Genomic DNA, 205,226 nt, shown 5'->3' on the forward strand with positions numbered 1-205,226 from the left:
GCGGGCGCTGAGCTCGGCTTCCAGCCCCGGGCCCGAGCGAGGGGCGTGCTCCCGGAGACAGGGCTGCTTCCCGGGTGAATGAAGCCCCGTGAGGCCCGTGAGGCCCGGCCCACGAGCTTCCCCAGGCAACAGGGGTGTCGATCATCATATCCCGGCAGAAAGCCGACGTCCCTTCGCGCAGGAACGGCGAAAGCCCAGGGCCCAGAGCCCGACTGGGCGCAGACCTGCTATCTCCCTCCCGGCAAGGAGACCTCGGCAGGGAGCAGCTCCACCGGGAGAAGTGGGGCGTCCTGCAGGCCACCCGACTCACCAGTGGGGTCAGGAGAGTCGTGGCCTCTGCGGGAGCCCGGTCCCGCACCCGTGGGCTCCAGCCCATTGCACCACCCGCAGAAAACTTCAGCGGCCCCCAGCATCTGCAATACATCCCAAAGGCTCCTCCCCAAGTCTTGGGCTCATCAAAGCAAGGGTGGCGAGCCTCCCAGCCCAGAGGAGCCCAAGGAGAAGGGTGCCTGCCATGCAGGGTCCTCGGGCAGAAAAGGGGCATGAGAGAGGAGCCTGGATCAAGCCCGGGTCCTGCCCAGAGCAGCGCGTCAGCACCGGCTTAGCAGTTGCCTGAACGGTAGGGCGTGGCCAACTCTGCCTGGATTCCTGAAATGTGGAACTGGCCTAAAATTAAGAGCTCATTCAAAACAGTGGTCCAGATATCAGACTCTGCCCAGGATCAGGGTCCAGTTCCCCTAGTGAGGTCAAAAGATTTTGCAGGAAGCCCCCATCCCTGGGCCAGGGGCTTTGAAGCACTTGGGTGAAGAACCGCAGGTCTGAAATTCCCTCCAAATGGCTCAGAAAAATAGAAATGAAGAGGGGTTTGGGGCCCTCTCCTTGGGAGGCTGAGGCAGAAGGATGGCAATTTGAGGCCAGTTTCAGCAGCTTAACAGGATGCTGTCTCAAAATAATAAAAAGGGCAGGGGATGTGGCACGGTGGTAAAGCACCCCTGGGTTAAACCCCTGGTACCAAAAAGAAAGAAAAAAAATCTGGCGGGAAATGCTAAATTATAAACAGAAACAAGACAACGTAAGGGGCCACAGAGTAGAGCGAGATGTTTTTCTGTGAACAGGTTCACTGGCTCCCCTCACAAGAACCAGGTCTCTTAGGGAAACTGAGGGGAGACTCTGAGAAGACACACCAGGAGGAGCCTACCAGAGCGGAGGCAGGCGGGTGGCTCGGCCACAAGTCAGGGACCTGGGAGAGGCAGGAAGGACCCTCCCTGGAGCCTCTGGGGCAGCTGCCCACTCACACCTGGACCTGACCAGGCTCCAGGGGAGGAGACACTCTGGGGCTTGTGGCTCTGTCACTCACACAGCGTTTCGCCTGAGGCCATGCAGCTGGCACCCACGGGGGCAGCCAGGGTGGCAGAGCGCTAAGGCTAGCAGCGTCTCAGAGAACACCTGGCAGTATGCTCGCCATGAAGCCTTGGTGGAAGGCCCCAGCCCTCCCTGACCGGACCTCAAAACACCACACAGCCTGCAGCCAGAGCACCAGGAATTTATTAAACACTCCCTTTCCCCCAAGCTCAACTAGTCACACACAGGAGGGCAGGCGCAGGGGCAGGGGCCAGGCCTGCTCCTCATGGAGTCCCCTGGCGCCCACCAGCATGAGGGAGGACACTGGGTCATGGGAGGATGGGGTAGCCGGGGACAGAGGCTTCTGGTTGGAAGTCCTGGATCCCCAGTTTAAAGGGGGTCAAAAGTATAAAGGGGGGAAGAGCAGGTGGGGCCCACGGGGGGTGGGGGCACATGGCAAATACGTATCAGGAAGCATAAAATCAGCCCTTGAGACAAAGTTCACGTCCTGGGTTGCAGGGCCCACCACGCACACGCGCACACACGCACACACACACAGACACAAAATGCTCCTGGGGTGGGGGCAGGGTCCCAGAAAACCCCCCGCCCCTGCCAAACAGCTAAAAATTGGGAAGAGTCAAACAAAGACTGTGACCAAACCCCACAATTTATCAGCTGGGACAAGTTTTGGGGTTTTTTCCCTCCAAAAATGGAAATTTAAAAATCGACAACAAATCATGCCAAATTCATTAAAAGTGATAAAAACCCAGCCTCTCCCACCTCATCTGAGCCAAGAAAGCTAGTAGCCAAAGAAGAGACATGGAAGTGCCCAGGGCAGATCTCCCTACCCAAACACAAGTCCAGGGTCGGGCACTGCAGGGCTGGTACAGTTTGGGCAACCCTAGCCCCAAAACTCATGTGTAAGAGCAGGATGGTCAGGGCAAGGGTGAGAGAGAGCCACCCAAGGGATGAGCAAGTGTCAAGGACAATTCTGAAACACTGCAGATATTTTAGCAGACGGCCCCGAGGTCTTGGCGCTGGACAAGGTGGCAGACGGGCACTGTGCGGCCACCATCAGCTCTGCTGCTCCAGGTAGGCGGACAGAAGCAGCCCCGGAGGCAGGAAGTGCAGGTGTCGGTTGCTGACCTTCATCTGCCGCCTGCCCTCCAGGTCTGCACCTGTGGCAGGGACAAGGAGGCGAGAATGAAGGACTCCAGCCCTGCAAGCAGAGCGCGTGAACCGGAGTGGCCTCCGGGCTGCTGTCAGCTGGGTTCCGGGTCTGGTTGACCGTCGTCCCTGGGTCCCTGGGAGGGAGGAGCTGAGCACCCACAGCTCAAGGCCAAGGGGACACTCACACCTGTGTGTCACCCAGTGTCCAGCCTCCTGAGTGTCTCCCTGCCTACACGGCAGAGGTGTCTTCAAAGTGCCAGGGCCCTGGGCGGTGCCTCCCCTCCGGGCCAAACTGAACCGGCCTTGCCCACCAGGCTCAGTCCCCTCCTGGAGCTGGGCCTGGGAGCCCTGCTCCCCCGCCTGTCTCTCTAGGCCCCTCCTCCAAGAGCTGGATGCAGCTTGACTGCAGCGGAGCCCCTCCACCACAGGCTAGGGAACAAAGGGGGCTGGACTCCTGGAGAGAGCAGGGGAGGAACTATCCATGGTTGCTATGGAAACCATCTCCTCAACAACTCCAGGCAGGAGATGGAGAGAGGTGTGGGAAACAAGGACCACAAGGCGCCAGCCAGGGCCTGCTGGGTCCCTCTCTGGAGGGCTGCCCTGAGACCACCCCACTGGGCCTGGGAGGGGGCCTATGGACACAGGCTAGGCTGGCCTAGCTTCCTGTGTGTGCCTCCCTCCAAGCCGGGCCTTGCCACCCCACCAGGCCCTCTCCCCTGCTCTGGAGTTGTGGGTGGTGGGCGTCTGTCCACTCGTCCAGCTATGTCTGCAGCAAAAGCCAGCACAGGCTGGCACACAGGGCACTTCTGATGAGTTGAAGTAGAGTCCACAGCCACCCCTCTGCTAGAGGGTACCCACTCCTGGAACACCTTTCCCACCTCCCCGTTGTTTCTGGCCTGACCGCATGGGTTATGGGCACGGGCACTCACTAGCTGAGATGAGGTCCATGTACTGGCAGACGGCATGGAGCAGCAGTCTCTCAAAACTGTGGACAAATGGGCAGTGAGTGGCCAGGCCAGGAGCCTGGGGCACACACACGGTTTGTTGCCCACCAGCCCGGACCTGTTGTCCAGCATGGCTGTGTACACTGCCTGGGGAGACACAGAGAAGAATCCCAGCAGGCGCTCTTCCCAGGTCTCCAGTGTTTCCTGTAGAAGAAAGGGGCCCAGGGATCAGGCCACTGTGGGGCCTTGCTGCCCAAGGGCCAGGACGCCCAAGACTAGAAGGGCAGAGCTCAAATTCTGCGTTTCAATGTCACCTCTGACCTACCCATGAGGTCACCTGTTTTCCAAAGATACCAGGCACTAATACATCTACATATCATGTCCAGCCTTGATCTTCTGCTTAGTGAACTCCTGTACACCCTGCAGTGCCCACCTTCATTCACCCGACTCCTACTCCCACTCAAGAAGCACCCCCGTCCACACCCCCGTCCATCTGTGCTCCTGCACCATTGATGATCATGGTCTGTATCCCATTGCCTCCCACCATATCACCAGCCCCGGGTAACAGGTCCTCCTTCACCCCATCCTCAAGTGAGAAACTGATGTAAAACAAGCCCCCGAAAACACGAGGCGGGTTGGGAGGGAGGCCCGGCTCTCGGCACTCACCATGGGGATGCGGCTCCGCTTGAGGACAGCTCGCAGGCGGCGGCTGATGCGCTGGAAGCACTCCCGGGGTGTGTAGGCAGGGTCCTCTGGAGGGCCCAGGGACAGTGATGCCAGCTGCCGGCCCCGCCCACCAGGCCCCGCCCTCACCCGGTGGGCGGGTCCGCCTGCAGGCCCGCCTCCACCAGTTCGCCCCGCCCCTCGGCCCAGGCCCCACCTCTCCGCCGGTCTTCCCCGCGGGCAGGCCCCCTCCTCCGTGCTTTGCTATGGCCCTCATCCTCCAGGTAGCGGAGCACCCGCTCCTGCTCCTCCCCGGAGCGGTTCATGAAGTCATTCCAGACCTGGATGAGGCAGGTGGTCTCGCCCTGAGACGCTGGGCGATGACTGCTTCAGGCCTCAGTTTCCCCACCTAAAAAGGGACACCTGAGGCCACCCCAACGAGGGAAGCACTGCTGTGGATACCTCTGACAACTGGACTGGCCAAGAATTTAGAGGGCACCTAACTGACGCGTGTGGGGCCCGAGCTGGGTGCTGGGAGAGCCACAGACCAGGATACACCCACCCAGGGCAGGGGCATGTGGGGGAACACTCCACAATCTAGTCCTTAATTTCAGCGTGAAGAACAGATGGGTCAGGATGCTGGAAGCTTTTGGGAGAGCTGGCCTAGTCTAAGACCCAGAAGGAGACTGAGGGGCCTCATCCAGGGCCCAGAAGCAGGAGGGTGATCTGGTCAGGCAGTGCTAGGGCGAGTCAGCGAGCACAGCCTCACCTCCACGTAGCTGGCATTGCTGCAGGCCTCTGCAAAGATGCCTGGTGCTGCAGAGGGCGTCAGGTCCCCATCCTCCAGGCCAGGCGGGTCCCCATCTGTCTCCAGCAGAGTCAGGAGGTACTGGGCTGCGTGGGGAGAGACAGTCTCTGGGTTGAGGGTGGCATTCAGGGCCCAGGAACACCCATCCTACTTCCCAGCCTCTTCATTCCATTCTCCCATATTTTTCCCCAAATGTACAGGGACCATCCAGCCTCCAGAGCCCTGCCTTATGGAACTCCTACACACCCTTTAAAGTCCTAGCTCCAATGCCCAGAACTCCCTCTGGCCCAGCCCTGATCCCCTGGTCTGGGTATCTGTGTCTGGCTCAGGTTCCTGCTGAGCTCAGGGCCAGACAGCACGCATTCCTGTCCAAGGCTGGGCATCCCCAGGAGGGCCCCTGCCCCCTGCTCACTGTTCTGCAGGCGTTGGAGGCTTTTGCGCCCCTTGGCCTTGGGCACCAGGTCTGAGTTCCGTACTGCCTGGTTGATGAAGTGCTGCTTCCGCCGGGAAGCTGGGAGTCTCTTCACCTGGGAGCTGGCCAGAGTGGGCAGGCAGTCTGGGAGTGGCCTAAGGCAGGCAGGTGACCCTCAGGACCATGGCAGCTCCCAGGTAGAAGCTATCACATCACCACCTGCTTGGTCCGCCCTGGGTGAGCAGCTCCCACCTCCCACAGGTGGAGTCCTGGGCCACAAAGTCCTCACTGCACAGGACACAGGTGTGCCTGGGATGGCAGACCAGGAAACAGGCCCGCCCAAAGCCAAACCACATGTGGCGGCCAAGAAAAGCTGTAGCCTCCTCACCCCAAGCCTTCTGGATTCTAGTCACAGGCCAGTGAGGCCCACAGCCTCCAGGACCTGAACGCTAGCCCCTCTGGACACTGAGAACTGAGAAACTTGACATGGTCAAGGCCCCCACCCTGGGCAGCAAGCAGCCAGCCAGCAGCCCCAGAGAGCTGCAGGCAATGCCAGAGCCCACCTGCGATGACCCCACAGTGTCTCCCAGGAGCTGGGGCCAAGGAGGGGCAGAGCAGCCCTGGGAGCTAATGGCTCTCCTGCTAAGGCACTAATTGCAAGAACGGATTAGCTAGGGTGGCCAGGCGTCCTGCTAGGAAGACACAGCAGCTGTCTAGCGAGGCACTGGGGGCCTCTGGGCTGGTAAGAAACTGCAGCATAGCCTGCTTGATCAGCCCCCAACCCACCCCAGGCCCCAGGCTCAGACCCTGATGGCACCTGCCAAGGTTCCAGGTGGACCACCTCCGACCTCCCCTACTCACTCGGCTCCAGCCACACAGGGCTCCTCCCTGCCACCACCGCTGCCCTCAGGCCGGTGGCCATCGGCTCCCAGACTCTACAGGGCTGGCCTCATTCACACCCCCACCTGACACCCAAAGGTGCTCCCGGAAGTACCCTAACTCCACAATGGAGGAGAAAATTCCACCCACCTTCCCACATCCAGAACCTCCAAGACACACCCCCATCCAAAACCTCCAAGACACTCCCTCTTCAAAGAGAAGACACATGAAACTCCAGAACCTTCAGGACGGGACACATCTGTGGGGTCAGGAGTGAGCCAGTGCCCACTGGGTCTATGTGTATGCAAAGAGCCCCCAAGCTTAAGTTTGTGCACTTTATAGAATGACTCTGGTGAGACTCAGAGCCGTGGAAGCCGACGCAGGGCAGGCGGAGACAGGCACAGCTCTGTGGAGGCTCCCCTGTGGCTGTGGGTCTGGGGGGTGCCCCGTCAAGAGGGGCTGGACGCTGCTGGTTTCCTCCTTGACGGGCCTCCTCCCACACGCGGCATTCCTGATGATGGCTCCCTGGGCTGCCTCCTCCGCTTTGGTTCACTTCCCGCCCCCTGTCCCACCTCTGCAAGGGACAAATGCACCTCACAGATCAGTCAGCCATGGTGCGGTCACCAGCCCAGAGTCCCTCAGCTTCAAGGATGCAGCACACCAAGGCCTCAGCACAGCTGGTTGCTGGCACTCAGCGGTCCTTGGGTGCCAGGCCCCAGTCCCTGTGGCTGCTCCCCTCCTTCCTGGGCAACCCTGCCCCAGGCCCCACCCGGGCAGCTGGTCAGGGCTGATAAAAGGCCGAGTCCATGGCCCAGCACCATCCCCACAGCAGGGCCTGACCTCACCCCCACTTCACAGATGAGGGCTGTGAGGCCCCAGAAAGCAGGCCTCTCCCATCTCCCACCAGCATGGGCAGGTGAGCCTGGGGCTGGCCTTGGGCCACCACAGCCTCCCTGTTCCCCTCAGCCCACCAGGTTTATCCTGAAGGTGACAAGGACTCCACAGGTCCTCCCTTGCTCCAACACTGCCCGTGGCACCTCCTGGGCTCGCCAGACCATGCAGCCCTACCTGGTTCCACTGGGACCCAGGGGTTCATCGTCCTGGATGCAGCTCAGAGTTAAGTGGGTTCAACCCCAGAACCACAAAAAATAAGATAAACATGTGTCCCCTGGACTCTGAGTGAGGGGTATGGCCACTGGCACCCACCATCAGGGCTGCCCCAGTGTGTCCAGGAGGGCCACCCAGGCCTTTGCACAGGTCCGTGCTTATGCTGGCTGTCCCTCTTCAAATGTCAACCCCTGGAGAAAAAGCCCACCCCACCTGATCCCTCAGTTCTTCTCCCAGCTTCCCAGCTGGCCTGCTTTGCTCTTTACTGCCTGACCACTGCTAACTGACCCCCGGAGAAGGGGTCAGGGGTCTGCTGGTCTCTGTGAATCCCAGCAGCAGCCCACAGTGGGGCTCACCGTGCCTGTTAAATAACTAAACTCCCGTCCACACACTTCCAGCAGCTGCTCTGCCTTCCCGGCCACTCAAGGAGACCCCTCTACGATGGGGAAACAGAACTGGAGTGGGCAGCCCTTGGCAAATGTCCACACCACACAAGTTATACCAGCAACCACAGTGGCAGACAGGACGAAGGTGAGGATGCCGGGCAGCCCCATCTCTCTCTGGATCCCATGTTCAGTGATGGGACCTGTTGGCAGTCACTCCCTGGGGCAAAAACACACCTTCCTGGGCACCGACCCCTCCCCCAGGTCGGGAGGAGCCACTTCCTCCAGCAGGAAGAGTAGGTGACTCAGCGGGTGTGGCAGGCCCAGCACCCAGCCGGGGCTGAAGGGCAGGGCCCCAGGCAGGTGGGCACCTGCAAGGGAGGGGTGCACAGCACAGCAAAGGCACAGGAGTTTACATGTCCACACCACAGGTACCTACACCCCAGTTTTAGAAAGCTCGGTGGGGAGGAGCCTGGAGCCAGTGGGAATTAAATGCCCCCAGGGAAGAGGTCCTCTGGCCTGGAGGCCTCCCAGTGGAGGTGCCAACAGCAACCACAAGCCTGAAAACAGAAGTCGGCCGGTCCTGGTGGTGCACATCTGTAACCCCAGCTACTCGCCCGCTAGGGCGGAAGGATCAAAAGTTCCAGGTTAACCTGGTAACTGAGACCTTGTCCCAAAAAATAAAAAGGACTGGGCTCAGTGGTAGAGCACTTGCCCAGCAGGCACCAGACCCTGGGGTCCATTCCAGCACAGAGGGGGAAAAAATTACAGAAGGGATGCTCCAATTTGCTGGGCACCTCTGCCTGTCTGGTGACTGATCCCAGCCGCTCCTGGAAGAGACCAATGTCACCATCCCATTTTACAGACTGGGAAACTTAGGCAGTGAAGCCATGAACAACCAACCCGGTGGCAAGGCCACACCTGTAGGAGGCAGAGATGGACCTCACGCCCGACACAGGGCGCAGGGGGACCACAGCGGACTGCCCGGGCTTTGGTGTGGCCTGTTTCAGAGTCCCGCGCCCTGGGAAAGTCCACATATGGTCACCGCTGCCCGCTTCCGGGTGCACTCTGCTGACAGGCGGCAAGCTCCTATTTCGGGGTCGGGGGGAGGTGTTAACTCCCCTTCCCCACTTAATAAGGGAATTTACCCAGAAGGAAAAAAATGAGGCCTGTCTACCAGGAAGGTGGGAGCGGGTAACCCCGATGGGGCGCAGAGGACCAGTCGCGCAGGTGAGCACCAGACCCGAGCCCGACCCGCGCAGGTGGGCAGATGCCCACCCACCCACAGCAGCTTTCCCGGCACGCGCCCCCACCTCATTCAGCTGGGCCAAGTAGGCAGAGGACCCCGCGGCAAACACCCAGGTACGGGGCACCTGCAGCCCGGAATAAGTAAGGGCGTCAGCGGTGTTTCCCCCCAGCAAACCCCCGGCCAGAGGGTGAGCACCTGGATGATAAGAGGACCACCCCCCAAGTCTGGGGGCAAACAGCGAGCGAAAGCGGCAGGACAGGGGAAGCGCGGAGGGGGCCGGGCGGGGAAGGGGACGGCGCCCGCGGGCGGAGGAGCGCAGAGAGGAGGGGGCCGAGCTCGGGGGGGGGGGGGCGCGGGAAGGGGCCGGGGCGGGGGAGGGAGGGGAGCGGGGAGCGGAGCAGGGCAGCGGGCAGGGGCGCGGAGCCGGGCCTGCGGGAGCAGGGGAGCAGGGGCTGCGGGGCGCCGAGGGCCCGACCCCCCGCCCGCCGGCGCTCACAGCATCCGCCGCCCGCCCGGGGCGCCCCCCGCCGCCGCCTCCGGGCTGCCCTCCGGGTTCTCCAGCGCGACCATGGCTCGCGGCCGCCGCGGACGCCGCCGGGCCTGCTCGGGCCGGGCGGAAGTGACGGCCGCCGGGGGCGGGCCGGGGAGGAGTCGCGGGCGGCACGGGGCGGGGACGGGCCGGGCGCCGGGCGGGGAGCGCCTCCTCCCCGGTGGGGCGGCGGACGCGACACGGGCCTCGGGCGCCCCGGGAGCCCCGTGCGCGTCCCGGCTGGGCCGCAGTTCACCGGTCTCTGACACCCGGACGCCGTCGGCCCCGCACGCCTTCCGCCTGTAGGATCTACTCGTCGACGAAGGCCCGCGGTGGACTGCGCGCGGTGCTGGGCGCTGGGGACCTGCAGTGACCAAGACGCCCTCCCCCGCTGGGGGCGGTCCCCGGGACGGTCCGGGCAGGCCTCCGCAGCGGCACTGGTGGCCTGCAGAAGCTGACCCTGGAAGTGGGAGGGCCCAGGGGCAGCCAGAATCAGGGGGAGCCGGGTGCCCTGTGATGACCGGTCTGTTGTTTGTTCTTTGTCCCGAGGGTGATGGGGAGCCATAGGAGAGTCTAAAGAGTAAGATTAAAACTGCTGTAGAATCTAGAGTCCATCTTCCAGTCCATAAGACGTGCAGGGAGCAGAGGACCTCGTCAAGATATAACCTGCCAGATCCTGCCCAGCGAGACGGGGCGTGGGACAAGACCTGACGGTTTTAGCAAAGAGCAAGGGGAAGAAACGTGAAGAGACCCCCAGAGCGCACACTGTGAGACCTCCTGGAGATCAGTGTGGAAAGCAGCCGAAGAACTCCACGGAGGCACCAGCCAGGAAGGAAGGGGGTCCCCTGGGGTGTGGCTGCGCGGGGGCGGCGCGGGAAGGTGTGGTTTCCTGCAAGGGAGCCGCTGAATAAATGCACGAGAAGGAGGGGTCAGGTCTGGTGTCTTGCCCCCAGGACGCCTGTCCTGGTACCTCCCCTACACCCTCCTGGGCCACCAAACAACCAGCTCCCTCACCCCAAAGCCTGTACATGAGCTGCCACGCCCCAGAATCGCCAGCCACTTGTCCTCTGCAGGACCATTCCCAGGCCACCCTCCCCCAACAGGCCCCACACCCACCTAGTATCCTCAGCCCCTCATCCTAACCCTTCCCTATTCCTGCCTCAAAAAATTGCACCTTCTTTTCTAATTTTTCAATCCATTGTCAAGAATAATTTTGTGTGTGTGGTACTCAGGATTGAACCCGGGCTGCTCTACCAGTGACCTATGACCTCTACCCTCAGTCCTTTTTAAAGTTTTCCACTTTGAAGGCTGGGGATGTAGCTCAGTGTTTTTGCCTAGCATGCGTGAGGCCCTGGGTTCATCCCCGGTTTAAAAAAAAAAAAAATCTTCTTGAGACCCCGCCTCCTGAATTGACCTCAAACTTGTGCCTTGGCCCCCTGTGTAACCGGGATTAGAGGTGAACAGCACCACACCTAACATAAGAATAAATTTTAAAGGTATAACAGGGTGAAACAGGGTAACATCTGTATCCACAAGGCTCCATTTTCTGGGGATATTTAATGCACTTATATGCCGTGCATATTTACTTTCCTCTCTCCTTTTTAGCCTTCTTTCTTGGGGGTTCTGGGGATATGCATACTGTGTGAGAACTAGTCATTGACCTTTGCTCCTTTGGGTCTCTATGGTGGCTGGAACACCCCAGAACCCAAGACAGTGCACAGAGGGAGTTCTGGGTAAATGTCTGTGTGCATTGGGATTGTGGGTCATGGTTGCCACCTTGGCCTTGGTACTCTGTGCTCCACCTGTTTCCTGTTGGCATTGAAAAAGACCCTCTGTCCCCAGCAGTTATTAGGCAATTGCTGCCAGGTGGGTGGGAGATGACACTAAGGATCCGATTTGCAACCTCAGAACCCAGCCAGATCTGGGATGTCCCTCACCCGTCCTGGAACTCTGACGGCTCCTATTCCCCTGGGGGCAAAATCTTGGACCCTCATTGGAGCCTTGTCCTGAAAGCAGTGTCACCGTCCTCCTGGCCCAGGCTCCTGGAGCCCCAGTTCCCCCGGAGGCGAGTCTACCGGCGGGCGAAGTGGGTCCTTCCGCCTCCACGCAGCCACCTCTGTCCCGCTCCACCGCCAACTCCATGCTCCTGCCCATCCCTTCGGCGATCTCACCCTGGCGATGCGCGGGCAAGAGGGCACTGGGGGAGGTTGCAGCGCTGGTGGATGGTGGGCGCGCACGTAGTGGAGCAAGCGAGGAGACCAACGGCCGCAGGAGAGGAGCGAAGGCGGGGACAAGGGAGGGCACAGAGTATAAACGTGCGGTCGCCGCGCTGCGAGCAGAGGAGCAGCCGAGCCCAGCGGAGCCGCCCACTAGCCGGAGCGCCTCCAACCGAGACCCTTCCCTGGTTCCGCGCACGCACGCCCCGCAGGCCTCTAACCGGGAGGAGGGTCCTCGCGGCAGTCCCGGGACGCAACCCCTGCGGGTAGCAGGGAGGAGGAGGACCGTGAGACCATGAGCGCCGCGGCTACGTCGGGGCCCAACTCATCATGGTGGGCGCCGGCCAACGCTTCGGGCTGCCCAGGCTGCGGCGTCAACGCCTCAGACGGCCTGGCTTCCGCGCCGCGGCTCCTGGACGCCTGGCTGGTGCCGCTCTTCTTTGCCGCACTGATGTTGCTTGGCCTGGTCGGGAACTCGTTGGTCATCTACGTAATCTGCCGCCACAAGCAGATGCGCACTGTGACCAACTTCTACATCGGTGAGTGTCGCGCGCTGCGCGGCGCCTGCCCACGGGTCCGAGCCCCTGCTAGGGCCAAGTGGCCAGGGGCGCCCCCCGTGGCGGGTGGGGTCCGTTACAGACGCGGTCTCTCCCTACAGGAGCCCCATCGTCCTTTCCCTCGTGTCCCTGTACCTTAAGCTAGCGACGCAAACTCCAATTCCTGTGGGCTGAGGAGTTAGAGGGGGAGGAGTGAGCTAGGAGACAGCTCTTGCCACCTCTGTTCAGTGATTTTCCGAGCCTCCCTTTGTGCATTGTGAGATGGGGTGCACTACCTGGCACAGGAATGTGCGCAGGGTTCCTACTTTGGTGGCTTTGGGGCTCCACCACCGTCTCCAATTTGGAGACTAGGAAATGGGCAAAGGCCTGCTCGGGGGAGAACCCAATGTTTCGCCTCAGAATGACCACGCAGCCCGTTCTGGGCCGAGAACGGAGGCTCCCTAACCTCTCCAAGTAACGATTTTGGGGGGGGGGGTCCTTGGATAAGGCTGGGGGCCAGGAGCTGGGCCAAGACGCTGAGCTCGCGACCATTGCGTGCCCCTCCGCCAACCGCAGCCAACCTAGCAGCCACGGATGTGACTTTCTTGCTGTGCTGCGTGCCCTTCACGGCCCTGCTCTACCCGCTGCCCGCCTGGGTCCTGGGCGACTTCATGTGCAAGTTCGTCAACTACATTCAGCAGGTGCGCTGGAGGGTTGGGGACCTGGGGAGGCGGGCGGGCGGAACGCGGTGCACCCCAGCGTCTGGGAGTGGGCGGGGTCTGGGCACCGAGGGTGCTGTGGAAAATAAGGAGGAAGTCCTGGGGTCACAGGGTGGGGGAACAAGTGACTCTGCCGCTTCTTGTCGTTTCTTCCCACCACCCTGGGAAGGTTCTGCAGCACCCTGTGTCAGACTTGGGTTATCAGGGTACTCTACAATGGCTCCCTCACTCCCCTTTCCGCCTCTCCGGATCTCCTCTTCTAGTTCCCCCTCTATTTCCCCTCAACCCTTGGCCACTGGACATGCCTCCTGGGACACTTCCCGTGTGTGCCTGAATGGTCAGACATGTGGGGAGACAGGCAGGGCCGAAGGTCAGGGCACACGACTGCCTCCCGGCTTTTCCAGGTCTCGGTGCAGGCCACATGCGCCACCCTGACCGCCATGAGTGTGGACCGCTGGTATGTGACAGTCTTCCCGCTGCGGGCCCTGCACCGGCGCACACCTCGCCTGGCCCTGGCCGTCAGCCTCAGCATCTGGGTGGGTGAGTGCGGTGCGGGGTGCGTGCGGGGGTGGGGCGGATGTATGCAAGTCTTGGTTACCCAGGACCACCCTACCCCTTCTTGGCCTCTGTTGGACATTTGGAATATGGGCCACACTGGGTCTACCTAAAAGAGGGCCATGGAGGGTACAGACGCGGGCGTGGCACTTAGTAGGCCCTCAGTGAATGCAATACCGGAAGACATCTGAGGGGGAAGAGGCGGGAGCCCAGGCGCCACGCCCCTCCGCCCAGGGGCTGGGTCCTCCCGACCTGCCTGTGGTACAGGCTCAGCTGCGGTGTCTGCGCCGGTGCTCGCCCTGCATCGCCTGTCGCCGGGACCTCGCACCTACTGCAGCGAGGCCTTTCCCAGCCGTACCCTCGAGCGCGCCTTCGCACTCTACAACCTGCTAGCTCTCTACCTGCTGCCGCTGCTCGCTACCTGTGCCTGCTACGGGGCTATGCTGCGACACCTGGGCCGGACCACCGTGCGTCCCGCGCCCACCGACAGCGCACTACAGGTGCGCGGCTTGGCGCGGATGGAGCCGGGTGGGGGCTCTGCAGGAGGCGCAGCTGGGGGCACCTGAACCCAGGAGGTCAATGGGGGGGGGCTCTGAGGGGTTAGCCCAGCTCTTTCCCCTAACTAGCTCCCCTCTCCCAGGGGCAGTTGCTGGCGGAGCGCAAGGGAGCTGTGCGTGCCAAGGTCTCCAGGCTGGTGGCGGCGGTGGTCCTACTCTTTGCTGCCTGCTGGGGTCCTATCCAGCTGTTCTTGGTGCTGCAGGCACTGGGCCCGACGGGCACCTGGCACCCTCGCAGCTACGCCGCCTACTCGCTCAAGATCTGGGCACACTGCATGTCCTATAGCAACTCTGCACTGAATCCCTTACTGTATGCGTTCCTGGGTTCCCACTTCCGACAGGCATTTCGAGGCGTGTGCCCTTGTGCTTCTGGATGCCAGAGGGGGCCCCGCGAGCCTGTACCCTCAGACCTCGAGCCCCCCAACACGGAGTTGCACGGCTTGGCTGCACGCCCAGCCCCCGCCAGGACACCAAAACCCAGGAGCGGTGGGCCAGCAGAGAGGGGGCTGTGCACACTAGGGGAACACACTGCCCCTCTCTGAGCTTTCTTGACTTTCTGGGGATCTGCGTGGGCCCCTCGGGAGCAGGGTGTGCTTGAGCAGCAGCTAATATTCTCCTATTAATTTTTTATCATCGTCCCGGATGATCAGTGAACATGCTCTGGTCTCGTTCCCTTCACATAGATCTGCCTCTGATACTCCAGTTGGGGTTCTGTCATTCCTGAAATCACGGATGTGCTAACAGTCATAGCTTCTCTGTCTTTTCAGAAAGGGTCAGGTGTTTTCACATACTGTCATGTGGTTGACTGTAAGATTGTAAGATCCATTCAACTTCAGTGATATTAAATGTGAAAGCAGCATACACCTTGGAAACATGTGAAGTGGGCGTGGCTGAAGATTCTGGCTGTGTGGTCTTGGCAGGGTTCCCTGCATGGACCTGCAAGCTCGGGAGCGCTTGGTCTCCTGGCAGGCAGGGGCAAGTGCTCCTCATGTGGCTGCTTGGGCCTCCTCCCTGCACGGCAGGCTTGGGTGCCATACTTACTCTTTGGCAGAAGCTTCCAGAAGGAAACCAGGATTCTCAATTCAGGAGTCCCACAAGTCCCAACCATACAGACAGGGAGAGCCCTGGTTCCTGGTGGTGAGCTGCAGCGCTCAGTCATCCTGCAGGACAATAATCCCGAGGGCCCCAGGCCTCCCAGATAATTCAGGGATGTGATGAGGATCCCCAGGAGAAACCTGGACTGGCTGAGATCCTGGTGAGAACATCAGGCGATTCTGGCACCAGGCATGCTCCTTCTGCTCTTCAGACCAGCGGGCAGGACTGCCTGGACATGAGCACAAATTCCTGCCTCTGCTCACCGCCCCTGCGTGCCTCCCTCTCCTCTCCTCTGCCCCCAGATTTAAACTCCCTGTATCTGATGAGAAGATTCCTCTTTCTTGTCTCTGGGCCTGGACCCTGTGGATTTCTTGTTTTCAGCCAGGGTACCTGCTCAGTGACCCACCCGGCTCTGCTCAGCCAGGGTACCTGCTCGGTGACCCACCCGGCTCTGCTCAGCCAGGGTACCTGCTCGGTGACCCACCCGGCTCTGCTCAGCCAGGGTACCTGCTCGGTGACCCACCCGGCTCTGCTCAGCCAGGGTACCTGCTCGGTGACCCACCCGGCTCTGCTCAGCCAGGGTTCCTGCTCGGTGACCCACCTGGCTCTGCTCAGCAGCCTCTGCCTCTGGGAGCCCTTCAAGGTCCCTCTAGGCTGGGTAAGACACCTCCCCAGGCCACTATGGGCCCAGGCACCCAGCAGACACGAGACCCCCCATCCACACAGAGACCTGTCCTCAAACCTGCATGGCTTTATTCGTAAGAGTCCCACACTGGAAATAATCAGATGTCCTCCAGTGAGTGGACAGTACACCACTAGTGCCTTCACGTGGCAGCCACAGAGCAATGGCCTCTTGGCTGAGGTGGGAAATCATGAGCTGGGTCTCCAGGAACAGAGGCACCAAGTGAAGAAAGCACACTCCCTGCTCACAAGACATAGGATTCCATAACCTAACACTCTTGAAAGGACAGAATGATGGGAAATGTTTATCAGGGGTCAGGGACAATGGGTGGGCGTGAAGGATGCTGAACTTGACGGGAGATAAACATATGATAAAGCCTTACAGAAGCATACATACAGTCCTAAAAAATGGAAAATCTGAATAAGTGGATTGCACTGAGGTCAACGTAGTAATGTGAAATTGGACTATAATTTTGCCAGATGTTATTAGGAAGACTTGGCAAGCTTACGCTAGATCTTTCTGCAGGATATCTTAGGAATGCATGTGAATTTATAATTCTCTCAAAATAAAAAGTTTAGGGCTGGGGAGATAGCTCAGTTGGTAGAGTGCTTGCCTTGCAAGCACAAGGCCCTGGGTTCTATCCCCAGCACCGCAAAAAAAAAAAAAAAAAAAAAAAAAAAAAAAGTTTAAAAAAGCTAGGGTAGTGGTACATGCCTGTCATCCCAGTGACCAAAAGATGGAGACAGGAGGATCACAAATTCCAGGGTAGCTCAGCAAATTAGGAAGACCCTGTCTCAAAATAAAGAGCTAGGTATGTAGCTTAGTGGTAGAGTACTGGCCTAGCATGTTCAAGGACCTGGGTTCCATTCCCAGAAATGGATACCAAAACAAAAGCAAAAGAAAACAACATATAGGGCTGGGGTTTTGGCTCAGTGGTGGAGCACTTGCCTGGCATGTGTGAGGCACTGGGTTCGATCCTCAGCACCACATAAAATAAATGAATAAAATAAAGGTATTGTGACCATTAAAAAGAAGAAGAAAAAGAAAACATGTACAGGAGAAAATGGCTTGTGGGCCTCAGTTTCCCCAAGTTTAACCTGGGAATCTCATTTTCTAAGGTGAGAGGGCGCCACCTAGCGGTCCATGTGAAGCCACGCCCAGCAGATATTAGCCACGTCCAGAAGGCCGCAGTCCCGCCGGCGCCCAGGTGGTGGCGCGCGCGTCCTGCGAATCCTTCTCGCTCCTCTCACCCCACATAGGATTGCTGGTTCCTATGTGGGGTCGCTCGTTCGCACCTAACCTGGACCCCCGCAGCTGGAAATGTACCCGTTGTGAAAAGAGATAAGCACAGTCATTATGCATTTCCTGCGTCCCAGGCACTTCTGCTTTGAGGGTTCTTTCCGTGAAAAAAATGTTGAAAATATTTCAGGAGTACATTGGTATAGAGAATATACTTCAGGCTGGATTTGTTGTTAATAGAGTCTATGATATTATGTTCTGGGGTATTTCTTCATTTATTTATTTTTTTGCTGTGCTGGGCACTAAGGCCTCCTTATTAAATAAAAGTAAATAAATAGTGGGCTGGGGTCCTAGTCTAGTGATAGAGTGCTTGCCCAGCATGTGTGAGGCACTCACTAGGCTCAGTGCTCAACACTACATATAGATAAATAAAATAGAGGTCCATTGACGACTAAAGAAAATGTTTGTAAAGCAAATAAAATAAATGCATTCTGTGGGCCCTGGCCTCCTGCACCTAATGTGAATAACTTTAGCATCTGGAGAGGTGTGGGTGGCAACAGTCAAGCTTTGAGGTGAGGCTCAGCATTCCCCTTCAGGTTTGAAAAAAGATTATTTTGAAGTGCCCTGTGTAGACAGGCACTAAAAGCCCTGGGGGACAAGGGAGCAGAGAGGTAACATTTAACATTTAACCGACTTCATCTGACACTGCTGTCCTCAGACTTGAGGGCCCTCCTGGAAGCCAGATACAGGGGGTTAGATAAACAGCTGTTTCAAAATAGAAAAGGTCTCGGTGAAGATCTGAGGCATGGTGGGGGTGTGAAGAGGTGAGAGGGGCTGGGAGGGAAGTTGAGGAGGACACAACCTGAACCAGAGGACACAGGCCAAGGGGCCCTCTGGGGAAGAGCAGGCCAGGCAGGGGCCAGCGCAAAGGCCCAGAGGTTCGAATATGAATGCACTGGGGAGGTGGGCACTTGGGGTGTTAACTCGAAGAAACTGGAGGACCAGGCCGGGGTGAATTTTTAAGATTCACCCCCAGAAGAGAGTGAGAATAGTGAGTGACCAGAGTTGGGTGAGTTTTGGGGGTGTCCCCAGACTCACAGGGCTACCACAAAACGGCCTGTCCAAACCTGGTGGAGCTGGAGTGCCCATTTCACAGCTTGTGGCGACCTGAATTCACAGGCCCACTTTGCTGCTGGCGGCCAGACCCCCCACCCCATCGCGGGGCACCCCCGGACACGGGGGAGCCTGCAAGTCTGTGTGCAAACTCCCATCTCCCTCCTGGGCTACAAATAGGAGCCCCTCGCCCTCCTCCGAGCCTGGGATGCTGCGCCCCGTGGGGGAAGCAGCTTCCCTCCTGGCCTTCGAGTGACCAGACCCCATCCTGCCCGCTCCCAGCAGGCTGAGTCCACAGTGGTTCCTTTACAGCAGGAGGGACCGCGGCCCGGTGCTGCGGGGCGGCTCTGCGCCCTTCCCGGCGGTGTTTCCCGCTGCGCTCTGCGGACGCAGCGCTCGCCTCCCCGGGACGGGGTGCCGCGGGGTGCGGTCCTCCGGGCAGGACGGGCGCCTGGCCGTGGAGCACCGCCCCCCCCTCGCCGCAGGGACAGGGCGCCCACCCCCAGGTGCGGGTCCAGGCCCCCGGCCGGCGGGGCGCGCGGGGCCGCTGCTCGCCGCTGCGGGACCTCTCGTCCTGCCTCCGGGGCCCGGCTGCTCGCGGGTCTCAGAGCCCGTTTCGCAGACGTGGAAACCGAGGCTCTGCAGTGAAGTTACTCGCGCCGGTGGCTCAGCCTAAGGGGCGAAGGTGCAACTCCAGGCCGGGTAGGTCCATCCTCAGTGCCGGGTAAGGTGGGGAAAGCTCCCGGACCCGGTGGCTTGGGGTCCCCCAGCTAAAGCACAGCCGGAGCGCAGGGCGAGCCCAACCCGTCCCCCTACCTCAGGCGCTCTGGGCCCTGCCTCGCCCTCAGCACCCTCTGCGCTCCGGGCCGCGGCTCGCACTTTGCCCACCGTCCCTAGGCAGGGGGCGGGGCTCCCGCGGCGCCGTTCCCCTTCCCTTTTATTATTTATTATCATTTAAAGGGGCCGGGACCAGAAAATTTCCGTCCGCTCTCTCCCCCTCCCCAACCCCCCTAGGCTAGTTGTGAATCGTTGGACTAGGCGAGGAGGGCTGGGGGGCGTCCGGGGAAGGGGGAGGGGGCCTCGCGAGACCCCTCCTGCGTCCCGGGCCGCGGCGCTGAATCACCGGCGAGGTATTTGCATCTGAGAGCGATTTGTCACCCGGTGATTTGTCTGCGGGGCGGTGAGAGCCGGGTGGGGGAGGGGCGGGGCGGGGGGCCGGCCGCGCGCCGGGAGCCTCGTACCAATCCGGGCGGATGGGGGTGTAGACGCGGACGCTGCTGGAGAGTCGGTGAGTAGGCGCGCGGCACAAGCCCCGCGGGCGGTCGGGAGCCAGCTATGCGCACCGGCGCCCGGGAGGCCGGGGAGGCTGGGGAGGTCGGGCGGGGCCGGGCAGGCCGGACGCCGGGCCGCGGGCATGCGCCCCCCGAGCCGCCCCGCGCGGTAAGGCCTTTTGCAGCGCGGGTTCTGGCCTCCGGCCGCGATCTGTGCGGTGGAAACCTAGGAGGGGTTCCCAAAGTTAGGTAGAGGCGCGAGTGAGAGTCCAGGACTGGGCGGACGACCCTAGCTGGTCTCGGTTTGGGCTTTTGCCCCTGCGTCGGACTTGGAGACCAAACTGGGTGAAATTCCTGCTCGTGTCCAAACAGGGGTGCGCCGGGCCATGGAGGGTCGTGAGTGCGCGCTCCCCTGGACCTGGCGGAAGGAAATGGGCTCCGCGCGCTCTGGGCGCTGCGCTGGGGGTTTTATTTCATTTTTCTTACTCGGAACCGCTGTGTGTTTACGAGCCCTGAGAGTTCCCAGCGACCCTCCCCAGCCTAGCACTTTTACTTATAAAGTGTCCGCTCCCGTGCAGACAGGTCCCTGTTCCCGGGAGTGGGCTCAGCCCGAGTCCGCCCCGGCAGGGGTCCTAGGGAAGAGCCCCCTCCCTAGTTACAGTGCACCCCAGACACAAAAGCGGGCGCAGGAAGCGCGGGGCGCGCGTGTGTGTGTCAACTCCAACGTTCGCGCCGGCCGGCGGCGGGTTTGTCAAATATCTTCCGTTTTTAGCCGCTCGGGCCGCAAGCGTACCCCCCCCCCCCATGCAAATCGGTCGCTTTCCAAGAAGCCTTTGAAATCCAGATCGGGGTTTTTGTAGTCTTCTTCGGTTTTGCTTTTTTCACTTCCTCTGTCCCCCTCCCCACGTTCTCAGCCCCTTCCCCAGCTTTCTGCCCCTCCCCCCCTCCTCTTCCCTCTGTAGAGTGAGGGGCCCCTTTCGCCACCCGCGGGCCCCGGCCTTGCACAACTCTTTAAATAACCGTGTTTTGCAAGCCCCGGCGGAGCGGGTGACCTCGCTCCCGACGCATGGGGGGAGGGTGTGGTCCCTAGTCGATCCCCGCCCCCACCCCGCCAGGTCCCTGCGACCACCCTGCACCCCGTCCCCGCCTAGGAATGTCTGTCCGTGGGTCTGTCATAAAGTGGGGGTGGGGGCCGAGGACAAAGGGCTCCTGGGGGAGGGGTCTGCAGGGGTGGGCGTCACCAGTGTAGGGTTAATGGAGCGGATCAGGGGACCCAGGCCTGGCTCGGGGGGGGGGGGGGGCGCTCCGGGGTTCCCACCTGCCCCCTCCACAGGCCCCAGCGTGGAGGCCTCTCCTGCTCCCCTCCCCCACCCGGCGACCCGGAAGGGTCATTAAACCCAGGAGGCCTGCGGAGGGGGGGGTGATGGGGAGGAGTGGCTTCCTCTGGCCTCTTCCTTCTGCCCCCCCCAAAGAGGGGGCGTCTCCTGGAGCGTTTCCGTGGGGAGGGGCTCCTCCTGAAGTTGTGGAGGGTGGGGGAAGGGTGAGGGACCAGACCAGACAGGGTCAGAAATGTCCCCTCAGCACTTCTTGGGTCGGGCAGGGGGTGACCAGCAGGCCTGGGGCTGGGGGGCTGGGTGTGCAATTGCTGCCTCTGGAAGACCAGGCTTTGGTGGTTTCTCCAGTGCATGGCCTCAGAGAAGGTCCTTATGACCTGGGACCCCTGCCCTCAAGGGGCAGAAGGGATTGTGTTCACCCCACTTTTCCATGCACCCCCCCTGCCTTTTTTCCCCTCTGTGGGAATCCCAGGGATCTGAGTACAGGGTGCCTGAGGAGGGGCTCTGGACTCCTCCATGGCTGAGGAGGCTGGAGGGTCTACACTACAAGAGTCCCCTCCGGGTGGTAGCAGCTCAGAAGGCAGCCAGCTGCTGGGAGCCCCTGCTGGTCTGGAGGCTGCCCCTGGCCTCACCTGCAGTGAGCCCTGCCTGCCCCAGAGCTGTGTGTGAGCCCGGAGGATCTTCGCCAGGTTGGGGTTGGGGTGTCCTTCTGGACCCTCTGTCATGAGGGAGGTTGGAACTTAGCCCCCGCCCCATTCCAGTGATGCACCATCAGGGCCTGTTGGGTTCTGCCTGATGTTTTATTGGCGGCTTGGGCGGGTGGGGTGTGGCCTGGGCTTGGGTGGGGGGCCAAGGTGGGACCTGGGTCCTGGCGCTCATCCCTGCCAGGTCCTGGGACATCCCTGCTGGAACCCTCACAATTAAGAGTTGGTGGAGGGTGAACAGGACCCCTGGTGGAGGGGCTGGGCAGGTGCTTTGCATTCTGGAACATTTGCCCACGTGGGGCCCCCAAGGACTAGGAACTCCAGACCGCTTTCCTCTGCAGGGAGCATGGGCCCGGGAGGGAAGACTGAGTCACCTGGACACAGGTGCAGACCCCTCCCTGGGTCCTCCAGCACAGCGCTGCTGCGCCCCGGCTTCCCTTGTCTGTAACACGGACCTCCTGGCTCCTCCTTTCCTGGCACCTGTGTGGCCCCATGTGTGCCCACCTTTATGATCATGACTGATTTGGTACCCCCTTGAGCATAGTGAACAAGGTGGGCACTGTTGCCGCATGGTTCTCGGGGAGAGACTGAGGCCCTGGGGCCTGGGGCCGGGTGCTGGATGGGGAGGCCATGGGAACCGGCAGGGCAGGACTGGCCAGGCTCCTGGACAGCAGGGACTCCTTCTGGGCCAGCCATTGTCTGTTAATCTGAGAAGGGAGTACTGGGGCTCCTCTGGGTGTGGGCAGCACCTGGAACTCAGAACCAGAACCCAGAACCTGCCTGGACTCTGGGGTCTGGAGCTGGTTATAGCCAATCAGAGGCCAGGAATGCCTGGTCCCCTCTGCTCTGCTTATGAAGCAATAACCCAGGTCTCCTGGTAGACACAGCTGGGGACAGTGTGTTTCTTGTGGCCCAGACAGGAAGGGGCCCTGAGACTCCTGGGGTCCAGTGCTGGTGACCCCACTAGCCAAGGCTGCGGGAGGGTAGACAGGGAGATGGCCGGGACCCCTCCTCTGTGGGGAGGCCACCAGGGTTGCCTCCTGGTGAGAGCAGGTGTGAGGTTCTTGGGAAGAATGGGGCCAGAGGAGCTCAGGCGCGGTCTCACCCTGTCCCACTGACCCGCAGGTTTCTGCACACACGTGAACGAACCCGTTGCCGCCTTCCCAGCCGGGAGCCCCCCGCCCACCACTGGCATGCCCCACCAGCCTTCAGCCTGAGCCGGCGCCCGCCCCCGCTCCCCCCGCCACCCTGCACTGCCCCGGCTCCCCCGAGGCCCCCACGCTGCAGTGTGGCCGGGCCCCCTCCCCGCCCCCCGCCCCTGGTGCCCGGGGTGGCGGCGGCCCGGCCCGCAGGGCCATGAAGCTGCAGGCCGTGATGGAGACTCTGTTGCAGCGGCGGGCGCGCCAAGAGCTGGAGGCCCGGCAGCAGCCCCCACCTGAGCCCCCCGCCACACCCCTGGCCCGGGCCCGGGCCCCCCCCGACGAGGACAGAGAGCCCGAGAGCGCCCACGTGCAGCGGGCCCAGATGGCCGCGCTGGCCGCCATGCGTGCTGCTGCAGCAGGCCTGGGACATCCACCCAGCCCCAGCGGTTCTGAGGACGGGCCCCCAGGCTCCGAGGACGAGGACTCTGCCCAGGAGGGGGCCCCGGGCTCCCCCACCCTGCCCGGGCAGGGCCGGGAAGGCTCGCGACACCCCGAGGGAGCGGTGCACGTGGAGGACCTGGGCTCGGATGAGGACCTGTGAGTCGGGGTCTGGGGGGCGGTGGGCATCGTCGGGCCCCACCCATGAGCCAGGGGTGGTCCAGCACACGCCTGTACCGGGGGCAGCTGCCAAGGAGCCACCATGGTCCTCCTCGGCCGTGGATCCTAGGGGTGTGCACCGGCAGGGTGGCTGCTGGACTCTTGACGTGCGTCCAGTGTGACTGAGGGTCCAGGTGGGGCAGATAAAACCCGCAGCCGGGACAGCCGTGCGGAGCACATTCCCGGGTCTGTGCGGGCCCAGGCCCAGCGGGGAGGTGGGTCTCAGACCCTGGTGGTCTCAGGGAGCCACAGCTGTCCAGAGTCCCTGTGAGGAGCAGGGGCTGCAGGGACCCGGGAAAAGCAGGCAGAGTGCTGGGAGCCTGACCTGCATCCCCAGGGCCGCGGGCTGGGTGCCACGTGCAGAGGGCGGCCAAGGCTGGCAGCTGCCCTCTGACCTGTGTCCTGTGCCCCGTCCTCGCCAGGAAACCCAAGTGGGAGGAGGAACTGGAGGAAGAATTGGCGGACGAGGACGAGGACGAGGATGACTACGAGGACGAGGGGGACGAGGAGGACGAGGGGCTGGGCCCCCCAGGCCCCGGGGGCCCCGGCTCTGCCGGCCTCTTTCCACACAAGGCCCAGCCGGCCCAGGCCTTCCGCGGGGACACTGCTCCCAGGGCGCTGGGCGGGCCTGAGCGACAGGGACCGGGCCCAGCCCACCCCGGAGGGGCCGCCCACTTGGGGCCCCAGCTGCAGCCGCCGCCGGACCCTGGGGATTGGACCTACGAGGAGCAGTTCAAGCAGGTGGGCTGTGCGCCAAGCGCGGGCGCGGGGGACGCCGCTGGCCTTTGGCCGGCCATGGCACCACGGCCAGGTCCTGGCTCCGAGTTTCCTGTGGGCACCACAGCCCAGATTCCTCCGCTGGCGGGGTGGTGGGGCCAGCGCTGAGGGGCACTAGGTGTGGACAGCTGTCCGGAACCTCTTCAGGACAGACTGGCCCCAGGGGCCCAGCAAGGCCAGGGGCAGCTGGACGAGGTGGGCAGCCTCTGCCAGCAGTGGGCACTGCGGATGACCCAGACGGGACGGGTGTCACAGGAAGCCCGTCTGTCGAGAGCTGGCTGGGCCAGGAGGGTCTCTGTTGGCTGCCCTGGGTGCCGTGGTGGACGGCCAGGCCTGGGGCTGAGCTGGTGCGGGGGTCTCACGGACGCCAGGGAAGCTTCCGGGGCCCTGGGAGGGGTGGAGGAAGCAGGCCGCCTGGCCCTTCCCCGAAGGCGGCGGGGCCGGAGGAAGTGGCCTGGCGGGGAGCCTTTGAAGTCGGCCACGCTGGGCTGGGCAGATGGAAACCAGATGGCGGCAGGGCTGCGGCCGGGCTTGCATTCCGGCCCTCGGCCAGCTGGGCCTTGCCCCGACCTCCGGGTGTGGCCGCTGGGAACCCGGGCCCGGGAGGCGGCCTCGCACCCCCAGGCCCGGGCAGCCTGCCTGGAGCGTGGGCCTCCCAGAGGGTGGCGCGCGAGACCTGTGGAGGGGTGGGCTCCCCCGTCACAAGTGCCACGTGGCCAGCGCTTGGCGGGAGAGGGCAGCCCCACCTGACAGCCCCCCAAGGCAGGAGTGGTGGTCAGGAAGCCGGCAGATGATCGGAGAGCTGGACAGTGGCTGTCTGGGCCAGAGGAGGGCCCAGGGAGGTGGGGCTGGAGCTCCTGGGTGGCTCAGGATCGCAGGCCAGGGAGGGTGCTGCCAGGAGTCCAGGGCCGGGCGGGTTCCCTGCCCTCGGGCTCTTGACCTGTCCCTGCTCCTGGGTGGACCACACCCCACCCGTGCCTGGCTGTTGCTGCTCAGGGGCCCTCAGGGTCTGGCCAGAGGGGAGGTTCCTGCCACATAGTGCCCTTGGGACAGGGCTTCCCCTGTGCTCCCAGGAGGTCAGCTGGCCCCTGGTTGCCCCCCGCCGTTGTGCCTCAGTTTCCCTCCCCCAGGGCAGGGATAGTCTGCAGAGAACTGAGGGAGGGTCTCCAGGTGCTCCAGGCCCAGGCCAGGTGCCCAGGTCAGGTACCTCCACCCCTCCAGGTCTCGCTGCGGGGCCCTGTCAGCCTATGGGGCGAGATGTCCCCAGGGCCTGCGGGACCCCCATGTGCCGCCTGGGTGGCCACAGGCCCCAGGCTCCAGGCTCTGTGCTGAAGGGGAGGTTTGAGTGGCCAGGCTGCCCTGTGAAGGGGGCAGTGAGTTGAAGGTCGTCTCCTTGACCCCAGAGCCCTCAGCGAGTTAGAAGCAGAGGCTGACCACCCGAGCCATTGTCCAGCTTGCCTTGGGGACGTCCCCCAGGTTGGGGTCAAAGCTGCCCCCAAGGTAGGGTCTACTGGGGGCTTTTCTGCACCAGAGCCGTGAAGGGGACACCAGGCCTGAGGAGGATGGACCCTCAGCCTCTCAGGCCCTTGGTTTGTTGGGTGCCTGTCACACGCGTAGGTCCCCTGGTGACTGTCCTCAGGGGCTCGTGTTCAGGTGGAAGTGCTCAGTGAAAGTCCATAGGCACCAAAGTGGTGCGGGTGGGACCGCTCCTGGTAGTGCTGGCCCTCGGGGGTGACACCTGGGCTGAGCCTGGTGTGGCAAGGAGGAACTGGGCGTGTGCACGAGAGGTCCCAGGCAGAGGCAGCCGTGCAGAGGCCCTGAGGTAGAACTAAGGGCCAGGAGCCACACAGCCTGGCTCGCTCTTGTGGGATATGGAATTGGAGGGTGCTGTGGCAGACAGGGTGGCCCTGCGGTCTTGGGACCTCGCCCTCTGCCCATCTGTGGCAGGCCCAGGGGCTGGCACTGCCTCCTGCTCTGGCTGCTGGGCACCTGCGCAGCTGAAGTCAACAGTGGCCACGGCCCAGCCGGCCCGGCAGATGTCAGGGCCCCGCCGGGCCGTGTTGACTCTGGCGCCCGCCCCACTGCCTTCCTGGCACGTGGCAGCCCTGGCCGGCCGGCCGCCGCTTGGCACCAGCCCTGCCTCTTCCCCTGGATCTTGGCGGGTCCCGGGGCTGACTCCGGCTGGGATCCTCGACAGCTGCAGGTCCTCTGGGGTTCCGGGGGCCAGCCCGGCTGCGGAGGGCAGGTCCTTGAGGACGGGCCCGAGGGAGGCCGGCTGGCCTAGAGCTGCTGCGGATCAGGCTGCATCACAGGCTGAGAGTGGGGTCTCCGTCCCTCGGCACTGGACGCACGTGGGGTGGCTTCCGGTCACCCTCGTGGCCATTTTACGCTGGCAGACTCTCGGCCCAGATCCTTGGCCGCTTCAGGGATTGAACCTTTCCTCGACGACTCCGGCGGGCACTGAATCAGGTCCAAACAAACAGCTTCGTGGGAAATGCAGCTCTCGCCTGCGTGGGCACCATGCGCTCCGTCACCCACAGAATGCGCCTCGTCCCCTCTCACTGCCGCCCAGCCCTGCACCCGTGAGTCCACGTGTGCCTCTGGACTCCCCTGTCCCCAGGTCACACACGTGGCCCTGGCCGGGGATGCTCTGTGTGGATGGGCAGTATCCTTCATCCAGTGGACCGGGGCTGGTCCACCCCTTGGCCTGGTGGTGCCTGTGGGCTTTCGAGGGGACGCGTGTGCGTTGCTCGCCATCCCTGCCTTCGGGTTCTGGCCGCCCTGGCAGGGTGGTGCGGCGTGTCCCTGTGGATCTGCAGTAAGTGTTGGGCTTCTCTTGCCTGCTCGCCGTCCACGCGGGTGGACTCGGAAATGCCGGCACTGTGCGCCCTGGCCCCGAGGTACTGGGGGCCACCTCGCTGCCATCTCAGGAACAGCAGTGAGCCCCGAGTGGGCAGACCCGGGGAGGGCCAGCCTGGCACTTGTCCAGGGTCCGCCGGGAGGGCTTGCCAGGGGCCAGCAGAGTGGCTCCAGCTGGTAGGACAGCGCGCAGGAGCGTCTGTGGGTCTCAGAGGCCAGCAGCCTCCCACACTTGGTTTTTGTCTGACTCGAGGCAGTGAGCCAGGCAGAGGTCACCCTCATGTCCAGGCCTCGGGACCCGACCCCGGACTCTCCCTGGAGCAGAGAGCTGGACCGCCGGGTGGGCCCGGCCCCAGGGGTGCCGTGACCCGTTTGAGTCCCAGCCTCACCTCCTTTGCCCCACACCCTGGCTGGGCCACGGGCCCGAGCAGCTGGGATCGGAAACTGTTGCTGGGACCTCGGCAGGAGGCAGCCCTGTGGTCCCACCTGGCATCCAGCTCGTCGAGAGGTTGTGGACGTGATAGGAGACACGCACTGATCCTGGACCTGGACCCAGGCGCCCTGCCACTGGGCCCTCCCTGCCCCGTGTGGGGTTTCGTTAGAGCTGGGGTCTCGCTGAGTTGCTTGGCGCCTTGCTTTTGCTGAGTCTGGCCTTGAACTTCCCGTGCTCCTGCCTCAGCCTCCCGAGCCCCTGGGATTACAGGTGTGCAGCACGGTGCCTGGCCCCACAGCATTCTTAAAGGGAAAGATGTAACTTTCCCTTGGAGGCTTGAGGCCCTGACCTTCTGGGCCTCTGCTGCCCTCTCACCCGGATGCCGACCTGTGTCTGAGGCAGGACCTGGGGCCAAACCTCCACCCATGCTGAGCCTGGTTGCTGCTGCTCTCGGGTCCCAAGCTGCTGGCTGCAGTGAACTACCTTCTTGTGGGACTGGACACCAGCACGTGGGCATGCTGCCCCTGCTGATCGCTGTCCGACTGGACTGCACGAGCCTCTCTGGGCTCAGGAGAGTTGCTAGGGCAGTTGGTACAGACTGAGAGGCAGGCAGACAGGAGACCCCAGGATGGAAGGAGCTGGACACGGCCTGGGGGCTAGGGCTGGGCTGGAGGACAGGGCGTTGGAGCTTCCCAGCATGACAGAGCAGGGCAGGGCCTGCTTCTGGGGCCAGTGGCTGGAGGTGAGGTGGAGAGGAAGGGGGGGCAAACCAGAGCCGGGCTCGGGGGCGTCTGTGTGGGATTCGCCCTGGGAAGGGCACGGAGGCCTGTGCGGGGACAGAGCGGAGTCCATGGTCAGCAGCAGCAGGGGAGGCCCCCTGCAGCAGCATGTGGGCGGACATGGGAGTTTCCCAGGGGAGGACTGCTGGAGAGGCCTGGGGGCTGGGCTGGGTGCTGGTCAGGGTCTGGCGTGACCAGGGCGTGGCTCCCAGCAGACTGAGCCAGCCCTGCGCCCGCCCTGCGCCCACGTCTCCCAGGCTCCAGGAGCCCAGGGGGCGGGTGCCAGGGAGCCCCTCAGCGGGCAGTGCCTGCCTCATCAAAGCTGCTGTGGCTGCTGGCACAGAGCCAGCCAGGCTGTGGCGGGTACTGGGAGGGTGCCCGCCCGCCAGCCCCTGGCACTGTGCCCCGGCCCGTGCCAGCCCTGGGAACCGCACTGACTCAGCCGGAAGCACCTTATCTGCCCCTGAGCCACCACCCGGCCACCGGGTCACCGCCACAGGGTCACTGCCGAGGTCTGGCTCCCTGTGCTGTGGCCGCTGCCAAGCGCCCGGCCCCACCCCACCCCACGCTTTCTAATAACACACGCGGGCGCTGAGGGAGCGGTGCCCGGCGGGCAGTGGACATGGCGGGCGACCTGAGCCTCCCTAGGCCGTCCCCCACCACCCTGAGTGTGCTGGCTTGGTGGGTCTCGGGCGTGTGCCAGACGTGGGGTGCCTGCCCGCCTGCCCTGACGGGCAGTCTGTGTGGCCGCCTGGCATGGCTCGGGCCCTTGGGTGTGCGTCTGGGTGTGGGTGTGCCCACCACCGATGGCCTGAGGAGCGGAGTCACACTGGGCCTGTGGCCCTTCTGCTCCTGCCCACATGGAGCGTCCAGCTGGGCCCGGCCCGGGTTCCGGCCGGCTGGACGGGTGTGTCCACGGCTGCCCCGCCAGCGCACGTCGGAGCCCCTGTTGCTGACACAGCTCCAGCGACCCCTGGGGCGTGGACAGGCCTGTTGGGGACTGCCCTGTGCTGCGGGCCGGCTGCGGGCTGGTCCGCCCGGCCTCGAAGCCGCCGCGGCTGCTTCCTTTTCCCGGGTGCTGGTCCGAGCCCGTCCCGGCCCTTCCTGCCTTTGACTTGGAGGCCGGGCCTCCGTGTCGCCGAGGCTGGCTTTGAACTCGCAGTGCTGCTGCCTCCGCCTCCAAGATGGATTTCTGAGACCCTTTGGCCCTAAATTCTCCGCCTCTTGGTCTGGGACCCCAGGCCACATGGCCCTAGAAGCCGCCCAAAGCAGCCACTGGACTGCGAGGGTGGTCCCTGAACCTGCAGCTGCCCAGTGACCCCATTTATGGCTGTGATGCCTTGGCCAGGCCCCGTCCAGCCGCCAGCTTGTCAGGGGCCGGGGGTGCCGGCCTGGTGGGTGGGCACGCGGGGCCGGGGGCGGCCCGCCCCTCCTCTGCTTGCTCGGCTGTGCAGGCCACAGGACAAGCGGGGTCACAGTGTTAAATAGTAACTAATCTCTGAGCACTGAGGGCGCCGGGCCGTGGCCTCGTCCCCTGTCCAGGGCTGGGCCAGGGTCTGTGTGGCCGCGAGAGATGGCAGGGAGCAGGTGGGGCTGGCGCCTCCCTCTGCCCCTGCAGGCCGTGCTGCCCAGTCAGAGTGGACACTCCTCTGCCTCCCACTCTCACAGATGCTAGACAGGAGGAAGTTGTCCTAGGTGGACAGTCCTCCACATCGACGTCCTCCTGGAACCTCAGAGTGGGCCTCATCTGGAAACAGGGTCTCTTGGACGTGCATGATAAGGTGCAGGTGCAGAGTGGTCCTGCCGCAGGGTGGCAGGGTCCTTACGAGAGAGGGATCGGGGGGCAGGTGGGTGACGTGGCCACCAGCCAGGGTCCCTGGGTCCCCAATGTGGGGGAGGCAGAAAGGAGGCCTCGTGGGAGCGAGGGCCCACACTCAGCGGGTCTGGCGCTGCCCCGGGATGGGAGAGGAGCCCAGGTCGTGGTCACTTGTCACGAAGGCTTGGAGGGGCCTGGCAGCCACAGGTGCCCAGGAGCCTGGCCGGGGTGAGGCGGGCCCCGCGCACCTGGGGCACTGCTGCCGGAGGCCTCCAGGGAGGGCCAGGGCAGAGCTGCTGGGCACTGCGTCCGGCACCTGTGTGGGTCTGAGCACCGTCCTTCCACAGCGTCATCGGGTCCCTAGGGCCGACCACACTGGGGACGCGTCTGTGAATGCCCAGGCAGGAGAGCCGCCTCCACGGGGCCACGTCCAGCCGGGCGGAGCGCGGCCTGTCTCGCCACCACCTCCCTGGGTGTGCCTCTGTCTGGGTGGACGGGCGGGGCCCTGCGTCTGAGTGGCCGCGTGCTGCCCGGTGTTTCCTGGCTGGCCATCTGTGGGCTGTGGGGCCCTGCCTGGGGCGCCCAGCTTCCACCTGGGCTTCTGAGCAGCCGGGTCCCTGGCCCTGCCCTGGGCCCGGCCGCCCTTCCCCTGCTCTGCCCAGTCCTGGGCGTTCCAGGGAGTCCTCTGGAGTCTCAGACTGGGCCCTGGGGTTCCCTGGGGGGGTCCGGGGCACGGCTGCCATGGCCTTGCAGGCCCCACGTCACCCACGGTCCCTCCGCCCTGCCATTTTCTTGGCAGGTGGCTGCAGGTGGGTGGCCCGCCATCTCCTTGCCCTTCCATGGGCCCTGCCTGGCCACTGGGCTGTCCTTCCTTGTCCTCTTCAACTTGTCCTAGTGCCCAGTGACATGAGGGGGACAGAGAAGCCAGACTGAGGGCACCTCTGGGGTCATGTACCTCTTAGGTGCTAGCCACGGTCAGGCGTGGACAGCTGAGCCAGGCACCAATCCCAGTTGTGCCCTGGCCTGGGCCAGCCGACCTTCGCGTCCTCCTTCGGGGCCTCTGTGTCCCCAGCTGTAAAACAGGGTGGCATTAGGAGGACTGCTGGCTGCTGTCGTTTGTCATGATCACTCTGGGTAATTGCCACTTCCCAACTGTCCGTCGTCACAACTCCTGCAGAGCAGGGCAGTGCGGAGTGGCACCAGCCCGTGCCCAGTGGCCACTGTGTCTCGTTTCTGTCCTCTGCCTCCCTGTGACGTCTCGCCCCTGGGGGTGGGTGGGCAGCACCCTGGGTGGCTCCCTTCACCTGGGACCTGGTGAGAGCTGTCCAGAAGTGCCCTGCGGGACCCCAGGCCAGGCCCTCAGGCCCCCTTCCTTCCTGCCCTGGGTCAGCACTCGTCGCCTCGCGCCTGCCTGGGGGGCCTGGCTGGTGGCCGGGAGCCACATTTGGGAACAGCTCTAGCCACTAGGCGGTCCCTTCTGGTGCCTTGTGGGATTGTCCAGGTTTCATCTGAGGGAAGTGGACCGTGTCCCTCTGGACAGGCTCCTGGGGGTGCTGGTGGGGGCCCGGGCCTCATGCATGTGGAGCAACGGCTTGGACCCCGCAGAAGCTCCAGGGCCCACACCCAGGGAAGCAGGCTGGGGGCAGGTCCCTGCAGCCCCGCGGGAGCCGGAGGTGTGTGGGTCGGGCTGCAGGTCTTGGGGGCCCAGGACCCCTGTGCAGAATGTCCCAGAAGCAGCTTGGAAGAGGGCGGTTCTGGGGTTTGTCTTTCCGACTCCTTGGAGCACCGCCGCGGGCTTGGGGTGCCCCACTGTGGCCCGGGCAGGGTGCAGTCCCCAGGGAGCAGGGTCTCGGGTTCGTGTGCCTGTGTGTCTGCATCTGCAGGAGGGAGCCCGCGGCCGAGGGGCTGCTCAGGGCTGCCGCGGGGCTTCCCTGGCCCCCAGCCAGGGGACAACGGCCGTCCTCCTCTGCAGTCTTCCTGGAAGCGTCTGGAGCCCCGCCATCCAGCTGCATCCTCAGTGATGCCCCCGCCACCACCCGCCCGTGGGCCTGTCTCCCCCGCTGTGGAGTGAGCTGGCCATGCGCCCTGTCCTGCCCAACTCTTTCCAGAGTGTCCCGCTCCCTCCTCCATCCCTCATCTCCCACTTGGGTGTCCCAGGTGCACACTCTGCCCCTTCACAGATGAGGAGACTGAGGGTCCAAGGTGGCCTCTGATCACAGACAGACAAGATGACCAGAGGAGAGAGAGGTGCCTGGGGTCAGTACACTGCCCCAGGACTGTGTGACCCAAGATCCAGTCTCCACGTGTCGGGCAGCTTGGTCATTTCAGGAGCTCTATTAATATCTGCCTCGTGGGTGGGGCGTTGTGTGTATTCACAGGGGCCGCAGGGCCGGTGGGGGTGGTGGGCAGCCAGATGTTTCTGCCCTGCCCAGAATCACTTCCCCAATTTCCTGCAAGCCTGAGGAGGCCCCTGTGCACGCAGAGCTGACGGGAAGCCAGAGGGCGCTTGGCCCAGGCCGGGCGGGGACGCCCCTGTTGGGCAGGTGCATCCAGAGGCAGACCTGTGGCCAGGCAGACCCAGAGGGCGGGTAGGCCCTGAGCTCACCCGGCAGACGTCAGTTAGGGCCCTGCTTGCCAGGCAGCGGGAGACCCTGCTGTCCCTGTTCCTCGGTGTCCTGTTTGTCTGCAGACCCCCGGCCCCAGCCGAGTTCCCGGTGGCCCTGGTTTGACTCTGGGCTCCCCTGCGGCCTGGGCTCCCCGCACAGGGCCCTGGGTCTGTCTCGGACACGCTGTGTCCCTGGCATCGGCCTGGTCTCGACACACGGCTGCTCCCACGTGACTGCAGACAGGCCCTTCACGGTCCCGGCACAGCCCGTGGCCAGCGGCCCCTCGGCTGCGGCCCCCACGGTCCCCCTCTTCCTCCTGGGAGTTTCCGAAACGGGAAGGAGCCCTCAGACTCGAAATCCCCAGGTCCCGGCCAGGCCTGGAGCTGGACCCGCGGCCTCTTGCTCTGCAGAGCTGGGGGGAGCTGCAGCGCCGCTTCCGGAGGTCCAGAGAGCAGACGGGAGGAGCCGGGTCCTGGCCCCGCGCCCGCCTGAGCCCCCGCTCCTCCTGGGCATCTGCCTGGCTGGGCTTGGGCCTCTGGCTTTGCCTTTTGTGGGCCTCAGGGTCTGTGAAGAAGTGTCCCCTGGCCACATCCTCCACGGGTGCGGGAACTGCCAGACACCCAGCCCCTGCCTCGGTTTCCCTGAGTGGAGTGGGTGCCAGGGCGTGGGGCTCTCTGCAGTGCCTGCCACCTCTCACCGTGGTCTGGGCTGCCCTTGGCGCCCAGGCCCCTGGGGTCGCAGAGGGCTGCCTGCCCGGGAGGCGGGTGGAGGTGGCAGCCCTGAATGCAGGCCACCAGGTCTTGTCCAGTGGGTTCCAGTACATTCCCTGAGAAGCGAGCGGCTCTCTGCAGAGACTGCCTGCTTGGTTCGGGTGCCCCCGGGCCGCCGAGCTTCCTGCGTGGCTCCAGGGCCCTGGCCCGAGGGTGTCTGAGGCACCTGGCGCAGCCCAGGCGCAGCTGCTGAGTCAAATCTGATTTGACTTTTGTCCTTGTTTTTCCTGAGCCTTCGCAAGCAGTCTCTGGCCTGAGTGGGCAACGAGCTTTGCTGTCCCGCAAGCCACGTGTAAAGATCTTCCCTCTCCTGCCTCCGCTCTGGGCCTCTGGCCCGGAACGAGCCTCTTTGCAGGTAGCCCTCTTTCTGAGAGACTGGGCGGGGCCCAGCCAGCTGCTGAGCCGGGTCGGTGGTTGCTCCTTGGTTCTCCTGAGTCTGGTGGCTGAAGGGATTGGTCTTTGGAGCCAGACCGGCCCCCACCTGAAGGTCCTCCTTCCTGGGGTCCTCTCCACCCAGCCAGGGCCTTGCCCCCAAGGTGGGGCCCCAAGGACTTTGGAGCCTCTGGGGAGCCGGCAAGGGGGCTGAGCAGGCACCGCCTGGGGCAAAGGCTCCCCCGGGGGCCCTGGGTGGGGCGGTTTCTTTACAGGTGGCCCCCGGCTTTGGAGCCACCGGGGCCCCTTGGAGGCTGGGAACTGGCACTGCTGCCCAGGTGGGGCCCCACTGGGGACTGAGCTGGGGCTGCTGGCCCCTGGCTGGCCCTGGTTGCTTGGTGGATTTTCTGTAGGTCTCAGGACTTTCCCTGGCCTTTCCCCCTGCCTCCCAGACCTGGGGGCCTAGGGGTCCCAAGCCGGGTCTGAGCATCGAGATTCCCTAGAGGTCCCCTCCTGTGACAGCTGAACCCTGCCCCTGCCCACTTCGGGGTGGCCGGGTGTCAGCCCGGTCAGCAACTCGAGCACCCTTCCTGCTTGCCGGGCAGGGCTGTCTCTCCCGTCCCTCCCAGGCCACACCTGGGCCCGGGGCTGCTTTCCAGCGTCCAGCACCCACCCTGGACCCCTTTGCTTGCACCCAGGACGAGGGACCCAGGATGGAGGAGACCTGGTCACTCTTCACAGGCACTCACTCTGTATCTGAGTAGCTTGTGCAAGTGCCCAGAAGGAGGGGTCAGACCACAGAGGGGCCAGGAGGTGGGCGGCCTGCCTCTGAGGAGCAGGAGCAGGGAGCCTGGAGATCTGAGACCTCATTTCAGCCTGTACGATAGCCAGTGACAAGATCCTGCGGTTGAGAGCATGCGTTTTGCTCAAGAGCAGTGGAGAGGCCCATGTGGCCGGAGCAGAAGGGAGGCCGATGGGAGCCATGGAGGGCCATAGAGCAGGGAAGGGCCCCTCAGGTGCTGAGTGGAGAAGGGTCTGACAGTGGGGGTGACTGCTCAGCCTTACCCTCTGTGCCTCAGTTTCTCCTTCTGTGAAGTGGGTGGCACTGGGGACACTGTTGGTGATTATGACCCACCATGCCATGGGGAGGGAGTAAGAGCCACCCCAGACAGGAGGGCAGGCCACCCCATCCCCAGGCGGCAGTAGAGCAGGGCGTCCTGTGGTTAGTGAGCACCTGCTGGATGCCTCCGCCTAGCCCTCCAGCTTTGGACCTCCTGGGGCAGAGCAGGAAGGCTCAGGGTCACCTGCCAGCTCCTAGAACCTGCAGCACTCCAACTGCTGAGCAGTCCAGTTCATTTAGTGAGCATTTATTAAGCAACCACTGTGTACGTGACTTGATTCTAGACCTTGGGGAAAACAGACCAAAGCCCCTGGTGTTCCGGGGAGCTTGTCAGGGACCGGGAAGGGGCTGCCAGAGGAGGGACCTCGCCCCGTGCGCCCTCCTGCCGTGCCTGGGGGGACAGCCGGGGGCAGGCTTGAGGGGTCTCCGCGGACGGCTTGGGCTTGTCTGCGGCCGGCAGCCTGGGGTGTGGCCCGCGGGGTCCAGCTGCAGCCTCGGGTGCTGCTTATCTCCGGCCTCAGCCCCCAGGGGCTCCAGCCTCTGCCCAGGCTCCCCCCGGCTGCGGGCTCTGGAGGGGGCAGAGCCTGCCTCAGCCAGAGGCGTCTGATGGCTGAGCAGAGTGGCCCTGGGGCCCCGCCGGCCGGCCAGCGCAGATACACCCAGCAGGGCGGCGGAACTAGAGGCCAGAGTCCTGAACGCCGGGCCGGCCTCACTGCCCGTCAATGGCCTTTTGAAGAGGCTTCCCTCATGGGCAGCTGGGGGCCTGCATGGTCCCGTTAGTCAATGCGCAGCTCCTTGGGGGTCTGCCTGCCGGCCCCCCAGAGCCAGCCCCCCAGAGCCGGGGCAGCCTGAGCCTCGGCTTCCACGCCTGGGCCAGGCAGTCTCTGGGTGCAGGAGCCCGGGAGGGGGCTTGTCTGCCGGCCTTTGCCGTCCTGGGGGTGTGCTGGCCCTCTTGGCCACTCACCTAAGCTGATGTGTGCTTTCCAAGGAAAGTGGGGAGACTGAGGAAGGGGGCCTTGCCTCTCACGGGGCTGGGCAGACCCCCACCTGACCAGGAAGGGCCTGAGGTTTGCTGGGCCTCTAGTGTCCTGGGGCTGTCGTGGCAAATGACCACACACAGGGGGCTTAAAGCAACGGGAGTTTCTTCCCTCTCAGTTTGGGAGGCTGCAGTCTGGGGTCCAGGGCCCTGTGGGGCTGTGCTGCCTCCTAGGCTCCAGGGAGGCCCCTTCCTGCCTCTCGCAACCCCCAGCACTCCCGGGCCCCAGCCTGCGGCCTGGGTCAGGGCCTCGGTAGTCCAGCGTGACCCCGTCTCACGCAGTGGCTCCTGTAGAAGCTCCTTTTCCAGGTAAGGCCCCTTGAGGTTGGGGGGCCTGTGAACTCTGTGGGGACACAGTGCAGGGCCTGGGTCTCCCCGCAGCCCTCTCAAGCAGTCTCTGATCTGCCCGCAACGTTGCAGCCAGAAAAAAACAAGGTTCGCTGGAGCGTTTGTTAGGCGACTGCTCCGTCCTCGGCTGGGACCAGGGCGGACAGGACCCCAGACAGGGCCAGCCTGGAGGAAGCCAGGCTTCCACACGTGGGCCTGTGCACGTCCACAGGACCGTCCAGCTGTGGCCAGCCAGATCTACCTGCAGGCCCCGCACCCCTCAGGCAGTTGGAGGGAAATGGGCCTCCCTGGCCACCATAAATCAGCACAGGAATGTGGGCCGGCCAGTCTGGCGCTGGCCAGGGTGGGGCGCAGACAAAGGCCCGGCAGCTGGCCCTCTGCTTGGCCTTGGCCACCCAGGGCAGAGGTCTGTGCTCATGGCACCCCCACCCCTGTCCAGAAGGCCCCTCATCTCTGTGGTACAGATGGGGAAACCGAGGCCCGGAGAGTATAGCTTGGCAGAATGGTGGTCAGGGTGTCCTGGGGACAACACCGTGCTTTGGCCATGCTCTTGGGACCTAATGACGGCTTCTCCTGCCTTGGCCTAAGTGGTGGTTTTCACGGCCCCCGCAGTCCCAGGCGTGTTCCCGAGCGTCATTTGAAGCCTGGCGTTTGCTTCTGCCCCTCACAAATCGGGCCCCCAGACTCGCCTTTCTAGCCGTCTCCACCTGCTCCCCCTGCACAGCACACACCCCTGCTCACCCACAAAACCCCAGCTGGTGGCCCTCGGGGCTGGGGGCCCCGTGTCCCAGAGGATGCCCAGCGTGGGCTCCCCCCTGACCGTGACCATGGCAGGTAGAGCACCAGACCCAGTCTGGGTGGCGAAGCTGCAGGACAGACCCAGGGCAGGGCTCTGGGCCACCAGGCCCCGGTGTTCCCAGACTGCCCTCACCTGTGTGCATGCCTCAGTTTCCCCATCTGCCAACAAGAGCTGCCTCTGGGGAGCAGGGTGCGCGTGGCGCTTGGGGCAGCCCCAGAAGGGCCCTCACCCTGTGGTATCGCGGTGACTCCCCATGAGCTCGGAGGTGCCTGGAAGGGACCCAGTTGGGAATGGGGTCTTTGCCGAAGTAATCAGGGGAGAGACAAGTGAGCTGGCCCTGGGGCAGTGGGTGAGGTCCGCAGGGAGGGGAATCGGGGACACGGGGACGAGACTGAGCCTCAGCCGGCCTGCGGGACTGGGGACTGGGAGTCCTCTTGTTCGAGGGCCCAGGTTGGGGGGCTTCGCCAGGCAGCTGGGGCCATGTGCTCCTGTGCCTCCTTCCCCTCCCCAGAACCAGGGACCCTGGGCTTCCAGGACAGACGCTGCCGGGGGATGTGGTCCTGCTCCCGCGCCCGGCGCCCACTAACCTGACCCCTCTGCCCTCGTAGCTCTATGAGCTTGACGGGGACCCCAAGAGGAAGGAGTTTCTGGACGACCTGTTCACCTTCATGCAGAAGCGCGGTAAGTCCCCTGCCTGGGCCGCGGGAGGCCGGGCGCGAGCAGGACCGGGGAGGGGTCTGAGGGGTAGAGGTCCTGCCCTGGGGTCTGACCACGATGACCCAGCAGCCCTGACCTCGCTCACGCCCGAGTACCAGCCTGAGCACGTCTGCAGCCAGGACCTGATCCCTCCGGGCTGGACACCGCTGGGAAGGCCTCATGAGCTAGGCCCTGAGGACAGAGGGTGACAGCCTGGGAGGGGACCAGCCAAAGGCAGGTCTGGGCAAGCGTCCAGTGGGGAGGCCGAGACCCTACCAGAGGCGGGCCGGCTCCCCACGCTCCAGCTCAGGAAGGGGGAGGCCAGGGGTCTCCAGCAGCTGCCTCCAGAGCCTGACCGTCAGCCTGGAGAGGCCCTGGTCAGCTGAATGGGGTCCTGGGTGTACCCGCCACAGAGTGGGCCTGTCCCCCAAACCCCCCAGGCTGCCCTGCTGTTCAGGGAAAGAGACAGGCCCGCAGCCCCCCCGCAGCCCCCAGCGCAGGGCCGTTGTCCAGCACTGGCTTTGTCTGGGCCTCTGCCCGCCTCGGCTTCTGTAAACACAGGCCGCCAGGCCCTGCCGGAAGGGCAGAAGGGGGCTCAGCCTCAGACCTCGCTCCCAGTGGCCTCGAGTTAACCCCTCCTGTGCCGGCTGGGAACTCAGGGTGGTCCCTGGGCGGGGCCCCGGGCCTTATCCTCTGAGGCCAGGCCTGGTGCCCATGTGGCCGGAGAGATGTCCCCGCTGTCTTTATCGCCTCACTCACACCTGCCCACGTCCCCCAAACTGCAGGGGCTCCCGTCTCCCAGATCCAGAGCCACCATTCCGTCCCCAGTGCGGGCTGGTGCTGGTGTCCTGAAGGTTGGAAATGGGGGTGAGCCAGCCGAGAGAGGGGCCCCAGAGGCTTCGGTTAGCCCTGGCCACATGGGGCCACGAGGGTCTTGTCCAGCCGTGCCCCTCTCCCCAAGCCAGGCACCTCTGGAGAGCAAAACCCAGCACACTGCTGTGCGTCCCTCAGATCCTGCCTCAAAGCCCCCTCCCTGTCTTCGTCCTGGACGCTCCCTCTTGTGATCTGGGGCTGGGCTCTGTCAAGCCCTGGACGCCCGCCCTGTGTCTCACAAGCCTCCTCTGGACTGCATGAGGACCAGGAGTCTTTCTTTTCCTGCACCAGATTTCCCTCAGAATTCTGTAGGGACTGGACGTGAAGGGGGTCCTGCCTGCACCCCCAGCCTCTCAGCGACCTCCCCTGCTCCTCCTCACCCGGCCCACAGGGCTCCTGGTTTTCCGTGAACCTCCAGGCCAGGGGGCCCCAGGGCGCAGCCTCGCAGGCCTCGGTCTTTACTAGGGCCTTACCGCAGTCCTGAGACTCAGGTTGCCTTCCTGCCTCCCTCTTGGGATGAAAGATGGAGTTTGGGTGGCCTGGTACCTCTGAGTTCCCCCCTGCACCCAGGGGCTCTCCCCGTCCCCTGCTTCTTGTGTATTTTTGGTGCTGGGAATGGAACATGGGGCCTCACCGGTGCTGGGTGAGCGCCTGCCCCTCAGCCCCGTCCCTGACCCTTTTACGATTTCTTTATTTTGATACGGGGTCTTGCTGAGTTGCGCAGGCTGGCTCCACCCTGGGGTCCTGCCTCCCGCTGGCGAGTTGCTGTGCTGGCAGTCAGGCACCCCGTGCAGCGTCTCACGTGGGGTCTTGTGACTCAGAAAGTCCTGGAAATGGCTGGGGTGGCGGGAGGTGATCTCTGATTGCCAGGCTGGGGGCCCAGAAGATGGAGTCCTGCTGTGTGCCCAGGGTGGGTGGGCTGGCCCCTCACTCAAAGGGGGTCATGCCTGCAGTGGGCTGGCTGGTCACTGAGAGCCTGCTGGGTGCCATGCTGAGTGACCCTGTGAGGCAGGACAGCCACAGGCCCTGGCAGGGGACGACAGTCGCCCAGCCCTGTTCCACAGCGGGGTGGAGGTGTAAGGGGCTTCCCTGCCCTGGAGCTGGCCAAGCTGAGCGTGAGGCCAGGGGCTTCCAGCAGGGCGTGTGGCCCGTCCCTGGGCCAGCCCTCTCCCTCTCTCCACGGCCACCGGCTGGCCAGCCTCCTCCGCCCGCCCCAGACTGCAGCTCTGCCGTCCATCAGAGGGGAGGAGATGAGGCGGCAGGTCGGGAGGTGGCCGGCCTGGAGAGGCGGAGCTGCCGGGCACTGATGCCTCCCGCGCCCGCCCACAGGCACGCCCGTGAACCGGATCCCCATCATGGCCAAGCAGGTGCTGGACCTGTTCACGCTCTACGTGCTGGTGACCGAGAAGGGCGGCCTGGTCGAGGTCATCAACAAGAAGCTCTGGCGGGAAATCACCAAGGGCCTCAACCTGCCCACCTCCATCACCAGCGCCGCCTTCACCCTGCGGACCCAGTGAGTGGGCCACCGCGAGGGCGGCGGGCGGGCTGTCCTGGGGTGCCCGCACAGCAGTGCCAGCCTGTGCTCTGCCCGCAGGTACATGAAGTACCTGTACCCCTACGAGTGCGAGAGGCGGGGCCTCAGCAGCCCCAGCGAGCTCCAGGCCGCCATCGACAGCAACCGCAGGGAGGGCCGGCGCCAGGGCTTCGGGGGCTCGCTCTTCACCTACTCGCCCGGCGGAGCCCACGGCACACTGTCCTCGCCCAAGCTACCCGTGCCCGCCCTGGGCCTGGCAGCCAGCACCAATGGCAGCTCTGCCACCCCAGCCCCCAAGATCAAGAAAGGTAGGGGCCGAGGGGGCCTGGGGCTCTGCCGGCGCCACGTGGGGGTGCCTCTGGTCTCTGGGTAACCATGATGGCTGCCCGTCCTGCCACGCTGTCCCAGGACAGGCACGGCCACAGTCCACCTGTCCAGACCCACACCCCAGCCCATAGACATCACTAGTCAATGCTTCCCAGTTCTCTCCAAAGCAGACATTATTCATCAAGCACAAGGCAGACGTTACCAGCTGAGCGTAGCCTTCCTCGTCCATGCTGAGGCGGACAAGGAGCACCACGTGCTCCTAATCCAGGCACAGCCGATCAGCGGTAGCCTCAGTCCCTTGCCCATGACAGATACTGCTAGCTGATCGCTGTAGTCCTTCCCTGAGCTTGGGCGTCCTTGACACTGTCCCTGCAGACATATGCAAAGGGACAGGACCTCTGTTGTCTTGACCCTTAAGCCATCCCTGAAGCTACTGCTAGATGCCCCTGGGCAGGTCGCTGTGCCTTTCTGAACTGGCTTTCCTCATGTGGAAAGACAGGGAGATTGCTGGTCTTTGGGGTCGTCGGGCTGGGCGCACCGCAGGCCGCAGTGCTCATACCGAGGCGGGTCCCACGCACGCAGGTGCCCCTAGTCCACAGGTGTCTCTTCTGCCGAGCCTGAGTCCTTCCTCACAGGCGCCAACAGCACATCTGCCATGGGGCCCTGGGGCACCCATCAGAGTTCCCACTTCCCACCTGCCATACAGGCTGGGGACCCCCTCCTGCCCAGGGTCATCCTGAGGATCAGCGTGGTCCTCACAGTGCCCGAGAGTGAGGGACTGGGCTGACCCTAGCTCATTCAGTCTTCTGCAGGCTTTGGCTACCTCCCAGCCTCTCAAAGTCCCAGTGGGACACACAGTGGCTGCTGAGCACCTGTGTCCAGGCCCTGTGCCTGGGATAGGGGAGACTGAGGTGAGCGAGATAGGAGGTTCCGGCCTGGCCAAGCTCAGGGCAGAGCCCGCAGCTGTGCTGCTGGGCAGCAGTAGGCCTGCAGATGTCGGGTGACATGAGAGCAGAAGAGCTTTCTGAGGCAGAAGACACAGTGATCACAAAGGTCTGGAGTGGAGAACCCAGAAATAAAGGCAGCCCCAGGTGGAGCCTGGGAAGATACACTGAGAGGAGATGCCAAGGGTCAGAGTGGCACCCTGTGTGGGAACTCCAAGGACCTTCGGTTCAGCCACAGAGAGGGGAGTGTTCACCAGATGGTTCTGAAGCCGAGTCCCTGCCGGCCCTGTGGCCCTGGGAGAGCCCTGTCCTTGCTGAGCTGGTCTCCTCCTCGGGTTGTTGGAAGGTGCTTAGGGTACTTGGCGAGCTCTTGCTGTTTGTTGTCACTGTCACCGTCTGTGTGGTGGGAATGCGAAGCTGCCAAGTGCAACTACAGAGCAGCTGCTGTGGTTCCTGCTGGCAGCGTCACCAACTGGGTGTCCTGCAGACAATCTGCCTTCGAGTCTGTCTTCCTGGGAGAGGGAGTGAGCGCCTCATCAGTAGAGGTCTGTCCACACCCTGCTTTGGGTGCAGCACAAGGCCAGGTCCCTTCTGACCGCCCACTCCTCTTCTGTCTGTCTAGAGGAAGACTTGGCCATCCCCATCACGGTCCCTGGCCGCCTGCCCGTGTCCCTGGCAGGTCATCCTGTGGTGGCCGCCCAAGCCGCAGCAGTACAGGCCGCAGCCGCCCAGGCGGCCGTGGCAGCCCAGGCAGCCGCCCTGGAGCAGCTTCGAGAGAAGCTGGAATCTGGGGAGCCTCCCGAGAAGAAGATGGCCCTGGTGACTGATGAGCAGCAGCGGCTCATGCAGCGAGCCCTGCAGCAGAACTTCCTGGCCATGACGGCACAGCTGCCCATGAACATCCGGATCAACAGCCAAGGTACCGACCCAGCACCCAGACCTGTGCCATGAGGGCCCCGAGCCTGTGTCTATGGAGTGTCTGCAATTTAATAAGAAAGGCAGGGCGGGGAGACAGCTCAGCTGGTAGAGCGCTGGCCCGGCAGCACAAGGCCCTGGGTCAATCCCCAGCACCAAAAAAAAGAAACAAAAGGCAAACCAGTGGTGGAAAGGGGCAGCTAGATAGAGTCAGTAAATTCAGTAAACTCACGTGAAAAGCTGTTCGGTTCCATCTCGCTGGGGATCTGCAGGTTAACACAGCGATGTTGACTTGCATGTGGGGACGTGGCCCCCTTGGTCCTGCTGGTGGGAGTGTGCGGGGACGACTATTTGGCAATCCGTGTTAAAACAGAACCTGTCCTTGCCCTGTGACCCAGTGCCACCCACTGGCATTGACAGCAAGGACTTGTGCAAGTGCACAGACTAACAAAGCATAGCACCCACAGTGCACAGACTAATAAAGCGCAGCACCCACAGGGCTGGCTCCCGGGCTGCAGGCTCCAGATTCAGAACTGCTCAGCCCCACGTCCCAACGGCTCAGTGTTTGCAGAGAGCCTGCACACCTCCCGACTCTGAGATTCTGGATAACTTATAACACCAGATACAATGTAAATGCTGGGTACATAGTTGTTACACTGTATTGCTCAGGGTGTGAAAAGTCTGTCTATATTCAGTACAGGCAAAAAAATTTTTTAGCGCTGGAGATGGAATCCAGGGACCACTGAGCTATATCCAGCCTTTAAAAAACAAAATTATTTAAGACAGGGTCTCACTAAATTGCAGAAGTTGGCCTCAAATTCACCGTCTTCCTGCTTCCCAAGTGCCTGGCTCAGATGTGCTTTTCTTCCCACTGTTTTCCACCCACAGTTGTTGAATCTGCAGGTGCAGAACCCGTGGACACGGAAGGCCAGTGGCATATTAGGGGTGTGAATTGTGGTCATCCTAAAGAGGCCCTAAAGCCACTCTATGTCCACGCATGGATTAATCCATCAAGTTGTTTGTAAAAGAATGAGCTGGTTGGTCTTTTGGAGTCTTCTAAGACTTGGAATCATGGGAAAGGCCGCCCGTGGACAGTTCTTGCCTGTTTGTTTTTGCTTGACAAATGCAGTCTTATTGGGAGCTCAAGCATGGCGCACACAGCTCTGAAAAGCTCACAGGGTCGGGGACACCGCTGCCCGTGTACTTACAGTCACCGTGACGGGTTTCTTCTCCCCACAGCCTCTGAGAGCCGCCAGGAATCGGCTGTGAACCTGACGGGCACCAACGGCAGCAACAGTATCAGCATGTCCGTGGAGATCAACGGCATCATGTACACAGGTGAGTCCCAGCCCACACCACCTGGCCACTGCCTGTCTGGGCCACGGGAGCTCCAGGTGGCTGCCCCAGAGGGAGGGTCCCCCAAGGGAGGCCTGAAGGTGGTGTCCCTAGTGCTGTGCTAGGCACAGAGCGAGTTGCTGGGTCCCTGAGGGGGACTTTTCAAATATCTTGCCTCTTTTGGAGACGGGGGTCTCACTTTGTTGCCGGTGTGATCTTCCTGCCTCAGCCTCCTGGGCAACTGGACAGTAGGTGCTCACCACTGTGCTGGGCTCCCAACCTCCTTTTTTTCCCTTTTGGTGTTTGAGATGGGAACGCAGGGCCTGCCATGGAGGCGTCAACTGCCGGGCTGCACCTCAGCCCCAGTCCCCTCTGGCCAACGCTGGCGGCGGGCAGAGGCCGCAGTGCGGTGTGGGGAGCGGCGGGTCCAGCGCAGCCCGGGAGGGTGGGAGGCGCGCCCGGCCGAATGGCGGACCCGCGTGACGTCTCTCCTCTGCCCCGCGTCAGGAGTGCTGTTCGCCCAGCCGCCGGCCCCCACGCCGCCCTCCGCGCCCAGCAAGGGCGGCGGCAGCACCGCGGGCAGCCGGGGAGGAACCGGCGGGACCAGCGCTGGCGCGGGCGGCCAGGCGGGGCCTGCAGGACTGCCCGCGCCCCCCACCTCTACCTCAGACACCTCGCCGCCTTAGCCGCCGCCACCCGCCGCCACCGCCGCCGCCACCGCCCGAGCGCCAGGAGGGTGCGCAGCGCGGCGCGGGGAGGGCGAGGCCCAGGAAGCCAGCGACGCCAAAAAGGAAAGAAAGAGATATACATATATAAATATATATATAAAGCAAATTTAATAAAACAGGGAGAACCAAGGAACACTGACTGTCTCAGGTTTCAGACACCGAGGCTCGCGAGGACCACGGAGGAGACCGCCGCAGCCCGCTGACCTGCGCCCTCCGCGCCCGCCTGCGTTGAGTGAGACCCCCGAGCCATAGCCACTGAATTTTTTTTTTTTCCTGTTGCTTTGGAAACTTTTTTTTTTTTTTTTTTAAGAAATAGCAACATTCAAACTATAGGTTTTTAAAAGGTTTCCGGATTTGTAAATATCCTATTTTATTCTTGGGGGGGCCAAACTTTAGGAAAAGGAATATCTATATATCTATATATCTATATATTTGTGTTCATTCAGGGAAACGGACTTGAAAGCAAACACAGCAACCGCGTAATGACGTTGTATCTCCCAGGGACCCTCCTGCTCGCGCCCATCCTGTGGCGTACCTGCTGTTCGAGGCCCACTTGGGGTTCCCCCAACACCCTCTCTGGTGCTGGCTCCAGCTGCCGGGCCTCAATTCAGGGACCTGGGAATCTTAACCAGGATGTAGAAAGGGCCTGGAGCGTGGGAGGGGGCTTCACGGTGGCAGCCCCCAGGCTCCTGTCTCAGGGACTAATACGCTGGACTCTTGCCTAGAAGGGCTACTTTTGGGGACTATCGATGTGGGGGAACGGGGTAAAGCCGGGCCCAGCTCAGGGTGAGGAATTTGGGGCCACGGATCCCCAGCACCGCACCCCCACATTCTCATCTTTCCTTTGTCTTCTCTTCACCCCTTTTGCAAGGGGCTGGGGTTCCCCGCAGTTCTGCAGCGACGGTAACTAAACAGAGGCCCTGAAGGACCTTGCCCCCTACCCAGGTCAGTGGGTGTTGGCAGAGCTGGGCTTCATTTCCGCCATGGCCACTGGGGCAGAAACTCATGGTCCCCAGCCTGGGTTTGGGGAACACTTTTGGGCCAGAGCTCAGCTCACTATCATGTCTGGAGGCCAGCGTAGCAGGGAGCAACCAGGCTGTGCCCAGGTGAGCTTGGGATCGCTAATTGGGCCCGGGGCACCCGACCTAATGGGCAGGGAGGAGCTGAGGCCTCCCAGGCTGGCCCACGGGGCTCCTGGCCCCACCCAAGTCCTCTCCTGTCTTTGGGGAGGGAACCCCTTTCTTCCCAGGTCTCAGGGCCTCCAACATGTCCCCCACCCTTCCAGGAGGGATGGGGCCTCCAGAGCTTTTCTCCGCTTTTCTTCTGGAAGGTTCTGCCTGCTGCGCCTTGTAGGCAGGCGTCTTTGCCGCACAATCATTCCTGGGAGTGGGGGTCTTTTTGTCCCAGGACTCAATCTTGCCCCCCTCCAAGAACCATCTGGACTCTGTCCAAAATCTGCCTCCCTCAGCCTCCTGGCCATGGCTCTGCAGCCAGCTGCCTTGGGGGCTCCAACCCCTTGTCCTACACTAGGGTCCTGTACGGGCAGTGTCCACTGCACATTTCTTTCTACCTCAGGTCTGACTTTTGATGCCAAAAACTGGCCCGGCTGTCTCCCAGGTACTCAGCATGCCGGCCTGGCCCTGGCCCTGGCCCTGGCCTCTGGCAGCTCGGGAAGGGGCCAGGGCCACTTCCACCAGCCCCTCAGATGGTGCATGTGTTGTGTGCGTGTGGGGACCCACTGCGGTGTGTGGAGGTCCAGCCTTGCACCAGGCTGGATCCTGACTCAGGGGATTTGGCCCTCGGCTGCTCAGTGATTGTAGGACACGGGGACCTGACTGGTCATGGAAATGGGAGTCTGTGGGACCCCATGTCCCAACAGGCAGAGGCTGTGGGCCCAGAGCAGCCTGCCTGTCTCCTGGCCAGTCTGCTGGTGGGAGTTCCAAGGAGTGTCTTTCTGGGGCACAGCTCAGCACCCCCTTGTGCAAACAGATGGAAAGGGCCACCCATCCAGGCCTGAGGGACCTGGGTGTGTGCACTGCCCACTGGCATTGTGGGTCTTGGGCAGGCGCAGTGCTGGGCAGGGCTGTCCTCGGCACTGTGGGATGGGCGGCGGGGTGGGGGACGCTGGGTCGCTGCTGGAGCTGCGGCTGTGCAGTTGGCTCTCCCACCGTTTCGCCTGCCTTCCCTCATGTCTTTCCCTTGAGTTTTTGACTTTTGCATTTTTCCTTGGCAAACATGAACTCAGTCTTTCATTCTTCATGTTCAAAATTTCAGCTTCTCTGGGGCTTGTCAGAGGGCGTGCAGATCACGCCCGAACTCAGGTAAAGGGGAAAAACTTAAAAAAAAAAAAAAAAAAAAACCATAAACTGCTGTCTACCTCTGGCTGGGCCCCTGTCACCCGCGGCCAGGGCAGGGTGGCCTGCGTCCCTCTCAGTTTTTGCAGAACATTCAGGTATTAAAAGGAAAAAAAAGTAAAATAAAAAAATAAAAATATAAATAAAAAGACCAAAAAAATAAAGTGTGATTTTGAAATTTAAAAGAACACTGAAAGTTTACATTTTATAATAACATTATTATGCAGATTGTATTTAAACTTCAGAAATATTTAAGACAATTGTAACCATGTAAAGCTGATGAGATATTAAAACAAGACAAACTCTTCTGACTTTAAGAGAAAAATGTCTCCTGTGCTGTTTTGGGGCTCAGCACCCTTGGCCTGTGCCACGTGGGTTGGGCAGTCCAGCGGCATCCACCTGGAATGACCCTGGCGTGACAGGAGCGTGCATGGCGTCCCTGCTGGGTGGGTGCAGGCCAGGGAGCTGCTCAGCCCCCTGCTGGGCCCACTGGGCTCCACGCGTCCACACTGCTGCGGGGCCCCAGTCGAAGCCCTGGCTCAGAGGTGACTCCCTGCCGCACAGCTGTGGGTGCTGGGCAGCTTCCGGGTTGTGTGACGGGCGCTCTGTGGCAGGTGGCCTGCCCCTGCCTCTGTGCCCTGGCAGGAGCCCTTCTTGCCAACTGAGGCAGCGTCCTGCTCTTCTCAGGTCTGAAAATCTCTTCATCCTGTGTGACCCAAACACAGAGTCCCCTCCTACTCAGCCACCAGGACGTCACTGTCCCCAGGGTGCGGGCATGTGACTCCCTGCCTCTGCCCCTGGGGACAGCCCGGCAGCAGCCCGCTGACACACCTGGGGCTCCCTGCTCCCAGGGCCTCCCCTGGGGTCTGCTTTCCCTCCAGGGCTCATCGCCTGCCTGATCCCAGGGTCCAGGAGCAACATGGCATGGCCTCCAGGAAACAGGCTCCCAAACCGGGAGCAGTGTCCTGGGAGCCAGCTGAAAGAGGCTTTCCTTCCTGTCTGACCTCACTATTCACACTCAAGGGCAGCGTGGCCAGGTGGGCAGGCCCCAACTGTGGCCACCTGGCTCCCCTGCCCACAAGTTCTGGCCAGGGCTGGCCTGGGCTGGTGCCGCCCCAAGGCTGCTGCTGTTGGAGAGGAAAACAACTCCCTCTCCACCCACCACAGCCGGCTGGCTCCCGAGCGCTCACCTGTGGCCCTTTATCCAAAGCCTGCAAAAGGGAAAAATGGCATTTCCCACTCCCACCAGCCCCCAGACCCCCAGGGAGATAAGGACAGGGATCAAAAAAAGAAAAAAGGCCCTTTTCCACAAAGTAGAGAGTCCAGTCCTGGAGCTTCATTCCTCAGCCAGGTGCCTCAGGGAGGGGGCTGGGGGGCCCTGAGGCCACACAGCCCTGGAATACAGCCAGGGTCCAGCCCACATGGGTCAGCAGAGCCCAGGGGCTGGGCTGGTTGCAAGGAGGGGCTGGTGGCTGAGAGTCACCTGTCCTCCCTCCGCCCCCACCCCAGCCCCCGTGTGGAGCAGGGGCTGCCCCGAGTGAGGCTGGGGTTGCTGGGGTGGTCTGTGCTCCAGTGTCCCCGGCTGCTGCCCCACCCCCACACGCTCCCTGCCTCAGATGTGGGACAGGCACCCAGCTGGCACTGAGGTCTAGTAAGTGGGTGGTCTGGGGACGCCCCCAAGTGTGGCTTTTGTCCAGCAGCTCTGACAACTGGTCAGTCCTCATTCCAGGAGTCAGGCTGGGGGCGGGGTGACCTCTGACCCCACAAGGCAGCCCAGCCAGCAGTTCCCTGGAGGGGAGGAGGGAGGGCCACACTTGCCTGGCCTGTGAGGCGGATGACTGCAGTCCAGCTGCCCAGCCCACTCTGCAGGAGCATCCACACTAGCACCTCTGTTGGGCTTGGAGTCCATACACCTCTGCTCGACACCCGCAGGGCCTGCCTAAGATTCTGGAACCCAGGAACTTGGAAGCTTCCAGTCCAGACTCCCCCATGGCAAATATTAGCACTCACAGAATCCCCTAGGCAGTACCCCAAGAAGAGCAGCAGCATCTTCCCAGACAGGTGGGGAAACCGGGCCCAGAGCTGGGCAGTGACCTGCTCAGGTGCAAAGGATGCAAAATCGGCCCAGGGTCCCCAGCTGTGCTTGGAACAAAGTTAGCAGTGGAGGTGAGTCTGCCATTGCCTGCTCTGAATGGAACCCAGGGTCTCCGGTGTGATGCGCTTGTAGATGGAGCCACATCCGGGCCCCTGATTTCTCCTTCTTTTTCTTATTTCTCTTTCTTGTTTCTTACAGTGACTAAGAAAGCAGGTACAGGGCCTAAGTACCATCCCAGAACCCAAAACCAAACACAGTGGCCACGCCAGCCACCCCTGCCTGCATCCAGCACCTTCTAAGAGGAGGCAAATAAAAAACAACGAGGTCTGCGGCTGCGGCTCAGAGGAACAGCGCCCCAGCACCGGAGAACAAACAACCCCCCACCAGCCCTCAACATTCTGGGGAAGGAGACAGGAGCGGCTCCTGGGGCCGGACTCGCTCAGTAGAAAACAAAGTCCAAACTGGCCACCCGGTCCGGTACGCCCAGCGCCCCGCCTCGGTGCTGCCGCAGGGCCTCCGCGCGCGCCTCCCCCGGCACGCCGCGCTCTGGCCAGGCTCGCCACGGACGCCTCCTCCCCGAAGGCCGCCCGCAGGCCCGGCCAGGTGCGCCGCCCCACTCCCGCCGCGGCTCACGCCTGCCCCCTGGCGACCGCACTGCGACCGGCGCCCGCGCCGCGCGCACAGAATTCTACCCGCCCGGCTGGGTCGCGCGTCGCCGCCCGCACCGCCCGCACCGCAGGCCCCTAGCCGCAGGGGCCCGGCCGGGAGACTCGTTTTCGCGTGAATTCTCCCTTCTCCGCGCGGAGCCGCTATCCCACGCTATAAATTGTTACGGGTGGGGGTCTGGATGCCGTTTAGTGGCCCAGAGCCTGCCCAGCATGCAGAAGGCTGGGTTGTATCCCCAGCACCAAAAGAAAAAAAAAGTCAAATGAAGAAAACCTCCGTTTATAGACGTGGCCTGAGGTTGGCAGCTGTGACCTGAGGCTAGTGGCTACTCGGATGGAGCTGTGACTTGTTGAGCTTGCACCAACTGGCCCAGGTAGAAAACTTAATTTTAAGGCCCCAGAGGTAAGGTCAAAGGGGAGGTAAACACTGATCAATAAAGTAAGCATCAAATCTCAATGGACTACGTGCCAACTAGGTCTATTATGAGAGGGTTGTTTTGTTGGTTGGATGGTGCTGGGATGGAACCCAAGGAGCTCCTGCATGCTAGGCAAGCTCGCCACCACTGAGCCCCAGCCCTAGACACGCTGTTGCTGGGTGTGTAGTCTGTTCTACCTGCATTGTCTTCGTGGAGGCCTGGGAGGTGAGTACTTAAATATTTGAACATTTTTAAAAAAATGATCCGAAGCCAGGCGTGGTGGCATACGCCTCTAATCCCAGAGGCCCCGAGAGGCTGAGACAGAAGGACCGCAAGCTCAAAAGCAACCTCGGCAACTTAAACCTCTGTCTCAAAAAAAGAGGGGTGGGGGCTGGGGATGTGGTTCAGTGGTTAAGGGCCCCTGGGTTCAACCACTGGTACCAAAATAATAATAAGTGAAAGACTGGTCATTTGGCCAGAAGGAAATGACCAGATCAGACTAACTACTTGCAAGAAGGCCTCGGAAGAGGTGACCATTCAACAACTCCAGCCGAGACCCACGACTCTCCGTGGAGCGCTCGCCTTGGCTGCGCCACCTAAGGCAAGTACGCATGCGCGAGTCCTCCAAACCGCCCCCCCCTCCCCGCCCCGGAGCAGTGCAGGTGCCGCTCTAGCCCGCGATGCTCCAAGGTCCGCGTCTCGCTGGGGGTGACACGCTTCCGGGGCAGTGGCGGTGTGGCAAGATGGCGGCGCCCATGGAGGTGGCCGTGTGTACGGATTCGGCGGCGCAGCTGTGGAGCTGCGTGGTGTGGGAGCTGCACTCGGGCGCCAACCTGCTCACCTACCGCGGCGGCCAAGCTGGGCCTCGCGGCCTGGCGTTGCTCAATGGCGAGTACCTCCTGGCGGCTCAGCTGGGCAAGAACTACATCAGCGCCTGGGAGCTGCAGCGGAAGGTGCGAAGCGCGGGACAGGGGCTTGGGGCCAGGGCGGCGCGTGGGGCCTGGAGAGGAGTGGGGGAGGCCAGAGGGCGTTGCGCGCCTGGAGTCCTAGTTGGGAATGGATGGGGGGTGTCGAGTTAGGGAGCATGCGCGGGGCGGTGGGCCCGGCGGGGCGCTCTGCGCATGCCTGGGGCTGAGGGTCCAGTCCTGGGCACCCGGCCTTGCTCATACTTAGCTGGGAGGAGAGGTCTCTTGCGAGGATTGTGCATGCGCGAGTGCGGGGAACGCTAAATTTGGTTAAAGGAGAGAGTAGGGTCCTTTGTATCTTGTGATTTTGCAGGAAGAGGGAGAGGGTCCGAAATCTCTGGGAGCCCCCTGGGAGGATAACCCCAGAGACTTATTTATCCCACAAAAAGACACCTTCATTATCTGAACCTTTCCCACCGCGTCTTCTCTATTAGTAGCCCCAGAATGCAGCCCCCAAAGCTTCTTGCCGCCCCGCAGACCTGCTGAGATCACTCTGGGCAAACGCTGCTCCGTGTTACCTGTCTCAGGGTCACAGTAGGGTGAGCAGGATTGGAGTGCAGGCCTACTGGCCGTTGGGCTCCAGGTCCAGGGCCTTCGCCTTGCTGAACCGTTGGTTCACTCCCCGCCCCCTGCCCTCCCCAGCGCCTGTTTCTAGCACTCTGAACTTACCAGTTGCCTCTGCTCACCCTCCCCTGCCTCTCACCAGAAGCTCAGGGTTCTGTCGTGTGTCCCCAGGATCAGCTCCAGCAAAAGATCATGTGCCCCGGACCTGTCACCTGTCTGACCACATCACCCAATGGCCTCTACGTTGTGGCGGGAATTGCAGAAAGTATATATCTGTGGGAGGTAAGAAGGTGCTTCGGAGTGACCCTGGGGCCCTGGCAGCTGTGCAGCTCTCACCCACACTTTGTCCTGCTTCCACCTTCCTCAGTACCCTGGAGCCTTGTGTTTACATTCTGCCTGAGTCCTCCTGGGTAGAGCACAGTGTAGCCGAGGCCCCGGACACACTGCCGTCCTGCAGGGCTATCCCAGCATTGGCAGTGTCTCTTCCAGGCTGCGGACATCGCCTGGCTTTAAATCATAAAGGGGTCAGGTGATGTTGTTCAGCCTCTCTCTTCTTATCATTGGGAAAGCCAGGTGATGGCCCCACACACCCCTTCACACACCATCTCGCCCCTGCCCACTCGTCCACTTCTGCAAAGGCCCAGAGGGTCAGCGTTTTGGACTTCTTGTTTAGGCCAAGTGCTCAGCTCTGGCCTGGCAGGGAAACAGTCCTAGGTAACCTGTAACCGTGGGCATGGTTTCCTGATGTCCACTGGAGGCCTACGTGGAGTCAGGCCTCAGCTGGATTTGGCCCTGGGTCTGTTACGAGCAGTCAGTTGTGTAGGGTGGTCTGCACCCAGTTTGAGCAGGGGGTGCAGGCGATACAGGGTTCGAGGCCAAACACTTGCCTCTCTCCCCCACCCTGATCTTGTCCCTCCTCTCAGAGAGGCCAGAGCACTGGTCAGAGTGTGAGAGTTCTCTGAGCCTTCAAAGGGCCAGAGGTGCTGGTACGTCGCCCTCAGCCCACAGTGCTGGAAAGCGGCTCGGGCACAGAGAGGACCACAGGGATGGGCTCGCAGCTGCCCGCTGGGTGGCAGTCCTTGCCCTGTTTGCCTGAAGCCCAGGGTGGGCCGCATGTGGGCAGAAAGTCTGTGGTTCTTCCCCCTGGAGAGGCATCGGGGCTCCCTTCTTGCTGAGGGTGGACTGCGGCAGGTGGGTGCTGCCTGGCCTTGCTGCCCAGCTTCTTGGAGCCTCTCTGAGCAGTGGCCTGAATGCCCGAGGGGTGGGGTTGAGGGTGTGAGGAGGGAACCGGAAGCCGTAGAGCAGAATGGGTCAGTTCGGGGGGCCTGGGTCTGCCTGTGTGCTGGCTCCCAGGGACAGGAGGCGCAGTGTGGCCCCATCTGCCCAGCCTGGTGTGAGCTGCCCGCTTCCAGGTTTGAGCTGGATGATGCAGAGGGCATCATTTAGTCCTTCACAGCCCTGGGCAACCGTGCTTGTGGAGGGGAGAGTTGGGAGAGGAGGCCCAGAGAAGGGGCGTGGCTTGCCAGGCTGGGCGAGTCTCCTGAGGCTGCCAGAAAGGCACCATATTCGGCTTCCAACAGCAGAAAATCGCCCCCTCTCAGCCCTGAAGCCCAGAGTCCAAGCTCCAGGTGTGCAGGTGTGGGTAGGGTCCTTCCTGCTGCTTCCATTGCCTGGGGCTGCGGGTGCCCCTGGTGTGGTCACGTTCTCCTGTCTGCCCAGCACCGGTGATGACCTTCCCCGGCTCCTGTTGTTTCGAGGATACCAGCTGTTGGACTGAGGGCCCATCCTGCTGCACCATGCCCCCGTCTCAACTGACCACGCACGTCTGCAAAGGCCCTGTTTCTTCTTTTCACTCCTTCCTGCAGTGCTGGCAATTGTGTCGGGGCCCTGTGTGTCAGGCCAGCACTCTGCCTCTGGGCTGCACCCAGCTTGACCCTGTTTCTGTAGAAGGTCATAGTTGCAGGTCGCGGCCGGGTCGGGGCTTGAACACACTTCAGTGGGGTACATTTTAGCTCAGCCCTTCCCGCGTGCCACGTGAGCGAGTGGGCATGTCTGTCGCCAGCTGCCTCTGCTTCCTCTCCTTGAGACTGGTCTCCTGTGTGCCCGTCCGCAGATTTCCAAAGAGATTTCCGCTGTGACCAAGTCTCAAGCTGGTCAAGTCCCAAGCCCAGCCTTCCTCAAGGAACCCAGGCAGAAGCTCCATGCCTTCCCTAGGGTTGACCACCAGTCCAGGGTGACAGTAAAGGAGATGCCCTTCCGGCAGCACGTGGGGCAGGCGACGTGACCCCCCCCCCGTGTCTGTCGTGCAGCTGGGAGTGGCAGGGAGCACTGGCAGTGCTACCCGTGGAGCGTGGTGGTGGGGCCTCACCATGCCCAGGGCCATAGAGCCACCCACCCTGGCCCTGCACGGCTGGCCTCGTCCCAGGCAGGGTGAATAGGACTCCTTGCATGTGCTGCTGGCATCTTGGCAGCTTGGAGTGGGAGCAGTAGCCCAGCTTCCTCCCGACTTGGGTGCTCCCACCCGCTCCAGGTCTCCACGGGGAACCTCTTGGTCATCCTGAACCGCCACTACCAGGATGTCTCGTGCCTGAAGTTCACGGGGGACAGCAGTCACTTCCTCTCAGGGGGCAGGGACTGCCTGGTGCTGACTTGGAGCCTCTGCAGGTAGCATGCCCACCCACGTGCCCTGGGCCCCAGGCGGGAAGGGCTGGCGGTGGGGCTGGACGGGTGGGTGTTCTGGGTGGTGAGGACAACTCCAGGGGCCTCCACCCCCACACAGCGTGCTGCAGGTGGACCCCTCCAGAATCCCAGCCCCCCGGCACGTCTGGTCTCAACACACGCTCCCCATCACAGACCTGCACTGCGGCTTTGGGGGCCCACTGGCCCGGGTGGCCACCGCCTCGCTGGACCAGACAGTGAAGGTAGAGCCCTGCCCCTGCCCTGGCCCGAGCTGAGCGGCTGGGTTGTTGGTGGCAGGAGCAAGCCAACCTCCCCCCACCGGTCCCAGCTGTCAGCCTCCAGACAGCTCGTAATCCCCTGATGCTCCAAGCCCCAAGGACGGCCAGAGAGGCTGGACAGTCCCAGCCTCTGTCTCCTGGAAATTCCCACTCAGCCAGCCGTGCCTGTGCAAGGCCCTGGGCCAAGCCTGTGGAGGTTTGAGGGCATCGCTGCCCTTGAGCCTTTGCTGGTAGGGGGCAGGGATTCTCCTGCAGGAGAACGGAGCTCCCTGCCAGGAATGACTGAGCCTCTTGGACCTGATAGCTCCCACCGAGTAGGACCCTGGGGCCAACATGTCCAGGTTGAGGATCTTAGTCCCGAGGGCCAGCAACCCCTGCCATTCACGGTGCCCCCACCCCAGAGCCCTGTGCCTATTGGGTGCCCATGCCTCCCACCCCCACTGCCCCACCCAGCTGTGGGAGATCTCCTCTGGTGAGCTGCTGCTGTCCATCCTGTTTGATGTGGGCATCATGGCCGTGACCATGGACCTGGCAGAACACCACATGTTCTGTGGTGGCAGTGATGGCTCCATATTCCAAGTGGACCTCTGTGCTCGGGTGAGTGGCTGACAGGAGCGTGGACGACGGTTCCGGTGGGTCCCAAGGGCTGCAGGCAGCTGCTGCCTGGTGCTCACAGCCTGTCGTGGCCTCCACAGCCCACACAGAGGGAGAGGAGCTTCCAGCCAGAGCAGGACCCTGGGAAGGTCTTCAAAGGGCACAGGTAGGGATGGGGATGGGGGTCCAGGCACAGCCTGGAGCAGGGGCGTGCGCTGTCCTTTCTTACGCCTGTCTTGTCCACCTCCCAGGAACCAGGTGACCTGCCTGTCCGTGTCCACTGATGGCAGCGTGCTGCTCTCGGGCTCCCATGACGAGACAGTGCGTCTCTGGGACGTTCAGAGCAAGCAGTGCATCCGTACCGTGGCCCTCAGAGGTGGGCGGCCGCGGGGCCCCTGCCTGTGCACCAGGGGGTGGGCAGCGTGAATCCACAGAAGGAACAGGCACACGCGAGGGCCCGTAGCCTCCTGGACCCATGGGCCTGGCCAGCCCACAATTCAGGCCCTGGGTTTAAGGAGCTCTGAGTGAGGGCAGGCTGACCGCTGGTGTCCCGCAGGCCCGGTGACCAACGCGTCCATCCTGCTGGCGCCAGTTGGCATGCTGAGCTCCGACTTCAGGCCCAGCCTGCCGCTGCCCCGCTTCAACAAGCACCTGCTGGGCGCCGAGCATGGGGACGAGCCTCGTGGAGGGGGCCTCCCCCTGCGCCTGGGCCGCCACCGGCAGGTAGGCCTGTGCCGCCCGCTCCGCGGTGCCTCCCTGGTGCCTGGCAAGTCTGCCTGAGCTGCAGACGGCCACTCTCGCACAGGCCCGTGCCCATCAGCATCCCCTCCTGCTGGAAGGCCAAGTGCCTCTCAGCATCTCTCAGAAAGACACCAGCTGACTGGCCTCTGGTGGCCAGTAAATACCAGGACCTCTAAACAGTGCAGGGTGCTGACCCTCCTGCCTCCTCTGCTGGGGCAGTGGTGGGTCCAGATGGTTCTGGGAGTGTCCTTCCAGGGCCCAGGCAGTGTCCCGGCACTTGGCCTGCTCCGTCCACTGCTGCAGGGCTCTGCTGTCCTGCCCGTGGGCAGGCCTGACCACTGTGGGCTGCAGAGCTCTGCAGGTGGAGCTGATCCCAAGGCTGACTGCCCCCCTTCCTGGGCAGCAGCTTGATCCCACTCCAGGGCCCCCTTCCAGAGCCTTCCTGCCTGCTCAGGTGCTGCTTCTGCAGCGTGTGCGGCCCACCGCTGACGCCGTGCCCAGCACTCCCAGCAGTCCTGGACAGTGCAGACTGGAGAGAGCACCTTGACTTTGTGTCCCAGGTGCTCTTCTGTTTTTAACAAAAGATGATCTGAAAGCCACGTTTTGCTGCCATGTGTCCCTGCCTGACCCAGTGACCAAGAGCACCTTGCCTCTGGCCACCCATCCTCTGAGCCCCAGGCAGCATTCCAGGTGACCGGCCCCACGCGGGGTGGCACAGGCCCGGGATCACTGCGCCCTGTGTTGCAGGGTATGGAGCCCAGCTACCTGGACCGCATGGAGCAGCTGCACAAAGTCATGTGCAGCACCCTGGAGAAGGTGGGCGGGGCGGGGCGGGGCCGGGCCGGGCCGGGCGGGAGGGGCCCTCCTTCCTTCCTCTCTGACCCCGCCCCTCCCCAGAACGTGCTGGGCGGCCAGGACCAGCTGCGCGTGCGCGTGACGGAGCTGGAGGACGAGGTGCGCAATCTGCGCAAGGTCAACCGTGACCTCTTTGACTTCTCCACGCGCATCATCACGCGACCCGCCAAGTGAGGGCTGCGGCGACTGCCGAACCGGAGGCGGCCCTCACACTTGGGCCAGTTTTATGTTCTGTTTGGGTGTTTTACCCCTTGTTTTGGGGCCGTTTTGTCTGTGTTGTACACTGGCATTGGTTGTGTCCCATGGTGCTCTTCTGTTTTTAACAAAAGATGATCTGAAAGCCACTTTTTGCTGCCATGTGTCCCTGCCTGACCCAGTGACCAAGCTGGGACCTTGAGACCCTCGGTGCAGCAGCAGAGGGGCTACGGTCAGTGGGCCCCAGCCCCTGGGGAGACAGGCAGGCAGGTCTGGAGACCCACGAGTTGCAGAAGGGGCTGGCCGCTCAGTCAGGAGGGGCACTGCTGGCTGCAGGGACACTGGGGCAGAACCAGTGCCAGCTGCCAGTGGTGAGGTACCCAGGGTGCAGGGAGCCGTGCTCAGCCCCGAGGATTGCAGGGCCCAGCCAGTTGCTTGACCCCTCCAGGAGAGGGCGACAGAGGGGCAAGTCTCAGGCTGACACCCTGCCCTGTGCCCCTCTGCCGCCCAGCACCAGGCTGAGCCCCTCAGCACTGCTTCCTCTTGGGAGATGACATGGGCACCGCTTCAGTCCCCTGCCCGGTGAAGGCCTGCGGTGGCAGGCACATCAGAAAGGGGACAGATCTTGCCCCCAGATGGTAGGCAGTGATGCGGGGCCTGTTCTAGGCCAGCTCCTTAGCGGGTGCACTCTGGCCAACTGACAGCAACATGCTGGTCAGCATCAGGCCTGAGGGAGGCCACCTTCCCCACCCCACTGGCTGCTAGCCAGTACCTGGAGCCCAGCCCAGATGCCTCAAGAACCTTCCAGAAGGCTACCCCAACTGACATCTCTGCCTAATGGTCCAGAAAATCCATGTGACTTAGCTGATGCCGTCATACCCGCAGCCAAGAGCCAGCACTAGGGCCATCTACCCCTCTGGGACTCTGTCCTCACTGCTGGCAGACTGGCCTGGTCACTCCCCTGCCATCCCCTCGCCCCATCCTGCAGGGTGAGGTGGGGGACCCTCAAGCCATTTGCCTCTTTAGTGACCCCCAGAGGCAGGCCTGTGCCACAGCCGGCCACACCAAGCTGGGGCTCCAGCACCTGCCCCCAGAGCACCCAGGCTGCTGCTCTGAGAGGCCCGGAGGACCCCTGGAGCACAGCCCCAGAGCCCCGGCGGGGCTCCCTGGTGGCCTGGAGCCGCAGGGTGGGGCTGAGCGGCTGAGGGTCCTTGGAGGCCACGACTGGCCCCCAGGGTCTGCGTTCCCCCCACCCCAAGGGGCCATCCCACCGCTCACTGGGGGTGAGGGTGGACCGGTGGCGGCAGGCCTGTGGAGGGCAGCTGTGGACAGATGGCCACCCCAGGCAGACACTGCTGCCTCTGGCGGCAAGGGCCTGTGAAGGTCCTGGCGTTGACAGGGCTTTCACTCCCACGCTGTCCTTGGCTTCCTGCCTGCAGACGCTGGACGGGAGGACGCTGTCTTCTGCAAGTCACAGTGGGGATGAGTCCAGGCACACGAGGGGGCAGCTGACCTCACAAACCACACTGGCTCTGAGACAGCTCCCTTATCTGCAGGAGGAACATCCCTGGTAGCCCTCGGAGCCGCCCGGGCCAGGCTGGTGTGTGGAGCTGGAGGCGAGGGCAGGCCTCTCCCCAGGGTCCTAGGGGACCGTCCAGGCCAGGCTGGTGTGTGTGGAGCGGGAGGCGAGGGGCAGGCCTCTCCCCAGGGTCCTAGGGGGCCGTCCAGGCCAGGCTGGTGTGTGGAGCTGGAGGCGAGGGCAGGCCTCTCCCCAGGGTCCTAGGGGGCCGTCCAGGCCAGGCTGGTGTGTGGAGCTGGAGGCGAGATGCCCTCCTCTGCTGCACCCACTCCCTGCACAGTCCTGTCAGACCAGAGGCCCCTTGACCCAGAGCGCTGGGCAGTGACGGCTCTCCTGTGCCCTCTTCAGGTCAAGGTTCTCAGGCTGGGTGAGAGCCAAGTGGTGGAGTCCTGTCCTGGGTCCCCTGGGCGGCTGCCCGCAGGTTCAGGAACTCACAGGCACACAGATCCTCAGCACAGGCGGAGGTGGCTGGGCCAGGGAGGGCGAGGCCACTGTCCCTGGGAGGACTCTGGCCAGGGACAGTCCAGAGTGGCAGAGGAGCACTGGACCACTGAGCCTCGCCCCAGCCCTTTTAATTTTGTATTTTGAGACTGGGTCTCCCTAAGTGGCTGAGGCCAACCTTGAACTTGCAGTCCTCCTACCTCAGCCTCCCAGGGGCTGGGATGGCAGCCCTGGGCTGGGGCCTGGCTGGTGTCAGGCTCTCCGTGCAGACCCAGGGAGCTACCCCTCCCCCAGCACCCACAGCCGAACGCGACCATGCAGCCGCTCACAGGATGGCCCCGTGGCCAAGCTGACGTCAGGCCAGCAGCCTGGCTCCTGGGCACAGGCCCCATGGCTGAAGTGGGGTCCTGGACGCCGTGTTCACAGCGAGGGCAGCCAGAGCCCCCCAGAGCACACTCACTCACCCAGAGGAGGGGCACCCTGACCCTGCTGCTCCGGCGTGGCCTGAAGACAAGTGCTCGTGACACACTAGACCCAGGAGGTCCCCGGAGTCCCAGCTGCAGAGACGGGAGGGGCCGGGCGGGAGCCCCGGGTGGAAGATGGAGCGTTCTGGAGGGCGATGGGGGACGGCGCCAGCCCTGCCACTACTGAGCTGTGTGCTTAAGAACCTGGAAATGGCAGCTTGTCGCGTGTCTTCTACACAAAACACCTTCCCAGGTTCGCAGTGGAGGGAAGCAGTCCTGCCTCCAAGAAGCAGCTCACGGACACGGCCACCAGCCTGAGACCAGCCGACGTCCCCCTCTCTGAGGACTCCTGCTCGGAGGGGTGAGGCCTGGTCACTCCGGGATGCGTGACTAGGCACTCACACAGCACCAGCAGACAGGCGGCCTGCGCACCCGCCGAGGGCCAGAGGGGCTCCCTGGCATGACTGTGGGTCCAGGACTCCCAAGGACCCCCATTTCTCTCTTGGGATGCCTGGCCAGGCAGCTGGACAAGGTGACCCCTGGACACTCAGACAGAGCCACCAACCCTCATTAGAGTCATCTCAAAATTCAGTTCATTTGCTGGCTGGAAATGGCTGACATTTTATTCATTTAATGGAGCTTTTCCTTTAATTTCCGCTCTAAAGGGAGGTGCGTGTGTATGCGTGTGTGCGGCTGGCCAGCGCGGCTCTGCTCGGTGAGGCTGACCACCCGGCCACGGCAACGCTGCCTGAGGGGCCTGGAGAGTGCCACTCCTCCCCAGCCTGCCCCTCTGCCTGCCCCAGCGGAGGAAGGGCGGGCACCTGCAGGCAGGCTGAGTCCCTCGCCCGGGTCTCTACCTCTGCCCACGAGCACCTGTTGGATGCACTGCCAACAAGGGACCCCAGGTCCAGTGATGGGGGGAGGCCAGAGGAAACGGGAAATGTGAGGGATGGCAGACAACAGGGAGCTGAGGACGTTTCTGGAATAGCGCAGGAGGGTGAGCCTAGCAAGCAATTACGGAATGCCTGCTGGAGACGGGAGCAACCCCTCAGACCCACCATGCCCTCCCGGAGCTGAGTGGGAGAGAAAGCCACTAAATACACCAGCAAATGTCCAGCGGGCACCAGGACGACAGCCTGGGGTAGAGGAGATGAGGGTGCAGGTGGCGCCGCTGCAGGTTCCTGTGGGGGAGGAGGGCATGTCTTTCACAGTGGGACATCTGGTGCTGGCTTTTGAAGGATGAAGAGGAGTTTTCTGGTCCAAGTTGCCTGCCCAGGGCTGGAGAGCAAACCGACCCTGTAGATTTCCATCACATGTGTCTGCCTCACTCCCCAGGATACACAGCGTTAATGGTGCTTGGCTGGATAGAGACGCTCTGGGGAAGAGGGTAGATCTGGCCCCTCTTGGGACTCAGTTTTCGTCTAAGCAATGCACAACATCCCAAGGCTGGGAGACCAGGGAGATCTGGGATTCTGGAGAAGAACGGGTGGGTGTGGGAGCCAATTTTGAGGCCCAAACTTCCTCCCTGGTGTGTCCTCATCTACAGAATTGGAAATTTCTGGCTGGCTGAGCTCAATGTACCCAGCCCCTGCCAAGCACAGTCCACGCTCCCTAGCGGGCTACCGGTCATCTGCAAGCCTGGCCACGGCGCCGCTGCTCACTGGCGGACTGCTGGGCTGGGCACGGCAGGCGCAGGCGGTGGAGGCAGGAAGGGCGTGCCTACCGGCCGTAAGGAGTGGGAGCCTGGGGGCCGGGCGGCCAGCAGTCCCCTCCCGGGCACTCCACCCGCTGCTGGTGCCAACTTTGCGATGGAGTTGGTGCGGGCGCTGTGGTTCGTCCTGGCGCTGGGGCTGGCAACGGGGTCCGCCCGCGGCCACCCACAGCCCTGTGGCGTCCTGGCGCGCCTCGGGGGCTCCGTGCGCCTGGGCGCCCTCCTGCCCCGCGCGCCCGTTGCCCGCGCCCGCGTCCGCGCCGCGCTGGCCCGGGCTGCCCTGGCGCCGCCGCTGCCGCACAACCTCAGCCTGGAGCTGGTGGCCGCCGCGCCCCCTGCCCGCGACCCCGCCTCGCTGGCCCGTGGCCTGTGCCAGGCGCTGGCCTCGCCGGGCGTGTCGGCCTTGCTGGCTTTCCCCGAGGCGCGACCCGAGCTGCTGCAGCTGCACTTCCTGGCGGCTGCCACCGAGACCCCGGTGCTCAGCGTGCTGCGGCGGGAGGCGCGCGCGCCCCTCGGCGCCCCGGTACTCGCGGAAGACTGCCCGTTGGGGGGCGGGGGGCGGTGACTCCAGGGCTGCCCAAGGCGCGCGGGACCGAGGCCCTGGACGCTGCATCCCCAGGGCACAGGGATGGGGACTTAGACACGGAAGACCCGGGTGCCCCAGAGTGCAGGAACTGGATAGGCGACGGGAGCTCCAGGGCACCCGGCCTGGACGCCTGACCCCACAGGACCGCCTGTCTGTTGGGGTGCAGAGCTCCTGAGAAGATCCTTTGCGGGCGGTGGTGATGGAGCTGACCCCTACCCCTTTCCTGCCAGCTGGGCCCAGCCCCCTGGATCAAGGGCTCTTGCTTTCCCTAGGCTGCTCCGTCCTTCATCCTTCCCTCCAGCGACCCTGGAGGCCCGGCAGCCCCTACCCCACAGGCTCCGGCTGCCCTGGGGTCATTTTGAACCTTCACACACCTCCTTGGATTTACTCTCTTCTTGATCCCAGCGGAGATTCCAGGAGAAGGGTGACTGTTAGGGCCCCGGGTCCCCACAAGGGCCCACTATACCCAGAGGAAGATCCCCTCCTGGGGCCAGCAGGAAGGGCCAGCCTGGGGACTGGCTCCCAGCTGGTCTCCTCCCTCCTTCCAAACCCACTTCCAGGCCTTCCCTCTCCTGTGGGAGGAGAGACCCTGATAGAGGCAGGTCACTACCCATCTCTCTGCGTGCAGGGGACGGGGCCTCTTGCCCGGTCCCCCAACCCAGATCTGGTAGGAGATACAGGTCCCAAACCCAGGCCTGTGGCGCCCTCTGCTGCCATTTCCAGAAACTGCACCCAGTCGTGGCCACTGGGGCCCTGGGCTTGGACTGAGTCAGGTCTCCTAGTAGGACCCTGGCCAATTAGCACCTTGTCCCACCCGGGCAGCGCCCTGCCCATCCTAGGTGTCTGGTAAGCAGTCCTGCCCTCGGTGTGCTGAGAACTCTCTGGCTGGCACCAGGCAGTGTTCAGCCCTCTGCTTTCCTGGCACCAGCCATGATGTGTGAGGAGGGTCCTACGCAGAAGCTTGGCTCTGAGCAGGGGGCAGCCTGCGGTTGTCCTCTGGAGCTCCTGGGCAGGGTGGGCAGGGCAAGCCAGGAGCAGAGAGGAGGGACCCAAGGCTGGGTGTTCATGGGGGAGCGGGGTCTCTGCCTGGAGGGCGGAGCCACCGAGGGGGAGGAACCTGGGCTTGAAGGCCGGGCGAGGGCGGGCGATCCCTAAAGGGAGACAGGGACTCCTGCCTCGGGTGGCCAGGGAGGGCCCGGACGGGGCAGCCGAGGGCCTGGGGCAGGGGCGTTACGGGGCCGGGGGAGGTGGGGACAGGCGGCCACTGCCTGACCGCAGCGCTCTTCCAGACCCCGTTCCATCTGCAGCTGGACTGGGCCAGCCCCCCGGAGACGCTGCTGGACGTGCTGGTGTCCCTGCTGCAGGCCCACCGCTGGGAGGACGTCAGCCTGGTGCTCTGCCGTGTCCGCGACCCCGCCGGCCTGGTGGCTCTCTGGACAAGCCGGGCTGGCCGGGCACCGAGGCTCCTGCTGGACCTGAGCCGGCCAGACGTGGGGGATGTGGGGCTGCGCACACGCCTGGCCCCGCTGGGGTTGCCTGTGGGAGGTGGGTCCCCGGTCCCGGTGGCCGTCCTCCTCGGCTGTGATGCCACCCGCGCCCCTCGGGTGCTGCAGGCCGCACCGCCTGGGCCCCATTGGCTGCTGGGCACTCCACTGCCTGCCGAGGCCCTGCCCACGGCTGGCCTGCCACCTGGGCTGCTGGCACTGGGTGAGGTGGCCCGGCCCTCACTGGAGGCCACCATCCATGATGCAGTGGAGCTGGTGGCCCGAGCGCTGGGCAGCGCGGCTCTCGTGCAGCCAGAGCGGGCGCTCCTCCCGGCCGAGGTGAACTGCGAGGACCAGCAGCCGGCTGGACCAGAGTCCCCCGGGCGCTTCTTGGCTCGGTGAGTGGGGACCCTGCTTTGGGAAAGCTGTTCTGTCCACCCCACAGCGGTGTCCCTGCCCAGCCTCCTCTGCCCATCACAAAAAGCACCATTAGTGTGTGTTTGCTGTATGTGAGTCCCGACAAGAGAGCAGGTTCCCTCCTAGGTGGAAGCAGAGGCCGAGAAGCGGGTGGGGTGGAAGAGCTCACCAGGGACAGGTGGCTGTGAGGGACGGTGCTGCAGGAGGTTAGGGAGGGCTTCACCCCAAGACAAGCCCAGGAGCAGCCTCGAGGTGCAGGCAGCTGGGGGCACTGGGCAGCCCTCCACCCGGCTTCAGGCCTGCCAGCCTCCTGTGGCCATGGCCCAGCTCCTCCTAGATCCAGACTGGTGGAGGTTTGGCCCCGCGTGGTGGCACACATGCAAGTTCAAGGCCAGGCTGAGCAACTTAGAGAGACCCTTCTCAAAATAAAATACAAAGGGCTGTAGACGTGGCTCAGCGGGAGAGCGTTGCCGGGTTCAGGCCTCAGTCCCAGGAAAGGCAGAACACCACCCTCCACCAACCCGCGGCGGCAGAGGTGGAGCTCTGCCGAGTGGACCCCTCCTGGGCAGGAGAAGCCGACCTTCTCGGCACCTCCCCCAGGTTCCTGGCCAATACGTCTTTCCAGGGCCGCACGGGGCCCGTGTGGGTGACCAGCACATCGCAGGTGCACCTGTCTCGGACCTTCAAGGTGTGGAGCCTTCGCCGGGACCCACTAGGCGCCCCGGCCTGGGCCACGGTGGGCACCTGGCGGGATGGGCAGCTGGACTTGGAGCCAGGGGGCGCTGTGTCTCGGCCCCTCCTCCCAACAGGCTCCCAGGCCCGACCCAAGTTGCGCGTGGTGACGCTGGTGGAGCACCCGTTCGTGTTTGCCCGCGAGCCCGACGAAGACGGGCAGTGCCCAGCAGGGCAGCTGTGCCTGGACCCCGGCACCAACGACTCGGCTGTCCTGGACGCTCTTTTTGCCGCACTGGCCAATGGCTCGGTGCCCCGCGCCCTGCGCAAGTGCTGCTATGGCTACTGCGTCGACCTGCTGGAGCGGCTGGCCGAGGATGTGCCCTTCGACTTCCAGCTGTACATCGTGGGTGACGGCAAATATGGCGCCCTGCGGGACGGCCGCTGGACGGGCCTGGTGGGCGACCTGCGGGCTGGCAGGGCCCACATGGCGGTCACCAGCTTCAGCATCAACTCAGCCCGCTCGCAGGTCATGGACTTCACCAGCCCCTTCTTCTCCACCAGCCTGGGCATCATGGTGCGGGCACGGGACACAGCCTCACCCATCGGGGCCTTCATGTGGCCGCTGCACTGGTCCATGTGGCTGGGGGTCTTCGCGGCCCTGCACCTCACCGCGCTCTTTCTCACCCTGTATGAGTGGCGCAGCCCCTACGGACTCACACCCCGCGGCCGCAACCGGGGCACCGTGTTCTCCTACTCCTCCGCCCTCAACCTCTGCTACGCCATTCTTTTTGGACGCACCGTCTCCAGCAAGACCCCCAAGTGCCCCACCGGGCGCTTCCTCATGAACCTCTGGGCCATCTTCTGCCTGCTGGTGCTGTCCAGCTACACGGCCAACCTGGCTGCAGTCATGGTCGGGGACAAGACCTTTGAGGAGCTGTCAGGGATCCACGACCCCAAGGTGGGCAGCCGGCGGGCCCGGGGCTCCACTGGGATGGGCTGCACTGGGGGGTCCTGGCATGGCAGGTGGGTCTCAGGGCAGAGGCTGGGAGTGGAACCTGGGTAAGCACTCTGCCACGGAGCCAGACCACAGCCCGAGGGACATCTGTCGAGTGTCTAGTGAGTACTAGGCTCTGTGGACAACAGAGTCCTGACAGATCAGCAGAGTCCCTCACACCACACCCTCGCATGGAGGTCTGCCTGACCCCTCCTGCTGGATGTCTGTGCTCCCCTCAGAGGGCACAGCCACGCAAAGGCCCTAGGGCAGCACTCGGCCTTCAGCTGAGTCAGAAGCCCGAGTGGCTGGAGCAGAGGCAGGAGGGAGAGACCAGGGGAAGGGAGAAGGGGAGGCTGGAGGCACAGAAGCTCATTTGGGGTCCTGTGGGCTGCAGGGAAGACTGGGGCTCTGACCTGGGTCGGTGGTGGGAGGATGATGGGCATGTACGACAGGGTGGCTGAGAATGGAGAGGAGGACGGAAGGGGCGAAGGGCGGATGAGGCACAGAAGGTGGAGCTGGAGCCCCCGGGGGCGGGGGCGGGTGCAGGTGTTCTGAAGACAGAGCCGGCAGCGTTTGCAGATGGACAGGGCAGGGTGGGAGGGGAAAGGCAGCCTGGGCTGGAAGCCTAGGGGCAGGTGCAGGGGGCTGATCCAGAGAGGGTGTTTGGGGTCCCATGGGATTTCACGTGGGATAGAGTGGAGTTGTGGTCCACCTTGTGAAGACAAACGTGTAAGTGTCCAAAACGGTCTCAACGGGTGGGATGCCGTCCCCCAACCTGGGCGGGGCCTGGGGCATTTGTGGCTGACGGGCGCGAACTCCTCCCCGGCAGCTGCACCACCCGCCGCAGGGCTTCCGCTTCGGCACGGTGTGGGAGAGCAGCGCCGAGGCCTACATCAAGGCCAGCTTCCCCGAGATGCACGCGCACATGCGGCACCACGGCGCGCCCACCACGCCCGACGGCGTGGCCATGCTCACGTGAGGCCAGGGGCGGGGCGGGGCGGGGCGGGGCGGGCGGGGCCGGCCCCAGACCAGCTGACCCCACTGGCCCCGGCAGGAGCGAGCCTCCCAAGCTCAACGCCTTCATCATGGACAAGTCACTCCTGGATTACGAGGTCTCCATCGACGCGGACTGCAAACTGCTGACCGTGGGCAAACCCTTTGCCATCGAGGGTGAGGACGTGTGAGAGGCCGGGCACCAATGAAGAGCCACCCGGGGCTCTAGGGGCCGGGGCGGTTGGGGCGGTCGGACGTGCGTGGGCAGTGTCCCTGGGCCGTGTCCCGGCCGCTCCCCCAGGCTACGGCATCGGACTACCCCAGAACTCGCCGCTCACCTCCAACCTGTCCGAGTTCATCAGCCGCTACAAGTCCTCGGGTTTCATCGACTTGCTCCATGCCAAGTGGTACAAGATGGTACCTTGCGGGAAGCGGGTGTTCGCGGTTACAGAGGTGAGGCAGGGCCCCAGAGCGCGTGGCAGCTTAGCGCGCCGGGTCTTGTGTGAAGTGCCTGACCCCTGCTCGCCCCCTTCTGCCTCTCCTGCAAAACCCCAGCCTCAGCCTCCCTCCTCCACACTTGCATCCAACCCGGCTCTGGCTCCACACGGCCCAGGAGCCCCTGTGTGGCGCAACCGGTCTCTCTTGGCCGGGGCGCCCCAGGGGTTTGCTTTGTGGAGGTGAGGGAATCCTGTGTCCTGCTCCAGACCCTCCAGATGGGAATCTACCACTTCTCGGGTCTCTTCGTGCTGCTCTGCCTGGGACTGGGCAGCGCCCTGCTCAGCTCGCTGTGCGAGCACGTCTTCTTCCGCCTAGTGCTGCCGCGCATCCGCAGGGGCAGTAGGCTGCAGTACTGGCTGCACACCAGCCAGGTGAGGGCCGTCGGTGCGTGGGCACGGCGGGGACAGCGCCTGCCTCTGACCCCACCACCAACCCCGCTTGTCTGGGATCTTAGAAAATTCACCGGGCCCTCAACACGGAACGGCGGGAAGGGCAAAGAGAGAGGCTGGATCCAGAGCCCAGGTGAAGAGCAGCTGTGCACGCGAGGGGGCGGGGCCTGACGTGGGAGGGGCTCCCCACACACTTCCAGGCTTCGCCCAGGCTCTCCTTCCTGTACCTAAGCCCAGCTCGCTCGACATCGGGCCCCCTCCACAAGTCCTCAGACCCTGGCTGCCTAGGGTTATCACCTAGTCGTGTCCCATCCCCAGTGGTGCCGGGAAGCAGGAGCAGGACACCTCCGCGTACCATGAGGGCCCAGGGCGTTGGAAACGAGTGCGCAGGGCCGTGGGCAAGGAGCGCAGAGTGCGCTTTCTCCTGGAGCCAGGGGTGGCTGCCGCCCAAGAAGCGGCGGAGGCAGAGCCTGGAACCCCTGAAGGTCCAGTCTGGATGTGTTCCAACGGGCCCCCGCCCACTGCGATGCCGGTGGCCTCTCCGCGCGCCGGCGAGCTGGAGGAGCTGGAGCGGCACATCGAGGGCGTCCGCGAGAGGCTCCGTCAAGCTCTGGTGCGGCGCGGGGAGCTCCTGGCTCGACTTGGGGATGGCGCTCGCCACCGGCCACTGCGCCTGCTGCAGGTCCAAGCGGCACCTGAGGATGCCCGGTGATCCAGAATGCACCTGACACCCGAGAAGCTGATACCCTGGGATAAACGTCCAGCGGGAGACCCCTCCCCACAAGCACATGCAAGTGCAGAGCCGGCCCTGTCCACGGACAGTTTATTCTATATACAAACACAATTTTGTACACTGCAATTAAATAGAATGGAATGAGCGCTGCTCTGCATTCCTCACCGAGTGATTGGTTTGGCCATCTGGCCCACTCCCGCCCTGAGCACGGCCGGACCCTGGCACCCCAGGCACTGATGTTGGCACCTGTGCCCCAGACACAGCTCTGCCCTCCTGGGGACCCCAGGCCTGGTGCACACGGGGGAGGGACGGCCGTGGAGAAGGCACTGCACAGGGAGCACCAGGCAGGGCCGGGCTGTGCCGAGCCCCTCTGCCGGAAGCCCGAGGGTGAAGCGCCCTGCCCGCGTCCCCGCCAGTTACCTTGTTCAGACCTGCCCTATCGGTGCCTTGCGCTGCCCCCAACAGTGCGCTCCAGACCGCTCAGCAAGCCCCTTCCGGAGCTTCCCGAGAGCCCCTGCCCCCCCTCTCATCGCAAACCACCACAAACAAGCTCACTACCAGGACAAGCCTTGGCCAGGCCCCACACTTGGGGGACAGGGACCCGCCTTCCACAAACCTGATGAAACCCCGACACCAACTCTAGCGGGGGGAGGGCCCTGGTGCTTCATGGGGACAGCCTGCCCCACCCCCAGGGGCTGCCGCAAGATGCCCAGTAGCTCCCGGCCTGGGGAAGCCCTGACAGGCGGCTCAGCAGTTGGTGGGGCTCAAGATCCGACCTCAGAGGGTGCCTCTGCTGGGACGGTGGACGCAGGGCTGGGCTCCGGCCCCATGTCTGCCGGGGAGGCCGTGTCAGGTGCCACGGGGTTGCTCTGGAGAGCACTGTCCTGGGGTACATGGGAGGGTCCCCCACTGGGGCTCAAAGGTCCAGCGGGCCTTCGCTCCAAGAGCGAGGCACTCAGGCCAGACAGGAAAGAGGCGTCCGTGATGATGGCTGCCGTTTCTGCCATCCAGCCCAGGTCACCCCCAGCTGCGGCAGCTACGGAGGCAGCTACAGCCCCCAGAGAGCTGGGCGCTGCAGCCCCCGGCCCAGGGCCCCCACCAGCTCCAGTAGAGCCAGGGCCCAGTGCAAGAGGCTGGCCTGTAGGGTCGGGGGCAGCAGCCTGGGTGCCCGAGTTGTTGTTCAGGTCATCTGGCAGCGCGGTGGGGGTCCCTGGGCCCAGAGGTGGCGCCTGCAGCAGCATCTCCTGGATTCGAATCTGCTGCAGGATGGCAGGCAACTCGTAGTGGTGGAAGAAGTAGATCATGGAATGCTGGGGGTGGAGGGGCGGGGTCAGGCAGCTACCCACCATCTACAGAGTCCAGAAGAATCAGGGAGGCCCCGCCTACCGCCCACACAAGACCCGAGCCTCCAAGAGCCCGCCCACACCGGAACAAGGGAGGCCCTGTCCCTATCACCTGTGGCTGTCCCGTACTGCCTCCGGGGCCAGGAAGGCCCCACCACTGCCCACACTGCCACTGGCCAACCCAACTCACTGGGAGGAAAAATAAACTTCTGGGAAGGGCCCACCCAAAACATAGCGAGGCAGGGGAGGCCAGGTGGCACGGGGACCTGCACTGCCCTCTGCCCAGGCTTAGCCCTCCTTAAAGGAGGACAGCTTGGCGCCCAGGCCTCACCTGGATGAAGAGCCAGGATGTGACCAGTGCCAGGCTGCTGTACTGCCCGTTGAAGCGGTAGTGGTAGGCGTAGAAGGCGAAGTGGTACAGATAGAAGAACCTGTTGCGGGAAGCAGGCCGGGGAAAGCCGTGAGCCACAGTGAATGCCCGTGCTGACCCCAGGACCCTGCCTGCCCAGGACCCAGCTCACCGCAGCCAGTGACGCTTGCTAGTGTTGGTGTGGCAACAGATGGCATCGTACTGGTCAGCCAGCCACACGATAAGGATGATGTAGAAGGCTGTGGTGGTGTCGTTGAAGAACTCGGACATGATAGCCTCCATCCCTGCGGGGACAGGCGGCGCTGGGTTGGAGTGGGCGGGGCGGGGCGTGGGGCGGGGGAGGCCGGGCGGGGTCCTCACCGACGAGGGCCAGGATGACAGTCAGCAGGGGCGCTGCAGGGAAGGCGATGGCCATGTTCATCTCCAGCATCTGCAGCAGGTCCACTGCGGGTACAGGGCGCGGGGGCCACCCGTGAGGGCCTGGGGGCGAGCCCGCCCCGCCCCCCACGGCCGGCTGAGACTCACCGATGAAGACGAAGATCTGGTGGTGGGAGTAGCGGAGCAGCATGGAGACGCTGAGGGTCTGCAAGTGAGGCCCGCGCACGTCAGGGGGTGTCCCTGCGGCTGTCCACAGGCTCCCGCCCGCCCCCAAGGCCCTACAGCACTCACGAAGATGACCATGATGACGAAGGCCGCCAGGTAGGACGTGCGAGCCATCCACATACTGACGAAGCGGTAGTGTTCCCCCGACACCACGTTCCGCAGGAAGCCTGGGGGGTCGGCAGTGAGCGCAGGTCCTGCCCAACCCCCTCCAGCCACCCCCATAGCCCACGGGGCCCACCCTTGTTCTCCTCATTCTCTGCAAGGCCCTTCACACTGGACATGAGGATGTCGTCGTAGCCCAAGAACTCATCCAGGAGGAGGCGGCTGAAGCGGTCTCCGAAGCACTGGTCCCGTGTAGGGTCTGTGGGTGGGTCAGGGTCAGGGTCAGGGTCAGGGCACACAGGCCTGTGAGGGCCCACTGGGATGAAGGCCCGCCCTGGGAGGTAACTCACCCAGGGTGACCACCATGACCGGGATGCTCAGCCGCTGCCTGGTGGCCTGTGACAGGCGCAGGAAGCCGTACTCCAGCGAGTACTCCACGATGTACTCGTCCTGGGGCCACACTGTGGGGAAGCTGGTCAGGCGGCCCACTCGTGGTCGGGAGGGCCTCGGCACCCACCCGCACACAGCCCGCAGGGCGTACCTTTGGTGGGCGTCTCAGGGAAGGGGAACTCCTGGCTGTCGTTCAAGGCCTCAGAGCCACTTGGAGGCTTGAAAACCTTGGGCTCAATGTCCAGCTCAAACTGCAGGCAACCAGGGACCAGGCGTTAGCAGCTCCTGCTGGGGCATCTACCACCTCCAGGGCTTGGGGGTGCCGATGACCCCCACCTGACACCAAGCCTGCCCTGTGGTCACCTCCAAGAGGGGTCTGAACTCAAGCTAGGGAGAGGGTAGGGCAGAGGCAGAGCTGGGCACTGCGGTCTCAGGGCACAGGACCACCAAGCCCTAAGCCAACTGCTGAAGTGTGGGAACAGGGACCACCACAGCAGCTGTGCCCTCCAGTGAGGCCAGAGCCCTGGCTCAGCTTCTGCCTGTTCTCAGCACCCCGGAACTAGGCGCTATCCCCACATGACCATCGGGAACCCTAGGACCCAGTGCCCTGGCCCTGCCTCCACCAGGGACACAGGCAAGGTCACCAGGAGATACTCCAGCTGCAGCAGGCAGAGGTTGCCTGTGCCAGGCCCTTGAGGCCCAAGGACTTCCCAGGCAGCCACCATCCCCACCTCTGCAGTCCCAGGGCCTGCTGAGCCCTGTGTGGGCAGCGCACCTTGACAGAGCTGTTCCTGAACATCTCCATGGTCAGCTCCTCCTCCTCCTCCTCCAGCTCCAGGCCACCTGGCTCCACAGCCAGGCCTGGGAAGCTCCCCCGGCTGCCCTCACAGAACTGCAGGAAGACGGGCGCCCTGCTGGAGTTGTGGCGCACCTCCACGCGCAGGATGCCCTCCCGCGGCCACTTGTCCCGCACGTGCTCCAGGCAGTTGATGGGTGAGCGGGAGAAGACGATGTGGATGTAGGCCAGCACGAAGAGCACCAGCAGGGCCTGGGGGCGGGCCCAGCAGCTGGGTCAGGCTCCACCCTGGGCCCTGCCCTTGCCGTCACTCCTGGCCAAGCCCCAGGCACTGGAGTGACCCAGAACTGTTGGAGACATCACTGTCCACGCCATGACCGCCCCGCCCGCCCTGCAGCCCAGGAAAGGCTGAGTGGCCTGGGCCCCTGGGGGGTGGGGGTGAGAAGGAAGGGCCCTCTTGGCCGTCTACAGGGCCCCCACTGGAAGAGGCTGGGCTGGGCTGAGGCCACCACACAGAGCAACCAGCACCACTGACCAGCTGTTCTCAACACTCAAGGCCCAGCCCAGGTGCTTCAGCCCCCAGGCCACCTGTTGGGCCTACCATCCAGGAAGCCAGCAACTTCCAGGCTGAGGCTGCTTCTTGCCTCAAGCAGCCTCACATTTTGCTATGTCCTCAGAGCCCCCCTGATCTCACCAGCTAAAAATAGCCTCTTTCACCCTGCTAAGCACCCACTGCACCTCTCCCAGGTCAGGCAGGGCCAGCGGCAGCTGCTGAGGACACAGCTGCGAGTGGGCAGGGCCAGGCTGCTCTGCCTGGGACACACAGCTTCCTCAACTGTAAAACAGGAGCAGCCACTCTCACAAGTGACTGCCCCCAGGGGACACTGGTGGCTGCCAGGAGTGCTGCCCAGCATCCTGCAGTGCCCAGGACTGTCCAGAGCATGATCTGACCCTGAGTGTCCAAAATACTGACACTAAGAAACTTGCATCAATATCTGTGGAAAACCTGAGGAAGGCCTGGTGCTGTGATGCATCCCTGTTAATTCTAGGGAAGCAGGAGGCCGAGGCAGGAGAATTACAGGTTTGAGGACAGCCTCGGCAACTTAATGAAACCCCCATCTCAAAAAAAAAAAAAAAAAAAAAAGGTTCACTTCCTGCTCACGGTAGACACCAGAATGCACTCCTGATGTCAAGCAGGGAGGGGGGAGGGTCTGGGACTAGTCCCATCTCCCCCTCCCCACTGAGCGGATTTCTGCGTGGGCAGCATCACAGGGCCAATTTGAGGGTGCAGAGCCTTTTGGGGATTCCAGGGGATGCTGGCAAAGTCTGGGGACATTTGTGGTTGTCACGACTGGCATAGAGTGGGTGGAGGCCAGGGACACTACTACATATACCAGAACCCGGGACATCCACCCCAGAGGATAATCTGGCCTCGGTATCCATGGCACTGAGGGGAAAGAGCCCTGACACACAGGAAGCATGTCAAAGGGGGGCCCTCCTCAGGACTGTCTAGGGCAGCCTCTTCCAGGGAGATCCCCCCACACCTGACACTTCTGCTCACAGCACACTGCCAGCCTGGTCGCTATGTCATGGCACCAACCCTGGCACCCCTGCAGGGCCTGGTGAGAACCACTCAGCACTGCTCTACTCCAGGTGGCCAGGGTCTACCTGCAGTGTCCTGCCAGCAGGGCCCCACAGGCTCCAATGCCTTTCATGCCTAGGTACTCCTCCAGAGAGCCCCAGATTCTTCAGGGAAGAGCTGACTGGACAAAACCACAGCCCAAAGAGGCCTGGGGCACGGGACGCCCGGGCACCACAACGCTGAGGTCCAGGGCTGTGGAGGGCCTCGTGCTGCCACACTGCCAAAGGCAGGATATCTGCAGCCCTCTGCAGATCAGGCACAGGGCCGGCTCAGCAAAGCCTCCTGCTGGCCACAGCGGCTGGGACCTGAAAGGGACACAGTCGGATAGTGAGGCTCTGGGTGCAAGCAAGCTGCATAATCATCTCCTTCTGGGCCAACTGGGAACAGAGCTGCCATCACCTGCAGCCACGGGCACCACGGACACAGGCTGGCACACTGTGGCTGAAACAAGAGCAGCCCTAGTCTCTGGAACTGAACCTGGGGCAGGCCTGGAGAGGGCGGGGACCTCTGCTGAGGAGGAGTCCTCTGCCCCCACGTGGCATCTGGGAGCTGGGAAGGTCGGGTAGCAGGTGAGGTCCAGAGGAGCTGACCCGTTCTTTGCTTAGTCTCCTGCACAGGAAGGGTTGGCCAGAGCTGGCCCTCGGGGGTCTTCTTGGCCCTTGAGAGGCACCTTGTAGCCAACTCTGCTCTCCAGGCTCAAACACCTGCAGAAGCTCTGCCTGGAATACCCTTCTAGTCACAGGACGCACTGGATGCTAGGTTGGCACATGACAAAGACAAAGCGCTGACGCATGCCCAGAGCCAGGGGCTCCCCAGCAATTCCCATGTGACACGCTTCTTGACCTCCCCCACTGCTTACAAGTGAGGAAACTGAGGCACAGAAGTCACAGACCTGCTGATGTCACAGAGCCAGCAAGAGCAGCTGGGAGCAGTCATGAGCCATACTCCTGAGGCCTTCAGCTGGCCTCTGACCATGAGCAAATGAATGACCTCGGGAGGACCTCAATCAGTGTGTATGTGGGGGGCCAAGGGTTGCTGGACAAAAGCCCTGCCTCACCCAACACAGGCTCTAGTGATGAGCTCTCTGGGGACATGACCTGGGAATGAGGCTGGCATTTACCCACAAATGTGCATGAACTCAGCTGAGTGGCCCCCAAGCCCCAAACGCTATGACTCAGACGTCACCCTGGTGCCCTTTCCAGAAACCCTCGCAGTGGCCACACCCCTGGCGCTCCACACTGGCCATGCCTAGAGAGCTCCCAGCTTGGGCCCCAGCGGTGTTCTCCACAGCTACACCTGACAGTGCCCACCTCCCATCCAGGCCTCAGTTTCTCCACTACAGAGCAAAGAACAAGTAAGAGCCAGCTGGACTCATTCCACATCTCTGGACCTATCACCAGCCACCTCACTCCAGTGCTGCCCACCAGGCAGTTCTGTCTGGCCCTGGTCACCCTCTGCTCCACAGCTGCCCCCGCCACTCCACACACTATCCAGGCTCCCAGCCAGCACACCCAGTGCCCTTCAGCCCTGCTTCCTGGACACCCTGCTCCTCACCTTGGGGAGGTGCTCCTGCACTTCACCTGCAGATCCTGCCCACTGCCTCTTCCCACACCCCTGGCCCTGCCCTCCCCTGGGTTTGTCCACTCAGTGCTGCCCCGGGAGCCCCGCATGAGGGTCAGAGACATTCGGCTTGCCAAGGCTATGCTGTTATCTCCTCCAAGAAGCCTTCCCAATGCTCCACCCGGGCTCTCAGGGAATCCCAACACACTGCTACCAGGCAGGCCGCTGCCAGTCCATGTCTCTGTTGACCAAATGCCAGACAAGTCGTAACTTCTTCACCAGGGAGGGTGCATAGAGCACCTGGGCCAGAGTTAGGAAAACCTTCACGGGGGTCCCAGCCCTCCCTAGGTCTCCCTCCCACTCAGACAGGGCCTGCTCACCATCCCAGGGGTACTGCTTCTACACTGACAGCCAATGTGACAGGTCCCCAGGTCAGAGCAGAGACCTGAACTTCCACAGTTCTCCGGACCCTCAGTGACCCCTACTGACCACAGGGACAGTACCTGCCCACCCTCTGACAGGCACATGTCGGAGCACCTTGACCCTGTAGGTATCCACTCACTGCCTGTCAGGGTCAGGTTGCTGGGGCTAGAAGCCAACTGGACAGGCACGGGCAACCTGGTGCCTGCCGCTCCCCAGTCTCTGCCCTTCTACCCTTGGGGCCATGAAACCAGCAGAGGTGGATGCTGAGGCCAGCAGAGTGATCTTCCAGGGAGCCCCCTTGAACAATGGTCCAACTGCCACCTCTCCCTAGAATCGGGCATTACAGGGCCATTTCAACAACAACCCCAGATTCAGGCACCGGGGACAGGATGTTCAGAGGCACAGGTTGCACAGGAAGGCAGCCAGGCAGGGCCCCCACCTCTGAAGCAAGCACCTCTGGCGAAGCAGGGTAGTCAGGGTGCACAGGAAGCAAAGGAGTGGAGGTTCCCGGAAGCTAGTGCAGCCTCAGAAACCAGCTGGACCCAGGCTGGCTTTGCAAATTAGAAGGTGCCGGGTCTGGTTTTTCTCCACCGGGGATTGGGATTCAGGTTGAGACGTGGCTCTGCCAGAAGTCATGTGACACAGCATCCCTAGCCAAGGAGACCTCCCCTCAGGAGCTCTTACCTTCTAGTGCTCTAACTAGGCAGGGTAAGGGTGACCAGCTGTGGCCCAGTCCCACTGCCTACCTGAGTAGCAACGGCCTGGAAAGGGTGCTGGGTCTTCAAGGATGGCCAAACACAGACCCAGAAAGGGAAGGACCAGAGCCACCAGCAGGCCCATGCTGACAGAGGACTAAGCATTGGACACACACCTGCAGTGACAAGACTGCCCATGGGCCAATGGTTCTTCCCAGGAATTGGTCACTTTATCACGTCCCAAGGAAAACACACCTAAAGATGAGTTTTTCCACGGGTTCAGGCCATCCAAGGACTCCAGAAAGCCTGATAAATTCAGCAGCCCTCCAGAGACAGTGCCCACACGACCAAGCCCTTCTGAGTGCTGCTCGGACAAAGGTGCGAAGGACGTCGGGTTGAGTGCCAGTCTGGGGAAGCCAGCTTTTGACACCTGGGCACATCGGCCCCTCTGCAGACCAGGGACTGCAGGCTCCTGCACTCGCCTGAAGGCTGCCGCAGGGGCAGGACCCACCCCCAGGTCTGCTGCTGGGCAGGAACCAGCCCACAACCTCACCTGCCCCGTCCAACAGTATCAGGCCAACAGCATCAGCCCATTTCAACAGACAGGAAGGAGAAGCTTGCTGGCCGGGCTACGTCAGTGTGCCCAGCCACTTCTCCATTTCCCAGGGCAAGTCAGAAACCTGGAACCTGGGTGGCCAGGCCGGATCCTCTACCGAAGTGCTGCCACTCAGGAAAGGCTCCCTCCTAGAGGGACCTGGGCTGCAGCCTATCCTTCCCCAATGGCCCTCATGTCTCCAGGTCACCTGAGGAACATGAATGGTCATGTCCCATCAGCCAGCCCAAAGCTCCCTAAGCAGGCCCAAGGAGTGGTGGCTTGTGACAGGTGCTAACCCTAGCAGTGACCCCAGCCAAGTCCACATTCTGCCCTGTGAAGCTGAGCAGGGAGAAGGTCCCAGGAGAGGGAGACCCTCACCAGGGGGAGAGACCACGGGACGTCCAGCAGGCTGTCCCCACGAGAGACACGGGACACGCCAGGGGTCCTGGGGCTGAAGATCCCAGGTGCAGAATCGGGGTCAAAGGGCGGAAGGAGGGCCGCGGCGGGTCAGGGCGGGGCTCCCGGCCTGGGGCAGGGGGCGCCAGGGCCAGCGATCCCCAATAGGGGACACTCGGCTTACTACCGAGGCCCCAGGACGGCACCGGCAGGCGACAGGGGTCAGGGGTCGCAGGCAGCAGGGTTCGGCCTCGGGTACGGGAGGCCGCCCGCGGGCCGCCGGGGTCAAGGGTCGGGGTCGGGGTCGGGGTCGGGCCGATCACCTTGAGCAGCACGAAGAACTCGAAGAGGCGGCGGAAGGCGGGCGGGAAGAGCCGCGAGTAGGTGACAGCCATCTTGAAGAAGAGCGCGTGGAAGAGCCGGTCGCGCACGTTGATGAGGGGGTTGGGGTTCAGGTTGGGGGTGCGCGGACCGCGCGCGGGGGCCGGGCCGCCGCCGCCGTTGGGCCCGGGCCCCGGGGCCGCGGGCGCCGCGTGCTCCGACATGCCGCCCGCGTCGCCCTAGCGGCCGGCGGGTGCCCGAGGCGCGTCCCGGCCGCCGCCGCCCTCGCCGCGCCGCCCACGGCCGCCGCCGCCTTCGCCTTCGCCCGCGCGTCCGCCGGGGCCTGCGACGCTTAACGAGTGCGCCGGCCAGAGCGCCGCCGCGTCGCGGGGCACCCTGGGATACCCACGGCCGCCTGCGGAGGTCCCGCCCCCGCGGCGCCCCGGAGGCCGGGTTCTTTTGCATGGACCTTCCCAGAAGCTTCCGCGGCCCTGAGGCCGCCCTCGGCGGTAGCCTTACTTTACCGGTGAGGACTTTTGGACGTGATCAGAGACATGGCAAAGTAAATATGATCATGGGTAACATCCTTCCAAGGGCCGTTCTGAGAAATGGTGGCAAACATAAACTACAGGAAAAGTCACCTAACTGTAAAGTAGTTTGACTTGGGGACTTTAAATAGCTAAAGTAGCGCTACATTGTTCGTGCTCGCTTCGGCAGCACATATACTAAAATTGGAACGATACAGAGAAGATTAGCATGGCCCCTGCGCAAGGATGACACGCAAATTCGTGAAGCGTTCCATATTTTTGAGCTCAGAATAGCGTGATGACCACGTGACGTCATAGGGCCCGGGTATGGGCGTCACAGGGCCTTGCTCTGCCCCGCCTACCCGTCTTCGTCAGTGAATAGGATGAGCCTTTTGGGCCCCCTCCTTTGGCGCAACAATGCTTGCCAGAGGCATTTATCTAGCGCCTGCTGCATGCCGGGGAGGGAGGTGGTGTTCCAAGGGTCCTGTTGCGTTTTTCCGATTCGCGACTGGGCCACTTGCAGGTGGTGGATACTTGCAGGTCCCTTGTCCTTTCCCTCCTGTCAGACGTGCCCAGCGGGCATTTGCGTGGTTTCCATCCTACCTCAGCCCCAGGGGGGCCGCGGGCGGGCAGGGCTCAGCAGGCCAAGGCCAGGCTGCAAACGCCAACCAGGACCTAGACATGCTGCAGAGCCTGGCGTTTTGCCGCGCCCTCTGGGGCATACCTGTGCTTCCCGCGCACCCGGGACTCGGGCATCCTGGAAACACCTTGGACCTAGCATTCATTGAGTACCTACTGTATGCCTGCTATTTCGCCCCACACTCCTAAGCCAGGCAGAAGTGGTCACCACAGGAGGAGGAAAAGCCCTCTTGAACTCTTGTCTGCAGGAGGACAACTAGCCACCCAGGCTGCGGCAAGCAGAAACACTTGTAGGATTGGGAAACGCGTTTTCCATGCCCTGCAGCCTGAACTAGTACTGGGGACACACTGTGGCCGCTGCAGGCCTTTCAAGCCCCCGCAGGGTTCTGGGACTGGCAGGGACACCAGGACAGTCTGCAAGTGTCTCAGCCTGTGAAGGGCATCCCACCGCCCAAGAGAGCCAAGGAATGACAGGGAACTCGAAGGTGGACTGGCTGTGGAGGCTCTGGTATCCTTCACCCTGGTTTGGGCCGCACATGGTGCTGGGGTGGGCCACTGAGGTGGTGGCTCTGGAGCAGGGGCCAGGTGGAAACAGCCTTCCAGGCAAAGGGCACAACCAGGGCAAAGGCCCTGAGGCAGGGCGGGGTCTGAGAACTTGAGGCACAGAGTCAGAAAGCTTGGAGAGGTTGGTGGGGCTGGCAAAGCAGAGCCAGGGCAGCGTGGGAGGAAGGAATCTCCCTCCTGCCCGAGGCTCCCGCTGGTGGAGATTCCTTACTAGATAGTAACAAAGTAACCGGTAAAGAGCTGGGTTTCTTTTGGCGAACCCAGGGCACTTCACAGCACTGAGTGCCATCCCCAGCACTCCGTGTTTATTTTTTAAAGCACTTTTATTGTTGTCGATGACCCTTTATGTATATGCGGTGCTGAGAATCAAACCCAGCGCCTCACACAGACTAGGCCAGCGCTCACCGCTGAGCCGCACCTGCGCCGCCAGCCCGCAGCCCTCCTGATTTTACTTGTTTTGAGATCGGGGCTCTCTAACTTGCCTAGGCCGGCCTCCACCTCTGCCCTGGGCGGGGACTCGTTTCCTGTAACTCCGCCCCCCGGCTGCACTGGCCTCTGCGGCCCGCCTTCTCAGGGCCTCGGCATCCATCAGGACGGAGTGCTCCTTCCACCAGCGGCAGAGGTCCGGGCGAGCTGCCCCGCCCCTGGGTCACCACACTGCCGCCCTGCCGGAGGCATCAGTGCTGGCCCCACGGTGTCAGCACACACCGGGGTTTAAGGACAGAGCGGCTGCAGAGGCCCCAGAGAGAGAGCCGAGAAGCCCCTGGACCTGCCAGGTTCCTCTGGCCCAAGGTCCTGAGGTGTGGACGGCTACTGACTCAACAAGCCCTGCGCTCCGTGCCAGGCGCCCCTGAGCACCTCACGAGCAACCCGCTCCCGCTGAGAGCAGCCCAGGAGCCCTGCTTCACCACACCCATTCTACAGCAGACGAGGCACAGAGAGGTGGAGTGGTTTTGGAAAGTCACACAGTCAGGTTGGGAGCAGGGAGCAGAACCCAGGCTCTGCAGGGGGACTAGGGACCTTCGGAGTGCGAATGTTACACAGAATCAGGTCATCCTGTAAATCCCAGGCCTCGGGTTCTAGGATCATAGTGTTCCCAAGTGCCAGAGTCCCAGCATTGCAAGTTCTGTGACCTCCGGGTCTGGACCGTGGGGGTCAAGGACGCTGAGGGATGGGGCAGGGCAGCAGGTAAGCTATTTCCCTAAAACACCAGCCAGGCGGTGTCTTTGGCCTCGTGAGTGGCGCAGCCTCGGTTGCAGCCGGGTGCTGGTCAGACTCCACCCCTGGAAGGTTCTCATCCTTCGAGTTTTTTTCCAACCACTTAAAAACGTGAAAGCTGTGCTTCGCTCACAGGCCCTGGGAAGACAAGCAAGGGCTGGCTCTGGCCTTCCGGCCACCTGCAGGCCAGCACCTGGCCCCGCGCCTTCGGGAGACGTACTCAAAGGACCAGCGCGAGGCACGAGGCCAGAATGATCCACTTCAGGACTGCACATGGCTCGGGGGCAGAGTCTCCCGTCCCAGCACCACAAAAAGATGTGTTTCCTCACTATCACACTCCCGTCGCGTCCACGTGGAACAGCACGAAGGCCTGTTCCTGCGGGTCCACAGCAGCCTTCAAACGCAGCCTTCGGAGTCCCACACAGCACAGCCCAGTGCGTCGGACAGTCTGCTGCATCGCACGCCTACCCAGGGTTGGCAAGACGCACTGACCAGGAAGCCTCAGAGGGACCAGCTTGTTCCACTGGCCCCGAAGTTCTCCAGAAGCCGGACGCAGTGTCCTCCTCTCCAGAAGCTGGACGCAGTGTCCTCCTCACTGACAGGAGAATCAAGGGAGGAAACCCAGCTGGGTGGGGCTCCTGTGGCCCCGGCACTGGGAGGTTCCTGCAGGGGCACTGCTGGGGGACACAGCCAGACCCACCTGCCCTCAGTGCAGGGCGGCCACAGGGTGGACAGTGCAGGAGGACACTCAGTGCATCCGTGTTCCCATGTACACCCGGGAGGTAGGCCTACTGTGCCACACGGTGGCCTTCCTGGGCAGCTCTGGGTCTGGAGCCACCCAGAGGCCCTCCCTGCAGAGGCCCCAGCTGCCCACGCCTCCTGCTGCAGGCATTGCCCGCACATGGGCGTCCTGGGCCACCTCTGTCCCAGAGTCCCTCGCCCCAGGATGGAGTCCTGGAGCCGCTGGACAAGCACCAGGGCTGGGGCCGGGAAGATGGCCCTGAGGCGCCAGCAGTGGACACAGTCCACACCTATGTGGGCCTGGTCGCCCAGCACCCAGATGCCGCAGAGCATGGGGTTTGGGACGGACTTGCACAGGGTCCACTCTCCTAGTCCATGCCCTGCCTGGACACCAATAAACTACTCTGTCCTCGGCTCTCAGCTGCACTCTTCCACTGCTGAGCCCTCCACTGTCCATGGGTCCCCATGTTATGGAGGGTGAAACTGACACCCAGGAGGGCGAGGATCTGCCCGAACCACCTGGCTCAGACTCAAACTCTGACAGATGGAATGGGACAATGACAGAGGAAAAGAGGGACCAGACATCCAGGGGGCAAAGCGTGAGGGAGGGGTCACCTCTGAACACTCCAGAAGCCCAACCTGCCACTTACCAGATGTGTCCAACTCCTACTCATGCTTCAAAACCCCAGGTTCCATGTCCCCTGTGTCGACCCGTTTCTCTAACCCCGACTCTCCTTCCAGACTCCTCCAGACCTAGGTCCCTCCTTCCCTCTGGCTTCTCCTCCAGGCAGAGAGGGTGGGCTGGTGGGTTCTGTGTCCGGTTGGTTCTGGACTATTGAGGGACTGTCCCTGAGGACGGGGGCTTCCTGTGAACATACAGGTGAGTGAGGAAGTGAACAGGAGTCACGAACCAGCCCGTGTACCTGGCGCGCTGGGCAGCTCCCGCCTGCACCAGGGGATCTCACAGCCTCCCCGTGACTGGCCACCTGCCCTGCCCCTTGCAGCCCTCGGCCCTCCGTCGAGGCCCCGCCCCTACAGGGCGCCCGGCCGGCCTGGCCTCCACGAGCTTCCCGCCCGCGCCCGTCGGGGCGTCCTCTCCCCGCGGACAGCACGAGGTCCGGCACGCCTCCCGCTGCCCCCGGGCCGGCTTCGGCCTCCCCTTCCTCCGAGACGCCGCCGAGGGCCTCCTCCGACCTCCGTCCAGCTGGGGGGCGCGGGGCGGGGCGCGGCCTCGGTCTCCCGGCCTTATAAGGCCAGCGCGGCGGCCAATGGGCGGCGGGGGCGGCGCCGGCCCGAGGGCCCGCTCAGTCCCGCGCGAGGGTCGGCGGCGCAGCCATGAGCTCCGCGTTCACCGCCGGGCCCGCGTACGGGCTCTCGGCCGAGGTCCGCAGCCGGGTGAGTGGCGGGGCCGCGCGGCGCTGCTCGGACCCGTGCAGCCGCCGGCGCCGTCGGGCTGGGCTGGCGCGGGGCGGCCGCGGGGGCGCCGACGTCCGGCGGCCTGGGGGACCGGGCCGCGTCCCAGCGACCGGGGGGCCCGGCCCGGCCCGCGCCCCGCGACGGCTCCGCGCGCGAGGTGCCCGGCGGCGGGGGACCGGCAGCCCCCCGGCCCGGGCTGCGCTTCCGCCTCGGGCCGCCCAGCTTCGGGGGCGGAGGGCGGGGCCGGCGGCTGCGGAGAGGGGCGGGGCCCCCCAGGAATGTCCCGGCCGCGCGCACCTGGGCGGGGCGCCTCTGCGCCCGACGGCGCCTCCCGGCAGCGCGGCCCCAACGAGCGCCTCCTCACCGGACCCGCGAGTGGCCCGGGCGAGGCACGTTCAAGAAACCCCTCTGGTTTGGGCTCAGAGGGGGCAGACGCGGCTGGAGGGCCGCACAGCAGGGCGTCCTGGGGAGGAGGAGGGAGTGCGCGGTGATCTCGCACCCTCCTGGGCGCCGCTCGGGCTGTCAGCGGAGGGAGCCCGCCCATCTTCCCCGCCCATCCCCGCACGCGCATCCAGGACCTCCGGTCCTCCTCTGCCCTTCGCAGCAGGGAGTCTGAAACCCGCGGACTTCCCCGCACACCCGGTGCGACTCGGGTCCCCACCTTGCAGCCTGTGGGCCCAGAGGCAGGGTAAGGCCGCTGGCGCCAGCGCTGAGAAGCTGCTTGCGCTGCCCAGACAGCTTATGAGTGGCCGAGCCTCGAGAGGCCGAGAGGCCGGGAAGCGGGGAGCCACAGACCTCTGAGATGGTGGGGCTGGGGGCGGGTCAGTGCTGCCCTGGAGGGGCGAGGTCGCAGGCCCGAGGTGACCAGCACTCAGTTTGCTGGGCTGGAGGATGGGCGCGGCGGGGGCCTCAGCACACACCTTCCTCCCAGGGGGCGGTCTCCATGCCTCAGTTTACCCTGGTCGGACAGCGCTGGGGCAGGCAGACATCCAGTGTCTCTCAGCAGCCGTGCCATGCGCTCCCAGCTGGCCAGGGGGCCTGGACTACTGGGAACAGCTGCTCCCGATTTAGCAGGGGCGGCTCAGCCACATTCCCTGCAATTTGCGGTGAGGAGGAATGTGCTGTAGGAGGCCCGTGGCCAGGGGAGGAAGGCCACGTGGGCGGGGCCCGGCCTGGAGCCCTGGTCCCCGGAGCTGTCAGGGACAGGGCCCAGCTGGGCAGGCTGTGCCTGGTGCCCCACCCGCTTCCACAGGCCGCTGGGCGTGTGGGAACCTGGCGGGGCAGGTGGGCTCACGGGCCTCCCTTCTGACTGCCCTGTGCGTCCTGATCCAGTCACAGGGCTGAAGGCAGGAGCCAGGAGGGGGGGCTCAGGTCAGAAGACCCCTATGCAGGTTGTCCCAAGCTAAGAAGGGGAGCTGAGGCTGGAGGGGGGACAGCTGTCCATGGTCACCTGGAAGTTGGCTCTGCCGTACTCCTAGCCCCTGGGCATGTAAGAGCAGAGGAAGGAAAGGGGCCCTTTTCTCTTTTGAGAAAGGAGGGCGGGCATCTGCAGCACAAACCACCCAGCTGGACAATCCTGTCCTGACCAAGGGCCAGCACCTGCCTCACACCCGCCCAGGACTTGCTGGCCTCATGCTGCAGCTTCTCTCCTGGTCTGAGATGCTTGCGTGGGGCCTGGGGGCCCATGGGGAGTGGCATGCGTGATGGGGGACCTGCAGCGTTACTGTGCAGCCGCCCAGCCCTGAGCTGGCAGCAAGCATGCGGGAGGTGGACAGAGAGCCAGGAGGTGTGTGGCCTGAGGGTGGAGATGAAGGCTGGTAGGGCACAAAGCCAGGCGGGGAGGCAGGGTCATGGGCACGTCAGCTGGGGTGGCCAGGGAAGCACCTGAGTCAGCGGGCGGTCTGTGCAAAGGCCCTGGGGCAGGAGCTGGCACAGCTGGTTCCAGAAACAAAAATCTGACAGTTCCTCCATAAGTGAGACGCAGGCATGCGGCTCCTCTCCTGGGTGTCCACCCAAGCATATGAAGACAGGTGGCCAGAGGAATCACACAAGGTCCCCAGCAGCTGTATCCACACAGCTGAAAGGTGGACAGCCCAGATGTCCACCAGCAGTTGGAGAGATAAACACAATGGTCCATCCGTCATGGAGTGTCCTCAGCCATGAGCGAGAGCCAGGTGGCACACTGAAGTGTGGATGGACCCGAGGTCCTCATGCTCAGTGAGAGCCAGACACAAGGCCACACAGGGTGACCCAGTGACAGGAGACCTCCCAGGACAGGAACGTCCGGAGACAGGAAGTAGACCTGTGGGTGCCAGGCTGGGGGGACAGGGTTGTTGCTGGGTGATGGAGTGTTTGGGAGTCAACTGTGGGGATGGCTATGCACGTCCCGCGTGGGCTGACCTGCATCCCTAGTGACCGGAAAGTGTGAGGTAGCACGGCACGGGGTTGGACTGGCCAGTCTGCAGCCCGGGAGGCGGAGCATCTCTGCCTGCGTGGGGTCTCTGCAGCCTCTGGCCTCGCCCCATCTGGAGGCTTCTCTAGGGCGCCCTCGCCTGGCTGAGCCCGGTATCCTCTGCTCCTCCAGCTCCTGTCTAAGTACGACCCTCAGAAGGAGGCTGAGCTTCGCAGCTGGATTGAGGGTCTCACGGGCCTCTCCATCGGCCCCGACTTCCAGAAGGGTCTGAAGGATGGGGTCATCTTATGCACGTGAGTGGGTGCCTGCCCGTGGCACCCGCTGTGCCTCGGGCTTGCCCTCCTGAGGGTCGAGTCTGGCTTGCTTCTCTTTCTCATTTTGGAGCCACGTCTCTCCGTCTAACCCAGCCCTCGGCTCCCAGGCAGGCGCTCCACCACTGAGCAGGACTCGCGTCCCCTGCCTCAGCCTCCCGGGCAGCTGGGCGTGGCCCCTGCTGCTTTGTCTCGGGCCTTCCCACTCTTCTGTGTCTGGGCGTGTGGGCTGTGCGTCCCGCCGCGTCCCTGGTGGGCAGCTGCTCTGCTCGCTGCACCCTGTTCCCCCTCATTCAGATCTTCCAGCTTTGCACATAAAAAATTGTAACGGCAGTTCCCAGACTCCCTCCCCAAACTCCGTGGTCATAGGCTGGGTCCCTAGGACCCCTCGCTTGGCTGCTGTGCTTGCGGGGTGGGTGGGCACTGTCGGGTCAGCAGGGACGGAGGCCGGTGAGCTTCCCACCACTCACCTGGCTCCTCTCCCACCCCACCCGGCCTGTCCTCCCAGACTCATGAACAAGCTGCAGCCGGGCTCTGTCCCCAAGATCAACCGCTCCATGCAAAACTGGCACCAGGTGAGGGGCTGGCTGGCGGAGGAGGCCTGGCGGGCGCCACACCACTAGGGTCAGGTCCACTCACTGCCCTTGCCCTGGCTCCTTTCAGCTAGAAAACCTCTCCAACTCCATCAAGGCCATGGTCAGCTATGGCATGAGCCCCGTGGACCTGTTCGAGGCCAGCGACCTGTTTGAGAGCGGGAACATGACCCAGGTCCAGGTGTCTCTGCTGGCACTGGCGGGGAAGGTGAGGTCCAGGGGACCGCTGCACGGTGTCCGTGTGTGGAGGCCCTTTACTTTCTGGGTTTGCGCGTGGCAGAGTCCCCCTTGACGGGAGTCACAGCCGAGGCCCGCAGCAGAGGAGGAGCAACGATCCGCCACCCTTGGCCTGAGCCTGGGGCCAGGGTCTGGCATGGGAAGGGGCGTGGAGTCTCTGGGAGGAGGCCAGAGGGAGGTGGCGTGGGAGGGTACCCATGTCCCTGTGCTGCTGCTCCCTTGATCCCGGCGCCCCTCGCCCCAGGCCAAGACAAAGGGGCTGCAGAGCAGCGTGGACATCGGAGTGAGGTACGCGGAGCGGCGGCTGCGGAGCTTCGACGACGCCACCATGAAGGCTGGCCAGTGCATCATCGGGCGGCAGGTGGGCCCCACGTCCCCGAGGCCTCCTGGCTCAGCCGGGACCTCCTGAGGGTCTGGAGGCTGGCAGGGACCGCCTGACCTCTCCGTCCACTTCTGCAGATGGGCACTAACAAATGCGCCAGCCAGGCAGGCATGACGGCGTACGGCACCAGGAGGCATCTCTGTGACCCCAAGAACCACATCCTGCCACCCATGGACCACTCCACCATCAGCCTGCAGATGGGCACAAACAAGTGTGCCAGCCAGGTGCCCGCCCCACAGCATCAGCCGGGTCCTTCCAGCCAGCAAGACCTGGCCTCCCTCCTGCCCCGTCTCGGCTTGTTTAGCTCCTGGTTTCCGCCTTGCTGTGTGTGCCTGGGGAAGCAACAGCCCCACTCTGTTCCTTGTCTTCCTCAGAGTGCCCCAGGGCCCCCCAGTTCTGACACTTGGAGGTCTGGGGCTCCTTGTCTGCCACGTCGATGCACGTGTCAGCCTAATGGGCTGGGAGCCCTCTGGTCCCTGCAGGCCTGAGCCTCAGCCAGAGGCTGTCACGGGAAAAGCCGGACCTTCCTGGTTTCAGTGGCCAGGGCTGAGCAGGGGGACAGGGTCCCTGGTGGCAGAGACCCACAGCAGAGGCTGGGCAGACCTGTGGGGTCAATGTGGGGGCTCCCTCCCTCCTCCCGCTGAGCCCCGCTCCTCCCTCTGCAGGTGGGCATGACTGCTCCGGGGACCCGGAGGCACATCTGCGACGCCAAGCTGGGGACCGACAAGTGGGACCGCTCCTCTGTGTCCCTGCAGATGGGCTACACACAGGGCGCCAGCCAGAGCGGCCAGGTCTTCGGCCTGGGCCGCCAGATATACGACCCCAAGTACTGCCCACCAGGCCCTGTGGCCGAAGGTGCCTCGGTGGGCGCCAGCAGCCGCCCCGAGGCGGCCCCGGAGCGTCCCCCCTACGGCCTGGAGGAGGCTGGCTGCTGAGGCACCAGTGTGCTGGGGCCCCTGCCCGCAGCGGCCCCCCACCTGGGCTTGGGGCTCCTCCGCTTTCTTTTTCTGGGTGTTGCCAGCCGGGGTCAGGCAGCTGGGGGGCCCGGGTGGGGGCCAGGCCTCTTCGCACCCTGCCCGGTCTGTCACAGGACTGAGTTACCAGCTGGGGGAAGGCACCGTGGGTGGGGGTCCTCAGGACGTCAGGAAGCAGATTTCCTGGTTGGCGGTGGCCTAGCTTTGTGGGGCAGAGACCGGGGCAGTGGGGAAGCCGACCCCAAATGGCGTCCGGTTTCCTCACTCTTCCCGTCAGCTTGTGGTTTTGTACCCGCGGAACTTTCAGGCACTTTAACAAAGAAAACGTTTTTTCTTTTTCAGGAGAAGAGGGTGGGGATGGTAGAGGGGAGTGCTCTGAAATGGGCCTCCTGGGGGAGACCCCGGCCACAGCCCTAAAATCTTTTAGGCACGTTGAGGGGCCACATTTCTCTAAGACCCCCAGAACAACAGCCCTGGGTCCTCGCCAGGGGCCCAGCGGAGAAACCGAGGCCCAACAGGACATTGGAGCTCAGTGGTTGGGGTAAAGCCAGACCCTCTCCCCAAATCCCCCTCACCCCTGAGGCCCAGCAGGTGTTCAAGACCCCGGCCCCCCAGCTCTTGCCCTTCTGACCCCACCAGCTAGTATCCCCCCGCCAGGTACTTCGCTCGCTGGACCCCCACCCAAGGGCCCTGGCCTGTGACAATGTGAATTGCCAGTGTGGACCAAAAGCAATAAAAACCTCTGTTTAGAAGAAAAGAGGGTGTGTGAGGAGTTGGGACCACCTGGTGGCAGGGGTCTTTCCTGCTTCCCCCTAGGGGCCTGGGGCGGCCCCAGAGCAGGGAGTGGGTTGGCAACTACCGGCCTCTCTGCTGGCCCAAGGCCACCTCCTGGCTGCACCAGGCATCCCAGCGCCTTCGGGGCTGCGGATCCACGTCCTCCATTCAGCCAGCAGGATCTTGGGAAATACACGGAGGTTTTCCTCAAAATCAGGATAACCATTATGATCCAAGACTCTAATCTTAGAATGTTGGGCGTCCCTTCCCCATTCTGCCATCGTCTGGCCCAACGTAGGGATCCAGGAATGTCTGGGGAATGAATGAACGAACAAATGGGGACTCGGGTTCATCTCCCCATTTTTCGGATGGGCAAATGGAGTTCCGGTCTTGAGCCAGTCTAGCTAGGACCCAGGTCCCCAGGAGAGGGGAAGAGGGTCTCCTGCAGTGGGGGGGGCTTTGGTATTACAGAGGACTATGCGACGTGAGGAGACAGCCAAGCTTCCCAGAGACGGTCCAGCCGGCATGTCCCCAGCCTGGCCCCTGCGGGAAGAGCTGGGCGCGTTGCCGCCTCCAAGTGATTCAGCAAGAGGCGCGCGGCCCCTTTAAGAAAGCCGGCTCGGCGCGCCCCGCTATAATCCCGCCCTAATCCTCGGCGCGCGCTGGGCTCCGGTGGGGCTGGCCCGTGACTGGCGGGGACAACGGCCAATGGTAGCGGAAGGGGGCGGGGCGTTAAGGGCGCGGTTGTCAGCGCAGGGATGCAAAAGCCCGTCAACTTCGGGGGCTTAGCAGCCCGCCGGGGGCTTCTCTTAAAGGGGCCGCGTACCCCGGCAGCGGAGGGAAGGCGGACCAGAGCCGGGGCCCCAAACGGTGAGGGGGACCCGGAGAGGGAGGAAGGGCGCGACACTTGAGAACGCAGGGGTGGGGGTGGGGTGGGAGGAAGGCAAATTCCCTAGGAATTAGTGGGTACTGGTCGATTCCAACTCACCCTTCCTTCCTGAGTGTTGGGGGCACTGAATTGACCACTAATTCTCCATGGGAGGAGGTGGGCATGGGGGTCATTAGAGAAGGTCGTTACCAACATACACCTGCAGTGCCTTTCTCACTTAGAGATTCCCAACACCAACCCCTTTATAAATGAGCTGGTCCCCAGAGATCCTAAAACCCACTTGCCAAAGGAAGAATCCTGGCGAGGAGGTTGAGGTCCTAAGGGTCTAGTCCCCCGTGGATGGTTGCCTTTTGGCAACTTCCTGCCTCTCTGGAAGCCTTAGTTTCCCCATTTGTACAAGAAAGTAGCCCAGAGCTGTATGGTCCCTAGAAAAATACAAGATCAGGAATTGCTGGTTCCAGGAGTCTGTTCCTGTCCCTTCTCTGGATCCTGTATTTCTGAGAGATCAGTAATCCATGATAGGATGGAGAGCTGGGCCGGTCTCCTGCTGTATGCACTTGACCTCACTGTCCACTTCTGTAAAATGAATCGAGAATCTAGTACTGCCAGCCAGGCGTGTGACATGCTCAACAGAAAATATTCGTTGCTGTTATCACCCGACGACAGGGGCAAAGGAAACCCTTGCCCAGGTCGGGGATGAGGCAGAGCCAGGACCTTGCAAGAGGCCTGGGGGTGGGGCCTGGGCGGGGGGGGGGGGGGTGAAAGCGTTAAGCTGAGGCTCCGGCCCCTAAGGATTCAGGAGGGTGTGCCCAGACCCTTAGCCCGCAAAGAGCGACAGCCCTGGCAACCAATCGGCTGCGAGGACGGCTTCGGGCAGGGTTCCCATTGGCTTACTCCATCTGGTAGAGGAGAGTACCTGCTGTTTGCCTTGCTCCAACAGAGCTTCTGGGAGCCCTTCAGGGTAGGATGGGAGACAAGGTTCGGAGGCGGGCAGGCAGTTGCCGGCAGCCACACAGCACATCCTCACGGTGACCCTTCTGACCCTTGTCCTGACCCCCCGGTCCCGTGCCCTGTCCAGTCTCACCATGGCTTTCCGGACACAGCTGATGCTGCTGCTTTGGAAGAATTTCATGTATCGCAAGAGACAGCCGGTATGCAACTCCCGAGGTGCAGAACAGGACAGGGTGGGCAGGTGTTCCCCATGGCCCCACCATCTCCCCCTCATTCTCTGCTCAGATCCAGCTCCTGGTCGAGTTGCTGTGGCCTCTCTTCCTTTTCTTCATCCTGGTGGCCGTCCGCCACTCCCACCCCCCACTGGAGCACCAGGAATGTGAGCCCTGGAGCCAGACGCTGTGGGAGGAGGGCGGGCCACCCCATCCGCAGGGATCCCCATGAGTGGCAGCCACTGCATGGCACTGCCGCCGAGCCTCTGTTGCTAGAGGTGTGCAGTCGGTGGGGGTGATGCAGAGGTGGCAGGCTGGCACCTCCCTGCAGGCCACTTCCCCAACAAGCCACTGCCGTCAGCGGGCACCGTGCCCTGGCTCCAGGGTCTCATCTGCAACGTGAACAACTCCTGCTTCCCGCAGCCAACGCCTGGTGAAAAGCCCGGGCTCCTGAGCAACTTCAAGGACTCCCTGTGAGCCAGAGGCAGTGTGGGGGACGGCTGCCCCGTGGGCTCAGGGCGCCGAGTGACCCTGCAGCCCCACCTCCTTCCCTTCTGTGTCCCCAGAGTCTCCCGGCTCCTAGCCGATGCACGCACCGTGCTGGGGAGTCCCAGCGCCCACAGGACACTGACTGCCCTGGGAAAGTTGATGCCCTTGCTGAGGGCAGTCAGCGGCACAGGTAGGGAGGGCCCCTGACAGGGCTGAGCTCCGAGCCCCAGCTGGCCCAGCTGGGCACAGGTGGGGTGGGGTGTTTCAGGCTGGGTTTGCCAACCCTGTGCTTCTGTGCGTCCCTCCCCCAGCCTGGCCTCCACGGACTGACCAGCTGCAGGAGCGCCCTTCACTGGCCACCAAGCTCCTGGGGATGCTGCTGCCAGGGGTGAGGCAGGGCTGGGTGGCAGCAGCTGACCCCGGGGCATTGCTGTCAGGGTGCCCCAGCGCTGGGCCATGCAGGGGCCTCCCACGCAGGGGCCGTCTCTGCTGTCTGGGGCAGCAGTTGTTCCTTGTCCTGTCGCATGGTGGTGAAGGCGCCAGGGTGACTGAGCGAGTCTTTGCACCTCTCAGAGCCTCAGTTTCCCCGTTTGTAAAGTGGTAGTCTGGGGCAGCTGAACGCTGCAGACCTAGTGGATGGGAAGGTGAGGCCATCTCCTCCGCAGGAATCCCTGCGGGGCACCCTGGGCCACGCCCAGGAGTCCACGGCTGGCTTTGTGGACGCAGTCAAGGACCTGGTCCAAGAGGTGAGGTTTCACCCCACCTTGACCCCAGCCATGAGCAGTGGGGCAGGCCACCTGGTTGGGGAGCTGATGGGTGGCCTGGGCATTTTCCTTGAGGGTCCAGGTGCTTCTGGCAGGGTCCTTGCCCTGGGTAAGGCTTGGAGATGGACAGTGTTGTGGGAGGATGACCAGCGCCCTCTGGTGACCTTGTCTTAGCTCCTGGTGCTGCCCAGCCTGGTGGAGCTTCGGGGTCTGCTGCAGAGACCCACGGGGACAGGTGGCCCCCTGGAGCTGGTGTCAGAAGTCCTCTGCAGTGCTAAAGGGCCTAGCAGCCCAGGGGGTCTCTCCCTCAACTGGTACGAGGCCAGCGACCTGAGGGAGCTGGTGGGGCAGGATCCAGGACCAACCCTGCTGGACAAAGGCCTGAGTAAGTGACTGACTTGTGTCCCCATCTGGGAAGTGGGGTGGTGGGCATGAGGCAGGGCCTCATGGCACCCCACCCCAGGCCCTGCCTGCTCTGAGCTGATGGGGGCCCTGGGAGACCACCCGCTGTCCCGCCTGCTCTGGAGGCGCCTGAAGCCGCTGATCCTAGGAAAACTACTATTTGCACCTGACACGAATTTTACCCGGCAGCTCATGGCCCAGGTGAGGGTGCTGGATGCTGGGGTGGAAGGGAAATGGCCAGACACCACCCGGTACCCCCAGGCTAGGTATGTCAGGGCCAGGCCGTGGGGGTCTCAGAAATTGCGTTTTGAAGTATGAGTTTGCCAGCTGTCAAGAGAGACCAGCAGGCACAGGTTCAGAGGCACAGATGAAAGCAGGGCCCAGGGGCCAGAGGTCGGCAGGGCCTGGATGGGTCTTGTGCTGCCTCCCTGCAGGTCAATCGGACCTTCGAGGAGCTGGCTCTGCTGAGGGACATCCAGGAGGTCTGGGGGGTGCTGGGACCCCAACTCTTTGACTTCATGAACGACAGTGCTAATGTAGCCATGCTGCAGGTGGGGCTGGGGTGAAGGCTCAGTGTGGTGGGGGGCTCCCATGCTGGGTCAGGGCATGGAGGTGGAAATTGAAACCCATGGTGGGAGGGCAGATGGGCCCCCATGGACAGGAAGGGGTACCTGATACAGACCCCTCCTCACCTGACACCCCACAGAGGCTCCTGCGAATTCAGGATCAAGCAGGGAGGCAACCAGCACCTGGAGGCCCAGACCCAGTGGGGGCCCTGCAATCCTTTCTGGACCCCAGCATGGGTGGCTACAGCTGGCGCGATGCCCATGCTGATGTGGGGCGTCTGATGGGCACACTGGCTCACATCACGGAGGTGAGCCATCTGCTTGGGGGTCTGGCCATTGAGGGGAGGTACACCTTGCCCTGGGGAGAGGTGGGCTGTGTCCCACAGAGCCTGCTCAGAGAGACAGCCTGGGCTTCACAGACGTCTGAGGGGGAGCCCAGTCTGGAGGTTCCTGGAGAGGAGCCAACGGGTCTGCCTGGACCCGGATGGACCCCAACGCCTGGGATTCATGCCACCTAGTGTGTGTCCCTGGACAAGCTGGAGGCCGTGCCCTCGGAGGCGGCCCTGGTGTCTCGGGCCCTGCAGCTGCTGGCTGAGCACCGCTTCTGGGCTGGCATCGTCTTCCTGGAACCTGAGGACCCTGGGGACCCTGCAGAGATGCCAGCCCCAGACCTGGGCCCCGGCCACGTGCGAGTCAAGATCCGCATGGACATCGATGACGTTACCAGGACCAATAAGATCCGGGACAGGTGAGCCGAAGCAAGAGTTTGGTGGTGGGGGCCAACCAAGGACATTCCTCCTATGGAGACCTTGATAAGCCCGACTGGGTGCATAGTAGGCGGAGCCCAGAACTTGTTAGGTCAGGTAGCTCCTGCTAGGATGAGACTAGAGTAGGTCCAGGTCGAGGGCAATGGTGGGCGTGGCTGGTGCCTAATTGAACCCGAGAAGTGAGGACGAAGCTATGGGGGGGGGGTGCTAAAGCTGTGAAAGGCAGGCCCTGAGAGTTTCCAGCAGTTCCCTGCAGCTGAACGCCACTCCCCTCTTGCAGGTTTTGGGACCCTGGCCCGGCCGCGGACCCCCTCACTGACCTGCGCTATGTGTGGGGCGGCTTCGTGTATCTGCAGGACCTGCTGGAGCGTGCTGTTGTACACGTGCTCAGCGGCACGGACCCCCTCGCCGGCCTCTACCTGCAGCAGATGCCCTACCCGTGCTACGTGGACGATGTGTGAGCCCCACGACCCTCCGCACTCAATCCCCCAGGCGCGGTCCCAGGGCTTAGTGGGGCCAGAGCTCCGTTTGGAACGAGCTTCGCTGTTTAGAGGGACTGCCCCATGGTCCCTATGGGGAGAGCAGGGGTCCCCAGGGTCTGGAGTCTCCCGGTGCAGGGAGAACGTGACCTGTGCTGAGATCCGGAACCCCAAGGCTGGGTGGGGGTCCCGAGATGGGGGTGGGGAATCTGCGCAGCTGACGGAGCCTTAAGTTTCCGGGCGAAGGGTCCTGCCAGATGCAGGAGGGAGCTCCGCAGGTTGTCCAGATCCACCACAATGTCGCGTTCCTCAGCTTCCTACGTGTGCTGAGCCGGTCGCTGCCGCTGTTCTTGACGCTGGCCTGGATCTATTCGGTGGCGCTTACCGTCAAGGCCGTGGTGCGCGAGAAGGAGACGCGGCTGCGCGACACCATGCGCGCCATGGGGCTGGGCCGCGCGGTGCTCTGGCTCGGCTGGTTTCTCAGCTGCCTGGGGCCCTTCCTTCTCAGCGCCGCGCTGCTCGTTCTGGTGCTTAAGGTGGGCGCCTCGGCCTTCCGGGTTGCAGAGCGGGCGCGCGCAAGGGTTATAAGCAGGAGGCACTCAGTGCTTGGCACGTGTCCGGAGGCCCAATCCTTTGCCTTCCACAGTTGGGGGACATCCTTCCCTACAGCCACCCGGCCGTGGTCTTCCTGTTCTTGGCAGCCTTCGCGGTGGCCACCGTGGTCCAGAGTTTTCTGCTGAGCACCTTCTTCTCCCGCGCCAACCTGGCGGCCGCCTGTGGAGGGCTCGCCTACTTCTCCCTCTACCTGCCCTACGTGCTGTGCGTGGCCTGGAGGGACAGGCTGCCCGCGGGTGGGCGTGTGGCTGCGGTGAGTGCCGGGCGGACCGGCGGGCGGGCGGGGGAGGCCCTGGGGCGGGGCGCCCTCCCACCCGCACGCTGCCCGCCGCCCGCTGCCCCACAGAGCCTGCTGTCGCCCGTGGCCTTCGGCTTCGGGTGTGAGAGCCTGGCGCTGCTGGAGGAGCAGGGGGAGGGCGCACAGTGGCACAACCTGGGCCGCGGGCCGGCGGCAGATGTCTTCAGCCTGGCGCAAGTCTCAGGCCTCCTGCTGCTGGACGCCGCGCTCTACGGCCTGGCCATCTGGTACCTGGAGGCTGTGTGCCCAGGTAGACCTAGTGAGCAGGGCTTCGGGCTGGGCGCTTGTGCGACCGGAGGATGGGCTTAGGGGCGGGGCCTCCGAGCGGGTCTACCCGGAGGCGCCTAATTAGGTCTCCCAGAGGGGCGGAGGGCGGTGTCTCGGGCGGCGCGCCTGCGCACCAGACTGCATGGGGGGGGTGCCTCCGGCCTTTTGGTACCTGGAGGTGTGGATCTTGGTGGTGAGAAGGTGGTGTTTCCTGGCACTTGCGCACAGGTAGCTGCCTCTAAAGGGCAGAGCCACTTCCTACCTGGCTGTCTGGATTCCAGGTGTGTGGCCAGAAGTTGGCGCACTCCAGGGAATAGCAAGCACGACCTAGCTCCTCTCCCCCAGGCCGGTACGGGATTCCTGAACCCTGGAATTTTCCCTTTCGGAGGAGCTATTGGTGTGGGCCTGGACCCCCCAAGGGTCCTGCCCCAGCCCCCGCCCCGGAGGACCCAAAGGGTGAGGCCCTGCAAGCCTAAACAGCTGCTTCCTGGTTTGGACTCCCTACTCTGCCCCTCAAAAAGCCAGGTTCCCAGACACCCCAACTCCCCAGCCCTGCACATGCTGCACCCCCTAGGGCTGCCCTGACTCCTACCGACCCCAGCCTCACAGGTCCCTGATTTCTTGGGCCCCCATGGCTGACTGCCTCCCTCCGCAGTGCTGGTGGAGAAGGCGCCGCCCGGCCTGCTCCCTGGGGTCTCTGTTCGAGGACTGGAGAAGCGCTTTCCTGGCTGCCTGCAGCCCGCCCTGCGTGGGCTCAACTTGGACTTCTACCAGGACCACATCACCGCGTTCCTGGGCCACAATGGGGCCGGCAAGACCACCACACTGTGAGCCCCCGGCCCCTCCCTCCCTCCCTGTGGCCTCAGCTTCCCTATCTGTTCAGTGGGGAAGACATCTGCCTGCATGGGGGCGGGACTTCCGGTCACTCCAGCACGTGGTAGGCAGACGGTGTGTTTTCTCTGAGCCCATTTCCCTCCTCCGTAAAATGCAAACATACCACCCCTTTGGTTAAGCATCTAGTAGGTGCCCTGTAAGTGCTCGTGGCCCTCTCCTGGTGAAGGGGTGCTGCTCTGAGATCCCTGCACCCCCAGGTCCATCCTGAGTGGCCTCTTCCCACCCAGTGGTGGCTCAGCGTTCGTCCTTGGCCATGACGTCCAGTCCAGCATGGCAGCCATCCGGCCCAGCCTGGGTGTCTGCCCACAGCACAATGTGCTGTTTGACTTGTACGTCCTGGAGCGCCTGGGGGAGGCTGGGCGTGCTCCGGGACCACAGGTGGCCCTGACTCCCCTTGCCGCAGGCTGACTGTGGATGAGCACCTGTGGTTCTACGGGCGGCTCAAGGGCCTGCGTGCGGCAGCAGTGGCCTCCGAGCAGCAGCGACTGGTGCAGGACGTGGGGCTCGTCCCCAAGCGGCGCGCCCAGACACGCCACCTCTCCGGTGAGCCCAGACAGGGAGACCTCTCCACAGGGAGAGGGTCTTGAGAAGCCAGGGGACAGATCCGGGGGGCTGGGGGGAGCCAGGCTTCGAGGTCCACGTGGTCATGCTGGGATCCCCCACCCCACCAGGCGGGATGCAGCGGAAGCTCTCCGTGGCCATCGCCTTTATGGGTGGCTCCCGGGTGGTGATCCTGGACGAGCCCACGGCTGGTGTGGACCCTGCTTCCCGCCGTGGCATCTGGGAGCTGCTGCTCAAGTACCGGGAAGGTGAGTGTGGAGGGAGGGAGGCTTGAGGCCCCCTAGACTCTGCCTCAGGGCCAGACCTGTGACGCGGGGGTGCTGGGGGGTTTGAGAGGTGACGGAGCAGGCCTCGGCGGGTAGGGGTTCCCAGCAGAGACCACAGCTTGGGCACCCCTGTGGCCGGGGCCCGGGGTCCCTGTGCTCAGGTCGCACGCTGATCCTCTCCACCCACCACCTGGACGAGGCGGAGCTGCTGGGAGACCGCGTGGCCGTGATGGCAGGTGGCCGCCTGTGCTGCTGCGGGTCCCCACTCTTCCTGCGCAGCCACTTGGGTTCTGGCTACTACCTGACACTGGTGAAGAGTCCCCTGCCCCTGGCTGCTGCTGAGAAGGTGAGGACCAGAGCTGGGCCCTGCTGACCCCCACAGTCCTGTCCAGCCTGATGGCCCTGTCAGCAGCTGCCCCCTGCCTGCAGGATGAGGATGACAGCTGCCTGACAGGCAGCAGGGGCATGGGACCCGAGAGGGCGCCGCGCAGCCAGGGTGGCACAGCAGGTGAGGCTGGGCCGGAGGCCCCCAGGCAGGGCGGGGCAGTGGGCAGCAAGACTCCGGACCCCGAGCTGGGCCCCTGACCCGTCCTCCTGGACTGCAGCAGATGCCCAGACTCTGGCCCTTACTTTTAACCTGTCCTGCTTCAGCCAGACTTGGGCCCACCTCACGGGTGACACTGAGTCCAGACCTGCCCTCAAGTTCTTGGCCCTGACCTCTGCCCCTAGGGACGGCCCTTCCCCAAGGAGAAGCGGGGAGGCACAGGCAGGAGCCGGAGCCTGGCTCCCAGGTCTGCAGGGGCCCTGATGCGCCCCCATCTGCACAGGTGCCCCCCAGCTCCTGGCACTGGTGCGGCACTGGGTGCCTGGAGCCCGGCTGGTGGAGGAACTGCCCCAGGAGCTGGTGCTGGCTCTGCCCTACGCGGGGGCACTGGACGGCAGCTTCGCCAGGCTCTTCCGGGAGCTGGACGGGCAGCTGGGGGCGCTGAGCCTTGCCGGCTATGGGATCTCGGACACCAGCCTGGAGGAGGTGCGGGTGGTGGGCGGGGTGACCGGGAGGGCTACCTGGCGGGTGCAGGAGCTCGCTGCGTGAGGGAGGGGCGTTCCCGAGACCCTGCCCAGAGCCCCTGGAGGCGGGCCGGGCCCCCACCCTGAACCCCTGCTTTCTTCCCAGATCTTCCTGAAGGTGGTAGAGCAGTGCACCTCGGACACGGACCCAGAGGGTGCGGCCGCAGCTTCCTGACCTTGACCCCTGACCCCGGTCTAGAGCAGGACCTGATCTCAGGCCAAGCGGATGCCTGACTGAGTCTACCCCAATGCTTAGCCCAAGCCCTGACCTTTCTACCCGTGACCCTTAACCCTGGCCCCAGATGACACTAACACCTGTCCCGTCCCCTGTTTGCCCTACAGATGGCAGCTGTGGGCAGCATCAAGCACAAGGTGCCCGTGTGCACCTTGCTGTCCCAGATGGGAGCCCAGGGGCCACGATGGTGCCAGAGGAATCAACCCTGGAGAATGGGGAGCTGGGTGAGTCCTGCCTCGCACGACGCCCCCAAGGTCCTCACCACCAGAGCACTGACCCTCTCATCCCCGACAGCCTTGCAGGGCTCTGGGCCAGCCACTGCAGGCCAGATACAGGGCTGGGCACTAACCCGGCAGCAGCTCCGGGCCCTACTTTTCAAGCGCTGTTTGCTCGCCTGCCGCAGCCGCCGGAGCCTGTTTGCACAGGTGAGGGGGTTCTGGCATAAGGGAGTCCCTGGTGACTGTCTCCTCTGGCCATTCCCTCCATAGTTTACTTCAGCAGCTTAGTCCTATGCATGTCTATTGAGGATGCTAGGGAGCCCTGGGTGGTTCTAGAGCAGGAGCAGGGAAGGGTGGTGGAGGTGGCAGCTAATGGGTTGTTCCTCCAGATTGTGCTACCTGCCCTCTTTGTGGGCCTGGCTCTGGTGTTCAGCCTTACCGTACCTCCGTTCGGGCACTACCCAGCTCTGCGACTCAGTCCTGCCATGTACAGCCCCCAGGTGTCCTTTTTCAGGTGGGTGCAGAGGAGAGAGGCTGGTGGAGGGGGGGCTGGCGGCCTGGGCACAGCTCTGACCCTGCACACACACAGCGAGGATGCTCAAGGGGACCCCAGGCACTCCCACCTGCTCAAGGCGCTGCTGGCGGAGGCTGGACTGGAGGAGGCCTACCTGCAGAACAGCTCCCACGGGTGAGGCCCCAGCCTGGACCTCCCCCTCTCTGGCCTCCGCGTCCCCTCGGGGCTGTGGTGTGGGGCACCCCCGTGGCACGTGGGAGCTGGGAGCCTCGGTGCTCCCACCCGGCAGCGGGTGTCCACAGCCCTGCACCCTGACCCACAGGGTGTCCGAGTGCACAGGAACCGTCTCCTGCCTGTTCTCCACCCCTGAGGTCGCTGCGGATGTGGCTGGGGTCATGGCCCACGGCAACTGGACCCCGGAGTCTCCATCCCCAGCCTGCCAGTGCAGCCGGCCAGGTGCCCGCCGCCTGCTGCCCGACTGTCCGGCTGCGGCGGGTGGCCTCCCTCCGCCCCAGGCAGTGGCCAGCTCTGGGGAGGTGGTCCAGAACCTTACGGGCCGGAATCTGTCTGACTTCCTAGTGAAGACCTACCCGGGCCTGGTGCGCAAGGGGTGAGCCGCCGCCCTGGGATCCAGCCCCTGCAGTCGGCCATGGGCCGGGCGGGGCCTCGTCTCGAGGGAGGTGGGGCAGGACCAGGTGCCCAGCCGGAGCCTGACCTCTGTCTGCCCTTCCCGGCCCTGTCTCTTCCACAGCCTGAAGACCAAGAAGTGGGTGGATGAGGTCAGGTAAGGAGGGACCTGAGGTCTTGGCCCCATCGCCCACCCTTCCTGGCCCTCAGTGCTTCATCCCTGCCCCCAGGTACGGGGGCTTCTCGCTGGGGGGCCGAGACCCAGACCTGCCCTCAGGGACCGAGCTGGTCCGCTCCGTGGAGCAGCTGTGGGCTCTGCTGAGCCCCCAGCCAGGCGGGGCACTCCACCGAGTCCTCGGCAACCTCACTGTGTGGGCGCACAACCAGGATGCTCACAGCAGCCTCAAGGTGCGACCTCGGGAGGCAGCGGGTTGGCCTTGGCAGCCAGGTGCAGCCTGGGCGCCTGACCCTGTGGCCTCACTCCACAGATCTGGTTCAACAACAAGGGCTGGCACGCCATGGTGGCCTTTGTCAACCGAGCCAATAATGCACTCCTACATGCCCACCTGCCCCAGGGGCCCGCCCGCCATGCCCACAGCATCACCACGCTCAACCACCCCCTGAACCTGACCAAGGAGCAGTTGTCTGAGGCTGCTCTGTGAGTCTGCCCACCTCCCACCTCAGCATCTGTGGTTTTAGGCAGCGGGCTGGATGTGAACTCTGCACACAATGGCTGTGTAAAGGGAGGACAGCCAGAGCCACTCCCCATGCTGGGGGCAGCATAATGGGCACCATCAGGTTCCTCGCTCCAGCTCCCCCAACACCCCACAAGTCCTGTCCCACCAACCGCTGTCCTGCACCACCTCCCTTGCCATACAGCTCAACCACCCCTCCCCGATGGCCTGGGTCCTCTCTGGCCCCCGTGGCAGCCCCAGGAGCCCTGTCCCTGCACAGCATGCATGGCCCTACCCTGAGCAGCCTCCTGCCCCCGCCCCCAGGATGGCCTCCTCTGTGGACGTGCTGGTCTCCATCTGCGTGGTCTTCGCCATGTCCTTTGTCCCAGCCAGCTTCACCCTCGTCCTCATTGAGGAGCGTGTCACTCGAGCCAAACACCTGCAGCTCGTTGGGGGCCTGCCCCCCACCCTCTACTGGCTGGGCAACTTTCTCTGGGACATGGTACGGAGGCTGCCTGGAAGTGGGAGGCCAGCTGTCGTCCCTCTGGCCCCTTATGGGCAGGGGCTTACCGTGCATGAGTGAGGTCTTGGGGACTGTGGGACCCATCATGTTCTCGTGCAGAAAAAGCAGGAGGCAGAGGGGTTCAGCTGAGGGTGGCGGTCCTGCTCTTCCCGCTGAGGGCGACGCCCGTCTCTGCAGGGTAACTACTTGGCAGCAGTGTGCATCGTGGTGCTCATCTTCCTGGCCTTCCAGCAGAAGGCATATGTGGCCCCTGCCAACCTGCCCGCCCTCCTGCTCCTGCTGCTACTGTATGGGTGAGGTCCCCACTCCCTCACAGTCTGTTCTTGCTGCCCTCACCCACTGCCACTGAGGGAGATGGAGCCCTGCAGCAACTCCTGAGGAGAAAACATGGAGTTTGGAGGGAACCTTGGAGCCTTCTAATTCAGTTACATACCACAGTGGCCTTAAAAGCTCAGCTCAGCCTGATTTGCATGAAAAGAGGCCCAAGGCATGCAAGATGTGGGAGGTCTGCGCTCCTCCCAGGGATGCTGAGCACGGCTCCTGTTGCCCTGCAGCTGGTCGATCACACCACTCATGTACCCGGCCTCCTTCTTCTTCTCCGTGCCCAGCACGGCTTATGTGGTGCTCACCTGCATCAACCTCTTTGTTGGCATCAATGGCAGCATGGCCACCTTTGTGCTGGAGCTCTTCTCAGATCAGGTGGGGCACAGCAAGGAGGGGCTGGGGCTGGGTCGCAGTGTCAGCTTCAGTCTGACTTGCTCACCTCTTCCTGCCCCCAAGCAGAAGTTGCAGGAGGTGAGCAAGGTCTTGAAACGGGTCTTCCTGATCTTCCCCCACTTCTGCCTGGGCCGGGGGCTCATCGACATGGTGCGGAACCAGGCCATGGCTGATGCTTTCGAACGCTTGGGTGAGAAATTCCAGTCATGTGAGACTGGTCAGCACCCTTGGAAGTACCATCCTAGACTTAGTTACACAGAGTGGAGACACACTGTCTCCAGGGAGAAACCCTTAGGTGGCCTCAAGGTTGGACCAACTCCGAGGTGTAGAAAAGAAGTCATAAAAGTTAATTTTATCTTGGGACAGATCACTGGAGATCTAATGCCCTAAATAAGGGAGGGAGGTGGTGAACCTCTATTTTCTATGCCCATGGGACTCCAACTGAGTAACCTATCCAGGTCTCCTTTGCCCTTTACCTTGAGAATCCAAGTGATCTGGATGGGGAGGATGCAACCCTAAGTTCCCCACAAGACCCAGTCTCTCCTTCCTATCCCCACAGGTGACAAGCAGTTCCAGTCACCCCTACGCTGGGAGGTGGTTGGCAAGAACCTCCTGGCCATGTTTGTACAGGGGCCCATCTTCCTCCTCCTCACGCTCCTGCTGCAGCACCGTGGCCGCCTCCTGCCACGGTCAGTGAAGAGCAGGGTAGGGTGCCAGGGGCCAAGGACCTACATGGGGCCCACTCATGTCTTTGTCTTCAGACCCAAGCTGAAGACACTGCCACCCCTGGGAGAGGAGGATGAGGATGTGGCCCGTGAGCGGGAGCGGGTGGCCAAAGGGACCACCAAGGGGGATGTGTTGGTTCTCAGGGACCTGACCAAGGTAGGTGTGGTCACAGTGCTGGGTGGGGCTCCCACTGACCACCCTCCTTTCTCAGGGACCTGCCTCCTCCCAGGTGTACCGTGGACAGAGGATGCCAGCTGTCTACCGCCTGAGCCTGGGGATCCCCCGGGGTGAGGTAAGCACGGGTGAAGGACCAGTTGAGGGGCAATGGAATGTGTACCACACTTCTAGGGACCCGCTGCTCCTGTTTACCAAGCACTTACCAGATGCCAAGATTTGATTCCTGTTTTGAGCCGACATATCCTCATTAAGCACCTACTGCATGCTTACTTTTATTGAGTATCACTGTGCTCACCAAGGTGTACAGAATACCACTTTTATGTTAATCAGCTTTTATCAAGTACCAAGAGCATTTAATGAGTCCCTACTGTATACACTGGGTCAAACACTTGTTCACAGCCAGCACTTATTAGGTTTGGTTTGTACCAGCTTACAGTTGAGTACCTATGTGCTAACTTGTTTGCTGTGGGCCATTTACTGCTCCCCTACTGGGGTTCAGTACCTCTGTAAACAGGTGAGTGTTAGTGAGTTGCAACACCTCTGAACCAAGCATGGGTGTGTGAGCCAACCCTGCTTCTGGCTGACTGCACACCCAGCCTGACCACAGAGTCTCTTGTCCATTAGGTCCTTGCCCCGTGCCGGCAGACATCTGGAAGTCTGTTGACCCCACGCTCGTGTCTGCCCGTGGGACACCTACCCTAGCCCATGACCCAGAAACAAACACAGCGTCTCCTCCAGGGCTCAGCGTGCCCACAGCGCTCTGTGCAGGAGTGCAGGGCTGCCGCCTGGGCACCAGAGCTGCAGGAGCCAGGGTCTGGGCCTCCCCGGGCACCGTTTATGTGTCCCTGCAGTGTTTTGGGCTGCTCGGAGTGAATGGAGCGGGGAAAACCACCACGTTCCGCATGCTGACTGGGGACACACTGCCCAGCAGGGGTGAGGCTGTGCTGGCAGGTCACAGGTGAGGGGCTCCAGGCAGGGGCAGGGTGGACCTCCCCCAGGACCAGCTGTGCCTCCCACACCCTGCTCGTGGACAAGGCCCTGGGACATCCTGCCCCTTACTAAAGTGACCCGGGGTGGTGGCCCTGAGACCTCTGGGTGTGTCTCCAGTGTGACCTGCAGCTAGCCAGTTCTGAGCCCTCTGTCCCCACTCGCAGTGTGACCCAGGAGACGGCTGCTGCTCACCGCTGCATGGGCTACTGCCCACAGTCGGACGCCATCTTCGAGCTGCTAACCGGCCGTGAACACCTGGAGCTGTTTGCGCGCCTGCGAGGTGTCCCCGCGGCCCAGGTTGCCCGGGTGAGTGCACCCTGCCTGGGTCTCCTTGGTCCCGTACCTTGGTCCCACCCATGGCTGGTCCACCCCTTGCTCTCTCGCCCTTCTTTCCGCCCCAGTCCCCGCCCTCAGGTCCTAGTGCTCAGGTGCGAATGCCCAGGTCCACCCCACCGGCCAGAGCTCCCAGCTGCTGTGCTCACCTGGCTCACGCCCCTTCCCACCTGTTCCTGTGGCCCAGCGTCCTCCCTCCTTGACATTTCATGCTGGGACCCTGGCCGAGGTCTTCTTGCCTTTGGCCCTGTTGTGTCTGACTACTCCCAGGTTGCACCCACCCCTGCACTTCACTGTCCCTGGCTCTTCTCTCCTGGCCCCGGCTCACGTCCACTGTGGCCCCACCCTACATCCACTCTACCCGCCCTGACCGCTGCCCCACCCTGCCTCCACTGGGCCCCCATCCCAGCCTCGCTCTGGGCCTGCCCCGTGCTCGCTGCGGCGGCTGCGCCCGAACCCGCTGTGGCCCCACCCCACTCTCCGGGTCTCCCACAACGTCCCTCTTGCCGGGCTCCGCAGACTGCCAGTTGGGGCCTGGCGCGCCTGGGGCTCGCGCAGTACGCAGACAGGCTCGCGGGCACCTACAGCGGAGGCAACAAACGCAAGCTGGCAGCAGCCGTGGCGCTGGTCGGGGATCCCGCCGTGGTCTTTCTGGTGCGTGGGGTAGGGTGTGGGGCGGGGCCGGGTCTGGGACTGAGGCAGGACCAGGCTTGGGGCATCTCCTGCTTTCCCAGGATGAGCCCACCACAGGCATGGACCCCAGCTCGCGGCGCTTCCTTTGGAACAGCCTTCTGGCCGTGGTGCGGGAGGGCCGCTCCGTGGTGCTCACCTCGCACAGGTGATTGGTCCAGGCTCTGGGGAGAGGCTGTCCAGAGCACGGGGCACAGCGGATGGGAGGTCCTGACCCTGGCGGGACAGCTGGGAGAGTGGCGGGCCTGGGGTTAAGGACATACAGCGGCGGCCCCCAGCCCCAGGAATAGAGCAGTTTGGGTCCATCACAATGTCCAGAAAAGGGTGGAGGGGAGGGTCGCGGCCCGCGCAGCGCAGCGCAGCGCGATCGGAGCTCACGGACTCCACAGCATGGAGGAGTGCGACGCGCTCTGCACGCGCCTGGCGATCATGGTGAACGGGCGGTTCCGCTGCCTGGGCAGCACGCAGCACCTCAAGCGCAGGTGAGTGCAGAGGCCTCTGGGCAGGTGTGAGGACAGGCAGGTGGGATGAGTGTGCGTGTGGGAGCGGGCTAGGGGAGACCAGACCTGGAGCTAAGCGAGGCCCAGGGCCTTGGCTGTGGAGCGGCCAGGATTACAGACCGAAGGCGGGAGGAGGGCCCGGGAGGAGTTCACTGAGGGCGGCAGGGCAGGAGCGGAGACTGGTCAGCGCAGGGCTGCCGGTGGGAGTACAAGGGCCAATCAAGGGCCGGTGGAGGTGGCGCCAGCAGAGGCCGCTGGGTCCTGGGGAGCCCGAGGAGGGTGGGTGGTGGGCGTGGCCTCGACGCGAAGGAGGCGCTGCCTGTGCCGGGAAGCGGGCTGCAGGCTAGAGCGGGTCGGAGGGGGAGCAGGGTCCTCGGCAGGGGCGGCCAGAGCGTAGCAGAAGGCTAGGGGCTTGCGGCGGTGCGGGCCAGGGGCAGAGGTGGGAAGGGTGGGTGGGTTAGTGGGGCTGCGGGAGGGCGGGGCCGGAGAGCAGGACGTGCGGGCGGCGCGGAGCCGCGAGTGTGGGACAGTGTCCGGTGGGGCCGCTGGAAGGGGGCTGGAAACTAGCTGGTGTGGGCAGCGTCGTGGCCTGTCTGGTAGCTTTGGCCCCGCCCATTCCAGATTCGGTGCTGGCCATACACTGACCCTGAGGGTGCCTGAGGACCAGCGAGAGAGGGCAGTGGCCTTTGTGGTGGCGGCATTCCCGGGGGCTGAGCTGCGGGAAGCGCACGGAGGCCGCCTTCGCTTCCAGCTGCCACAGGGAGGGCGCTGCACCCTGGCACACGTTTTTGGAGAGCTGGCAGCCCATGGTTCAGACCACAGCGTGGAGGACTTCTCCGTAAGCCAGACCACACTGGAGGAGGTGACAGCAGCCCTGGGCTGGGGCTGGAGGAGGGGCTGGGGCCAGGACCCTGGACTGACAGCCCCTCCTGGCCCTTCCTGTCCTCTCTGGGCCACCCACCTGCCAGGTCTTCCTGCACTTCTCCAAGGACCAAGGGCAGGAGGAGGACGAACAGCAGAAGGGAGTGGGGGTAGAGCCTGCACTAAGTCCTGAGCACCCCAAAGGCACCAGCCAGGCCCTGGAGGACACCCGTGTGGTGGAGACTGTGCTCTGAGCCTGCCGGCCCTGGGGGAGGGCGGGTGGCCCCAGGAGCCCCCAGAGCACCTGCTGCCCTGGAGCAAATAAAGAGAAGACTGGAGAAAAGGAGAGGCGAAGCTGTGTCCCTGTGGCAGGCGGCACGTGCACACTCTGGATAGGACCCCGCCGTGTGCGTGTGTGCGCGCGTGTGTGTGTGTGAGAACACAAGGCTTTCTTGAGGTTTGTGTGAGCACATTACTCTGCTTGAGCCCACTCAGTGCCTTTGGTGATCCTGGGCGTGAGGCATGCAGTATGGGCTTCTAGAAGCCTGGTCACAGGTACCAGGCTGCCTATGTGGGTCTAGCCCTTAAGGGTGGTAACTTAGTGCCTGACCATGAAGTGCAGATGAGGTCAGGGCTTGGGGATGTCCCAGCAGTTTTGAGGAGGCTGGAGTACCAGCCTTTGCTACCAAAAGCCTACGTAACCAGTGGACCAGCTCTTCCAGACCCCAGCCATGAGTGGTGGGCAGAAGGCCCTCAAAGGGCTGCTTGGCTGGGCCCGCAACTCCAGGGCCCAGAGAGCTGGACTTGGTCTGGTGCTTGTGGCCTTCCTGGCCTGTGCCGAGAGCCACCCCTCCCACCCGAGGTCACCGAGGAGTGGGAGTAGGGGTGGGGCGGGTAAAGGGTTTGGGGCTTTGGATCACCAGGAGAATCCAGAGAAGGGGGCAGACTGGGAGGGCCAGCCTGGGGGTGTATGGACACCTCCACCCTGTGGATGCTTCAGGCTGGGACCAGCTCTCCGTGGGTCACACCTCGCCCTGCGTATCCAGTGGTGGCCTGGGTGTTCTGAGGCACCAGCTGTGGGCTGGGTACCATGGGGGACATGGTGGAGAGCTGAGCTGAGGCCAGGGACCAGAAGAGTGGGGCAGGGGTACACCTGCAGATGGAGCAGGTGAGTTTGGGCCTGTGCCTGTCTGCCTCTGGGCCTGAGGCTCCAGCCCTCTACCTCATCTGCCTGGTCACCTGGGTGTGTGTGGAAGTCCCCAGCGTGTCCTGTGCACACGGGTCTGTGTGCTCCTACTGACATCTGAGTGGGTGTGTCCGACTTGAGGGTCAGCGTCCCTGTGGTTGCCCCGGGGCGCCCACGCCGTGCCCACTGAGGGCGCCTCACCTCCCGCGCGGGTACAGATGTGGGGCTCCTAAAAGAGGAAGCCAGGGGCGGGGCCGCTGCGACCTCTGATCGCGCCCACTTTGCCGAGCGGCAGGCTGAGGCTCGGCGGAGTGGGCGGGTCTGCGGTGTCGCCTCCGGAGGCCTTTCCTGTGCCGCGACCGCGCGCCAATGAGGGCCGCGCCTGTCACGTGGGCCTGACAGCTGGGGAGGGGGTGGCCCGCGGCAATGTGGTCTTGAGGCGGCCGGCGCTAGGAGCGCGTCTCCAAGACCCCCAGCCTGCCCGACCCCGCCAGCGCCCTGAGGCCGCCCGGTGGGCCCACCATGTTCTCCAGGAAGAAACGCGAGCTCATGAAAACCCCTTCCATCTCCAAAAAGAACCGGGCGGGAAGCCCCAGCCCGCAGCCCTCCGGGGTGAGTCCTGGCAGAGCTGGTGGGGACCTAGAGCGACACCCGCGAAAGGCATGGGGGCGCGGCCCCTGCTCATGGTGCAGCGCCGGCAGCACCCTGCGGGCCGGCAGAGGGGCACCCACGGCCAGCTTCAGCCCCCACGGGGCTGGACGGCAGAGGTCACCCAGAACAGACCAGGAACTGGGTATTGGGCTCAGGGCAGGGGGCAGCGGGTGGCCACCTTTCCTCATCCCCTCAAGGGCGAGGTGTGGGGCGGGCTGAGTCCTCAGAGATGATGCCAGAGTGCGGTGGGTCTGGAGCGCTGCGGGACGGGGCTCAGCAATCGGGGGCTTCAGGAACTATTCAAGGAGGGGAGGGCCGGCACCAGGTTGGGTCGCAGTTCACAGCAGACCATCCAAGGGGAGCCATGCACACAGGGGTCTGGGAGGGGTGGGTCCCAGGGCTTGCAGTTACCTCTACGCTTAGGGGTTTGGGGGCATCTGTCTGCAGGCCTGGGGGATCCATGGCACTCAGAGGTGCAGGAACCCTGTGGTTCAGGAAGAGTCAGGGGTGTCTTTTCTGGAAAGCAGACACATCTGCAGGGCCTGCAGGGGCTACTGGGCTGGGGGCTGTCTCTGGCACTCCCAACCCCCACCAGGAAGCGGGTTCCCCTCCCCCAAATGCCTCGGCAGGCCCCGCCCCTGGCTGTGGTTTGGGCAGGGACCGTTGTTTGTGAAAAGCTCCAGGGAAGAGGATGTTGGGTAACAGGTGGGGGGGGCAAGGTCCCAAATCTCAGCCCCCCGACCTCTGCCCTTTGACCCCTGTGAAATGAGGCTAAAGATTCTCCAGCACCCTACTTTATTTTTGGGGATACCGAGGCAGTGTTAAGCCTGAAGCATCCCCTCTGCCCTCTGTCCCACCCACCTAGGAGCTTCCCAAGAAGGACGGGGCGGACATGGCGGTGCCTGGGCAGAGCCTGGAGCCACCAGCTGTGTCCTCAGGTGCCAAGGCCACAGGCACGCTCAAGCGGCCCACCAGCCTGAGCCGCCACGCCAGTGCTGCTGGCTTCCCGCTCTCCGGTGCTGCCTCCTGGACACTGGGCAGGGGCTACCGAAGCCCTCTGACAGCTGCCAGCCCTGCTGAGCTGCCTGCAGAGGGGCCTGGCCCTGACGCGGTGGAGGACATCTCAAACCTACTGGCCGACGTGGCCCGCTTCGCCGAGGGCCTTGAAAAACTCAAGCAGTGTGTCCTGCACGATGGTGAGAGCCAGCAGGGACAGGGAGTCCCGGCGGCAGGCAGAGCCCAGCGTGGGAACTGCCAGGAAAGGAGGCAGGGAGGGACGTGGCGAGGTTCAAACGGATCAGCAGGCAGGGCTGCCTGGAGGAGGCCGTGGCAATGAGGGTTCAGAGGGACGAGCAGGAGTTTGGTGACCAACAGGAGAGAGGAGCACTCCAGTGGAGGGGACGTCCTGTGCGCAGGCTTAGGACATGGAAACAGGACGCCTTCAAAGGCCTGGGGTGCCCAGTGCACCCAGTGTCTGAGTGAGGGCGTGGGCATGGGTCTGAAGGACCCTGGACCTTATCCCAGAGGCCACAGGGAGCTACGGGAGGTGTTCATGAAGAGCAGGGACGTTCCATCTGCGTTTTGTAAGGTTGTGGACTAAAGTGGGCTGTGGTCTGGGTGGAGAGGCTGTGGGGTGCGTGAAGGTAACAGGAGGCCTGCGAGAGCAGTTCCGTTTTCTCCACGCGGCTGCTGACAGCCCTGCTTCCTGCCGAGTTATTTTCATCTGCTTCCTGTTTGTCCCTGGCAGCTCAGGCGGGCACCTCAGCCTGGGGCGGGCACAGCGCCTTGTGCACCATCTTCGGCCTCCGCATGGAACCTCAGTGCCAGGGTCGTGCAAGGGCCCTGACCTGCCCCCCACGTGGCCCATCCCACAGATGGGAAGATCGAGGTTCCAGCCGGCTCTTTCTGGGCGCTAACGGGTTCCGTGGCGAGGCCTGTTGGGAAGGGTGGGAGCGGACGGGTTATCTAGTCCAGGGGCGGAGGCCAGAGCCGGTTTCCTGGGGAAACCCTAATCTTGGTTCCTTTCCGATGCTGGCGCTTCCTTGGAGGTCGGGCCTGGGCCAGGCACAGCCCGGGGCCGTCATGCAGACTCCACTCACTGTGAGCGCCTCGCACCTCAGGGGCTCACCACGCCCAAAGGATGGGGGTTGGCATCCTGGGGCTGCTCCTGCTGGCCAGAGACCCTGGGCTAGCCGCTGCCCTGTCTGGGGCTCAGGTGCCGGGTCTGTGAAACCAGCAACGACGGTCACCAGAGTAGGTTCCGCACCTTGAGACTGCAGTGTGGCCCACAGCACAGCCCAGGAGCCCCTGCCCTGACCAGAGGGGGCCTCAGGCTTCTTCTGAGCCCGGTTTCCCCGCCTTGGTGGACAACCCTTCTTAGAACTGCGCGGTCTCACGTCCTAGACTCCTGCACGGTGCTTCGCTGGGAGCCAAGGACCCTGACAAAGGCCAGCTGGTCACAGGGGCGGGGTTCTCCTGGTCGTAGGGGGCCTCCAGGCAGGCCAGGCTGGTTTGGCCACTGGCCGGTCACCAGAGACCCCCACCAGTCAGGCGCCTGCTCCCCAGTGGGCAGGTACACACTTACACTCCCAGTTCCCTGACCGCCACGTGATGCGCCTCTGCGGACCCGCACCCAGCGCAGGTGGACGCCCGTGGGCGGCCGGGCCAGACCCGAGGTGAGGGGGCAGTGCCGGGTGCAAGGTCCCCCTCATGTGGCACTCCCGACATTGGGCCGGCCAGTGGCGGGGACCCACGGCCGCCAGGCACTTGCCTTGGCTGTGCCAACATGGCACCTCTGCCTGCAGCCGGCTTCCCGGGTGGGGGTGCCGCGGGAACCCTGGTGGCCTAGGTGCGTGCGTGGGCAGGGGCGTGACCTTCCCGCCGGCTTCCCTGCGTTCTGAGGCCCCTTCGCCCCCACTAGAGTAGGCCACTGCGACTTGCTTGGTCAGAGGTCCAGGGACCAAGCAGTCTCCCCGGAAGGACGTCCACCGGGAGTCCGCGGGGTCTTCGTGCTGAGAAGGGCCAGGCAGCTTCAGACTTCACTTGGCTTTTGGGCACCCTCCCGGGGCCAGTCTCTCCGGTTCCCAGTGTCCAGTCCTTCTTGACCGTCCACAAATCCCTGTGGCTTGGTTTCTGAGAGCGTGCTTCCTCCTCACCTTCTGCCAGCTTGCGCCCACCCCTCTTTGTTCCTTTTCCTGGTGGGAGAGGGAGAGGGTGCTGGGGATAGAACCCAACTAGGGAAGCCTGACAAGCTAGGCAAGGGTCCACCACTGACCACATTCCCCAGCTCCCCATTTTTACAAGCCTTCCTACTTGGAACATTTGAGGCCATTTAAGTCACGTCCCACCACACCACAAGAGCTCCCCACACCCTTGGCTCCTGAGTGCCCAGGAAGTAAAGCCAGGCAGGGAGCTTGGCCTCAGTTTCCCCATGAGGATGGCGCCCCCTGCAGTAGCTGCCAGGATGTGCACGGTGGGAGGTGATAGGGTTGCTGGGCCTGAGTCCAGGCAGGCAGGCGGGCAGGAAGGAGCCTGGGGGCTCCTCGAGGAGGAGGGGCCAGGACTTGGACTTGGACACCAGGCGCTTGTTTTCTGGAGTGTCAGAAAGAGTTCTGAGGAGCTGGGGCTGCGGCTCAGTGGTGGAGCACTTGCCTGGCACATGTGGGCACTGGGTTCCATCCTCAGCACAGCACATAAATAAATCAATAAAATAAAGGTCTTGTGTCCACCTACAACTAAAAATATTTTTTTAAAAAAGAGAGTTTTGAGCAGAAGGGAGTGTCCAGGCCAAGGTTGAGCCTTTGCTGACCTGATCAGGAGCCCAGGGAGGGACAGTCGCCTTCCTTGGGTCTTACGGCTGCCCTGGGCCTCAATGTCCCCACCAGGGGACAGGTGCTGTGAGGAAGTGGCAGACTTCCTGGGACTGGGCCCCTCCTTTCCTGCTCACACCCACTCTGACCAGCAGACCTCCTTGAGGCCCGCCGGCCGCTGGCCCACGAGTGCCTGGGCGAGGCCCTACGTGTGATGCGCCAGGTCATCTCCAAGTACCCACTGCTGAACACCGTGGAGACACTCACCGCTGCCGGCACCCTCATCGCCAAGGTCAAAGGTCAGCAGACGACAGGGCAGCAAGAACTTCCTGGAGGATGGGCTGTCTGAAGTGGGTTTTGAAGGATGAGTAAGAGTTTGACAGAAACAACTGCTCCCTGATGCTCGGGCTGCAGGCTCCGGTCAGTCAGCCAGGGGCTGGGCCTGGGGCTCATGGTGGAGCACTTGCCAGGCACATGTGAGGCACTGGGCTCCATCCTCAGCACCACACGTAAGCGAATGAATAAATAAAGGAATCCTGTGCTCTCTGCGTCCCAGCCTTCCATTACGAATGCAACGGTGAGTCGGACAAGAGGGAGTTCGAGAAGGCTCTGGAGACCATGGCTGTGTCCTTCAGTAGCACGTGAGCTCGGGAACTGTGGGGCGGGGAAGGGGCGGGGTGCCCAGGGGCTCTGGGTGCTGACCCTCTGGCCCTGCAGCGTGTCCGAGTTCCTCATGGGCGAAGTGGACAGCAGCACACTCCTGGCAGTGCCCCCTGGGGACCCCAGCCAGGTGAGCTGGGTGGGGCGGCTGGCAGCCAGCTGGGTGCTGCTCTCCCAGGGCGGGCCCCAGGGCGGGCCTCACCTGTGCCTCCCTCTGTGCAGTCCATGGAGAACCTGTATGGACAGGGCAGTGAGGGCCCCCAGCCCAGCGCTGAGGACTGTGAGGAAGGTGAGTGCCCAGAGCCACAGGGGCAGGCGCTGCTGGGTGGGGGGGGAGGGCAGGGTGGCCGGATGGCTGGGTGGTGGCCTTCCAGGCTGAGCAGGGGCCCCGCAGGCTGCCCGCCTCCCGAGGAAGTGGACGTGCTGCTGCAGCGCTGTGAGGGCGGGGTGGATGCGGCGCTGCACTACGCCAAGAGTATGGCCAAGTACATGAAGGACCTCACGGGCTACCTGGAGAAGCGCACGGCTCTGGGTGAGGCCCGGCGAGGTGGGGTCTGGCCCCAGGGTCCCGCGGCCCGCACACCCGCCGGCCTCACACGGCGCCTCACACCCGCAGAGATGGAGTTTTCCAAAGGCCTGCAGAAGATCGTGCACCACTGCAGACAGAGCGTCATGCATGAGGTGGGCCCGCGGGCGGGGCTTCCCTCTGCGCCACAGCAGCTCAGGGGCTGCAGGGCCAGGGAGGACAGGCTCCGGAGCTGGGGCTGCGGCCTGCACCGCCGGCGATCCCCACCCCAGTGACCGCCCCCCCCCACCGCCACAGCCCCATATGCCCCTCCTGTCCATCTACTCGCTGGCCCTGGAGCAGGACCTGGAGTTCGGCCACGGCATGGTGCAGGCAGTGGGCACGCTGCAGACCCAGACCTTCATACAGGTGGGCCGCGCCTTCAGGGTGGGCTGGGTGGCGGCGTCGCCAGGGCTCCCACTGACGGCCCATCTCTCCCCAGCCCCTGACCCTGCGGCGGCTGGAGCACGAGCGGCGCAGGAAGGAGATCAAGGAGTCCTGGCACCGCGCACAGCGGAAGCTGGTAGGGGCAGCGGGCGGGCGGCCTCGCGTTCATGCTGGCGCTGCGCACGTGGGGGCTGCACCCGCCCTCTCCCCCGCATTGTGCATGCGCCCAACACAGCCGGCTCCAGGACCCTCTGGCCATCCCTGTGCCCACTGCAGTGGTTCAGAAATGGGGAGAAAAGGTGTGTCCCCAGGCTGCAGGGAGCTGTCCCAGGAGGGACGGAGGCTGGGGCCCAGTGACTCGGGTCTGGTGCAGCTCCGGATCCTGGTCTTCTCCACGCTTCCCTTTTGGGTTGCTCCAGCAGCACCTGGACTGTTGTTTGCCTTTTTAGCTGAGTTAGCAGGTGTGGGGTGAGCAGCCCCTTCCTGGCTGCCTCCCGCACATACCAGCCAACGCTGGCAGCTCAGGGGCTCCTGGGGGACCAGTTTGGCACCTGTCTTCTCTGACTCCTGTTGGGAGGCTCACACCACGTGGTCCATGAGATGCAGCCTTGTCTCCTCAGCTGCTCAGCACTCAGCTGCGGCTTCTATTGCTCAGTCTGTGGATGGGCAGTTGCTGTAGCAAACATCACAGTGAAGACAAGCCTGTCGTCCCGCCTCCAGAGCTCCTGAGGATGTTTTTCAGATCAGGGCCCCAGATGAATGCTGTGTTGAGGGAGGCACCTGTGGTAGCTTCACTGCTACATCGTGCCCACGCTTTTCAGCTCTTGTGGACCCTCAGGTTAGGTCCTTTTCTTGGTCTGGATCAGACAGAGGCGTATTTCTTACTGGTTTGACAGAGCTCTTTACATATGGAAGAACTCAGACCCCAACACTGTGAGTTAGAGACTCCTCTTACCTGACTTTATCATTTGACCTTTTTTTTTTTTTTTTTTTTTGTGGTGCTGGGGATCGAACCCAGGGCGTTGTGCTTGCAAGGCAAGCACTCTACCAACTGAGCTATCTCCCCAGTCCTGACCTTTTTTTTTATTTATCTCTTTTTGGTGCTGGAGATAGAACCCAGGAGTACTCCACCACTGAACTACATCCCCAGCCCATTTATTTATTTATTTTTAAAGTATTTATACAATTTATTTAAGATTAACTGGAGCTGGGTGCGGTGGCCACACCTGTAATCCCAGCAGCTCAGGAGACTGAGGCAGAAGGGCTGAGTTCAAAGCCAGCCTCAGCAAAAGTGAGGGGCTAAGCAACTCAGTGAGACCTTCACTATAAATTGGGAATGTAGCTTAGTGGTTGAGTGCCCCTGAGTTCCAATTCCTAGTACCCCACCTCCCAAAGAACCAACTTTTTGTTTTGTCAATTTTTTGAATTGTTTCTTTTGTTTCAATTTCACTGATTTCAGCTCTGATTTTAATTATTGCCTGTCTTCTACCACTTTTGCTATTATTACATTCTTCTTTTTCTAGGGCTTTCAGCTGTAATGTTAGGTCATTTAGTTGTTGACTTTTTATTCTTTTCTTGAATGCACTCCATGCAATGAATGTTCCTCTTAGCTCTGCTTTCACATTGTCACAGAGATTTTGATATGGTGTATCATCGTTCTCATTGACCTCTAAGAATTTTTTTATCTCCTCCCTGATGTTTTCTGTTATCCATGCTCCATTCAATAGCATATTATTTAGTCTCCAGGTGTTAGAGTAATTTCTGTTTTTTATTTTGTCATCAATTTCTAATTTCATCCCATTGTGATCTGATAGAACACAAGGCAGTATCTCTATTTTTTTGCATTTCCTAAGGGCTGCTTTGTGTCATAACATACGGTCTATTTTCAAGAAGGTTCCATGTGCTGCTGAGAAGAAAGTGAATCCGCTCATTGATGGATGGAATATTCTATATATGTCTATTAAGTGTAGGTTATTGATTGTGTTATTGAGTTCTATGGTTTCTTTGGTTGGTTTTTGTTTGGAAGATCTATCTAGTGGTGACAACAGTGTGTTAAAGTCACCCAGAATTATTGTGTTGTGGTCTGTTTGATTCCTGGAATTGAGAAGGATTTGTTTGATGTACAGGGATGCACCATTGTTTGGGGCATAAACATTTACTATCGTTATGTCTTCCTGACTTATGGTTCCCTTAAGTGGTATGAAATGTCCTTCTTTATCCCTTCTGACTAACTTTGACTTGAAGTCCACTTTATCTGATATAAGGATGGAAACCCCTGCTTTTTTACTGAACCCATGTGCATGGGAGGTTTTTTCCCATCCTTTCACCTTTAGTCTGTGGATGTCCTTTTCTATGAGATGAGTCTCTTGAAGGCAGCATATTGTTGGGTCTTTCTTTTTAATCCATTCTGCCAGTCTATGTCTTTTGATTGTTGAGTTTAGGCCATTAAAGTTCAGGGTTATTATTGAGATATGATTTGTATTCCCAGTCATTTGGGCTTGTTTTTGGTTTTTAACTTGACTTGGTTTCTCCTTTGAGTGGTTTTATCTTTAGGGTAGTTCCTCCCTTTGCTGACCTACATTTCATTTCCTCCTCATAGAATATTTTATTGAGAATATTCTGTAGCACAGGCTTTCTATTTATAAATTCTTTTAACTTTTGTTTATCATGGAAGGATTTTATTTTATTTTCAAACCTGAAGGTTAGTTTTGCGGGATATAGAATTCTTGGTTGGCAACAATGTTCTTTCAGAACTTGAAATATGTTGTTCCAGGCCCTTCTAGCTTTTAGGGTCTGGGCTGAGAAATCTGCTGATATCTGTATTGGTTTCCCCCTATATGTAATCTGATGCTTTTTTCTCGCAGCCTTCAAAATCCAATTTTTATTTTGTATGTTAGGCATTTTTATTATAATGTGCCTTGGTGTGGATCTGTTGTGATTTGTGCATTTGGTGTTCTGTAAGCCTCTTGTATTTGATTTTTTATCTCATTCTTCAGGTTTGGGAAATTTTCTGATATTATTTCATTGAATAGGTTGTTCATTCCTTTGGTTTGTATCTCTGTGCCTTCCTCAATCCCAATAATTCTTAAATTTGGTCTTTTCATGGTGTCCCATAGTTCTTGGAGGTTTTATTCATGACTTCTTACCATCTTCTCTGTTTGGGCAACTTTATTTTCAAGATTAAATATTTTGTCTTCATTGTCTGAGGTTCTGTCTTGAAAAGGTCTAGTCTGTTGGTGATGCTTTCCATTGAGTTTTTTTATTTGATTTATTGTTTCCTTCATTTCAAGGATTTCCTTTTTTTTTTTTTTTTTTTTTTTAGAATCTCTATCTCTTTGTTGAAATGATCTTTTGCTTCCTGCAGTTGGTCTTTCAACTGCTTATTTGGAGTGATCATTCATAGCCTGCATGTGCTCTCTTAACTCATGCTTTGGTTCATGAATCATCTTAATCATGTATAATCTGAAGTCCTTTTCTGACATTCCTTCTACCATGCTGTCACTGGCTTCTATTAGCATAGACTCTAGGTTTGTTTGGATCACTTTCTTCCCTTGTTTTTTCATGTTGTTCATATATCTTCCCCTCTAGCAATGGAAATCTGTGGTATTCCAGTTTCCCCCCTATAGGCTTATAGCGACCCTATAGGTTTCCAAAACCTCTTTAAGGGAGAGACCAATATTAGCAGCACCCAGTTCAGACAATATGCAACCCTAAACCAAATAGCCCCTATGAGGACATTAACAATATTGTCATACTAAACAGAATGATTTCAATTACTATGTACAGTATAACAAACAGATTTGCAATAAGGTCTGCAGTTTCTAATGCAGGACAAAGAGGATGCAGAGGGGTGTAGGATGTAACTGTTAATGGGATAAGAAAAGAATATATAGAAGTTCTAGATCATAGAAAGAGTGAGAGTGTAATCAGAAGAAGTTGGTTGTTAGCATGAAAAAGGGAGAAAGAGACTGCGGGAACAGGTAAACAAAAGGAAAAGAGAGTGAGAAAAGTAAAGAAAATAAAAACTTAAAATTTTTCAATAAGGAGAAAAAAAATCTACACTATAACAGTCCTATAGTATTCAGACCTCCCAGTCTTCAGTAGCCTGATGCATGAGAGGTACCTGACAATGAGCTTCCAGTCCCCAGCAGAAGTCTCAGGATGGGATTTGCCCCACCTAAAGATGGGAGCTGCGGCTTCCAGGATTACCCAAGATGGCCACTCTGGCTTCCAAAAGTGTTGGCAAATAGGGAGCTGCAGCTCAGGGTGTGGACGTGGTCAGCTGGAGGTCCTGGAGGCGGGGTGCGGTTGATCAGGCAGGGTCTTGGAGGTGGGGTGTGGTCAGGGATCCTGGAGGAGGGGTGCAATCAGTCGATCTGGGGGTCCTGCTGTCAGGGTACAGTCAGTCTCGGGGTCCTGGTGGCAGGGAGCAGTCAGACGATGTCAGAGCCCCAGAGGCAGGGAGTGATCCGTCGGGCTGAGAGACCCTGGAGATGGGGCTCAGTCGGTCTGGCCAGGGGCCTACGGGGCCTGATTGTTATCTCAAAACGGCCCAGAGCAGGTTTCAGAGGCTCCATTCCTCAAGGCGCAAGGTGAGGCTGAACATCATGGTGAAAGAGTGCGGCGGAGGGAAGCTGCTCACGTCATGGTGATCAGGAAACAGAGAGAAAGCCCCACCCCCCCCCAAAGAAAAAGACTAGCAAGAACGAAAGAGTGCCTAAAATTCAAACTCATGAGTCACGTAAATTCAAAACCACCAATTAGGAAGATGCATCAGTTTTCCAAAGCTTTAAAACAAAGCATATTTTCTTCTCCTACCTGATACCTGTTGCTTTATTTTCCAACATAGAGCCGTTTCTTCTCTCACGAGCTGACCTTTCTGTGGGTACTTTCTCCAGCTTTTAATTGTTGATTCTTCAGACAGGGTCTTGCTGGGCTTCTGAGGGTCTCGCTGGGTTGCTGAAGCTGGCTCTGAACTGGCATCCTCCTGCCCAGCGTCCTGAGTCACTGAGGCTGTGAGTGGCTGTCACACTGGCTTGACATTGTCTCTTCTTTTAACCCTTTGTCGGTTGCTGTGGAATCCAGACCTCACGGACCGGGGCGCATTAACCACTGAGCCACGCCCTCAGGCCCTCATTATTCCTTTACTGGACCTATTGTGCCTGTTGTGCAGGAAGAACCCCTGGTGGTTGTTGACTGCAGTAGTCTGTGTGTGTGTTTCCTGGGACCGGGGAGTACTGTGCCACTGAGTCTCGTCCCTAGCCCTGTTTTCATTTTATTTTGAGATAGGGTCTCACTAAGTTGCCCAGGCTGGCCTGGAACTCATGATCCTCCTGCCTCAGCCTCCCTAGCAGCTGGGGTGACAGATGTGCATCCACAGTTCTGGCTTTTTACAGGCGTTTGTGTCACCCGTCAAAGGGGTTTCCCCACATGGGGGTTATTTTGATATTCTCTTAGTACTTGCAGGCTTGCACTGGCTCTTCTTCCTTGTGTGTGTGTGTGAGTGTGTGTGAGTGTGTGTGAGTGTGTGTGCTGGGGATGGAGCAGGAGCTCTACCCGTGAGCTGCACCTAGCCCCTGGTTCTTTTTTGGATGTTTGGCCGCTGATAGTTTGGGCTGGGCTGCTTCCAAGCGGCCTCCTGGCTGCCCAAGGGTGTCTGGTTTCCTGCCAGGCTGCTGCTCCAGGGACGGGGTCCTGCCTGAGCTTCTGCTCAGTGCCTACCATGCCCTGGTGTCCCTTCCTTGAGGGATCTGGTTGCAGGTGTTGCCTCAGATTCTGCCGTGTTGGGCGGGGGCCAGTGTGTGCCAGATGGGACGTGGGTTCCCCAGAGATGGGGTGGGGAAGAGGGTGGGCAGCAGCCAGTGCTGGAGGAGAGGTGGGATCTGGCCCATCTGGCCCTCCCACCACAGCAGGAGGCGGAGGCCAACCTACGCAAGGCCAAGCAGGGCTACGTGCAGCGCTGTGAGGACCACGACAAGGCCCGCTTCCTGGTGGCCAAGGCGGAGGAGGAGCAGGCCAGCGCGGGGCCTGGGGCGGGCAGTGCAGCCTCCAAGGCCCTGGACAAGCGGCGGCGGCTGGAGGAGGAAGCCAAGAACAAGGTGAGGGCAGGCGGGCAGCACAGGGTCTGGTAGGAGAAGACCCCGGCAGCTCCCACACTCGCTGGAAGTTCCCACCTCCAGGCCTCTGGGGGCTGAGCACCCACCCTCTCCGGCCTGGCTCCTCCCTCGGGCCCGAGTGACCGGGCCGCCGAGGGCTGAGGCTGGGCTGATCCTCCACCTGTCTGCTCCCCACCCCAGGCGGAGGAAGCCATGGCCACCTATCGCACCTGCGTGGCGGACGCCAAGACTCAGAAGCAGGAGCTGGAAGACACCAAGGTGACCGCTCTGCGGCAGATCCAGGAGGTCATCCGGCAGAGCGACCAGACCATCAAGTCGGTGCGTGCGTGCGTGCGTGCGTGCGTGGGCTCCGGCGCCGTCCTGGGCTGCAGCCGGGCCCTGACCTGCCGCGTGTGCCGCCCGCAGGCCACCATCTCCTACTACCAGATGATGCACATGCAGACCGCCCCGCTGCCCGTGCACTTCCAGATGCTGTGCGAGAGCAGCAAGCTCTACGACCCCGGCCAGCAGTACGCCTCCCACGTGCGCCAGCTGCAGCGCGGCGAGGAGCCCGACGTGCGCTACGACTTCGAGCCCCACGTCTCCTCCAGCTCCTGGTACGGTGCACCGGGCCGGGGCCAGGCTTCCCTCCTGGAGCGGGCGGGCCTGCTGTGCGGCCCCCTTCCGACCCTTCCTCCTCACACTTCCCCACAGGTCTCCGATCATGCGTGCCCGGAAGGGCAGCTTCAATGTGGGGGATGCAGTGGGGGCAGAGGCCACCAGCAGCCCCCCAGAAGAAGGTGGTTCCAGTGAGGGGGCACCTGCCAAGGAACCCAGGGGTGAGTGCCTGCAAGAGCCAGGGTCTCTGGCTCCTGAGGCTCCTGAGACCGGCACTGGAACACCGTCCTTCCTCCACAGGGGCACGGGGACACCAGGCACACAAGTCCTGGCCCATCTCCATCTCTGATGCCGACAGGAGTTTGGACTCCAGCCCTGGCTCAGGTGAGGCCTGGGGACTGCCCGGCGCGCTGGGGCGGGGAGCTGCCCATCCATCCTGGCTCAGGAAACCCGACAGCCCTCTGTCCCACCTAGAGGACTTCAAGAAGTTTGAACGGATGTCATCCAGTGGCACCATGTCACCCAGTGAGGAGTTGGTGGGCCAGGAGGCTGGCACAGAGGCGTCTGCCTTTGAGCAGGGTGAGGAGCTGGCCTGGGCAGGGGAGGGTGGAAGAGAGCGCTTGGACACCGTCTGTGGTTGGCCCCACCAGCCTCTGTGACGCTGGCTCCCTCTCTCGCCCCCAGCTGACCTCAATGGCATGGCTCCCGAGCTGCCCGTGGCTGTGCCCAGTGGGCCTTTTCGCAACGTGGGGCTGTCCAAGGCAGCCCGGACCCACCGACTGCGGAAGCTCCGCACACCTGCCAAGTGCAGGGAGTGCAACAGCTATGTGTACTTCCAAGGAGCCGAGTGTGAGGAGGTGTGCGAGCCACAGCAGGGTTGGGCGGGTGTTTGGGAGGAAATGCAGAGGGGTCGGACAGGCCCGACGTGGACAGGGTGTCCCAGGTCGTGAGAGCCAGTGTTGAAGCCCTGGGCTGTGGCAGTAAATCAAGGGGTTGGAAGGAAGTAGAAGGTGGGCACAGAAACCACTTTCCCACCAAGTGTGGTGCACACCTGAGACCCCAGCATCTCAGGAGGCTGAGGCAGGAGGATGGTAAGTTCAAGGCCAGCCTCAGCAGCGTAGCCAGACCCTGTCTCAAAATTAAAAATAAACAGGGCTGGGGTGTGGTTCAGTGGTAGAGCACCCCTGGGTTCAATCCCTAGTACTACAAAAATAAAAAGGAAGGAAGGAAGAAACCCAAACTCGAACCCCAGGCAGCACCAGCTTCTACCCAGGAGGGGTGTCAGCCTGTCAGGAGCAGGTCTGGCTCGTGCCCCAGAGGGTGTCATGGGGGTCGTGAGGGTCCAGGGAGAAGGGTGCAGGTGGAGTCTGGCCTGCCCTGGGTGGGTGTGCAGCAGGGCTGAGGCTCACTACTTGCTGACCCCCAGTGCTGCCTCGCCTGCCACAAGAAGTGCCTGGAGACCCTGGCCATCCAGTGCGGCCACAAGAAGCTGCAGGGCCGCCTGCAGCTCTTTGGCCAGGACTTCGGCCAGGCAGCCCGCCACACCCCGGATGGAGTGCCTTTCATCGTCAAGAAGTGCGTCTGCGAGATCGAAAGGCGCGCGCTGCGCACCAAGGTGTGTCTCTGGTGTCTGGTGGGGTTCCGGGGTCCTGGGAGGGCAGGCAGAGACTGACCGCGGCCCTGCAGGGCATCTACCGGGTCAATGGGGTGAAGACGCGCGTGGAGAAGCTGTGCCAGGCCTTCGAGACCGGCAAGGAACTGGTGGAGCTGTCACAGGCCTTACCCCACGACATCAGCAACGTCCTCAAGCTCTACCTGCGCCAGGTGAGGTGAAGTGGAGGTGGGCAAAGACAGATGCAGAGGTGTAGCACTGGGCGGGGCAAGACCCCACAGGTGCTACGGTGGGTGGGGCCCTAGTGGGGTGGGCGTGGTCAGAGCGTGGAGGGGCGTGGCCGCGGGTGCGCTCTGGCGTGGGGCTGGGGGCGGAGTCAGTTGCTGCAGTGGGTGGGGCCTTGGCGTGATTGGGCGTGGCTCTGGCAGCAGCGTGCCCCGAGGAGACCAGCCCCCTGACTCTGGTCCTGACGCATCTTCTTGCAGCTGCCTGAGCCTCTCATCACCTTCCGCCTATACCACGAGCTTGTGGGGCTGGCCAAAGACAGCCTGAAGGCGGAGGCAGAGGCCAAGGCGGCGTCCCGGGGCCGGCAGGATGGGTGTGAGAGCGAGGTGGCAGCTACGGTTATGGTGGGCCGCCTGCGGGAGCTCCTGCGGGACCTGCCGCCGGAGAACCGGGCCACGCTGCAGTACCTGCTGAGACACCTGCGCAGGTAGGACGCAGGGCTGGGGCCCAGGGGGCGGGGGGCTCCAGAAGCACTCACACACCCTGCCCACTCCCTGCCCTAGGATAGTGGAGGTGGAACAGGACAACAAGATGACTCCAGGAAACCTGGGCATTGTGTTTGGGCCAACACTGCTGCGACCCAGACCCACAGAGGCCACCATCTCCCTCTCCTCGCTGGTGGACTATCCCCACCAGGCCCGTGTCATCGAGACCCTCATTGTCCACTATAGCCTGGTCTTCGAGGAGGAGACCGAGGAGCAGGCACCAGGGTGCCAGGTGAGGCCTGGGTGGGAGCCCCAGCCTGGCACAGGAGGGTGTGAGGGGCGAGCAGGAGGAAGACAGCGCTGGGAAGCCCTTGCTGGGGACTCAGCAGCCAGGGTCTTTTGAACAGAGCCAGCACAAGGTGTGTCTGAGCCTTGGGGCAGAGCGCAGGGGCGAAGGCACGGCTGGCCTCCACATCCTGCGTGTGGGCAGCTGGGGCCGCTGCCTCCAGCTGCCTGGTGTTGGTTTCTAGGCGCTTGTTCCCTTTGCTGACAGCATCTGACTCCTTTCTTCTCTTCGCTCCTCCTTGTATTTCTTCACCTGTCTCCCGGTATCTCTTGTGTTCCTGAGTTTTCTCCTGCCCCCACCAGCCTCAGTGACCCCCGAGAGCCAGGGACCCCGAGGTTCACAGCCTGCACTGCAGCCTCAGGACTGGGGCCAGGGCTCTGTGGCTCCGATGCCAGCATGTCTGGCAGAGCCGTCCACCCTTAGTGGACTGGGGGACAGGAGTGCAGTGGCTGTTTCAGAAGGACCAGGTCTGTCTGCACAAGCTGTGGGAGCCACCGGGAGCCACAGCCTCAGTAGCAGCAGTCCATAGTTTCTGGGTCTGGGGCCCCTGGAGCTGCAGCCCTCCTGACTCCCTCCCACCCCCAGGATGGACCTCCCAGTCAGCGGGCTGAGGTGGTGGTCCCCATGCCCTACCTTGAAGCTGGAGAGGAGTCTGCCTGTGCCCTGCGGGAGGAGGCCGAGGACGGCAGCCGAGGTGAGTGGAGCTGCGGGGAGGCCAGGACCCGGTGGCAGGGGGGCCGCGGTTGAGCGTGGTGTGCACAGGAGCAGGTCGGCGTATCGGTCTCTGAGACTGCAGGTTCTGCAGGTGTCCTCTGCCACAGACACCACCTCCATCCAGCATGCAGCCACTGTCCCTTAAAGTGTTCTAAACAAGCCAACAGTGCCCTTCCAAGGTGGCCGACTGCACCAAGGAATGGCCACAGCGATCCATGCCCACAGGCCCACAGGCCTTGCCTCTTTGAGGAACCAGCATCAGGCCAGGCTAAGTGCTTCCCCTGAGGGAGTGTAGTGTCCAGGAGAGAAAGCAGGCGAGGGTGGGGGCCCCGGGACTGACTCAGGCTGGGGATGTCCCAGTGTCCACTAGGCCAGGCCCCTCTACTCCACTGCCTCTCTCCCTTTCTGTCTGGCTCTCCCAGAATCCCGAGTTGCATCCAACGATTCTGACTCAGAGCTGGAGGAGGCCTCGGACCCCTTGTCGTCATCGGACGCTAGCGCCCTGCACCGCCTCAGCTTCCTGGACAAGGAGGGCGAAGCCAGCCTGGAGGAGAGTCCCCGAAGCCGCAGCGGCAGTGAGGGCCAGCTGGGGGAGGAGGACGAGGAGGACCAGGTGCAGCGGCTCTCAGCCTACAACACCAACCAGTCCAACAACGTGGCACCAGCCCAGCTGCCCACTACGAGACTCCGCGGCTGGAGGGAGGCAGCAGGCACCTGGGAGTCATGGCCAGAGTTTGTCTGAGTGGGGCAGTGGGCAGGAACCGATGCCAGCGTCTCTCCCCCTGGCCTTTGCCTCTCGGGGCCACCTGGGTCTCGGGGCTCAGCCAGTCACGCAGGTCGGGTCATGGGTGAGAGTGGCTGAACCGCCGGCTGGCACAGCGGCAGCCTCCATAACCAGGCAGGTCCCAGCTCAGCTGGACTGGAGATCTTTGCTCAGGTGACGCCGCCTGGTCTTTGGTTGGACCTGACTCTGTAGATGGAGCAGCCCTGCCTCTGAGTCCTCGAGACGTAGCCCTGTACCCAGTTCTGCTCGTGGGCACTGTGGAACTGGAGTAGAGGCCAGCACTGACGCGAGACCCAGGCTGGGGTCAGGAGGTCAGGCTCTGGCTTTGATTTGATCACTTTTCCAGAAAGCGGCAGACACCTAGATCTAGGCACAGTGTAGTCTCTCGCAGTCACCATGCAGTTCTTCAAAATGTACACCTGTTTTGCTTAAAATAAACTTTTACCTGGTATATTTACTGTGCCCCTGGGGAAGGCGGGGGGGGGGGGGGGGGCACAGGCCCATGGTTGTGGATCCTTGGCTTCCTTGCTGAGGAGGGTCATGGGGAGGAAGTCCCCTCTGCCGGCCCTGGTGGTATGGTAAGCCAGGAGGTCCTGGAGGCAGCCCACAGCTTAGGGATGGCCTGCAGAGATGCCCACGTGGAGGACATTTCTTGGCCAGCCCCACACGGCTGCCAGGGGCCAGGCCGTGGCCATGCTGCAGACTGGCACCTGCAGCTTACGCTTGTGGTCTTTGGGGACTGAACCCAGAGCTCATGCACACTAAGCCTGCTCTCTGTCAGAGCCAGTGGGGCAGTGGCCACTGTCTACCCTGTTCTTGATCCTGCCCCTCACCTCACCTAAGGCCAAAATCCTGGGCAGGAGGTAAGCTTTGACTCCAGGCCGGAAGTTGGGCAGAATTCACATCCCACAGCGGCTAGTGGGGAAGCCGCCTTCCCTTCCCATCCAGCACCAGCTGCCAGGACCCACAGTGCTCACCCAGCTGCCTCGGCACAGGAGACACCTTGGCAGGCGGCAGGCCTGGGGTCCAGGCTGCAAGTCATGATGAGGGAGGGTGACAGGGACCAACTCACCCACAAGGCCAGAAGCATTTCCTGTAGCCCTTACGGAGTCTGCTGAGCTGGTAAAGGACCCCAGGGCCTCATGTAGCCTGAAGCATCTACCAAGCTGCCCTGCCCTCCTGTCTTGCTGGCATCGAGGCACGTCCAGCAATGATTGGCACTGTCTGGGCTGCTGTAAGTGCAGAGATGTCCTGCCATCCACCCCTGGAGTGTTCCACCTTCCCAGACTCAGCACCTGCACCCGCCTGCTGCTTCCAGCCTCTGGACCTGGCAGCTCCAGGGACCTCCTATGGTGACAGCTCATTTTGGCCAAGATGATTTTGAAAAAAACAGGGTGTCCACCTTGGGGGGAGGGGGCTTGTTCTACCTGTTAGACATACTACAAGGCTAAAAGCCTCAACCGATTCCTGGAAGAGAGGACACCTCAAATCAGACCTGCATGTCTTGAGTTTTCACACGAATGGCACTTCAGGGTGCCTCTAACAGACAGGTCCTGACCCCCTTCCCGTCTGGAATGAGTTCCAGGAAGCCCCTCTTATAAACAATGGCACCATCCATGGGTCTTTAGGGGTCATGAAAAAAAGGTTTTGCAAATCTTATATCTGGTAAGGAACTAAAACTGACAAAAACTCAAAGCCCCAAGACACCACTGCACACCACCTGACAGCTGCAGTCCAGAGGTACATCTTGGGAAGCAGGGCCTGGTGCAGGCTGGGGTGAGACAGCTGCTGTCAGGTCTGCGGGGCCAGCGACCAGCTCAGCCACTGCTGGTGTACCCCAGAACCATGAGCCTCTCACTAAACACCTGCACACAGGCCTTGGCAGCTCTCTTCACTGCAGCCAAGTGCTGCAGCAGCCCAAGGTCAGTGTCTCCAGGCAAAGGGACACACCGTCTAGTCCATCCATGGGAGCATCCCTCAGCCACCAGCAGAAGCGAGGTGACACAGCTGCAGCATGGGTGGACCCGAGGACCTTATGCTCAGAAACATGCACAAGACCACAGCGTGTGACCAGTGAAAGGAGAGTCCAGAGTTGGGATGTGGACCTGTGCATGCAGGGCTGGGAGGGAACGTGTTCCTTTTTGGAGTGACAGCCGTTTCAAAACTAGACACAGGTGATGATGGCACACCACAGTGTACTGAATCCACTGCCTGCGGCCTGGGGCACCTCAGCAGCATGGCCTGTGCTTCACATGCTTCAGGCCCTGGGTCTGATCCCTAGCACTGAGGAACACAGTGACCAGGACCAAGCAGGAAGATCTCCAAATGCCTGCTTTTCACCTGTGTAGGCAGAGTCCTCCTGAAGTCAGAGGGAAAGCAGAGAATGACCCACATTTCGAGGTGAGAGAAACAGTGCAGCAAGGTGCAGGCACTGCAGGCAGGCTCACACTGCTCACGAGCCAAGGCCAGGCGCAGACTGGGCACAGGGGATGGGGCAGGTGACTTCTGCCCCCAGAGCAAGGCTGCCCATGCAAACCTTGTGATTCACCTTGGTTTTTCAAAAGAGCAAATTTACTTACTCAAAATATTCTTTATTTTTAAACCACACAGAATTCTCTGACAACCAAAACCTCCCAAGGAGCTAGCTATAGCCTTGCACTGGCAGTCAGCGATGGAGTCAGGGAGATGTCCAGGTGGGGGCTCAGTCCTCAGGTCCAGGGTGGCCCAGGCCGGGGTGAGGGCTGCACAACAGGGCAGAGCCTGGGAGATGCAGACCGGAGCCCCTCCTGCAGGGGAGCCAGTGCCAGGATGCACAAGGACCTGGGTCACGCCCCTCCCAAGCCACAGGCCAGCCAGGCCAGGCCAGAGGTGACCTTGCCCCAGGTCACCAAAGTAGAAGGTAAACCAAAGTAGAGGCTGCTGCCCTCAAAAGTGGAGGATGAAGGTGGATTCCTGCAGGCAGGCAGGCAGGCAGGCTGTCCATCTGACAGTGGTCACGTTCACCTGTGCCATCTCTGGAGTCTGGGCAGGAAGGAGCAGGGCATCACTGAACCAGGCACCTAGAACAGAGAGGGAGCACAGGGCAGCACAGGGGCCTCAGTGGGGCCTGACCCTCGAGCACATGGACAGGAAGCCATGGGAAGCCGAGCGAGGCCTCTGCCTGCCCCAGCGCTGCCTTCCCAGCTCCAGGGTGCACTCAGGGGTGGGTCTGAAGTACCCTCCTGGTGGGATCTCTAACCCCTTCTGGAAAGCTCTGTCTCTCACCCGCCCTGTGGGTGAACAGTTCCTACAGTGGAACAGGTGAGAAGGAAAGGGATATATCATCCCTGAATTCTGGGCTTATGGGGCAGCAGGAGCAGCAGTGCACAGGCCCAGGTGGGGTCTGGCATCTCCTGGGGAGCACCAGGCGGCCCAGGAGGGGCTGCACTGGGGGCATAGACAGGGCGTGTCCCAGGACAGAGCCACAGTCTTCCTGGAGGCCTCCATGGGCAGAACACCCTGCCTCTGACCCCCTCCCACCCGTCTCACCTGCTGCATGGCTACTGCACCAGCCGGTAGGTGATGTACCTGCCCGCTGTCTCGCTGGGCCGGATGATCTTCACCACCTGCAGAAACAGGGCAGGAGCTGGGGACCAACAGTGCCTCACCATGGCCGCACAGGGTGGCACTGGGTGGAGGGCAGGGCAGTGGGCAATGCCTGCCAAAAAGCCTGGGAGCCACTCTTCCTGGGCCCGTTGCCATGGCTTTAAAGGGGGTATGGGAAACTGGGGACCAGGCTCAGTGGTGAGCGCTTGCCTGGCATCTGTGAGGCCCTGGGTTCAATCCTCAGCACCACGTATAAATAAATAAATAAATAAATAAAAGCTCCATCAACACTAAAAAATTATCTGGGAAAAAAAAAAAAGGTGGGGGTGGGGGTGGTTCCGAGGTCCTTCCAGGCTACAGGGTCTAGGACTGTGGGAGGGACAAGCCGTGTCCTTGGCAGGCAGGTTCAGAGCAGCAACAGAGGCCGTCCTGCTCTTTTGGGGCCTCTCACCTGCCCTCGCTTTATCCCAAAGTAGCGCGCCACGGGGTCTCCTGCCTGGATCCTGGGCAGCTGGTTCTCCCGGAGTTTGCTGGGAAGCAGGTCAAGGAAAAGGCCAGGCAGGGCCATCTGGGGCTAGGGTGGGACTCCAGGAGCCAGGAGGGGCTCGGGGGGGCCTACAAGGATACTATCGGGCCAGCAGTTCAGTCACCTCCTCCTTGGTCATGACCACATGCTCCGGGACCAGCTGCAAAGAGAGGAGCCCACCAGTCACCACCAGAGCTGCCAGACTGCAGGGTCCAGGCAAGCACCATCCCCTCGGGCGCTCATGGGGTGCTGGTCAAGGTCCCAGACAAACCCACCACCCTGACCACACAGGGAGAGGTGCAGAACCCACACTGAAGCTGTGGGTCATCTGGGAAATGGCCACTGTGTTATAGTTCTCTCTGCCATGCGGGCAGCATGGGGTCCAGGGGACCCCAGGGATGACACAGACCCCTGCTCCCAACCCTGATCCTGCAGGCCCAGATGAGCAGGTGCCGGATGTGGAGGCTGCTGTGGACAGGCCTCACTGAGGGATGCCCACTCTGCCTCTCCCCATGCCCGCCACCAGGCCCCCTTCGGCCCCCAACTCCCACGGACCCACCTCGTGCTCTGTGATGTTGATGAGCAGCTCCTGCTGCAAGAACTGCTCCAGGATGTACTTGGGGGCCATGTCCACCAGAGACTGCGAGAGACGGGGCTGTCAGCAGAGCTGCAGACACGCGGCCCCCGCCCTGGCCCTACACCTCAGCCTGCAGGTCTACCCATGCCTGCACGCTGCCCTCAGGTGGCATCCTGAGCCCTGACAGCTGCCACGGGGCTTGCCCCTTCCACCCCATCCAGCGGCCTCACGGTGCCTTCAGAGCTGGTGTGGTAACTCCTCCCCAGCAAAGAGGTGCCACGCCATGTGACTGAGAACCCCATGGCCCAGGCTGGACAGAGGCAGGGTGCTGGTCACCTGATCCCCACGAACCCACTCATCTCAGTGCCACCCAAACAACAGGTGATGATGGACAGGCCACAGGGCCCAAGCCCCTCCTAGGTGATGCCCACCCCCGTCCAGGCAGGACACAGAACCTGGTTCCCAAAGCCATATGAGGACTCGGGGCTGACACCCCAGACACAGGAATGGAAGGCGCAGTACACACTGCTCTGGTCCCGTCCAGGAAGCAGAGGTGAGGACAGTTAGGGGGCCCAGATGAGGCCTGCCACTGGCAGGGGTGAGAGGTGGCAGGAAGGGACAGTGAGGTGCTGCGCAGGCCAAACAGGTCGGGACCTATCATAAACGCAGCCACTTCCTCCATGGGACCTGACGGACCCAGCCCCTGGGTGGGACAAGGGTGGGACCCCTACCTGCTTGGCGGAGGGTGTCATGCCCTGCTGCACGACAATGAGGGCCCGGGTGATGTTCTCCTCCTGCATGCGCTGGCAGTAGACCTTGATGGTCTTGATCCCCACCTTGGGCTCCTCTGGAAACAGAGGTACCAGGGCACACTGCGGGGGCCTGCCCTCAGCAGCCCAGGGCACCCAGTCTCGCCTGCTTTAGTCCAGTGGCTGCTGCTCTAGGGGCCTCCAGGTCCCCACTTGCAAGGCAAGATCTGAGTAGCAGGATCCAGGGCTGCTGCCTCAACACCACCAGGGAGCCAAGTCCCACCTGGACCTGACCGGTCCTTTCCTGCAGCTTGAGGCCAGGTGTCCCAAACAGTTATAAGGTTTGGAGACTCGCGACTCATTGATTCATTCAGTCTGGGAGCCCCAGAGACAGAAGGTGGGGGTGTTCGTGTAGTGAGATGAGGCTGGCCAACCTGCTGGGGGACAGCCCTCCAACGGGGCACAGGCCCTGCCACCCGAGAGGGAGGAGGCCCTGCAGCCTAGGGGTCAGCCTCGGGACACTGCAGGACTGTCCAGGCTTTGCCCAGCCGCAGCCTCTGCTGTCGCTTGACCCACTGATGACAGCAGTAGGGCTAGACTGCACCCCCTTCATATGCTGAAGCCCCAGTCCAGAACCTCAAAGCTTATCTGTACTTAGAGACCAAGTTTTTAAGGTGGTTAGGACACAAGGAAGTCATCAGGGAGGGTACTGATTCACACGTAGGAAGAGATCAAGACCCGCATGGGAGGGCCCTGTGAGGCGCCCTGCCAGGCAGAGGCACACCCGCATCCAGCTACTCGGGAGACTGAGGCCAGAGGATCACACGCTCCAGGGAAGCCTGGGTAACTCAGTGAGATCCTGCCTCAAAATTAAAAACAACAAAACCTGAGAATGCACTACTGGGTCCAGTACCATCAAAAACAAAAACAAAGCATGTCGAAGGGTCCTAGGGGAACTGGTGGAAAGGAGGGCAGGGCAAGAGCCCTGCAGCACGAGTGGGGTTCAGAGAGAAGCGGCACGTGGCTCCGGGGCCAGGCCTGCACTCACTCCCCAGGTGGGGGGAGAGGGGAAAACATGCAGATCTGAGGTCATGGGGGCTGGGGGCCTCGCGGGGTTGAGAACACAGTTCAGGAAGAGATGGGGACCAGGCAAGGAAACGGGGTGTGAGCCAGTGCCTGAGTTGGTGTCTAGGTGACTACACCAGAACCATGCCCCCTTGGGGACACCGTTGCCATGGACCAGCAAAAGCCCTCACCTGGGAAAAAGACAAACATCTGGTCAGTGGGGTCATCGTTGTGGGCCACCAGCACCGTGAGGTCGGTGCGCCGAGGCCGCCCTTCACTCGGCTTGTCCCCAAACTGGGCTTTGAACTCTTCCAATGTCTGGTCCAGCTCATCCTGGGTCACCAGGTAGCCACGGTCATGGCACAGCTGCTAGGAGAAAGAGCCAGGTGATGACCCTGCGGAAGGACCTCAGCAAGCGAGAGCTCACGACCTGAGTGGACAAACCCCCGCAGCCGAAGGTGGCAGCGGCTCGGGAGGACGCAGCCTCGAGTCACCCAGGAGAGACTAGCAATGGCAGACCGGTTGGCACACGGCTCATGAGGCCAGAGCAGTCCCGGAGGCTCCCAGAGACCTCCAGCCAGACGCCGCGGCAGGAACCCGACTGCAACAGACCCAAGCAGCTGCAGCGAGTCCTGACCCGCTGCAAAACCTCGGGGGACAGGGAGGAGGCAGCCGCGGCTTCACGCTGTCGGCTGGCAGGGGCGCGGGCTGCGGGACTCCCCGGAGCGGCTGGGACAAGGTCCGACAGGCTCCTGGTTTTCAGTCTGCACGCCGAGCGAGCTCTCCCCGCGGAGCCGCGACCCCGGCGAGAAGCCCCGATTTCTGAGGCCAGAGCGAGATGTCTTCCCGCGGTCTCCAAACGGGGCCCGTCCGGGCCAACCCAGCAACGCCCTGCCTCCGGGCCTGGCCTCGGCTCCGCCGCTGCCCCGGAGCAGGGAGGAATGCCGGGCCGGAGGGCGGCTCGGGGACGGCGCCTGCCGAGCGCGCGGCCCGCGTTCGCGCCAGGACCGCAAGACCGGCAGGCGCGCCGCTCCGCGTGCCCGCGCCCTCCGCTCCTCTGGGCACACCCGGGCGGGTCTCCGAGGGACGGGGCGCCCTCGCGCTACTCGCCTGCATGATGGTCTTGCGGATCTTCCAGAGCCGGTAGGTCTCCTCCTCGTCGTCCATGGCTCCGCCGCGCGCTCCTACCTCGCACGCGCTCCACAGGACCCGCGCGCACGGCGCCTGCGCTGAGCACCGGGCAGGCCCCCTTCAGACCCCCCGTGCGGGGCTGTCCTCGGCGAATGCCTGAACGCAGCAACGTGCGCGCCCGGCGGCGCGCAGGGCAGCCCGAGTCCTCCGAGAGTGGCTCTTGGCAGCTCGAGATCCCGCCTCGGCAGTTCTCGCGTGGCTTTGGCCGCAAGGCCTCTCGGGAGTGCGAGTTTCCGCTCAACTTCTGCCCCGGGCGAAGGCTTAGTGTGCCGGGAGCCGGCGGAAGCCGAGGCCCGAGCAGGGTCCAGGGTCAGCTCGGACGCTAGCAGGCGCTCGCTAAGGATCTGCGCACCGAACTGCACGGGGTTTCCTCGCTCGGCCGCGGGTGATGTCCGCACCCCGTTTCTCTTTTTGTGCGATGTTAATAATAGGGTGCCCGTGTTTTAGGTGGTGAACCGAGCAGCCCGGGAAGAGCCGGTGTCACTCAAGGGCTTATGAAATACTCTCGCCTCGGCCCGTCCTGGAGCAAGCCCAGCCCGGGGAGCCCTCGACCCCAGTTCTTCATGCTCCGAAGGCATGTTTCCCTGTGGCGCTGCATGTCAATCACTGAGGGGTTTTGCAAAAGGGTTTATTCAGAGGGCACCCAAACATGAGGCGGGAGTCTCAAGCCCCAAAGGTGCCTCCCCAGGGGTAGGGGTGTGAACAGAATGAAGACGCAGGGTGGTCTGGGGTGTCCAGACGGACTGGAGGAAGGAAAGGTGAAGTAAAGGGTGGTCTCCGCTCTGACCACGGTTCACGGCTGGGACGGGGATGTAGCTCCCTGGTAGAGCACCTTCCTAGCCTGTGAGCTCCAGGCCCCGAGTTCCGTCCCCAGCACCACAACAACAAAACGAAAATAGACACAAGCCATCGCTTTTCATAGGCTGCCTGTTCAGACGGTGGTGGGACCAGCGCGCTCCAGGGGTGGAGTTCGGGCCTTCTGATGTCAGAAGGTAAAGGTCACGTATCTGCACAGACCCACAGGAAGGTTCAATGGTTCCAACAAGTTTGAACTACCTCCAAGTTCCTGAAAACAACCTACGCAAGCACTGCCATGGTGACACGCCCTCAGAGGAGACGCCACCAACAGTGGGAGTCACGGGAGGGGGTTCCACATAGCTCAGCTGCCTGTAGATGATGGTGCCACCTGCGGCATTTCCAGAGGCTCAGGTGTTGGGGGCCGGTCCCCAGTGAGCAGTGTCCGGAGGCGGGATTTTGGGAAGTGATCAGATCATGCCTCAACAGATTAATCCGTGGAGGGGTTTATAGCTGAATGGGGTGTTGAGGCGGGTGGAAACTGTTGGTGGCGGGACCTAGTCAGAGGAAGTAGTTCAGCAGGATATGTCCTGGAAGGGCACATGTAGACACACGTAAATATATATTTGGTACTAGATATTTAACTGAGGGGTGCTTTACATTGAATCATATCCCCAGCCCTTTTTGCTTTTTGAGACAGGGTCTTCAAACTTAAATTGCTTAAGTTCTTGCTAAATTGCTGAGGCTGGCTTCAAACTTTAAATCTTCCTGCCTCAGCCTCCCTAGCCCCCGAGCTTACAGGCATGCACCACCACACCAGGATGGAAGAGTATATCTTGTCCCTGGCCCTGTCTCTGTTTCCTGGCTGCCATGAGATGAACAGCTTTTCTCTGGCATGCCCTTCCACCATGATATTTCTGCTTTGATGTATTTTTTTTTTTTTTTTTTTTTTTTTTTTTTGCAGTACTGGGGATCGAACTCAGGGCTTTAGTGCTTGCGAGGCAAGCACTCTACCAACTGAGCTATCTCCCCAGCCCCGATATTTCTGCTTTGAAGTCAGCCAAACATGCAGGGAAGCCTCTGAGAACAAGCTGAAATAAACCTTTCCTCCTTGAAGCCATTTTTCTCAGGTGTTTTGTCATAGTGATAGAAACTAACACAGCAAGTGGAGCTGGAGGGTTTACTCAGGTTTTCACTTGGTTTTGTTCATAATCTTTGCAAACCAGGCACCCACCCTGGCTGGTGAAGGAGGCTGCCCACCCAATGCTCCTTGTGCCCTCTACCTTGAGGCCGGCAATGACCTCTCAGTTACCTCGCTGAGCAACGGTAGGGACAGGGTACAAAATGGGCCTTGGGCCCCTCATGTTCCTGGAAGAGCTCAGCCAAGAGCCACAAGCAAGCTGGATGAAAGCTGAGGAGTGTTGGGGGGCCCAGGGTGGGGAGGAGGTGGAGAAGGCTCAGGGAGCTGGGGAAGGGGCTGCCTCAAGCACCAGCCAGAGGACACTGGAGGGCAGATTCCAGCACTGGACAGAGGGAACCCGGGGTGGACTTGCCTGTGTGGCGGCCTGGAGGCCTGTGCAGGGAGGGGTGGAGGAGGTCACACCCAGGTGGGGCAGTGCAGCCAGCCCTGCAGGGTGACTGGAAAGCTTGGGTTTTCTCTTCAGTTGCAATGTTTGGAGCTACTGTGCTGGAACAGACTGGTGGGAGCCAGGGCAGAAGCAGAGACCAGGGAGTCATCCCGGCTGACTCTGACTTGGGTCAGCGAGGGAAGAGTTCTGCAGAGCCCACAGGATTTGCAGATGGATGGGGCAGAGGGACTTGAGAGAAGGAGAGAGATGGGAAGGACAGAGCTGCCTGACAGGTGGGAGGACATGCGGGCAGGTGTAGGGACAGATGGGAAGGGGTTGTGGCATGATGATGTTGGGCTCCCATAGGACCCTGAGGGGAGGCGCCAGGTAGCAGAGCAGGAGTGGGGTTCAGGGCAGGACCAAGGTCCCACGGAGACGGATGTGCTGGTGTCCTGGGCACTGGGTTAAGATTAGAAGTGAGGCCTGGATGAATCCCTGGAGCAGAGCAGCACCAGGGCCCCGTCAGGACCCGTCCAGAGACTGGAGCCTTGGCACAGGTACAGGGGAGGCTGCCAGGGAGGCCGCTGGGGCTCCAGCACTGGCTCTGTGTCCTCAGGTCTGCGACTTAACGTCTCTGTGCCTTAGTGTTGTCCCCCATGCACTTCAGAGAACAGGGACATGAAGGGCACCCATGTCCTAGGCTGATTGGCCAACAGGCACAGCTCTGCATTGCAAGCATGTTCCTTAGGCAGGACCAAGGAGGTGGCCTAGTGTCCAGGAACCAGATGAAGAGGGGTCTGGAGGTGATGGAGGGAGCCTCTGCCAGGCACTAATGGATGTGGAGAATAAGAAATTCCCAAAATAATGAGGCCTGAGAAAAAGAAAAGGGAGTAAAATGAAGGCCGAGCGTTGACAGCCTTCATCCCCGAGAGGAGTTTTCAGGTGCTGGCTGCAGGCAGGAGACGTTTCGTCGTCCTCAAAAGAAACACCGCAGCAGGCGTCATCTCCTCCAAAGCAGAATCCTTCCTGGCCAGACCTTGACCCAAAGGCTCACATTCCTGACTAAGCAAAACTGAGTATGCTCACTAGACCACCCCTCAAAATATCCGATATAAAGTCGGTCCCTTCTTTGTTCAGTGGCTCACGGCCCACCAGGAGAGCGGGTCCACGGCACCATTTCGTCTCCCTGAATAACGAGCTGAGACGACGCGTGGTGAGCATCCTGCCGGGTCTTTCTGTGCTAGCAGGCGCCCCTGAGCTACCAAGTCAATATGGCTCAGGATGGAGCAGGTGGGCATTGCTCGTGACCAGGAAGAGGAGATGCCAGGAAGGAGCTCCAAGCAGATCCGGGACAGGGTTCTGGGAGGAAAGGGATCCTGGGTGTGGGCAGAGGCAGAGGTAGCAGGGCAAGGTGAGAAGACGGGGTGGCATGGTGGACAGCGTGGGCCCACAGGAGAGGCCTGCAGGGAGGGGGCGAGGGCCCAGCATGGCACCGTAGGTATCCTGCTGGCCTGCAGGGCAGCGGGAGGCAGGCTTCCCGGGAGCACGTGGGCCACAGGGCCAGAGAGCCGGGCAGGGCTCAGCACACTGGCGACGGTGACCCAGGCTCACACCCTGCTGCCTCACATCCCTGCCCTGCTTGGCAGAGACAAGGACAGAAATCAGGCCATGATCTGCACCAGGGCCAGCAGGAACAGAAGATGGCCCAACCATTTGGAGAACAGTCCAGTGTCCCCTCAAGCAGTGAGCAGAGTCCCAGCAGGACACAGCAACCCCACTCCAGGTGGACACTCAGAAGGGGACAGCATCCACCCCCACAATCTCACACAGCACCACAAGGCCAGACAGTCGTGGTCCATCAACAGATGATGGTCAAGGTATGGTCACACGGGAGCACAGTCCAGCAGTGACAAGGAGGAGGTTGGACACCAGTTGATGGTGTTGCCAGAAGCTATGAGGACATGGTTTGAGAAAGAGGAAAAAGAGGTTTATTGCTTTGCTAGCAAAGGAGAAACATGGGGGCCTCCTGTCTCAGAGGCTGTGCTTCTGCCCATCAGCAGCAGGAACAGGGGGCTTTTAAAGAGGTGGCTCAAAGGCCACATGCCACATGTTCGCTGTTGGAGTTGTAATTCACTTGTTAATTTGGAAGATGGTCATTTCTGAGATCTTCTGGTACCATCCCCAGAGTTTGGATGACTTCCTTCCTATGGTGGGGGCGTGCTCAGGGACACTGGGTCTGCCTAGGGTGGGAAGAAAGGTCATCCTGTTTCCCCTGAGATTAGGGAGGAGCAGAATGAGAGGAAGAGAAAGAAACATGTCCATTTAAAAAATAAGTTGCAGTGGCAGAGCAGGGGCTATATTCAAAGCATAAAGTGAACCCCTGTTACAATAGGAATGTCCAGAGTAGGCAAGTCCAGAGACAGGGTGTGGACCCATGGGTGCCAGGGGCTGTTCATGGGGATAGGGCTGCTTTTTTAAAAAAAAAATTTGATACTGGAATGGGTCCCAGGGTCTCACATGTGCTAGGCAAGCATTCTACCCTTTAATTTTATTTGAGACAGGGTCTTGTTAAGTTGCTGAGGCTGGTCAGGCATGGTGGAACAGGCTTGGAATCCCAGCGACTTTGGAGGCTGAGGCAAGAGGATCACAAGTTTGAGCCCAGCCTGGGCAACTTGTGAGGCCCTGTCTAAAAATAAAAAGTAAAGAGGGTTGGGATGTGTCTCGGTGGAAGAGATCCCCTGGGTATAAGCCCCAGTACTACTAAATCAGCCAATCCGCGAGTCGGGTCACAGTCCGTGTCCTTCCTGGAGCTGCCGCGGGACCACCAGGAAGTCTGCTGCTACAGGAGAGCTGCCTTGAGAGACCCCAAGGCTCCGTTTCTCCATGGCTGAAATGAGGTCCCTGGGGGAGAAACTGGGAAACTCCAGGCACAATCCATTCCAGAGCCGGCCGGCCACTGGCTTCCAGTCTGCACTGGGCTTCTTCCAGCTCCTGCCCTTATCACACTTGGCACCAAGTCAGGAATGAGTGAGTCCCTCAGGTCTCCTACCCGGAGGGCGCTGCCCTGAGCTGTTTTTCTGGCAACCTGAAGTAAACAAGCTCCTTGGTGTTTATGGCAAAGTCACAGTAAAGTAATGGTGAATGGGCATAAGCAAGGCTGGAGACAGCTGAGCCGCCCAGGGCTCACAGCGCGGCCACACTGCTGTCACCAGCCGTCTCCCAGGGCTGGAGGAAATGGGGGACTTCCTGAGAAGGGAGGCAGAGGCGGCTGGTGAGACAGACTACGGAACTCCTGCCAAGCGGCCGGTCTCAACACTCGGGGCCTAGCTGCAGGGGAGGCTGGTGCAGAGCTTGTCAAGGCGGGTTCCAGTCACCCAGCCGGCAGGCCCCAGGTCTCCTAAGACCCCACGCTCTGCCTCTGCAGGCCTCCTGGGCTCCCCCGGATGGAACCCGCTGAAGTCCTGCCCCAGACTGCCTGGACAGAAGTGGTCTTTGGAGGTGGAGAAGAGGCGAGAGCTTGAGGGAAACACAAAGCAAGCCGCCAGTCCTGGGGTGGACAGGCTGGCTGAGGGAACCTCTTGACCGGGTTCCCAAGAACCGGTGGGGTCCTGCTTGGCAGCAGCAGCCAGTGCAGTCCAGTAGGGACATGGTACTGGGGCCTGTGTCCTCAGCACCCGCCCTGGGGGACTGTGCTGCAACCTCCCTGGGTCCACGGCCAGGGGAGGAGTGGAGCAGGGACCAAGGAGCTCCTGGGCCAAGCAGGAGCCGATTCAGGACACAGGGCCTGTGACTGACTGACACCAGGGAAGGAATCTCCTCACCTCAGATGCACAGTTTCCGTAGGAGAGCAGGTGAACCTGCAGGCCTTGCCCACAGGAGACAGCACTGTGGGGTTCCCAGCCCTTTTTTAAAGGGAGCTTGGCGAGGATGGGCTGGGGAAAGAGTGTGGGGATGACGTCGGTTACGTGAGCACAAGGCGGTACACCAGTGTGGGGCAGTTATTGGGAGGCTTAGACTGGCTCAATTTCCATTGTCTGCTCAATAAGTAACACTGAAGAGTCCCTTAAAGTTATGTTTCTCAAAATATAACTATTTGTTGGGGTTTAATTAATAGTGCACAAGGCATAAGAGAATGGATTTACAGATAATTCAAGATTTACAGATTTCCCAGGAATCTGGGAGTGTCAGGCCGGGAAGAGTTTGCAGAACTTCCGAACTCTTACTTCCTTGTCCTTCTTGAGGTCTGCTTCCCAACAATTTCTTAGTTCTCCTCCCTCAGGACTTCTGGAGTCAACGTTCCCTGCTGGTGCCCGGGCACGTGCTTAAGGCACATGCTGGAAGCCCGCGACCGGGGGACGCCGCACCGCTAAAATGCCCTGCTTCCAAAAGACTTTTAAAATATATATATATTTCCAGATGTTGATGGACCTTTACTTTATTAATTTATATGTGGTGCTGAGAATCGAGCCCAGTGACTCACGGAAGCGCTCTACACTGAGCCACAACCCCAGCAACTCCTAAGGGCTTTTCTGGGGGGTGCCTTTTTCTAGTACTTCGAATTCTTCGGGTCGGCAGATGCTCAGGCGCTCAGGCAACCCGCCGCGCTGCCTGCAACCGCCCGGATAACTGTCCGCAGCCCGCGAGGACCCGGCTCCCGCCCCGTCCCTAACCTGCGAGCATGCGCAGTCGCTGACCACAGCAAACCCACAGGCCCCGCCCCGCCCCGCCCCTTTGCCTCTCCGCAGCCTGCCATTGGTTGACCCTGGCGCGCGTCTGGAGTGCCGATGCGGACGACCAATGAGCGCGCTGGTGGGGGTGACCGAGGGAGGGCCGGCGAAGCGGGCCGGCGCGCGTCCATTGGCCGGCTGGGCGAGGGGAGGAGCCGCTGGCTCTGGCCGCCGCCGCGATGATCCTGGGTCGCCTGAGCCGCCTGAGCCGCCTGCTGAAGCCGGCGCTGCTGTGCGGGGCCCTGGCTGCTCCTGGCTTGGCCGGTGCCATGGTGAGTGCCGCGTCCCCTGCCCGCGGGGCCGTTAGGGGACGCGCGGGATCCCGGCCGCGGGCCGGAGCGTCGGGTGGGCGTCCTCCGCCCCCACGGGCCCCGCGCGGACGCGAGTGACTGCGTCTGGTCACGCTCTCCGCAGCCTGGCTCAGGCGCAGGCGGGCAGGAGCGGGATCGGGAGAATCGTCAGCCAGGGTAGGGGGCGTCCGCCCAGGAGTGGACTGTCCAGGACGGCGGATCGGGGTCGGGTCAGCTTCCGGGACTGCAGGCCAAGGCCGGGCTGGAGGCGGGGCCGGGTGCGGAGGTCCAGGGCAGCGGTCATCCAGTTCCGGCGGGTGTTGGCGCCTGGGACGGCGAGGCAGAGCTGGGCCGCAGGGGCCTCGGGTGGCATCCCCGGGCGGAGCAGGGGCAGCGGCGGCTGGGCCAACCGGGGCGCCCCACCGACTGGGCCTCGGTCAGCTGCGCAGTGCGTCACAGTCGGCCCTTTGTCCTGGCCTGCCTTTGTCCTGGCCTGCCTTTGTCCTGGTGGGCTAGACTGGCGGGCATGGGCTGTGCAGCCGCGGGGTCCGTTCCCAAGGCGCGGTGGGCGCCGGCACCCCTCCCTCGCCGTCGTGGCAACCTTTGGGGTGGAGAACGGCCCTCCAACTTCAGGGTCGGCCTCCTGTAGCCCCTCTTAGCACCGTGGAGGAGCCCTGACCTTTTCGTGCCCCAGGGCCCCGGTTTCCTCAGTCCTCCAGCGAGGACCTGGACCTGGCCAAGCAGGCCTACTGCTGCTCAGCCCCGCTTGCCTTGCAGTGTGCGTCCCACGATGACTGGCGCTGCTGCCGCTCCATGCATGACTTCTCAGCGAAGGACATCGACGGGCATATGGTTTGCCTGGACAAGTACAAGTGGGTATTTGCTCATGGGGGTGCACAGTCTACCCGGGAGGGGAGCCGCTGACCTCTCCTGATCACAATCACCCCCTCTAGGGGCTTCGTGTGCATCGTCACTAATGTGGCCACCCAGTGAAGCAAAACCGATGTAAACTATACTCAGCTTGTCGATCTGCACGCCCGATATGCTGAGTGCGGTTTACGGATCCTGGCCTTTCCCTGCAACCAGTTTGGGAGGCAGGTAGGACGCTGCCCCAGCCCTGTCAGAGGACGAGGGACTTGGTCAGGGCCTATGTATGTGGAGTGCAGTCCAGGACTGGGGTGCCTGCAGCCCACACCTTTTTACTGCTGCAGGAGCCAGGGACTGATGAGGAGATCAAGGAGTTTGCCGCCAGCTATAATGTCAAATTCGACATGTACAGCAAGATCTGTGTGAATGGGGAGGATGCCCACCCACTGTGGAAGTGGATGAAAGTCCAGCCCAAAGGGAAGGGCATGCTGGGAAAGTGAGTGGCCCTTGGGGGGATGGGGCCCGCGGGCTGGCTAGTCACTGATTCCTCACCTCCTTGTGCTTCTGTTGTAGTGCCATCAAGTGGAACTTCACCAAGGTGAGGGCGGTGGGAGGGAGGGAAGGGGCAGGGTTGCTTGCAGGTCAGTGGCCCCCCAGGTCCTGCCCCTACCATCACCGGCCCTCCTCTTTGCAGTTCCTCATAGACAAGAATGGCTGCGTGGTGAAGCGGTATGGTCCCATGGAGGAGCCCCTGGTAGGTGCCTTTTGGGGAGCCAACCTAGTGGGGGCCCTGGGAGGGGCCACCCCTTACCTACCTCTCCCCACAGGTGATAGAGAAGGACCTGCCCTGCTATCTCTAGTTCCACAAGCTGTGCCCCTGCTGAGCCTCTGCCCATGCCCCCAGAGCCTTCTACCCTGCAACCATGATGGCCCACCTGCAAACCAGCCTTGCTGGTGGGGTGGGCCTGAGAACCTGGCGTGCACCTGCTGGAGGAAGGTCCTGTGGCCCCGTGGGCTTAGCTTGGTGCTCCACCCTGGCTGCCTTGTGGGAATAAAATGTAGAAATCTATCTCTGTGTCCTGCACGGGGGTGGGGCTCCCCTCAAGGTTCAGAGAGCTGCTGTGGGATCTGGGTCACCTGCTCAGGCTGTGCTGATTCCCTAAGCTGGGCCCCAGGGCACAGGCAGGACCTGGGCGTGGGCAAGGAGAATTCCTTGAGGACTTAATTCTCCTAAGCTGTTGTTCTTCCTGGCAAGGGTGTTGACCTGTTAGGAGGCAGTCATTTGGGGCCTTCAGGAGCCCCTGTCCTTCCCAGTTCTGGAGGCAGCAGTCAGAGGAAGGAGGGTCAGGGCCCAGGGACACTAGTCAGGGTGAGCATGCCTGCCTCTGGGCTGCATTTGTTCCTTGGCGTGCCCGCAGGGTATCACTAATGGTCTCCTCAGGTGTGGGCGTGAACTGGGGCCAGGAGGGACCCGTAGACCAGCATCGGCTGCGGTCTGGAGGGGCCCAGGCTGGCTGCCTGCCTGCAGTCTGAAGAAACAGCCTGAGCAGGGGCTGGCAGAGTGGCCAAGCCCAGCTGTCCCCCTGGTCTCCTGCCCTCTTGGAACACCTCCAGGAAAGGCCAGCAGCAGGGGACCTGGCTGCTGGGGTCTGGGAGGGGCTGGAGGCCTCCAGGTTCAGAAGGATGGGGATCATGGGTCCCCTGAGCTCACCCCAAACAGTCTCAGCTGTTTCACAGGGTCTACTGGCTCCTGCCTTCCTGTCCCCACCTCTCCTGAGAAGTTGTGGGCCAGAGGCCAGGCACTGCTGTGGGACAGCACGTCTGCTCCCTCAGCCTCCAGTGAGGGTCTGGTGGCCACCTGTCCCTCCAGGTTCTGGGCTGTGGCTCCTCCTTTTTGTGCCCAAGCCAAAAAGCACTTGGGCAAGGGCTGGGAAGAAGGCGAGGCGCAGAGGCCAGTCCTGAGCCCGAGACCCACAGGGTGGGCCCCAGGCCCCAGGGACACCCAGACAGCTGCTCTGAGGTGTTGGGCTGTGCTGTCTGCCCAGTGTGGGAGTAGGAGCTGGCAGGACTCCCTGCATGGCCTGCAGTGGCCTCTGCACCCCAGGAGTGTAAGTGCCCTCAGTGCTGGTGTAAGCTGGGGTACCCTCCCACTCTCCCAGCAGGAGGAGCAGATTGCGGGAAGTAGGCAAAAGGCACATGTATTTAGAAAAGATCTCTTTACATATATACATGGGAATTCCTTATAAATACATTAGAAACTAGAGGCCACCTGCCCGCGGATCCGGGCCCTGGGTGAGGTGGCCAGGCAATAATTTAGGGAGCAAGGGGAGGGGATTGCATATATTAATGGGGGTCTGCCCCACAGGGCCCCCAAGTCACGGGCCTGAGCACCGGGGTTTCCTGAGTTTGCAGCTCTTGGGACCACCAGCTTTGCCTCTTCAGTCTTTGGGGCCTGGGCCAGGTGGTCCTGTGGGCCTGGCTGAGGGTCCTGCACCCGGATAGTCCTGAGTGGGCCTGTGATGGCGCTGCCGGGTGCCACTGGGTGGGAAGGCACTGCAGGTGCTGGTGGGCCCTCAGAAGCCGCAGGGTCCTCAGTGGCTCCCGCTGGCTCCCAGGGAAGTGGCTCCAGTGTGGCAGCTGGACAGCCATCAACCAGGGGGGCCAGCTGGGCCGCAGTCTAGGAGTTGGGAAACGGCGGGCTGAACTGGATGACGCTCTGCCGCTCTGCGCCTGCGGCACCCGCACCCACGAGCGGACCCGGGGGCTCGGGAGGCCCAGCATGCAAGGAGCGCAGCATGTCCTCCAGCACCTCCTTGAAGTTGATGTCACAGCCCTGATGTGCCAGGGCGGCGGGGTCAGCCATGGAGTGCCGAGTGCCCAGCAGCAGGGCACTGGGGTCTGGGCGTGGCGCCGGGAAGGCAAAATGTGGAGGTGGTGGGAAGGCCTCGGCCGGCGGGCTGTAGGTGAGGTCGAGCACCTCGCCGGGGCCGTAGGGCAGGGCCAGCGCGCGCGGGGTGGGCGGCCTGGGGGCAGGGAGGCCGGCGGGGCACGCGCTCCTGCGCTTGACGTCCGCGTCCATCTGCCGCAGCTCTTGCAGCACGCGGCGCACGCAGCTCTCGGGTATCTTGATGCCTGCGGGTGGTAGAGGCAAAGCGGTCGGCGCTGCTCCATGCGCCCCCGGCCGGCCCCGTCACCCGCCGCGCATGCGCCCACTCACCCACTTGCTTCTTCTTGTCCTTGGTCTTCAGACGCACAATCTGCAAGTAGCTGCTGCTGCTAACGTCGGCCATGACGGCGGCGATGCGGCCCCACACGCGCAGCAGCGCCCCGCACAGCATGTAGTGGTGCCGCAGTCGCAGGCCCTGCGCACAGTCCTTGCCCTCCTGCACTAGCCGGCAGTGCTGGTTCCTGTGGGTGGTCACGGTCATCAGTCCTGCCTGTTACAGTGCCCACCGCCGCTGGCAGGGTCCCCCACCCCAGGTGCCTGATGGGCCACCCCCTCCTTGGGGCTGTTCGGCCCTCAAGGGGCTGCCTGAGGGGTAGGGCAGGGCTCTAGTGTCCAGTGTGTGCCCTCCCAGCCTGGCCCAGGCCCTCACCACGCAGTGTGGCTGCAGTGCGTCAGCGAGAAGGCGTAGCCGCTCTCCCAGTGCTCCCGGGCCTCCTCTGCAGTGACCTGGGGACACGGCTGTAAGCCAGGGCTGCCCTCCAGGGAGGGCACAGGAGGAGGGCCCACCAAGGGCTGGCCTGGGCTGCCCCTCTACCCACCTGGCGGAACTTGCGGCACAGGCTGTCCCAGGTCTCCAGCTGGCTCTGCCGGCCGATGTTGGGCTTGTACACAGTGAACTGCTTGCCACGGTTCTGCTCGGCCAGGAGGCAGCTGGGCTTGTTGCCTCGCACCTGGGGAGGGCAGTGTAAGGGCAGCGGTGAGGCTGGTGCCCTCCAGGGTCCGCAGGCAGGTGACTTCCTGCCTACTCATCAGGAGTGGGGCCCCAGAGGCAGGAAGCGCTGTCCTGGCCTCCCAGGCACTGGTCTTGCTGCAGTGTGAGTGGCAGGTGTGCTGCAGGAGGCTGCCCACCTTGTAGGAGAGGTAGAAGCCATCGTAGGGGCCTGTCAGCTCCAGCGACTTGGCGAACGCCTCCTCCCACTTCAGGCCACGGTCCACACTGATCTACCACGGCAGTAGGGCATTAGTGGGGTGGAGCCAGAGGCGAAGGCTGGGAGCTGGGCAGCGCCCTGCTCACCTTATAGAAGACCACCTGCCCGTCCTGTGGGTGCCCAGGGGCCAGGAACACCTGCTGACTTTCCTCGTAGATCTCATCAATGCCGGGAGCCAGGTCTGGGAAGAGGGCAGCGTGGGGTGGTGAGCAGAGCCAAGGCCTAAGAGCCCCAGGGCTGGGCCAGTGACCCAGGGGATCTAGCTGGACCTGTGCTTTGGGAGCCCTTGATGACACCACTGAGGCAACCCCCAGGGAACCACATGGGACAGAAAAACTGGCTCAGACATGGCTCAGCATGTGGACACCTGTGGCCAGTTCATCACGTGTGCCTCAGTGCTCTGCACTGTCCAGCTGTTGAGGGTGTGTGGGCTCCGTGAACCAGCTGTCTCCGCACAGCCCCGCCACCGAGGCTCACCCAGGATGCCCATGTCGTATCTGCCCTCCTTCTTGTCCATCTCGATGAGGTGGTCGAAGGTGTCTGAGAAGTACTGGAAGAGTGCGTTCTGCTTGTGGACCTCCAGCCCCAGGATGCGGTTGAGGAACTTGGTGATGGAGCAGTCTGGGTGCAGGAGGGGCCAGGTCTCAGGCTGCACTGGGCCACCTGCTCCCCCGCCTGTGCCCGGGTGCCGTGGGGACTCACCCTTCTCCACATCCAGGCAGCCGGACCGAGACTCCCGCCCTCCAATGCCGACTGACAGCAGGCCTTGCTTCATGTCTGCAGGAAGCGGGGCCTTGCGTGCTGATCCTGAGAAGCCCTCCCAGGCCCTGGCTCCTCCCTGAGCCTCTGCCTGGCACCCGTGTGTAGGGCTAGGGGTCCCTGATGCTGAACTCCCAGGGCCAGAGGCTTTATTCTTAGGGGTCAAACAAGAGTCCTGGGAACAAGCCTCAGTCGGGGCTGCTGAGGACCACTGGCTTCCACAGCCATCTAGTCCTTTGTGTGAGTGTGGGAGGGGGCTTTCCACGCAAGCAGCCTGCAGAACTGGTGCCCCAGCTGCTGAACCCTGCTGCTGTGCTGTCCTCCCAAAGACCCCAGCTGCCCCCAGCTCACCCCGGAAGAAGGCCGCATCCCCTCCAGGGTAGCCGCGGGGCAGGGGCACCTTGCTGTCGGTCTGGCTCAGGATGGTGCTGAGGACGCGGCTGAGGGCCCGGGCACCGTACTGAGGGCAGGAGGTGGGGAGTGAGCTGGGGAGAGCTGGACTGGAACCTGGCCTTCCCGGCCCCAGCCTCCCCAGGTACCTTGTTTTCAAAGTTGTACTTGCTCAGGTCACGGGACTCAGTGGCACGGCGGTCTCCGTGAGTCAGGGCGCCCTGCCAGGGTTGGGAGGCCATCTGTGTGCTGCCCGGAGGAGCCTCCCCTGGCGTACCTCGGGCCCCAGCCCCAGCCCCAGCCTGGCCCCACCGCTCACCAGGCTCTCCAGCCGCTTGGCCACGATGGAGGCGAACCTGCGCTCCCCAGCCAGCTCAGAGATGAGGAAGACGTACTCGGGCGCAGAGACCTGGTTGGACCGGTGGGTGCGGCCTGGGGGCAGAAGGGCTCTCAGGGACGGCCTGAGGGGACATGGGGAAGGGGCCAGCCTTGGTGGGGGCCAGGCTCACCAAACTGCTGGATGGCACGGTCAGCGCTCCAGGGCAGCTCCAGGGTCATGTGCACACGCCGCCGTTGGTTCTTGACCCTGCGGTCGGCTTGGAGGGAGACACCGGAGCTCGAGGCCTCCGAGATGATGGCCACAAGCTGCAGGGGGGGAGGTCAGTGGGCTGGGAGCAGCCAGCCTCTCCTCAGCCACTCAGCTGAGGGCCACCAGGACAGAGGTGACCAGTATGCCCTAGGAAAGCCAGAGATACAAGGAACAGAGGGCCTGCGGGGACACCTGTGCACACACACAGGAGGAGACAGGAGTGCACACACACACACAGGAGGAGACAGGAGTGCACACACACACAGGAGGAGACAGGAGTGCACACACACACACAGGAGGAGACAGGAGTGCACACACACACAGGAGGAGACAGGAGTGCACACACACACAGGAGGAGACAGGAGTGCACACACACACACAGGAGAAGACAGGAGTGCACACACACACACAAGAGGAGACAGAGTGCACACACACACAGGAGGAGACAGGAGTGCACACACACACACAAGAGGAGACAGAGTGCACACACACACAGGAGGAGACAGGAGTGCACACACACAGGAGGAGACAGGAGTGCACACACACACACAGGAGGAGGCAGGAGTGCACACACACACACAAGAGGAGACAGGAGTGCACACACACACAGGAGGAGACAGGAGTGCACACACACACACAGGAGGAGACAGGAGTGCACACACACACACAGGAGAAGACAGGAGTGCACACACACACACAAGAGGAGACAGAGTGCACACACACACAGGAGGAGGCAGGAGTGCACACACACACACACAGGAGGAGACAGGAGTGCACACACACACACAGGAGGAGGCAGGAGTGCACACACACACACAGGAGGAGACAGGAGTGCACACACACACACAAGAGGAGACAGAGTGCACACACACACAGGAGGAGACAGGAGTGCACACACACACACAAAGGAGGAGACAGAGTGCACACATACACAGGAGGAGACAGGAGTGCACACACACACAAAGGAGGAGACAGGAGTGCACACACACACACAGGAGACAGGAGTGCACACACACACACAGGAGGAGACAGGAGTGCACACACACAGGAGGAGACAGGAGTGCACACACACACACAGGAGACAGGAGTGCACACACACACAGGAGGAGACAGGAGTGCACACACACACACACACACACACAGGAGGAGACAGGAGTGCACACACACACACAAGAGGAGACAGGAGTGCACACACACACACACACAGGAGGAGACAGGAGTGCACACACACACAGGAGGAGAGAGGAGTGCACACACACACACAGGAGGAGACAGGAGTGCACACACACACAGGAGGAGACAGGAGTGCACACACACACATAGGAGGAGACAGGAGTGCACACACACACACACAGGAGGAGACAGGAGTGCACACACACACACACACACAGGAGGAGACAGGAGTGCACACACACACAAGAGGAGACAGAGTGCACACACACACAGGAGGAGACAGGAGTGCACACACACACACAAGAGGAGACAGAGTGCACACACACAGGAGGAGACAGGAGTGCACACACACACACAGGAGGAGACAGGAGTGCACACACACACACAGGAGGAGACAGGAGTGCACACACACACAGGAGGAGACAGGAGTACACACACACACAGGAGGAGACAGGAGTGCACACACACACACAAGAGGAGACAGGAGTGCACACACACACACACAGGAGGAGACAGGAGTGCACACACACACACAGGAGGAGAGAGGAGTGCACACACACACACACAGGAGGAGACAGGAGTGCACACACACACACACAGGAGGAGACAGGAGTGCACACACACACACAAGAGGAGACAGAGTGCACACACACACAGGAGGAGACAGGAGTGCACACACACACACAAGAGGAGACAGGAGTGCACACACACAAGAGGAGACAGAGTGCACACATACACAGGAGGAGACAGGAGTGCACACACACACAGGAGGAGACAGGAGTGCACACACACACACAGGAGACAGGAGTGCACACACACACAGGAGGAGACAGGAGTGCACACACACACAGGAGGAGACAGGAGTGCACACACACACACAAGAGGAGACAGGAGTGCACACACACACACACAGGAGGAGACAGGAGTGCACACACACACAGGAGGAGAGGAGTGCACACACACACAGGAGGAGACAGGAGTGCACACACACACAGGAGGAGACAGGAGTGCACACACACACAGGAGGAGACAGGAGTGCACACACACACAGGAGGAGAGGAGACAGGAGTGCACACACACACAGGAGGAGACAGGAGTGCACACACACATAGGAGGAGACAGGAGTGCACACACACACACACACAGGAGGAGACAGGAGTGCACACACACACACACGCAGGAGGAGACAGGAGTTCACACACACACAGGAGGAGAGAGGAGTGCACACACACACACAGGAGGAGACAGGAGTGCACACACACACAGGAGGAGACAGGAGTGCACACACACACACAGGAGGAGACAAGAGTGCACACACACACAGGAGGAGACAGGAGTGCACACACACACAGGAGGAGACAGGAGTGCACACACACACAGGAGGAGACAGGAGTGCACACACACACAGGAGGAGACAGGAGTGCACACACACACCTGCATGGGCATGGGAGTGCGCACACACACACACATCTGCATAGGCACAGGAGTGTGCACACACACACACACCTGCATGGGCATGGGAGTGCACACACACACACACACACACACACACCTGCACAGGAGTGCACTCACACACACCTGCATGGGCATGGGAGTGCGCGCGCGCACACACACACACACACACACCTGCACAGGAGTGCACTCACACACACCTGCATGGGCATGGGAGTGCACACACACACACACAGGCGGAGACAGGAGTGCACACACACACAGGAGGAGAGAGGAGTGCACACACACACACAGGAGGAGACAGGAGTGCACACACACAGGAGGAGAGGAGTGCACACACACAGGAGGAGACAGGAGTGCACACACACACAGGAGGAGACAGGAGTGCACACACACACACAGGAGGAGACAGGAGTGCACACACACACAGGAGGAGACAGGAGTGCACACACACACACAGGAGACAGGAGTGCACACACACACAGGAGGAGACAGGAGTGCACACACACACACACACACACAGGAGGAGACAAGAGTGCGTGCACACACACAAGAGGAGACAGGAGTGCACACACACACACAGGAGGAGACAGGAGTGCACACACACAGGAGGAGACAGGAGTGCACACACACACAGGAGGAGACAGGAGTGCACACACACACAGGAGGAGACAGGAGTGCACACACACACAGGAGGAGACAGGAGTGCACACACACACAGGAGGAGACAGGAGTGCACACACACACACACAGGAGGAGACAGGAGTGCACACACACACAGGAGGAGACAGGAGTGCACACACACACACAGGAGGAGACAGGAGTGCACACACACACAGGAGGAGACAGGAGTGCACACACACACAGGAGGAGACAGGAGTGCACACACACACAGGAGGAGACAGGAGTGCACACACACACACACACAGGAGGAGACAGGAGTGCGTGCACACACACAAGAGGAGACAGGAGTGCACACACACACACAGGAGGAGACAGGAGTGCACACACACACACAGGAGGAGAGAGGAGTGCACATACAGGAGGACAGGAGTGCACACACACACAGGAGGAGACAGGAGTGCACACACACACACAGGAGGAGACAGGAGTGCACACACACACACAGGAGGAGACTGGAGTGCACACACACACACACAGGAGGAGACTGGAGTGCACACACACACACACAGGAGGAGACAGGAGTGCACACACACACAGGAGGAGACAGGAGTGCACACACACACAGGAGGAGACAGGAGTGCACACACACACACCTGCATGGGCATGGGAGTGCGCGCACACACACACACACCTGCACAGGAGTGCACTCACACACACCTGCATGGGCATGGGAGTGCGCGTGCGCACACACACACACACACACACCTGCACAGGAGTGCACTCACACACACCTGCATGGGCATGGGAGTGCGCACACACACACACACACACACCTGCACAGGCACAGGAGTGCGCACACACACACACACCTGCATGGGCATGGGAGTGCACACACACACACTCACACACACACACACACACACCTGCACAGGAGTGCACTCACACACACCTGCATGGGCATGGGAGTACACACACACACACACACACACACACCTGCACAGGCACAGGAGTGCGCACACACACACACCTGCATGGGCATGGGAGTGCGCGCGCGCGCACACACACACACACACACACACACACACCTGCACAGGAGTGCACTCACGCTGTACAGGACACCTGCAGAGAGCGGTGTCTGCCGCACCAGCCGCGTCAGCCCCCCACCCTGCGGCCCCACAGCGCACCTTCTCACCACTCATGAAGCGCTGCTTCTCCCTGAGGTTCACATGGTCGATGGACAGGCCCTGCTCTGCCCGCGACTCGAAGGCCACCGTCCCATCAGGCCTGGACACAACACGGCCTTTCCTGCCGGTCATCTGTGGCGGAGGCATGGAGCCCAGGGATAGGCTATCAGTGGCATACACCCGGGATGGGCCCTGTGGGCCTACTGCCCAGTCCCCACTGGGGACCCGGGGTTCCCGGCTGTGTGGATGGTGGGGACTCTGACGAAGCCTGGGCTGGCCCATGGGCCTTTCAACATATCTGAAGACTTACTGTTCTAACTACCTGGTGGTGCACAGCTGAGGGACAGCAGGTGAGCGTGGGACGGGGGCGGTGAGCCAAGCCAGGCCAGGCCAGGGCTGAAGGAAGGGAGCAGCCCCACCTCCTGTGCCCAGGCCCTGCTCCTGTTCTGGGGTCTGGCAGTGGCCCAGGGTGACCACAGGGGCTGCCAGAGCCACCCAGAGCTGGGCCGACCACAGCTTTGCTCACCTCTGCCACTCGCTCAGGACCCCCAAGCTGGTCGATGAGCTCGTCCAGGGTGTTGACCGGCAGCTCCCGGCCCAGTGCTCGCACCTTGGCGAGGAGGCCCTGCTTCAAGCGCTCTACCCGTTCCAGGACACCAGGACCATGCAGGTCCCTCTGCTGGGGACACATGGGGCCTGCAGGGCAGAGGGTCCGGGTGGGACTTAGCCCCACACACCATAAAGCCCCTCAGGACCAGGATAAGGGGCAGTCAGGGGTCCTGGCCAGCCTGAGGGATGGTGGGTGACGCAGACCGTGGGCACCCTGGGAGCCGCTTTCCTGGGCCTGCTGTCCCCGAGACCAGCTGGGGCACCAGACCTGACCTCCCTCTGGCCCCAAATTGCATGACGGAGCCGTCTCCCCTTCTGACAGGCCACGTGGCCCTGCCCCGGCCTCTTGAGCCTCAGCTTCCCCGTCAGGAGGCTACATCCACCACCGGAGTCTGGGATGGAGCAGGACCAGGGTGGGCGCCCACCTCGGTCATCTGTGGGGAGCCCAGTGGTGTCCACGATGACCACGTCGTCGTCTACCAGGGACTCTGGGGAGGAGTTGAAGTCGCTGTCCAGGCCGGCCTCCGACTCGGTGCTGCTGTCATCGCTGATGCGGATCACACCAGTCCCCTCCAGTGCCAGTCGGGGCACCTTGACCCCGCGGCCCCGTGGCCGCCCTGCAGGACAGGAGCTGGGGTCATGCAGCCACCAGGCAGCGGGACAGGAAGGGCAGGCAGAGCTGGGGTGGCGAGTGCAGGGTGCCGCGGGTGCCCAGCCAGGAGGGGCTCTCTGGGGAGGCCCGTCTGCCCAGCGCACTGCCCTGCTCCCGCTGGAGCCCCTGCTCCCGCTGGAATGAAGACCACCCTGGCCGAAGCTCAGGGCTCGGCTGTTTTCCTTCTCGGAAACCCGCGTCCCCTGTTGCTGGGCCAGGGCATGGGGACAGAGGGCACCTAGCCTATGCTTCCCACGGGGCAGCTCTGGGCTTCCAGGCAACACTGGCCCGTGCGTTGGTCAGAGGGTACGTCCAGAGCCCCCTCAAGGGGACGGCAGTACAGGGGCTGTATGTGCTGCTGCTGCCCATGGCTGACCACCGTGAAGGCCTGGTGAGTGGAAGGGGGTGGGCTGGGGAGGGGGCTTCAGGGCAAGAGTCTGTGCAGGCCCAGCGCTGCCTTCACGCCTAGCTGTGGCCAGGGCGAGTCACCAGGCTCCTCCTGGCCTGGCTCCCATGGTGCACTGGAGGGCGATGGCCACACCCCACATGCTGACAGTGGCCCCAGCCTGGCCTACGCAGCCAGCACATCCGGGCTCACTTGTGTGCAGCCTGAAGGCCGTGACAACTGGCTGGTGTGGGGACAGCCACGCTGCCCTGGCGGAACCAGTGCAGGTGGTGGGACAGTTGGGGAGTGGTCTTTGGGCCTGGGCTGCACACCTCACGGTGGGGCTGTGCCCACTGGGGCTCCTCTGGGAACCTGTGCTGGCCCAGCCTGTGTCAGTGCCCCGGGAGACCCTCCTAAAGGCCCCTGTGTGACAGGGGCCCACCCTGCCCACTGGGGCAGTCCTGGAGCCCCCTGGGGCTGGAGCCCTGCCCATCTGATGCAGGGCAGGGCTGAGTCAGGAGAGCAGCCAGCTGGCTCTGGAGCGGGGTGCGTGGGAGGGCAGAAGCAGGCGTGCGGGGCAGAGGCCTGAAGCCGGGCGCTTACGTCTCCTCTTGCCTGCGCCTCTGTCCCGCTTCCTCCGGGTCGAGGGGAAGTGCTTCTGGATGAGTGACAGGAAGACGCCTCTGCAAGGAGAGAAAGCGCTGGCTCCTGCCGCAGCCCTCGCGCAGCGCTGCCGGGCCTGGCCCCAGGTGGAGGGCCCAGACACGCGCAGGGATGGCGAGCACGGTACGGGCAGGGGCCTGAGCCCGGGGTGGTGTCCTCGCTGCGGGCAGCTGGGACAGGGTAGGGACCTCCACGGGTGGAGGGCGGCTGGAGCCTGGGCTGAGGGAGCTGCTGCGGAGCCAGCAGAGGGGTGAAGACCCTCTGCAGGGCCTGGGCAGTCCTGACCCAGGAAGGGAGACGGGCTGGGGGTCCTCGAGAGCCAGTCCTGGGCACCGTGGAGTTCTGCAGAAGGGCCCACCGAGGGAGCGCTAGGCGCCTAAGCCCTGCCAGACCCAGGAACCCACGACCTCTGCACCCCGTGCAGCTGGGGACCACCGTGCGTGACCCTGACCTTGAGCCTGACTTAAGGCCGCCGAGGTCAGCACTGTGGCCTCGATACAGCTTCCAGACCCCGTCCTCAGCGGACAGGAACCAGAGGGCCAGGCCAGCCACAGGAGCCCCAGGGCGCCCAGCCAGCACCAGCTCTGTCCCACCTGCCCACCACTCACTCAGCAGCAGACACAAAGCAGTCCAGGTGCCCCTCGTTCTCGTCCAGCACCTCTCGGGTCCGCGCCTCGCCTGTGGACTGTAGTCCGATGACCACACACTGCAGGGACAGTAGCTCTGAGCTGGGCTCCGGGAGACTGCCGTTCCCACCCTTTTCTGCTGAGGCCAGGAGTCTCCCCAGGGGCAGTAATGGGCAAGGGATCAGCCAGCTTCCCATCTCAGGACTGCCCAGCTTGCCCACCACATGGTCACAGCCTAGATGTCCCCATGCTGCAGACCCACCCAACCCGTCTGTCTCGGCAGCATATTTCTGACCCCTCCTGCCCTTGGGCCTGGTGACCGAGATGGACTAGTGTCTGACCCCCTCCGTGGCCACACTCCAAGAAGCAGCCTCTTGGGAGGTCCAGCGTCCAGGGCAGGAGTGAGTGGCCGGGGCTGTGGTGGGCCTGCGCACCTTGTCTTGGGCCAGCTCCTCGCGGGCCAGCTCCACTAGCCGCCCCACCTTGGCGGCCACGCACAGGTACTTGAAGAAGCGCTGGTGGGCTGACCAGAACTGGCCCCACAGGGACTTGCGCGACTCCAGGCCCACCCAGTCGGCCGCCTGCTGGAACACGCCCAGGGCCTCGGCCCACTGCAAGGACAGGACAGGACCCTCCTGAGCCAGGCCCCAAGGGCAGGGCACGGGGCTGCCACACTGCAGAGCACACACAAGCCGGACACCAGCGAGCGACAGAGCGGAGGGGAGGGCGGTGCAGCTGTAGGGCCTGCCTCCCAGGCCATCCCCAGTCCACTCCTGACACCCCAGTCCCAGGGGACACCTGGACACCTCTGGGGACATCTGGGGGTTCCGGGCCTGGGACGGCCTGCAGAGCCCAGGATGCCACCAGAGGATGACCTCACCCCACATCCACAGTGGGAAGGACCCTGGGTCAGTCTGGCCTAAAGAAATCACCTGGCACAGGCAGAGCAGGGTCAAGGGTTTGTACCCAGGCCAAACGTAGCCACCAGCACTGGCCACCACCTGAACGAAGTGCTCCTGAACCTCAGGAGGAGGGCAGGGGGTCCAGCTGATGCCCTTGTATCACAGCCACGCAAAACGCCCAGCTGGGGATCAGGATGAGGACGCTGGGCCCCGAGCCACGTGGAGTTCCGGGGACACAGAAGGGGCCCGGGCTCACCAGCAGGGCTGCACGGTTGTACACCCGCTCGAAGGCTGGGGACAGCGGGATCTCCTCGATGCGGAAGGTGACTCCGGAGAAGCTGAGCTGGCGCGCGATGTACATGCCGCTGACCTTCATGTCCATGGCCACGATCTCCATGGCACCCACACCCCTGGCAAGAGGCACGGTCTCCTAAGCATGGTGGCACCAGAGGACGAGCGGCTCTGGGAGGGCTGGCACTGGGGCGAGAAAGCCAGGTGCAGGGCAGGCTGCAGCCGCCCCGCAGCGGGGGACCCGGGCCTGACCGGGCCTGGCCGGGCCTGGCGAGACCTGCCTCCCCAGGGCGGGGCGGGCGCACCTCTTCTCGATGGCGTGCAGGAACTCCTCGAAGGTCCGGAAGGGCGTGCCTTCGCCCCAGATGCCCAGGCGGCTCATGTAGATCATGTTCCGCGGCTCAGAGGCACCTGTGGGGTGGGGCGCGGTCAGCGCCACTGGACGTCCCGGAGGCGGCGGCTCTGAAGCCAGTGGGGTGCGGGGCTCAGGCACAGCCCGGGGTGACCGAAGGCCGGGTGAAGGGACCTGAGGGGCTCGGCAGCCTCCAGACCACGGGGTGACCGAAGGCCGGGTGAAGGGACCTGAGGGGCTCGGCAGCCTCCAGACCACGGGGTGACCGAAGGCCGGGTGAAGGGACCTGAGGGGCTCGGCAGCCTCCAGACCACGGGGCGACCGAAGGCCGGGTGAAGGGACCTGAAGCTCTCAGCACCTCCAGACCAGGGCACCTGCTGGACTGGACAGAGCCAGCTGGCAGAGGGGAGGCTGGCCTGGGGACAGTGCCAGTCTTCGCCCAGGCCTTGAGAGGCTGGGCGTGGCCTGGGGCCTGGGGAGCAGCTGGCAGCGTGGAGGCAGACAGTGCCGAACATCACCGTGGGACCCCGCCAGCCCGCAGGCTGCGGCCCTGGGCCTGTGGCCCACACCCACCTGTGGCGCTGGCGTAGACCACCCTGGCCAGGGGCAGCTTGCTCTGCAGGTCCAGCACGGCCTTGCCCATCTTGGTGGAGCTGGCGTTCTTGGCCTTGTGGCACTCGTCAAACACAATCTGGGGTGGGTGAGGGTCAAGGAGCGTTCCGGAAGGCTTGTGGGCAGCGGGTCGAGTGCCCTCGAGCTGTCTGTCGACTGCTGGGCCACAGCACTCAAGGGGGCTGAAGTGCAGACGGGCACAGGGAGGGCCCAGCACCAGCAGGGCACCGCTGCCCCAGGGGGATGGCCGGCTGCTCAGCCCCGGCCTCCTGGGGTCAGTTCTTTTGCTCTTTTTGTACCAGGGTTTGAACTCAGGGGTGCTTAACCCTTGAGCTACTTCCAGAGGTTTTTAAAAAATTTTTAATTTTTTTTAAATTTGAATTTGAGACAGGGTTTCATTTAGTTGCCAAGGCTGGCCTTGAACTTGTGATCCTCCTGCCTCGGCCTCCCTAGTCACTGGGTTGACAGAAGTGGCACCACATCAGGCTCCGTGTCTCAAAATAATGATGATGATGATGATGGTGAAGATAATGATAATAATAATAGACTCAAAAAGGGCGCCGAGGACACATCTCAGTGGTAAAACCCTGTGGGTTCAACACCAGTATTGACATGAAATAAGGCAAGAGAAGCCCTGACCTGGGCTTTGCCTACCACAGGTGGCCCTGCGTGCCTGCATCCCTGACCCCTGGCAACTCCTGCAAGGCCAAGCCCCCACGGGGTGCCCTGGCACCTGGCCTTGTCTCCGGGGGCAGAGGCTCTGCACCACCTGCCTCCCGTGGCTGCACCGGGCCACCATCACCTCCGGTGCCATCGCACACACCAAGATGGGGTCCTGGGTCCCGGTTTGGCTGGCCAGTGTGGGGCAGACAGGGCGGGGCCAGGGTGAACGGGGGATCCCGCTCCTGCTGGGCAAGTCCAGGTAGGGTCTGGAGGCGGCCTCCCGGGCCCTCGCGCCTGCAGGATACCACGCCCTCGAAGGCCTCCCCGCACCACTGGAGGATCTGCCGCAGCCGCGTGCGGTGCTGCCCGCCAGCCTGGCTCTCCCCAATCAGGGCGGAGTAGGTGGCGAAGAGGACGCCCTCCGAGGCTGTGTGGTCGCCGTACTTGATCTGCAAGGGGTGTGGCCGTGAGGACGCCTGCAGCTCTCCTGGCCCCGGAGTCCCCTGACACAGGGGCAGGCACTGCCCGGCCGCCTCCCGGGCTGCCCCCCGCAGGCACCTTGCTCAGCGCGTGCACCGCGATGCCCGGAGCCTCGATGTCCCGCAGGTCCCGCTCCGCGTCGTACTTGAGGTCGTTGGAGACACTGAACCTGGGGGCAGCAGCTGGGTCAGGGGGTCACTCCAGCCCCGCCCACCCCCTTGGGGCAGGTGCTCACCACAGGGCCTTCTTCCTGCCACGCAGGTAGTTCTCCACGATGATGCCAGCCACTGTCCGGCCCTTGCCCACGCCAGCACCGTCTCCGATGAGGAATCCCGCGCGCTGCCCACTGGGCAGCAGGACCTCGTGTTGCTGCAGCAAGATGTGGCGGTTAGGGCCTGGGCTTCCCTCCTGGCCTGCCCCTCCCCTGGCTTCCTGGCGGCGGGGGCCTGGCGGGCGAGGTCAGCGGAGTCACCTGGCAGGCGTAGGTGATGGCCTCCAGCTGCAGGGCAGACAGGGCCCCGCTGTCTGAGGTGGGCAGCGCCAGGGTGTAGGTGATGTCTGGTGGAGGGACGCTGGACAGTGTGCTGGTCTCCACGACACGGTCTGGGTGCTGCTTCCCAAGCTTGGCTGGAGGGGCAGGGGGCAGTCAGGCTCGGGCCTCAGTGGTTGGCGGGTGGGCTGGGAACAGGAAGGCCTCACCAATCCCGAGGCCAAGGCACTCAGGGAGCACTCTGGCCCTTGCCCGGGGCGGAGGGTGTCTGTGCGTCCTGCCCTAAACAAAGGCCACTCACATTTGGACGGCACGTAGTCGGCATAGGTCTCTGCGTGACCCAGCTCTTCGGCCTCCTCTTCCTCGTCCACTTCGTCCTCTTCCTCGGGCTGGCTCTGTGACTGCAGGTACAGATGAGAGTCCAAGGACCCCGTGCCACCAGGTCTGGTCTACCTCCCCCAGGACAGCAGCTGGCTTCCCACAGCCAGCACAGTGACCTGTGGGCCTGGCCCTACCTTACCCCCAGGTGGCACCTCACCTGGGCCTCTTTCCTCGTCTGTGAAGTGGGGCACTCACTGCTGGAGGTGCCTGAGACCTGGGGAGGGGAAGGGAGGGAGCGCGGCCTGCTGGCTCACCTGGTAGCTGACGAGGAGCGGAGTGCTGGGGAGCGGGGGCACAGGGTCCTCCAGGCCTGAAAAGGGCCCGCTGTGCAGGAACAGCTGGAGGGGACAGCAGGGTGTTAGCCGAGGCCTCTGATGGGCTGGGCCTTGACCAGCATGGCCCAGGGAGCCTTCCAGACCAGTGCTCTGCCTCCTCCTGCTGCCTGGGAGAGGTACTCACTAATTGTGATGGACACAGCCCCAGCCCCTGACCTGGCAGGAGCTGGTGGGACAGATGGCAGGCTGGGCAGGGTCCGGAGCCAGACCCATGGTGGTGCACAGGCCCACAGGAGCACAGGGAGCCCTGGGGTGCGGGCTCCCTTCCAGGGAGAAGATGGGACCAAAGTCAAGGGGCTGCACGGTGTGCAGGCTGGGCCCCCAGGGCAAGGTCACTGTGATCCTGGGCTGGTGGCGACTGTGTAGGAGGTCATTTAACATGGTGTCTGGTGGCTGAGGGGTGCAGGGGGTTTCGTGTGGGTGAACAGGTTGGAATGCTCCATTGTGCAGTGGCCAGAGTGAAAGAATGTCCAGACCAGACCATGGTCCACTTTGGAGAGGTAAACTGCCTTACTTGCACCCTGGTGGACAGAGAGCAGGGCAGGCAAAGCTGGCCATGGGGCACTGACTCTGGGCTGGCAGCCAGGCCTGGCCTCTGGATTGACTATGTGTCACTCATGGCCAAGCTGGGGCCTAAGAACTGACCAGAGCTTGTGGATGGGTGGGAGAGGGCCCTCTCCTGACCTGCCCACCCTTGGCAAGCAGTGGGACTGTCACTGTGCTCGGTGGGCCTAGGACAGCCAGGAGACAGCAGACAGCAGGACCCTGACCAGGGGCCGCGAGATTTTAAAACACCCTTGCTCTTAAAAACAGAGATTTAGGACACAGCACGAGCCCCTGCCAAGCACCAAGTGAGTGGACAGGAGAGTGCCTGCTAGTGCTGCCCCCAGCAGACTGGCGTCCTGGGGCCCGGTGGGCTTCACCTGAGCTGCCAGGCCTGAGGCTCCTGCGGGGACAGGGCCCTGGGTCCGCCCAGGGCTCCAACGCGCAGCCTTGTTTTCCACAGGCGAGGAGTATGAGCAGATGCTTTACATTTTTGCGGCGCTGAGGATGGAGCTCAGGGTCTCACACTGCTAGGCAAGCGCTCTACCACTGAGCCACAGCCACGGCCCACCCTGTTCACTCTACTTTATTCATTTACTTTAATTAAAAAAAAAATTTTTAGTTGTTGATGGACCTGTAATTTTTATTTACTTATATGTGGAGCTGAAGGTCAAACCCAGTGATTCACACAAGTGAGGCAAGTGCTTTACAACGAAGTCACAGCCCCAACCCTTTATTTTGAGACAGGGTCCTGCCTCGGGTTCCCGAGTGGCTGGGATGGCAGGTCAGAGATTTCTAGAGCGAACGTGAGTGGAGCCCGCAGAGGTGCGAGTCTCCACTCAGCCCAGACAGCCCTGCACGGTCCTGGAGGGCCGAGTCACACTTCTGCCTGCCCGGGGCAGCTCGACGGTACTCTGCCGTCCACTGAAGGCCAGCCAAGCCCCTGGGGATGGGCAGTGCCTCCCGGGCACCGATCCCAAGGGGCGACAGGCCTGAGTGGCCCTGCGTGGTTGCAGAGGTGGGGTCAGTGCCAGGTACTCCGAGCCTCCTGTCCCCCTGCTGGCCCCAGCCTGTCACCATCCAGAGGAGGGGCTGGTGTCCAGAGACCCCCACCTCAGGCCCCCCGGACGCATTCCTCACTTGTCCTCCCAAAGCCTAGAAGCTTCTTCTTGCCAAATACCTAAGAGGCCTGGACGGGTGTCCTTTTGGCACCACTGAAATTAGGGGCTGGAGAGTTCTCTGGGTCGGGTATCCTGGGCACTGCAGGGTGCTGAGCAGTCCCCGACCTCTACTCCACCACACCACCAGCCACGCACGACCCCCACGCGTCTCTGGACGGCACCAGGGTCCCCTGGGCTGAGAATTACCATCCAAAACCCCTCTTCGCTTCTGTGCGAGCCTTCTCCTGGGACAGCAGAAGAGAGGCTGCCCAGAACGCGTGGCCCTGGGCCGCAGGGATGTGCGTGAGGGGCTCCTGTCTGGTGCGGCCCTGGCAGGGTCCAGGGTACTGACCTTGTTGTGGGCGGAGGAGGCAGTGCTCACGTCCCAGATGGTGGGCACCTGGCTGAGGCTGTCCGCTGGCAGGAAGTCAGGCGTGTCTGCGATATCTGACAGGGAGTCGATGGAGGAGGAGAAGATGGAGGCGTTGGAGAGGTCCTCGAGGTACGACGCGTCCTGGAAGACAGGCGGATGGACATGCAGCAAGCAGACTGCCCTCACGGCAGAGCGTCACAGCCACCAGCAGGGCTGAGGGGTCAGCTGCAGCGTGGATGGACCTGAGGACCCGTGCTCAGCTGAGGTGTCAGCTGCAGTGTGGATGGACCTGAGGACAGGTGTTCAGCTGAGGTGTCAGCTGCAGCGTGGACGGACCTGAGGACCCGTGCTCAGCTGAGGTGTCAGCTGCAGCGTGGACGGACCTGAGGACCCGTGCTCAGCTGAGGTGTCAGCTGCAGCGTGGACGGACCTGAGGACCCGTGCTCAGCTGAGGTGTCAGCTGCAGCGTGGACGGACCTGAGGACCCGTGCTCAGCTGAGGTGTCAGCTGCAGTGTGGACGGACCTGAGGACAGGTGTTCAGCTGAGGTGTCAGCTGCAGCGTGGACGGACCTGAGGACCCGTGCTCAGCTGAGGTGTCAGCTGCAGCGTGGACGGACCTGAGGACCCGTGCTCAGCTGAGGTGTCAGCTGCAGTGTGGACGGACCTGAGGACAGGTGCTCAGCTGAGGTGTCAGCTGCAGCGTGGACGGACCTGAGGACCTCGTGCTCAGCGAGAGCCAGACACAGGCCAGTGTGTGACCAGTGACGGGGGTCCAGAGTTTCCTATTGGGGTGATGGAATGTTCTAGAACTCATGGTTGCATAATTATGAACACAATAAAACCGCTGAACAGTGCCCTTTAAATGAGTAAATCACATCGTATGCGTCACATCTCACAGAAGCGACTTGGGAAGCTGAGGCAGCAGGATGGTAAGCTCCGGCCAGCCTGGGCAACTTGGAAAGAACTTGTCTCAAAATCAATTAAAAGGCTGGCAGGGTGAGGAGGGGCCGAGGGGACCCTGGAGGACGGCACTGCCCCTTGATGTGGAGGTGGGGTCACCTGCGGCTGGGTCTGCCGCACTGAAGTGACACTACCGTTTCCGACCTCTTTCACGAGGAGGGCAGCAATGGTGGGGGCCGCCGCAGTCTCTCACTGCAGCCTGGTCGCGATCAGCGCCCTCTTCATCCGCACCACCACCTGCCACCCCCGGTGCCCAGGCACAGGGACCCCCGGGGCAGGGGTGCCCACATTGCCCCTCCCTGTTCTGCAGACAAGGCCCCGAGAGCCTGGACCCAGGAGGTGTGCGTCTGCCGGCTTCCGAGCCCCTTCAGGCCCAGAGGCGCCGCGACGGCCGCCTTGCCCTGAGCCAGAAGCACTTCTTCAGCAGTGCCGGGCGCCAGGGGGCTGCCAGGGAGCCCCAGAGCCACTGGGTACCCCTAACAGGCCCTGGCCCCAGCCCCGACGGCAGGCCGCGGGAGGGCAGGCCCCTCGGGTGCAGGGAAGGTCTGGGGCCTTTGTGAAGAAGCCTGTGCTCTGGGGCCGCACTCCTGGCACCCGTCCATGGGCAGAAGTTGGGAGGATGGAGAGACCTTGGTGCCAGCACCCCCAGCACTGGGGCCTGCCGAGGGCCACGCCTGCTGGTCCCACTGCGACGTGCCTGACGGTCAGATCCCCACTCCTGAAGGTGGACGTGGGGCGGGACGCAGGCGACGGTGGCTTCCTCGAGGCGTGCCCGTTGGCCCCCAGTTGCCACAGGTCAGGCCTACTCATCTCTGTGGTGGAGCTCAGGCCAGGTTCTACCCAGTGGCCTCCTGAGGACAGCTGGACAAGCTAACAGGACATACACATCTGAGTCCTGTTAGCAAAGGGCCACCGCAGCCACCACCATGCTGGGCCCTGGGTCCCCGGGCCCCGTTTGAGGGACTAGGGTTGACCTTCTCTCACCTGCCCCAGGGTCCCTGGTCGTGCCTGTGAAGCAGGAGGCAGCTGCTTGCTCTGGGCCACAAGGCTGCCTCCCACAGTGAGGAGCAAGTCCTGATGACCACAGCCTTGGCCAAGCTGATGGCCAGGGGCTCTGCACACCCCGCTCCTCCTCCAGGCCCAGCTGAACCCTCTGGGCAGGAGGTGGGGCTGAGGGGAGATCCAAGACCCTTGGCACAGATCCCCCCAACACTGGCAGGAAAGTCCCTGGAGGAGAACCCAGAGCTGGCAAGGAGGTAGGTAGCGTTTGCAGGACCTCAGTGCTGCCTGCCCTTAGGAGCTGGGGTTGGGGCGCTGGAAGGCGTGAGAAGCCCCAGAGCCCAAGGACAGTGATGAGCGTGGAGAGGGACATGTCCACTGCTCCACGGGCACCTGGCTGGGTACCCAGAAACTCAGCAAGCCACAAAGACCCCGTCTCGGGAACTGGCTGCTCCTGCGGGGCCACCTGGCGGCGGCAGGTCCAGCCTGCCCTGACCCAGGGAACCCTCTGCTTGTCCCAGATCTTTGGGATGGTCCCATCCCTGGGCATGTTGGCCTGAGTCCAGGTGGAGGAGACGAGGCCATGACGCTTGCCCTGGCCCCCACTCTGGAACTGTGGTGGGCCTAGGGTGGGGATGGAGGCAGGACCCGCCCCACTAGGGGTCGGTGCTAGGTGGGGTGTGGTCCAGAGGAGGTGCTCCCAGCCACGTCCCCGAGTGTGGCCTGCCTCAGGCTTGCTGGTGGGGCTGCGAGCTGCCATCATGCAGCCTGCTTCAGGGCTGGGGAGGGGTGGTCGTGCCCAGCCCGACGAGGGTCTGCAGGACACAGGGCAGAGCTCTCGGCCCGGTGGAGGCATCAGAGCGCAGGGAGCCCAGTGAGGGGCATGCCCTGGAGCCCCGAGGGCTGTGCTGACGAGGGTCACCAGGGTCCCGGGGGCCCCGGGCAGGTGAAGGGCACTAAGGGGGGCAGGAGAACCTGGGTGCAGTGTGGGCTCTGGTCGTCAACAGTGTGTTTGTGGGGTCACTGTTGTGACGAGGGCAGACTGTCACCACGGCGTGTGGGGTATGGAACTCCATAACCCAGAGCCCACGCCAGCTCCCCTGCCCCTGGACACGACCTCCAGCCATGCCCTCGCAGGACACCCACCAGACACTGGGCTCCCTCGCTTCTCAAGGCTGGAGAGAGATGGGCCCAGGGGTCCCTCCAGACTTCACTCGCTGCCCGGCCCCACGGGTGAGGGGTGAGTGGGGACAAGAGACCCTCTCCATAGGCACCCACACCCATGTGTCCGGGGTGCTCCCTGCTGAACCCACGATGGCAGGCAGCCTGGTCCCAGCCGCCCTGCCCTGCTGCTCCCCTGACTTCCCAAGTGCCCGCCCACCGTGTGTTCCTCCCAGCTCATCCCTGACCTGAGCCCCGTCCTCCCCTCGGGAGCCACACCCAAAAGCGCGGGGGTCTGGGGCTACCTGCTAGGGTCACGGTCTCTGCAGCTTTTCAGGGAGCCCTGGGTGGGGCGGCAGCAGGCCGGCCCTGGCCTGGGTCTCCCAGGCTGCAGAGGGGACATGCAGATCAGTAGACACACCCCCTCCTGGCCCAGGAAGCTGAGCCCAGAAATGACCCCAGACACAGGCGTGCCTCACCCCTGCCAGATTCACGGGGAGCCTCAGGGGCGCCTGGCGCTACCCCGTCAAGCACAGCCAATCTCAAACTGTACCCACCCTGGCCCACAAGTCCCTCATGCCCTGCCAGCTCGGCGCTCACTCTGGGGACCCCTTCCTCCTCGTTCTGGCCTGGCCTGCCAGAGTCCCAGAGCCGTCCCAGAAAACCCTCTCGGAGCCACGCCTGCTGCTGAACAGGAGAGCAGGGACAGCCTGCCGCAAGCCGGGCGTCCTACCCCTGGGGTCTCGCCCTCCAGGCCCCTGCCTGGGCCCCGGCCGCCTGCCCCAAGGAGCAGGGTGAGTTACCTCGTTGAGAGCTGCAAACTGCAGGCAGAAGCGCAGCTGGGACATGGCTGGGGCGCGAGGCTGTGCCGGCCGCTGGACAGGTCCCCCTGAGGAGCCACCCAGGAGCCTCCCTCATGACCGAGACGGCAGCCTGCACTGGGTCCGTCCCAGGCCGACGGGGGCGGAGGACGGCGCTGCCTCAGGCCGGCTGCATTTGCATGTCGGGTTAGTCACGCCTCGCGCCTACTTCCTCTAAGGCCGGGCTGACTTTCAGGAAATGATGCCTGCCCGGTAAGTCAGGGCAATTACTGGCAGAGCGAGGAGGATTACTGTACGGGGCGTAATCTAGCCACAGACAGGCTGTCAACAACGCAGGGCCCGGGCCGGGCGCACCCTGCCAGCCAAGCCAGGCTCCTCTGGGGCACCAGGGTGAGGCAAAAGCGAGGTGGGCACAGGCCTCGGTTTCCCCCGTGGTGAGGGGCTGGGCTCTGTTCTGCCTGCTCCCTGGGGCCTCACAACAGCGCCTGGGAGGCAAGGTCCCTGGGAACTGAGGCCCTGCCCGCCGCACCCCATGGCCTGCCGACCAGGCTCTCGGTGCCCAGCTCCTCACGACAGCCCCGCCCACACTGGAGGGCAGCTCCCGAGGGGCAAGCTAGAGGCCACGCCAGGACAGGCACAGGGCCGCTGCTCACGACAGCCAGGTGGGCACAGCCTGCAGGATGGGTGGTGGCCGAGGAAGGACTGGCTGTGGTAGAGGGCTAACTTGAAGCAGGACACGTTGGCTGGGCCCGCAGAACTCAGAACAGAGGAGCACCCCCTCTGCCTGCCCAGCGGGGCCCTGGCCCACAGACTGTAAGGCAGCAGGGTATCATAGCAGGCACCTGGACGGAGGACCGGGTGGGCATTCCCGAGGCCCCCAGGAGTTGCGGAGTGCTGGAGAGACCCGGGGCCAGAGGGACGGGGCAGTGAGGGGCCTTTCGTGGACTTCAGCAGCTGGAGCAGGGTGGACTCCCCACACGCCTGCGGCCAGACTGCACCCTCCTCTGTAAGGTGGAGGGGCCCTGGGGAAGCAATCTGTGCCCCCAGAAGCCTGGGGAGCCCGGCCTGGTGGGACCCTTCGGGGTCTGAGGGGGACCAGGAGGTCCCAAAGGCAGCACCCACAAGGCCCCTAAGGGGCTGTCAGTGCTAGACCGAGACCCTTCCTCAGCCAGCAGCAGACGGCACAGCCAAGGTCACCAGCCCTCAGCCACACAGGCAAGCCAGTCGGGACATGGGCGCCTCTGTACCTAGGGGAGGGTGTGACACCCCTTCACACCCGGGACGGCGAGAGCCAGGCAGTCCACCACAGGCAGTGCCAGGGGCTTGCGGAAGGAAACGCACCGTGCCCAGCTGGCAGGGTGTGAGTGGCAGGCCACTGGGGGAGGCCACCCTCCTGCACCTCAGCTGATCAACAGCAAGCGAGGCGCAACCTGCAGCTGAGCCACTGGGAGTGAGCCCATGAGGAGGGAGGCAGGCACATAGCACCCTGCGGCCCAGGCACAGCGGCCCGCGTGACCGTGCATGGACACAGCCCGGCCCAGCCACCTGACATCCTCAGCCCGGTGGGAGTGAGGTGACAGCTGCAGCGGGGGTGGACCTGAGGACCTCGTGCTCAGCGAGAGCTGGACGCACAGGACCAGAGTGCCGATGGCGGGAGCTCAGAGACATGACCAGGACCCGCGGTGCAGGGTGGGGGTATGGGTACTGCTCATGGGACAGGCTGCCTCGGGGGCTGGCGGAATATGTGGAACTAGACAGACATGGTAGCTGCGAAACTCGATGAACTTATTGTGAACCCCGCCCCCAATACTGGGGAGTGAACCCAGGGCGCTTTACCACCGAGCTACACTCCTAACCCTTTTTATTTTTTATTTTATGACAGGGTCTCATTAAGTTGACCAGGTTGGTCTCAAACTTGTGATCCTCCTGCCTCAGCCTCCTCAGTGGTTGGGATCACAGATATGGCCACCACACCCAGCAGTTAAGTGAATTTTGTCTCATTTTTAAAAGGATTAGTAGAAAACTAAAAAGACACACAAAGTACACACAGACTGTAAAATCAGTCTGACTGGCATGAATGCTGTGAGATGCCCACAGAGCCCCTAACTGACCCCAGCCTCTGTGCCTGTCTCCAGAAACTCACAGTGCATCAGGGGAGGTGAGGGCCTTTCCCCGGGGGGCAGCTAGAGGGGGTCTCCTGCCTGGGGAACCATCACCCACTCCACCCCAGCGCCCTGCTCACGCTCGCCCCCACACCGTCCCCTGACTTACTGAGGAAGGTGTGGCAGTGTGAACTGCAAACACCTGTCCCCGGGGCTGGGCTTAGTGTTGAGGATGGGGCCTCAGCTGCCTTGGGGTCCACTGGTCCCAACACCAGGAATGGAACCCAACTGGCACCAGAGCTCTGTGCTTGCTGGGGACAGGTGAGCATGCCCCAGGAGGCTGGGGGTGCAGACTGCAGCTGGGACAAAAGCTGGCTGGTGCCAGGGACACTGGGCCTGGCTGGACACGGGGAGGGAGGCATGACGACCAAGTGACAGGGTGGGCCTGAGGGCGTGTCCAGCTGGCACCTGGATGGGTGGGCTCTGTCCCTGTCTGGCTGTGTCCATGAGCCATGGGGCCCTCACCAGACTGACCCTTAGGTCATGTGGACCCAGGCCTGGGCCGCCCCGACCCGTCAGGCCCTGGGCTTCCTCCTCACCTCCTGCCCTCCCTGGTGCCCTGGGAGAGTTTGGTGGCCCTCGCTGTGCCTGCCGGCCGGGCCCTCAGAAAAGCCTGCTCCCAGGTCGCAGCAGGAGAGTGAGCAGGGGCTGCTCTGTCCCTGGAGTTGGGAGGCTGCAGGTCAGAGAGGGCTGCCGGGGCATCACTTCAGATGCCTGGGAGCAGCCCTCTGGCTCCTTGTCACCACGATGCTCCTGTTGAGTAGGGACAGCATCTCCCAAAGTGATACCTTCAATTCTGACCCCCGGGACCTGGGCCTCATTTGGAACTGGGGTCTGTACAGAAGTGACCCATGAAGATGAGGTCACGCGGGTTAGGGTGGACCCTCATCTGAGGACAGGTGTCCTCACAAGATGTGGGGACACAGACACGGAGGAGGCGGTCTAGTGACGACAGGCTGCAGCTGGGTGGCCAAAGCCAAGGGACACCTAGTGCTCCCAGCAGCTGGAGGAGGCAGGAAGGACTCTGGAGGGAGCACGGCCCTGCACAGACCTGGATCCCAGACTGGCCTCCAGGACTGCGAGGCCCTGGGGACCACCCCGGGATGCCCGCCACCCGCCCCAAGCTCTGCTCTGTCTGCATGGTCCCGCGGGGCCCAGAGGCCTGCAGCAGGCCCGGCCTCAGCACTATGTGCCTGGGTCTGCAGCCACTACCCTGGCCCACGGCTTCTGCGGGGTCCCACTCCCTGAAGATCTGCTTGTGGGGTGGTCTTCCCAGCCCCCAGCTCCTGGGTGTCCTGGTTTCTCAGGGCTCCCTCCTCCAACACAGGTCATGGGGCAGCGGTGGGTCTTCTCAACCTGGCTGGCCAGGGAACCAAAGGGCTTCCTGTAAGAAGGAACCCCTCTCCCTGTTTCTCCCTCTCTCTGTCCACTGCCGGTAACTGGGGAGCTGGGTGTGGGTGGGCCAGACCTCTGACCCTGCTGAAAGCCATTTGCGGAGCGGCCGGCCGGTGCAGAGGCCTGCATGCCGCGTGGGGGCCGGGCAGCTCACACTGCGCTCTCCTGGGTGTGAGCTCATCCCGCTTCCCAGCAGCCCCCAGGCTGGCGGGCAGAGCCTGTTACTGGACAGACGCCCCCCAATAGCTGTGCGTGTGGAGGGGACCCTGGGTGCCTGTCCAGCCTGCTGGCAACTACTGGGAAGCATCCCCACAGACGGAGGGACGGGGGCAGTATGGGGGAGGGGAGCACAGCAGCTGAGAGTGGGGGTCCAGGTGGCTTTGGGAGGAGGGGTCCCAACAGTACCCAATCCTGGAGCTGCAGGGTGACGGTCAGGGATGGGCAATGGGGACAGCAACCATGCCCTGCAGCCAGGACCCTCAGGGACTTCTAGGCAGGGCAGAGCCGAGGACGGCCTGGGGAATGCGGGGTGAGGAGGAACCGAGGAGGTGCCCGGTGAACCTGGACAGAGCCACGCAGCACGGGGCCGGAGCAGTCCGAAGGTGGAGGGAGAAGGGCTTGGGGACCCGAGCCTCTGTGCGCCAGCTCGACCCGGCCCTGACCCCAGCACGCGTGTCCTCGTGCGCCCCGATCCACCTCAGCCTCGTCAGGAACGTCCACCAGAGAGACCCTGTCGCTGACAGTACGTCCACGGCCAGCAGCGCCGGCCAGCTCCACCCACACGCACGGGAGCCGGGAAGAGGCCTGCAGCAGCAGTCCGGGCTGCCGGCAGAAGCCGCTCAAGCGCGCTCCCAGCACCGCGCGCAGGCGGGCGGACCCCGCGGCCATGTGCACTTGGAACGCTGCTGGGCCCCAGCCGACAGTGTTCTAGAACCGTGACGGGCACGTAGGTGACTTGTTAAGAACCACAGGGCTGTGCACTTTGAAGCCGTGCCTCTTCCATTCTACGAATCTTCTCAATCTTAAAAACGACGGATGCAAAGTCCCAAGTCCAGTACTCCAACACTCCTTAGCCCGAGGCAGCCCCTGGGCGCCCGGGGACGTCCAAGCCTGGTGGCTCCTTGCCAACCTGGGGACAGATGACTGAGTGGGGGGAGGGGCCCCTCATCAAAAGGGTAGGTGGTCCAGGGTTGGGGCTGACGAGTAGTGTGCCTGGGCATCCTGAGCAGCTGGGAAGGAGGGGGCTGGGGTGGGGGCTGGGGGCTGCGGCCCTCAGGACACACCCTGAGGGTCTGAGGGCCCTGCAGCACAGCCGGGCCACACCTCAGTCCCCACACCACCTGCGTGACCCATGCATTGCACAAACACCCATGAGCCTCCGGACGAAAGAAATGATTAGAAAATAAACAGCAGGGGAGAAGGGTCACCTGTCCCTACAGGATTCCAACTGACGAAGCAGGCGGAGGCCAGCCACCCAGCTACCCTGCACTGCGGGTCAACAGCAGGCTCCCACAGTGTGGAGGCCCACGCTGCCCCCAGGAGGAACAGAGCATCCATGGGGTCGCCCGTGCGCACCCTCCTAAGCGAGAGCAGGAGCTGGACGCGGAGGAGCCCACAGACAACCCCACCACATGTCAAGGTCGGTCCTCGCATCAGAGACATCTGCACAGGGCCTCCGGACTGGACCTCCCGCCACAGCTGCAGGACTCCTGCCCAGCGGCAGAACCTCTAGCTCCTCGTGAGGCAAGCAGCCGCAGCCCCAGGACATCCAAATCAGCAGGCAGGGGCTCGCAGGATGTCCACGGGGCCAGTGGCATCCAGTTCCCAGTGCTGGCCAGGGTGACATGGCCCTGAGGTCATCTCACATGGGGAAGCCGGTGGGGGTGCCCAGGGACTCAGTCTCTGCAATGTTTCCATAAATCTAAAACACCTCACAGTGCAGGTGGTCGGGAAGCCTGTCCAACACAGGGAGAGGCTCGGTGTGCCCGAGCCCAGCTCTGAGAGCCCTTCCTGCGTCTGCAGCGTCCTCCTACTGGACCCAGCGGGCAGCTCTGCAGGATCTGGGCAGGGAGGCCGGAGCCCAGACTAAGCAGCCCTGGGGACGGACAGGGCAGGGCTTTCTCCCCACCGGCCAGGAGTCCCAAGGCACATCTTCCTCTCCTGAACCCAGGGCTCGCAGCCGGTAAGCCAGGCCTGGTGCGGGCTCCCTGGACCAGCCCTGCTCCGAGCCTCCACCCCAGCGCCTTCCGGCTTGCCTGACAGCAGGAACCACTTGGGGAGCACGCACGGCTTGTCACTGGCTGCGTGGAGGCTTCCGGGATGTGCCCGTTTCTTCTTGCTGCCATAGCAGAGCACCCCGGTGTGCGAGCTGGCCCTCCCGAAGCCCAGGCAGAGTCCACGGCCCCTCCTCCAGCTCCCGAACCCAAGCAGCGCAGCCTCTTCCAGGCTCTCCGCTCTGGCCCTCCTGCCTCCTCACAGGAACCTGTGGTGACCTGGGTGTCCCCAGCTCAGCGTCTCCCCTGGTCCCCCTCAGAGCCCCTCTGCCCAGGGATGAGGGCCGTCTGTGCCAATCACCCCTGTGCTGCCAGTAGCAGGGGTGTTGCTGGTTGAGGCTGGCGGGTTGAGGGGAGGGGACAGGCTGGCAGGCAGCAGGCGTCCGACCAGGAAGGTGTGGCTGGGTCCAACCTGCCCCGGCCAAGGGCAGTGGCTCCAGCAGAGCTCTCAGGCCACGTGTGCAGTGGGTGCTTAGGGCCCAGGACCACCCGAGGGCAGCACCCGTCCACCTGCCAGACCACGGGCCAGGACAGAGGGCGGGCATGGCCACCCAAGGCTCCTGCACTCTGGGCAGGGCTGGGAGAGAGGCAGAGAGAGATGGGGAGAGATGGGAGACAGAGAGAGAGAGAAGCGAGACAAAGAGAGGGAGACAGAGAGAGGGAGAGAGACAGAGATGGGGAGAGATGGGAGACAGATAGAGATAGGGAGACAGGGAGACAGATGGAGAGAGATGGAGAGAGATGGAGAGAGATGGGAGACAGAGAGAGGAAGACAGAGAGGGAGAGAGAGAGAGGTGGGGAGAGATGGGAGACAAAGAGAGACAGACAGATGGGGAGACAGAGAGGGAGACAGAGACGGGGGAGAGACAGAGAAACAGGAGAGATGGGAGACAGAGAGAGGGAGACAGAGATGGGGAGAGATGGGAGATGGAGACAGAGAGACAGAGAGACAGACATGAGAAGACAGAAGGAGACAGAGACAGGGAGAGGGAGACAGAGAGTCAGACAGAGATGAGGAGAGATGGGGAGACAGACAGAAGGAGAGAGATGGAGAGACAGAGACAGAGAGAGGGAGAGAGATGGCGGAAATAGGGTGAAAAAAGAGAGACGGTGAGACAGAAACAGAGAGGGAGGGGGAGAGATGGACAGACGGAGAGACAGACAGAGGGGGGAGAGATGGAGAGACAAACAAGGAGAGAAAGAAAGAGAAAGAGATGAAGAGACAGAGACAGAGAGAGGGAAATAGAGATCCAGAGACAGAGACAGATGAAGGCTAACACTGCCTCAGTTCCTACATGGCAGGCCAAGGGACCCCAGGACGCAGCTGGCTCCTTCTGAGTGTGTGGTACCAGTGACACCCCGGGGTCTCACCCACGCCAGACAAGTAGCTCCAACCACTGAGCCATCAGCCCTTTCCATTTCTTAAGTGCAGACAGGGTCTCGCTAAGTTGCCCGGCTGGCCTGGAACTGGCAATCCTGCCCCAGCCTCCCCAGCGCTAGGCAGACGGCGGGCCTCACGGTCTCCAATCCCAGCAGCGCTGATACCCTTGGCCCTGCCCTGCAAGCCCAGGCTGGCTCACAGCCTCAGCGCTGGATGGCGGGGGCTCCCGGTGGGGTCGCCCGGCCTGCTAGGCCCCCAGGCTGCTGCCTGGGCAGTGAGGTGCGGCTCAGGGGCAGGCAGGTGGGCAGAGTTCTCTCTGCTCTTGCCTGGGGGGCTGGTTTCCTGGGTGGCTGCTGCAAGTCAGAGCACGCAGAGGACTACCTGGGGAGTGAGTCCAGTGTGAGGTGGCCACGAAGGGCCACCTCTGTGGGGATGGACTGGTGGTGACCACAGCAATCTGCTGGGTGGCCCCACCCTCCCCGGCCAGCTCCCCACGATGGAAACGGTCCTCCCAGCACACCAGTGCACAGCCCCAAAGGTGAGGCGGCCGGGGCCAGGCAGGGCACGCTCCTGCCCAAGGCAGCCAAGGTTGCTCCCAGAAAACAAGCCACACCTCCCGCGGCCCTCAGCACCTGACCAGCCCAGGGACCCCAAGCCATGCCAAGTTCACGGGTCCCTGGGGGGGCCTGTGGTCACAGTGCCGCCTGTGAGATGCGCTGGGACAGCAGCCGTGACGAGCTTGTGGCTCTTACCTGAGGCAAGTCACTGCTCTTTGGCAGGAAGCTGGGGGTGGTGGCCACAGGGGGGTAGCTGGTGTCCGAGCAGGGCTGGCTGCCGAGGAGGGAGGTGGAGCTCGTGAACTGACTGGAAGGAGAGACGAGCCGGTGACCACGGGGTGAGAGGGAGGCTGGCCCCGCACGGGCGTCCCTCCTCTCCCCGGCCCAGAGCTGGGCACGGTGCGCGGCTCACTGGAGGCAGCCACACCCAGAGCTGCTGCCCCAGCCCCACTCCCGAGAACGGTCGCCCTGCAGGCAGCAGGTAGATGGGAGAGAGCCCCCTGGAAGCTCCCGCCTGCCCCCATGCCCAACTCCCACCAGGACGGGGCAGACGAAGGCGCGACCCCGAGACCCAGGGCACCTTCCTCCCAACACCCCAAACTGAGGAGCAGCAGGGGTGGGCCCGACATGGCTGCCCCACGGCTGCCAGCCTCAGGTGGGCTGTGTGGACCTGGGGACGGGGAGGACAAAGGGCAATGCCTCCAGGCTCCCTTTGTTCCCAGGGTCTCTGTCTCTCACCCCTGTAAGGTTTGCAAAACTAACATGAAAAGGCTCACCTTCCCTTTCTATGCTTTTGGAATACATTCCCCCCGCCCTGCTCGGAACAGTCACTACGGAATTATTATTTTGGCACTGGGGATTAAACCCAGGGGCACTTAACCACTGAGCCACATCCTGGCCCTTTTTGAAGCAGAGTCTCACTAAGTTGCTTAGGGTCTCAGCACTTTTGCTGAGACTGGCTTCAAACCGAATATTCTCCTGCCTTAGTCTCCCAAGCTGCTGGGATGACAGGCATGTGCCACTGCTTGGCTCACTCAAAATATTCTAGAATTCCCACAAAGCTCTCGCTGTTCATGCTGCCAGGTCTACTTCCCTGGCAAACTCCTACTGATACTTCAAAACCCAGTCCCGCTGCTGCCTGCTGGGGAAAGGGGTCGGCTCTGTCCTGGCCCTGTTCACCCCCAGCTCCTCACCAGCTCCTGCACAGGAGCCCTGCCAGGTCCCACAGCTCTCCTCGTGCCCACTCCCCTGGCTAGGTCTTCCTAACACGGACCCCAGCTGGTCACAGCACAGAGTTCAGGAAGAGAGCACCTCACAGCCCCTGTGCATGCAGGCCCAGCCCAGGGACAGAGCTGGCCAGGGCCGCGAGCTCTGATTTTAACAGAGCCTCAGCAACCCGTGCAGCCCGAGGAAAGGCAGGTGAGGACCAGGTCTCAGACACTTACTGGCTCTCGCTGGAGAAGGCTGGATACGGTGCCTGTGGGAAGCTGTTCCACCAGGGGCAGGGACAGTGCAGGAGGGGATTCTGGAACAGCGAGAGTGGAATCAGGCACAGGCGGGAGGGAGGCCAGCCCCCAGCCCCACCCTGCCACAGCTGCGGCCAGGGTCAGAGCAGGAGGTGGAACCAGGGCTTCCCTGCTGGGCGCCCAGGCATCACAGCCTGGCAATGCCTGCCCGGGGAGCTTCCCCACAGGTCCAGGCCCTGGTGTGCTGAGGCCTGGTGACCTGGCTGGAGGCCCCATTCTGAGGAGCGGTGGGGGACTGTGGAGTGACCCAGTGGTAGAGAGTGTGACTAGAAAGCACACGGCTCAGCCCCACCTCCAAGGTGCAAGTGGGACCTCGTGTGGGACACTGAGGCCCTTCCCCAAGGTGTGGGGCCATGGACGCTTCCCTGAAATAAGGAGACCATTCAGTAGGGGCCCTGGCCTCTCTTGACTGGTGGTCAGGGAAGCCCCTGGTCTCTGAGGCCACTGGCTGGGCACCTCTTGCTTGTCCTGGCGGTCATGCCAGCTACTCGACCCAGAGCGTTGCTCGCCACTCCTGGCAAGGAAGCCCTCCCCAGGCCCAGCCGTGTCCACTCAGCTTTGTACCAGAGTGCTGGCTGGCACCCAGCCGCCTTTACTGGCTTTGCGCACACGCTAGCCCAGCCCCAACCTCCTGGGGCCTGCCAGCGTGCAGACCCCCGGGCTTCCAGGGTTCCACGGGCTGCAGGGTATGCTTAGCAGAACGCACAGCGAAGAGCAGAGAAGCACAGCAGCGTGGCTCGCGGGCTTCTAGCTCCAACACTCACCCTCCTCACAAGACCACAACGGAAGGAGGCAGGGCCCACCACCACCAGGTGGGGTCTGCTGGCCACCCCACATCTGCCTGCAGCCCAGGCCTAGTGGCCTCAACCTTCTGGAGAGGGAAGGCCAACCCCAGACCAGCCCGGCCTCCCGAAGGCAGGACATTCCAGAGCAGACCTGACTCCACACCCTGTGGCCTCTGAGAGGAACTGGAGTAAAACGTTGGGTGTGTAAGCAGAGGCGAGAGACTGAGGCGAGACTGAGGGTCCTCCGGCTCTCCTAGCACGCTCCACCTGTGCCCAGGCTGGACCTGGGGCTGCCCTGGAGGGGCTCCAAGACCAGAGGGCTCCCAGGCAGGACAGGCTCTAGGCCTTGACCTGGGGGCCTGATGACAGTCATAGCTGGTCCACCCAGCCCGTCCCCTACCCTGGGGCTCTGGCAGGACTGCCAATCAGGGACTCCCTAGTCCTGCCTCACAGGGTGGCTCAGCATGGCTGGCCAACTGGAGCTCTCCTTGGGACTTTCCACTGCTAACCAAGGGTGGCTCCGTCTTCAGAGCAGGCCCTGGGGTGTGACTGGCCCAGAGACGGGCAGTTGCCTGCCAATTAAGAGTTTGCCTAGGGATTTTCTGCCAGTCTAACTTTCTCTGAAGAAGGAAGGGCAGGCCAGATCCCCAGCGTGGCCTATAGAGTGTCCCCAGATACCCTGCAGCAGCCCCGGCCTGGAGAATACCAGGGAGCCTCCTTTCCAGGGGGCTGGGGCAGGCGGGGTCCCACCCACACCTCGCACCAGGGACGGTATCCCCACCCCGCTCTGCCCAGATGCATTTCTGAGCCCTGACAGCTGCCCAGACAGTCCCAGTCTGCGTCAGTAAAGGGGACATGGTCTGCACAGAGCCAGCTCTCCCGTTCCGACCCAGGAATCCTGTTTTGGAAACACGCCCCCCACCCCCGAGTAATCCACAAGGGGGCAGAAAATACAGCAGCACTATTTATAGCAGAGGAAACTAGCCTCTCCCCAAAGGCCCAGCGACTGGGAGATAATCAAGCAAAGATGAACTGTGCAGATGAGGAGTCACTGGGAGGCCATGTCAGCGGCGGTGACTGCCCAGCGGCCGAGGGAGGTGGGGCAGGCGTGCTGGACAGCTTCCTCAGGAGGGGAAGACAGAGAAGAGCTGGGCACCATGTGCCTCGCCCCAGCTGCAGCGCAGGATGCTGGCTGCGCCTCCCGTCTTAAGGAGCCTGCCCCTCACCAGGTGACGTGCAAGGGGTCTTTACGCCGCCTGCTACTCCACATTCCACCACACCAGGGTGGGATGGGGCCCAGCTGGGCAGGGCAACGGGGTTCCGTGCCTCTGCAGCCTTTCCAGAGCGGGTCTGGGGAACCCCTGGTGCATGCACCTCTGCCCCACGCCCTGGGCTCTGCGGGAACCATGGCTGGCTTGTTCTGGCTGCATCTTCCCACCCAGCCTTCCCCACCTCCTGTGCCCTCTGGAACAACGTCCAGAGCCCCATCTGTGTCATGCTGGCTCTGGATGGACAAGCACCAGTCTTGGCCCGGCAGAAGGAAGCAACTGAGGTCTTACTGAAGGGTGGATAACGCAGCAGCCCCAGCCAGAGGCACCTGCTGCTCTGGGGTGGCCTCCAAAGCCACACTCCACCTGGCCTCTGGCAGCTCCCACCTCCCCATGAGGTCCCAGTGTTCTTTCCCACCATGGCAAGAGCCAGTTCTGCTCAGGTGAGGAGGATTCTGGCCCTTTCCTCCCAGGGACTCTGGCACCTCCCTCAGCTCTGCCATGAGGCCGAGCCGCACCCTTGGGTGTCCTGTGACTCGTGACTCTTTATTCACAGTGACCAAACGCTGGAAGCAGTAAGATGTCCTGGCTGGGTAATGGGGCCGATGCAGAGGTCCATCCCAACCATGGGACAGCATCCGGGGCTGGAAAGAAAGAGCTCCTGAGCTGTGAGACTCGAGGACCCGAAAAGCAGGCTACCATGGGGAAGATGCCAGGCTGCAGAGGCAACCCACTGGGCAGCTCCGACCTGACGTCCTAGACCCATGGGGGCCCCATGGGGGCCAGGGGTGGGCAGGCAGGGCCTGGAGGACTTCTAGGGCATAGAAACCACTCTGTAGGGTATTCCCTGTGTCAAAACCCACACTCTTCAACACAGAGAGAGACCTTCAGGCAGACTTTTGAGCTGAGTAATGACAGTGTTTCAGTCTTGGCCCATCAGTCTTAGCAGGCTGGCCGCACCAGAGAGGGACGCAGTGCAGGACAGGGACTGGGCGGGCAGCTGTGCATGGGAACTCTCTGCTTTCTGAACCATCTTCCTGTAAACCAAACACTGCTTAAGAAATGGTCTATTAACTTGAAAAGAAAAAAATTACATGATCCAGCCTGGCTCCCACGGTCAATGGAGCTGCCCCTGGAAGGGACAATCAGGGCGGGGGCAGTGTGGACCGTCTCTCCCAAAGAGCCAGGCACTGTTTCGAAAGAAAACTTCTAGGACGCCGTGGCCCAGAGGCTGGGAGGCCAAGGCAGGAGCAGGGCAAGGTCCAAGCCAGCCTGGGCACTGAGCAAGACCTGTCCCAAAGCACAATGAAGAGGGCTGGTGCGGCTGGTGGAGGAGGCCTGGGTTCAGTTCCCACAGAGGGAGGCCTGGGTATGGCTACAAGCAGGCTGGAGGCCAGCAGGAGGCCGAAGCTAACCTCCCTTCCCTCTCTCAGACAGGACCCTCTCCTGCCACAGGGGGACTAGCGGAGCCAGGCTCTGGACTGAGGTCGCGGTCAGAGTCATAGTCAGCTTGCCCACCAGTGTCCCACATGAAGGCCACCCTGGCCAGCATTCACCTCAGGGTCCAGTGAGTCCTGCTCAAGCAGCCCAGGAAGTTGGAGAGCTGGGGCTCACCTGCAGTGGGGACGGGGGGCAGAGGAGGCTGCCCGCTGGCGGGGGTTCATGCTGAGGGTACTCCCCATCCATGGCAAGCCCCACTGCAAGCATCAGGTGGCAGCAGGTGAGGGCTGGGAGACCCAGGGCCACAGGGCGCCTATCTGGGCTTCTTGCTCCAGGGGGGCGGCGTCATGTCCTGTGGAGAGAGAAGGGAGGCTTCTTCCTGAGGCCGTCCTGAAACTCTGCTCCCTCCCAACCTGCCGGGCCCAGGCCAGCTGGGAGCCGCTGGGTGAGCCGCTGGGCGAGGCTGGGACTCCTCCTGTGCCCCACCCCTCCCCTGCTATTCACAGCCCCTCCAGTCTCCTGGGAGGGTCCTGCCGCGCCGCCCACTACCCAGAGAGAACTGTGCAGTGTCCAGCGCTGCAGAGGGAGGCTGCCCCTCGGCCACATGTGGGACTGCCATGGGGCCTCCTGGGGTGCTGAGGGGCCCAGCTGTCCTGGGAGAGCCCAGACCTTGTTCTTAGGTCAGGGTGCATGAGTGCCACCTGAGAATGTTGGTGATCAGGAGGGCAGGCGGACCTTGAGGCCCCACACTGTCCATGCCTGAGAACAAATCTGACTCTCCCAGTGGGCTCCTGGCTGGTCCCACTAAAGGGCCCAGACTGCCCCTCTGGGAGAGAGCAGGGACCCCAGGCTGGCCTGCAGGGCAGTGGGTGTGCTCAGTGGGCAAGCAGCCCAGAGCCTTAATCACCAGGCAGTCAGGAAGGGGAGGGCAGCCGCGCTGAGGCCAAGCCCTGCAGTGAAGAAATCCGTGGGACTTCCAGTAAGCTCTGTCCAGCCGCACGCAGGCGGCTTATGCAACCCCATGGGGGAGGGGTGCTGCTGCACTCCAAGCATGGGGGGGGGACAGCTGTCGGGAAACACAGGGACGCCTGCTGCCCCAACCCTAGGCCAGTCTGCCCTGCTTTGCTCAGCCCTGCTGTGGTCTGCTCAGCCCTGCTGTGGCCAAAGGCCTGGACCCTGGGAAGCCCTCCTTGCCTGCAGGCCCTGAGCAGTGACCATCTCCCATGGGCTGGGGTCGTAGCCATTCCTCGCCAGGACCCTGGGCCAGGCAGGTCCAGCTTCTCATGGCTACTCAACCTCAGACAACTTGGTCTGCCGAGTCTCAGTGTTCCCAACTGCAATTAGGCCGCCTGTCGGTTAGGCGGACACGGCCCGGCAGGCTCTCCAGCAGCTGCAGGCAGCAACTCCCTCCTTCCCTGAGGCTCCTGGACGCTGCCCATGCTGGCAGCCCTCTCAGGGCGTTCCTGGCCCCTGGGCAGGGACAGCCTGGGCCAGAAAGGGGGTGGATCTTCATTCATCAGGGAACTGGCCACAAGCAGCCAGCCACCACCCCTCTCCAGACCCCCAAGATGACCACTTTCAGGCTTGGAGGTGCGTATTGGCTCCGAGGACGGCTATGAGCAAGAGTCCTTGTCACCCACAGGGAAGACCCCAGAGTTAGCTAGGGAGGTCACGAGGAGAGCAGTGATGAGCTGGGGACCCCAGCAGGTTTCTCTGGCAACACAGGGCGGTCCAGACCTGGACTGGAGAGGCAATCCGGGGAGAGGTACAACATGGCCAAGTGACCAGGCCGACACTGAGCAGGACCGCAGGTCCACCCACACGGCAGGTGGGTGGGTGTGCAAAATGGCACAGCCCTCAGAGAACAGTCCGCAGCACCTCGAGAGACACAGACCCGCTCCTGGGCACACGCCAGCTCGCAGCAGGACTCCGACGGCCCAGGCAGGACAGCTCGAACATGCCCAAGACAGAGGGACGGTGAGGCCCAGCCACCTGAGCATCACAGCCACCAGCAGGGCGAGGTGACGGCTGCAGGGTGCATGGACCCGAGGACCTCATGCTCTGAGAGCCAGGCACACAGGCCGCAGAACAGGAAGGTACAGAGATGGGATGTGGACCTGCTGCAGGGCCAGCAAGGGACAGAGTAGGTAATGCTGTGCCCAGGTTCTCCACAGGCACCTTACCCAGGTGGTGCCCAACCTCTCACCTCACCAACAGGCCCCAGTGCCCCAAGCTGCCCCCGCACTTGCTCCTTCCAAAGGCACTGGGCAGGCACAGGACACGGCCCTCCCTCAGCACCCTCAGGGCCCTACCCACTGCCCTGCCCGTGTCTCCCAGGCACTCCTGCAGCCCCTACCCCAGTCAGGCAGGCTCCGTCTTGTCCAGGTGCTTCCATGGCCCCATCCCCTCTGCTCCTGGCTCCAGGGTCCTGCACCCACTGGACCCCTCTTCTCATGGCAGTGTGTGAACGTGCCACGTCCCTGGGTGGTTAGATGCCCCCAGACCAAACCCCAGCAGGCTCCAGGCAGGAGCTTCAGTGTGCAAGTGCCTGCTGTGCAGCCTTGGGGGCAAAGACCGGCCTGGGCCTGCAAGTCAGGCCTGACGCTGGCAGAATGCAGCCTGCAGTCGATGCTCAGAGTCTGTCCCAGGCCAGGAGCCTACAGCGTGATCCTGCGGTCCCCACGTGGGGGCACACCTCAGATCGGATCTCAGCTTACATCTGAAGGCCTTCTGACCTTCCTTCTGAAACCTGGTTTCCAAGTGAGCCATTGTGAAAGGAATGATCGTGGGATGAGTGACCCACACAGGATCACGCTGGGGAGACCAGGCTCTGCGGGGTCTGGAGAAAGTGACTCCCAGGCGGCCCCTGCCTCCTGCCCCTGCTCCTGAGCCCTCCATGGGTCCTTCCTGGCCAGCCAGACCTCAGTGAGAAGCTGGGTGCCCTGCAACAGCCACAGGGTGTCCCTGCATGGGTGCTGCAAGTCAGCCCCTCAAGCTCTGAACAGCTTCCAGACCTCTGGCCCGGCTGACTCCAGAGGTGGGAACTGCAGAGTCCACAGAGGCGCCTCTGCCCCCTCGGGGCCAGGTGCTGCCACTGAGCACAGGGAAGCCGCCCACGGCTGCATCTGAAATGAGCGGTGGGAGGCAGAGGCAGCAGGAGACCCAGTGACCTGCGGCCAGCACCCCTCTGCAAGGGGGCCTGTGGCCACCAGCACCCACATCCTCACACCACCCTCTCACCACACGGACTGACGCCCATGCCTTCTGATAAGACATGAAGGCCCCAAAGCCACACTCAGAGGCTCAAGCCCCAGTAAGCAGTGACAGGCACATGCGGAGACTACTGACTGGTCCTCAAGGACCCTCAGAGCAGATGTCCATCCATCACTGCAAGTTACTTGTTCTGTGGTCCCCCACAGAGACCGCAGGATGAGGTGGCCCATGGCCTAGATCTGCTGCCTGGAGTGACCCAGGCTCCTGCAGGGAGAGGTGCAGAGTGAAGAGTGTCATGGACCCACAGAGACATTGGCCTTGGAGCCACAGCCCAGGGAGCACGTTGTGAAACAGATCCAGCCATGCACAGTCCCATGAGCTCACCTCTTAGCCATGGTCTGGCCTCTGCACAAAGCTCAGGATGGCTCATCACCCACCACTGGACTCTCGGGCTTTTGAAGCCACTGAGTGAGCAGCCCCGGGACCGCAGCACCAGGTAGTGGGAGAGGCTGGTGATTCCACAAGGCTGGGCCAACATGGAACAGAGTCTCATGGATTCTGGAAACTTGGTCAGGGCCTAGCGTGGCTGTCCAGGACTGTCTGGTGCAGGAGGGGCATCTTGACTCTCTCAGCCATAGAGACAGAATGCTGCTTTCCCTCCACAGAGGCACAGCCAAGGGCTTCAGGGAGCCCTCAACCTTAGGGGTCTGTCCCCAGCAGGAGACTGACCAGGAAGGCACATAAGCCAGGGACACAGCAATGCATGTGGCAAAGCTGAGACAGCCTGGACCCCGGGTGGTGGCCGGGGAGGTACTGAGGTCAGTCTAGTGGAAATGTGGAGATGCTGGCCAGGACAGGGAAGGGCCCCTTCTACAGGCCCCAGGAGCCATCCCACACGTTTCCACAGGCGGCTCTTCCTCCTCTGGGTGTCAGTGGCCACCTCAGTCTGATCTGGTCTGGGCTCCTGCTGCTCAGGGTCCCCAAACCCACTGTGGAGACAGCCTGCTGGCCCCTCTGTCCATGGAATGCCCGGCCCCAGGAGGACTGCCATCCCCACGCAGCCTCTGCGTCCCTTTGGTGAGGGCCATCTCTCCTGAGGCTAGGCCCTGCAGGGCCAGCTGCCTGGTCTGTGGTGGGCATTTGACAGACAGCTCCTGAAAGGCTTGGGGACAGCCTCATCCTGCAAGGAGTGGCTACAGGGCAGGGGCGGAGATTGTGGACCCTCCAGGACACTGGCCCTGACACCCTGGGCATCCTGTGACCCTTTTCATCAGCTGAATGGTTGAAACCATTTTCCCAACAATACAGATAATTGTGGCGTGTTGGATGGGCCAGTGGAAGGGAACTCCCCAGGCCTTCAGGGGGCTTTGCCCCTGGAAGGCTTCTCCGTGGTGGGCTGTTCCCAAGGATGAAAAGGAAGGAAGGGCGCATCAGAGAGGCTCTTCTTTCATTTCTCTGCTTCTTACATTTCCAGTACTGGGATTTTTTTTGGGGGGAGGGTGCCGGGGATTGAACTCAGGGGCACTTAACCACTGAGACACCTCCCCAGCCCTTTTTAATATTTTATTTAGAGACAGGGTCTGGCTGAGTTCCTTAGAGCCTCGCTAAGTTGCTGAGGCTGGCTTTGAACTTGACATCCTCCTGCCTCAGCCTCCCAAGCTTCTGGGATTATAGGCATGTGCCACCATGCCCAGAATTTAACCCAGGGGCTCTCCGCTGAGCTACGTTCCCAGCCCTTTTTACTTGGAGAGTCTGGCTAAGTTCCCCAGGCTGTCCTGGAACTTGACACCCTCCTGCCTCAGCCTCCCCAGTCACTGGGATGGCAGGCATGCACCACACCCAGCTCTAAGGAGCTTCACAGAAAGCTCAGGAGCATAGTGCTTATCTAGTAACCAGCTCTGTCCCACTCACTGAGGCCAGGCGGCGAGGACTGCCGTGGGGGAAGACCCCTTCTCATCCTGGGCCAGCTGGCGTCCCAGCCCCCCTCCTGCCCCACACTGTACCATGGCATCACCGCACACTCCTCACCCACTCCTTCACATGAAACCTCCCACAGTCTCAAGGTTGTCCCCAAGGTGAGCAGGGGGATCCGCAGGGAGCTGCCCAGAGAACCCGCCAGCAGTCGGCCACAAAACTAGCTGGGCCCAGCCTCCTTCCCGTCTGAAGGTGTCAGCAGCTCCCTGGGCTCATTACAGTCACCAGGCCCATGGGGCTGGCACATCTGGGTCCCACCCACTCTTCTCTCCCTAGAGCCACAGGGCCACAAGAGCCAGCGCAGGAAAACTCAGGTGCAGCACAAATGCAGCCAGGCTCTGCCTCCCCTGAGCTGGGTGCTTCAGAATGGACGCAGGCAGAATCTCAACACAGAAGGAGCAGGCTCAGCTGCTGGCCTGAGGCTGGGAGATCCCCTGCGGGGACATGTCATGAGGGGTGGCCCCACCCCCAAACGGGAGCAGAGAAGGAGCCTCTGGCCATCAGCCTTTTCTTAAGATGCTGCGACAAGGGCTGGGTTGTGGCTCACTGGTAGAGCACTTGCCTGGCATGTGTGAGGCAGTGGGTTCGATTCTCAGCACCACATGTAAGTAAATGAATAAATAAAAGTCTATCAACATCAAAAAATATTAAAGAAAAAAAAAATAAAGAATAGCAGAGGCAGATGACCAGAGACAAGAACAAAGCCTGCCTCACAGGCAGAGGCCCAGGCTCAGACGCCATCAAACAAGCAGCGGCCGCACGCACAGGAAGCCACGGACGCAGCGACAGGGTGCCCGGCCGGCAGACGCCCCACACCTCACCAGACGGCGATCCTTTCACCTGTCTGCAGGTGCACAGCTCAGGGTTCACCCAAAGCAGAGCCAGACCAGAGCCCCAGAGCTAGCAGGCGGGAGCGTGTGCCTGCCAGCGTGGACGGGGTCTGGCTCCACGGCAAGCCCGAAGAGAGGGCCCGGAACCGAGACGTGCCTGCCCACGTCACCTAGGAAGAGGGGAGGTTCCGGAAGAGACCCCCTGAAGCGCTCTCTGGAAGGCTCTGGGGAACACCGAGCCCCAAGAGAAGCCCAAGCGCCAGAGGCTCTCGGGGCTCTGCCAACTCTCCAGCACAGACGCACATGCCACATGCCACCCACACCTCAACTCTGAAGGGCCACGTCTGTCCCCCCACACGCTGCAGGCCCCAGCACAGCCGCAGCTGCTCCCCACACAGCACCCCTCGACAGCCCCAAGTCTTCACCTGCCAGGGAGGCTGGTCAGGCACGCCACGGGCCGCCACGGGCACGCGCACTGTCTGCCCGGCCAACCCATGGCATCTCTGCATGCCCGGCACCCTGCACACCACCAGTGTCAGCCCCTGCTTCTGGGCTTGTTTCCCTAGAGGCCAGCCTGGTCCTGGCAGAGCCACATCCTGAAAGAAGGGCGCCACCTCAGGGTGACACCAGCGAACCCACCACATGCCCCCAGGAGCTGGGAGTGCCGGCAGTGGGGATGCCCTCCTGAGGTCCCCTGGCTCCTGCCTCCCATCCCAGCTGCCGCTCAGTGAGGAGGCTCTGGGGACCTGCCACCACAGGCCTGACCAGGCAGCGAGGCAGCTCTTACTGGACTTCCCCCTCCACTGGCGGGAGGTGGAGCTGGGGCGGAGCCTGCACTGCCCCTGCCCAGCCCCTGTGGGGGTCCAGTGTCCTCCCTCTGCTGGGCCCTCTGCCGGGGTGAACCTGGCAGGTGACTGACACTGGAAGGACTGTGTGCCCTGCCGGTGCTCCAGGGGTGGGGGCTACATTCCAGCCAGCTGTTGAGACAGACTCGCCAAGTCACCCAGGCTAGACTCGGACTTGTAATCCTCCTGCCTCAGTCTCCCGGGATGACAGAACCAGCCCTGGCCTATCTTGAGGGGTCAAACTCCTCTGGACCCCAAAACCCATTTCCCAGTCACATAAGGTAGTTCCTGAGAATAAATCAGGTGAGTGAAAAAGAGGGGCCACTCTGATCCCCAACCCTACCCAGGACTCCTCAGAGCTGACCAAGCCCTCATCTGACACACAGAGGAACTGAGGCCCACAATCTGACAGCGGTCTCGTCTCACCCACGTGAGGGGCCTGCAGATCAATCCACCCAATAGACACCTGGGCCAGCTGCCCTGCAGGGCTCAGTAAGAACACCACAGCCGCTGCCCTCCACCTGTGTTCCAGAACCCAAACACTGGGCACCAAAGCTGGGATGCTTCCAGCTGGGCCTAAGGTGTGTGGGGGACCCTGCCCAGCCTGGGGGGACATCTGAGCTGAAGGGGTTCACCCACATGAATGGACAGAGCCATTGCTAAGTTGACTAGTCTCTGCAGTGGACACAGAGGGTCTGGAGCAGACCGAGAGAGTGACAAGGGTCAGGGACAGTTTGAGGGATGGTCCCCGTAGTGGGGGCAGGAAACGACACTGGGTGATGCATTTCGGCCATAATTCACGTCCACTTGGCGTCTGGGAGTGACTCATTTGAAACAGGATCTTTGCAGATACAGTTGGCTAAGATGGCATCATCCTGGAGTAGGGTGGACCCTAAAACCAGTGGCTTGTGCTTGTTTTGCTTCTTGTTGGCAGTGCCATGCTAGGCAAGTGCTCTACCACTGAGCCACACGCCCAGCCTGACTTGTGTCCCTATAAGAAAAGGGAGGCTTGGATATAAATTCAGAGAAGGCCACTTGAAGACAGAAGCAGAGATTGGGGTGATACGGACACAACTAAGGGACGCTGGAGCCCCAGGAGTTGGGAGAGGCAGGAAGGACCCTCCCTAGAGGGAGCGCAGCCCTGCACGGCCCTGGGTCTCAGACTTCTGGACACCAGACCAAGACAGGGTCAATTCCTGTTGATCTGAACCTTCCAATTTGGAGCACTCTGTGACAGTGGCCTAGGACACAAGCCAGCCCTGACCCTCGGCCCACTCCCTGAGAGCCCCGTGGCTCCGGGACAAGACTGGCCCATGCTGTGACCTTGGTCTCCAGAGGCCCCAGGAGGCTCATGGAATGCAAGAGTGCTGGGTGCCAGTACCAGGCAGAGGCCACTGAGTTCCAGCACCCGCTCCCAGCACAGGCACAGCAAGGCTGGGAAGCCTGGAGCCAGAGCCCTGGGGCTGTGATCTCACATGCAGGCTAGGAGGGAGGCCCGTCTCTCAAGGCGGCAGGCAGGGTGGGCCCTCCAGGGGCGCAGGAGGCAGGGGTCCCAGGAGCAGGCTCCGTTCTTCCAGTTCTGCCCACAGGCCTCCAGAGGAAGCCTGGGCCTGGCCCTGCCTCTGTGGAGAGGCATGCTGCTGCCAGGCCAGCCGCAGGACCCGTGTCCCAGGTGCGCCCACCCTGGCTGAGCGCAGGGCGTTCTCCCACAGAGAAAGGCCAGGCAGGCTGGGGGCTCCCTGGGCTACCTCCCCGCTGCACGCTGCCCACTCCCAGGGTCCTGGGGACCAATGGCTGCAGGCCCTCACAGCCTCTTCTGCCCTCCCTTGGGGGCACACAAGGGGTCACAACACACCCTGATTTCCAGTGGAATTCCCCACCCATGCCTTCCAGAACCTTCCAAGAGGCAGAGGGGCAGGGACCAATGCCAGAGAGCATTCCCAAGCACACAAGAGCCAGAGGTAGGATAGAACCCCAGGTGGGGGTCTCATCCACAGGACTGGGCTATGGGATGGGGGGATCAGGATGCTCCAGGAGGGGAGGGGAGGCTCAGGCCAGATATCTCAGTCCTCGGCAGGGCTGCCAGCCCAGGCAGCAAGAAGACACGGCCCTGACGCCAACCAGCGTGCCTGGCCTGCACATCCTGGCTGCTCAGGGCACCTGCTGTCACTGCCTACAGCCCCACGTGACCCTTGTTGGGGCTTGACAGACAGGGGGCTGGTGGGGGCCAGGCACAGCCGACATCAGACCAGATGAAGCCCCAGGAAGAGCATGGCAAGCGGAGGCCCGGAGCAGGAGCTGCTGTGGCCTGTCACCCTGCCTGATCCAAGAGCTGCAGCAGCCACAGGTCAGCACAAGGCAGGGCTGAGCCGCAGGGGTGCAGCCACCACAGGCCACCCCTGGCCAGGGCCAAGCCCAGTGTGGAGTGCTGTCCACACTCAGACCCAGACCCCACTGACACCAACCGGAGGAGGAAAGCCACATCTGAGGAGCCACGGCCAGCAGGTGCAGAGGGGCTGGGGACAACGCCTAGAGCAACACAGCAACGGAGGAAAGGAGCCCCTGAAGCCGGGCTCCAGAGCCTGGCCTGGGGTCGCCTGGCATGCTCGTGCACACGCCAGCTGGACGAGGCAGCCCCACAGAACAGCGCCTCTGCGGCTGCACGGGGAGGCGGGGCTTCATGAAGCAAGACATACCCACACTTACAGGTGGGTGGGCAGTCACACAGCCCTCCACACCCCTGGCTCCTCAACCTCGGGGTCGGTCGAGACCCTGCTCCACTCACTCCCAGGCACGGCTCGCCTTACCTCCGACCCCAGCTGAACATGGACCGCCTGAACTGGCTTGCACTTTTAACCCTCTCTCCACCGGGCACATGTGGAATAGCCTCCTACGATGGTCAGACACTTGAGCACAGGCGTCCCCTCAGGGAAGCCCCTGCTCAGGTCTTGTGCTGACACGTAATCTTTAAAGGGCATCTGACACACTGAGCTTGTGGTCTCCTCTGACCCCCAGGCTGCTTTCTCCTGAATGGATGGTAAGCTTCCCCACCCCCAAGTCCTGGTCCTTTGAAACTCACATGCCCTGGTTTGTCTGAGAACTGTGAGGAGGAGCACCCCTGTCACCCCATCCTTGCTGCTACCCCCCACGTGATGCTGGTGTCCCTTAGAGAACTTGAGCAGGACTGCCCACAGCCAGGCTAGACTGGCCCTAGTGAGTGACCCAACAGTCACGACCATCCCTGGGCTCCTTCAGTCCCTGCTGGGAACATGGTCAGGGACCTTCGTCCTAGCCCAAAGGGCACTGAGTGTCCTGCAGGAGGAAGGAGGCTCACTCCAAGCTCAAGGTTGGGCTGTGGGCCCACCACACACAACAGACCCACATCTGTCTCCTCCTGTGTGACAAGTGGCCGTGGACTTGGCTGCCTGAGCCACACGTGTCCTCCTGGTGCTGTGACCTGGGCACCCTGCTCCTGGGGAGCCCTCGCCTCGGCGCTGCAGCAGGAGAGGCCTCAGCCTCCAGAGGTCAGACACGTCTCGTGCTGCCTCTCCTCTCAAGCCCACACTTCCCATCCGACTTGTCCTCTGCCAGGTCCCTTCTGCCTCTGGGAGGAGAGAGGTCTCTGCCTGTGAAGACCCGCGGGACACCACGGGGCCACCCAGATGCTCCAGGAGCCCTGACTTCAACCCATCTGCAGAGCCCCCTTTGCCCAGAGAGAGCCACATTCACAGGCCCCAGGGATTCAGACAGGGCATCCCTGAGGCTGACCCCAGAATCCAAGCACCACACAGCACCAGCCACATGGTCTCAGTCCAGAGAAAGGCCACAGGCACCAAAACTGAGGCCTGCAAACGACCCAGGAGCCTGCAGGTCCCTTGAGCATGAGCACAGGGGACAAGTTACTGGGAGCACGGGCCACATAGGAGGGCAGCCAGCAGAAGCTTCACACGCAGGGATACGGCCCAGGGTTCCAGACTGGCTAATTTTCCAGAGAAACCACGTGTCTAGGTATGGGTGTAGCAGTACTTGGGTGTTCAGAGTGGGCCACTAGGGAAGCCATGCCCAGCTCACCCCCCAACCCCCAGTATTGGCCACCTCCCTCCAGGCTGCCTGGCCCCTCATATGATCTGGAACACCCCCAATGCCATCCCCGAGGCCCTAGCATTAACAGGGGTTCAGGTGGGTCCAAGCTCCTGAGGAGCCAGTCGCCCCTCACAATGCCCCTGGTGAGACCCCTTTGCCCAGGTGACATCACAGGTTTCCTCAGCAGGCACTGCCAGGGCCTTGTTCAGACCCACCCTGGGCCAGGGCAACAGGGGTCACTCTGAAAAAGTGTGGCCTCGACCATGCATGGACCCCCGCCTCCACACAAGGACACTGTCCGGTGAGCACCCTGCCCTGCTCCCCGGGACCACCACCTGGGCCCAGAGTTCTGCTATGGCCAGGCAGCCGCTGCCAAGGTGAGCCCTCCTTCAGCTTACCTGACCTGCAGAGGGACAGCAGCCAGGGTGGGTGGCCAGCCAGCACCAGTGCCTGGGCCACTGCCCAGGCAAGGGACGTTCTCCTTCGCTCGTCAGCTCACCTGCCCTGGCTGCTCCACCCGGCAACACTGAGTCAGTTCCATAAAAGTTTACTGCCCGTTACAGACCCTCACTGGTCCCGGCCCACGGCCTTTGGCCCCGGTGGGGCGGGGGCCTCCCAGGAAACCAGAGTGACCCGCCTTCTGGAACCCGCAGTGTCTTGGATCAAAGGCGAGACACCGCCTCTTTCAGTTTCACTTAGGATTTGTCCTGGCTTAGAGTGAGCCAGCTTTGAGAGTGGGACCTGAGTCTTCTCTAAGGCTGGTTCCTTCAGGAGGCTCTCCTCGTGCCCTGAAGCAGAAGCAACACTGGAGGACAGCTGGGGCTGGGATGAGGGGCTCCCAGAGAGGCGTGACCCCCCACCTCTGCCTCCTCCTGGGGCAAGGCTCCAATCAAACATCCAGCAGCCCTGGTGTGAGCTGTCTGCAGGCTCAGGCTGTGGCTCGTTTCCAGCCCCCTGGTCACAACCCCTGGGTTTCCAAAGGCTGGATGGGCCTTGATTTTGAAGATTCACATACCAAGAAATTCATCTATTTAGAGTCTACAACTCACTGGGTTTTAGCAGACTGAGTTGTATGGCAATCGTGTCGATCTAGTTCCAGAACATTCCATCACCCCAGAAGGAAGCCCTGTCCCCGAGAGCGGTCACCCCCTTCCTCCCCAGCCCTGCACCCGTGATCCACTTCCTGTCTCTGGATTCACTTGCTCTGGGTATTTTCTACCAGTGGAGTCACACAGTGTGACTGACTTTCTGATTCTCACTGAGCATGTTTTTTGAGGTTCGCCGTGCTGCAGGACACAAACAGTGGGTCTCATCTCCCCAGAGCACCCAGCAAGCTCAGAGTGTGCAGATGACAGAGCACTGAAAACCAGTGCTGGAACCCAGGTTCTGTCCCCACCTGAGCCGCAGTCCCAAGACAGGCAAGCATATCTCCTAGGGTGGGAAGGAAGGAGAGGACCCACAGAGGTGGCAATCTCCACTGACAGTAACCCTGGGGGGTCTGACCTGGGGTTGGGGGTGGGTGTCCAAGAGAGGCCAGAGAGGTCTAAGGGCATGGCCCAGCAGGGGCAGAGTCTGGGTGTTCTCACCCTCCCCACATGCCCTCTGAACCACACGGCCCTCAGCTGTGGAAAAAGCGCCTGGAGTTGTTCCAAGCCTGCCCACATGAACCCCACACACATAAGCAACACGTGCACTCACAGAGCACACAGGCACACGTGTGCCCCACACAGGTACACAGACCTGGGGCTGGCTGGGGCCCAGACACCTCCCCAGCCCAGTGAACCACCTTCCAGGGTGTTTACAATTTCAGATCATGTTACGCCCCCAGAAAATGGGAAGAAGCTGGCCCCACCCCTTCATGGCAGCCTGGGGGCCTGGGGACCAGGTACGCTGACCCACACAGTCGCCTCTTTATCCGGGTGCTCTTTCGCTGTGTCAGCGTTTCCTGTGGGCTGTGCAGGAGGGGTGTCTGACACTGCTGGGACTTGGCAAGGCCAAGCTGGCCGCATGGAGGGCACAGGGTAATGGGCTGCAGCTCAACCCAACCAGGCTGACAGAGACCCTCTGCCTTTCAGTTTCCCTGCCAGGCTGGACAGGACACACAGGCCACAGTGAAGTGGCTGGAAAACCCACAGGGCAACCCCAGCCCCACTCCTACATTCCTGGGGCCCCCACCAGGCCCAGCCCCTTGGCTGGGCCCTTGGGCTCCCACCCCCATCTGCCACTGCCCTTCTCCCTCCGGGCAGGCGTGAGGAAGCAGACTTTGGCTGGAATCCCAAGGTGAGACAAAGCACCACCCTGGGGCTCACGGGCGCCCGGCCCTCCTGGTAGGAGAGGCCCTGTGACCAGCCCCTGCCTCAGCCCTCCCACCCGCCAGTGGCCCAGATCTCACATTCCAGCTTTCTGTGAAAGCTCTCTGCAAACACCCAGGGCAGGCAACTCCTCCAGCCTTTGGGGGCCTCCCCTGGGAAAATCCAGGGTGAGGACAACCAGGAAGCCTGTGAGCAAGAGGACACTGGGCAAGTGAGGGTGGGGCTGCCAGCCTCCTGGGGGTCCAGGTCAATCCTATGCAGGGTGTCCACAGTACACAGCACCCCCTGGGCTAGGCACCAGGGCCAGGGCCTCTGCTGCCTCAAACTGGAGGAAGCCCACATGTTGAGAGGTACTGCCTCAGAGTCTCTCTGGAGTCTCAATACCTGGGACAGGCAGGGCCCTCTGTCCCCCATCTGCTCTTTTCTGGAGCCCTCAGGAGTTCCTACAGAGAACTGGCCCGCAGCATGCAAGGATCCAGGGTCTGACACATCACCTGACGGCAGCTCAACTAGGTTCCAAACTCAGATCAACCACCATGACCCCTTTGCCATACTGGAAAAACTCACTGTAGCCCAATCTGCCAGCAAGCCCTGATGCCAGCTGGCTCAAAGGCCAGGCAGTGGGCACACAGCTCACAGGACCCAGGCAGACGGCACCAAACATCCATGAGCAGGAAGAACATGTGGAGCTGGTAGAGCATTTCGGGAAGCAGAGTGGGGGTGCCCCAGCTACACTTTATAGGCTCCTTTTCTTTTGAAAATGTTAATCACTTCATTCAGGGAGACCCCGGTACATCTCTGGAGGTGCTGGGTAGCCAGAACTGGGAATGGTGGGAAGCAAGCTCTACTGGGCAGGACGCACCTGCCAGGCCTCCCCTGCCCTGTCCACCCACACTCGGCTGGCTCATCTCACATCTCCGTCCACCACCTCCCGGGTTTCAACACCGCGGGGGAGACGCATCCCCACACAGGCAGGCAGGCAGGCTGTCCTGGGGATCCGCTAACACCAGGGCCCCATCCGAACGGGCCCACGCACGGAAACCCAGGGAAAGGTGTGCCTGCCCCTCCTAGGGGAGCGAGGACCCCTCCCCAGGAAGGCTGCACCAGGGTCTGGGCGGGAGGGCGCACAATCCCAAAGGAGCCTGGGGTCAGGAGTCATGGGGATGGGAGCGATCCGAGCTCACCCTGGGGAAGGACTTGGGGTCGCCAGGCGCCCAGAGTTGGGGGTCACAAGTAGAGAGGGGTGAAGAAGCGGGGAAAAGCGGGTTCAGGGCCACCTGGAGGACTCGGGGCCGGGCCACCGGGAAAGGGAGGTCAGGGTCACGCGGAGCGGGAGAGGCTGGGGTCGCGCAGAAGCGTGGGTCCGCTCGCGGCCGGGAGCGGGCTTCGGCGGGGGACCGGGTCCCGCGGAGCGCACGGCCGACACCCGCCCCCCAGACGCGGGTCGCAGGAGAAGAGGGGTCAAGGGTCGCGGCGGGGCGGGGCCGCGGCGCGCGGAGGGCAGGGGTCGCCGCCGCGCTGCCCCGGCCCCTCGGGATCCCGGCCCGGGGCGCGGGGCGCGGGGCCGCGCGGGACGGGGCGCGCGCAGGCCGGGCGGGGGTCGCGGCGGGGCCCGGGCGGGGGTCGCGGCCGGACGCCTCACCTCGGACCCGAGTGCAGTCGGGCGGAGCGCGCGGCGCCTCAGTTTCCCCGAGCCTCTTGGGGGCCGCCGCTCACTTCCGGGTTCCAGGCGCCATCTTGGGGGCCCTCGCACTTCCGGTCACGCCGCGGGGCGGGGCCTGTGGGCGGGGCGGGGCCTGTGGGCGGGGCGGGGCCGCGGGCTCCAGGTGCGAATCCTGCCGCCCCGGTTTCCTGGCCCGCGACCCGCGCGGGAGCTCGAGCGCTCGACGGGCTCCGCCGCCCCGCGCGGCACCCGCACCCGGCCTGCCGGCCGTGCCCTCTGCCTTCCCTGCCTCGCCCCGTACTTCTGTTGGCCGGCTGCCTCCCTCCCCGGGTACAGTGCCCGGCGCGGGGACGCGCTTGAGGGCCCCGTAAGTCCCAGCGCCACCTCAGGGAGCGCATCCTTTCAGGCAGCGCCACGAACCTGTGACCCCTCTGCACAGAGGCTTCAGGGGCCTGTCAGCGTTTGCCTCACTGCGGGGAGGCTGGGACTGGGTCGTGGCACAGGTGGCCCGGGGCAGCGTTCCTGTGACTGGAGGGGCAGATGGACCCAGTGGGGACAAAGCCAGTTAAGCAGATCCCGTGTGGGAGGCGCCCCCCAACTGGGTCTCAGGAACCCCAGCATTGCCACCTGGCCCAGCTCACCACCAGCCAAAGGCACCTGCACCCATTCCAACCCCTGGAATGAGTTTCCTGGTCTGCAAACTTGTGTATTCATTGAAATCTTGCGGTTGCTGCCCGGTCCCAGGCCTGGAACTGAGCGAGCTGGGGACAGAGACAGAGGAAGCCGCTATCCAGGGGACTGAAAATCAGTACCAAACACTCCCACATGCTTCACAAGCCTGGAGCCCAAAGAGGGATGAAGTCTCTGCCTAGGGGCTCAAGGATGGCTGCATGGTAGAGAGGATCCTGAAGCTAAGGTTTTGAAGTGCAGGTAGGAGTTTGCCAGATAGACCAAAGTAGGAACAGCCATCCAGGCAGAGTAAAAGCTGTACAAAACCCTCGTCTGGCCTGGTGGGGCACAGTACCCCTGGCCTGTGATCCCAGTGACTAGGGGAGACCCAGGAAGGAGGATTCAAGTTCAAGGCCAGAGCAACTCAGCAAGACCCTGTCTCAACATAAAAAATAAAAATGGCTGGGGGTGTAGCTTAGTGGTAGAGCATCCCTGTGCTCAGTCCTCAGTTGCAGTTTTAGTGAATGGGGAAAAACCAAAAGCATTTTCTTTAATTCTAGAAAAAGGCAAGGAAATCCACTTTCCCCACTTTTATTTAATATAGTACTAGAGAGTTTAGCCAGAGCAAGTAGGCAAGAGAAGGAAGCAAAAGGGATAAAAGCAGGAAGGAAAGAAGTCAAATTATCACGGTTTGCAAAGACGCGATCCTGTGCTTGAAGATCCAAAGAGCTCCATCACAAGACCTCTGGAGCTAATAAACAAACTCAGCACAGTCGCAGGTGACAAAATCAACATGCAAAAACCAATAGCTTTCCCATAAACCAATAGTGAATCTGCTAAGAAACAAATCAGGAAAAGAACTTCATTCATGATAGCCTCAAAAAAAAAATTAAACACCTAGGACTAAATCCAACCCAGGAGGTGAAAGCCTTCTACAAAGAAAACTATAGTACATTGAAAAAAGAAGTTGAAGACAACACAAGAAGATGGAAAGACCTCCCATGTTCATGGATAGACAGAATGAATACTGTTAAAATGGTCATACTACCCAAAGCAATATACAGTTTCAATGGAATCCCCATCAAAATGCCAATGACATTCTTCACAGAACCACAGAACTAGAAAAAATAGTCCTAAAATTCATTTGAATGGTCAGCATGGTGATGCACACCTGTAATCCCAGTGGCTCTAAAGCCTGAGGCAGGAGGATCACAAGTTCAAGGCCAGCCTCAGTAACTTAGCAAGGCTCTGTCCCAAAATAAAAAATTAAAAGAAGGACTGGGGATTTGTCTTAGTGGTTAAGTGCTCTTGGGTTCCATCCCTAGTAGAAAAAAAAAAAAAAAAAAGTCATGTGGAAGAATAAAAGACCCAGAACACCAGGGGCTGGGAATATAGCTCAGCTGCTAGAGTGCTTAACTTGTGCACAGGACCTAGGTTCAATCCCCAGCACCACCAAAAAAAAAAAAAAAAAAAACAAACAAACCCAGAATACCAAAGCAGTTCTAAGCAAGCGCTGCAGTGACAGACCCTTATCTCTTACCCTGCACAGAAATTGATTCAATGGATCAAAGAAGACCTTGGAATTAGACCAGAAACTATACGACTCTGAGAAGAAAATCAGGGTCAATATTCCAGCATGTAGGCACAGGAAACACTTTTTTTTTTTTGTACCGGAGAGTGAACCCAGGGGCATTTAAGCACTGAGCCACATCCTAGCCCTTTTTATTCTTTATGTTTTATTTAGAGATGGGGTCTTACTGAATTGCTCAGGGCCTTGCTAAATTGCTGAGTCTGGCTTTGATCTTGCAACACTCCTGCCTCAGCCCAAGTCACTGGGATCACAGTCTCGCTGCCGCGCCCAGCTTCCAACAACTTCAGGGTTCAAATATGAACCCTGAAGCCCAGGAAATAATGCCAAGAGTTAATAAGTGGGACAGTATCAAATTAAAATGCTTCTGCACAGCAAGCGAAACAAGAACCTGAAGAGAGAACCTGCAGAATGGAGAAAATCTTTGTCAACTACTCTTCTGACAGAGCATTAATATCCAGAGTATATAAAGAACTCAAAAAACAACACCAGAATACCAAACAACCCAAATAATAAATGGGCAAATGAATCAAACAGATACATCTCAAGAAGAAATACAAATGGCCAACAAATACATGAGAAAGTGTTCAACATCGTTAGCACTTAGGAAAATACAAATCAAAACTACACCAGTGACTCAGAAGGCTGAGGCCTAAGGGTCTCTAGTTCAAGGCCAGCCTCAGCAACTCAGTGAGGCCTTGCCTCAAAAAATGAAAAGGGCCGGGAGGTGGCCCGGTGGTTGTGATACCGCCGTTTACCGGTGACCAGTTCTGCTCCCTCTAATGTTGAAGATTGACACTAGAGAAGCACGCCAAGGCAAGCATATTAAGCAGGTTTTATTTAAAGGTAATAATACAGACTTCTCCAGGCAGGAAGAAAGGGGCCATGGCTGATGTTCTAAAGTCCCCAGAAGTGAGCGCACACTACATCTTTTATAGGTTAAAATCTCTTTTGTTCTCCAGTTCTCTCCCCCCTTATCTCTCCTTCCTGCCTATGTGACTAGGCCTGGTTTTGCATTAAGTGAGAAGCCAGGGGCAGGGGGAGGGCCAAAGTGATTCAGCCAGGCAAGGGCCCAGGGGGCATTAATTAGCAGTTCCTTGCTTGCAGTCCTTGATAAGGGCAGATAAATTTGATAATCAATGGACCCCCAGAGATCCTTGACATTCCATTCTCCCAGGGGCAGTCTCCAACTTCCAGAGGCAGATGGCTTTATGGCCTCCATTTCCTCGATTTGACCCGATCCTCTATTTCTACACTAACTGCTTGTCCCCAATTCTGGCTTCAGTCAAGTGCTCCTGGGTCCAATCCCCAGTGCCAAAAACAACAACACCACCACACTGAGATTCCCTGAGTCACATCATGTCAGTCAGAATGGCAGTCAACAAGAAAGAAACAATAATAAGTGCTTGAGAGTACCTGGAGAGAGTGGAGAAAAAGGGACATCTTTTTTTGGGTGGGGGGCACCAGGATTGAACTGGGGCACTGGACCACTGAGCCACACCTCAGCCCTTTTTTGTGTTTTATTTAGAGACAGGGTCTCGCCGAGTTGCTTAGAGCCTCACCAAGTTTCTGAGGCTGGCTTTGAACTCTCAATCCTCTTGCCTCAGCCTCGGAGCCACTGAGATTAAAGGCTTGCACCATGGCATGTGGCACTCCACTGGGACACTGTACTCTGTTGGTGTGACTGTAAATTAGTACAACCACTGTGGAAATCAGCATGTAAGCTCCTGGAAAGACCAGGTGTGTAACCACCATGGCCCAGCTATACCACTGATTGGTACCTACCCTGAAGAATCAAAGTCATACCACAGTGATACATGCACACCCATGTTTAAAGCAGCACAATTCACAATAGCCAAAATGTGGAACCAACCTAGGTGTTCACCAATGAATAAATGGATAAAGAAAATGTGTATATACACAATGGAGTTTTAGTCGTCCACAAAGGAAAACAAAATTATGTGATTTGCAGGAACTAGAGAACATTATATTAAGCAAAATAAGCCAAACTCCAAAGATCAGGGGTCCTGTTTTCTTGTCTTCTTATGTGGAAGCTGGAGAGGGAAAAGGAAAAGAAAGGTGGGGTAGGGATCTCATGAGAATCAAAGGGAGATCAGTAGGAGACGGCCCAGTGGGGAGGGGGTGCTAGGAGGGAAACAGGCCAGACTATATGGTTGTATTTTGTGCATGTCCAAATATTTAACAGCGATTTCCATCACTTTGTACAACTATCATGCACCAATGAAAGCATGGAAAAAATTTAAATAAAACTGGTTTGACCTACATAATTCAGGCCAAAGTTCTTTTGTAACCAAACTAGAAATCACAAGGGTGCAAAAGAGGAAACTGAGGGCCATAGAAGAGCAATGAGTGACCCAGAGTAAGCTCTACTTTGGGATGCTTAGTTTTTGGCAATTTGGGTTGTGATCTTGAAAGTTTCTCTGTCTTTTTTCTCTCCCCTTCTTTTTTGCGGTGCTGGGATGAACTCAGGGGCCTCATGCATGCGGGGTACAACTGTGTTCCAACGTTCATGAGAAGCAGCTGCATGGAGCGAGGACTGGCACGCCGAGAGGCGGGTTGCAGGGCCGATCTGGGGATGCGTGGCGCCTGCTGCTGTTTCCGCAATTTCCAGGTCCCGTGGGCTGGGAGTCCCGCGCAGGAGCCGGCCTGCTCTGGAGCCTGGTGCTCTCAGGTGGAGGTTGACGTCACCTGCGCTTCACAGGGAGGAAACCAAGGCACAGGACTGTCCACAGCCTGCCAAGCCCGGGGCCGCTGTGGGCAGGCCTGCCCAGGCCGGGGCAGGTCCAGCTGTGGCAGCATGCAGGGACCTGCCGAGTTCTGGGATGCCTGGGGTGTTCGTCAGCTCTGGGGGTTTCCAAGGAGTCAGGAGTCAGCCTGGGAGAGCCGTGGGGACTGAGCTCTGGCACTGGTCCTCCAGCTTTGGGTGACCTGGAGAGGGTGAGTCCACCTCTCTGTGACGCCCTTTCCCCGCGCAACCAGGATGGGGCAATCGCACTAGCTACCTGGACAGCGCCTGCTGTTCCTTCTGTTTTATTTGCAGGGCTTGGGATGGAACCCAGGGACTTGGTGCCCCAGGCAAGTGCTCCACCGTGGCCTTCCCCAGCCCTCTTAATCCGCCAGGAGGGTCAGGCCTGGCTCCCTTATGCTGGGCACACCCCACGCTTGTTTCCCTCCTGGGCAGCAGGAAGGACCTGAGGCTTGGTCCATCTTGCAGTCCGGGGCGGAGGCAGGGACGGGATGTGGGCAGGCAGCTCTTGGCACACTCCCAGCCAGGGCAGGTGAGGGGCAGGTGAGCGGCCTGCCTGGTGGGAGCCACCAGGACCTGGAGGAGCCACTTCCTGTTTCTCCACATTCTGGAAAGTCCCGGCATTCCCGAGCCCCCAGGGAGCCCCTCCTCCCCGCAGGGGCCCCTCACCACTTCTGCTTTCCCGCCCACTTCCCTCCAGCCCCCGCCAGGCCTCGCCCTGCTGCTCCTCCCCACTGCTCCTCCCCGCAGCTGAGCCCTCCTGGGGAAGAAGGGGAAGCGCCCCTGGGGCAACCCACAGTCTCCCCTTGCTGGCTGTAGGTCTCTCTGTCTCTGTCCTCTGTCTCTTCCTCTCTTTTCCTACCTGCTGCCCTCCCTGAGCCGACCCTGTCCAGCCACTGGGCCCTCTCTGTGGCCAGGCCTACCTGCCACTGGCTTGGAGGTGTCCTCAGCAGACACCCACCGCCAGGGCCCTGTGGCTCCCTCCTTGCCCCACTTGGTCCCCGAGCCAGGTCCTGCCTGCCAGGCCTGGTGGCTGCGTCCGTGTCAGGACAACTCAGGGAGCTGCAAACCGCCCGGCCGTGCGAGATCATGGGGACAGGCCTTCTTCCTCGGCACTCCTGGGCCCCAGACCTGGCAGGCAGAAGGGACAGGACGAGGAGGTGAGCCCGAGAGCCGCAGCCTCACTCCCGCCAGCCCGGAAACCTGCTGGTGTTCACTCAGTGTGAAAGTCGCTGGAAACTCACAAGCACGCGTCTTCCCAGGCGCCATTGCAGGAAACCCAGCCGCGGTGCGTTCCAGACCTCTCCTAGGATCAGAGTGGGGCCGACCTCGGGCGTCCTGAGAACGGCCAGAGCGCCACGCCTGCCCCTGGACGCCAGATGGCCCTCACCCAGTGCTCCCCACACCCAGCCCTGCCCAGGGCCCGGGACCAGCCTGTCGGCCCAGCTCTCAGTGAGAAGCTCTCAGTGAGAAGGCTCTCAGACCCCATCTTTCTTTCTTTTTTTTTTTTTTTAGAGTGGAAATGCAGCTTTATTAAAGAAAAGTAAAAGCAGACTTCTCCGGGTGGAAGAAGGGGACCCAAAGGCGGAATCCCGAGACCCCATCTTAAAATAAAATAGGAGGAGCTGGGGTGCAGCTGTGATGGAGCCCCAGGCAAATCTCTGTGCCCCGAAACAAAGCAGAACTAAAGAGCCCAAGGGTCCCAAGAGGCTCCTCTCCCTCCCAAAAGCAGGGGTTTCCTGAGAGTGTCTCCCTGCTTTCTTGGTAAACCTCCGGCCTTCGGACCCATCGTCCTGGGCAGAGGTCCCTTCTCCAGGACTGGCGCAGGCCCCCCCATTGACACGAGAAGGCTGGGGTGTAAGGAATCCACGGAAACCACGCCGGACCCGGGAAATCACATAAGGGAGTTTATTAAGCAAACAGAGTGTCTCCCTGCAGGGTAGGTGAGAAAATGAGAGGAAAAGAAAGGGAACAAGAAAGGGCGCGCACCAGAAAGTGTGAAAGCCAGGAGGACAGAGAAAGTGAGGAGGAGAGAAAGATGAGGAAAGATGGCAGGTAGCCACAGTGAAGCAGTTGAATTCCGCCAGGCTAACAGGGGACCGACATCGGAGACCTGCAGGCTGACTGATGAGCCAATAGCTAGCCAGGATGTTCACAGATTGACAGGTGGTTGGGAGGCGGGGAAATGGCTGCAGCGGAAAGGTCGGCGGGGAGCAGCTTTGTACATCACATAGGGCAAGGCCTTCATCCCCCAGGGGCAGTAGGGAGCTACGGGAGACTGGAGGAACTTGAGGACACCTATCTGCCATCATGTGCTGGGCAGGCCTGGGCACAGGGCCATGCTCAGGATCAGACCTTCACCTGGTGGCCACCAAAGCCAGAGGAGGCTGAGGGCTGACCACAGGCACCGAAAGGAGCCTCCCCATGAAGGGCCAGGCTCGCGTATGGGACGCACTGGGTGCCTCGGGACCGTGGGTTATCACGGACACCGTGCACCTGACCCCTGTCAGAGGGAGGGTGCCATCAGAGGACCTTGGCCAGGCCAACGCTGGCCCTCTCCCCAGGCCACGGGGAGCCCTGGGAAGATGTGGAGCGCCCAGGAGGGGTGGCTGGGGTGGGGAAGAGGCACAGGACCGGCTGCAAGACCTCCACAGGCTTGGGGGCACCAGCTCATGCAAGGAGCACTTAGCGGATGCCCAGAGGCCAAGCCACAGGTGGAGCGCCAGCCACAGCAGAGAGCAGGACACACAGGGGGTGCCCGGGCCACAGAGAGGCAGGATATTGGAGCAGCAGGGCACTGAGTCTGCACCAGAATTCTGGGCAAGGGTCCCAGGCACCCGGCCCCGCTGAGTGTACCTGGGACTAGCCCCAGGCGATGACATCGCCTGCCTGGTACTTCAGTACCGCCACCTTGGAGCCCCCCAGCCTGAGGGAGATTCCAGAGAGCGGGCTGGCCTACCACACTCATTCCAGGCCCAGCAGCAGGACAGCTCCGCAGAGGCCTTTGGAGAAGGTCATGGAGTCAGGCCACCCTCCTGTCTGCTACCTCCTGCTGAAGCCTGCAGGAGCCTGCGAAGAGGGGGACCTCAGCCCCAGTCCTGGCCCAGTCACCCCTGCGGAATCTGCAGTGCGCCACAGAGTCCAGACTGCAACAGGGAGGGACTAGAGCTGGTCTGGGGTGCTTCTCCCTTGCTGGTCATCTCATGCCCAGCTGCCACAAGGACAGCAGAGTGGAGCCCACAACACAGGAGTTAAGACTTCCAGGGTTCAAATGCAGATTTTCTATCCAAACAAGGTACACAACCTCTCTTCAGCCTTGGCTTGCCCACCCTCACAGTGAGGATGATCACCGTACCTCTCAGGGGGCTGAGGACTCGGGGAGGGCAGCAGGCAACAGGCACCTGGACTGGTCCTTGGGCTGCAGTGAGGGCTTAACAAGGAAAACAAGACACAACAGCACAGTCAAAAGGTGGGCAGTGAAGGAGATCCAAGATAGTGGACTAAAGGGAGGCATTCATGGTCGCTCCGTAACTCGGGTTTCAAGCAGAGGATATCTATTTCTCGGTGAGGCAGTCTTTGCTGCTTATTGCTCCTCTACTGTTTGCCCCATTTGTCTACTGCGATCGCCTGCAGTCTGCCAGCATATTGGCTACATTTTGAGTGCTGATTGCTCATTGACTGGCACCTATCATCCACCATTTGCCTGCCTCTTGCCTGCCCATCACCTGCCTTTCACCTACCCATTACCCAAGGTTCACCTGCCGATCTTCTGCCAGTTGCCAGCAGACCAACGGCAGACCGCCAGTGGATCTCCAGCTGCCTACTGTTGCCTGGAAGCCCGCTGTCACAGTACCTGTAGGTTACACGTGGCTGCCATCGTTTTGAGACAACAGCCAGGACTTGTAGGACCCCTGACCAGACTGACCATGCTCCACCTCCAGGACCCCTGCCCAACCAACCACACCCAGCCTCCAGGACCTCTGACCAACCACGTCCATGCCCTGAGCTGCAGCTCCCTATTTGCCAACACTTTTGGAAGCCAGAGTGGCCATCTTGGGTAATCCTGGAAGCCATAGCTCCCATCTTTAGGTGGGGCAAATCCCATCCTGAGACTTCTGCTGGGAACTGGAAGCTCATTGTCAGGTACCTCTCATGCATCAGGCTACTGAAGACTGGGAGGTCTGAATACTATATGACTGTTATAGTGTAGATTTTCTTTTTTATCCTTATTGAAAATTTTTAAGTTTTTATTTTCTTTACTTTTCTCACTCTCTTTTCCTTTTGTTTACCTATTCCCGCAGAGTCTCTTTCTCCCTTTTCTCATGCTAACAACCAACTTCTTTTGATTACACTCTCACTCTTTCTATGATCTAGAACTTCTATATATTCTTTTCTTATCCCATTAACAGTTACATCCTACACCCCTCCCCATCCTCTTTGTCCTCCATTAGAAACTTCAGACCTTATTGCAAATCTGTTTGTTATACTGTACATAGTAATTGAAATCATTCTGTTTAGTATGACAATATTGTTAATGTCCTCATAGGGGCTATTTGGTTTAGGGTTGCATATTGTCTGAACTGGGTGCTGCTAATATTGGTCTCTCCCTTAAAGAGATTTTGGAAACCTATAGGGTCGCTATAAGCCTATAGGGGGGAAACTGGAATACCACAGATTTCCATTGCTAGAGGGGAAGATATATGAACAACATGAAAAAACAAGGGAAGAAAGTGATCCAAACAAACCTAGAGTCTATGCTAATAGAAGCCAGTGACAGCATGGTAGAAGGAATGTCAGAAAAGGACTTCAGATTATACATGATTAAGATGATTCATGAACCAAAGCATGAGTTAAGAGAGCACATGCAGGCTATGAATGATCACTCCAAATAAGCAGTTGAAAGACCAACTGCAGGAAGCAAAAGATCATTTCAACAAAGAGATAGAGATTCTAAAAAAAAAAAAAAAAAAAGGAAATCCTTGAAATGAAGGAAACAATAAACCAAATAAAAAAAACTCAATGGAAAGCATCACCAACAGACTAGACCTTTTCAAGACAGAACCTCAGACAATGAAGACAAAATATTTAATCTTGAAAATAAAGTTGCCCAAACAGAGAAGATGGTAAGAAACGATGAACAAAACTTCCAAGAACTATGGGACACCATGAAAAGACCAAATTTAAGAATTATTGGGATTGAGGAAGGCACAGAGATACAAACCAAAGGAATGAACAACCTATTCAATGAAATAATATCAGAAAATTTCCCAAACCTGAAGAATGAGATAAAAAATCAAATACAAGAGGCTTATAGAACACCAAATGCACAAAATTACAATAGATTCACACCGAGGCACATTATAATAAAAATGCCTAACATACAAAATAAAGACAGAATTTTGAAGGCTGCGAGAGAAAAGCATCAGATTACATATAGGGAAAACCAATACAGATATCAGCAGATTTCTCAGCCCACACCCTAAAAGCTAGAAGGGCCTGGAACAACATATTTCAAGTTCTGAAAGAACATTGTTGCCAACCAAGAATTCTATACCCCGCAAAACTAACCTTCAGATTTGAAAATAAAATAAAATCCTTCCATGATAAACAAAAGTTAAAAGAATTTACAAATAGAAAGCCTGCGCTACAGAATGTTCTCAACAAAATATTCCATGAGGAGGAAGTGAAAAACAACAATGTAGGTCAGCAAAGGGAGGAACTACCCTAAAGATAAAACCAATCAAAGGAGAAACCAAGTCAACTTAAAAATCAAAAATAAGCCCAAATGACTGGGAATACAAATCATATCTCAATAATAACCCTGAACTTTAATGGCCTAAACTCACCAATCAAAAGACATAGACTGGCAGAATGGATTAAAAAGAAAGACCCAACAATATGCTGCCTTCAAGAGACTCATCTCATAGAAAAGGACATCCACAGACTAAAGGTGAAAGGATGGGAAAAAACCTACCATGCCCATGGGTTCAGTAAAAAAGCGGGGGTTTCCATTCTTATATCAGATAAAGTGGACTTCAAGTCAAAGTTAGTCAGAAGGGATAAAGAAGGACATTTCATACCACTTAAAGGAACCATAAATCAGGAAGACATAATTATCATAAATATTTATGCCCCAAACAACGGTGCATCCATGTACATCAAACAAATCCTTCTCAATTCCAGGAATCAAACAGACCACAACACAATAATTCTGGGTGACTTTAACACACTGTTGTCACCAGTAGATAGATCTTCCAAACAAAAACTAAACAAAGAAAGTGTAAAACTCAATAACACAATCAATAACCTAGACTTAGTAGACATATATAGAATATTCCATCCACCAAGAAGCGAATAATACACTTTCATCTCAGCAGCACATGGAACCTTCTCGATAATAGACCATATGTTATGCCACAAAGCAGCCCTTAGGAAATGCAAAAAAATAGAGATACTGCCTTGTGTTCTATCAGATCATAATGGAATGAAATTAGAAATTGATGACAAAATAAAAAACAGAAATTACTCCAACACCTGGAGACTAAATAATATGCTACTGAGGACTGGGGAGATAGCTCAGCTGGTAGAGTGCTTGCCTCGAAAGCACAAGGCCATGAGTTCAATCCCCAGTACTGCAAAAAAATAAAATAAAATAAAAAAATAATATGCTATTGAATGGAGCATGGATAACAGAAAACATCAGGGAGGAGATTAAAAAAATTCTTAGAGGTAAATGAGAACAATGATACACCATATCAAAATCTGTGGGACAGGGGCTGGGGAGATAGCTCAGTTGGTAGAGTGCTTGCCTTGTAAGCACAAGGCCCTGGGTTCCATCTCCAGCACCAAAAAAAAAAAAAAAAATCTCTGTGACAATGTGAAAGCAGGGCTAAGAGGAAAATTCATTGCATGGAGCGCATTCGAGAAAAGAATAAAAAGTCAACAACTAAACGATCTAACCTTACAGCTGAAAGCCCCAGAAAAAGAAGAACAGAATAATAGCAAAAGTGGTAGAAGACAGGAAATGATTAAAATCAGAGCTGAAATCAATGAAATTGAAACAAAAGAAACAATTCAAAAAAATTGACAAAACAAAAAGCTGGTTCTTTGAAAAAAGTAAACGAAACAGACAAATCCTTAGCCACACTAACAAAGAGAAGGAGAGAGAAAACCCAAATTACTAAAATATCATGACAGACACCACTGAGATACAGAACATAATGAGAAGTTACTTTGAAAATCTATATTCCAACAAAATAGAAAATACCAAAGACATTGACAAATTTCTAGAGACATATGCTCCTCCCAAACTGAACCAGGAGGACATACACAATTTAAACAGATCAATATCAAGCAATGAAATAGAAGAAGCCATCAAAAGTCTACCAACCAAGAAAAGCCCAGGACCAGACAGATTCTCAGCTGAGTTCTACAAGACCTTCAAAGAAGAACTCATTCCAATACTCTTCAAAGTATTCCAGGAAATAGAAAAGGAGGGAACACTACCAAACTCATTCCATGAAGCTAGTATCACCAATATCCTTGATGAATACACATGCAGAAATCCTTAAAAAAAAATCCTGGCAAATCACATAAAAAAACATATTAAGAAGATAGTGCACCATGATCAAGTGTGGTTCATCCCTGGAATGCAAGGTTGGTTCAACATCCATAAATCAATAAACATAATCCATCATGTCAATAGACTTAAGGATAAGAGCCATATGGTTATTTCAACTGACGCAGAAAAAGCATTTGACAAAATACAACATGCCTTCATGCTCAAAACACTAGAAAAAATAGGGATAGTAGGAACATACCTGAACATTGTAAAGGTTATTTATGCTAAGCCCACAGCCAACATCATTCTTAATGGAGAAAAACTGAAAGCATTCCCTTTAAAAACGGGAACAAGACAGGGATGCCCTCTTTCACCACTTCTATTCAACATCATACTTGAAATACTAACCAGAGCAATTAGACAGACTAAAGAAATTAAAGGGATATGAATAGGAAAAGAGGAACTCAAGCTGTCACTGTTTGCTGATGACATGATTCTATCTTTAGAGGATCCAAAAATAAACTCCTCCAGAAAACTTCTAGACCTCATAAATGAATTCAGCAAAATAGCAGGATATGAAATCAACACACGTAAATCTAAAGCATTTTTATATGTAAGTGATGAAACATCTGAAAGGGAAATGGGGAAAACAACTTCACTCACAATAGCCTCAAAAAAAAAAAATACTTGGGAATCAATCTAACCAAAGAGGTGAAGGATCTCTACAATGAAAACTACAAAACATTGAAGAAAGAAATTAAAGAAGACCTTAGGAGATGGAAATATCTCCCGTGTTCTTGGATAGGCAGAATCTATATTATCAAAATGGTCATACTTTCAAAGGTGCTATACAGATTTAATGCAATTTCCAATTAAAATTCCAATGACATTTCTCCTAGAAACAGAAAAAGCAATCATGAAATTCATCTGGAAGAACAAAAGACCCAGAATAGTCAAAGCAATCCTGGGCAAGAAGAGCGATGCAGGAGGAATCACAGTACCAGACCTTAAACTCTACAATAGAGCAATAGTAACAAAAACGGCAAGGTACTGGCACCAAAATAGACAGGTAGACCAATGGTGCAGGATAGAAGACACGGAGACATACCCACATAAGTACAGTAACCTCATACTAGACAAGGGTGCTAAAAACTTACAATGGAGAAAAGATAGCCTCTTCAACAAATGGTGCTGGGGAAACTGGAAATCCATATACAGTAAAATGAAACTAAACCCCTATTTCTTACCCTGCACAAAACTCAACTCAAAATGGATCAAGGATCTAGGATTTAGACCTGAGACCCTTTACCAAATCGACGAAAAAGTAGATCCGAATCTCCATCACATTGGCTTAGGACCAGACTTCCTTAACAAGACCCCCATAGCACAAGAAATGAAAGCAAGAATCAATAAATGGTACAGATTCAAACAAAAAAGCTTTTTCTCAACAAAGGAAACAATCGATTATGTGAAAAGAGAGCTGACAGAGTAGGAGAAAAATCTTCAGACAGAGCACTCATTTCCAAAGTTTATAAAGAACTTAAAAAAACTTTACACCCAAAATACAAAGAACCCAATCAATAAATGGGCTAAGGAACCAGCAGATACTTCATAGAAGAAGATATACAGGTGAACAACAAATACATGAAAAAGTGCTCATCATCCCTAGTAATTAGAGAAATGCACATTAAAACCACCCTAAGATTTTATCTAACTCCAATTAGAATGGCTATTATCAAGAACACAAGCAATAATAAGTGTTGGCCTGGGTTTGGGGAAAAAGGCACACTCGTACATTGCTGGTGGAGTTGCAAATTTGTGCAGCCACTCTGGAAAGGAGTATGGAGATTCCTCAGAAAGCTTGGAATAGACCCACCATTTGACCCAGCTATCCCACTCCTTGGCCTATACCCAAAGGACTTAAAATCAGCATACTACAGAGATGCAGCCACATCAATGTTCATAGGAGCTCAATTTACAATAGCTAGATTGTGGAACCAACTGAGATCCCCTTCAAATGACGAATGGATAAAGAAA

General features: G+C 61.4%; 13 protein-coding genes, 2 long non-coding RNA genes and 1 other non-coding gene across 33 annotated transcripts; 9 read left to right on the plus strand and 7 right to left on the minus strand.

Moving 5' to 3' along the window:
* Positions 1-1,527: 1,527 nt before the first annotated feature.
* On the minus strand, positions 1,528-10,065 carry R3hdm4 (R3H domain containing 4). 3 transcript variants are annotated; one of them, XM_047532205.1, is made up of 8 exons: positions 9,453-9,583; positions 5,339-5,493; positions 4,888-5,012; positions 4,336-4,459; positions 4,122-4,207; positions 3,574-3,659; positions 3,441-3,496; positions 1,528-2,519 (listed from the first exon to the last, which is right to left on the minus strand). In XM_047532205.1, exons 1-8 carry the CDS (start codon positions 9,524-9,526, stop codon positions 2,416-2,418), a joined length of 810 nt encoding a protein of 269 aa, XP_047388161.1. In that variant the 5' UTR covers positions 9,527-9,583; the 3' UTR covers positions 1,528-2,415. The 3 variants fall into 3 exon arrangements, with proteins under 3 accessions (XP_047388161.1, XP_047388162.1, XP_047388160.1); XM_047532206.1 differs by lacking the exon at positions 9,453-9,583 and adding an exon at positions 9,021-9,040; XM_047532204.1 differs by lacking the exon at positions 5,339-5,493 and having other exon boundaries at positions 9,453-10,065.
* Positions 10,066-11,585: 1,520 nt separating this feature from the next.
* On the plus strand, positions 11,586-15,550 carry Kiss1r (KISS1 receptor). Its single transcript, XM_047531718.1, has 5 exons — positions 11,586-12,240; positions 12,814-12,938; positions 13,361-13,496; positions 13,779-14,011; positions 14,152-15,550. Exons 1-5 carry the CDS (start codon positions 11,997-11,999, stop codon positions 14,608-14,610), a joined length of 1,197 nt encoding a protein of 398 aa, XP_047387674.1. The 5' UTR covers positions 11,586-11,996; the 3' UTR covers positions 14,611-15,550.
* Positions 15,551-19,181: 3,631 nt separating this feature from the next.
* Positions 19,182-47,030, plus strand: Arid3a (AT-rich interaction domain 3A). 5 transcript variants are annotated; one of them, XM_047532447.1, is made up of 10 exons: positions 19,182-19,327; positions 21,848-22,058; positions 22,632-23,245; positions 23,728-24,046; positions 37,629-37,701; positions 39,919-40,102; positions 40,184-40,431; positions 42,017-42,313; positions 43,549-43,647; positions 44,152-47,030. In XM_047532447.1, the coding sequence occupies exons 3-10, from the start codon at positions 22,863-22,865 to the stop codon at positions 44,328-44,330; spliced, it is 1,782 nt and encodes a 593-aa protein (XP_047388403.1). In that variant the 5' UTR covers positions 19,182-19,327; positions 21,848-22,058; positions 22,632-22,862; the 3' UTR covers positions 44,331-47,030. The 5 variants fall into 5 exon arrangements, with proteins under 5 accessions (XP_047388403.1, XP_047388405.1, XP_047388402.1 ...); XM_047532448.1 differs by lacking the exon at positions 19,182-19,327 and adding an exon at positions 19,422-19,485; XM_047532449.1 differs by lacking the exon at positions 21,848-22,058 and having other exon boundaries at positions 19,184-19,327.
* Positions 47,031-49,503: 2,473 nt separating this feature from the next.
* On the plus strand, positions 49,504-59,888 carry Wdr18 (WD repeat domain 18). Of its 4 annotated transcripts, none has more exons than XM_047532405.1 (11): positions 49,505-50,127; positions 50,382-50,855; positions 51,603-51,713; positions 53,962-54,095; positions 54,211-54,352; positions 54,842-54,985; positions 55,084-55,148; positions 55,234-55,358; positions 55,539-55,705; positions 56,471-56,539; positions 56,621-59,888. In XM_047532405.1, the coding sequence occupies exons 2-11, from the start codon at positions 50,583-50,585 to the stop codon at positions 56,750-56,752; spliced, it is 1,362 nt and encodes a 453-aa protein (XP_047388361.1). In that variant the 5' UTR covers positions 49,505-50,127; positions 50,382-50,582; the 3' UTR covers positions 56,753-59,888. The 4 variants fall into 4 exon arrangements, with proteins under 4 accessions (XP_047388364.1, XP_047388361.1, XP_047388362.1 ...); XM_047532406.1 differs by having other exon boundaries at positions 49,505-49,860; XM_047532407.1 differs by having other exon boundaries at positions 49,505-49,860; positions 50,385-50,855.
* Positions 59,889-60,975: 1,087 nt separating this feature from the next.
* Positions 60,976-67,886, plus strand: Grin3b (glutamate ionotropic receptor NMDA type subunit 3B). The gene is made up of 9 exons (XM_047531361.1): positions 60,976-61,491; positions 62,844-63,436; positions 64,056-65,088; positions 65,954-66,099; positions 66,179-66,294; positions 66,419-66,570; positions 66,822-66,986; positions 67,070-67,137; positions 67,323-67,886. The coding sequence occupies exons 1-9, from the start codon at positions 61,066-61,068 to the stop codon at positions 67,714-67,716; spliced, it is 3,093 nt and encodes a 1,030-aa protein (XP_047387317.1). The 5' UTR covers positions 60,976-61,065; the 3' UTR covers positions 67,717-67,886.
* Tmem259 (transmembrane protein 259) lies at positions 67,806-77,329 on the minus strand. 5 transcript variants are annotated; one of them, XM_047531365.1, is made up of 11 exons: positions 76,976-77,328; positions 71,321-71,437; positions 70,697-70,796; positions 70,506-70,616; positions 70,292-70,414; positions 70,120-70,220; positions 69,976-70,033; positions 69,811-69,894; positions 69,602-69,734; positions 69,412-69,511; positions 67,806-69,047 (listed from the first exon to the last, which is right to left on the minus strand). In XM_047531365.1, exons 1-11 carry the CDS (start codon positions 77,195-77,197, stop codon positions 68,502-68,504), a joined length of 1,695 nt encoding a protein of 564 aa, XP_047387321.1. In that variant the 5' UTR covers positions 77,198-77,328; the 3' UTR covers positions 67,806-68,501. The 5 variants fall into 5 exon arrangements, with proteins under 5 accessions (XP_047387321.1, XP_047387320.1, XP_047387319.1 ...); XM_047531364.1 differs by having other exon boundaries at positions 69,811-69,843; positions 71,321-71,593; XM_047531363.1 differs by having other exon boundaries at positions 71,321-71,593; positions 76,976-77,327.
* Positions 77,330-77,674: 345 nt separating this feature from the next.
* Positions 77,675-77,781, plus strand: LOC124969623 (U6 spliceosomal RNA). Its single transcript, XR_007105997.1, has one exon. It is a non-coding gene; the product is annotated as a U6 spliceosomal RNA (small nuclear RNA).
* Positions 77,782-80,486: 2,705 nt separating this feature from the next.
* On the minus strand, positions 80,487-82,319 carry LOC124969536 (uncharacterized). Its single transcript, XR_007105976.1, has 3 exons — positions 81,857-82,319; positions 81,313-81,528; positions 80,487-80,516 (listed from the first exon to the last, which is right to left on the minus strand). It is a non-coding gene; the product is annotated as an uncharacterized LOC124969536 (long non-coding RNA).
* Positions 81,926-87,736, plus strand: Cnn2 (calponin 2). Its single transcript, XM_047532507.1, has 7 exons — positions 81,926-82,057; positions 84,663-84,784; positions 85,311-85,377; positions 85,466-85,603; positions 85,877-85,993; positions 86,092-86,238; positions 86,680-87,736. Exons 1-7 carry the CDS (start codon positions 81,998-82,000, stop codon positions 86,947-86,949), a joined length of 921 nt encoding a protein of 306 aa, XP_047388463.1. The 5' UTR covers positions 81,926-81,997; the 3' UTR covers positions 86,950-87,736.
* A 765-nt stretch (positions 87,737-88,501) lies between these two features.
* Abca7 (ATP binding cassette subfamily A member 7) lies at positions 88,502-105,369 on the plus strand. The gene is made up of 47 exons (XM_047532254.1): positions 88,502-88,632; positions 89,592-89,802; positions 89,888-89,981; positions 90,146-90,287; positions 90,381-90,493; positions 90,615-90,691; positions 90,969-91,049; positions 91,242-91,452; positions 91,531-91,670; positions 91,904-92,020; positions 92,176-92,343; positions 92,554-92,783; positions 93,083-93,259; positions 93,595-93,817; positions 93,928-94,149; positions 94,243-94,444; positions 94,807-94,917; positions 95,117-95,288; positions 95,553-95,684; positions 95,759-95,898; positions 96,027-96,164; positions 96,344-96,528; positions 96,612-96,690; positions 97,010-97,212; positions 97,357-97,405; positions 97,593-97,709; positions 97,780-97,910; positions 98,093-98,217; positions 98,293-98,391; positions 98,540-98,827; positions 98,969-99,001; positions 99,075-99,252; positions 99,333-99,502; positions 99,843-100,020; positions 100,219-100,334; positions 100,596-100,740; positions 100,825-100,948; positions 101,318-101,447; positions 101,520-101,640; positions 101,714-101,776; positions 102,513-102,619; positions 102,816-102,957; positions 103,504-103,638; positions 103,719-103,822; positions 104,064-104,156; positions 104,796-105,036; positions 105,143-105,369. Exons 2-47 carry the CDS (start codon positions 89,737-89,739, stop codon positions 105,287-105,289), a joined length of 6,459 nt encoding a protein of 2,152 aa, XP_047388210.1. The 5' UTR covers positions 88,502-88,632; positions 89,592-89,736; the 3' UTR covers positions 105,290-105,369.
* Positions 105,370-106,624: 1,255 nt separating this feature from the next.
* On the plus strand, positions 106,625-123,623 carry Arhgap45 (Rho GTPase activating protein 45). Of its 2 annotated transcripts, none has more exons than XM_047532229.1 (23): positions 106,625-106,833; positions 107,738-108,068; positions 110,834-110,980; positions 111,238-111,322; positions 111,399-111,471; positions 111,564-111,630; positions 111,736-111,873; positions 111,958-112,022; positions 112,165-112,275; positions 112,349-112,429; positions 118,203-118,391; positions 118,590-118,727; positions 118,815-119,005; positions 119,103-119,227; positions 119,307-119,390; positions 119,481-119,585; positions 119,691-119,863; positions 120,433-120,621; positions 120,693-120,830; positions 121,104-121,330; positions 121,407-121,620; positions 122,260-122,368; positions 122,811-123,623. In XM_047532229.1, the coding sequence occupies exons 1-23, from the start codon at positions 106,744-106,746 to the stop codon at positions 123,128-123,130; spliced, it is 3,390 nt and encodes a 1,129-aa protein (XP_047388185.1). In that variant the 5' UTR covers positions 106,625-106,743; the 3' UTR covers positions 123,131-123,623. The 2 variants fall into 2 exon arrangements, with proteins under 2 accessions (XP_047388185.1, XP_047388186.1); XM_047532230.1 differs by having other exon boundaries at positions 110,837-110,980.
* A 2,125-nt stretch (positions 123,624-125,748) lies between these two features.
* On the minus strand, positions 125,749-130,917 carry Polr2e (RNA polymerase II, I and III subunit E). The gene is made up of 8 exons (XM_047531427.1): positions 130,785-130,917; positions 129,866-130,040; positions 128,592-128,707; positions 127,843-127,923; positions 127,385-127,443; positions 127,209-127,287; positions 126,701-126,777; positions 125,749-126,231 (listed from the first exon to the last, which is right to left on the minus strand). The coding sequence occupies exons 1-7, from the start codon at positions 130,839-130,841 to the stop codon at positions 126,712-126,714; spliced, it is 633 nt and encodes a 210-aa protein (XP_047387383.1). The 5' UTR covers positions 130,842-130,917; the 3' UTR covers positions 125,749-126,231; positions 126,701-126,711.
* A 7,159-nt stretch (positions 130,918-138,076) lies between these two features.
* On the plus strand, positions 138,077-140,181 carry Gpx4 (glutathione peroxidase 4). The gene is made up of 7 exons (XM_047531468.1): positions 138,077-138,227; positions 139,023-139,117; positions 139,199-139,343; positions 139,457-139,608; positions 139,686-139,710; positions 139,807-139,866; positions 139,940-140,181. Exons 1-7 carry the CDS (start codon positions 138,135-138,137, stop codon positions 139,970-139,972), a joined length of 603 nt encoding a protein of 200 aa, XP_047387424.1. The 5' UTR covers positions 138,077-138,134; the 3' UTR covers positions 139,973-140,181.
* A 1,098-nt stretch (positions 140,182-141,279) lies between these two features.
* Sbno2 (strawberry notch homolog 2) lies at positions 141,280-190,700 on the minus strand. Of its 4 annotated transcripts, none has more exons than XM_047531249.1 (32): positions 190,584-190,700; positions 175,859-176,036; positions 172,111-172,190; positions 170,861-170,972; positions 158,935-159,096; positions 156,799-156,882; positions 156,465-156,564; positions 156,146-156,300; positions 155,909-156,042; positions 155,752-155,842; positions 155,499-155,642; positions 154,492-154,609; positions 153,872-153,977; positions 153,532-153,685; positions 152,808-152,984; positions 152,356-152,453; positions 151,688-151,767; positions 150,473-150,664; positions 149,965-150,134; positions 149,439-149,570; positions 144,926-145,061; positions 144,736-144,848; positions 144,566-144,637; positions 144,378-144,486; positions 143,970-144,044; positions 143,745-143,888; positions 143,354-143,448; positions 143,188-143,280; positions 142,878-143,009; positions 142,709-142,785; positions 142,330-142,520; positions 141,280-142,244 (listed from the first exon to the last, which is right to left on the minus strand). In XM_047531249.1, the coding sequence occupies exons 2-32, from the start codon at positions 175,949-175,951 to the stop codon at positions 141,790-141,792; spliced, it is 4,074 nt and encodes a 1,357-aa protein (XP_047387205.1). In that variant the 5' UTR covers positions 175,952-176,036; positions 190,584-190,700; the 3' UTR covers positions 141,280-141,789. The 4 variants fall into 4 exon arrangements, 3 of the variants coding, with proteins under 3 accessions (XP_047387205.1, XP_047387206.1, XP_047387207.1); XM_047531250.1 differs by lacking the exon at positions 190,584-190,700 and adding an exon at positions 176,879-176,980; XR_007105793.1 differs by having other exon boundaries at positions 142,102-142,244; positions 143,188-143,275.
* Positions 160,022-162,839, minus strand: LOC124968623 (uncharacterized). Its single transcript, XM_047531252.1, has 2 exons — positions 160,901-162,839; positions 160,022-160,786 (listed from the first exon to the last, which is right to left on the minus strand). The coding sequence occupies exons 1-2, from the start codon at positions 161,769-161,771 to the stop codon at positions 160,719-160,721; spliced, it is 939 nt and encodes a 312-aa protein (XP_047387208.1). The 5' UTR covers positions 161,772-162,839; the 3' UTR covers positions 160,022-160,718.
* Positions 190,701-194,073: 3,373 nt separating the features above from the next.
* LOC124968981 (uncharacterized) lies at positions 194,074-197,023 on the minus strand. The gene is made up of 3 exons (XR_007105901.1): positions 196,873-197,023; positions 196,552-196,759; positions 194,074-195,575 (listed from the first exon to the last, which is right to left on the minus strand). It is a non-coding gene; the product is annotated as an uncharacterized LOC124968981 (long non-coding RNA).
* Between the last annotated feature and the right edge of the window lie 8,203 nt (positions 197,024-205,226).

Source organism: Sciurus carolinensis, chromosome 17, assembly GCF_902686445.1.
Source record: "Sciurus carolinensis chromosome 17, mSciCar1.2, whole genome shotgun sequence".
In the NCBI taxonomy this organism is placed as follows: Eukaryota; Metazoa; Chordata; class Mammalia; order Rodentia; family Sciuridae; genus Sciurus; species Sciurus carolinensis.

Excerpts from the sequence above, each read along its gene's own strand:
- R3hdm4 (XM_047532204.1), bottom strand. The coding sequence starts at position 10,050 with ATGGCTCCCCATCACCCTCGGGACAAAGAACAAACAACAGACCGGTCA. Across the intron at positions 4,208-4,335 it reads CGGGGAAGACCGGCGGAGAG|AGGACCCTGCCTACACACCC; the intron begins GTGGGGCCTGGG and ends TGGGCCCTCCAG. Across the intron at positions 2,520-3,440 it reads CATGGACCTCATCTCAGCTA|GTGCAGACCTGGAGGGCAGG; the intron begins GTGAGTGCCCGT and ends TCCCTGCCACAG.
- Kiss1r (XM_047531718.1), top strand. The coding sequence starts at position 11,997 with ATGAGCGCCGCGGCTACGTCGGGGCCCAACTCATCATGGTGGGCGCCG. Across the intron at positions 12,939-13,360 it reads TCGTCAACTACATTCAGCAG|GTCTCGGTGCAGGCCACATG; the intron begins GTGCGCTGGAGG and ends CGGCTTTTCCAG. Across the intron at positions 14,012-14,151 it reads CCACCGACAGCGCACTACAG|GGGCAGTTGCTGGCGGAGCG; the intron begins GTGCGCGGCTTG and ends CCCCTCTCCCAG.
- Arid3a (XM_047532447.1), top strand. The coding sequence starts at position 22,863 with ATGAAGCTGCAGGCCGTGATGGAGACTCTGTTGCAGCGGCGGGCGCGC. Across the intron at positions 24,047-37,628 it reads ACGAGGAGCAGTTCAAGCAG|CTCTATGAGCTTGACGGGGA; the intron begins GTGGGCTGTGCG and ends CTGCCCTCGTAG. Across the intron at positions 37,702-39,918 it reads CACCTTCATGCAGAAGCGCG|GCACGCCCGTGAACCGGATC; the intron begins GTAAGTCCCCTG and ends GCCCGCCCACAG.
- Wdr18 (XM_047532405.1), top strand. The coding sequence starts at position 50,583 with ATGCTCCAAGGTCCGCGTCTCGCTGGGGGTGACACGCTTCCGGGGCAG. Across the intron at positions 51,714-53,961 it reads AAAGTATATATCTGTGGGAG|GTCTCCACGGGGAACCTCTT; the intron begins GTAAGAAGGTGC and ends CACCCGCTCCAG. Across the intron at positions 55,359-55,538 it reads CCGTACCGTGGCCCTCAGAG|GCCCGGTGACCAACGCGTCC; the intron begins GTGGGCGGCCGC and ends GGTGTCCCGCAG.
- Grin3b (XM_047531361.1), top strand. The coding sequence starts at position 61,066 with ATGGAGTTGGTGCGGGCGCTGTGGTTCGTCCTGGCGCTGGGGCTGGCA. Across the intron at positions 63,437-64,055 it reads CCCGGGCGCTTCTTGGCTCG|GTTCCTGGCCAATACGTCTT; the intron begins GTGAGTGGGGAC and ends CACCTCCCCCAG. Across the intron at positions 66,571-66,821 it reads GGGTGTTCGCGGTTACAGAG|ACCCTCCAGATGGGAATCTA; the intron begins GTGAGGCAGGGC and ends GTCCTGCTCCAG.
- Tmem259 (XM_047531362.1), bottom strand. The coding sequence starts at position 77,197 with ATGTCGGAGCACGCGGCGCCCGCGGCCCCGGGGCCCGGGCCCAACGGC. Across the intron at positions 69,735-69,810 it reads TGTCATCCTGGCCCTCGTCG|GGATGGAGGCTATCATGTCC; the intron begins GTGAGGACCCCG and ends CTGTCCCCGCAG. Across the intron at positions 69,512-69,601 it reads AGCAAGCGTCACTGGCTGCG|GTTCTTCTATCTGTACCACT; the intron begins GTGAGCTGGGTC and ends TTCCCGCAACAG.
- Cnn2 (XM_047532507.1), top strand. The coding sequence starts at position 81,998 with ATGAGCTCCGCGTTCACCGCCGGGCCCGCGTACGGGCTCTCGGCCGAG. Across the intron at positions 82,058-84,662 it reads CGGCCGAGGTCCGCAGCCGG|CTCCTGTCTAAGTACGACCC; the intron begins GTGAGTGGCGGG and ends CTGCTCCTCCAG. Across the intron at positions 84,785-85,310 it reads GATGGGGTCATCTTATGCAC|ACTCATGAACAAGCTGCAGC; the intron begins GTGAGTGGGTGC and ends CTGTCCTCCCAG.
- Abca7 (XM_047532254.1), top strand. The coding sequence starts at position 89,737 with ATGGCTTTCCGGACACAGCTGATGCTGCTGCTTTGGAAGAATTTCATG. Across the intron at positions 94,150-94,242 it reads CGGGTGGGCGTGTGGCTGCG|AGCCTGCTGTCGCCCGTGGC; the intron begins GTGAGTGCCGGG and ends GCTGCCCCACAG. Across the intron at positions 102,958-103,503 it reads CCGCGGCCCAGGTTGCCCGG|ACTGCCAGTTGGGGCCTGGC; the intron begins GTGAGTGCACCC and ends CGGGCTCCGCAG.
- Arhgap45 (XM_047532229.1), top strand. The coding sequence starts at position 106,744 with ATGTTCTCCAGGAAGAAACGCGAGCTCATGAAAACCCCTTCCATCTCC. Across the intron at positions 111,874-111,957 it reads GGAGAAGCGCACGGCTCTGG|AGATGGAGTTTTCCAAAGGC; the intron begins GTGAGGCCCGGC and ends TCACACCCGCAG. Across the intron at positions 119,391-119,480 it reads GGACTCCAGCCCTGGCTCAG|AGGACTTCAAGAAGTTTGAA; the intron begins GTGAGGCCTGGG and ends TGTCCCACCTAG.
- Polr2e (XM_047531427.1), bottom strand. The coding sequence starts at position 130,841 with ATGGACGACGAGGAGGAGACCTACCGGCTCTGGAAGATCCGCAAGACC. Across the intron at positions 127,924-128,591 it reads TGACACCCTCCGCCAAGCAG|TCTCTGGTGGACATGGCCCC; the intron begins GTAGGGGTCCCA and ends CGTCTCTCGCAG. Across the intron at positions 126,778-127,208 it reads TTGGGATAAAGCGAGGGCAG|GTGGTGAAGATCATCCGGCC; the intron begins GTGAGAGGCCCC and ends CTGTTTCTGCAG.
- LOC124968623 (XM_047531252.1), bottom strand. The coding sequence starts at position 161,771 with ATGCCTCCACCGGGCCGAGAGCTCTGCCCTGTGTCCTGCAGACCCTCG. Across the intron at positions 160,787-160,900 it reads GACCAGGGACCCTGGGGCAG|CTTGTCCAGCTGTCCTCAGG; the intron begins GTGAGAGAAGGT and ends ATGTCCTGTTAG.
- Sbno2 (XM_047531249.1), bottom strand. The coding sequence starts at position 175,951 with ATGCTTGCAGTGGGGCTTGCCATGGATGGGGAGTACCCTCAGCATGAA. Across the intron at positions 154,610-155,498 it reads GGGAGGCCTTCGAGGGCGTG|ATTGTGTTTGACGAGTGCCA; the intron begins GTATCCTGCAGG and ends CACCCACCCCAG. Across the intron at positions 143,010-143,187 it reads GCTTCTACCTCTCCTACAAG|GTGCGAGGCAACAAGCCCAG; the intron begins GTGGGCAGCCTC and ends TGCCCTCCCCAG.